Raw genomic sequence first — 212605 nt, 5'->3', positions numbered from 1 at the left:
TCTCTGCTTATCTCACCCGCTCACTCACTCACGCTCCCTCTGCCCTTTTCCTCTTGCTCGCTCTCACTCGGCACGCCGTCTCCCCCTCCCCCTCCGCTCTCCTGTCATCATCCTCCTACATCACTGGCTACGTGTGTGTGTCGTGCTGCAGCCTTGTGGTGCTGCGTGCCGTGTGCAACCACTGGAAGGGGTTTCCTGCTAGTGTGCATAAGGTGGAGTTCACAGATGGAAACACCATCCACCCTGCTCTGCAAGCCCCACCTCCATCTCCCGCCATCCCTCCACTCGTCTATCGTTTCTACCCTCCTCCTCAGTTTCCCTTTATCCCTTTTCCCTCCATTGCGGGCTCATGGATGCGACAGAGAGTGTAGCACTGAAAAAATACCCCCCACAGAGAATGCACACGTTTGTATTTTGCACCAAAAGCATCGGAGGGCAGGGTTGATCTGTATTCATTCTCAATGGGATAGAAGCCCTAGCAGAGGTCAGTAGGAATATAGATGTATTATTCTCTCATGGTTTCCATCGACTGACTTAATGGGTGATATGATTCCCTCTGCTGGAATGTGTTGCTCTTTATTTATGTGTACCGTTCTGCAGCCTGAGAAAGCTGCACATGGAGGTAATGGCAGTTAATGGCAGCCAAGCTGGAGGAACCCCTGTAGTGATCAGGATGATTTTCGATGCATATTTCATCCATCATCCTTTGATCTCTCTAAGAGGATCTGGCATCAGCATGTAGAGTCACTAATGGCACATTTCTCTGCACAGCCAGTTAATACACAGTTTTAGCAAACCTCCATTTCCTCGCCAAACACTTAAAAACATCATCCTAAAATACATCTGTTAAAGATACAGTTTCTTTTTCTGCACTACTCCACATTATTTGTTTCCGTGTTGCTTTCACTTCTACAGAGACTTCTTAAACAAATATCCCCTCCCCATGCCGGGCTTTATTACACATTCACTATTTCAGGGCATGAGTGTAGAGCACGATTCCTAAATGCCATCAGCAGCAGCAGCCGCAGCTGTTTGCTCGCGTCACTTCCAAAGAAAAAAAAAAAAAACGGGGGGAAAAAAAGAAAAAACAGTCAGAAGATGACAGAACAAAGAGGGAGAAAGACGATTATTAAACTGGGGAGAAAATCCCACACATGTCTGAACCACACTCTATCTTGGCTTCACGCAGAAATTATTTCCTCGGGGATATAAGACAGATATTCTTCAAACCATGGATATCTGAAACACTGACTGTTCATTCACCGTCATGCTTTGAGATTTCTGAAAACTAGCAGGTTTCAATACAGCACTGATACGATCTCAATTGATGGAAATGTATTCATTGACCTTTATCCCACTGAAGGGCTGCTTTTCAGCTTTACTCTGACACACTCATCCGGCCATATCTCTTTTGAACCTCGGCTATTTATTTTTGAATAACTCATATTTGGGGGTTTTTACACAATACATTATCTCAATTTGCAGGCTAGAAGATTGTATCGTGTGTATATATCTATATATATCAATATATATAGATATGTATGCACCATAGTTAGCCACAAGCCTAAGCACATCAAACTGTGCTTTTAAATGCCCTTAGGGTGCATCTAAATGTATATAGTGTGCAACGTGATGGAAAATGTGCTGATGGAAGAAAAAAGATGAACCGCGTTGTCATAAATGAAACGCCATGACCAAAGAGATATGTCCATGCGTGAACTGTTCCTCGGACTCAAGCGACATTGTGCTAAAAGTGGATTATGATGATGGAATTTTTAAAATATAAATTAACCAGTTTTCAGTCCTCAAAAGAGGCTTGCATAACATGCAGGATGCACATTTGTAGCGAGTCACGATGAGTCAAATCCAGTAGGGGTGGGGAGGTTGGGGGGGGTCAGTCAAGCAGAAGAGAGCCGGGGAGTGAGTCACAGCCAGGGCTGCGGTGTGAACGGTAGCGGCATCCTAAGCTCATCCTGGCCTACATGTTTCGTGACACACATACAGCACACATTTCAAACAGCCATTAAATAAATCGTGTGTGCATGAAATTATGCTGATAACAGAGTCGGGCAACTTGTGCATCAGAATCAAGTGTATTTTTCATCCTACTTTCTCCCCATTCTCCCTACGCAATTATAACATACATAATATCATAAATCTGAAAAAGGATTATCCCCCAATGTTTCTCGTGTTCACTTTCCTTCTCTTCACTCCTGTTAAGTGTGGTGTAGCTATAGCTCAAAGAGGAGAGCACGATATGATCTGCCCTGTGCTGCTGCCTTGGAGGAAACGGAGAAAGGATACGCAAACAGCACATCCACAACGTCAGCAGCACCACTCATCTGTCAACACATACATGTGCGTATATGCTACAGGCACAGACTCAGATAGATGCACACATCCTCACACATACACACACACTCAGACATGTATGCAAAAACGCAGATCTGACATACAAACACAGATAGCCCTTCTGTTTGTTTGTTTGTTTGTTTCAAGTGTCATCACTGTTAATAAGGTTAGCATACATGCATATACATACACACATTTTGAGTAAGTGTAGATAACTGGATTCATTATTTTGCATCAATGAATACAATAAATAATTCTATTTAAGACTAATTTCTTCAGTACTTAATCTGTTAACGAAATCCTTTATCAGCAGATGAAGGATTTTAAAATATAAAACAATTTTGTTGGAGGGTAGGACGCTCACACATTTCATGATTTTTATTGTTTGTGTGTGTGCACAGGCCTGGTCAAATGCTGCTTTGGGGGATTTGCAACAGATAACTCAGCGTGTGGGCGAATATATGAGGGTCAAACCTCCTGTGGCTTCACTGGCTCTATTTCGAAAATCCATGGAAAATCTAAACACTTGAGCTCTTTGCACATCTGGTAACAACAGTGGGTGCTCATGACATGCTGTAATACAAGTTACAACCTCAAAAATGTATGCATAGAGTTGCAAATGATCAAGTTTTCGATTAATTATTAATTTCAATTTCAACTCAATCCAAGTGTTATTCAATTGATAAATGACTTTTTAATTGACTAGCCACAATGAGGCATCTAATACTGAAGTGCAGACGTGAACAAATGGAAGGTGGCACTGCAGGCAGTAACATCAGATGCACCTACGGTTTAATTGAAAAGACAGGGGGCTCAACGTAGGTAACAACAGGGCTATGACAGGGCAGCGCTATTATAAAGTTACACACTAGGTCTTACAAAGGTAGACCTTCACAGAAGTCATCTCACTGTGCCTCCGGCATTAGAAATGAGTATGGATGCCAGAAACATCAGAAAAAACAAGAAAAACAAAGATTAAACTGTATATCTGCACCTTTGAAGCTGCTGTGGGGAATATTGTGGATTCAGTTGAGCTATTATAAAGGATAGCTCTCTGAATGAACTTTAACAGCGCCGTGTCGATGGATGGAGCAACAAGATTAAAACACCCACACACAACTCTATATCTGCAGCAAATCCCCCAAAACACCATCAAACCAGCTTTGTGCGCACCACACACACACACATGCACAGACACAGCAAACCTTACTTGTTGAACACGTGTTTATATTTTTTAGCTAAGCCCAGTTGTACTGTATATTTTAGGAACAACAGATAAAACTGAAGATTCAAAACTGCCATGGCAACAAGTAGGACAGAAGTTGGTTTGAGAAGCTCAACAATAAAAGCTCCACATAAATACGCATATTGATGATGAGCAATTCACAACACAAGAAACTATGACCATGGTGTCACACAAAGCTCAGCGTAGCAGGTGACAGTAACAATTTAAGAACAGTTCGACAGGTGGATGCTTGGATGGAGGTGAGGCTTATTGGTTATCATATTAAGCTGGAGGCGAGGCTCATCAATGGTACCAATAGCAGTAGTTACAGCAAAGCTTTCAGCAGGCGAGGCCGAGCAAGACAGTGAGCAGATCACTGAAATATTAAATAAGATGGCATTTTACAAAGGGTCTGTTGGATTTTACTTGTAAGTAATTGTCAAAAATTCAAACCCCATTTAACAAATGTATTGTCTTTTGCTTTAAAATGCCACCAACACATTTCCACACGATTGTGACCTGGCTGAAGTGCAGACTACACCAGCAGCACCACATTTTTCCTCTGAGGGAATCAACCTGATTTAAATACTTATTTACACAGCAGTCACCTGTGGACGTTCAGCCAGTCCTTAGTTTCAAACACAGGAGCCTGGTCAGTGACTCTATAGCTCTAAGTTTGACACTGTAGGTAAGCATTTTGTTAAGTGCCCCGCTTGAGCGGTAGTATGAAGAGCAAAGACAGAGTTGGGTGGAGCTTGGGGTGGGTCTATGGGTCACGCATTTTACATGTGACATATGTTCCATTACACAAGTTATCAGAATCAGAATCAGAAATACTTTATTGACCCACGGAAACTGCTTGTGTTCCAGCTGCCCGATTCAAAAGTCTTAGAAAGAATGCAGAAAAATAAAAACTATATATAAGCAAGAATAATAAAAATATAAGAAATGTACATTCTAATATACAGTGTAATAACTAATGCTACAGTTGAAATATGGGTTATTGAACATTTTTTGCCATAATTACTGCCCATTATTTGGTTTGTCAACTCAATACAAACACAAAAGAGAGAAACAAAGCGTCCACAGTCTTCCTATTGACTCAGTGCCTGACAAGAGGAACTGAACAGTTTGATGGCCACAGGAAGAAATGATTTCCTGTGGCACTCTGTCATGCATCTTGGTGGGATCAGTCTAGTGCTGAATGTACTCCTGTGGATGACCACCATGTCATGGCATGGATGACAAGATGACATGCAACTTGGAAAGCATCTTCCTCTTTGACACCACCATCAGAGAGTCCCGCCCCACCCCCACAATGTCAGTGGCCTTGCAGATCAGTCTGCTCAGTCTTTTGGTGACCACTACTAGACTGAATGTAGTTATTTAAACCTAAAGTATGATCTCCTCCTATACCTAGCCAAGTGGTTTTGGCGCCCAAACCTAGAGTAGCAAATATTGATTTAATGGCAATTTCACTGACACCAGACTATTAATATCAACACTGTCACTCAGTGTCTAATTTCAACAGATGTTTTAGTCCAGCTTCCACTTGTTTCTGGCTCCCTATTATGAATATATTGGACTTACTCCATGCTCAGTGACAACACAACCTTCAGTGGAGTAAGAAAGGAAAGGAAGCTTCTGTTTGTCTCCTCTTATGGGGCCCTGGGGCAGCCGTGCATCTGCTGAAGTATGTGTCTGCTTCTGTGGTTTATGGTGCATTTTCTTTTGATGTTCCCTCACTAGGCATGGGCAGCAATGGCAATTGCCATGGCAACAGGCATGCGAAAGCTGAAAAGATTCTCATAGTAAGTGCGTGTGTGTGTGTGTGTGTGCGCACGTTTGTATCAGGGTTTTTGCCACACACGCAGTATATGTGCAGGCTAGCACATTACTGTCAGGTGAGCTTTTGTTATAATCTGTCTTCCCTTTCTTGTAATTTTATCATCATATGCCTGCTGAACTCAGAGACTGATGGGTATTTATATTTTAACAGCAACCCTTAACTGCAGGCTGATGTGCACTCTGGGTCGTTGCCAGCAAACCTATCAAAGCTGTAGATATCTAAATTAATTGCTCCTGAGGCAGCCGCTCAAAAGCAGGGTGAGGCACTGTAAGCTGTAAATCATGTGCCACTTTCAGACTAATACACAAGATGCATTGCTCGAATCGATTTTAATTGGAAGATCAATATGCAATCATTGCAATCATTGATCCACTTTAATTAGCTGTTCTCCTTCCAAGCAAAAAGTTACAAAGGCAGCCTTTGCTTTTCATTCCGATCACTTCAGCCATTTTCACACTGGCCCACACAAACACTGTGAGGAAAGATTGAGGTGTGATTGAGGGATTCTCACCGTGATTAGCAATATATACTTACAAGCCTTTGTTCCTGTCTACTTGCAACCAGTTTACTGTTCCTTTGAAAGCTTTACAGAAGCAGATGAGTGGTTGGACTATATACTAGAAAAGCTGTGAAATCAGGAAATTTTGCCTCACTAGGTGTATTAAGACCACTACCCCCTGTGCCTAAATGATGCACTGGAAATAAATTAGCAACACTGAGCACAAATGGTGCTTAAGTCCTTCATTTCCACATATTAACTATATTTTGTGGTTTCCTTAAAGAGGCTATGATACATATTTGATACATACGTATTATATGTATCAAATGAAAGCAACATGTGAAAGGGCTCGTAGTGATGAGCTTATTGGGAATTATGCCATATAACTGCTGCTCCTAGCTCACTGTTGAGTTGTCCAGCCTTGCTGTTTTGGTTTACTCTCACGGGTCTCATTATCAGCCACAGCAGGCAGCTGTTTTTGGTGAAGAAAGCCTCTGTTCCCCTACCTGCTCAGCACTTAATGGCAGCCAGACACAGTTAGCGACAAGCTGGTGAACATAGTGGAACATTAAGTAGCTTGAGCCAGATGGGAGAGACAGATATTTCCCTCTAGACTTGGTGGACACAAAACATAGCTAAAGGAAAGTAAATATTGGACTTTGATTCGTCAGGTGGCCAGAAACATGAAAAAAAATCTGTCAGATCTGAAAATTTGCAATGGTGGGTCAGTGTTTGCAAGTTTAAAACAGCTCTAAATGACATTTTTCATCATTTTTCATATTGTTTTATATCAACAATGGAAGAAAATGTGTTTTATACAGATAGAGACATAGAGAGAGAGGCCAACAGAGAATTATCATCCAAATCTGAATTTACCTTAAGCTGACTTCAGGTGGAGGTAGTGAAGAGTTGACATCTGATGGACATTTGGATAGATATTTCTTAAAACTTTCAACGATACACAGTGGATTCTCTAGGCCTGGCAAACATAAAACCTCCTAGGCTTTCCTCTTCTGGGTCATTCTGGACTGGCGCCAGACTGACACATTAGACCCCATCTTCATCTTACTGGAGGATGAAAGATGCCATGGTTAGCTCCCAGTTGCCGTCCCTTTCACGCCAAGCTAAACACAAATGGATGTCAAGCCAGACTTTGCTTACCCTGCCAAGGGGTGTATGGGGAGACAGTGCAGTGGAGTTGCTAATTAGTTGAAGGTCAGGCACAGTGATCTTGGGGATATTGGAGGAAGGAATCTTTACAGCTACACCCATGATGTTCAAGTGAGGCTTTAAACACCACATTTTTGGTCTTGAATCTGGCTACACTAGCCCTCAGTCCTGAGGCTGCTCCTCTCCTGCCTTGGTGGACTGAATAGCAGCATAAAACTCTTGCAGGGGCTCATTAGGGCATCAGTTTTGTAGTTGTCAAAGTTGGAAGCCATTCATTTTTGAGCATGCGCTCAAGTCCCTCAGTGTGTTGACTGCCCATTCCGATGTTGTTGTTCTTTTAGATTGTATCCTCTTGGTGTTGCTTCCTTGTGCCATTTCTTCCTTTTCTTTTCAATTTTCCCTTTTTCAGCAGCAACCTAGTTTTTACTTTACTTTGTCACTTATCTGCCATGTTGTGAAATGGCAAAGACAACAATTTCATCATCTTAAATACCATCTACCCCTGACGTAAGTAATACAGTTGTCCTAGCAAGTGAGATGTGCCTCCATGGTCCTTTTCAAGATAGATTTAAGTGCAAGTATATAAAAAAAATCAGCATGTTCACTTTTTTCTGGCTTTGGTTGTGCTAGCTGAGGTGTGAGAATGTGCCAACCGGAACAAAAAATTCTCAGAAGGAACACTGGTGGCAGGTGTGGCTAGAAAGCCTTTATGCTGCCCTGGAAAGCTGGGGAACTATCTCCTGCGTGGCCACTCAACCACTGCAATGAAGCCTCATCTGCTTCAATGGGTGGAACAGACATATCTTGATCTCTGGCTTACCTGTCATAAGAACACACACATGCAAACAACAAACAGAAACAATTGTTAGCAATATTATTATCTGCCTTTTGTTGGTGTTATATTCACATACCATACATAAGTCAGATCAGTGGGGGGTGTTTTGGAGTGATTTGTTGATACTCACTGAATAACCACATCATGGATAAATGACTTCAGTGGCAGCTCCAGAGAGGCTAGCTTAGCCTTCAAATTTCTCACGAACCCCTTGACAGGGCGGCAGCAGGCTCTGACAGCATCTTTTGCATATTTGCAGCATTATATGTAGTGATGAACAGTAATTGCTCTTCGTTGATTCTCCATTTTCTGAAGCTTGTTCTCAACAGTATCAATGATGTAATCAGCAGTGCGGTCCTCTGAAGTTTGAAAGGCCAGGTTTTCCAGCTATTTTAAATGGCACCATGTCTTTAGATATGACATCCCAAGCATATGCCAATGCTTGATTAAGACCTTTCACGCTTTTTGAAATTTGCATTTTGTTTTTGCCGACCATCTTTGGTTTGTTGGTTTCCCAGCAGTTTCTTTGGGTGCTGTTGGACAGACTGGAAGAAGAAAAAGGATGTTAAATGAATAATGAATTCCTCCAATAACAACTTTCACTGATTTAACTCAACCTTATCTGTAATCAATGAAGCCCTCTCTACTTATGTTCATTTTTTCATTTTCATTGAGCACATCCTAATAAATGAATGACTAATGAAAACTAATAAATCATTCAGAATGGTGCAAATTAGAATAGACTAAATGGAGAAAACAATAACAGACATTAGCATGCAGTCCTTATTCCAATATTTCCTGTGAAAATCAAAAATATAACAGTAACTCAGGGGTGGGTGATCTGGCCATAAACTAATCAAGGGAGGATAACTTCTGATTCACAAGTAATACAATACTTGAAATTTACCTTGATAAACTTCTCATGAGTCTTTTTTTTATCGCTTTTGGTAATAAAAAACATATATTGTTCCATCCCTATCCAAGTAAACCACAATGATTATAAATTGTAGGCAGGAAGAACAACCTGGATACTAGCAGCAAGCATCTCAAGCATTATTTCGATATGTACATGATGCAGCATAGGATGAACAAATAGAAAATTAGCTTTTTTAAACTTCTACTGGTACTATATTGTTTCTGAATTACGCAAGGGTGAATGAGCTTGTTCGTCAGGAGGATTTAGTGACCTTATTAATATTCATTTGGCTGAAAGATGGCTCTTGGCAATTATGGAGAAGATAATATTTATCCTGCTCTTGACAATCCCATAATGAGCTGCAGAGATATTGCTCACCGTCAGGAATCTACATTCAGTATTAACTCATTCAAATAGATGTGAGCATTGGGCCAATAAGCCAAGCAACTGATGCAGGGGTGAAGACTGATGATGGCCTCACAAGCTTTTTGGCTTTAGTGCTGCTGAAGTATTTTAAAATGAATCTCACAGTCAAGATTCATTTCACTTTCACAAACGTGCTTTTAAGCATTTTGCTTAAAGCAAAATTAGATTTAACAAGCCAACGTCAAATACAGTATAAAGTGATGTTTCTTTTCTCTTTTCATGTTGGGTATACGTACAGTACACACTTTTCTTACAGTTTCTTATAGTTTCTCCAGAACGTCGAGCCCAACACACTGCTACTAAATATGAAGGTCTGGATCCTGATGGCATGAATCATCATGATCATGTCAGAATGATTTGATTGTTATTGATCTTTTACAAGATGTGTAATGCAGTACGAACTTTACACAGAACAGATAACTGAAAACAAACCTCACTGAATAACCAGCCCCTACTTTTATGGCATCTGTTCTATTCTCACAAAAACAAAAAAAGTAAGAAAAGAAAGTGCCATCATGTTATATTATTACTCTGGCAAAAGTGAAAGTCACTCAGTGTACTTAAGTGTCAAAAGCACATGTATATTTAACATATATTTACATGTATGTATGTATGTATGTATGTATGTATGTACTGTATACTGTGTTTCATAAAATTATCAGCATAGACAAATATCAGATTCAGTATTCAGCATTTTTAAAATGTTTGGAATCAGCGTTTTTTTTTACGCAACATGTAATCTGAAAAGCTTTTAAGTCAATGCAGTGAGTAAAATATATGATAATATTTGCCACCAAAATGTAATGGAGTTAAAGTATAAAGTACCAGAAATTGGAAATACTCTAGTAAAGTAAAAAGTACCTCAAGAGTGGACCTCAAGTACAGCACTTGAGAAAATGTATTTACTTACAGTCAATCATTGAATAGTTCCATTGTATTCAAATTCTCTCATATTTATGATAAACTTCAGTCAATAGAAATGGAAATATACATATTTTGATAGTACTTTCACACTGTTTCATACGGTAAATATTGACTGCTGCTAACGCACAGTTATCCATAGAAAACAGAATTACCTAACGTTCACCTAGCTAAACTTGGTCGACAACCACCCTCTGCTGGCTGAATTTAGAGCTGATAAAATGTAAGAGTTTCCCTCCAAGTATCCACAAGCATGAGTTTTCTTTCTAATTGTGATGTAACGACTGTATCTAAGCATAGAAGTAGCTACGTACACAATAACTCACAGAATTATCCTTATGTCGGCTTTTTACGGCAGTTAAACATCTGAAGTCGCTGACCTTGCATTTCTGACTCAATTTCCCATGAGCCTCCAGCTCGCAGCGCGCTCTGTGACGTATATTTAAGTCGACTGTCAAGCACACAGTTGACCCGAACTGACTTGAAAGACGCAGTTGAACGTTAATTCTGACCATTTTAGTGCGATGTGGTGGCTGTTGTCTTGTTTATCGGCATCGAGCCTCTCAGTCTGAAATGTATCTCATCGGTTATGTGCCCGAAACTTCGTTATATACGTTATTTAGCCGGTTGTCCTGCTGATAAACAAGCTTGTGTCGTTGCTGGAAAGCTATCCTAGCTAGTTGAAAATGACTGTTCCAGCTTTGCACAGCACCGGTGTGGTTTACAGGAGGATTTTGTCACAGTTCCCTCAGGATATCAGTTTAGCTTTTGCCTATGGATCTGGCGTTTTCAAACAACACGGGACCAGCCAAGGTCAAATGGAGGTTAGTGACAGCTGCCCTGACAGTTTCCAAACTCGGCTCATGACGTTTAACTTGCACTTCCAAGTCAGCTGGACCACATTAACACATCTTTAGCCATTTTCATTGCACATGCTCGAATAAAAAAGCCCTGTAATAAGCCCGATAATAGAAACCAAAATTTGTATGCTTTTTCATGCACACCTCAGATGTAGTGAGCAAAGATGGTTTATTTAACCAAGGCTGTGATAAGATCTAATGTTTAATATTTTCCTGTAGGGCATTCATGTGTATTGTGGTGTCTTATTTAATGTATAAATAGTCCGCTGGGAGGCAAAGCATGCTCCTTTCTGTGACTCGTTGAATGAAAAAACATAGTCCAGTTCCAGATGTGTTTGTTGATTTTATTTACAAAAGTTGTGGTCAAAATTGAGTGGAAATTATGGCAAAAAAAAAAGGAGCCTAACTCAACCTTGTTTGTCTACTAGCAAAAACCTGTGAACAAACTGGGCAGGTGAAATAATGTGGGCGCCACCCCCACTTCCTCTTACCAGAAATTCATAACAAGATAACAAAACATATAACAATAATGATAATGATAGTGTGCACTGCCAAAAAAAAAAGTAAACAATTCAAAATATATGAGCATTTTGGCTCCAACATGTATTATTTATGCTTCACTACGTGGCTCTACACAGCTGCATCAGTTCAGTGTTATGAGCACGACTACAGTGTGGTGGTTGTTCATTCTCTGTTTTTAATAGCTGCTCACAAAGCAATTTGTAGATGCTGCACTTGTTAAGTCAACAAAAGCAATTTAGCTTATGTATTATCAGCTATAATTGTTGATAATGTACATTTCCCATTATTGGGCTGATAATTTATCTGTCTTATATATATATATCCGGCATCTCTATTGGCAATGTCATTTGTTGTTTTTCTGTAGTGAAAGTACAGAGTCTTGAAGAAATATGGTATCAAGACATACATATTAGCCCTCCAGCCCATCCCACAAACCTCACTCCAGGTCACCAGCATCAGGGTTATTGAATCATAAGAGTGGCATTACAAAAATATATATGCAACCAAAAATAACAATAGAAAAACAAGAAAAGGGCTACAAACAAAAAGTAAATAAGTTAAACAAATATAGTAGCAGAACAATGGACTGCATTCATACAGCGATTTTCTAGTGCTTTACAACACAAGCCAGCGCTCACCTATTCACCAACATACTCACACACTGCTGGCGTTGCCTTCAGGTGCAAATTTCGGCTCATTATCTCACCCAGTCTTAGACATGAAGACTCCAATCCACTACCATCGACCATTGACCTTCCAATCAATGGACAACCACTCTGCCTCGTCCCACTTGAATTTATTGCTCACAACTGACTACTACATTAGAATTTACAGCTGTATCCTAATCATTGTACACGATGATGAGATGTTCCCTGTTCTGTTTACTCCTTATATTAACAGAAGAACATGCTGGACTTTGTGATTGCGGTGGACGACCCAGTGACGTGGCACACCATGAATCTGCTGCAGAATCGCAAACACTATTCCATCCTCAAGCTGCTGGGGCCCACGATGATCAGCTCCATACAAAATGAACACGGGGCTTCGGTGTACTACAACACACTGGTGCCTGTGGACGGGAAGGTAAATTTAGTTTTATGTATCTGCATCTTTCGCCACAGCAACCTTCTACTTCTTTTCACCTCCTTTCTGTCTCCCTGAAGCTGTTCATTTCTCATTCAATAATGCAGTCTCCTCTCGTGTTATTTAAGCAGCCATAGTTTATCACTGTTTGATGGCTTTTCACAGGAATCCACTTTTGTAATCCTTCACTGTTTGTTTTGACCATAGATAATCTCAATTGGCAGAAGTAATATAAGACTGCTGCTGGGTCTGAGCATGGACAGACTTTGTCATATCTGGCTTCAAAAACTTTATCTAAGCTTGTTTTTTTTTTTGTTTTGTCTGGCTGGACATTATCAACCAAACACTTAAATCTTTTTATCCTGTTTTCAGATAATCAAATATGGTGTGATTAGTACAGAGGCTCTGATAGATGACCTAATGCACTGGAAGACCATGTATGTTGCTGGACGCCTCCATAAACCGGTCAGTACCGCAATCATATCAGTAAGAAAAGCTGAGATGTACAAATTTGATTACATATATTATGTTTCTTGTCAAATAACAATAAAAAGATATTCAAAATATGTAGAAAAGGTAGAATGTCTTGCACATAAATCTTTGCCTAATTTTACTAAAGTGTATGCGCACTCATATTTCTGCATGCATGCTTTAATGTCTCCTCGTGCAGGTAAAAATGCTGGCGCAGAGTGAGAACGGGAAGCTCCGCGCTGCTCTGGTGGCCAACCTGAAGAGTGCTGTGACAGCCTCCTTCCTCATGCTGCCAGAGAGCTTCACCGAGGAAGACCTGTTCCTGCAGATAGCCGGTCTCTCTTATGCCGGTAATTCAAGCGCACAGCTACAAAAAACTGAGCGCATCAAATTCGGACACAATTTTAAGACTCTTGCATCAAAAAAACACTGATATATTCAGTACACACAGACACAGAAATGAAAATAATTCCTCTTTTTCTCTTTCTCTCCCACACACACCTCTTATCATTGTTATTCAAAGACAGCTGAGTCAGAAGGACCAAAGCTTGTGGTTTTCTTACAAATAGTGGACGTGCCGGTGTGGTTCTAAAAAGCTTTGAATATTAATGCAATCCAACATGCTGGATGTGGTTTGTAATCCATCTATCAGAAAGGTTATGAGTTAGCCAGCTGCTGTAGATTGATGGCTCTAGAATTTCAAGACACAGAACTAATTTATTTGATTTGAAGCAGCCTGATTAATGCTCTCCTTTGTATCGATCCTACAAGTGTCTCCACGCTGAAAATGTGTTCACAGTCAGAGTGTTTATGTATTTGTTAAAGTTCTATTTCACTTTTAATGCCCTTGAGGCTGAAATAGCAATAGCATTTCTTCAGTTTTTTGGACTTTTCAGTTTTTGGCTATAATTCTTCCAATGGGCCAAAATGATTCAGATATAGCATTAAGGTTCCTGAACTACAGAAGCAGCAGGTTAATGTCATGAATAAAGAGCTAATGAGTGTTAGGTCACCATCATAAGTTTGATACCAGAAGGATGTTATTTTATCGAATCAATAATTTTAAAGGGAAAGCATTTTGTCTTCCAGGGGATTTCCGAATGGTGATTGGAGAAGATAAATCCAAGGTGGCCAATATTGTCAAAGACAACATTCAGCACTTCCGGATTCTGTACAGTAACATCCTGCGTGACTGCCCTCAGGTGGTGTACAAACCACAGCAAGGAAAACTAGAGGTAACAGATGACATGTATACAAATGCACAGGACACGCACCTTGCACAGTTGTACATTGTTTGCTGTATCGACAGTAATGCCTCTGTTCACCTAACACTCATTATTCAACGTTGTTATTCATCCAAAATCCTCTGAACTTACACACAAGATGGCTACAGGAATGTTGCCAAGCACACATGGTTTGCAATAACAGCCATAAAAGACATTGTGTCACGCCTTGTCTATGACACAAAAACAAAACTCAAAAGGAAACAGAGGTTTATCTTGAACAGTACAAAGTGTCCTCACAGCCTCAGTAGTACATTTCAAACGGGGTGTGACTGACTTGGCATTTTGCCGTCTTACCTGCTTAACACACAGTATTAACCAGTACAACATGTAAGACATGGATTTGTCTACATTTACATGCTGAATGTCAGGAATGCATATACCTCACCATTGTTACGGCGTGAGGTTTAATCTCCTCTTTATTATTATTAAACTGTTAACACCAGTCCTACTTATACTAAGAAAATACTTATTGTCACACCATCATAAAACATTGTGGTGTGTGTTTGTGTGTGTGTAACACAAGTAACACATTTTGCAGTAAATGGTACTCGGGGGGATTGTGTGCTGTGAGCCCTGCACATGTTAAATACCTTAGTGCCCTTGTACGTCATTAGACAGTGCAGCAGAAGTCACACATGCCTGAACCAGCTGCACACTGACGTGCAGTCACCCAGAAGGCAGATCTGAGTCAAACCCTCACTGAAATTTCAATTAATACCTGAAACAAGCTTTGGGAAACAGTTGAGGATAAATGAAAATAAAAATATTCATATACTCAGTCCAATGATTGAATAACAAGATATTGCAGTTCCGCAATGCCACATATATGTTTGAGGGGCTGGCGGTGTCTCATGACCTTCACCGGTGTCACATTCTGTTACGACACTAGATTTTGCAAAACTGTCACTACTGCCATAAGTGTTTAAACATACCAAAAATATTGTGGCTGTGATAACATGCTGCTAAATGGCTGGACACATATGTGTAGAGCTAACACATCCAGTACCTACGGTTTTCTGACTACAGTAACACAAACATATGACAGGTCCACAAATCACATCTTTATCTACTCCGACCATCCAAGCAAGTGAAGACCGAATGGATTATCTTTGTTAGGATGAAAATGTCCCTGCATAAACTAAAAAACTGGAAAAATAGTTTCAGCCACTGATTGTGTCTTTGTTAATTTATCTTGTTTGTGTGCCTGTAGGTTGACAAAAGCCCAGAGGGCCAGTTTATCCAGCTGATGGCGCTGCCTCGGACTCTGCAGCAAAGGATCACAAAGCTGGTGGATCCTCCAGGGAAAAACCGAGACGTGGAGGAGATCCTGCTGCAGGTCGCTCAGGACCCAGACTGTGGAGCTGTCATACAGCAAGGTTTGGACTTAAGAAAACAACCTAGTCTGTAATAAGTTCTGCCGGTATGATGCATGATAATGGTCTGACTGGCAGAGAAAAGAGAGTGTGATAGGTGGAAGGAGAAAGCCATCACTTTATTAAAATACAATCTATCCGAGATACAGTGCATGTACCGATGATGGTCCTTATCATTTGTGGTGAATATTAGATAAGGTATGACTAAGTGACAAATGAATAATGGGAGGAATCACACAGTACAATACAGTGCCAAAAACATCCCCTGAGTCAATGTACAATACATAAATCAAATAAACATGTCCTCCAATGGCAGCCAAGACCCATCAGCTCTAAGATGACTCATGCTGAAGCAAAATTCAGATGAGTCAGAATTTGTATGTTTAACCATAACAAGTATGTAGACGGACAGATTTCATCACTTTGTTGCAGAAAGTAAAAACACAGTTGTCTTTGTGTGAGGTTGATTGATAGCTTCCATCAGTAACAACCAGTCATTAAATCAAATTGGAGAGTGTCGAGATATTAATTGTTTTATAACATGTTTGTGTTTTTCCTCAGGTATTTCATCTATTGTGAAAACCTCCAGTATAACACAGAGCATCAAAGGCATTGCCACAGCTGGTAGGCACTTTTTGCAGCTTTATATATTGTCAAGTTGTGTCAGTAAAGGTTGTTTGGCAGGGAATAGCTCAACATTTTAGGAAATACACTTGCTTTCTTGCTAGGAGTTATTGATTGATGTCTGCATGCTAAATCTGCAGCTGCTTAACTCAGCATAAAGACAGGAAACAGGCGGGAACAACCAGCCTGTCTCTGTCTTCAAGTACCAGCAACTCTCAAGCTAATTACAATTACAAAAACTGAAGCGTGGAAATTACAATTTATGGTTTTAAGGTGCTAAAGGGTGGATTTTGTCACCTCTAGACAGAGTCGAGCCTGATTTACGATGGGAGCTCAACACTCTTTGCTCTCTATTTATGCTTCAGCGAAAAGCTTTAAATGGTAACCAGAGACCCACTCCCTTTTATTCATTCTTTCCGCTTGCCTTTAATAGAGCGTAATCTACAGTAGGGGTTGACCAATTATTAGTCTGACCGATATTCAGCATTTTTTTGATAATCGTTACCAGGTTTTTTTGTGTCTCATTGCCGATTAGATTAAGATTAAGACTAAGATTTGTATTATTTTTTTTTCGATTTCGGTCTCCTGGATTACTAATAACCTATATCAGTATCAGCCCCGATAAAACCGTATTGGTCACCCCCTAATCCACAGACAACTCCTTAAACACAACATATATCCAGCTTTATATATTTTTAATTGATCAGCTCCCTGTCTGCATGTTAGCGACACAATCCCCTCACCTCCCTACTGCGGTCTGGGAAATAACATCAATGAATCAATAAAAAGGAGCACTGAGGATTTGTCCCAGTGGAGCTGACATGAAAAAATATTTTGGCTCAGTGATGTTTGATGTCATTCAGTCTGTATAGCTCTCTAAAAGCTGCTGCTGACAGACAGCTGCTTATGTGGACAATGAGGCTGAATGAAATATCTCTGTGTCGATGTTTGTAACACTACTATGCCAGCGTCCCCAAAATACATGTCATTTTATGTTGAGCGACACCATAAGCTCGAGTCCTGCTATGTCCTGTCTCCAGTCCAGTCAAAGCTAACCGATGATGGCTTCATATTCACTGTTACAGATATGACAGTGGTATTGATCTTCTCATTGAACTGCCAATAAGAAGATGAATAACAATATTTCCAGAAATGTTGAAACTGTGATTTCTTCACAATCTGTTGGTAATTTCCATTACAATTTGTACATATTTCACCTTTAATTAGAAAAATTGACGATTTGGACAAATGAAGCTTTTTAACCTGTGTTTTCACATTTGCAATGTAGAAACATCTCTTTCTTCTGATGTGGTTGTTGACGTTCAGTGCTCTGTGTGTCCGGCTCTTCCCCAGGCATGTGGAAGACGGTGTCGTACAGCTCAAAGAAACTGATGAAGATGTGGAAGGGTTGGAGGAGGAAGCCGTCTGTCTCACAGATGTCCTGATTCTGTCCGTCTCCCAGAAGCCTGTCTCCCTCTATAACTGACAGCCTCTCCTTTGAGTTCAACCCTGAAACAAACTGCGGCTGGAGCCGTCGCGCGCTCGCCTCCCTGGTTCTATCACGCTGCTATCCTCTCACTTACCAGATGAAAGTCTGTGTTTGAATAGTGTAGAACTGTCTGTACAACTGCCCTTTATACACAGTTCATAAAAGTAGGAGAAAAAGCGGGTGACATTTCACCAGGCTGACTGAATTATGGCTGACATTTAATGGTGCTACAGACTGGACCTTTCTGAATAATGACTACAGTGCCTGGCGAAGGAACTGCTGAATTGGCTACGTCTGGAGCCACAGCACACAGTGAGTGAGCACAGCCTGCCACAAGTATAATGCAGAAACGACTTGTGTGTCACCTGCCACCTTTTGAATAACGCCAAGTGTTTCTGTGCATTTTCGATGCGAATGGAGCTAAAGCTATGAGCAAAGATGATGGATACCTAAGATGCTGAAAGACAATATCTCTGTATTACCTTCTCTGTGTTGAGAGTTTACCTGTGGACTGGTGTTACATTTAACGCGCACACTTGTCATCCTCATCTTTTAACCGCGTTTGTTATGTCAGTATTCACAGAGGTATAAAACAGGATCACATTTATTTTCTGTTGAAGTGTTCCCTCATTGTTAACCTGTTTCTCTTCACCTCGCTGCCACATTGAAGGTCTTCAATGGGAAAATGCATTGATTCACAATGACTTGCTGTGGGATGACAGTAATAAACTATTTGATACAACAGCATCTGTGATGAATGAGTATTTTTTTTAAATCCAGTGTGAAGAAATATTGCATAAAAGAAGTTTGGTCGGTCCATTGTTAGACATCATGATATCCTCTAGTCTGTTTTTAAACATCATCATCACCTGAAATTCCAGCTCAAACTTTCCCTTCCAGTTTCGTCACTGCAGCTTCGCTAATTGTCGTAATAGGAAAGGACACTGTTTGTGTCTTTTTGCGTCTAGCAATTAGGATTTACCTGGCTTCACCAACTCATCTTGCTTAACCACTAGTTAAAAGTGATGATGAAGTAGATTTATTAATAAATCATGACACCCCACCTCTTTTTCAAAATAACACAACATAATACAACAAATTGTCGTTTTCTCTTGCTCTTCTAACCAGTCGGATTAACGAAGAACAAACGTGATTGTAAGTTTTCAAAGTAGGTCTTTTTAAAATTTTGCTAGTTTTAGTTACTTTACAAGTAAAAATCAATTAATGAATTAATTAATACATGCTAGTCATGAGGTACAAAACAGATGATCACATATCAATATGGGAGGTGCAATATGTAAGAATTTTAGTTGAAGCAGAATAATGCACTCAATGTGAAATAAGACCATCAATCATTTATTCATGTAGAATAAGGCCACAAAATGTCAATCACATCATTGTAGCTTTCATTTCCAGTCTCATAATCCAGCATTTCTGAAAGAGAAAAAAAGAAGTGAATATTTAATGCAGTGCTGTGATGAGGTTGGTTATAAAATGATGAGGGTCCACTGGACCAGTTACTTCATAGTGCCATCACTTGCTTTTTTTTTTATCCACCTTTTCATTTGCCCCTACATCGTGAGTCAGACTGCAGAATGACTTCAGTTACGGACACATGAATCATCTCCAAGTAGACTCGCATCACGTCGTACGATCTTGTCTGCTCTCCTCTCTCACCAGTGATCTACCAGCCTTCACTGCATTTCTTTTTATCATGTCTGTGTACAGTATGTGCTGTGTGTACACTGTGGACAGTTTGCTGATAAAATCCTCATGGACACATCAATGCCACAAAGACAGTTAGAGAGCAGAGTGCTTGTGTTCATGTTGTTAGCTGATCTTTAACATCTGTCCTTATTTAATTTTTCTCTGAACCGTTTCAGTGACCAAATCCGACACAAATACAGTACTCTGATTACAATTCAGGCAGAATGACCCCTTGTAAGTTTATCAATTGTTCATGATGCATCTCTATGTAAGCAGCACTAAGCTTATTTTCTCTTATTATATGCAGTTAGTTTAATCTACACAATACATCTTTTTAGATTATCATCACTGTTTCGGATTCAAAAAGCTAATCTGCAAAGTATAGATAAAACCATTGTGTTAGATAAATAAATTGCATTTCATGAATGGAGTATAAGATGTATATCAAAATAATTTTAATAAGCATAATTTCATACATTAAAATACCTCTATAATCATTAAATGAAGTATTAAAATACATGTGTTTTTAGATTACAAGACATTTATAAGCACTTGAAAAAAACACTTGTTCATACAGTTGTTGGGGACCTGCAAAGATACCAATTAATAAGCACAAAATAAAGGATCTTATAACCTTAATAAGTAATTGTTCCCCCTTTAAATGTGTTAGCTGCAAAAAGCATAGTCATCTGTTGATAAGTGCTGCTGATGGTTAACTGCCAACACATGCAGAATAAAGTGTGTCTTACCATAAAAAAGCAACACAAAGCTTAGTGAAGTTTAATAATGACATAATCTGTATGTTAAAGTCATGAAATGTGTTTGTGATGCAACTGTAAACAAAAAACTCTTTAACAGTCTATTTCATATGTGAAGTTTCTTATAAATATCTTATGTTATAACACCAAACGTGTTTATAGTGCCATTATTAGAATCTATATTTTAAAACATATTATGTTAAAAAGCCTTTTATAAGGACTTACAATGAGGCGTTACCTGTGTTAACATGGCCTATTAAATCCTGTGTGAGGACTTGTTAAAAGGCACTTCTGAAGCAGCAGCAGTAGTAGTAGTAGTAGTAGTAGTAGTAGTAGTAGTATTAAAGGTTTAACCACCTCCTTAATATTTGAGCGCGCCAGCCTGCCTCAGTAATAACCACGGTGACAGCAGCAGCCTCACCTCCAGAGGATGTGATGCAATGCGCTCATTATCATAATATATGCTGATATCATCCCTCCGGCCCTCCTCCAATCAGCGCGCTTCACTTTCACCACCTGCTAGGAACTGAATTCCATCATTCCAGGCATTCCTGCCCTCCTCCCTCCCTCCCTCCCTCCTTCCCCCTCCTCCTCCTCCTCTTCCTCGTTTAGCCTACAACCAAGTTAGTCCCGACAGCTTCTGCTGCTATTGTCTCCCCCCCTCTCGCACCAGGAGCGTCAAACTCATCCGTGTCTGTTTTGCCGTGACTCTCTCTGTGGGATATATTTTTGTTTTTCATTTTAGTGTTTTCCTGTGTGGACTCTATCAGACTGGACGATACCAAAGTGGCGCTTGAAGGAGGTATGTGCTGCTGAACATGAAGTTGTGTCTCACTGACATTGTTTCGGGTTTGGAGGATGAGAGTGAGCTCGTTTTTTGTTTTGTTCTGTTTTTTCGTTCAGTCCTGTGGCGCAAAATCGGCCCGTTTTAAATGAAGTTAGCAGCGCATAAAGGAACACTTTTGGATAGAAGACAGGGCTGAGAGATCAGACGCGCTCGCTTACACGGAGGGGGGAAATTTCATTCACGATGTGAAGCGGAGCTGCTGGCGGGTTCCCAAACTTTCCCACGTCAAGAAACCCTCTTTAGCCATATGCTTTCTCCTCCCGGGGATTTGGAGACGTGTAGTCAATCATTTCGCGATCTTTAACTACAGCTCACAGCTGTGACTTGCCTTTTATTTTAGCGAGCCCGACGAGGAAGCGCTGGTATAAATAATTGGAAAAAAGGAAAAAGCTGGTGGGAATAAAAGCGGACGCACTTGCTGCGGATAGAGTTGGTTTCAGTTTTGCGCGAGTGGATCGTTAAAAAGTGTCTTTACGCGCGCCGCGGCACGCAGACTGTGCGTGTTGGCGGAGCTACGGCGCGGTGAAGGCTGAAGTGCTTACTCCAGGTCAGTCTGAAGCTGTAGTCTTTAATGATCTCGCTCGAAACGCTGTTTTCCTGGAGAAACGGGGGAAAGGTATTTGCGGAATGCAGAAAGAGGGGAGAGAAGCGCGCTGGAGAGTTTCTTCTTCTTCTTATCCACCACTGCCTCTCATAGCGCAGATGGGCTGAAGGACCCTGAAACAATGTAGGACAAGAGAAATAAATTTAAAAAAATGCTCCAACATATGCGGGAAGGTCAGAGGTAATAGAACAAACTACAGGACAATAACAGTGAAGCAAATGCTACAACACAAGTACAAGTCCTGCTTCAACTCTGTGAAGGTTATTCAGAAGAGATGGGCTTTATTGACTCATTTCTTTTATTTGTTTTCACGACTTAATCTAAATTAACAAACTGACTGGAAAGGACAACACTGTTCATACTTTTGTACTGTGTTTACATGTGGCGGACCCTGCCACCTTTCTAGCCTCAAATTGTGTTATGATGACCTTATTTCCCACCTGAGAACAGCCTGTTTGTTCAGTTATGGAGATTTTTTTTTTTTTTTTTTAATTATTGTTATGTCATTATTATTGTAAATTGAAAAAAATACTCTGAGATTGAATTTCTTCTCCAAAACTACACAGTGCCCCCTTAACACAATGAGATGTTCAATAATCAGCGGCAATGTGTATAATGAGTAACTAGGTATGGGCAGGTATTAAAACGAATGGAAAAGTCCAGTAAGCTCAGTAAATTAGATCCGCAATGGTCAACATTGTACAAAGCTGTATACAAGTCAACTCCTCTGCATGTTGTGAACAGTACAGGTAGTGCAAAGAAATAAGGAATCAATATTGATGTGCATAAGAATACATGTATTTAAACATAATCATAACCAGTGCTGGGCAGTATGTTGTGAACAAATCCTGACATGAGATGATATATATTCTCTTGTATTTTGGACATATTTTGGTTATATCGTGATATGATATTCAGTAATGTCATCTAATTTACTGAACTCACCAGACTTGTTGAAGTACCTGCCCTTACCCAATCAAGTCATTATATCCACATGACTGTTGATTGGTTATCAGATATCTCATTGTGTTAAAGGGGCAACATGTAGTTTCGGGGGATAAAAAAAAAATTGAAGCTCAGAGGCTTTACATTTACAATAATAATGAGTGAATCATAATAATTTTAAAATTCTTTCCATAACTGAACAAACAAGCTGTTTAATAAGGTCCCCAGAACATTGTATGAAGCTAGAAAGTTGGCAGGGTCCGCCACAAATAAAGTAAAATAGGATGAAATTGTGTTGCCCTTCGAGTTCAGTTTGTTTAGTTAGGCGTGAAATCACAGAAGGTTTGATCATTTAGTTTGTTTAGGCAGAAATTACAACTGATTAAAATTTCTTCCCCCAAAACTACAGAGTGTACCTTTAACATTTTTTTGATTTTTTTTTTTAGATACATTATCACGGGTATATATTTTGAGAGGTATATATTGCTTTAAGGCCATATAACCTGCAGCCATCCTTTAAACGTTTCGGCTCCAGAACCGTGATTGATGTCCCACATGGACATGGATGAGTTAAGGTCACTTTTTTAACACGTGTCAAAATCTGGGGAGCTGACACCTTTTGACAGATTCCGTGATGACTGTCTTGCGCTGCTTCGATTTCTCCAGAGATGCTGTATTGTGATATTGTCATTGTCTTGGGCAACATGTCTTGAATCGTATCATATCGTGAGCTACTCTGTTATTCTCTCCCCTAGTCAAAAAAGCTGTGATGTTTGAGTTTGTGTCGTGAATATGGCATAAATATACTGTGATATGATTTTAAGGCCATGTCATGCAGCCCAGTTCATGATATAACTAAGCTGCCAAAAAAGTACCAAAACTCATGAATTCAAAATGATTCGTTTGTGATTTTATTTGTCATTGTAGTAACAGACCTTTGAAACAGTTCTTAAAGGAGCATTGTGTAGTTTTGGAGTAAAAATTCAAAACAAGGATTCCTAATATTTACAGCATTAGTGGGGTAATAACACAGACTCAAACATAATGTTTCTTTTCCATAACTTACAAAAGGTGGCAGGGCCCGCCATGTATAAACAAACACTCAATAGCCAACTCTCCTTCTTCCGCATGTCATATTTTCCTGCCCTCATATAAAGTGCTGCAACAGTTTCTCATTTTACCTCAAATCTTCACAGCACCATGCCCTCCCCTCTGTCCCACAGGCGTCCAAGCATGGAGACACCACTGGATGTTCTGTCGAGAGCAGCATCATTTGTTCACGCAAACGAAGAAGAGAGTAAGTCTGATCAAGATGTGTGTCAGTAGAAATCCAGTTAAGGTGCTTAATGTCTTTTTTTTCCGTGTCTGGACTCTCATGCCTGTGGACAAGCGATTTGTTGCGGGTTCACATTACAGCCGCGAGGGTCGATGAAGTGCAGCATCACGTCGGAGCCACGAGCCTCGGCCCTGTTGTCTACCGCAGGACAATAGGCGTCGTTGTGCTGCAGTCGCAGATGCACACACACAGGCAAATAAGACCAACCGCACTCAACTGCCATCAGTGCTAATTTCTGGGCAGCTTGTTTGCTCTTGTTAACCTGCTTTCACTGGAATCAGGGTGGGGTGGCTCTCCTCATCTGCTCCTCCCTCTGTTTCTGTCTCTGACTTCCTCCTCACTCTCTCTCTCTTTCTCTCTCTCTCCCTCTCTCTCTCTGCCTCCTGTCTTGGTCTGTCTTTTCCTTTCTCCTCTCCTAATCGTGTCTCAGGACTTCTGGGGTTGCTAGAAAAAAAATTCCTTCCGAGATTAAGCAGAAACGGCCAATCCTTGTCAGCAGGCCTCTCTCTCCTCTCTCCTCCCTCTGTTATCTGGAGGTGGAGGTTTGTTGTTTTTGCAAGCAGACTGTGTGTCATGTATTGAATAATTGCCTCCCGGCTGAGCATCACTTAAGCCTGAATTAGCATGTTAGAGTAAAGTGTTTGAAAAGCTGAGGTGGATTTGTGATTTCATTTTTGAATTTGTTTGTTTGTGATGTGAGGAAACTTGAAGCTCCACAAGCGTGAGGGAGCGCTGCCGTCTGAGTTTCTTTGAAGGAAGGCAAGCGGTGCCCTGGAATCCATCGAGAGGCGTGAACATTTTAATTTGGCGGAGGTGCAAAGTGGCTCTTGTTACAAACACTTCATGCCGAGAAAACAAGTTCTTCGAGCATTAAGAGTAGCTTGATGATCGAGCAACTGGGAATTAGAGCAGCCAATCCGTCAATCAAAGGAAAATGAGGCTGCAGCTATTTCGATAATCCATTGGTCGTTTCAGTTCTTTCTCGTGCAAAAAATGCCAAAAGTTTGTTGGTTCCAGCTTGTTAAATGTAAGAAAGGATTTGATGCTTTCTTGATCCTTGGTGATAGTGGATGAAGAGTCCTACTTGGACAAAAGTTTGAAGGTGTTTGTGGTGATGACCTTCTCTTGAGTTATCATATTAAAGGACAAGTTCGCTCTAAACTGAAAAATTCAGTCATCGTCTGCAAACTTTCTTAATTTTGGGGTGAAATTATCCTTTTAGATTAATTGATAATGAAGATAATCGTTAGTTGCTGCCCCTCTTGGAACACGACCTATAAATACACTGGAGTTTTAGATTTTCATTTTATTCATAAAGGGCTTCAGCTGTAAAACATCTCCTGTGTCACTAGTGGCTCCTTGCTTTTCTGAGTAAAATGTCCTGGGAGCTCTCCTCCCCTCCTCCTCCGCTCCCTCGCTCCCCTGCAGTGTTTTTGTTTTTTTCCTCTGCGCTGATGTCACTTTTTGTTGTGGGTCGTGCATGGCCTCTTTGTCCAAAGACAATGCGCTCGACCTGCTTCCACAATAGAGCAGGAGAAACAGGCGAACCAGCCATCCAGCCTACCAAGCCAGTCGACCAGCCAGCTAGCCCGCTGAACTAGCGGCGAGTCGGTCCCGAGTTCAGTCAGTAACTCCTGCTTACTTTTTTTTTTTTTTTGTGCGTTAATGACAAGCCTTTGTAAAGCCTGTGCTGCCGCTGTGACTCAGAAGACCTGAGTGTAAGGCTTGTGAGGGCTACAGCTCAACATTTATGAAAAGCATTGTTCGATTTTTTAAAAACACACTCCTGCAGATAACCCACCTCTGCTGGAAATGACTCAGGTTATTACACAAATACTGTCTTGAAGGAAATGTAATTGCAGTTCATGAATAATGAGTTGGTCCCAGGTCTTGCTGCGTGGCTCCAAAGTGGAAAAAATACAACAATAATGTCCCAAAATAGATTGTTGGCCTTGGCCCCGGATTAATTAAGGAGGCCTGAATGTGAGAGCTTATCTAAAATTAAAACTCTGTCCTTGTGTGTGTTTTTATTCAAATATGGACTTTGTTAAACCTCTGGGATTTACTCCGCTTTTTAAATTTGAAATGACTGTACTTGGTGTTTGCACATGTGATGTGTAATACATGTGATGGGTTGATCGCAGCAACAGCTTTTTTTGTTTTTTTCAGTTCCAGAACAGAAGGCGCCTGTCCGCTGGTGTTGCAGTTTGAACTTTCATAACATCAGATCTACATTTCTGTTGTGCCGGTGCAGATTCATGTATTGACATCCACTGTTGTTATGTGTTGTGATACCATCATGGATGAAGAATACACTCAACGGGTCTCTTTCCATGGCCTTTTTTATGATCCCTTTCTTGCTTTCTTTCTTTACGTTGAATTCTTTTGAGTATTTTATCACCTACATGTACTGTATATGCAGACATTTGAGCAGCAGGGCTTATCCTTGCTGTCAGTGAGGTCGGACTCTTTCTGGTCGGAGGACAACTGTAATCGCAGCTCTTAAGTTGAACAGTCCTGACCTTGAATATACAGTAATTACCGTGCACACTTACCAGAAAAGCAGTGAAGTAATCCGTGCCTTATATTTTATGGTGAATGCGGGGAAATACTTAATACTTGCCGTCACCCCTGCATAGCAATTTTGGTGGCTACTTGGAAGATTTTTGCAGCGTGCTCCACCCTTCCTGGAAGCAAACCTGCATTTGAAATCAACATTGGATCCCACTTCAGGCCCGGCTCCAAGGACAGATCAAAACAGTTTTGTTTGCAGTTCGGTGTTTTCAAAATTACAGCAGTTTCTAGTGCATTTTTAGGGGAAAATCTTTGGTTTTGGTGCGAATGCAGACACATAGCCAGTCAGCGTGCCCCGACCATGTGCCTGTCGGGTCTTGGATGTTAGATCAAAGCCGGTAAAATCCAGAGTGGGTCGGTGGTTTAAGGCCCCGTTGAAGCGATGGAATATGGACCTTTTGTTTCTGACAGGAACCACAACAAAAGATGATCTGGTGCCAAGACAAGGTGGTTGGCTGAGATCCGTAACTTGCCCTCTGCTCTACTTCTGCACACACACAGATTCACATGCTGTACACCAAAGTCCCCGCTTGTTTGTTTAGAGAAAATACATGCACACGTGCATGCACACACACACACACACACACACACACGCACACACATGCAACACACACTTACAGAATCCCCTTTCATTGTTATAGTTTCCATGGTTTGTTCAAACACTCCCACTCTTTTTCCTTAAATCTTGGGCGAAGGGAAGTTGCCCCTTTGAACATAACTACTACTGTAGATAGTGGACAAAAAAATAGGAACAGATTTTAATACAATACATTCCTATAGCTACAGCTGCACAACAAATTCCAGCTGCGAAAAATGATCTTAATAGACCCGATCCAACACCAGTCTCTGTCAGACTTTGAGCTTAAATGGATATTTATCAGAGGGTTGCATTAGATCGTGTTACTGTCTTTAGTACATCTATTGTGACCTCCCCACTGTCCAAGTTTGCTTAACATCACAGTGAAATGCTGTTAAACTTGGTCAGCTTTGTTAGAACAGTGCCTCCCTTTAGCTTTTGGACAGGTGGGTGATCTGATTTGAAATGAATTGCTTTAGTATTCACACACTAACATGATGTTTCTCTGCTCAGATTGAGGCGGATATGTGATCTTAGCCACAGGCTTCTGAAACTTGATTTATCTTTTCAGCCATGCCAGCTGCAGGCATGGTTCTATGGATGGTTTGTTGCAGACTGAAATATGTCAACACCTATTGGACAGATTTGAATGAAGTCCACAGAGACCGTGAAAATTATGCCTGCTGAACATCAAAATCTTTGCATTTTCCAGAGATGTGGACTTGAGTTGGTAAAAGTCACTGCTCTGATGACTTGCAGCTTGACCCGACAGAAAATAAATGACTCGAGGCTCAACATTGACGTGGAAGTTAAAGACTTGAGACATGATGACGCTGTCAGTGTTGTCAAGACTGGAAAGTGATGGAGGGGGATATGTTTTGATTGACAAGAAATTAAGAAAGCTTTTTTTGTTCTCAGTTAACTTAAAAAACTTTAAAAGCTTCTTGGGTGACTTGAGTTGGGACTAGATTTAATGTATTAAAAAGAATTCTGACATAGAGACTGCTGGTAAACTGTAACTCAGTCTGGTCAAAGTGATCGTGTACTGTCCTGAGTTGAACTACGGCTCGGCTGGTTATTGACTTCGCACTTTTTAAACTTTTCAAGGGCTTTTTTCTCTTCTCAGGAAGAGAGCAGATGAGACGAGTCGGAGCTTGTCGATGCTCGATTGGTCTATCATTGGATCAACGCTGAAAGCGAAATCGGAGAGCTTGCATCACGGCACTTTGTCTAAATTGTGCTGGAGGCATACATTACTCTAGATGGGAGATCATTTCACCAAAGATTCGTGCCTTTTGTGGGTGCGGGTTTTGGGTTCTGACAAATATTTCTCAGTGCTGCTAGAGCAACGTGACACAGGTGTTAATCAAGTAGACTTGACAGTGTGGGCGTGCAGGAGGCGAGCAGCATAACTTCATCATTGTGACGCATCTTCCCTGCGTGGCTTGTATAGGTGATAATTAGGATTTTTCATTGTGGGGTTGAGGTACGTATACATAGTCAGTGTGTTACCTGCAGTAGATGACTCTCTCCCTCTGTGGAGAAGCAAGAGAAGCACAGCAGATCGTAACCCCCCATAAAACTGCAACTTGTTAATTTACATGTAATTTTTAGTAGAAGGTGAACAAATTATGATTTTGCTGGCTTTGTAGACACTGGAAGGGAATGCTTGTGATTTGGAACAGAGCCAAAGCTTCCCCCTGCTTCCACTTGTTACGGTACTTTTACTATTTAAATACATTTAGAGTAGTAACTGTAAATTTAAAACCGACACTTAAAGGCCAAGTGACTCATTCAGACCTAATATCACACCAGAGTGTGAGAAGTGCTGGTGAGGGTCTTATCGCTGTTGACTCTTCACACACAGTTACACTGACTGTGCTGTACTTTTTAGACTTTCACTCCCGGTCTTTGGCAGCGGAGGCACAAACCTCCCTGATGGTGTCATTGATGCCCCGGGAGGAATTACTGCTGCTCCTTCTTTCTTAGTCAACTAAATACTTTTGATTGTTGTATCTGACAGTTGATTTGTCCTGTCTGCACCTGCAGCCTGCACAAGGGCTCGGTCTTTTTATTACACCATGACTGACTTCTGTTAACCCTGTCCATCACAGCGCCGCACTTTGATTAACTGCAGTGCAATAGCTGATACTTTGGAGTAGTAACTCAGAGGAAGGGATGAGGTGGATGTGAGAGCGGGAGTGTAACAACACCGCTGGCAGTGACGTCTCACACTGTACATCGTCTATACATCACTTTGACTCACTCACCCAACGAGATTGTTAAAGCGCTCGTAAAAACTTTGCTGATAACAAAGATTTATCCACTGCAGACACCTTGACCCACGCACACACGCTGATAGCAGGCGATAACTCAAACGCCGTTAACACTTAATGACATCATACCCTATTAATCAATAAAAAGGTACCAGACACTGAGTGCAGAGCAGACAGGATAATGGGCAATAAAACACGGCGCTGTCCGACACAATAGAGCGAACAGTCCTTCACGCATAGTTCAACATTTATGGCATGCACACGCACAATGTATACACACACACAGCCACAGTATGCTTGATGCCGGCGTGCTCCACTTTGTCCCCCTATTGTTTGGATTATGACTGTTATGTTTGCTGCAGACTTCTATCATGAGCTCATAAATTATAGTCGGCCTGTCACTCACTCACTCACTCACTCACTCACACACTTACTGTCGCAGACAGATCAATGCGCGCCCAATCATTCAGTCACAGGGCAGGTGACAGTCTGTGAACTCATTCCAGTCAATATGCTATGCTAAGATTTCCAAACTCATTGAGATAGCTCCACACTGTACAGTTTGAGTGGAATATTCTCAGCTACACGGTGGCTGAAGCTCAGGAGGTAGAGCGGGTCGTCCAGTAATCGGAAGGTCGCTGGTTTGAACCCCCGGCTACCCCGTCTGCATGTCGAAGCATGCTTGATGCCACTGACTCAGATGGTGGAGTGAACAGTTTATTCAAAATGTCAAACACAGCCACAATAGTAAAGGTATGCTCATTTACAGCATTTATTTTATGCCTATCTTAAAGGAAGGGGGATAGACTTTAGAGAGGCTCTTTATGTGCACCGGTCCATTGAGAGGTGGGTTGTCTGCGCGAGCCGAGGAGAGCTGGGTTTAAAGGAAAAGCTATTCAGCGCTCGTTTCAAGAGACCCTCCTCTTTGCCATCAGTCTATCTCCTGTTGTCTCACCCTCCTCCCTCCCTCTTTTTCTGTGCCTCCTCACACACCTCCCTCCGCACTTTAACTAACCAGTCTGTTGACTGCTGCACACACACACGCACGCACACACACACACAAACGCATGCACAGAGGCACTTACGTCATTGTCACCGCATTGTTATGTGTCGTGGTTCAGTGGGCGGCCGTTAAGAATCGAGGGCCAAGGGGCCGACACGGTCACAGGGTCAAAGGTCACGTGTCAGAGGGTCACAGTTGCGAGTCAGGAGGTTAAATACAATCGACCCTTGTTTTTTTTTTGTTTTTTTTGTCTACGTGCAGCATTTCTGATTTGCACTTTGACCAAAAAGATTCTTGGTACATTGACATACTAGGATAGAATTGTTCACTATGTTGCCTCACTTCTGAAACAGTTGTGTAGAGCTAAGTTAGACGTGTACTTTTCTATTTGATGTGATAAATTCCCTTGCATTGATCTCCTCATCAATGCAAACTGCAAATCGTTGATAGCCAGCACTTTTGCTTTTCACTTGCCGGCAACAAGTTATCTGGTCTTTCAGAATAAGGTCTCGTGAGGAGTCATCCGCCACGTTGAAAATGCCTGAAACTTGTTTCATAGATGGAGCTTTTCACTCCCACCAGTGCATCAACATTTCCTGTGAGATGTTTGAATGTCAAGAGGGACTGCATGACTCTGCGGCTCCGTCTGCCTTCCTCTCAGAACTCATGTCCTACATTCGCTCTCAGTAAATGCCACGCTCGCCGGTCCCACACCAGCTCTGCTGTCTTAGCGAGGGAGCTGTTTCTCAGAGCCGTGCTGACCACACATACTTTACATTCCACTCTTTTTGATAGCACTCGCCATAGTTACTCAGGACAAAATGAAACAGAGAAGGAAAATTTCACCTTTGTAGGAGCTGGAAGGGGAATTAGTATTGAGACATGTCAAGTTTTATTTGTGGTCCGTGACGTCAGTTCATTTGATTTGTGACTTCAGAGATGAATCGAAGTTACGACCACAGCATAAAAATCCAACAGATTTGGAGCATTGTCAAACAAACTCTCATTTGGTCAGCTTTGTTAGAACAGTGCCTCCCTTTACTTTTAATTCTCAGAGGACAAGGCAGTATAATTTGCCATAGTGTGCATTTTGCAAATCTGTGGAAAATTAAGTCATATTCATCACATTTTATTCATTCATTCATTCATTCATTCATTCATTACTTTTTGCCCTGTCTGTGCATGCCACAGCCCTGTTTGTCAGCATCTTGATGGGGATTGACGTGGTGTGACCCCCGTGATAACCGGAATAATTGCTGTGGCAGATTTTATTGACCCTGTCATTTAAAACTTTATGTAAGAAAATATAAATACTTCTCTCCAGGGCGTTTGAAGTTTGTTTAAATATTCTTCCTCCTCTCCAATTCTCTGTCCCTCTCTGTGTCATTGAGAAAGACCAGACTCCACGCTGCACAGTGCCAAAACCAGGTTATGATAACCAAATGGTGAAAGAATATGAAAAATTGTCACAAATCAAGAGAAATGCGGGGGGGGGGGGAGGAAACAGGGAGATGGAGAAGAAGAATGGGAGTCTCCTGGTAAAGTCGGGAGGGTTGGTGAGTGTTTGAGAAGTTGGTAGATTAGAAAGTACTTTATAAGACCTTTATATGCAGATCTTTCAACTGCAACCAAGTCAACTTTGCTGGGAATTTTAATATTAGGAATTGAGCATGCATTTTATGCATTGTGTTCTGTCACAGAAAGAAATGTCTGTAGGCTATATATACCAGCATATCTGTGATTATTTTATCTTGTGTTGTCTTGGCTGACCTAGAATATCAATTCTTCTGAAGGAAACAGGAAGGTGAAGAGAAGTGAACCCTAGTCTGCAAACACACTCCTCTCAGAGAAGTATGTATAGTATTTGTAGCCTCGGCATCCAGTGATAAGGTTGTGTTGACACCATCTGAGCATGCCCGGGCTGTAATCCAGGCTGAACATGAGTGTGTAATGGCGCAGAGCCTGCCGTTTCCCCGTAGGAGCAGTCTTGGCCAATAAATGATAAGCCCCCGCGGTCAGTTTGTTACCAGCTAATTGTTAGCATGGCAAGAATGTTGTCATGTGTCCCATCGGTCAACAGAGGCAGCCCTCATTTTCCATCACCCGAAGAGAGATATGATTGGTATGATTTAGATATAATAGGATGAAAATTGAACATTGACCAACCTCATAATTTATATATTAAAGTAGATACATGTTTAAAAAGAGTAAATGTTACAGATGTCACAGCTGTGCACACAAGACATCCTTTAACCTTTTTTGTTCCCATGTGATTCTGAGCTTACAGCTCAGAAGAGATCTGCATCCCACAATCCCATCTTAGTTGTGTCCCAGGGTGTCGCAGACCTGTAATGACATACAGTAGATATCTAAACCCCCGCAGTGTAGAGAGTGCAGCCGCTGTCCACCCCGTGTTTTTTAAAATTTTTATTTCCCTAAATGCTGTCGACAAGATTTGGCTGGCAGCCTGAGGAGAGAGCAGATGTGATCGGAGACAGAGAGAAGAAAAAGATTTGGCGGAGAGAAGAGGGTCAGGATAGACGTTCAGTAAACGCTGCGAAGGCCTGAAGAGAAGAGTGACGTTAAATCGAGAGAGCAAAAGGCGAAGACAGCACATGACAGATAGACTGCAGGTGAGTTTGGGAGAGTGTTTTTTTTTTATAGTTCAGAAATGGACCAGCTCTGAACAAAAAGCCGTCCAACAACAATTGAAATGACACAAACGTCCCTGCAACAACAGAGGACAACAAATCCAGTTTAAAGCAACCGTCATCCGACTGTTGCACACTGATCACAGCTTAGGACTTAAATGTGGCCTAGAGGAATGATATTACGTAGACCTGAGCAAATTAATCCAAATATTATTGAAGTGTGATATCCATACTGCAGGCGGTGCTATTTTTTGATAATGGTAATTCATCAGAACACATCATTTGAATTTATAAATATTTTCAGTAAAAAATTAAATTGAATATCACACTTCCTGACTCATATCGCAACATCTGTCAGAACTGTTGTTGTGAAATGATAGTAAATGATGGTAAATACTGCAGACCGAACTCTCTCTCTAACAAGGCATGTAAACACTTTATATGAAGCTACTGCATCTTTCTTTCCCCATATGTTCTGTGTCTACACTGTGTGCGGTGCAATAACAGCAAATGTAGAGCAACGTTTGAATTCTAATTACCCTCGTTTTTGACAGAAAACACTCAATACTCAGCACATTTGCCCACTTTAAACAAGAGTACAGAGTTTTACACAGTTTTAAACATATTACAGTTTGACCAGGCTTGTATTTTTAAAATCGACCCAGTATTTTACAAAGAATCCAATTACATAACAGTTGAATGTAAACATATCTTCAGGAAGTGAATGTGGAGCCGCTGTTTAATCATAAACTTAATCTTCTGACAGGTTTCCCACACACAAAGTCACAACACAAAGGTGGGAAATGACCGAAGAGCTTCACTTCCAAACAATAACCTGTTGTTATCATTGTTTGGGTGCAGCAACCTGATATTTCTCAGGAACACTCTTTCTGTAATGGTGTAATTTACCCCTCTGAATGCTCAGAACGATGATGTAAACGTCTTCACGGAAAGCTGAACTTCTCCGGTGGCACGTTTCAGGCTGCAATCTGAACATTTGGATCCACCCCCATAGGATTTTCATAGCATTTGACTTGTAGATGTTTAAAAATAGACGCCAACCTGTAGAAATGACAACCTGTCAAACGGGTCTGACCTCGTCATGTGTTTGTAGACATTAATCCTATCAAGTGCAATCTAAATCCTCCGCAGCCTGAGGGTTTGTGTAAAAGTCACAGTTAAGTAACAACCCTGATACCAAGAGCTGACTCGACACATTTTGTGTGTGTCTTCAGTCCATTATGTCATCATGAAAACAAAGCAATGGTGTGCTGGTGTCACAACAGAGGGTGCCGTCAAGTAATCGAGGATTTGACCTGTGATCTCTGTCACTCAGATGGTGTTCATAATCAGGGTTTGACGAAGGTTACTCCTCCTTTAACCTCGTCAACAGCGATCACTTCATAAGTAAATCAATGAAAATACTGCAGAGGGAAGCAGGAAAAATGAGAAGGGCAGAAGCCAAGTCACCCATCTTCTTTTACACTCCCATCATCATCATCCTATGCTCCAGTATTCTGCCGGTGTTTGTGTCACAACACCGGAGCGTGTTAATAAAGCATTAGGATGAATCACCACCTGGCCTGTGTGTTGTTATCCAGACACACCCACTCCCGGGAGAAGCTCAGACCTGTTTGGAGAGACACGCAACGCCCGCGAGGGATGAAGTAGGCGCGGCAGCTCCTTGTCCTGGTAGATTACACAAGTAAATAGACAGGCAGGAAGTAAAGTGGGGGGGGGATAATGACAGGAAGGCAGGTATTCTCTGCCTGAGATGAAGGGATGCTGTGGACCCACACCGCTAAATGAAGAGATGGGCGAAGAGGTGGGTGCACTGGTGGATCCTACTGCTTAGAACTTATAAACCAGTTCACACCTGTTAATTATTGTTTATTGTGTACACAGGAGAGTTAATTTTACCTCAACACTCGAGTTGTTAAGTTACCATGTGCCGCCTTTTTCCTAAAGCTGACATTACTACAGCGCGGGTCATCAGCTGTTTACTCCTGAGTCATGCTGTGGAAACGGTGAGCAGACAAAGGTTACGACCACAGTGGGAGAAGTTATGTGTAACAACTTGTTCCTTATGGAAGAAAGAGGTGGAATTCTGTCAGCTCGTTGTGTAACCATTAATCTCCTTATTCAGTCTTACAGCGTGCCAAGCCTGAACAAAGACACTGTGTTAGAGACTTTGTTTTCCCCTTTTCAAATCAATTTTAAAGTCAAATATTTGTGAAAATCACACATCTGATAAACAGCAGTGAGACGTGTCAGCAAATTGTTAATGATTTTATTCAATCAGTGGAATCATGAAGCACTTTGTAGTGCAGATACAGGTTTGTTGTATTTTCTTTTAAAGATTTCTTTTATAGCGATTGAGAAAATGTTACTGTATGCCTTTATAACAGTTAAGATAGAGTACAGGGTCGTGCAGGACAAACACTAAAAAAGTTAAGAAATACATTTAAGAAATGAAGTCTAATACACGTTGGGATTAAAAGTAAGCTCTAGATTCCCAATTTACTGGTACAGAGTTTAATTGTTTTACCTCCATGAAAAACATGACTTTTAACATTCTGGATAATGCAGTTTGCAAGGAAAGGATCACTCTACGTCAGTTCTCCATTTAAAGGTGGCGATTTCACCTCTGAATGATTTCAGGCTCATCCCTTAACTTGTACAGACAGTATGTCTTGGTCTGATTTTATTCATTTAGATTCAGATTTGGTCTGTTTTTGCTGGTAGACATTAGTTTTACAACAGTGCCATTAATGTCTAAAAATACAAAATAAAAGCACAACGGGCTCGACTCACATAATAACTTGAGTGCGGGGTGCTGAATCTTTATCGTGGTGAAAAGGCAAATTAGAAAAATCAAAGACAGCACCCCCATCAAAATGTTTTCAAGACTGACTTTCTTTCTTTTTTGCTCATTTATCTCTTATTAAAGAAGCCTCTAACTCAATGTGACTCAACCTGGTTAAAGTAAAGATTAAAATATGCCATAAATAGACAACTCACAGGAGTAAAAATGCTCCATTTTAAAGGAAACAGTCAAAAAGTGAAGAAGAGAAAGTCCATGAATCTATAATATGGGACTGCAGCTCCTTCAGAATTTAGATATTATAAAAAAAACAAACTGATAACAAAAAGTTTAAACTGATGATACAGATATACAAATATAGAGTGAGACAAGACATTAACAGTGGCTGAAAATACATGTGTATAACTTAGGACAGTAATCGAAAACACACCATCATTATTTTCCTGTGAAAATATACTTTTAATTGCACAGATTTGTCTCAATAAATCAGAAGTCTGTTGTGGAAGGGTAAGTCCAGCCCTTTATTTTCCACTTCCTGTTGTTCCAGCCAGGTTTTTAAGTTTGAGCCGTGTCCTCAAAGTGTGAGCACACTGGTCTGAGGGCCATATGGGGGCACTGGCCGTTTGCTTTCTGTCTTTCGTCCTCAACTGTACTGAGATGAATGACTTTTTGTTCCCAGCCTGAAAATGTTGAGGATGTTCACATGACTGCTTGCGACACGAACCAGTCGAGCTGTCTTATCATAGTTCTGCGGTTTAAAGTTCCCGAAAAAGTGACACCGATCGAACTGGAACTTCAGCAGTTTAATTTTTTACTTCCCACATCAGACTTTCTCTGTAGGCTGCCACACGCTTGTTGAGTTGAACAAATTCCAGTTTCAGGCCCTCTTACTTTTCAGAAAGTTTCTGAGCCAGCCAGCTGTAGTAGCTGCGCTGAATGAACCCTCTGTCTGAGCTCGGCCTGTCTGTGTGTGTGAAACTGAAACAATGGGCGTCCAATGAGACAAGAACCATGTTCCTTAGTTTCTGAGGAGGGGGGCCACGAGGGAGGAGGGGGAGAGGCCTTTTGTGTGTGTTTGTGTGCTTGTGTGTGCATGAAGGAGACATGGGGGGAGGTGTTTGGAAAGATGTGGAAAGCTGTGGCGTTTTGTGAAGCAAACTTGGGTAGATGTGTGAGTGTAGATGCATATATAATGCTTTTGTTTTGTAGTTGTGGCTTGTGTGTGTGTGTGTATGAGAGAGTGGGTGAGGGTACGGGATTAAAGTACAATTAGTCTGTTAATCCAGTTTTGAGAAGTTAGAAGTTTTGAGGCCTGCGGTGAGGCAGAGGTCAGTGAAGCAGCCGTAAATGTGGTCTTGAATGTAAGAAAGCATTAAAGACCAAATTTAATAATAATTCAAATGTGATTTCTGGAAAAAAAAAAAAAGTTTGAATGAGAAGAGAAATATCTTTGTTGAGTTTTGTTTTTGTCCCTAAAAAAGAAATAAACAATCTCTCTTCGTTTTTTTGACTGAAAACTGATTAAAAAAAAAAAAAAAAAAACGATCTTAAGGAACAACACAATGTCATAATGTTTTATTTTGTTTATATGTGGCAGACCCTGCCACCTGTCTAGCTTCAGACAATGTTCCGTGGAGCTTATTTTCCTCTGGGGACAGCTTGTTTATTAAGTTCTGGGGGAAAAAATAAAAATCTGAGTTTGTATTTTCACGTTTTAACTTTTACTGTGTTACTCTCACAATACCACATGTTTCATTCTGACTTGAAATCTAGGTCATCTCTGTTGAAGTTTCTGTGACATTTTCTTCTTGAGGTGTGTGTCACACACAAGGTGAATGCGTTTTCGTGTAAACTCACACTCCAAAGCACGGCCACTCCCTGCTTATTATGTTTTCAGTCTAATACCCAGAGGAAACTCGTTCCTACTCTTTTCTTACAAAACGTGTAATCGGATGACAGTCATATTCACGTTCTATTCATCTATTACCTCTTTTCATCCCGTTTGCCTCCTGCTCTTCACATCAGTCCCTGCTATCAAAGATAAAAACCCGGATGTAGCGCATCTCAAGCACCAGGGGGCAGAAGAGAACCACTCTGAGACTTCACAGGGCCCTGGTGACTTTTTATGGTCATCGAAATAAACACAGTGAAGTTTGTTTTCCCTCCATTTCTGCTAACTATAGGCAATTTATTATGATTGCACATACAAATTTCAGGTTACATCATCTATTTTTGTTTCTACACGTGTCCATGTGCCTTCTTGAGGTGCCTTTGTGGCCGTACTTAGTCAGGTGGTTCTCAAAATCTGTTAAAACCACAAACTATTGTTGCAATATACAACTATACAACAAGTAATGAATGAGTTTTTAATTTACTACGTCAGTCCTTAGTACAGATTCATTTCCTAATACAGAGGCAAATTCTATTTCCTACAAAAACCTTCCAGAGAAACAAAAATAAACATTTTTTAGAGGCTGTTTCTCACATATGAATACAGACGTGCCTTTGACACAGAAAGTTTTAAAATACTGCCTTCATCTATTAGTTTTAAGGCACACTGCATAGTTTCTTACTGTTGTTCTTTGTTTACATTTGGCGGACCCTGCCATCTTTCAAACTACACAGACCTTTTTTTTTAATCCACTTATGGAAAAGATAAATAATTCATTTGGATTATCACCTCATGAACATTGTAAGCATTTGTTTGAATCGATTCTCCAAAACTACTTAGTGCCCCTTTAAGGATTCGACACATAAAAAACAATGCAGACTTAAGGGGAAACCACCATTATTTTTAGCCAAAATGAAAAGGTTTATAAGCAGAAACTCGTAAAGAAAAAAAAAAAAGAGAGAGAGAGAGAGAGAGAGAAACACATTTTTCCTTCCTTGTGAGTTTTTTCCCCCCCTCCATTCCTCAGTTGTCATCTCCTCGCTCGCAGTCCGTTAATAGTGACTTATCAAACTTTACAACTCCTGCGCTATCTCTATAATACTCCTGTAGGGATTCACACCCTGTGATAGCAACCTCAACATACTTTTATGGCACTTTTTTTAATCACCTCTTTTCTTTACGTCTGTATTCCTACACTTCATGTGTGCATCGGCAATCTTTGGCTTCAGCATTTGGGACTTGTGACACTTATTTTTTAATTTTTTAAAATTATTATTATTTTTAAAAGTAGGATAAGTGCAGCTCTTTTAGGGGCCTCACTCTCTCTTCCCTCGCTTGCTTTCTGTGTGTCTGAGTGTGTTTGGAGAGGCTGATCTTGCGCGTAAAACATCCCTGATATTTGAGGCGCTCCAGGGATTTAGCGAGCATGCCCAGTGCGCCTCTCTCCGCGGCAGAGGAAACCACTGGTGCAGCATAGGAGTCATACCAAGCATAGCCTGCGTGTCAGTGCAGTCGACTTACAGCTGGCTGTGAGGAGAACTGACGCTACTCTTTTTTGTGTGTATTTGCTCTTTATCACCGCGATACGTTCACCCGCATTTAAAACAACAACAAAAGTATCTCAAACTTGTTAGAATAACTGCGGATATCCGGTTTCTCTCCTCTCTGCGGGGTTTTATTTTTCATTACACGAACTAAAGTTGGAGGCTGGGCCTTTAGCTTTTTTTTTTTTTTTTTGACCATCGCCAGAGAAGAGAAGAGAAGAGACGAGAAGAGGAGAAAAAAAGCTGGCCTTTTTTCCCTTAAAAACTCGATAAATGCTACTAACGAAAATGGACCTGTTGAACTACCAGTACCTGGACAAAATGAACAACAACATCGGCATCCTCTGCTACGAAGGTAAAAGTGAGTGTTGCGGGTGTCCCTGCCTGCGGTTGTTGCTTATTTATTTAATTTTTTAAACCGCTCCCGCTACGCTGCGAGTTAACGTTAGCGACGTAACTACTAGTTTGAGTCGAAGTTTTACCTGGAGTCACTCACGCTAGCTGCTACTTTCCTCAAGCCTTGAAGATAAAAAAAAAAAAATAATTACATGTCGGTTACATTAACTTCAGCACCATTTATAAACGCGGTTCAACTTTTCAGGTTAGAACTTCCAGCGTATGTTATTTTTTTCCCCACCGAATGTAGTTGTTGCCGCTAGCAACGTACAGCAGTTAGCTTCAGTTTCCACTTTTGGCTAGGCTAGCACGCTTTATTTGGTCGTTATCTCAGTGGACTGGATGTGTGTTTATAAGCTTGACTTATCATTTCTCCTCTAAAAAGGAAGACCTGGTTAATGATTGAGATAAAAGGCTGAATAATAGACGGTGTGAGCCATGCATGTGTGGGTTTAATGGCTCTCCTATGGCTGACTCACTCCATTACTAGTTGCTCAGTTATTCTGACTTTCTGCTCTCTGTTATTCGTATCAGCCTCCCGCATTCCTGGCTTTGTCATATTTGTGGTTCAATGTCTGACTTCAGCGGAACCAGAAGCATCAAGGCTTGACGCCATGTGTTGTTTACAGATTTGAGCTCAGTAGAACAAACTGATTTTGCGTTGGGAATTCTGCTCCTGTTGTTAAAGGTGCACTGTGTAGATTTTGGGGAGACATTTTGATCAGAAATATTTTCATTGACTGATTTCTTTAAAACCCCCCCCCCCCCCCCCCCCCCGAAAAAAACGAATAAAAAAATCAGATGTTAAAGGACAACTCAATTTCATGCTGTTTAACTTTGTTTATATGTGGTAGACCCTGCCACCTTTCAAGTTTTGAACAGTGTCCTGGGGATGGTATTTTCCTCTGAGAACAGCTTGTTTATTCATTTGGGGGGACATTTTTTATAATTACCTTATTGATTGATGTAAACATTGTAATTCTGAGTTTGAATTTCTTCTCTAAAACTACACATTGCTCCTTTAACCTTTGTAAAGCCCACCATTAAGAAGTAAATCCACCAGTTTTGATCCAATTGTTAATTCATTTATAAAAACTAACTATATTTCTGAATTTGTATTATTATGAATATAAAGATTCTGAGTTTGAATTTCTTCTACAAAACCACATAGTGCCTCTTTAAGGGCTGGGATTTTTCTGCCTCTTCTCATCTCTCCTGTTCACTTCTCTCTGCGGTGTGCACTACAAGGTATTTCTAGCATGGGCAGAATAGGATTTCATGTTATGTCATGAACGCACAGAGCAGGAGCTTTGATATCTTAGCAGAGTTGACTGCCTTTGGAGTAGTGTGACTCCCGTCCTCTGCTCTGCCAGTGTTCACATGTTAGAGGTTGTAATATCATCTAGTAGTCTTTCAGGGGGCCAAATACAAGTGCCTTCCTCTGTCCTCCTGCCCTGGACTTCTACTGCAACGTGCAGAATTAACTTCAGCATCGAAAGAAACCAGCTGTCTCCCTGAAGTCCGTTTTAGTTTTTTGGATTTTAAGAAGAAATGTTACTACCCATGACCTAGTAGAGAGCAAATGCTAGGTTTATTAATAGTAAAAATTTGTTGAAGGTGGTGACTAATGATTAGTCTCCATCTGAGTTCGACTTATACGAAATGCAAAAGCTGAAGCAACACAGAAGAAAACATTTTCATGCAAACTGATCAGTAGGCTTTATTTTTATTTTCATCTCTTCTTCTCTCTGCCATGCATTATTCTAGTTTTCCCCACACAACTGCTGTGTCACAGTTGGCAGCTCCTCTCCACATGCAATAACTAGTAATAGCTATCCTTTTTAGACTGCGACTGAAAAGCATTTTGCAGATTTGCACGGAGGGTCAGAGAGGCTGTTCGGCAGGTAGCCAAGTACCATTTTACTGGAGTAGGTAGGAGATGACAAGGTTTTTTTGTTGTTGTTGAAGTAGTCAAAAAGCACGTAATTTATGCTCTCTGTCAACAGAGTTGTACTTGTGTCTGTTTCTAATACATTGCAGGAATAAATATGTTTCGATACTGTAAATGGTGTTTGACAAACTTGCTTTTTAGGCATGTGACTTTTCAAGGTTTGTTCAGGAGTTTGAGCTTACCGTCACTGAAATGTCACCAAAATGCCATGTGTGTCCACTCTTGATGATGTAGCAGATAAGAGTGCCCCTGGCCTGGGATTTAAGGGATTTCTGTGTCACTACTGTGCTTCACTTTACTCAGATTTGATCCTGTATCTCAGTGAAGAAAATTACAGTAGTAAAAAGGGAAGAGAGCTACTTTTTTAGTCCTATTTTTATACTTGTACATCCCTCGGGTGTGTCTTTTTATGAGCTGGGTTTAGACACTATGCTTTATTTTTTGTCTCTGGGAGCACATGTCTGCAGGATTATCCCATATATTTGTATGTGCAGGTGTTATTTGTGTGTTGTTTTTAGCTGACTGAGCTTAAAAATACTCTACCATGTGCCTCATGATAAGAAAACAGAGATACAATAACAGGAGAAAGAGGCCACTGAGTAAAAAGAGTGAAAGAAGAGCCCTTCATGTTTGAACATGTTGAGCCACGCAGGGGCTGGAGGAGCTTTGTGATAGTGTGGGTGTTCTGGCTTGTTGTTGAATGCATGAGCACACACATTCAAATATATTACCCCACAGCCACACACATGCATACTCATATATACTGGTACACTGTCCTGAAGACATGATACTTATTATTTTATTGTAGTAGTAGTAGTAGTAGTAGTAGTAGTAGTAGTAGTAGTAGTAGTGGTATGATCTGAGCAAGACAAGTAGTCCGCCTTTTTCTTAATGCCTGCCTTTAATGTACATCATGACAAAATCAAACCTACACTCCAACTGCAATAGTATGATTTACATTAATGTAAGGTTTAATGATCATTTAATTTTGGAAAGATGAAGGATGAGGTGGCATGAAAGCATGTTGTCTTTGTCATTAAAAAAGGAAGAAACAACATAAATTGAACCATTGCATAAATGTTTTGTTTTGGGGTCCATGCATCAGCACATAAAGTCTAGTAACCCTTTACTAGGATACTTACAGGATACCTTTTTATCTTTATCAAGAAACTGTAGCTTCTGTGATTTCAGTATTGCACTGGATCATAATGTGATTACGCTAAGATTGCCATTTATTGTTATTAATTGGTGCCACAGATTTGTGATCTTCATGTGACAGCGGAGGTTTGGGTGAATGAGTCTAAAGATGATGGATGGAACAGGTTTTGCATATTACTTCCAGGATTTCATGGTTAATCATAAACGGTACTCAACCCTATGGATGCATGACAGATTTCAATTATTTATCATCAGTAATGAAGTTGTTTATTGCACTTGGCCTTGAAGTGCAGGCAGTCGGTGCTTATGATGCCAGGAAGCATGGCAAGAAAAGATGACAAGAGTTCTCATTACCGAAGTTTAAAACAAGAGTATGAACCTTTAGTTGTAAAGCTGTGATTGATTTTTATTAAAAGGTAAATATAACATTGCTAATGTGACAATGACTTTCCTTACTTGGCCGACAGCAGAATAACTGTAATAAATATGAAATGGGTGCAGCTGGTTCCTGTTTATCAATACTGCATAAAAATACTACTGCAATGCCACTAAAGCTGATTGCTCTAATTTATTTAGGAATCGTTTTGTTTCCCAGCCATATTAAACTGTGGAGATTATTATATTTTTGGAAGTGATTGACTTGCTTTTTTTTTTTGTTTATGCACTATATGACCGCCCTGCAGTGTTTTAGCACTTTCTCTGTGTGTCCATCTGTCTCTCCCTCTGCAGCTCTCCCTTTCTCTTGCTGTAAAGCTGCTATCAGTTGTAGTGCTGTCAGTGAGGGGTGCATGGGAATGCTGACTGTCCCTTTTTCACTGCTGAGCAGGAGAAAACAAACAAGGTTGAAAAACCTCCTCAAAGCCATGTACTTTTGTCAACCTCCCTCTCCCTCTTTGTCCGCCTGTCTTGCTCTGCCTTCCTCCCTCTGCCAGAGATCAAACCAATCTAACATCCGGTTTAAAAGTTCAGCTCACACAGACAAGAACTTCTGTTGAAAGGCTTTCTTGTGTGTCCTTGTAAGTATTTAAAGCCTAGAACCTCTGTGGACCTAAAAAATAAAGGCAACCCTGAGGGGCAAGTTCAGGTTTCTGAGAAACTCTGCCAGAAATAATCAATGTGCTGCTTTGCAAAGAAGGGAGAGGACATCATCTTTTTTTATGTATCTGAAAGGAGAAAGAAGAGAGAGGGAAATGGAGAGATAGACAGGTTCGCCCCTGTTTGTAATCCAATCTCATCCTGATTTCAAGCTGTTTGAAGTTCTGTCAAGAGAAATAGGCTTTGATCATGTGGACCTAATGAACTGAGAGAGCAGAGAGGGGAAAAAGGTAGAGTGGAGTTTTACTTCTAACAGGCCTCCTTCCACTGATTGGCTGCTGGTTGGATGAAAAGAAGCATTTCTTGTAGTACTGCAGTGTTCTTTATTTATAGAACAAATATGTGGGATGGATATGCCCATAAACTACAGTACCCTGACTCTGTTCTTAGCTAAAGCCAATTTTCATTTTCATGTCATCTTGTCAGTTGTTTTATGAGTACTTGGCTTCTTTTCTTATCTGTATTTTGATTTGAAGGTAAATTTCATGAAAGATGGATGAGGATGGCAAAATTGAGTCCCGTCAAACACATTGCACACATAGTTTATCATGTATGCCCTGCTATCTAATGCAGTCTAACAACAACAAAAACAGAACTTGATAACCTTTACGAATGTAGGATTCGTTGTAGGATTGCAATGGTTTTGTATAGGTGCACCTAACTGGAGTGCCAAATTGCTCAGGTTCTCTGTTCAGCAGCATTTATATCAACAGTATTTGACTATTGCCAAATGTCTTACTTGTTTGCAGGGGAAACAGTCAAAGATTCCCCCCCCCCCCCGCCCATTGATAGCTTCACTCCTGAACCTCTGATAAGCTATTATGCGTCCTGGATCCTCATTGGACGGTGTGGTGTCCCTTCTTTTATAGCCATCCCTCTGTCCTGCCAAAAACAATGATGTCACCCTTGTTGCCATGGTACATAGTGGGGCGAGCAGGAACATGCCAGAGTGAGAGGGAGAGGAGATGCTGCTGTGTTTTGGAGGCCATGCTAAAACTACACATGCAAAGACAAAGAGTGGAGCAATGGAGCACATTTTACTATACTACAAAACCTTTTCTGTGTGTGTGGGTGTGTGTGTTTACGTGCGTGTGTGGGTGTGCGAGAACACTAAAGCTTTCTGAACGACTTAATGACTACAATCATTTTCAGATTGGTTTAAACTGGTTTTCTCTCAGATTTCATGACTTCATGCATCCAACAGTGAGTTTCATTCCCTCCTCCAAAACAATATGTTGACTATACTTTACAGTAGAGCCTGATACTGATACTCAGTCTTTATCAGCTGATATGCACACATGCACGTCTTATGTGGTTCTTAGATACACAGAATATGTGCATAAATACACATTTTTGGTAGAGATTCCCCAAATCCCCATTTAGAACAAAGACGCGTATGTTATGGAGGCAGGATATTTTACAGCTTTATTGTCTAAAATGACTTCAGTGCATTCAAACAGTAAACTTCACTAGAAGTCTTTTAATTGGCTCACCAATAAATCTGCTGAGGTCTAGACAGCTCACAGTGTTTCCAATAAACAAAGAGTACAGTATATTACTTGACATCAACGAATGATGATCAACATTTTTGAATTCTGAAAAAGCTGCTTGTCACTTTATTTTAATATTGTAAGTAAACCTTTATATTTAAATAATCAAAAGCAATAAGAATTTAAAAAAGAGCAATGGCTAGCAGATTGATTGTGCACTGGTTTATTTATGACTGCCTTTGTGTACTGTAAGCAGCGTATTTGGAATTTTATGCAAAAAACCATAAATAATTCTTAAGAGTAAATCAGCATTGCACTTTAATATTATTTGTAATATATATATTTTTTGGAAATGAGTCAGGAGTGACCAGTTGGGAGTTTCACTGTGGGAGCAGTTATGTAGAAAGCTGCAGTAGGAATGGGCGTTTTGGAGTTTATGTTTTGTTTTGGGAGAAGTCAGACAGATACATGAAGCTGGAGCAGTGGAAAGTCCCCGTGCTGAGACAGAGCCAGTGGTAGTTTTCCTGATTCTCTTCTGCTCTTACTCCCACTCACTGACAGCTCTGTAGGCCTTCTGTACCAGTACAGGATTGGAGGAAAGCAGAGAGAGTCAGACACACAGAGAGAAATAGTTCACACCACATGCACGTATATGCAGAGCCCATCCACAACTATTTCTTCCAAAACATTCCTGACCAGATACTCCTCTTCTTCTGCCAGAGGTTTGTGCCTCGCTCAGTAAACTGTACAAGTCAACAAATTCAAAGTTTGAGCTGGAACAAAGCCTGTGCAGTGACACTGTCATGAAGTAGTTTTTGTGGTTGACTTGTTTAAAGTGGCAATAAAACAGCTGCCTTTTACTTTAAAAATACCATAATTTTGACTAATTCCCATAATTCACATTCATGGCTCAGCACTCTGTTGGGAGTGTGAGCATGTGACAGCAACAGCACCAGTGTTAGCTCATTCTCAGTCGCGCTTTTTTTTTTTTTTTTTTTTTTAATTTTCATCAAGTTAGCAGAACAACAGTTGACTATACTTGTTTTATTAATTGTACTTCAAAGTCGGCCCAGTTTAATCAAATCCTCCTCTTTTGGAATTTGTGTTGGAGTGACGTTAACCTCACCTCTGCCACATATTGATGTTTAAATTCTCAAACTTGGAAGTAGAAATCATTAGTATTCCTCCTTTATTTTTTTCTCCCCCATTGCAGGTGAAGCAGCTTTGAGAGTGGACCCCAGACTCCAGTCCCTGTCTTTATCCTCGTCCTCCTCCTCCTCATCCTCTTCTTCTTCGTCGTCATCCTCATCATCTTCCATCTCCAGCCACAGGACAGGTCCTCCTCCCATCAGCCCCACCAAGAGGAAGCTGAGCGGGGACCAGGGGGACAGCGACATGGACGACAACGAGCATGTGGCAAAGATGAGCCGACTGTTTGCTGCACAGCTGTGAGTGCACGTACCGAGGAACACACGTTTGTTATTGCGTGTGGTAATTGAATTTGAACTTGAATTCTATCTATCTATCTATCTATCTATCTATCTATCTATCTATCTATCTATCTATCTATCTATCTATCTATCTATCTATCTATCTATCTATCTATCTATCTATCTATCTATCTATCTATCTATCTATCTATCTATCTATCTATCCATCTAACAATCTATCTAACAGGAACACGCTAATGAAATCCATAATGGAGACCTTTATTTAGTTCTTTTCTAAATGCTAATTTCCTGAGGTGCTAGTTGAAAACTTCTTCAATTTTCTATCCCTGCACCCTTTTCAGTCTTTATCCATCTGTCTCTCTCTCTCTCTCTCTCTCTCTCTCTCTCTCTCTCTCTCTCTCTCTCTCTGCTTTTAAAAGAAGTCGTTTTGACTTGTGTTTCTTTTGGCCATATATCTGCGGGCTACTAGCTTGGTGAAGCTGCTCACAGGCAGGCTTTCTCAGATGTCCCAGTTTGGACTCCAGGGTGCTCAGCCAGGTTTAGCTGGCTCCTCAGCATTCTCCTTATAGCCGCAGATCTCTGTAGGCTTGGAAACAGGGGCTGCACAACAGAAAGATTACTCACATCTCCAACGTTCCCACATTCCCACTTCCAGAGATTCCAGAGATTCTGGAGCACTTAATGGTGGTAAAGGAACTGCTGGAGCTGGGGGGGGCAGTGGAGTCAAAGCCCCCCCTCTCACTCTGTCTCTCTCCATTTCATTCTGGGTTTGACTGAGTCAGTCATGGGACTCCAGCCATTGCTATTTATTGCAGGGACAGTCAAGGAGGTGCTAGAGCTGTGTAGTTTTGCTTGCATGCTAACTCATAGCATTATATCCTCTTGCTGAAAATAGGAGTAATGTTAGGAATAAATGATAGCAGTTGTTTTTATGTCAGTCAGCTTTTTGCAAGTCAACGTGGCTGTGGGATGACACAATGGAACACTGTAGTGTAGATGCACTGGCTGGATTAAGAGAATAGCACAGTTACCTCCAGTATTTATGTGGTAAAGCATGTGCATGTGCACATACCCATGCAGTACTAGTGTTAGGCTGATGATGATTATTATTGGTATCAGTGTCTTTCATGAAAATACCAATCCCTTGGCTCCGATGTAGCATCCTCTCTCTGGCTGTAACTGCAAAGAAACTAGTAATTAAAGTTAAAAAGAAAATCATCTTTTTGTTTAATATGTTTCAAACTCCTCATGACCTCCTCTACCGTCCTGTCAATAGTAGCATATTTGCAGTTTCCTTGCCCTCTGGTTGTTTGGAATATACGGAGTAGCATACAGATAGTAAGTGATTCAGCAATAGAGGATCCTGTTGCTTTTTTCAGCATCTTTTAAGGACTTTAAACACAACAAAAGCAGGAGTGGTTTGTTTATTTGCATATGTGACAGGACAGAGATATTTTGCACAGCTTGTGTTACAGGTGTCTCCTCAATCAAGTTGTTCCAGTGGCACGGGGGGGAAGGGTCTTTGTTCCTTCATCTTGTGACTGTCTGGTCTCACATAACAAAGGATTAGCTTGTGTGTCTTGACATTTGTGCGGAGTTGCCTTTTTTTCTGTTATGGATGTGTCAGTAGTGGGAGAATTACCATTATACTGTCCAGAGAAACCAGGCAGTAAATCTGTCTTCCTTCTCGTTGATTTATTCCCTTGGTTGTCTCGGTTGTTTTTCAGTCTCTGTGAGACACTTTTCTTGCACTGTGCGGTTAACTTCTGCATACATTGATAAGAAAATGCTCCTACTTGTGTATCACGAGTTGGATTTTATTTTGTAAGTCTGTCTGACAAAATACAATGGGAGTTATTGTCATATCAGCTCTCAGTTGGTGTCGCAACCCCTTGCTGCAAACTCTCGATGCAACTAGTTTGCATAGGTGACAATAAAAGTGATCTTAAAAGTCTGTGATGTTTTAAAGCTTTTCGTACAGCTCATTGTTTTTCCTAGAAGTAATCCATAATAAACCATAATCCCCTTTTATTTAATCTTCATTATCATTATGACCTTGAAGTACAGTAGGGCTGTAAATTAATCTCGACCTGTAAATTAATCTCGACCTAATAAAAGTCAGTTGCTAGTTGACTTGCTGCAACTTGAAGTTAAAGTTGGGGCTCTCTACAAAGCCTCACCAAGATCATTTTTTCATCCTGGAAACCTATATGCCTCAGGGCCATCCTGAATATGTCATATTTTTAGTCACTTAATTTAAGGCTTCTCTGAGGGCTTTCTTTCTCTGGCAGAGGTACCTGCTGAGTGACTTGTTGAAACCTGCAGTCAGAGTCAGCCTCCAAAAAGTTTTTTTTCTCATTTGAACAGTCATGCCTGTCCAAAGAATGGTGATTATACTAAGTGGAGAATGATAGGTTGTTGTTACAGAAAAAGTAAAGCTAAAAATAGTAGGTAAAAACAGCCTGTATAGAAAACACTGTGGGGTACTTCTTCATTTAACATGAACAAGCTTTCTGCTTCATTTAAGTCATCTGTCAATTGTAGGAACAGTGATTAGGTTTAATTTGAAAACGATGGACTTGGGAGAAGGCTAGACAGAAACGCGCGCGTGCACACACACACACACACACACACACACACACACACACACACACACACACACACACACACACACACACACACACACACACAGTTCAAATGTCCACAGATGGTTATCTGACACCATTCTAGCTGTTGGATTTTGCTCACTGCTTCTGTCTGTGTAGCTTGTTTTGTTTTTTGTCAGCACTGATTGCTCTGCTCAGTGTTGACCCGTTTAGAAGCCTTTGTGTTCATTCGCCACTTTTTAAAAAAAAAAAAAAAAGAATAGGTTCCTCAGTTTTACTTGAATGGAAGTCCTTTTTGCTGACTATAACAGTTAGGGCTGTTGTTGCTTGAATTGCTTGTAGTTCTTCAGTCTGTAAGTTCAGTCATATTTTCGGTGACTGTTGACACAGACAGACACCTGACACTTCTCAGACCTGAGGCGAGGACATGAAGAAGGAAGCTCAGGTTTCCTTTGTTTGCCAATCACGACAAGCTGAAGATAGGGGGAGGCACATGCTGGGGTGAGAAAGAAGACTTTCTGAACCAACTCAACTTTAAAAAAAAAAATGTGGGACAGCATTGTTAAATGAAAGGATTTTGTTCAGTCTGTTTAACAATGTGGTTGTGAGTATATTCTCAGCAGTATTAGTGTTTTAATAGTCTCTCTCTGTTTTTACTATGAAGTCACTGCTGCAATACAGAAAAGTTTATGACATGGTAAATTCTACATATAAAAATCTGATTGAAAATATTGGCATCTCTACTGGCAGGCTGATGTGTGTGTGTGTGTGTCTGCATGTGTTTGTGCAGGTATGCGCATGTGTCGTTGTGTGTCCTGTCGGTACACGCATGTGTGCTTGCCAATCTGTGTGTCTGTGTGTGTGGTGAGTGGGCTCCTTGTCAGGCAGCAGGGGCTACTTTCTCATTTTCTGTGAGGAGTAGGAGGAGTCTTGAACAAAGAAGCCTTATCCTGTCCACTGGAGCCTGCGGGCTGGAAGCTTGCTGCTGCCTGCTTGCCTGCCCGCCACCCTGCAGTTGTAGACACGCCAGTATAAAAGTCCTCTTGCTCAGCTGTTTCATCCCTACTTAGGGGTAAGAGCCAGTCACAGAGCATAGGCTTTTAATTATGGTGTAAAACAGCAGGAAGTATTAAGCATTTATTGTCTTAAAGTGTGTTTTTCAAAAATTATTAATATTTTGCTCTGTGAATTACAAATAACAAGTAATTATTAAGTCAGATTGTGATGAAATTGTTCCTTTCCTCTGTCTTCTAGTTCCTTTTGCTGAAAAAAAAAATTGACATATGGATAATTATTTAGAGGTTATAAATGACAGTAGTATGAGAGCTTTCTTTCTCATTCATGCTATGTAACCATGTAAAGTAAGATAAAGGAGCCAAGTTATTCAGTCTTCTGCAAGACTGTAGCTCAGAAACTGCAGCTGCTTTCTACTGGGAACTTCATCAGTGAGTTGTTCTCATGGAAGTTTCCCCAAAAGCCAAATGGGGAGAAAATAAGAGGAAGAGTGTGTGTGTGTGTGTGTGTGTGTGTGTGTGTGTGTGTGTGTGTGTGTGTGTGTGTTTGTGAGCGTGGCCAAGGCTGGTGAAGTCATTGTTACCCTCTTGTTTTACATGGGACTATTTATGTATTGAATGAGCATGTGAGGAAAGGAGGGAGAGCATGTGGGTGTCTTTTTTTTGTCTCGGTGTGCATATATCTTTGTGTGTGTTCAAATATTGTTTTCTTTGCCTTCTTGTTGTGGCTGTTCCCATATCCGATCAGTTCCAGCTTTAATAACAAAGACTTTTCCAGTTTTCTTTCTCCTCAGTCAGTTCACTCTTAAATATGTGCTTGATTTCTATAATTTCTTCTGCAGGAGATAAAATCTGAAAGTTGGTCTTGTGCATAACATATGATTAAACATAGCAACAATTTTATGTGAAATGTATATTACCTGTTTAATGTCCATGAGGATGTCTTTATTTATAACAATGATAACCTGTAGTTGACATCTTTTACAATGTATTGATTGTATATAAATGATTTTAATTTCTGCTCAGCCCTGCTACTAAAACTTGGAGCAGAGTAAACTGTGTTGAGATGTTTGTATACTGTATATACATAGCTTGGGTAGGCCCCTGTGGCTCAGAGTCTATGTGTGTGTGTATATATATATCTATATCCATTTTGTGGGTTTCTACAGACCTCACTTGGGCCTGGTTGTAACCTGTGGTTGAGCCTTCATCCTCCTCTGCTCTTTTTTATTTTTTGTCTTCCTCTTCTCTCTACACCCTGATTCTTCCCAGATGTTTCCTGTGTGTATCTCTCTCTCTTTTTCTTCTCGCTCTTTATTTATTTCTTAAAGGAGTAGGATCTGAACCTCTGCCCAACCGAAGATTTGTAGTGAGGTTTTCTCTGAAGACTATGGAGCACAATTGTGAGAAAAAGCGTAGCGTTTTTATAGCTCCTGCATCTTTGCCTCAGAGTAAAATATAGCAAACTCACTAAATTGGCAGTGTACTACAGAGCTAAACCTGGCACACTTTGGAAAACTAAACCATATTTTTAAAGTCCTCTGTTCATATGTTTATATTTGTTTTATTTCGTTTTCCATTGTGGCAATTAGACGAGTTGGGTCATACAAAGCTGCTTGTCAAGCCAGCAAGAACAAATTACAGGTTTCCAGATTTTACAGGAATACAACAGTTTTTTTTCTCCCCTATAAGTCATTTGAACACATGGTCACGGTCAGGATCTTTAACTTGAGGTTAGCTTGAAGACAGGGTGTCATGTGAATGGTTTCTTAAAAGGCTGTACTTAATGACAGATCCCAGTGTTGTAATATTGTTCGAGATATATGACTATATCATTTTTGTATCGAGGGTTAGACTCTCTGGGTTTTAAATGAAGGGATCTTTCACTGAGTGCCCACCACACTGACTACCGCTAATGCCAGGCTGCACATATCCCGGACACTAGTAAAATAGAATCAAATAGATATCTGCGCTTTATTTTATTGTGTCAAGCTGTCCATTCAGATGTCAGTCACACGATTATCATTTGCACCGCGAGTCAGCCAAAGAAGAAAAAAAATCAGAGAGGCGCACCACAATGTTTTCAACATCTAAAATACTCTCAAGTATGTTTTTCAGTGTAACAAAATGAGTTAAGTATATCATTTTGCTGACATGCGTTGACATTTGATTGTAATTTAAGAATGAAATGAAAAACCTGTAAAAAATCAATCATTGTTGAGTTAAAATGAGGTTTGGCAACTGTTTCGCCATTTCTCACCTAAGTGGTCTCCAGAAACACAATTTGGTGCCACACAAAGGCCCAACCATCTCATGAACTTTTTGAACATTTTGAGTAACACAGTGCTACAGGATAATGTTATATCCATCTTTGGCTATATGTTAATACGATCAAGATGCACTGACTCCCTGCTCCTAATTGCTTTCATTGTTTGTTCAGTCTAATAAAACAATTCTGTCTAATTGATTCGACCTGCAAAATATTGAGTCTTGCCTATGTTGAGCCACTTCGACAATGCTGGTTGGACTGACCTCTATTTGAGGAAGGCAAAATTTCTCTTTTGTAGTTCATCTAACTTATGAAAGGATTGTTATCTATCCACAACAGTCAGTTCAGCAGACAGCTTTTCTATAAATGAATAGTCTGCAGTCATAATGCTGGTAATGAAAGCTCACTCCATTGTCATAATTGAGTGCTGTCTCTCACGTCTGTATATACATTATTATTTCTCTCTCTGCCCTCCTCAGTGTGTGGTATTTACCCCATATTGATGTTTGATCCAAGAGTGATTAGTAACCCAGTGAACATTTATTGTGAAAAAAGATTAAGCTGAGTCCCAACCTCTTCCCCTGTCTTTTTTTCTCCAGTCAAGTCCTCTTGCCTCCTTTTTTTAAAAAAAAAATTCGTCTCTTCCTACTCCTTGTAGGTGCCAAGTCTCAGAGTTCTTTGCTTTTCAAAGGCTCCCTTCAACTCCCTCTCCCACTTCTCACTCTCATCCTCTCATCTATCCCCAGCCCTCTCTCTTCAGCTTTCGCCTTTGTTACTGCCCCCATCCCCATGTTTCATGCGTAGCCCTCACCGTCCGCCCTTTGCATCCTCTCCCTCTCTCCCCAGCTGCAACCTGGACAATAATTGAGAGGTGAGTAAGAGAGACAAAGACACAGGGTGGGTGTTGAATGCCTGATCCCTGGCATGAAATGTGGTCCAGGGTTTGGTGGGCAATCAGGCGAGGGGAAGGCGGGGGTGGCGGTGGATTTGACAGCTACGCCATTCATTGGTTGGATTTGTTGATCCCGTTCACTGGCTCCTGCAATGGCCCCTCTTGTGCGGGGATGTGGGCATGCCCGCTCTTTGGCAGTGATTAAAGTTTGGAACAACTTGCACAACCTAACTCAAGACCCAGCTGCTGGGAGGATGAGAGAGGGAGAGAGAGAAGGTTGTTATCTGTTTGCCTCTAAGCTAATCAGGGGTTGTTTATATTTGAAGATAACAGTTATACTGGAGGACTTTAGTTTGTAGCATTTGATCAAAAGTTGATGCAGAAATAATTTAAACATCATATTCACTTGAGCAAAGTTGCGATTGTAGTGACCTGATTTGTTTGTTATAAGCTCCACAATGCAGTCATTATTTTTGAGTATTTGATTAAGAGTGAAACGGATAATTGATGCCACTACGGGAAAACATAAAAGCTTGTTTGTGAGCTGCCGGCTAGGGTTTATAAAAGCGCTGCCAAGTTTCTCCCTCTTTAACCCCCAGGAAGTTTGCGGCCGATTGTGAGGAAAAAGAAAGACAAAGAGAGAAAGGGGGGGGGGTCCCTGCTAATGTAAGCTCTCGGCACAAACGAAGGAAACTACCGACCTCGCTCTTTCTTATAGTAGAGGTCTGGACCATTCACACGTAGCCCCCCCTCCTCTCCTCTGCTCTTCCTCTCTCCCTCTCTGTATTCAGTGGGGACTATTTTTTTTGTGGAGGAGGGTGCTGTGGGCTCCAGATGCTTGACCCAGCAGTCAGGTTGCCTGGTCACATGGAGCTACAACTGTTTGCCTGAACTTGTTGTTGTGCATCCAAACAAACCTTTAAAGGGCTGCTGCAGCTTTGTATTCTCATTCAGACTTTTTCTCTCACATGGATGCCTCCATTTGTTTGTCTGGTGAGGAATAAAGAAGGAATGTTTAAGCCCATCTATCTCTATCTCTATATCTATCTCTATATCTATCTCTATATCTATATATCTATATATCTGTATCTATAGATATATATGCTTTATTGTGTGTGTATAGTGCATATGTAAGTGTAGGAGGAGGAAGTCCTTTGTGAATGTATGTGTATGGAGGGAAACGAAGAGATAGTGAGAGGCAAATACAGTAAGTCTTGCTCCCTGTAACTGGGCCTCAAATTGTCAGAGGGGAGTGGAGCTGCAGTAAGGGTGTAATACACAGTTGAACACACACAGAAAACACAGACCACATTTGACGCACTGAGTAGAGTAATTGCTACCTGTTAAAGTGCAAGCAAGTGTGCTCAGTATCAAACATTTCAAAGTCATTATCATCAGAGCCGGGAGCTGGAAGAAAAGAGGCCGGAATCTGGGTTGTGTTAAACTGTCGTTACTTGAATCCCTTATCCTTATCGCTGCTTTCCCAATGATTATAATATGAGATCACAGTTTGGAAAGAGCGGAGAGACTTTTCTGTGGTTGAAAGTGTGTTGCCGGCCTCTACTGTCTTTTACCTTTAGCATTCAGCTTCTGATCGTGCGTCGTGGACATCGAAAGGAAGAGAGTGAAATACACAACAATGACAGTGAGATTAGAGGTCCTCAGCTCACGTCTGTGCTGCATTAGCACTGCAGGAGTTTTTCATCTGACAGTAGTGAGTGCAGCTGGCATCATGTTCACTGGAGAGATAAAGTTGATTTGCTGTACTGAGGAAACCACTTTAGAGCTTTGAACTTTGTGCCCGTTTGCCCCAATGTGCAGTTTGGAGTCCATCCATGTTGGATAAAGTTAGGAGAGTGTTCCTTCCTCCTTCCTAGACTTAGCAGCAAAGAGATAAAGTGTGTGTGTGTGTGTGTGTGTGTGTGTGCGTGCTTGTGTGTGTTAGAGCATGTACTTGTAACAAACAGTCTTATCAACCCTTCCATGAATCTGAGAAGTAAGACTGTGTGTGTGTGTGTGTGTGTGTGTGTGTGTGTGTGTGTGTGTGTGTGTGTGTGTGTGTGTGTGTGTGTGTGTGTGTGGTCGGTATTAATAGCCTCTACTGGTCCTGCAGTGTTTGACACAGAGCCCCATTTACAAAAGTTCTTTTGTTTAGCTTTTCTCCCTCGTTTTCTCTGTCTGAGCCCATTTTTATCTCTCTTTCCACTCTTTTCTCTGTCCATTATCTACCTCGATTTTGGCTAATCTTGTTTTATTTTGAGACGAACCCAAGGTTTCTTTCTTGATAACTTTGGATCTGGTGCCATGTTGGTAAATTACAAAGATTATTTAAGCTCCAAATTTCTCAGCAAATCTCTTTTTAGTAGCAAAGAGCAATGTAGAAATCATTGAGGAGGTAATTGAGTTTATGAGCAATCTCGCAAAACTTTAGTTAGTTTAGTTTATAATTCTTTTTGATTCAGAGTCACTATAGTGCCAACAGTCCCCATCCTAAAATAAATGCATATAGAATGAACACGCCTAACATGCAGAGTAAATTAATGTACCTCTCTGCTCTCCAGGAAGCCTAATGGAGACTACCGCAGCTCCCCCCTCTCCAAGGACCGCAGCCGGAGCCCCATTGAGCGTGTGGTGGTGCCCAGCCCTCTTGGAGTCCACAGCAACCACCTGTTCAGCCATGCCCACCACCACCATCACCACCTGGCCAGCTTAGCCGGCATGGACCAGCCACTGGCACTCACCAAAAACAGCATGGTGGAGTCTGCACGCAGCAGCACAGCAGTTATGGCCACCGTGCCGCACACAGTCAGCGCCGTTGAGCGCCAACAGGTAAGCTGCACATCCTGTTTGTTTGGTTCCAGTGCTGAAAACGTTTCTTGCGAAATTGTTGGGTTAAACCTTAACTCCGGTAGGTTCCCCACATTACGTGACTAATGTGCTTTCATTAGCCCGGCTCCTTGGATGGTGGAGAGTAGAAATTTCCTATTTGGTTTGTTAGCCAAAACTGTTTTCAGACCGTGGTGGTCACTGAATCATTCTCCCTCCCTAAAGCTTGAAACCTCCCTTTGGTCTGTCATCTTTACTTTTTTGCAAATTTACAATGTCATACAATGTACAATGGTGTGTCATTTTGGTGATTCATAATAATGAATTTGTCTTTGTGTTTCAGAATCGTCCTTCAGTGATCACATGCGCCCCTGCCAACAACCGCAACTGCAACCTGTCTCACTGTCCAGTCTCCCACAATGGCTGCTCAAGCCTCTCTAACAACTACAGGAGAATCAACAGTGAGCGCAGTCACGCAACTACAGACACACAGATGACATACTAGTTTTTTCTATCCTAGTACTTTAATTAATACCAACATAGATACCAATATTGGACTCATTTGTGGATGTGGATACAATTTTGGAAACAAACAAGTTTCCCATAGAGAACAGCTTGTGGGAAACCTCTCCACGAGTGCAAATCACCCTCCAGAGAGAACCCAGCCTGCTCATACTGTCCACATTCAGACTGACTTATATAACTATCAGTGTTTAAAAAAAATCCCAGTTTTCGTCGGTGAGTCTCAGAGCATTTCTGTTTTTAGTGTGAGGCCTCAACAGCCAGTGTCTGTTATCTCTATGTGCCTTCAACGCCTCAGCCAAACACACGTCTGTTTTATTCGCGTCAGTCATGTTTTCTGTGGGTTGATAACTTAACTGTGGCCGTTTTTATGATCCCAGTGAAATCCCTATGATCTCATTGAGGTTAACAGTGAAATTTAAAACGGTGATTTAATATAAAAGAACTGCAGTGAATGAGTGAAATAGATGTCAGAGTTGGTGTTTTTCCATTGACCTAAAATACATAATACCACTGTCTGAACTGATGCTAGGCAATAAATTGCCCACTGAATTTTACACAAGTGAGTTTTAGAGATGTTTCCCTTTTTATTATGGGAACTAAAGCTCTTTTCTTTACATTTTTTCAGCCAACACAGCCTGTGACCCGGTGATCGAGGAGCATTTCCGCCGCAGTCTTGGGAAGAACTACAAGGAGCCCGAACCCACCGCCACCAACTCGGTGTCCATCACAGGCTCGGTGGACGACCACTTCGCCAAGGCACTGGGCGAGACCTGGCTGCAGATCAAAAACAAGGGGAGTCCCTCGTCGTCCGGCAGCAGCCCAAACTCCTCCCCCGACAGTCACATGGTCAATCACAACCACTCCCCTTCTGTGGTCTCCTGAAGGAGGAGGAGCTTAAGAGGGATTTGCCCCCACTCCCCCCTCCGCCCCACCCCAACCACCTCCCGGTTCCAACACCCATGCCCCCATCACTTTGGTCTGTCACCAGCATCCCCGAGGGAATGCCTGCCTGCTGGTCTGCTAAAAACATCCAAACCCCTCAAGCCTGCTCTCTCTTTCTATGCACTCACAGAGGATCAACCAAGCAATAACAACAAAGTCTTTTTATCCTCCTTTGCTCTGGTGTGACAGTGCCAGACAATAATCCGCAATGAGCGATGAGGGTTGGACTTTGGGACTTGACTGGAGCATCACACTGCTCCCACCAATCATTCATCACCCCTGCATGTCAAGCTTTGGAGCTGAGCAAGCGTCTGTAGTTATATGTACATACAGAGAGAGAGGAAAGGCGGTGTTTTAATTATTAATTTTTCTTCATTGTTTTTTTTTTTTGTTTGTTTCTTTAACAGTAGTTTTGTGTAATGCTTTTGCGTTATGAGATGCCCGACGTTTGAAAGAAAAGATAAGTGACAAACACTTTGGAGAAAATAATCACAAACCACCTGACTGTGCTACCAAAGAAACCTCAGCCACTGATGCTTATCAAAGCCCAGTTTGAAAAACAAAACAACAAAAAGCCATTCTGTGATCTCCTCCCTCTGTTTTCACTCTCTCACCCTCCTTCTCCCCCCCCTCTGTCCTGCGTATGTGATCTGGTGGTTCTGTTACTGTATGTGTACACTCAGTGATCGACTCGGTCTGATTTGCACTACTGCCGTAGAGGGTAAAGGGTGGCATGTCAATACTGTAATCAGGCAGTGCACACACTGGGGCTGATAAAGCTGACTTTGACGCAATCTGATATAGTCCATCTTTTGTTGGAACCCTTTATTTGATTTCCCATTAAGGTTTTTTTTTTTTTTTCATTTTTTTCTTTAAAAATCTACATGGGAATCATTTAATCTTGGCCCTGACAGAAAAGTATAAGCCCCATTGTTATGCATTATTTATAGAATGCATTTTTGATACATTGAAAATACATACCACTGAGGATGGGCAGTATCAAATGTTAGACATATGCGAAAGTATTTCTGATTTGGATACCGTGTGCTTATGTGTGCATTGCATGGTTTAAAAAAAAGGTGGGGCAAAACAAAGGTTCATTGTAATGCCACATCTGGCAACCACTGCAGGTCTGGCAATCTCAAACCAAGCTATCGATGGAGCAACTTTTTTAGGTGAGGATTAAACAATGTGAGGGTATGAATAAAGTGGCAACTTCCCATGATGATTTATGTGTGATCATACATATGCAGGAAGACGCAAGACAGAATTTAAAGGTCCCACAACTTTGTTCATCTCAAAACTTTATGATTTATGAGGAAAAAACGTATGAATCCTCTTGATCCAAAATGAATTTGGTTTGCAAATAGACCATACTGCCCAGCCCTTACATACCAGCTCTACTGCATGATGTGAACAACTACACAAGCAGTTTCTTAATTCATTGGTGTTGATTGGTGTCAGAGATTAGATTAGATAAATATATTGCTGCCCCAGTAAAGACGAACAAAACTACTTCAGCCACTTCAGTCATGTTAAAAGCACAGTTGGGTTTATCAAGTCAGCTAATTGAAGGAGATTAGGACTGAAGCCAGTCGTTGGAACCTGCAGTGTGTTGAGGGTTGTGCTCTGCTGAACATTGTCCTTTGATGTGTTTCATGGGCTTAAATGTTGACAGTGATGAGGGGATAGACGACGCTGCACGTCACTTTGTGGTCGGTGGGCGGGGGGAGAAAAAAAGTCTGGTTTGTAGACTGGGGGAGAGAAGATTATTCAGATCTCTTCAAACACGCCTTTGTTTTTTGTAACTCTTTGAACACAGGTGTTGTAATTATATTTGGCTTACACATCCTGCTCTCCTGCCCTCTCCTACACACTGTGGTTTGGTAGATTTCAACAAGGTTTGAAGGGTAAACTAATGCTTTTACAGATGCATGTTTTTTTTGTTTTGTTTTGTTTTTAATAGCTGGTATCTATTAATGTTTTTAAGCATTTCAATCTTAACTACTATTAGCCTTTTCATTTGGACGTTAGTTGTTACTTCTTTCATTGTCAGTAACAGACATAGACACTATACACTCACTGCTGGGTCAGTTTTACTCCATATTATTATTGTTATTGTTATTATTACAATTTTGTATTGTTGTTTTCCATTAATATCAGTATGGTAACAAACATCTATAGTGGGACAGCCTCCGGACAGGCTCTGTTTAAACGATGAGAGCGGCGTTTCTCAAATCCATCTCGCCAACGGCGATTGATCAGCTCATTGCTGCAGCAGCAGAGCAGTGACAGTTCTGGTGTCGACTTGGCTTTGGGATTCACAGCTCATAAAAGGTTCTCTTAAGATGTTGATCCATCGGTGGTACAGGATGCTACAACCTTCAGCGTGACTAAGCTGAGACACCAAATTGGCACAAAATTGTCAGCAGGGCCTTGTTTTTCCCCAAAAGCACCTTTTATTTGTCTGAGCACCACCTTCTCTGAAAAATACTTTGAACAGCACATGCTAACACGCTATGATACTTTTGGGAAAAAAGGCATTGTCATGATGACGGCTGTAAAACATCCAGACAATGTTTTGGAGTTGTGGCATACCTTGCAGAGTTGGTAGCAAACGAAAAGAAAACATTTGGCTGATCATTTGGTGCTGATGTCACAGCTCTTTAAACCGTCATCAGTTGACCGTTTGTGCCCTGGCTTGGTGTCCAGACTTAATTTTTGTTGTTGTATTTCAATGCTTCATTATATTGTAGCTGCAGTTAAGCTAGACTGCTGCAGTCTGAGAGAATGATCCTAACTCTGTAAATCAAGCCTGCGCCAAGGTGGCATACATTCCTCCTATAGGGAACTTCGTACAGGCCTCATACACACTCAGTATCTCCGCATCATCAGAGAGAGAGCTAAGAACCAGACAGGACTAACTGTCCCAGAGGTCCCTGCCCATAGGGATTTGCGTGTGTCTATACCGGATTTACAAGGTGTCCACGCGTCAAGCAAAATGGCCATAAATCCATACAGTATGATAACATTTTTATGGACATTCAGAGCATACAATTAAGAGAACAGTGGATATTGAAAAAGTAGCAGACTTATATCATCATGTTATGTTTTTGTTTGGTCTTGGTCTTTTTAAAATTTTTTTTATCAAGCATAACAAAATACCATTACAAAGTTCTCCAACGGAACACTTTCTCAGTGTACTAGAATGCCCACACACATTCCATCCCCAACTATCACATCAGACGTGAAAGTTCTAGACTCTTGGGGGAGGTTCTAGAATGTCCAGATGCGCAGAAGAAAAACGAGAATCGTAAACACAGCTGTCAGTGCATTCATTTCCTTAACAAATTCGTACTTGCCAATCAAAATGTGCTATCTGAGACAGGTTTGGTGATCTTCAGCAGGCCTGTGTTGGGAGGGGGTGGCAGAACTTCAGGAGCTGAGCTTCTGTAAGAGCATCCTGTGTGCCGCGAGACGTTCAGCTGCCACTGAAAGTCTTTTCAAGGTCTCACAGTGACGCCGCCCCCCCCTCCTCTCAGATTTAGTTGACCCTGATTCAGATTTGGATGTAGAACATGTTAGAAAACACGAGGGAAAGGGGCTCAGTGTCCAGAGGATTTTGTTTTTCTATTATTATTCTTTCTCATTATCATTTCACTTCCACCCTGTAGGTAGGAGGCTCTCTTTCTGCCTCGGCACACACTCCCTACACACTGTAGGAAAATCACTTAATAAAAACAAAAAAAATCTTTTTTATAATAGGTAACTATAAGACCATCATTACGCTGTGCGTAAGGAATGTACAGAGAAAAAAATCGTAGGTATTTTTTGAGGAACAATTAATTTGTTAATGATATGTAGCTATTTAATTGTTGGTTTTCCCTGTCCTTATATTGTAATCATTGCATTTTCTTTTTTTTGTGAAAAAAGTTGATCTTTTTTGTTTATAGTTTGTCTTGTCTGTTAGAGTAAAGGTTCAAGTGCAGGAACACAGCAAACGTATGAAACCACAACAAGCCACTGGTGTGTCGGTGACAATCGCTACTTCCATTGGTCCCCGATGTTCTGCAATCATTGAACTTGTGTTCGATCACGTGACTTTTGAGACACCTGAACAAATGTTTCAGTCGCGAGCAAAAAGATTCTGTTGGAGGCCTTTCGACCAATTTGCATGTTTTGCATTGATGGAACACAAACACTTTGCCTCTAGCCCAGTGAGTCTTGCTGGCCATTTCCATTCAATTATGAAAATAACATAAAATTCAACATTAGTGATGGGCTAGCAGGCAGGTAAAATTTTCCACCACAGCATGCAGTACACATGGATTTGGATTTTCAAGGTTTTTTGATGCTGAGAGAACATTTGGCAGACTGGTTTAACTTCACCGAAATCAAAACAACCTGACAACATTTCCTTACACATTTGTGCAAATGAAATGTATGGACGTCACCTCGTGTCTGTTGTCACTGTTCACCCATCTGTGGTGCCATTTTGCATCTGTAATCAAATGAACAACATGAAATTTGTGCAGATAAATTAAAGAGAAGTCGGTCTTTACTCTTGACTGCACCACATTTCCTTTTTGAAGTGGAAGTAGCCTGTACTTAGTGGTAGTAATACTCTGAACTGTAAGAAAAAAAAAAAAAGAAAACTGTATCACGAAAACAGTCAATTTGTGGCTCTGTGTCTCCTCCTACTAAAAAGGTTTTGGCAGGCCACCTTTTTTGTACGTAAAATAGCCCTGATGAACAATAAAATGCTTTTAAACCACTGTCTGACTGTGTGGGCCTCTGTTACTGGTCTGGTGTGTCGGTGGCCGTGTGATGGTGAAGACCGCGATGCCAGAAAAGGAGGGAAATGGTTTGTTGCAAAGATTCAGCTACACTGACTTCATGGAAGGATGTGTTAAAGTGTAATAAAAGCTCACAGATCAAACAGAATTAATAATAAAGAGACATTTTATTCCAGTTTTTTGTGAAATGGTTTAAAAGGTACAGTATGTGACAGTTTTCTTTTAAAACATTCAAAAATTAACATCGACAGAATGTGAAGAAGCAACAGTTTTGACTAAATGTCTGAAGTCAGCATGCTGTCAGCAGCTAGCCCCTGCTTGTTCTGTCACGTAATACCACTCTGAGCTCCCAGATTGGTTAGCATCAGTTAGCAGCAGCGACAGTGTTGTGCTGCTCCCCTCCATTTCTTGAAGCCAACATTACCTTTAACAGGTGGCCGCTTCTTACATATCGCACCTTTTTAAAGAAGCAACTTCAATCTTCTAATTCTGAAATCTCTTTTTCCACATTGTACTAATTTGTCTTCCATAAATTTCCAAGTGGCAGTTGAAGTTTACATTTTTATTACACCGAGAGTTTCGTAAACGTTAGCGGTTCAGACAAATAGGCTGCGTCAGAGTAAGAAAAGCAATGTAAACTGCGCAGACGAACGAGCATGCATCAACACAAACAAAACCATGAAGACCTTCAGTCTCTCGTGGATCAAACTGCAGTTGCAGGTTTCCAGTATGTCTTTATACAGTTCAGTTGCTGTACGGTAACGTCTCTGTCTAGGCTTCCTGTTTTCAAAAAGCAACAAAGCTGCTTAAGTATTAACTCTACTGCATCAATCGCAGTGTCCAGTAAACGGACAGAGAGACGGATGGAGTTGCTGAGTCGTCGGCCTTTGTTTTTGTATTTTCAGAATTTCACCTGAAGCTCTTTTCCAAACTGAGTGAGTGAGCAGATGTCAGCAGTCTGTCAGCGTCTTGCCAAAAGACTCTTCAGCAGACCCATTAAACGCGTCGATGGAGAGACTGTGGGAGGGGATTGAACCCGTGAGTATTCAGTGAAGCTTTCAAAAGTGTTGGACGAAAATGATAAAGTCCCGTAATAAAAAAAACAACTGTTTTGTTGTGTTTTTGTTCAGGAGATGAAGTGACTCATAATACTGACCACACGTGACCAATAAAAACATCATCAAGTGACAGGAACAAGTACATTCAGCTATAAGTGCAACAGCTTCATACACACTAACAATGTGGTAAACTAACTTGTTCTGGCTCTGAACCCGTTTCTAACGTGAGAAAAACAGCATGATTTTTCCACTGTTTCTGTTTTCACAGCAACATTTTTGGTTGATCTTGAATCTGAATCGAGAACATTAAGAATTTTAAAGCTTTTTTGGCTATTTTTTTCCAGAACAAGTTTTTGTAATGTGCTTGTTTTTTGTTTTTAATCGTTATAAATTTCACCGCCCCGCTTTTGCTGATAACTGCCCTTGTTCCCCCCTTTTGGTCTAACGTAAATATGAAAAAAATTCCTTTAAAAAGAAGCAAGACAGAAACATGTGAATGGAGTGTCCAGTTCTTTGGGAGGCTCCGTGGGTGTTCGGTTCCTCCAGTTTACTCAGATGCTCTCGTCGTCGCTCATGTCCCAAATCTGATGAGAAAAGACACAAAAGAAAAAGATATTAAAAACAAACTCAGTGGAGTTTGGTTGTAAACAAACAAACAGACGCTTTGTGTGTCGTGAGGTGGGTAGGGGGGGCGAAGTCGCCTGTTGCATTGCCCCTTGTCGCCTGTGTCTTGGCCAAAAAGCTGCACCTGAACACACCACGAAGACTAAAGAGGTATTTCCCCTCGCGCAGGTGCAGAATGTACGAGTCAAAAAAAGCTTAAAGTCATGTTTACTGTGCATACATGTAGTGTAATCATGTAGAGTATGTGCAAAAATAGTCTCATATCACTAACATATCAATGAAAGCTCCGGAATAATAAACTCAGAGCAAACCTCAGTACACTGTCAAAGAGCAACAGGGGCTCTGACTACGGTCAACCACCGATTTAGGTCAAAGCGTTCGGACCGTGGCGGCCACACTGCCTTGATGCACTTCCGCCGACAGCCATGGAAGCTTGATTCAATTCGAGGGAAAATAAACGGAATAAACACGTGACCTGTTGTTGACAACAAAAAGCAAAAAGGTGAATCCACAGGGAGCCTGCAGCTCTCTCTTCTCTTCTACACGCTCCGATCCCTCTGAAAATAATTACTCCCAAACACGGCTAGAAGGCCTCTTACCAGGAAGTGACGGCAGCATGTGACCCTCACAAACACACACACACACACACACACACACACAGAGGAACCTCCTTTTCACGACTGTGTCAGTAAACAACAGCGGCCTTCTCATGGCAGCAGATTCCTCACATTCTCTCTCTGTAAGACGTAATTCACATACCTCTAACACTGCCTGGAATGTTACACACGGCTCCAAGTGTGTACACACACACACACACACACACACACACACACACACACACAGTGTTTCTGACACATACACGCTGCATTCCTGTGAATGTGCTGCTTCACAAGCTCAAAGAGCTGAAATGTGAATTCCAGCCCAACGACTGAAGCCCAGTGAAAACTGAGAGAAGAGTGATAAAACTTTCAGCTCAGATCTTTTTCTAGTTGAGCGCCTGCGACACTGAAGCACATTTGTGCACACTCACACACACAATGTATTAGAGGGCCCCTATCTAAAAGAATAAGGTGATTTATTTCTTTTTTTGAGCGACATTCAGGAAGTCCTTTGAAATCCTTTAAAAAAAACAATAAATATCAGAGCTGCAACTGACAATTCTTGTTGATAGCAATCAATATGCAGATTATTTGCTTGATTAATTAAGTAATAATTTTCACATCAGGAAAATAGGTCATGTCGATCAAAATTTTCAGATGTCTTGTTTTTTTTCTGCTGCCAAATCTTTTAATAAAGATTAATCAACCACAAAAATAGCTGCTCTCACTTTTTCAGTTACTTCGTAATTTACTTAATTGACTGATCGTTCAAGCTCAAAGAGAGGACTTCACACAAAGATGTGTAAATGATATGAAAATCAAATTACGGTTTACAAGGTCGACTGTACAAATGAACATCAAATGCTCACTAACAGATTTCCAAAACTATTTCAGGCAATGCTTTACTTCTCAAGTCTTTAATCTCCCACATGCTTCCAAAGTATTTCCACAAGGAGGTTTCCTGGTCAGTCAACACATAGAAAGAAACTTTATGATTCTAAATGAGTAATGGTTAATTATAATGATGGATGCCATTATTTCAGGGAAATTCTATACATTTCATACCAAATTATATTCTCCTCTGCTCTCCAGATCTGTAAAATAAAATACAATCATGTGTTTCTCTTTACCGGTGAAAACATACTCTGTGATTCGATGAAGAGAGGTGAGTCTACGGGGAAAAGAGACTATATTTAGGCACATAATTACAAAAACTACTGTGTGCACTAAATGACTTCAGCACTACGATGGGAACAGAAAATGGACAGTACAGTACGTATCCTCAAAAGTGCACATCATTTACACTGTCTGGATGTTGCATTAAGGCCAAACAGCTTTTGCAGCTTCACTAACCGTTGATGCATCTGGGCAGAAAACAGCCCCAGTCCTCTGAACTAGCATCTGCACTGCATGTGGCTTATGTCTTAGGTAGCACACGATGCAATGACTGCACCTGAAATCTATTTCTGTATGAAGATATGAGGAAATTCAGGAGAAACACGCAACCAATTAACTGTCTTTGAAATGATGAAATGCAGTTATTTTGCTTTTAAGTTGCAAAGTTAACATTCAATGTGTAGTTTTAGCAATCATTTTTAGGAAATTTCTAATAGTATTTGCTGATTCCAAATGAGCTGATTCCACTAGTTGCACATTAAAGCTGCTGTGACTGATATTTTCTTATTGAAACAAGTGTTAAATAGCCCGTTACTGCAACAGCCGTTACCGTTATACAGTATCTGGTCAGTGTCCAATGTATTTTGTCCCATCACTTATGCGGTAAAAGAGTAGAGACATTTTCTGGCATCCCTGTCCTCTTTATCCTATCAGGACAGAGATGTTGCGGTCCTGTCTGCTTGTGAACGCACAGAAGAAAGAAGTGTGGAAGTACGGTGACGAGGAGATGGAGGGAGTGGATTTCTAGCTGCGAAACGGATGGGAAGTTGGCTAAAACAACACCCAGTTTGTCTCTTTCCAATGTTATGCTTTACATCCACCATAAGACTTTATTGATCCAAGGAGGTAGATTCATAACTAACTGTCCAATTTATACAAAAATGAAACAAACAAACGAAAAGAAATGTCATTAATTGTCCGTAAGAGTAATTATAATGCGAAAGACAACTACTAAATGCAGGGTCGTCACATGCAGTTTGCGTCAGTGTTTGGCCTTTGTGAAGGTTTTAGTCTGAGGGCTGTGTACATGTCTGAGCATCAGCGTTCACCGGGGAGGCAGAGGCGGTCATGTCACCAGAGGTCTTTGTGTTCATCCTTCACCTTGAGTGGGAACAAGGGAAGCAAAAAAGTCGGCTAACCTGTTCTGCAGGACGTCGACCAGGGCAACAGTTTTGTGTTTCTAGTCCCAATGATTTCATTATTCTGACTTCTGGTGGCACCTTTTTGTCAGAGTGGGGCTGGAGAGTCGCAGGACCCGGTGTGGAGAACGAGGGACAAATTCATATCAAAGCTCGACGTTCGGCATTTCTGCTCCGCTGCTGCCGGGGGAGCGAGCATCAAAAGGACAGCGAGCAAAGAGCTCTTTGAAAACGGAACGACACTGGAGCCCCTCTCTGGACTGCTGCCATGCCGCACTGATGGCGTGTGTGTGTGCGTGTGTGTGTGTTTTGTGAAATCTTTTGTGCCAAATGAAAGAGAGAGATGGGGGGAGAAGAAGGAGGCAATCTGAAGGGGGGGGGGGGGTTATGTAATGTGAATAGCTCCAGCAAACTGAAGCCAACAACTTTACTACACTCTTTCGAACGGGCCTGAGTGCTTGAGATGTTTCCCAATCATTCACCTCTGTTGCTGCAACGCATAAGCTGATTTCTGCTGAGCCGAGATCAAAAATAAATTACAAAACAAAACAGATTACGTCTCAGTTTGGTACACTGAGGGAGCTTACTGGAATCTTCAAGTTAACAGAATGCACAATTTAAAAATCCACTAATGTTTCTGTATTTTCCAATGTTTCCGAATTGAGAAAATGTGATGTTTTATTTATGCTTTCTATTGTTAAAATTAAATATACACCAAGACAGCAACTGGACGTTCACTCAACCCCTCCCACTGATATATCGATTGTCCAATCATAGCTCAGCGATGTGAGCAGAGATGTGCACCGGGCTGCAGTTACAGCGATGCCCGTAACAAAACAATATTTGCAGAGTATATATCTCCTTTTCAGCGTCTCCAAAACCAAACCAAAACCCAAAGAACCTGCATTGACATGAGCGTGTCTGGCTAACTAGCGTACTACCTCGTACAGTAGTATCTGAGCCGATGAGCATTTTATCCTTTTTGGACTTACCGATTATGCTTAAAAGAAAGATGCTACTATATCAGAGTTTATACATAAGTTAGAGGTTCGTAAATTTTTCTTCACTTAATTTGGGAAAATCACACTCCAGCCATCTAAGATCAGAGAGTTGTCCTCTCTGAGAAGTTGTGATTGGCATTTTCTTTGTATTTCAAATACCAAACATTTAGAGAAAACAATCACCAAATCGAGCAACAGTGAAACGACACAACTGTCGATTGCAACCCTTGCTTACTTGTTCGGTTGACCCCCCAAAACCAGCACAAACACATAATCACACCATGACAGCACCTCAAAGGGATTGGCAGGAACACAATCGACGACACATCTCTCACTTTGAAGTGGTCTTATCGCTTCGGGACCTCAAGTGAGCGCAGGTCAGGATAAAAAAAAAAGGGGGGGTTTGCTGGATGTTTCGTAAAGTGCTGCAGTAAGCTGCATGTAATCATTGTGTGAATGTGTTTGTGTTTGTAATCAGTCGGGCTCTGGCTGATATGACATCTATAATTCGGGCTACAGTAGTTGTTGAAACAAGGGCCGGGCTCTGATCAGATAGAGGAGGGTTTTAGCTGGAAGCCGAGACCGCGGCAGTCACAGCCAACTCTCTGCTGCCACTGATTATTGTTCCCACACAAATACAACACAAGCATCAGCATGAGGGTCTTTAGCAGTATTTGCCCCTCTGCAGGGCTGGCTCGTAGCGCCGCAAGGGGAAACACCACAACTACAGTGTACGCACTGTCAGGAATCACACTTTATCAAGAAGCAACTTTTCCGATTTGTATAATATCACCACTTTCAGGCAGATGTCTCAGGATTGTTTTTCCTTCAAAACTACTGAGCCTGCTTACAGGAACACATCCGAAGCGTGGGTGGCCCCAGTGGGAATCCAACCTCCAAAGCCATTTAACTAGGCAGCGCTACACAACCACCGATGGGCTTTGATATTAAACACACATCTGCTTTACATATTAGAACTGACACCAAAGCACAAAGCGCAAAGTCAAGCTTTCATCATGGAGACTGGCTCCATCTGATATGCAATTAGTGGACCACACAGAGTGACGTGGTTTATGGCTGCTGGATGCAACAGTGAGGAAGAAAAAGCAAGAAATCCCGGCTGACTGACTCTCTGTTTCATCATTGTGATTTGGGTAGTTTATGGGGGCTTTTAGAAAAGCTTAAGAAACAGTCTGGACCGTGACTGATACCTGTCATTACAAAAACATTGCCACCCCGCCGCTTACTGGGGAGACGCCGCAACTAAACTCCTTTTCAGACATGGAAACGTGGCCTCGCTGGATTCATCCGTTTGCTAAAGTGATGGATTTTCGTCATTCACATGTGGTTTTATTCAGACAGACAGACAGACAGACAGACCCACGATGCCAGGGTAAATGCGGCTCCTCCAGTTAAGCTGTGTGTTCAGTTGTACAATAATATGACAAAGGGTGTTGTCAGTTCTCACAGGCTAATGTTGCAGTTGAAGCCTTAGAAATATATAATATGCAAGAATTCTGAATTACAATGTCTGAACTGCCGGATCGCTTTACTGTTCAGGAGCTGTAGAACTAGCAAGTAATGGTCACCATCATCAGAGTTTGTTTAAATTCAGGTCGACCCTCATTGAATTCAGCACTCACCAGAGACCCTGGTTCTCTCACTTCTATTATCCCTCTCCACTCTGAAACATCACATCTGTGCAGTTATGTACATTGCCTCTCCAGCTTCAGTCGGGAGGCAAGATCACAGTATGTAAACACCCGGCAATGGAGGTAATCTCCGTGGATCACTGCTGCAGTCAGGTTGATAAATGGGAGTGAAGATAAATCCGCTCTCTCCTCAGCTCGGTCAGTGTGTGTGGGTGACTGTGGGTGTTTATTCCTCCAGAAGGTCTGGCTCTGCATCTGACTCTTTCCTCCAGACATGCAGACATGTGGTTGTTTCCCACCACAGCTTTGAAAAGATCATCGATCAATGTCCCAAAAAGGAACCCGATGAATGGCAGCCTGTAGAAACATCAGCTCTGGGCAATTACTTCAAACTTCACAACGGGGTGTCAGCAATGGAAATTCTTGTTTCCTCTAACAAATGATCTGAACATCTGTTGACCAGGAGGATGCGTTTGATGATTTATGTTAATGATGGGGGGGTGCTCCCCCTCTTATCCCCTCTCATAAGGCCCCCTGAGGGCAGCTTTTACAATCAGAAGGGGGGGAGGAAGACCCACAAAGCTACAATGAAACAGAAAGGGACTTGTGTGGATGTATAGTGAAAGTAAATATGCTAAATTTGAAATTCGTTCTGATTGTAACAGTTTGGTGATCACCAAATCCTTTCACACTTCAGATCACACATCACTTTTCATTGCTGACAAGACGTTTGAGAAAAAAGTTTCTTTTCCATTCAATTTTGCCCTCCACAGCATCCATCATCTTTTTTCTGCTCATCTCTTTGTTGGTTTTTAATTCTGCCCCAGCTAAGCACAACCCACTCAACATGGAGACAATCCCAAACACACTGAACCGACTGGAGATGATCTCAACAAGAAAAACAAAAGCAGGTGTGTTTGTGTTTATGTGTGCGTGTGTTGACCTCACCATGCTAAAATAGTTTTAAAAACCCTGGATGACATGTCCACTCACAAACACACCCACACCTACTGATGAGAACGCACACACATATAAACCGTGGTTTATAGATGACTGATGTAAATAAATTATATCGTTTTGGGTGTAGCCTTTCTAAGGATTCAGTTTCTGGTATGGTGGAGCAGTCAGGTGTTAAACGGCACCACTTTGAAGTACAAAAGACGTGATAAGGTCTCCTATCACCTGAGGGAACAACCTCTATCTGGATTAACTGAAAGCTGAGCCTTTGTCTAGGAAAAAGAAAGACAAGAAAAACTGGTTTCAACTCAAACTATATAATCATGTGAAATAAGGCAGATAAAGAAGCCATGGCTCAAGTTTTATGTGTTATAGGTGAGCTCCAGGGATAACTGCAGTCCCTCCACTTGACATTGGATTCATTAAGAGTCGTTGCACCTTTATCATTTCAGTATCAGTATTACTTTTTGGCGCGTCTTCCCCTGAGAACTGCTATTCTATAAAGAGCACTTTCACCAGAAAAACAGCTGAAAAAACAAGTAACATTCAGCCTCAGCTGTTGTACTTTGTTTTGAGTGCTATTTAGCAAATGCTTGTTATTAACAAGCTAAACTAGCAAAACATTATACCTGCAAACATCAACATGCAGGACTATTAGTATGCTACTGTTAGTATTTGGATCAAATCATTGCTGGACTTTGTAAGAGAGACAGATGATTGTTGAGTCTCATTCTCAACTTGTCAACACTCTGGACTGGCAGGTCGGAGTGGTCACCAACCCAAAGCATCAGTAGTTGTGACTGAGTTTCAAAAATCATCTTTCTCACAAACTGGACCTTTAAGTACAACCTCAAAGAGTTGCTAGCATGACTGTACACTCTAAATCTTGTACTGTACTTGACAGCAGCTATTACATTTAAAAAAACAAACCTACATTCATTTTATTGTTCTGTTAATTACTAAGAATAACTGTACCAGGCAGCAGGGAGATGCCCGAGATAAGACCCATTCTGCGACACCCTGTCCAGTTTAAGTAGCCCCTGTCACCAGTATGGAAGTGCTGCATGTTATCTGGAGTAATGTGGGAGGCCGGACCGGTTTACTGTATGTGACTCCACCAAACGGCATATCTCACTGGTCCACTTCCTTCACAGTATGTGTGCAAACACTAGCTGTGTTTGGCCTGAAAGCTCAGCTGCTTAACTCATGGATAAAATGACTTTGCATCCTCCATGATCCCGATCAGCTTTACTGATCCCTAAAATCCATCAAAGTCTTTTACAGAGAATCATAAACCTCTGAGTCCCATAATGACAAAACAGTCTTCTTGTCCTTACAGGTCATACAACAGACTGACAACAAGCCTATTTCAAGTCTAATTTGTTCAGTACTCTATCACCTCTGATCTACTGTTGCTATTGCACAACTTGTCAGAAAACATTACTGCAAATATCAGTGGTTAAATCAATATTCAGACTTAATCTCGGTCTGGGAAGACAGTATGTCATGCACCCGTAAAAAAGATCAACTACGATTAAAAGAGTTAAAGCCTATTTTGTCTGGCTCTCCTCTTCTGGTAACACACTTAAATGGTCACAGACGCGCATACATAGAACCACATGCAGCAAATATATGCAGACAGATGCTGGTGAGAGCATGTGCATACCCACTTTCAACTGAGAGAATGACCTCATGCAGCACAATGCAACCCTGCTGCTGCAGCACGCTGCATTCCCCACTACATTCCTGACTTCCCCTCGGACATTCCTGCACAATGTGGCGGGAATCTGCAGTGCGGTGGTTTCACCGGTTTAAAGAAGGGTGAAAAGGTAAAAGGTCAAATCTCTTACAAAATCAGGATGAATAAAAGAGGATGTGGCCTGAGTTTCTGTGTCTAATACCAACCAGTGCCTCGTGGTTAAGGTGAGAGAGAAACAGCCAGAGAGAAATACTTTTACTTCTACGAATCCTGGGGAAGCAATTAAAAGACAATTTAACATAAAGGTTTCTTGGCAAGATGTTCTTCCAACTCAAGCCGCTAGAACATCTTCGATTTGATAATGGTGATGGAGAGTGACGTCTATCACATCATTCTAAAGGCCACAGTATATGATTCACATCAGCACAGAGCATCCATTCAAGTATAAAAACTACTAAGTAAAAGCGTAATGGGCCTCCTTCTGCACTCTCACATCAGGATGCTACATTTGTTTTTTAGAGATGGTTGCTTAAGAACAAGTCTTATTGGGGAATATTCAGAATTGTCCCGTGCAGACGCTCGACGAGAATTCTTTTTGGCACATTCAAATGCATCCACTCTGTGAATCTTTTGTGTTCCTGCAAGATTCAGGTATGTGAACCATAGCTTCTGTAATCTATGCCTCAATTTTGATGTTAATCTTCAGAATAAGAAAATACAAATAAATAAAATACAAAAACACGATGTGTCAAAGTTGACATGATGGACTGTAGCGCTGCTGTCATTTATGTGCTCTCATTATGTTCCTCCTGGGAGCGGTTTGAGTCACGTGGGACAGTTAGTGAGGTAAATCAGTATATCCAGTCCAGTCAGGCGTTGAGAGTCATATCAAACCAATTTGCAGATTTCTAAATTGGCCCATCCCTACCTTCTGAGGCTGGGCAGGACTGTCTGTTGTTTGCAAATTAAGTTGTAAACGTGGCTCATCTCTTGGAAATACTCACATGCCTTTAATCGCAAACAAACCAGATGATACAATAAGCAGATCAATAAAGCAGTTGCTTATCTAAAGTGTAAAACAGCTAGTTTACTGCTGTATAAAAATGACGATAAGTGGGTTGGTACAGTGAAATAGAATCAAGCTTAATAGCATAAATGATAGAAGAAGATGCAGAGACCCCATTACAATATCGTAGGATTTTTTTGTGTGTCATATGTTGGGAATATTTGTTGTTTAAAGTGTGTGCAGTGTAGTGGGCAGTCGTAACAAACACACACTTCACATTTGTGATGAAGTTCAGAGGAGAGCACAACAAAAATAAACATCACTTGATACGAGCAAAAATGACGTTTTCTGCTCCCCCCCGATGGAAATCCCACCCAGGTTACTTAAAACTACTGTTTGATGACTACCACAACAGCTGTGTTTAAAACAAACTCCTGTGGTTTATTTCATCTCACTACACATCTTACAGTAACCGCCGGCGTCTGATCAGCAGTCCACGCTGTGCACAAAGCTTAGTTCTGTAATCCAAAGATTGCCTCTGATGTGACCAATCTGCAAAATATATTTTAGGTGACACATGTCAGAGCCCGTGTGAGGAGGGCTGTCACGTTCGTTTGTGCTTCGTCCTGAGCTCATTACCACTTCAGGCTATCCAAAGCAATCCAACAGCAGAAACGCAGACTACTGAAATACTCTAAAGCCTATAATGTCTTCTGTTTAATAAAGTAATGTCTCCGGGCAGCATACACAGTTCCACACAATAAGCGGAGCTTTGGCTAATATTGCTTGGCAGTAAAAACACTCATTTGATAAAGTGCTTCCAGATGCCTCAGTGGATACAACATGTTTGGACTGTGTGATGTGAAGATGTAGGTGCGTCTGATCTGGACGCAGAGGGCGTCATCTAAAACTGGCACTAGACCTCGAGAGTGTTTGAACCTACAAAGTCTAGACGTCCCACACACAACAGGGCTCTTCTTCTACCAACACACAGTCAGAACCTGACAGTCAGAGATGGGAACATTTTGAAGGACTCTTCTTCTTCATTGAACTCTTTTTTTTTTTCCCTTTTCGTTGTTCTTCCTCTTCCTCTTCTTCTAGTTTGTGCCCTCCTGCTTCTTCCGCTTTGTGCTCTTCTTCCCTTTTCCTCTTTGTGATCTTCTACCTCTTCCTCTTCGTGCTCTCAATCTTCTTTGTGCTCTTCTTCTTCCCTTTATCTTGTTGTCCTCTTGTGTTGTTCTTCTTGCTGTATCTGAATCAGTGAAGAAATGGCTTTGCTTCAGCAACCTTTCTCCCGCTGTTTATCACCTTGATGTGTAATGCAGACTATACGGCCTACTTTTGATGGAACTTTGTTTTGATTAGCCTTGTTTATTCACATTTTTCTTATTTCTTTAGGACATTTAAATTTTGGTTTTGATTGAAACAATCTTACGGTTCACATCCCAGCAGCAACTGAGATCCCACGAGAACCCTTCACTAATTACTGTATGTTCACGAACAAAAAAAAACTGAAATGATTAACCAACAGTTCAACGTTTTAGGAAACACTCTTACAAAATTTCCCGGACAGGATCAGACACCGTACATCTACTCTGTGATTGGTTCGGTAACCTTGACGGGCAGCCTCTCTATTGTCTCTGCAGTCAAAACTAGTAATCCTGTAGAGCCTAACATTGCACTTTATGTTACTTTACCTGCCAAAAGATTCTGTAATCTAAGACACCGCAAGGACTACAATAACTCAAATAACATAATAAGTCACATTATGTAGCAGCCTGCCACATGGTACCACACTAGCTATTCCTTATGTTAAAGGAAATATAGGTGAGCCAAATCTAAACTGTTTCCACATCGAACGCTCTCTTGTAACACAGTACAGTGTGTCTGGACTGAGATCACACAGATTTAGGAAGGTTTTTTTTCCCCCTGCCGTGTTTTAAATGATCACTTTGTGCTCTTCCATTTCCTGAGGCGCTCCCCTGTGCTCTCTCTGGTGTCCTCATTGTTCCAGGCCTAAAGCTCTCAGGGGGGAACAGGCTTCATGCGTCTGTGCGCGTGTGTCTGTGCGTGTCTGTGTGTGTGCGTGTGTGTGTGTGTAACTATGTGCGTCTGCATGACTACACGCTCTATTCATCGAGACTCGAGACAGGAAGAGGAAGAGGAGATGGGTGGAGAGAGGAAGAGGAGAGGCACCTACTGACCTAACCTGCCCTCTCTTGGGTCAGATGCAACACTGTCCCTATATCTAAAATGTAAATGTGTTCTACATTCTGTGAGAAACCCAAAATCAACAATACATGTTTCATTCCGTCAATACTTTCCCAACGTGTGGCTCTTTACCTCAGGCCCATTGGTTCCTACTGGGTTCCAACTGAAGACATAAATCTTTAAGAACAGGTGACAAATATTGGTTTAATTTTTAGGCTACTAATGGCCTAAAACAGCTGGGAACTGTAGTTATTAGTGAAGGTGACACAAACTGCACATTATTTGGGGACTATTTTTAACTGAGGATTAATACACATTTGGTGTTTGGGGGTAAATAAAAACAAACTACACTGATGCATTTGAGGACAGATTACAGAGTGAGATAAGGGAAAAGGGTGGTTTGAGTGAGAAGTGACAGATAAAGAAGCCAGAGAGGGGCAAAAGGTTGAAGATGAAGGTGTAGAGGAGGGACAACAGAGGCCAAGTGAGGGATGATATGACAAGGAGTGAAAGTGGTCTGCCACTGGTTAAGAGGGAAAAGAGGTGGTTTAGAGGAGCTTTGGTGGGAACAGAGCTAGTGTGTAGGTCCCAGCTGAGGTCACGTCCCCTGGCTGTGTTTTTATAAACTCCTGAGTCTCGGGGTAATCAAACAAAGCACCGGCCCAGATAGCGAAAAAACCTTGGAACCAAACCTCATAACAGAGAACCGACACACTAGGAAGTGATGCAGCATCCGCCTTTTCCCTGCTCGTCCCATTTCCTTAACTAAGGGCGGCCGCATGCTCCTCTTCCCTATTTTTCTTTCCTTTACTCTACATCGGTCAAACTCTGTCGCTGCCACCACCTCCGCTTTCTCCCTCTTTTTCTCCCAGAGTCATAAAGGCCAGCTACAACAACAAGTGGAGTCTCTCTCGGCTGGGTGTGGTGGCCTGTGGAGCAACAGCTGGGTCCTGTTGTTCCTCCTGAGACACCGGCTGACTTGCTTGCCCTCGTTTTCAGGACAGCTCTCCCTAAATGTCCTCAAGCTTCTCTTAAATGTTCAGCTTTTATTTCTGCTCTCACATTCTCGGGATCGCTGTCCTTTTCAACTCTGAACTGTTCACTGATTTTCTTGAAGTGAATCCCTTATTCTTCTCTTTTTAGGTTGGGCTCTCGCATGTTTTCCCTCTTGTTTGCTCTTCTCTGTTAAAAGGTTGGATTTTCTCTCGATCCATCTGCTTCGCTCTGCTTTTCTGTTGTTTTGTCTCACTTAATCTGTCAGTCCCCATCTCCCTCTTCCCTTCCCTCTTCCTCCCTCCCTCTGTATCTCCCCCTGGTCCCTGTTTCCCTCTGACACATTTCCTGTATGCTAGAAAAGGTTATCAAGTCAGTCTCTGAGTCATACTAGTGTTTCATAACACCACCAGTCTTTCATACAAAAAAGGTACAAAAATGTTAGAAAATGAAATACACATAGTGTAGACGCGTCGTTTTAACTCTTCAAATGAGGTAATTAAGTAAATAAAGGGTTTTATTATATATTGCTATTATACATGAGGTTGATTTTTTCTTTTATAGTGCCGTAAAATACAGCCCGAAGCCTCAATTTAGTTATGTCGCTGTTGCCTTTGAAGAGGCATTAGCGTGTGCATGTGTGTGTGCAACCAGGATAAACTCTACCTAATGAACCGTTTTGAGCGTGCAACTACCCAAATGGCAATAACAGATCATCTTCAGAGGCGTGACAGTGTGTGTGTGTGTGTGTGTGTATGTGTGTGTGTGTGTGCTTTGCCAGTTCAGACCTGCCCTAGGTTTAATTAGAACTGTGAGTCAAAGCCAAGTGACGTGTGGTCAGAGGAGCAATCAAACACAAGTAGGGCCCCCATGGGCACGTGCACAAACTTGCGCACAGCATGTGTGCTTGCTCGACACACCTGAGTGCTTGCTCGACACACACACACGCAATCAAACATTTTTTAAATCAAAACATGTTCTCCCTTTTTTCAAAAGTGACTAGTAACATTTCGGCTAACAAATCTTTACGAAGCTACAAGCCCTGACACACACACACACACACACACACACACACACACACACACACACACACACACACACACACACACAGTGAGACAGAGAGAAAAGAAGGCAAAGTGCCTAGTAAACCACAGTCGAGGATCTTTTGATCTGACGCTAAGAGCACCAGACAGTCACAGTCTTTCATTACAAAGACTTCTTTCCTCTCTGAAACAATCACTGACTACAACTTCTTCTTCTTCTCCTTCTTCTTCTTCTTCAGTAACTGGGAAAAATCCTTTTCAGAAAATCGGGTGCTCAAACCATCCAAATCTATCATAGTCAACACTTGTCCAAGAGCTAATGGACCAATATGTTTTTTCCACTTCATTGTGGCCCCACTGGAGGCTGCACACCTATGTTCCTGAATAGGAAAATATAGTGAATCATAATAACATTAGTGAGTAATGAGTGTCACAATATACAGATCAGACATGGCATTATATCCACCAGAAGAATATTGTTTTGGTTCCCCCCATTGTGCCTCCAAAACAGCTCTGACCTGTTGAGGCAGTGACACAGAAGGGATAGGAATCGACTGACATGGTTCAACCAATCAGATAGTGTTGTGGGCGGGACACTCAGACAAAAGACAGAGAGGTAACTACAGACAGAGTGAGGCGGCTGTGTCAGAGTCAAAGTAGCGCACTTTCAAATTAATTTATTTCTTTGGCAACAAGCCACAAAAAACAAGAAAACTGAATCTGAACAGGTTGACAGCCAGTGAATCCAAAAAAACTGTTCCCACAACAACACGACTGTTCTCATACCTGATTTTATGAAAAACATTGCAAAGAACTGCAAATGTTCAGGACAGCGATATTCAGTAATGTCTAACATTGGCCTGAGCCTACCATCCATACCCAACCTCCTCCATACATGGCCCTTTTCGCCTTTCATCCTACTTGATTACTACAGTCGCTAAAGTTCTTCCTAGGCTCCTTTCATGGCCAACCACTAGGGTTGTTGTTGTCTTGATGTGGTCAGGCTAACTGTACTCCAAGAGTGTTTGGGTGGTTAATACTTAACAAAATAAAATTGTATTGTAAATAAATGATCAGTGTCATCCCCTTCAACTGTCTTTGCTTTTCATGTTGTGGCTAATTGGTGTATATTCACACATTACACATAGAAAGACCTTCAGTGTCTGTTTTGTAGGTGGACTAAGTCATTACAGTGATTTTGTCTTCACAAGAAAAACACCTCAGAGGAAACGATGCTGTCACAGACATGTGAATGCACGAGTAAGTGGTACTAGGAGGGTTGAACAAACACACACATGAGTGGTATATAAACACAAATGGAAACATGCATATGTGCGCACACACATACATACACATACATCTGTACATGTATTATTACTGCTTGTGTGTGGGAGAGAGTAATTATCTGAACCACAGGCTTGATGCTATCGATGCTGTCTTCCATGTGCTGAACAGAACAGCATCAGGAGGAAAAGATAAGAACTGGCATATTGTGTGTGTGTGTGCGTGTGTGTGTGTGTGTTTCTTTTTCAGGCCAGAGCTCCGGGGCAGATTACCTGTGACCAGCCAGGCAAGCAAGAATCAGGCTATATAAGATATAGACACACACATGCAGGCACTGACACGCACACGCACACGCACACGCACACGCACACGCACACGCACACACACACACACACACACACACACACACACACACACACACACAGAGAAAGGACCGGCTCTTATCTCTGTCTTTGATGCAGCTGCAGCGTTTCTCTGTATCAAAGATTATCCAAACCAGGAACAAAAGAATAAACAGTCCTGCACTCGGATGGGATCCATGAAAATACTTTGTTTATGAACATGTAGTTCAGTGGGGGGTTATGTTTATGTTAACGCTACTCAATTTAAATTTGTGTGCAAAGGAAGTCGTGTGTGTGCACATTTGCAAACAGGAAAGCAGGACTTTTTTTCTAATTATTTACTTACTACATTACTTATCACATGCTTTATGGTCGTCTGATGGTCTTAAATACATCAACGGTGTGTTAGTCAGTATGAAACAATAGAGCATTAACAGGAAACAATGTGTGCTTAAACATAAAGATAACATTCACTTCCTTCAATATCCTCAATATCCTTCAAATAATCCCACCTATTCAAAAAGAAAAACTTTTGGTTTGTTTAAAATCATATTAAACTGGAAGCTCAAAGTCCATCTTCTGTATAAATGCGGTGTTGAATACCTAGCATAGAAGATACTGTATGTTATGCTACATTCGAATGGGTCTTGTCGTGTCCTTGATACACAACATGATTGCCGTTCAAGTATCAAAGTCATATTCTGACATATTCTGAGTTTCCTTACTTTTCAAAAATGGCAGAGACCTTTTCGGTTTTGGGGAATTCATGTTTTACCAAAGAATCAGATAAATCATTGAGATATGGGTGCAGTTTATCTGGAAAAGTCGGGATGTCCCAGCCAAAACTTCCGGGGAAAAACTGTCCATTGATTTGGCATCTGATAACCAGGCGTCCGTGATCACACTGCACACCTGTACCTGAGCCAACCTGCCCTCATCAACTGAGCCCTTTGATTTTCTTTTTAAAACACAAGTCTGTTATGGCTGAACTTTCACTAAGTTGTGGGAACTAGGTTGCCTATAAAAAATGGTGCTGTCTTGATCCCCTTTCAAAAATAGGAAATTAATATAAATTCCATGCTATGAATAAGAAAACTGGTAGACAACAAGGACGTGTTGATGTACTGAATTTCGCCATGTCATGACAAAAAACTGCCACTATACGCAGAGATTTTCATAGTTCTGGTAGTCTGCCAGACAACAAGGAAGGGGAGATCGATGGGAACCGTGGTGCCTGAGTGCCTGTTATTGGCTGTCCTCCTCACACCCCCCTGGGTGCCCTGGTGGTCCCGTTGTACAACCAGAGGGAAGGATTGCTACAGGCTGCTTTACTGTTTTGCTGTTTTCATGATCCAGTGGTTACTTTTCACACATGCATAAGTCATGGCTAGCTACTGTTATTTTATTATAGAAGGAAAGTAGAAGCACCTCAAGTAAAAGTAGAAAAAAAAAATAAAATAAAAATAACATTGTTCCGGTTATCATTTTTTTCTTTTTTAATATCATGATATATTGTGATGATATTTTACCCTGAGTTTTTGGTATCGTCACATCCCAAGTAGACAACACACATCATTTTAAAACTACCATCCATGGGTGCTGAAGTTTTGTTAAACCATGAACATGTCACAATATGCAAAATAATTCATTTAAGCAAGTTATTAAATAGCAAAAATGTACCAAAAAAATGCTTTTTTTGGAATAACTAAAAATACTGACTGATCATTGTACAGCATACAAAATGTTGAGCTTTTAGGTTTTAGAGAGCAATGTCCACATCAAAAAATACATCGTTGTATCGCGCTGCGCTCTTTACACGATATGCCTCTGTAGTGAAACGATCCCCCCCCTCAGTGTGTGAGTGCAGCCTTCAGAGACGAAAGTCATTTCTAAAAGCGTAATGCTGACACAGGCACAGAAATAGTAGTTAAAAGCTACCGAAGAGGAAGAAGAGTAGGAGCTAAACAGGGGCGACTCGACTACTACCGAGTCTGTTGCAACCCAGACATCTGTCTGTCTGACTGTCTGTCCGTGTATCCAGCCAGCTGCCAGGCCAGAAGAAGGCATCACTCTGGACTGAGTGGCGCCGGGGAGGAGAGGCCATGTGTAGGAGCAGTGAGTTTCCCATGTAGTGAGGGAAAAGTTGGCTTAATGACCTACGAAAATAACTCCCCCATGATTGATGATTGGTAATTCTGAATGAAGCCTCACTGGGCTCAAGACGTGAGACAGCTGTCCTGGGTGCCAATGTGTCCCCTTTGCCCCCCCCCGCCAACTACAGTACACCTACAAGTGTATTAATAATATACAGCCCACCAAAGTAGAATCCCTTCAAATTTCAGTAATGCACTCACCAAAGAGATTCAGAGCTTATCACCTGCTATTCTTCACTTTATCCTCTTCATCAATTTAATTCCTGTTGGAAAAGTGTAAATAGCCCTTAACTAAAATAACCTACAAGTTACCTAGTAAGTTTAAAAATCTCTGTAGCAACAGATGTAAAAAAAAAATTAATAAATAAATAAATCTTTTTATCTTATATAATAAGACAAAAGTACAGGATACATCACTGACTGGATATCTAAACATCAGATATTTTTATATGTGCTGTATGTATTCTGGGTATTTATATTCGACTGGTATTTTGCTGAAGATAGCACCATGTAATAAGGGGAACACTGAGCGCCTATGCTGGCTCTGAGACTCATATTACCTCAGCTACAGAGGCAGGAAGGGGAGTGAGGGGGGGGAATTATAGGAAAGATGACATAGCCGGCCCACCTGACCGAAGTCCTGAATGAGTATCTGCCCTGACAGAATGAGTGGTATTTAACAGATTATTTCCCTGCCCCCCTCTGTTGTCCAGGGCCAATATAGACTCAGCGGGATTTTCCCAACATGGTGAACAAATCAAGTATAATAAACTTCTTCCAAACTTTAACTGAAAGACAGCTGGGTTATTAAATGTGTCTCTGTCATGTGACTTCAAGATCTATGCTACTAGCGATGTTTAACTACGACTGTACATTTTCTGAGTAAGAAATACTTTGCCTATGTGGCCTAAACAAAACAATAAACAACATTTTTTTAGCAAAGGCTATATAGGATATGTTATACAGTACAAAACCAACGGACCTTTTCAACAGGGATGGGTCATGATTCCCAAATATTCAAAGAGCTGTAAGACTCACATAGTTCATGGGATTATGGTTCTGTCTGAAAAAATATATACACATAAATATAAGCCCCTGTTGCTAAACGCCACAGTACATGTAAAAAGCAGATCTTCAAACAAATGAAAGGTTCCCGGTGAACATCGTATAGCATTGTTGTTGTAAGGTTTACCTCCTTACATTTTATTTGCATTGCTTTTAGGTGTTTAAAGAGATGTGTGCAACTGCAATATTTTCATTATTGATTGATTTTGAAGCAATACAAGAGTCATTACATGTGACCTCAAAGGCATTTATTGTGTCATGTGATGACAATGTATTTCTATTTAGTAACTGGCTGCATTTGCGAGCTGAACCCGTTTGGTTTGCCATATTTGCCGAACCAATTTTACTTAATAATTTTCAATTTTGTACGTATGCGTTGTCAGCGCTCACCAGGACGGCACTTCTAAATATGTGGTTTGAATGTAGACTCTGGGAGCTAATGACTCAGACATGACTCAGACACTGGACTGCAGCTATTAACACAAATAGCTAAAGGAGAAATGGGCTCTCAACCCCAAACCTTCAAAGAATATTTGTTGATAAGATGAGTCACGCGGAATAATTTGTTACCTGGGAGGACACAATGACAGCTGTATGGATTAGAACTGTTTACGCATACAGATACCACAGAATCTGTACTGCCAAATATACAAACATCCACAACGGGGAAAAACCTTCAAAACACTCAGGAGGGTTAGGAAGGTTAGCAAGAGAGGTTATAGGTCAAGCCACTGACTGACACAAAGCTTCTGAATTTATCCTGTAAAGAACCGGGGAGATTTAGGCCAACTATGTATAGTGTTGAATGTGTGTGTGTGTGCACGTTTGGGTGTGGGAGAGACGGCTACACAGAGTATGTACTGAAAGGAAGGAGAGGAGGTGCGATGTGTCTGGACATAGCTGACATACATCCTGGCAGTGGAGCACACATTTATAATTAGCAGCGCATTCGATAGCTAGCAGACATAGCTAGCATACCTACAGGGCGCATATACAAAGGTGTTTAGTACCATCGGCATACATTTGTGAAGAAACATGCAAATAATATCATGCATTTTATTTGTATATTTAATGGTAGTTTGAGTTGGTACTAATTATGGAAATTGAGGTTGTGCTCAAATGTACTTACAAATAAGTCGTTCCAACTGATCACTAGGAAAACGAGCCACAGACCCTTTTCTTGCTTAAACTCATCACCATGAAGTGAATGTTGTCGTTGGCAATAAAATAATGACTATGAAAAAAATGGCAGCCCACAGTACTGCAAAGTATAAACAGCTTTGACGTTGATGAAGGCTAAGTGCTGATACATGTTTGTTTATTTTTTTTTGCCCACGATTTGTCTCCTTGTTCACAATGCAATTTTGTCTGCTACCAAAATCTCCTGAGAAAAGAAACCAAGGCTGACCGGTGGTGCAGTCAAGCAGGCATCCTTGCGCCATTTCTATCTTCTTTCACATCTCTATCATAGACGAAATAAATGAATGAACTCACTTCATGCCCTGAGTTGTTGTAGATGCTACACTGAGGAAAAAGCAAAGCCATTCAGCTGTCTCTGCAGCAGCGGCGGTAACAGTAAATCCACTTGGATAGATTCATTGTTTGTCTATAAAATGTCACATCCATGCATTATCATATTAACATAAACTCATAATATCCTTCTGGCTGTAACTGTAACTGAACATCAGCCATTTTCTTAACAATTAGCCCAAATGATTAATCAATTATTAACTGATTGATTAATTGTTTTTTACACCATTTCAAACTCATGTGGATGTTGCCGGTTTTCATGACGAAGGTGAAGTTGCAGGTTTTGGTGAGGCGTGGAGGCAGAATGTCATTCTGTAATCACATTTTATTGAATAACAATCCTTTAAACTCCTCTGAATGTTGGACAGAAGTAAAAAGGGTGGGACTTTTATACAAACAGGCATAAAACTGGATGTTTTGAAAACATAGCAACAAGAACACAAAAATCATTTCTGATTTCATTGGATCTTAAAAGAAATCGGAAGAAAATGGAGACGGAAAGATGCAACCACAGTGGCTGACAAAGGTCCATTGTGTTCGACTAAAAATTTTAAATTAATCACGCTTTTTTTTTAATGTCTCTCTCACTCTTCTGCCCTAGTTTCTCTCCCTCTCCCTCCATCTCCTGGGCTCACAGGAGGGTGCGCAGTGTGCTAATGAAAAAGCAGACTTAATATGTTTTCCCCGAGTCCATCTGGTAATAATTGTAGCATGTAGCAACCGTAGCTGTGTTTGGATAAAGCTCTGACATACATGGGGCCCTCTGACGCTCGAGTATGTGCGTTGATGTGGGGGTGAGAAAGAGAGAAAGGAGGGAAGGAGCATGTGACTGATGAGAGGAGAGAGCATGTGTGTCGCTTTGTGTGTGTGTGTGTGTGCGTGCGTGGGTGCGTGCCCGTGCACGCATACATGCTTGCGCTTGTGTGTTTTCCAAGCTGCTGGGTGATGAGCCAACATAACTAAATCAACTTTATCGCCAGCACACTGTTTTACGTAGAGAAGCACAGGCCAGAGGAGGGCCGAGCGTGGGTGGTTGGGTTGCCTCTGCTCCTTCGGGGCATTCACATGACTCAGGGTGATGATTTGTGGCATCTGATGGCACACAGACTGCTATCAAGCAGCCAAACACACAAGTGTGGAGAAACACAGGTGTCTATATTTTACTGAACACTGCCTCTGTACACTGGAATCAGGCCAGAGGGAGGTCTGTGTTAGGATCTAAGAGTTTTATCAAGACAAAAGATTATCTAAGAGGAGTTACACTATGCTCATTTTCAGGTTCATAATTTGAATTCTGTGTTACTACCAGAACTTGTTTACATGGTTTAGTGTTCAAAAAACACCTACTTTTTTCTCATACTGTCCAGTGTTGTGACACTGTAAACCCCCCTCTGTCTGAAACACTGTGTTTTAGCTCTTGTCTCTTTAAGGTCCTAGTACTAGTACCCAGTCTGCTCTGATTGGTCCTCCAGAGTACTCAGTCTGCTCTGATTGGTCAGCTCACACACGCCTGACTCAGCACCACTATAACAACAGTGCAGCTGTGCTAAATCAATTTGTACGTGCCAAACTAGCTACTCGGCGTAAATTATTCAAATGTAGATATGGTGGTGTAGTCTGATGTAATAGAATCGCAGAATTAAAGGGGGGAGTACTAACGTGATGTTACAGGAGCAGTGTTTTCGGTGGGAGAGAGGAGCTTCTGTAGGTGCGTCTTTTGACCTCTTTCACTTTCAAGACTTATTTTACACTAGAATATATACAGTATTATAGACTAAAGGAACAGAAGAACATAAAAAAGCATCATAGGTCTCCCTTAAACTTGTTGGAAGTCAGGTGCAGTTCAAACTTTGGGTAAATTTAGCTAGTAATGCAGTTTTTATACCAAAATCAGCAGACATACTAAGGTTTTTAAATGGCAGTAAATGTGTTAACAAAGGCAATTGAATCCGTTCCCATTGGCAGAAGACATGTTTATATCTGGCTTGTTTGTTTTTTTGGTGCGTCACGTTTGACATCACAAACACTCTGGAAAACAGGCTTAAGTGGAAACCAGCAAGGACACCAGTGAAGAATTCCCAGTGATCACTTTTTGTGTTTGTTTTACATCAGTCTCTCTTTCATACTCTGAATGAACATGAACTGAATGTTAGCGCCCTGCCCTGAATCGGAACAGATGGAAAACGCCAACATCCTAACTGTAACTTGCCTGATGGCATTGAGAACAACCAGAGTTTCATGTTTCCATCATTGCCAATCGAAGTCGCAGTTGGTGAATATCAATGAATGCCAATTTTACCCTTTCATGCTGAAGACAGGAGACAACTGTTAGTGGGTGCTGGTGAGTTTTTGGTCGGGTGTAAACGAGGCTCAAGACTGCCCTGAAACGTAATAATCATGTGTTCGATAGACCTAGCTTTGAATGTGTCCTGTTGAACTGTTCTTGAGCAAGACACTGAACTCATCATAAGTTGCCCTGGATATCTGGACTATCAGCTAAAAAACAAATCGGGGCCCCAAGACCCCAAGGAGTCCTTAACATTGAAACTTCCAGGAAGGTCACATATTATTGAGGAGTTTCACAATGATTTCACTTCAAAATACGACAGTGAGAGGATGATGTTGTACAAACACAGGTTACACCCTTAACAGTATGATTGCATAACTAAATCCACAATAAGAACCCTCTCTTTGTCACCCAGTTCGGTTCTAAAATCTATGGACAAAATCACATCACAGGCACACTCTTCTTCCATGTGAGCTCGTGTCACAAAACTGTTTTGAAAGCCCTTCATTTTAAAATATTGTACTGAGGTTGACAACCATTTTAAAATTCCATGTTAATCACTTTGTAGGAGTAGCTGTCGCTTTCTTATTCAAATGAGACTCGTAAAAAAAAAAATCATGTCACGAGATCAAAACCAAAAACAACGACCAAAGTGTGACAAGTGACACATTATTCACCGTCAGCGTCCTTATCTTGTGACTTACTGGCAGCGTTGGTTGGAGTAGGTGGAAGGGAGTGGAGCTCCGCAAAAAGACCCTTTGTACTGAGAGAGTCACACATCCTCTGCGTGGGGCATTCACAGTTAGACAGATTAATGCGTGTGGGAACAGACACACATATATACACGCAAGCAAAAGGCACTGCTTCCTGGAAATGACAACAGCAATATTCAATAGGAGGAATTAACAATGATCGCGAGCTTCCGTTAACATCGAGTGAAAAAGGCAAGTATGGTGGAAAAATTGTTCCAACAGAATTTTTGTGAGGAGAAATCAATCTCCTTTGTGCTCTTACATAATATGGATTAGCCTGGTCCCTGTACTGTATGTGCCTATATGGATGTATACGGTATTTTATATAACTTTTGAATCTGCCAAGCTAAAGACAGTGGGTGGGCGTAAATAAGAGCGGTACAGTGTCCTGTACAGACACACTTTTCCTTTCAAGCTCTGTGAGTGTGCGTGCGTGCGTGCGTGTTGATCTGTCCGACCTAGCCCTTCACAATGAGGCTACATTCAGGAAGGTTAATCAGCTAACACAATACCCTGTTCTGACATGCTAACCCAGATCTCCACAACGATACAGTTACCTGCTCTAACATGTTTTTGATAGCCATGTAAAAGACCTGAGTTCAGTTCAGGCGACACATCTAATGTGGCCACACAGTTGATCTGAATGGAACGGCCAGTATGTGCCAGACTGGGTTAACTTAACGTACACTGGTCACTACTTAAATTTGGGGAACAGGTATTTCTATTATGGATGCTCGTACCAAGATACGGAGTCAGCACCGATGTTTTATTTTGAAAAAACTGCAGTGACTGTAATGCAGCCCTGTTATGGCCGGATGGAATCTGGGGCTAAAGGCCTCAGTATTTTTTTTCAAACAAGCAAGGTCTTACAACTTGTTTATACCTAGAAAATATGTTTATATCTGCTCCAAATGGAGCCTGGCTGCTTAACACTCACATCCTCTGATCGCTCTCCAAGAACTGTGTGTCTTTGGAGTCTTGACAGAATGAATTATAGACTTCCAGACTGCCTCTTGTCAAAGGCATTCATAATGTCATACTTAGCTGAGCACATGAAAAGTGACAATGAATGAAAAAAGAAAGCTTAAAAGGTATGCAAAGTAGGATTTTCCTATAAAAAAAAAAAGGTGTTTTTTGCCAACTGTGCGTATGACTTTTTCCAAAATGTCTTACTGCACCTTTCAGTGGTGTGTTTACAAAATGGCAACCAACAAATTTCGCATTATATGCCTTTAAGAAAGATGTTCAAACCCTTCCTACTTCCACATCTCCTCCCTGGGCAATTGCTGCGTGAAGTGGGCATGATGTGGGTAGGTCCTCTAAATTGACTATTGACGATTAGGCCAATGTCGGGCCACCCTGCGCCGCTGGCACTAGTCAGCAGCTTTTTGGCCAAATGAGCATGTTGAATCAGTGGTTGAGCCCATCAGTGATAGGTCAACCTGTTCAGCTAAGCGTAACAGTGCATGAGAAGAACCACAAAAAGAAAAAGCAAGCCAATTGAGTCTGTTGATTTTATAGCCACGATTACGCCCAATTAGCGTGGTTTCTCCTCAAGCTCTTTGCCAGAGCCTCTCACAACTTTTTACTAGCTCTATTCTTGATTAGAAGTGCAGGCCTGAGTGTTACGATTTCCATTTTTTGAATGAGGAATACAGACTACTGCCACCTGGTGGTATGGAGAGTTATTTCCTCTCACGCAGGCACAGAACAGGCACTGTGAGGCAACACAACAGTCTTCACCGCTGCTAGTTCTTTGATGTAGGTTTGTTGTATCTGGGCCGTTAGAACAGCGCATACACTAGAAGCAGTTTTCGTTGTGATGCCTCTATTGGCACAACATCATAGTTCATTCTTTCCAAAACTGTTACAAATCATTAAGAGTCTTTTATAATATTTGTCACAAAGATTTGCTGTTAGAAGATCTGAAAAGCAGTTCATTGAAGTAAACTGAGGCCTTAAAATCTACAAGGGTGAAACTAGCAATACCAAACTGTACAGTAAATGCTGGAAAAAACAAATCATGTCATAAATATTTAAGAAATGGTTTGCCATGTTGGATTTTCCTCGCCACAAACATGAATGATCTCGTGAGGCTTAACATATAGTACGGTGTGTATAAAAACAACTGTTCAACAAGGTTTTCGAAATCATGTAACTATTTATCCAGACGTCAGATCTGTAGTACATTTTCCACCCTGCCATGCTTCTACCAGAGTATGAAATCCCAACAGGACTGATCTCACACAAAGAAGCCATTCACGCTCTTGCATGCTCACACACAGACACACACACACATGCGCACACGGACATGCGCACGCTCAGCTTTCAGTGAGTCTAAACTTTTACCGAACTTGAACTCCCCCAAAACCCTGTGGTGGCCGCGTAAAAAGCAGTTCTCAGGTTACAAACTAGCCCAAAATAGGCCATAAGTACACAGTACTGCGATCTGGTGACGTAGATTATAGTTTAGAATGGTTACACACGCTTGAACGGACAAAAAGCACACACAGATACACACAGGCTGTAATGAATTCGGTACCATGCTTTAGGGAAAACAACAACAATGAAAGAATATTCTTTTATGCAAATGAAGTAATTTAAGCCCACTGAAATCCATGCCTACACATGGTGTACTATATCATCAATTTACATCAGTTTAAAAATCACAAACCTACAGTGAGTCTGACTTCTAAACTTCTCTTAAGAACCCTTTGAACCCCTGATTTTCACATTAAGAGTTATCATTATTACAGGCCAGTGCTTCTTAAAATACGTAATATAGACGTGAAATGAGCCTCAGGCTTGTTTCTAGTGGGTTCCCGCATGAAATAAGTAATAACATGCTTTCACAAGCGGGACAAGAACTTCTGTCCCTTCCTGGAATTGGAAAGAAAAAAAAACAAAAAAACTTAAAGGGACGTCCTCCAAGTGCAGTAGTTTTCAGAATAGCTAATCTGTGTACAGGAAACAGGCGCTGAGACTTCTGGCGCTAGTGGGCTGAGCAATCAAAACAATCTCTCCATCTTCTGATTGAAGAGAGAGGGACCCACGCCAGACGCTTCAACACACTTCATCGTGGAGAGGGGGGTGAATAGAGAGGGAGGGAAGAGCTAGAGAAAGATGGGGAAGGAGGTGAAGACTGTTAGCAAGGGAGAGAAAAAGGAAAAAAGGTTTGAGAGAAGGGGAATTATGATCTTTCTTTGAGCTAGCCTCTGCTTTCCTTCCTCCATTATTTTCTCCTTGTCTTTTCTCCCTCCGCTGTTTCTCTTATCTACACTCCCCCCACCCCGCCGTACACCTCCTGCCCCCTTGCCTCTGCTCTCCTCCCCTCCTCCATCTGTGTGCTGTGAGTAGGAGTCGGGGAGAAAGTACGTGGGATTTTCCCACAGCTTGGCAGGACCAGACCCAACCCCACGCCCACTCATTTTCTGTCTCTCCCTCCACTTCCCTCTGTCTCATGTCAGGGGAGAGTCTTGAGGAAAAACACCCATATTCCACCACCAAGTGTTTTGGATGTTTGTTGGAACATTTATGCTGCTCGTTGTTCCACAGACATCAACTGCGTGCTGCCATGGCGACAGAATAATTAGAAGAACCTAACAGGGCAAAAATATCTCAGCCTTTCAAGTTAAACAGTGTATGCTATTAAACATTCCATTCCAGAAATCCTACTAATTAAACTCTTACAAGGAGGTCTTAGTTTCCAGAGGAGGACAAAGGTTTTTGATTCTGTATGAAGAATTATGTACGGGTTTCCCAGGGTCATAAAACTTAATCTGGTCCTGAGGGACCACGGTAATCCGTTTTTTTCCCACATTCAGATCCAGGTCATGGTTCCAGCAGGATAAACAAGAATGTCCACAGGTCCTTCTTCCTAGCCGAGATGTTCGACTTATTTTTAGGGTCAAGAAGGCATCATAACTGCCTCAATAGGTGTCCTTCACAGTCGAAGCAGTGATCCTGAGCTTCTTTTCGTATGTCTGGGTATTAACTCTTCTCACATTCTTTCAATTCATACCCTGAGATGATGAGTGTTGGCATCAAAGTTTGTTTTTTTGGCAGCAAAAATGGCCACTGATTTTAGAGAATTCCAGCAAAATACAGCTAGCAGATATAACAGAAGTGTGACACGAACGATCAGAGCGACTCTGCGACTTGCACCTAAAAGCTGATATTAATCTATGTGTATCTTGAACTTTATGCATGTCCAAAAGTACGTCATTTTGGTCTCTGATATTTTCCTCTTCTGGACAAGGAAACGTGATGGCCTGGTTGGTCTACATTTTGTGAATATGTTTGTCTGAGACTTGGAGGTGGACTCAGCTACTTGGTCCTGACAATCCTGACATGACCAAAGTGAAAACTTAATTCCTTAAGATTTTGTCTTTGGAGATGAGCCACCACCTTGCTGACCCTTTTAGGATCCTTGCAAGTGTAAAGAGCTTGTCTATTGTTTAACAACCACGACTGAAACAGCATCACTCCTGCTGGATCTGAGGCTCCAGTCAGCTGCAACCTAATTTCCAACATGAAGATTTCCCAGGAAGGCACAGAAGTGTGATATTCCAATAACTGGAGCACACACTCTGTTCCGTTTTTAAAATTGGATCTGACAACTCATGACATTCAAAAATATTCAGAACCCCCAGCACTTCAGGGCAAAAGCCATCCATCCCTCGTGCCTTGCCTCTGAAGTGCTTTTTTAAGTTTATTAGTGTCCTCTGCCAGATTGATGGGCAAGGCATTCCCGAGTCCTCAGTCACTCTAACCATGTACATGTCGCTTAGGTTTAGAAGTTGCTCAAAGTGGTTCTTTTCTCACAAAACAATATGCCAAGTCAAGGTCAGTAGCTCTTCATCATTGAAGAGAGCATCCCAGATCAAACAGATGTCAAACTGACATAATTGACATGACATATAAAAACCGGTCTGTGTTTTGTACCCACAAGTCTGCTTCTTTAGCTGGACAGTCTGTTAACAAGCAAGTCTGCTGCTGCGGCCGACACAGACAACCCTCTAGTCACCTCATTTGCGACCCACAAGACTACTTTCCTGTCGTGGCAGGTTGTGGGCACAGGCCCTGTAGTTCTTTGGGTTCCTGCAATCCACCCCACTGGTGCCTTGGCTTCCCTTTTACGTACAAATTCCAGCTTTCCTCAAAACACTAAAAAACCTGACCATCAATATATAAAATTTAAATAAACATAAATACGATTTTATCCGGTGCAGAGAGAAAAAAATCAAACACCAGTCTAATATTCAGCCAAACATTGTTGCGCAAACATTCAGTGTTTTCATCCACACACGTGTTGACACACTGATTTGTGTCTACTAGTGCATCCGATCTGTGTGCGTGTGTCTGTTCCTGTTTGTGCATGAGTGCAACTTACCTCTGCGGCCTGTGTCTCCTGGTGCAACAGCGTCAGTCCCGTCAGGTCCTCCAGGAAGGAGTGGGAAGAATTGAAAACTTTAGACAGGAAGTTGAAACCCTCCCTCTCATAGTGGTCCAGGACCTGGACAAAAAAAACAACATGAAGAAAAAAAACATTATTGGTTATTTAACAGGAAATGTTTTGCCTGTCAGCTGCCGTACTACCAGACTACAGCAGCTGTTCTCCTGTGAGATTCTTTAAATTTGTTCTTCTGCACTGAAATAAATATAAATAAATGATAACTGATATGGTTTATTTATCTATTGTCTAATCATCTATTATAGATGTTGTTCTAATAAGTAGCATTACAATGTACAGACCTGGTTATTCCAAAGTCTGTTTTACCCATCTAATTTTGAACCCACATACATAATATACGTTTGACTTACAGTAAGCTAAATGGAAGATGTTTGATAGACCAAAAATAGCTTCCTTGAGAATTATGCCTGATAACCTGAAAGACTAAATACCAGACCGTGCTGCCAAGAATGACGATGACCTTCTAAACCGCACTTAAAAAGGTAAAATATTACATTTTGTCCAGGACATTTCTAAAAGTGATTTTTTGCTTTCAGTGGAGGGATGAGTCATGCTAATGCATCAGGACTTGTCAAGGGGTGTCCACTTAAATCAGAAACATGAAATAGCAGATAATAACACTATTTTAAATGGTATGAAATAAAAATGTGCCGTCGTTGCTCTGATTCAAAGGTACAACCTGTGCATCACCACCACTCAGCACCTCTGCAATTGCGCTGTACCGTTTACCTTGATCTCCTCCGAATACAGACTTCAAATACCTACACCTCCTTTCCAAAACACACACATGCACACACACACTGACACACAAACACACACACACACACATACACCCTCTGCCCTCTTGACTACCTTCCTAGGCTTGGCCGAACCTTTTATGGACGCCCACAGACCCTCCTCTGCAGGTGTAAGGTTACCTCTGCCTCAGACATCAACACACTGTTGAATCAATGCCTGTATGTGTGTGTGTGTGTGTGTGTGTGTGTTCGCAGACTGACCTGGCGTCTAGTCTCTGAGCCAGACACACTGCACACAATACACACTGGCATGTCCCCCGTTCATCTTTTCAACCTCTCTTTTCTTTCCTTCCTTCTCCTTTATTTCTTTGACTCTACACTTCCATCCATGATATCTGTTACACGAGACGCCAACGGCCAAATCCCACTTTGTTGAAATATAGCTGCTCGTGACACAGAAAGCAACATGATAACTTTGATAATCTCATGATAACCCCAGTGAAGTCACTCCAAGCAACACGTACAGGCACACAGCTACACACACCAAACACACTTTTGCTTGATTTATGCTAGATGCCTCTGTGAGAGTCGTGAGAGTTTGCATGGACAAATTGACGTCACAATATCGGAATAGCTACCTTGTGGTGGTCCTGTACAATGGATTTTCACCTGCCCGTGCATGTCTGACATTTTTCTAACACACACTTCACGTATCCAGTATCTCAGTAAGACAGGGGGAAACACTGGAGTCTCTAACACTAAGTTTAAACTTTTGACTTTTGAGTTTGCTGAGCTCTTTAATAAAAAGTTGAAAAGTGCTAATCTTTAAACAATTGAGGTTATTGCAATTATCGTATTTCATGTCTATCTGAACCTTTGTTCAGTTTTAAAAATGCACACATAATGTGTTAGGAAATTAAATTTCAGGCTATTATTTGATGCACCTAAATCACATGCTGAAACTGAAGGTGAACCAGTGCAACCAGTGTAAAGACTTAGTATGGAGCCCTGTTAATACCATTTTCCTGTGTCCATATCAACAGCAGACATACAGGACCGTGACCAAAGTTTCAAGCTGTAAAAAATGTAAAAAAAAAAAAAGAAAGAAAGAAAAGAAAATATGAAGAACATCTGTGGACATAAAGAACGGAAGACCCTCGAAGCTTTACAAGATTTTACAGTGTTGCGATTCGGTAGTGATTGCATGCTGCTGATGGATTGCACCAATTAAGCCAAGATATAAACACAGAGACATCAACATCTGGATTAGATGGTGTGCTGCACACATACGGTATGCATTCACACACATGTGCACTTGTCCAAATGCATCCGTTTTATAGAGCCACATAAATCTCAACGTTCAGGCTGTATTTGACGGTGTCTTGTTTTTTTAAAATTGTTTGTGGCTCCATACCAATATCCATTTGGGATATTAACAGGTGGCTGTGTGTGTGTGTGTGTGTGTGTGTGTCCTAACATATCAAACGTACATTGGGTGGTCCTGGTGGCTCACAGGGACCACCACGCTGCTATTCAAACTATATAATTAGACACGTTGCACTGACAGCAACATAGAATTAAACTAAGGATTCTCAATAGAAATGATCAAGCAACCAAGTTATTCTTCTATCTGTTCCAGCAATAAAGAAGCAGTATTACTGGTAGTAGTATTAGCAGAACCTAGAATACAACACATTTCTTTGGACTGATGCAGAGCTACGTATGAATGAAATGCTTCGAGACTCTTGGTCAGTGGTTTTGCCATGATGTGACACCAGCATTACGAGTAAACACTTCCTGATGATTCAGTGGCTTCCCCCCCTCCCCTGAAAATGCACAAACTCCATACTGACTCAATAAGTAAACACTCAGGCATTATGGCATTTCCAAGAATCAGTACACGACACACAGGAAGTAAAGCTCGTAAAGTATGTGTAGTTAACACACTGTGGTTTCTGACCAGCACACACGAATTTACTTTATACATAAAAAGAACAATTACCTCCGCCGAGAAGGTTATGTATTCACGACTTCCTGTTTGCTGGTTGGTTGGTTGGTTGGTTTGTCACCAGGATTACAGAAAATTACTGAACAGACTTCCATGAAACTTGGATGGATCTTGGTCCAGAATAGTCCCCATTAGCTTTGGTACAGATCTATATAAAGGGACGAATCAACAAATCACTTTCTTTAACACTAAAAGATTGGGCGTTTTCTTTCGTTCCGTTCACTTTGAACATTTTCATTGATGTCTCATGAAAGAGAACATGGATGTTGATTAAAGAAATCCAGGTGTATTGAGATCACCGTTATCTATGAGTGACTTTAATTTGATGATATTAAGTTTGTGTGAAAGACACGCTCTCTGCAGTAGACCAGCTCACCTTAGAAGCCGCCAGCTTTGCCAAGTGGAGAAAGAACGTAACTATGTGATCTTCATTTGTGGTAGAATGGAGCTTAAAAAACATCTAAGTTATATCATTTACATGGGACAATTTTTATTTTGAAAGTGTATGAAAATGTTTAAATTACCCCTCTGCAACAGATAGCAATGTTGCTTGATTCAGACCTATTTATTCTCACTGGGGTGTTTAAATGAAGCACTTTCATTCTCATCCATTAAACTTGGTTCCCATTTTTTTTTATTCTTTATTTACAATGTGTGACAATGAGGACAATTCAATATAACGTAATAAAACAGCTCAACTTATAAAAGAGTTCAGACAGAAGGAAAACTTTAAGAAAGAAAAACTTGTGAGCCATGTTAGTGAGCAGTTAAGTGTATTTTCAACACTCTGCACTATAAAAGGAAAAAAAAAAAACAACACAAAAAAAAACAACAAAAAAGTTTTTGCTATTAATAGTGTTAGCATATTTGGTAGTGTTACTTCAAGTAGTTGTAGTAAAAGGTGTCTGGCACGGTTTAAGACAAAGCCACGTCAGCTGTGATTTACTCTCTGGCGTGTAGTTTTATTGGCTTGCAGCCCCAGAAAGAGTTAGGAAATGCGCATGCACACACTCTCTCTCACACACAGGCACAAGCACACACACATACACACAGAGTGAAAAGCCCCAACTCTACAGGAACTGCTCCAGCCCAGACAGGGGCTGAATTGTTTTGTTTCCATAGTGACCTGGCAGCACACAGCTGACTGCGGCAGGAATACACACAGACAGACATGCACTCACTCACACGCACGCACACACACAGAAGACAAAGACAGACACACACACATACACACACACACACATCCACACACACATTACAGTGAGAGGACTGATAGATGGACAGGGGGACACACAAAGGGCCGAAGGATGTGGGGGGGAGGGAGAACAGGAAGGGAAAGAAGGTGAGACAGAGGAGAGGACAAGAGGGAGAGGTGAAACAGGAGCGGGCTGGTAGAAAAGAGCGACAGGCAGACATGCGAATGCAAAACAAGCGAGGGCCAATGTGTGTGTGGGTGGGATTAACAGAATCAAAACATAATTCACCAATTTTCACTACACAACCTTTATCCCTGCCTCAGCAAAGGATCGTCTTTCCTCACCCATGTCGCTCATTGTTCCCGACAACACAGGCTTCACCCAATCCCTATCAAACCTCGTGAACCCTCCGAGCAGACCGAATAATCTCATCCGTCACACAGGCAGAAACATGACACCTTCAGATGGGGTGGAACTACGCTTTTTTTTTTTTTTTTTTTTTCAGAAGCAGCGTAGGTGGAGAAAACTTTAAACTTTTTAGTGGACAGGCAAGCCAGCTCCCCCCTCTCCTCCCTCCCCCTGCAGCCTCTTGGTTTCTCCCTCTGTGTCTCTCTCTTGCTCTGTCTTCTCATGAAAGTGATAGATCTGGGGCTTTATGACCTCTTTATAGACACAAAGACTGCATTGAGATCAGGGGAGAAAGAGAGAGTGAACCAGCCCTCCACTCATCACAACACCCTTTCTTCAGTCCTGCACTTCCTCTCTTTATCCCTCCCCCCTCCTCCCACCTCTTGCTTTTTCTACTTTTTTTTTTTTTTTCAACTTTCTCCCTCTCTAAGTTGTGGTCGCCCCCGAACCTCACCCCTCCTGCTCTCGCAATGCAACCAATCACATTGCTGGACGCTGCTAACCACAGGGCCACCTGGGGCATTGATTGGCCAGTTGGCTGTGGACCAATGACAATGCAGTAAAAAAAAGACATGGAGGCGATCTCCCCCACCCCGCCAGGATGATTTGGGATATGTGTGGACCCTTCAACAACCCGTCGTTACATGAACACACATACAAACTGCAGTGGTGGGAGCTAATTCCACTCATACGACAGTCACTGACATCAATGAGCAACTGCTGCCTGATTGCTACCAGATGGTTTTACCAGCTTTGCAACGTGTGTGTGTGTGTGTGCCTGTGTGTGCCTGTGTGTGTGTCCGCGTGCGTGTCTTCAGTATTCCTCAAGGAACAACATTTCAACACACTGCCTTGAAAAAGTAGACATGGGAGGGATGGGAATCCCCAGATTTCTGTTAAGTCTGCAATTTGTGTTTCAAAACAACGCTGTAACATAGTAACAGAATCTGATAAGTAAATCAGAACCTGTCCATCTACGTTTATGTTTCAATCGAAACACTGTCTGTTCGGTAAACTTGAGCTGGAGTGACATGTTTTTCAACTATTCGGCAGCAACAGGTTCCACTTACGATGGGTGAGCAGGCTGTGCATTTGTCAAAGGCCAGGCTGGCAGGCAGGACGTTGTCGAACCTCGAAAGAAAGCCTCGGATCTGTGGAATCAAGACATCAAAAACTGACGTGAAACAGAGGAGCAAAACTTTGTGATGACAACAAGAAAAATAAACATAAACGTAGACAATACACGATTACAATTACTGTAATCAGGGATGAAATTTGATGATACATTAAGAGTCCAGGAGTCAAAATCATCTAGAACAATTTGGTTACATGTGGTTAAAGTATGTTTGAGTATGTTTATATGAGAGCCAGTGACATAATCCGTGTTCAGTGATATGCTGGTCAGGTATGTTTGGTAAGTGTGTGGGTAAGGAGTGAGATGAATGAGGGCCAGGGGGTAATGTTATAGCAATTCTAAATATCATGTTACAACGAACAAAATACATAAATAATGAGTTGATTTAATGTTAAACAAGTGCTTTTTGGGTAGAGGACATTCAATTAGTGACAAGAGGAAGAAAACATAAACATAACAGTTGTGAAAATAGTAAACATTGAATCTGGGGCTTGAAAAGGAGGCAAGTCCATTTCTGTTTTCTTCATTTTTAAAATCATGCTGAGAGTGCCCTCTGCTGTAAGAGAGAGGCTACAAGCTTTTTCAGCACATCTCTCATTACTGAGAGCTGACACACCTATTTATGGTTACTGTAATTACAGCTAAATACTGTCACCTACGTATAGACACACTCCGCAACCAACAACACTTCAGCAGCACATGTTCAACAACAACATCACCAATTCATTCCTTTCATTGCCTCCCACCTCCTCTCTTATGCCCACATCCTGCTGTTTTTGGTTTTTTTAATCAAAAGCACAACCCATTATGTTTCCTGGTGACGTGTGAGAGGCCAGAGCATGAAATGACTTCTTCTTCGCTATAGCTATAATTATCTGGTGGGGAAACTTACAAATATATTGAACATTTGTGACCAGTGCCTGCGTAATGCACAGTAGGTGAACAAGGATTCAAGGGTGGAAACCTAACACTGGAATCAAATGTGCACTAGCCCAGGCTGTGTGGTAACCTCAGGCTGCCAGGTTAAGATGTACATCTCACACTGTGTGACTGATAGACAAGTGTAATGTGGTGCAGTACTGCATGACAGCCTTATCCCGAGGCTCACTGTATTCATTTCTTCTCAACTTCAATATCTTTCCCTCTGTATGATATCATTTCAGCGATTTAGTGTTCAGGGACACGCAAAGGGAGCAATAAAGGGGACAGATTGCAAAAATAGATACAACGTGAATGTGAGCAAATGTGTCCAGTGGATGAATTAACAAATGAAGAGGTGAGAGGATGATGAGTCAGACCAAAGGGTGAGCGTGGGCAAACTGAGATGGACTTGCAATCAACCTAAAACTGCACAGCTTTTATAGAGCGCATATATTGAGGAAAGGATTCCAGGTATGTATGCATCACGAATAAGTAAACTCTCTTGTTATACTGTATGATAACACATGGAAATACATCATAGTTGAAGTGCTCCTTCTAAGACATCTTAGAAAGGTTCCCTTTTTTTTTTGTTTCATGATACATCTTTGGATCAAAAAAGGCACCTTTGTTGATACCTATCTTCATAAAAATAGCACTCCCCAGCCAGTTTACCGGCATTTGCTCTTTTTAAGATAGGATGAGACAGAACTTTACTAATATCGAAGGAAATTCTTACGCCAGATATTGCTCCAAAAATATTTAGAGTGAGACCAGACAAACAAACAGTAACAACCAGTGGGTTCGCCGAGTCAGGGTCACATACTGGCCCTAGTTAAATATTACTGAAATATAAAAAATATGACGTGTTTAAGGAGCAATATTTGCCCAATAATTTTATATTAGTTTTCATAATCTCCAGACATGTTCTAATTAATCTATTCACATTTTTGTCATCCTGATGTTCCATTTTGTCATTAGACCAAACTAGTCAATCCGTCGAGCATGACAGGCTCATGACAGGCTGTAACATGGACATGTACATTATGAACAGAAAAACAAAAATGCTGGAATATGTTTCTGTCTCTGCCAGTGAGAGAGCAAGCGCACGCTCGACGGATTGACTAGTTTGGTCTAGCTACCAGACAACACTGATGTCAACAAACCGGTATGTAGCTCCTTGCACAAACACACTGTTTTAATTACTTTTTTATTCATTTTGAGTCATACACGCTACAGTGCTGTGTTGTAAGGTGTCTGCTGATGTTGCATGACTTTTGGGGTGAAATGTGGAGCATGTTATGAAGCTTAAAACACAGTGTAAAGTTCTGACCCTATGCTGTTAGCTGTCAATGCTAACGCTCCATTCACAGAGCCCTGTAATGGTTGGACCAAATGTGTTCGCGTCTTCGGTACTGGCCAGCCAAGGGTAGCTTGAGCAATGAAGCTGCATGATTAAATCGACCGAAGTTCTCCTTTAATATAGATTATTGTAGTTGGCTTGGACACACAATTTGACCCATAAGCAAGCCCAGCTGGTCAGGGAAAACGCTGATTTGTGAGTTTTAAGTATGGAGCTGTGTCAAGTGTCAAGACTTTACAACAGATTTTATGATAAGCTGATAGTGGTGACAATTACACATTCATAAAAGAAAAGGGTTACAACACTCAAGAACCTTGAGTCCAGTGTCACTAATAAATAAGTCATCCTGTAGTTTCTGTAAAACACCACACGTTGTCACTGTGGCACCACAGACAAGAATGCCTGCAGCTCTGCACCAATCAACTGTATTTGCACCTTCATGCATATTATTTAACCGAGCATTTTTCTCTTCCTGTGACTCCCTCACCTTCACCCCCTCTCTCCCCACGAACACACACACACACACAAACCACAACACATTTGCATGCCATTTCTCTCCGTATTCATTTAGTTGAAATGCCATGAGCTGCAGAGGTGTCGAGCAAATGGCATAAATTCAGATTCTCAGGGTGATGAATACTGATGATGATGCAAATGGAGGTGCTGAGACACTTGAGTGTGACAGCGGTCAGTAAGTAAAAGGGCACAGCTTGGAGAGCTGCAGCTCGTCTTGTCTTCGACTATTTGCTGACCCCCACAGTCCAGAGTACGTCATTATCATTTTCATTATGCTTATTATGGTTTGACAAGGTTTGTATATATGGACTCTTTTCAAGGTTGTTCTATTTACCATTAATATTAAACATTTAAATTAATCAATATGAAATGGGAGCCATATTGGTGCTTGCCAACCTTGAGACCTTGAAAATAGGGAGGATTTTTAAACATAAGTGGAGTTTCGGATACTTTGCTTCCCACACTCTAATGACTTTCAAAGGATGTAACAGTATTTTTAAGTTAAACACTTGGCGTATCAGTTTTCATTCGCTCATTCATAAAAAAATGTTTCACCTGCTCCTTAGAGAGTCTGTGCGACCTTCACCTAGGAGACTGAATTAACTGGTTCTCCAAATCAACAGATTTAGGCTTTAACAGCGAGCTACAGGGCTTTATTCAGTCTTTCCAGCATTCTAATTGGGATAAGATTCAGTCCAATGGATAATACACAAAGACACGCATATCTGCAGACTCAGCTTGCATTTCACAAAATGTCTTCCTCTCACAGTTAATTGGATTCATACTTTTGGCCAGACAATGCAGAAACGTCTATCTTATTCTAACTGTAATGGTTCTCTGGGACGTGTAGTTCCTTCATTAAGAAGTAATTTCTGTGTCTGATATTTCATTTAAACAAATCAACTGACAATTTAAATGACCAAAATACAAATCCACGTGCATTGCAAATTAATTAAAAGCTTCAAATGTACCATATGTACAAGTCACTTAGGTCTTCAAACTAACAATAGTGAAAGGGTTAGTTATTAATGATATATCAAAGCATCAAACATGCATTTTAGATGAATAAGATGTATAAAAAAGTAAAAATTAAAATTAAATTTCAAGTAAGCCGGGGGTGTCTACCAGGAAGTTATTGTAAACAAACACTGGGATTGGCTCTAGAGATTCAAAAGTTCTATCCTGAGGAAACTGCTTTTATTTCTATAGCAACCCCATTAGTAGAAATATAGGACAAAAGTAATAAAGAGGCCGTGCCAGTTTTTCAGGCTTACAGTTATACATAGATATGGAGTGACAGCTAAGACAGGCACATATTGGAGGGACAGGTGAGTGTAGGTAACTGTGTGAATAGCAAATGAGTCTCTAAGTGTTTTACTGTTTGTTAGTATGTCTCACCTGATGTGGTACGAGACCCAGAGAGGTGGGAGGTTCATTCATTCGGTCATCACTGCTGCTGGCCACTGCATAGCCTCTGAGGATGGAGAAAGAAAAGGAGAATAACATTATATACCTCACTTGACCCCCTTTTTCCACATTTGCCATTTCTAGATGATCAAATCACAACTTCTGCAATGTTTTCCTGCCATGCAAAGATCCCCTTTTTGACTGATAGATAAAAAAATGCAGTAAATCCTCCAAAACATCCCAAATGCTATCCATCCTTGTCAGTAATAAGCAGAAAAGAATGACTCATATGCATACTGATTTGTTTCATTATATTGTAGCAAATCTACATTGTAGATGAAAATATGATATCACAAAACTGTGAATTTTCTCTATGATGTCTCAAAAGATTTATATTTTCCACCTGAGAGCTGCTGTGTACAAGTAAATCTAGCCATGTGTAAAAGATCTGACTCCCTCTGGATAACAATATTGAGAATATTAAATCTCAAATTGAGCTCAAAGTGGTTCTGTGCAGTAAGAAAGGTCATGCAAACTGCTGCAAAATCAATCCTCAAGTTAGCTTTGACCTTGTCATAAAAATGCTGGTATAATGCCTTAATGTAGATGACAAGATGGAATGAATAGACAGCTTATGAAACGCAAAACAAGGACACAAAGAGGCAGACACAAGAGTGGAGATCTTATTGTAAAGGAAGGACACAGCTACACCACTGAGGAGGGAATGAAAACTCTCCTTCTCCCCTTCTCTTTTTTTCTTTTTAAGCTTTTTATCCAGGATAGGCAGAGCAGTTCTGTAACGGCTTATAACATCTAAAAAAAACAAAAAAAAAAACACTCTGAGAGAAAATGGCTGTCTTATCAGGCCCCCACTCCACACTTAGTCATGACTTTCACCAGAACAGGCGCTCACAATAAGATCCACATAAAGACATGGTGCAAATGAACACACACATAATAGAGATAAAAACATCCTCATCAGTGTTTGAAAAAAGAAAAAAAAAAAACGTTTAAACACGTTTAAAGACTCCAACATATGGAGCTGGAGCAGACTGCCAAGTGAACTTGAGAGCACACTGATTTGCAATGTTGGAGCTTTTTTGAAGCAGAGGCGGATTATAACTGCAGCAAAGCTTCCACAGTGAACACAAGCTTCTGGTCTCAAGCTTCTCGGCTCACAAGGAAATTTGGGGAGCTGTGCAACGGCCAAATTAAGCATACTGCACTACCTGCAGTGCAGTAAGACCTCAGCTGCAGAGCTGCTCCATCAGAGAGAAAAAGTATACGATGTAAAGCCGAACCCTCAAAGTCAAAATCTGTTATAGTGCCAGCATGAAGCTCTGAGAGGACTACATGGTGGTACTGGTGATCCGCTCACTAAGCAAGGTGAGTGTCTGACCTTGCAAAGCTCTCAAGCTGGTTTTCCACTAAGTCAGTCATTACCGACTGCACTCTTAAGCTCAGGCAGGGTTGTTGCCACTCAAGCTTTTTGCAGGTAACCCCTTTCGCTTTTCAAGCATTTGGCAAACAACAGGTGACACTCGTCTCAGCTTGTGAGTAGCTGATGCATTTATCAAATGACGCACGGTGACCGATCTATACTACTGCCACACTGACACCATACACAAACTGGTAACCTTTTCTCTGCCCTACTTGCATTCAGTCTTTTCTGCTGGTCTCTCTCTCACATGTTCTCTCTTGGTTGGTTATTACAGTACAGGAAAAAGCTTTGCTTGTGAAAAGGCTGCAGGCAACAAAACAAATTATTGCTGGAAAACAAAACAAAAAACAGGAATCTGAGAAATCAGACCACATATGATGAGATGGTATATTGGATCAGTGTGCTAGGTAGATCGACACATGGATACCGCAAAAACAGGATGGCACAGAGCTACCAGACAGCTACCAGGGCTTAAAAGTCTTTGCAGGGGTGACATGTAGACTCTAGTAGCTGTTAGGGAGCATCCAGACAGACAGGTCAAGGCAAGAGTATGAGCAGCTGTCAGCAGAGCATCAGGGCAAAAGGTTGTTCTTAACAACCGGATAAAGTGGGCTGAGGCCCACCGTGAAGGATCAGTGCTTTTTTCATGTTTTCCTGACAGCACAGAACTGAATGAGCACATCATGTGTATAATATTAAATCTAATAATGGAACTGAAGGCATAGATATTTAAAAAGAAAACCTTCTTTTCAGTGCTCTATTTGCACATGATAAATGATGTTTTTCAAGAGATTCAAGAGGGGGATTGTTGTCATTCCAGCCACATACACAGTACACAGTGCAACAGAATAACGTTTCTCAAGAAGTTTCAGGGCAAACAAACAACAACAACATACAACAACAACAATACCAAATGCTACATATAGCATCTCTCCTCAGCCTTCTCAGGAAGTGGAGATCCTGCTGGGCTTTCCTCACGGTGGAGCTGGTGTTGAGGGACCAGGTTCTCCGCCAGGTAGACACAGAGGAATTTGCTGTTCTTCACAATCTCCACCAGGGAGGTGTGGATGTCCAGTGGCTCATGGTCCCTTTGTGCTCTCTGTAAGTCAACAACCATCTCTTTGGTTGTTCCACCTCCTCTCTGTTTGATGACTCGTCGTTCTTGTCGATGAGACCCACCACAGTCGCATAATCTGCAAACTTGATGATGGGGTTCGAGTTGCGTAGTGCCGTGCAGTCATGGGTCAGGAGTGTGAACAGCAATTGACTGAGCACACAGCCTTGAGGTGCCCCTGTGCTCAGTGTGGTGGTGCTGGAGGTGTGTCCTGTCAGAAACTCTGCTTCCCTAAACATTTGCTAGTCAGTGCACTCAAAACAGTCCTGGAGGGCAGAGATGGCTCCTTCCGGCCAGGTCTTCACCTGTTTGTTAGCTGGTCTGGAGCATCTGACGAGCAGTCTGCATTTTTTTTTATCATTACACAACGATTTTCCTCTGTAACCTTCCATAACAAGCACATACATTAACTGAGCACTCAGGACTCCATACTATGAATGAGTTGCCATGACAGTGCCACTCACATCTCTAGTAATAATAATAATAATTGACCTATATAACTTGTTTGCACCCACTGTGTACACTTACCCTTCACTGTGCTGCAGAATGGAAACCATCATCTCAACAGCCAGGGCTCCTGCGATCATGGCCAGGCCGGGTCTGCTGACTGTGCACTGCTGATCCAGAGTCCGATCTCTGGTTGACTGTTCTCACACACACACACGCACACGCACACCACACACACGCACACACACACACACACACGCACACGCACACACATTTACTTGGAGATGTTTGTCTGGGCAACTGAAAAATGTGTTTCCAATATTCACTCCCTTATGAGCTCTGTTTTGGTCTACCAAACTCCCAAAGAAAATATCTGAAAATATCTAAATTCTCCACTGTGGCTATCACCTAGTTGTTGGCTGTGTCTGTTATCTATTTTATAATAGTTCAGCATAGGTGCTGAAAATAGCTGCCTGCTGCGAGTGCAAACAAGCTTGCTAAGGGAGAAGTTTAGTGGCTAAAAACCCAAAACAGGCTAAAAGGCTCCACAGTGCTGGGGGAACTGTAGAGATGGATTTTAATTCTCTGGAAGGTTATGAATAGATTTAATTTCACCCTTTAATTTCACCCACTACTTTCAGCTCTCAAACAATCCCACCTAATTTGTGTTTATTCTTAAATGATTTATATTCTTTGTTTTTGTGTTTGTTTCAGTGCATTATGGGAGTTAATGAGTTGAGCGTATGCTTGTTGCATGCGTGTATTTCCTCACATCTCCTGGTGCAACAACATCATTGCAGAAGTAGCAGCCCAGCTTGTGCCCAGGGATGTTGGAGAACAGAGAGGATCCTGGGACAGAGGGCGCAGAGCCAGCTGGTGTGGAAGACGAAGAGGAGGCAGAAGAACAGGAAGGAGAGGAGTCTGGTCCCGCACAAACACTCTGACTGACGGGGGGTTTCTTCAGGCCATGCCGCATCACCACAAATGTGTCGAAGCCGAGAGCGGCATTCACCACAAGCTGGGGTGTGAAAGACAAAAGTTATTATAAATCTTAATAATAAAAGGTTTTTACAAAGCCCAGCACATTCCAACCAAATCAGATTAACTGAATGTGTTGAATCATTTCAGGTTTCAGGGAGTAATGACTGACATAAAACATTAATTTTAACATTTACAATGTTGAAAGCATCTAGATTTTCGTAGAAGCAATGGAAATAAATTGTGAAGCCAATTCGCGGTGAAGCCTGAAATGGCCCCACAGCACAAATGGACAAATAACCACTCAGCGGAGCAGCCCATGAAGAAAACCTAATCAGCAGCCCAAGAAACACTTAACTGCTGCTAATATAGGAACATAAGAGTTTCATCAGCAATAGCACTGGAGGCCTCACAAGTTCCTGATGCAGTGTTCAATTATCGATCGTCGCCTGGCAACAAACGTAATTCTAACTGGTAAACATAAAATTTGACAGAAACAGAAAATGTTTGTCAATTTCCTGGAAGAGATGTCAAACAGTCCCAATTTCATGCTCTAGCCAGACCGATGATTCAAAGACATAAATGTCTCCTGTCAGAGTGATGCACTGTGGCTCCACGTCCACTTACAGCAAAGTGATGTGTTTAAAGCCTCAGGCTTGATTCCTTCAATCAGCCTGTCATCAAAATCCTCTGAATGATGTGCAGAAAACATTTTCCTTTGTGTATATTTTTGACCAACTATTACAGATCAAACAAGAACATGTTTTGTTTATAGGTACAAATTATTTTCATTTGGCCCTACTCTAACCCTTGGTCATATGACATGCAATATGACCAAATCACACAAGTGTGTGGTTAAAATAAAATAAATCAAATTCAGATTATGACTTTTTTCCAACAACAGCTGCATCAAGCACCCTTTTTAACCACATGGGGTCAGAAGAACTGCCTTACAGAGCTCTTTGGTTTGGAAGTACAGTGCAAATACTAATGACCCTTTAAGCAATCAACAAACCATACAACATTAGCAATCATTTGCACCTAGTGTTTAACACCTGATGAGTGTAAATTCAATAGTCAAACTCATTTTTAGCTTTTTTTGGTCTCCCCCAACTTCTAAGAAAACATCTTCAGGTGCTGCATGTTTAACTTGTTGACTTGACTTGTTCATCGGGTAGGTTTGGCCTGGACAGTAATCAGAGTCATTCACAGCTGTTTTCCGCAGCTAAAAAAACATTTAATGAGAGAGGCCGTCACTTTGGGTGACCAGTCTGTCCCCGCTTCCATAAGAGAGGTGACACTCAGTAAGTGTGCAAACTAAAACAATGCACTACAAGAGGCTCAAATCTCCACGCAGACATGTAGAGCTTTCATTGGATTGATGTTTACACAGGAAATGAAAGTGCGGTTCTAATGATCCTGCCCCATGTGTGACCCCAAACATGCTGCTCAGTGACAGCGTGACTGCTTACTGTACAATCTGCACCGTTCATTCCTACCTTCCTCTTGCTGGCAGCTATCACTGTGGGCAGCCAGCGGCTCTCCCGCGTATCCATTAGTAAGAAGACAACATCATGTTCTGAAATGAGCTTCTCCAGCTGCTCGACATCCCTCTGAGCCTGGGAGAGAGTGGCCTGAGAGAAATTCACTGGGTGGCCGGGCATGGGGATGCTCATGTTGTAACCCTCCGCATTCTGCAGGAAGAAGACAGAGACAACAGGCACTGCTGACAAACTGAGATGTGCATTAAAATGTCCAGATCATAAAATCGTGAAAGTGTAGAACTCTTTGAACACTGCGTTTCTGTGATTGATGTGTCTCAAGAAAGGTACCTGGACATTTTCCAAGTAAGTTAATCCAGTGTGCGCATGAACTGACTCTTTTCTTGGACATACAATTCTAGACAAATAAATGAGGGCACAACAGACACCTTCACCAAACAGCTCTTTTGTGTGATGTACAATCACGTTATCGACACAGCTCACTTGAGGCCAGTGATTTGGATCTCCTGTATACGTTCGACAGCAGAAAATGAAAAGGAAAATTTGAATTACCGCTTCCAATTCCACAGTTTTGCCCACTGCCAAAGTTGTATTACTGTGAAACTCTCCCGGGATTCCAGATTTGTCAGAGAGGCAAATGGAAATGTCAAGAGTAATTTCATAGTCAAGAGAAGGACGTAAAGGGCAAGACTGAGGTGTCAGATCTTAACAAAACGAAATACCACTTCTACAAAATAAGTACATCTCCTTCCTTTGCTCTCCTCATCTCAAGAGTGGGAGTCATTGACCAACATCTTGAATTTACATTTCACTTTGACGCAAGTGTTGCTAAGCAAGCAGGGGCTGGTTTCAGGCTGCGCGGGATATAATTATATTTCAATTACCACTGTAAACAACTTAATCTTGCAGCCAAGAAAGACTAAAGAAAATGATTCTGATTGTGGAAAAATCCTGTCCTGAAAAGATAAACAGCATTTCATGACAATCCAAGAATGCCACTGTTGATATCTTCAACCAGCTCTGACCTGACTGTCAGCTGACAGTATTTGTCCACAGACAAAATATGAAATCCGCTTGTGACCTTTTCTACATTGTGACCCTGTATGAACCACTTCTTCTCGGTTCAGTTGATGCATTACTGCTCACTCTCTTCCTTTTTTACTGTCTATCTTTCACACTGACACCTGATGCCACTGTGTTTGTTTGAAAACAAGCGTGAAAGACAGAGTAGCGGGCGCACCAACACTGGAAAAAAATAGCAGGGCAGCTATGGATGCAGCTTGTATACGAGGCAGACAAACAAAATGTCTAGACAGCCACCGCACCTCAGCACAGGGTCATCCATCAATTGTTAAGCCTCGGTTCTTTTTACTTTCTTTTTTTATTCCCAGAAGAAAAAGAGACAGTCAGAAAATGAGAAAGGTTATAGAGAGAGACTCGAAAATCAAGTTTATGACACAGTGACAAGACAATTATTTGCATGCGAGCTTGTGTGTATGTGCACATTTAAAAAGGGGACACCATGGGTCTTCTCGTCTTTGACACTATAATCTGGGCCAATTGTGTCTTGTTTCAGGAGCAACCTATTACTGAGCGCGTGATTGCAACTTTGCAGGGTCAATAACCTTAAAATGAGGCATCAATCTAGCTGAAGTCGAGGCAAATGACACCAGTCTGCCAGTCAGACAGTGGTAGTCTCCTGCCTTTAAGTCCAGAGGGGGAAAACACTTCCAAACACAGACTGTGCTCTACTTTCCTGATACAGGATTTATGTATCAATTTGAAATAAATCATATTAAATAATTACTTTTTATCAACCTTCCCCGTCTCACTCGTGGTTGTCTATACAAGCCTGTGGACAATTTTTGTTTAAGTTGTTTAAAGCTGCTGGACTGTGGATTTCTTTGTGAAGGACTCGGGTCAAATTTTCTACAACAGTGGAAAGGATTTGACTTTATGCACGTTTGCGAATGCCTCATCTCAGTGTGTCTCTCTCCGTTCAGCTAACACAGAGCACCAGTAGATAACGTTAGTTTAGAAATGTCATAAACTAACATCCAGCGTCCAGCACAACAGAGAAGTTCCACAGAGCTCCTTTCACAAAACCATAGAATTAGGTCCATATGTATTTGGACACTGACACTAGTTGTTTTTACCTTTTTGTCCTTTTTTACCTGTTTAATGAAACATATTCCAACTATAGTTATATAATGGACATGGACATAAAGTGCAGACTCTCAGCATTTATTTGAGGGTATCCACATTCAAATTGGATGAAGGATTTAGGAGTTTCAGCTCCTTAAGGGACCTGAAAAGGGACCAAAAGTAATTGGACAATTGACTCAAAGGCTATTTCATGTGCAGGTGTGGGCAATTCCTTTGTTCCGTCATTATCAATTAAGCATGTAAAAGGCCTGGAGTTGATCTGAGGTGTGGTGTTTGCATTTGGAAGATTTTGCTGTGAAGACAACCTGCGGTCAAAGGAAATCTCCAGGCTGGTGAAACAAGCCATACTTAGCTGCGAAAACAGAAAAAACCCATCTGAGAAATTGCTACAATATTAGGAGTGGCAAAATCTATAGTTTGGTTTTGAGAAAGAAAGAAAGCACTGGTGAACTCAGCAACGCAAAAAGACCTGGACCTCATGATGCAAAGCATACCACATCATATGTTCAACACGGCGGAGGCAGTGTGATGGCTCGGGCATGCATGGCTGCCAGTGGCACTGAGTCACTAGTGTTTACTGATGATGTGACACAGGACAGAAGCAGCCGGATGAATTCTGTGGTGTCCAGAGACATACTGTCTGCTCAAACTCAGTCAAATTGATTGGCGGCGTTTGATAATACAGATGGACAATGACCCGAAACATATAGCCAAAGCAACCCAGGAGTTTATTAAAGCAAAGTGGATTATTCTCGAATGGCCAAGTCAGTCACCTGATCTCAACCCAACTGAGCATGCATTTCACTTGTTAAAGACTAAACTGCAGACAGAAAGGCCCACAAACAAACCGCAACCAAACCTGCTGCAGTAAAGGCCTGGAAAAGCATTAAACAGGAGAAACCCAGCGTCTGGTGATGTCTGTGATTTCAAGACTTCAGGCAGTCATTGCCAGCAAAGAGTTTTCAGCCAAGTATTAGAAATGAACATTTTATTTTCAGTTATTTAATTTGTCCAATTATTTTTGAGCCCCTGAAATGAAGGGATTGTGTTTACCAAATGTTTTAGTTCCTCACAATGCAATGCAATCTTTTTGTTCAAGCCACTGAATTAAAGCTGAACGTGTGCACTTCAACTGCATCTGAATCGTTTCATTTAAATTTCATTGTGGCAATGTACAGAACCAAAATTAGAAAAACTTTGCCTCTGTCCAGATATTTATGGACCTAACTGTGTATGAAAACTGAAAAACAATGACAGAACTTGGTTAAAAGAAAAGAAAACTTGGGACAATGTTTTTGAGTATTTGGGTTATTTTATCCATAACAATGCATCATATTTTTATGAACTTGAATATGTATTGCACATTAAACCATGTTTTGTGCTTTCAGCCTTTATTCAGATAGGACAGCTTAGAATCTTTACAGGAAATGAGGGAGCAAGTGAGCAGAACCTGAAACAGGTTATAGAATTTTCACATTGGTGGCATCTTTAACTTCGGCATTGAATAACATGACATGACAGGAAAAAGGAAAGTGAATCAGCCTTTCATAAACTGCTTACTCCTTCTTGCAGAACGAAACATGCATGATTCAGATCATGAATATGTATTTTGTTCCATGTGCTTCCAAGTGGCTTAATAAGAAATGGGTGCACTCTTTCACACCCAGACAGAGCCCTGCTGTGAGTGGTTGGCTGATTTATTATTTGGTTATATAGCGAAATATCTTCCCCAGAGAACCCATTCATTAATTAACAAAGTAATGAAGCCAGTCGCATTAATATGCAAGTAACAAGTCCCTTCATTTCCTGCATGGTTTTTGCCATCACATCTCAGACATGACCAACCGAACAGGAATACAATTATAAAACTAGCTCACAAAACTTTCAGGTAAGAGATGTTAATGCAGTCATATAGCAGTGATGTTTTGAATAGCTGCTTGTCAACTTCACAAAGAAAAACTGACAGAGGTTCGGGTTTCTAAGATGATTCGATCTCAGACTTCCAGACAGGATGCAATGATTTGATCGTCAGATAAGAAATCATCATTCAGACTTTGAGGACTCACCACACCAGGGAAGATTTTGGTGAGTCGGTCGACAGCCGCCATCGCTTTGGACTTCCCTCCTCCGAGACAGTCCTCAAACTCATAGAGGGGCTGCCGGACTGGGTTGGAGTAGGATATCTTTGCATTGTCCACAAATGTGATGTGTCTCACTCCCCATCCCTGCAGAGCAAAGGATGAACACGATTCAGATTAATTTCATCAGTTTGAAATACCTCACCACTATCATTTAGTGACACGAACACCGTCCTCAGCAGCATATCGTAGGCATCATTAGCGGTGAGGAGTGGGCGGCTGTGTGCCCACTGTGTACTTAAAAATGTCTAAGTATTCATTTAGAAATAATGGATACATTAGTGTGCAGGTGGAACAACCTTAAGTTGATCAAGCTATTTTTCATCAGTATCACTCTTACGACATTAAGTCCTGCCACACTATTAACTACATTAGGCAAATTTGAACAAACAACAATAAAAGTTGAACGTCTGAAATAGTTTTTGAGAAAACAAAAATAAATCATTGGCTTCATAACTCGCAGGTTGTATTGTGGGAAAAAAACTTCTAGCTTTTTGGATCTGGTCACTGAACAGTGCACAGTTCTTTTGATGCTTTGACTTAGTGTAAACACAGAGAAGGACAGGAGCAGATTTGATGCTTTTTGTTTGGAGGCAATCTGTCCTCTCTGCGTGGAAAAGATGCTGCTTACAACAGTTGATAAATAGTGACCATGAAGTTGATGCACGTTTTGCAGAGCGTGTACAATTATGACTTGTGAAAGTGTGTGCAACTGTGTGATTAACAGTGTGAACAGCTAGAAGAGCTTAACAGATCAATGGTAATCAACTGAGCTTTTATATTCCAAGATGTAAAAGTTGTTGTTCTCACTGAATCCCAACTTGGTACATACTGATTGATTACTGCAGATTGTACCCACATGTGCGATAATTTTCCAATTTAAAATGCTCAACATGATGTGTTTTTTTCTCTGTTTTCACAGACTGCAGCACTTGGGAGGCAAAAAGAGACCTGCTACATATATATGACCAAAGCGACAGGTTGGAGTGTTTGTCTTTTTGTTATCTGCTTGACATTTTAAATCACCACGATTTATTCAGGTTTTAAACCTCCAGATTTGGTGGTCTGTGTTAACAGAATTTACACCCTTAGCTCTCTTCCAGATCTCCATAACAAAAGTTGGTTGGACCACATCAGTAAAATGTTGGAGTACAGTTTTGATCTGATCTTAAGTCTGGACCCAGATTGTTCCAACAAGTTGAGCTCCCACTTAAATCAAGTCACTTTGCAGATTCACTTTAAAGAAATGTGGGGAAAATTAAAGTGACATTCGGAGTAACTATACATTCACATCCAGTTAAGTTATGTTATCACTGGTAGGAGATACTGGAGATTTTGTGAAATATTTCCCCAGTGTTATTATCCAGTTTCAAAAGCACAAATCTTCTGTATGATTTAATGACACTTCATAGATTCTACTGCATCTGGAGGCCTATTAGTGTCTCAGGCACACTGACGCCAATGATATCAAACTCCAGTGGGGACTTTTAAAGACTTGACTGATGAGAAAACATTATAAACAAAGGTCTAATACATTCCTTAAACATTTTTGCTTATGTACGATATTATACAATTCGCTAACCCCTAAGTCACACTGTCAAAATTCTCTCTCTCTCTAGACTTCCAGCCTTACCATCAGAGTCCTGGCTACATTGCAGCCCAGAGTCCCGGCTCCCAGCAGAAGACACTTTGTGCTGACCACCTTGTCCAGGTCCAGGGAAGGAACCAGCCGCCATCTCATGAGCTTCAGGTTCAGGTCCACCGAGGACTCTGCCAGCCTGCAGACAAGTCAATGGAACCAACTGAATTTTTCCATTTTTATTTGGCCTTTACTGAATCAGATTAGTCCCACTGAGATCACATTTATCTTTTGCAAGGGAGACCTTGCCAACAATGACAGCAACGCAGAGTTACAACAGGACAAAAAAACACTCAGATAAAACACTGGCGCACAGACAAAGTGGACTCAGTTGATTTTACCATAGTTTTAAAGCTGTACAGTGGTACAATATTCTGAAATTTATGTTCAATCTGTAGATTATTCCATGACATGGGTGCTGAAAACCTAGACCCTCTGGAGACCCTCTTTGTCCACAAAGTGCTAACAACAATGCTAAAAACAACATAAATTACATTTGTATATACAAAGTTATAGACTCTGCTGTAGACGACCTTAGATTGTCTACATATTGTTGAAGAAAAAATATTCAATACATACTTTTTAGTAATCAATAATTGCTGAAATAGACTTTCTGCTGCTCCACCCTTACACTCCCGCACATTCTGCATTGTGCTTATTACCTTTTGGGGTCCATGCATTCACTGAGGTTGACCATCCTGGGTCCCATCGCCCCCTTAGGATTCTTCTCCCAGCCTACACTTTTAGGACATGCTGTGAAAACAACAACAACAACAACAAAATACATTAACACTTTAAAATAAGTGTAACACATCCCTACTACAAAGCGAGAGCTGTGAATCACGAGTCTCACTCACCACTAGTGGCACTAACCTCTCCGAAAAGTTTTAATACATCAATCTCTGATACAACAGAGGTAAATGGTTTTTCACAGTATTTACCAAATTGAAAACACAAAGCAACAATATGTTTTATTATCAGGAACAACTTCCTTGTCATTCAGGTTTATGCAAAAAGCTCGATGTCACCAGTTTTCACTGGAACTATTTTTTCAAAACGTAAAAGTCCCTGTGAAAAGTGCTGACAGGAGCACAGATGAGAAAACCAGATCTTTTATTTCAGCCTATTTAAACATACAATGACTAGTGCTGTGACATGAACACAAAACATGCCAAACTCACATCAGACTACGTCAACTTTTACACACTTCACTCGTCACCTTTGGCTGATAGATGCACAACTGTTGCTGTCTAATTAACGGCAAAAGTTGTGCGGACGTGGGCAGCTTAAATATCCAGCTCGCTGTAAATACTAGACTAATATATGTGAATGTTGCTGCAAGAACTGTCTGGTGTCTGAAAAGTTGAGCTAAAGTACACTGATTAATCCCTTTCAAAACAAAATATTTCCATGCAAAAACCAAAACAGATAGCTGAATCAATTTCTCTTGCATGAATACATTGTCTGCGAGTTCATTAAAACCCAAGATGTGCTGAAGAGGCAGACTGATGTGAACAGAGAGACCTCAGATGAACTCAACAAAAAACCTCCGTGGATCACAGAGCAGCCTCCTTCCCCATCCCACCATTACCATTTAAATTACTTTCATGCTGTATTCAACAGATAAAGGAATAATGGAGAAGCTGTGTGAGATTGTTGCGGTTTGGAAAGGATGAAACAGTCTCAGCTGGACGAAAACAAAGGCTGAGGGTGCGTATCAGGAGCTGCTCACACATTCAGATGAACAAAAGGTTGTAGAGACAAAGACATGTGACATCTCAGCACACGTTACACATTGTCACGGGCATAAATAAGAACACAGTTCACATGGAGATTACCTGAGTTGAGGGGAAGCTCAGGCAGTTTGATCTGGAAGATGAGACTGTGCTGGATGGAGCGGCTTCCCTGCAGAGTTCTGTCCCTGAAACAAAGTACCTCGACCGTGTCCAGCATAGAGCCCCTGACACATACACACACACACACACACACACACACACACACGCACACACACACACGAATAAAGGAAATGCAAAAGCCAAACAATGAAAACAACATATTAATCATGCGCATATTACAGATTTCAGACAAAAAACCATTATGAGAGCCTCAGAAAATTTTGAGATGCAACATGATTAAAAAACTATCCAACACACATGAACGAGCACTCAACACATATCCGCATACCAACACATCTCCCCATATATGGTACTAATAAGTAACCACAGTCAGATTACACAATCAAACGCTGGTGAAACAAATGAATAAGCGAGACATCGCGGCTACGCTGTAATTCTATCTTCACCCATCTAAGCCAGTATCAACAGTTTTGTGTTTAATGCAAAGAGAAAGTGTAGTCATGCACAAGATTGATGAAGTTTGTATTGGATAAAAACTGCCTCGGACTGCAGAGCGTGAGGGCTAAACTCTAAAGGTATTTGCTGCTGATAAGCCATTGGTATCGCAGGACGCGGATGCTAAACTGGCCTTGATGGGAGTTCCTTGTTTGGATGAAAAATAGTTCTGCAACAAAAATGCTTTTGAAACAGCAAGACGAGTGCCAAGAAAAAGTGCGCTCTCTGGGGAGAAGTGTGACCAGTAAAGACTGACTGTGGAACAGAACTTGGAAGTGTATCCTGAACAGCACTCCAAACTAACTGAACAGCAGTCAAACATGCAGCAACAGTTACCTTTAAATTCCTGGATGATGATGCAATATGATGATGTGATGTTATGTATGGAGAAGCATGTTTTTAAACCCGAATTTAACATTATTCATTGTAATGGTTCTTGTAACATGTTTGTCTATTCACTGTTTTTTGTTCACCTCCAGATACTAGTAAACCAAATTAAACCTGGGAGGTTAGTCATTGCTTGTTCTTGTTTAGGACTGGTGATGCTGAAGTAAATCTTTTGTCAGAATCCTGTTAAAGTTTAGTTAAAAATCAATCTGCAATTGCTGCAGAAATTGATTAACTTTGATTTCTCAGTTTGCAGAAGAAACATTCAAAATCTGTATCTAAATTTGAAATGTTATATTCAATGTTTATGTTCCTGGAGCAGAAAACAGGCTTCCTGCTGGTTCCTGAGCCAAGTTCTTCCATCATGTAACATTATTATTCAATCCATTATTTCCTGATATTGCCTTAGTCTTTTGAAATGGTTTCTGACCCATTGTCCCTTTTCCCTCCATCTTTAATTAGACTAAAGATACTGGATGTTGAAATATATGTTTCTCATTGTGAAATGTGTCACAAGAAGAAGAAAGATTGTCAGAGTCAGGAGCTGAAACAGGAGTAAGATGTCTGAGTGACACCTGCAGCATATGTCACCCAGGGTAAATATTTAAAACACACTCATACAGACATTCTTGGATTACATTGAGTAACACATTTTACAACCTGTGCAGACTCCCCCACTGTCGAGCTGAAGTATTTACAGAGGAAATATTTACAGAGGAAATATTTCAGTATACATACAAGCCTCCACCCACCAGAGTCAGTAAACACTTGGAGCTCTAACACTATAGAGTTGGTAAATCTGTTCTTCTTGTTCACTGAACACGAGGTCTGATGTGTATACTTCACTTATTTCATGCCTTTATCCCAAGACACATTAGGCCAATCAAGGCTGTAGCAGTCCCATTGTGTAAGATTTGCTATCTTTCTTTGTTTTGGGCTTGATTTTCAAAATACCCCTGGACTGATTGCAGTGGATTCAGATCATCTGCGTACAGGACGACTCCCAATTAATGAGTGGAAGCAGCTTGGGGCATTCCCCTCCCAACCAATCAGGGCATGACAATGCCCTTTTGTGAAGGCTTAAGAGAAGGGGGTATGAACCATAGGGGGCTATCACTCTCATTCTGAATCTGTCAGAACTCATCCCGTTAGAAACTCTGGTCTGTTCAAGCTACAGCTGTGATTTCTTGCTGCCCCATTTCATTCTAGTGAGGAAAGTTTTGTTTTTTCTAGTTTTTCAAGTTGAGTGACCATAAAGTTACCGGTCATTTAGGCTACCTGCATCAGGGTCGCCTTTATTTGCACAGGTGTGTGTGTGTGTGTGCACGTGTGTTTACACAATATAACCTCTGGTGTCCACATGCAGCAGCTGCTGCGAGCTGTGTGTGTTTCATAGATGGGTGTGGTATGAGGTAAGAAACCAGCCAGAATGAGCAACTGCCTGCTTTATCTTAAAAATAACAACATGCAACAATCAGGGGCATAGATAAGTGCACACATGTATGTACTGTAATGTTCTGGGAAAGCTTCTTTTTGAAGGAATTTTGGAATAGTGTTGGAAATCCTGAGGTCAATCTTGGAGGCTATGCAGCAATGAAGTCCTCACTGAAGTGTTTATAGACTTGGATGACTACCTCAATAAATTTTATGGTTGTTTTAAGAGCATGACGTGAGAAACATGATATTGAACCAAACTGCTTGTTTATCAGGGAAATTTACAGGTTTGTAGACAAGTAGTACAATCTTTACAGCCATAATCATGTTCTGAGATCCAGTGCTGCCGTCAAGAATCAAGTGTAATCCATCAAGGTTTTCTTTGCCTCACTAAACTCTCACGACACCACTGTGGCTTAGCAACAGCTAAACACTTTTGTATCAAGTGTGAGTGTCACAGAACATGGGAGGTCAGAGTTTCTGTAATGTTACAAGGCTTTCATGCTATTCCATTAACTTTGGGGGTTCATATCAGCATCTTTAATCACAGAGATGCGTGACCTGCTCCCTACACTTCAGAGACAGGAAAATTGTTAAGTAGTGGTTTCCTCTTTTACTTAGTGGCTTTGCGCCTAAATAAAGAGTCGCAGTGTAAGCTGAAAAACAGTCACGCTGTGAGGACCTGCATCAAAGTCCTCAAGAGAACTTCCTCATCTTTTCCCAGCATGCATGCACGCACGCACGCACACGCACGCACGCACGCACACACACAGCAGAGGTAGGGCTTACCATCGGTAAGCTAAGAGGACCAGCAGATTTCTCAAAGGCCAGCCCGGATGTTGAGACAGAGTACACGGATCATAGACGCCCACAGTAACCTAGAAAAACCAAACACAGTGTGTTTACATTACCAAAGTGTTAGTGTCTGTGAGTGTGAGAGGGAGTATGACATAACAGAATCTAATCTGACGGTTGGGATCAGCCACAATAAGCACAATAAAATACTCTGTTTATACAACAACCCTACACTACCTTCATCTTTGAACACACAAATTTTATTAGACTTTTGTAATCATTCTCACCTCACTGCATGTTTATTCTGTTGTTTTATGAAAAATACCCCAAAAAAGAAAAAAAAAAAACCAAGGTAGTACCTTCTTAGCACCAGTGAAGAATGCATCCCAGTCTGAAAGTGGGGCCATCTGAACAGTTTCATCTGTGTACTTCACAAGGAAGTAGGGAACCGCAGTGGTCTCTCTTTTGATACATAGGTCATCGTAGGCTTCCTGCAAGGCTGCGATCTGAGATAGAAATAATTAGATGTCAACAATGACTTTCTTTTACATCAAAGATCAATAGAAAACATATAAAAGGAGAGCATTAAAGCATTTTCTGCCATTTATCAGGGGCCATTTAACTGGGTTTTATAAAATATAATATAATACCTTCTGACATTTACTGTTAATAAATGAATAGATAAATACTGTTAAACTTGCACAAGATACAGAAATATTATGGCTCTCATCACACAGATAAAACTTGCCATTAGTGAACATTGTTTTGTTTTACTGCTTATTTACACTTATTTGGGATTTGTACAGTGTATGAGCACAAAAATGCTCATACACTGTACATTCATAAAATACTGTCCTTAAATCTCTTTTCTAATTTGCAGAATATGTCCATTTTATGGATGTTTTACAAGTTACAAAAACTATGCAAACTATCTGGTTTAAATGCTTTTAAAATACAAGGGGCTTTTTAACAGCTCTAACATAATTTGCAGTTTCAAGGTACACACCTACCAATTACAGTTACAAAGCTATAATCAGCTTGAAACACTTACAAAGGGTCTTCACCAGTGACAGCTGCCTCAGAGTGGAAATTCTGTTCTATTATCTTCAGAAACTTTATATTAATTCACAAATTAAAATAAAGATAGTTTTGCATTTATCTGAAAGCTGCTGAAAACTAGATTGGTCATGTAAGTTAGAACAAGTTTTCAACCTTAAAAAACATTTATAGCATTTTCCTGCTTCTGCTAGACTTGCACAACGGCTGATTAACGTCAGACTGAGAGACACTGGTCAGTGAAATCATGCTGTGATTCAGGCTTCATCTTAGTGTTGAACTGATTAACGGTTTCCAGGTTGCAAAGTCGTCTTGCAGCTCATATATCTCGATGTCAAACTGTCCAGGGGGTTAAATAACATTGATAATTTAGGTTGACAGAGGGAGAGATCAGACGAGGAATGGTGACACACGGAGAAGTCGCTGTCGCTGTGACCTGCAGTTGAGATCATGCTGTTCATGAGTCATTCTAACTAATTAGGTTTTTTTTATCACTCCTGACACAGAAATGAGAGGTAACAATGCACCCCGCCTCATTAAAAGTTTCTGTAACCTACTCAGTATTATAGAACAGACAGATTTGAATAGATTGAATAGAACACCTGCGAACCCAACATTTAGAAATGTGAAAGAAGTAATGCACCTCTAGTATGATTTCAATATGTACTTTCTAATTCATTCCAGTCGTTTTATAATAATCTCTAAAAAGCCAACCTGTTTTGCTGAAAAAACTTGCTCGAGGACGGAAGGCTGTTGGACAATCTTTATTCCCTCTGGGAAACACAGTGCAGGGAAGCAGAACCAGTAGTAGAAATGGTACTTCTTCAAATCCTGAGGAAAGATTGTCAGAAAAATTTAAGAAAAACAGAAAAAACAGTCACATATAAAGTTATTGATATACACAGAAGCAACACATTCATAAGACATTGTTTATGCTCACTGCAAAGGTCAGCAAAATAGATTTGCAGAGGATGGACGGGTCCTTCAAAGCAGCCCCAGACTGTATAGCATCCCATATCTATAAAAGAACAGAGATGAATAACTGAATTTGTCATTTGATTCTCTTTTGCACAACTTCAGAGACCATTCCTGTTACAGATGTCTGTATGTAAAATGTCAGTGGATGTATTTTACCTCCTTGGCCTCTTTCTCCAGTAGAGCCTTCTTATCGGTGGTCTTGAAGGCATCGAGTGTGTTGGTGTTATACAGAGTTCCAATGGCCGGACAGCAGCGGGCTGGTGTCGGACCATCCCTGAAAGCAAAACACATCAGAGTTTTCCAGTTTTGCTGTAATGAATAGAAACTGTATGAACTAAATGCATCTCGATTTCTGGATATGTTTGACCCATGTTAAGACCTAATCTGCCATTTTTTCCCATAAATATTTTAGATATATTTCGATGTATAATTTCACTTGAATCTCATTTAGATTTTTGTATATAAAAAATGCACCACTGATTTATTTCTGAAAAAATGTTCAAATTAATCATGTAAAACAAGCTTTTTACCAAAACCTTAAGCATGAAAGACAAAATACTACAGTCATACTTACGCTTCAAAAGCACTGAACTCCAGTGTCAGACGAGTGGGCAAACCAAGTGGGTCACCTACAGGAAGGAGATGTGAACGAAATTAAATTATTTTTTACAGTTGTCATCTAAAACATACTGATCTAGGTCAACATCTGTCTATGTGAATGATAAACATACTGTATGTATTACAGAATGTCCTGAATTGTCAAAAAAGTGAAAAACAGCAACTGTACAGTCAACTCACCATTGTAATAATAGCCTTTGATTGATTTGGGGCTCTCATCCAGTCTGTAGTCGTTGAGTTTCTTCTGAGTGAGCTGGTGCCAGAAGCCGGCCTCCAGAGCACTGCTGAAGGGAGCGAACTGCAGCTTGAGGTCTGCAGCAGAGGACGCTGCTTCACTGGTGTCGGACGCCATCGCAACTTCGCTAACCAATTACTATAAGCTGTGAAGTAAAGAGTTGTGGGTTACAAAACTGTGGCAGGCTCATTAATTTGACACACTTAGTTTCACACTTACATTCACATTGACGTTGTAACTAACAGGCTTAACATATGTGCAGAATAAAATTATAATAATTTATAAGCCACAGGGCATTTCATTTTCCTGCTTATGAAACTAACTGCTACTCAAAATCTTTTATCCACTGTGCAATTTGTCTTTTAAATGCTCTGTAGATGTTTTTATTGATTTTATCAAAACTATTTATTAACATAATGCATTTATAGATTGTTTTTTATTCCTCTTAGCTCCCTGGCATATCTATTCATTTACTAATTTATTTGTCTATTGTACATGTTACTGTGTTGGGGGTTTTTTTGTGTGCGTGTACAGTCTGTTCCAACAAATCACCCCCGGTGGGATTGATAAAGTTGTCTGAATCTGACTAAGATTAAGATTGATTAAATGAATTCCCTCATCGGTCCATTAAAAAAACAAGAAACAAATAAGAGATTAATCACCCAGTGCAGTGGTTATGGAAAAGTGTTATTCTACATCTCTTACCATCTGCAACAGTCAGGTGTAAACAAAACACATTTTTAAATCATTCACAAGGATAAAGATAGCCATTGTCATATGAGATTGTAATGTTTTGTGGCAAACTTGTGACTGATAGCTACACATGTAAAGATAACTGGACTGAACATATCATGACATACAGTAAGTCAACCGTGACAGTGACTGAAATCGGCTAGTACCATGCTTTTTCACATAAGCAAAGAAATAATTAGAGCCTGACCAATACTAGATACCCCATACACAACAGAACATCTCTTCTGGGTGCAGCCTGTACAGGGCAAAACACAGTAGATAAAAAAAAACAAAAACACATCAATTTTCCAGTGCACACCAGCATATGACTGATACTATTTTATTATCAGTTACACTAAAAACAAGAAGGAGCAAACCTCACAGCTAATCTGATGAAGCTGCATGAGAAACACGCTCCTTCTTGGTTTTTTTTTACGTAACTGATAATAAAATAATATCCTGGTGCACACTGGAATGTTGCCTTTCTTTTGATCTATCAATATATCTGTGATAGGCCAAGTGACATATTAGTCAGGGAGGATTTAACAAGATACTGTAAGACAAAACTTAATCGATCCATGGAGGGAAATTCAGCAGTGAGGACTTTGGGTTTTGTGACTAAAGAAACATTTCTTTAGAGCATGTGGTAAGCTGTGACAATCATTTACCATTTACCATACCATTATATTTTCATCTACAATGGACACTATCTGCACATCTACTTGCTATAGTGATAACATCTAACACTACTCAGATCAATATTTTGATACTGCTCTGCTGTTAAAATACTAAAAATGTATCTTTCTTACATTATATTCTATTTATGCATTTATTTTATTTTAATTATTGGGCTATATCTAGTGTTTCACTTGAATGATCATTCTGTGACATATCTTGAGGTTTTATTTTGTGTTTTGTGAATACTTTTGATCTCCAAAACTAATGCAACACATGCCCTTCCAATCCTTAAGACATTTAAAAGGGTCTTCTTTAGTGTTTCAGGTTAACCAACCTATGTTCAATTTCAATATCAACTTTTATAAATGTCACTTTCACACTTGTCAGCTTCTGTGTAGCAAGTTGACCCAGAACAGCAAGTGAGAGAGGAAGCTGACAGTTTAAATGCTTTAGCGCTTTTACACAGGACGAACATCTCCAGCAAAACAAACTACAATATCATGACACATTTATAATTCAAGCCAGATCAACTGGGGTTACGTTAAACATGCCAGAAACCCGTTTTTACGTCAAACTGTAACAAGCTGAGTTTTGTACACTCACCAGAGATCCTCACTTCCTGGTCAGGTGGGTCATGTGATCGCGAGACTTGTCAATAAAGCAATGCACTCTGGGTAAGAAGCCGGACAGCTATCGTTAGCTTAGCTGCTACACAAGTCTAGCTGTGTGCTTTCTATGGAGCGTGCATCATTGAGTAAAATATAAAGAACCAGAATATAAACAAGAAGGCGCAAACGATAAAGCAGGAGAAGACAGACAGAAACTTGTACGTGCCGTTTCTTTTCATGTCGGAGTGAACAGATGTGTGCGGACGTTAAGGGTTGCAAGCCACCGAACGTGTACTTTGTTACAGCCGTCTCAGTTTAAAACTGATTTTTATCTCAAACTAAACCCGACTGTGTTTGAACACGAAGAAGTCCACAATTCTAGAATAGTAGAAAGATGATCTACGAGGTCATTTTCAGCTGAATCATCGCCGGGACTTCAGACATTAGCTCCATCTGGACACTGACTGCTACAGTGAGTTAGGGACCGTGTCGAAACTACGTAGCTGGGGAAAAAACGCAAGGCACCTAGTTCAAGTTGAGAAATGCAAGAGAGGTAGATGACATGAGCTTTTATACAAGCTCTTGTATGTATTTGATTTGTATTAAAAGTTGGGATTAGGAACAAAACAAATACACTACACAAAATTAGATATGGGATATGGGTGCTTTTTTATGGATATGCAATAAAAGTCAAATTGAAATTAACACATTTTTTGTTGCAGCCAAAAAACACTGACACTAAAAATTCAAGAGTCACTGAATAAAATCCAGTGGAACACTAAAATGTCCCAATATCCCTTAATAATTTAAACTTTTTATTAGTTCCACTTACATCTTTCAGTTAGTCTTCAATGTCATTACATTTTATTTTTAAGTAGACTTTGAAGTTCTGGAAGCTGTTTCAAAGCCCTCACACATGATGATAAGACTTTTTCAATTTTCTGTTTCTTTTCTGTACTCTGTATTTAAAACTCCAACTGAACTACAGAACTTAGCAACTGTCTCAAATATTGACTGAAAAATGGCATAAAGAAATGAATGTTGGAATTTTAGACAATTCCTGTGAAATCTTGGAATAAAATTCTTGACAAATTGATTCACCGCTCAGTTTCCTTGTGAGCAGTGAACTCACTGAACCTGTGAACGCTCATCTGGGTCATTTAAAGGGTCAAGTTCAGTGACACTCTGTGAGCCAATTTAACTGGTTGAGTGAAACAAGGCAACAGATCTGACAGTGAGCTTCATGAAGGCGTAGCCTGCACTATAAACTGCTCGTCAAACCGGTGTGTGTCGCCGCCTCATATGCACCTTTCCGCTGGATTTAAGTTGCACTCATGAATCGAGTACACCTACACCAACCACAATTTTTTTTTCTTTCGGTAGATGATTATTATCAGTAATTATATCAGGTAATGTAAGGGTGCAGTTTATATGGTTTCACTCAGCTATAATTCACCCTGATTAGAGCAATTTCATGTTTTAAAGGTAAACTACGAATAAAAGTCAAGTTCCTGCCCACACACTTCTGTTGGCATTACAATCCTCAGAGCCATTTAATAGAATAAATCAACATAATTTTTATTCAATTGATTTCATGATTACTGCAGCAAATCTACCACTTGTCATGTGAATGCCAGAAACATAATAAAATGATAATGTCACATTCTCCTTGGCTCTTTTTCGGTTGCCAGTTTCTGCCTCACACTTACCATTGTCCTGTTTTAATTTTAATTTCCTTCACTGCCAGAAGAATAATTCCTTTTCATTTTACTTGCAAGAGTCACAGTAGAATTTACTAGAGTGGGACACTTGTCAGTGGTTTATAGGGCCGTATTTTGCAGCAGCAGTTTGAGGGGTTGTTAATGCAGAGTTAAGGCAGGTCGCTGCTCACTGACACCACCGTCATATGGTCCACACCTCTTTATACATGTCAGCTATATTTTAAGTACAGATACCCTGTAAGATCAAACTGTACATATAGACTTAAAATCCATAAAACACACTGGAAGCCCTTTTCCAGCAATGTGATGTGAAAAAAGACTATCCTGTGAGTCCTAAAATTGAGAAACACTCAAAATATTGACTTGGTATCTCAAAATAGCAAGGAACTTTCTCTAAATAATGACGTAGTATCTCAAAATGATGAGCTTCCATGATAGACCACTGCCATGTGTTTATAAAGAAGTTTTTTGGGACGCCATGGATGAAATTAAAAAGGCCCTCTTTACAACATATTCAAAACAATGACCACTGGACCAAACGCCTCAAACAGTCTCTGTGTGGCTGATTAATGAACACATAACAGTTTTAGGCATACTTGAAAAACAACTATAAATCCTTGACCATAAATCAACAGCAAAAATAATAAGGAACAACTTTAATCCTGTTTTCTGTTAAGAAAGAAAGATGAAGAGGGATAATGTGCAGAGGGTCTTCCTGACTCACTCGCTAAAATAAATAAAAAATGACACTGGAGGTGATGATGTTATCTCTCATAGGATTTGATTCTGGCAAGTTTTCTTACAATAACAGTAAAAAAGTATGAATTATCATTCTGTTTGTTTGATCAGGGAGATATTCCATCTGAACAGCTTCAGCCCCCATGGCCACTGTGCACTGCAGGTCTATGCTACAACGTGTAGTAAAAGTGATACGGGTTCTATGATGTAAAAACAGTATATTAATGCCCAGCTGAGGTTTCACTGCCATGAAATGAAGAATAAGAGATATCTCATTCTTCTGACACGTGATACTACACTAGACTCGACAGTGAGGTAGGGAGGCCTAATAAACCAAGCAAACAACTTTGACACGTTTACCACTTTACAGTGTTTTTACAATGGATTTTGTTTCAGCTGGGAGCAAAGCTTGTATTTCAGATTTCTGTTTTACTCTCCAAATTTTTTATTACTACTCGTGTTGATTCTGGCAAATGTGCACATGAAAGCTATATTTGTACAACTACCATCATGCTTCTTCCTGACCTGAAGAGTCAAAACTAATCTGGGGTTTAAGAAGGGTTTAGAATGTAATGTTAGTTTTAAGGTTTGGTGCAATACATACAGTAAGACTTGGACAACTTGAGTTAACAATCCCAATAAATTTGGGCTGCTAACACCAGATTACCTGCTAACTGTGTTCCATTATACACCGATGACTGTAGCTGCAGTTAGTTTAATATCTCAGTTATTCGGACTGTCAGGGTAATGCTGGTGTTTGCATCACTAGCACAGGAGCTTTGGACCGCTGGGAGAAAGCGGTTTTCAGGCTCAGCATATTAGGTTAGCATGCTAACTACAGTAGATACCTCTTCAGAACAACACAAACATTTTTGTCGTAACATCAACATATTCTGTTGATCAGTTTTGTTAATTTTGATTGTCAATTGATGATGGTGATATTTGTTTTTACACATGGCACCTTCTTAAAGTTTAACATTGATTTAATCAGGTTTAAAAAATTAATAGTCGTAGATGTAACCCAGCCACACTCAAGGCATCTGTCAATTAGTGTTATCAAAATCACATATCACTGTCGGTGCTGCTCTCACTGTTCCCATGGTGACGACCGGCACAGCGCTGTTTCCTGACGGTGGTGTTCCTTCGCTGTGCCACTTAAAGGTTTGTGTGGACGGATTACACTTGATTCAAACTGAAGGTCTGAGGTTAGAAGGTGTTGTAGGTTGGACACATTGTAAAGCAATTTGATTGGGGTTACATAGAAAACTACTGAACAGGCTCAAATGAAGCCAGATGGACGACGGCCCAGAACAGACCCCATAAACTTTTGGTGTGGACCTGGTTGAAGGGATTCTTTTCCTACTTCACATTTTTGTTCATTTCTCAGAACAATGTGTGGATCTTGATGAAAAAATTCCGACATTAAGGTGGCTGGTATCTATGAGTGTGTACAGTTTGATGCAAATCTTGCAACTCAGAACTGTTGAGCTCAAATTTTGGTTAAGCATTTATGGGTGGTTTAAAAGAGTGACACAGAGCTATCGAGTCTGAAATGAATTAGGCTGGATTAAATTAAAGGGGACCGTTGGGGCTTGGTGGAGGTATGCGCACTGCTGAGTACCATTCTAATTTATATTGTGCTCACAAGGTGCATTTTCCTGAGAAATGTTGTATTTCATCAAGTGAAAAACTAATTGACATAAAGAAAACTTAAGACAGGGTTTTTGTGAAGGTTTCTGCAAAACAAAAAGAAAAAAAGAGAAAAATTATGGGATGGGATCTTCCCTGCAATGAGGGGTCTGCCCAAACCGCCTAGACAGGTTAATGCAGGCAGCATATGCTTTATGTGCATAAAAGTGTCCATAGTTTATGCCCTGTGACTACTATCCTTCATTTATTTAAAAAAAACACATCATCATTAAATCAAATTACCGAGGCCTTTGCACCGGTGCTGCTAATAAAACTAACAAGGAGAATTAAATCAAGCCAAGACAGCTGCTAGAATTAATCGTTAAAATTGTGCCAATTGAAAATCCATTCGTGTGCAAATGTCCATATGATTTTCATGAGAATCAAAACATTCAGTGGGCGCATGATGAGAGAACTGTCACAGTGGGGACAGAATACGCAGTCGAGTTAGTGCCGGGTAACGGTTGTTTTTTCTGTAAACCAGCAGAACTCAACAGCTTCAAATCTGTGAACAAATTTAAAAAGAGCATCTAAAACATCATTGTTTTGTCCCGAACGCCACCCTGGCACCGTCTCCGACTTGCTGACAGAGATCCATGGTAGAGTGCAATCACACACATGCCTCGTCTGCTCACATCATCGCCTCTCCCAGCTCACTTCCACCCCCCTCTGCTTTGTTTGATTTGGCTAAGTAGTGACTCACCAACCCGTCTGCATTCACTAGACACAGGAAACATTACGAGCTTCTCGATCTCCATTTTGTTGGAGTCACGGCAGTTTAACATATTACACAACCTTTTTTTCGGACACAGTCATTCACTTGTTAAACATGTGAAAGAGCGACAGGCCTCTGATGTGGGAAAGATGTCATTTATTGAACATGACAAACTGTTTTTTGAAAATCTGAAAACACTGTTTCAATGGACAGTGGAATGAGCAACCCTATTCATCATCTCAACAGGACTGCAGGCCAAACCTCTTCAGATGGGGGACATAATTGCACTGTTAATGCTTTGTCTCCAGAGCCTGATGGTGGGTGTAGTTTGTGTCTTTGTTCCAATCATTTAATCGATACAGATTCATTTCAAGAGTCCCAAATTTATGGTTGCCTTCCCACAGGATTGTGAATTAACATCTGAGGCTCTTTGGCTAATGACATGAAAAAAAGTGCTTCATCACAAGATAGAATAGACTGTTTTGTTCTGTAGTTTGGCAGGTGCATTTAAAAGGTAATTCCACAAAATGTATTCATTGAAGTGTGTTTGCAGGTCTCGGGGAGTACTATTGTATATGTGAAAACATTTGTACAAAGCCTTTTGTGGTTCCAGAGAAGGCTGCATGTAATCTGATAAATTGTCCCCAGTGATGTCACTCAGTGTCTCAGTTGCATTGTGGGTGGTGTAGTTGGCAGGTTGTAAGAAGGAAGAAAAATGAGTGTAATAAAAAAGGGCGATAACTCTGGTTCTGCTGTATTGAAAATCTGTTTTTGAACTGCTCGTAATGCATTAAACAGTCTGCAATGTTAAACCAGTTGACTGCTTTTCAAAACCTGGAGCCTACATCACCCACAGTGCAACTTGGCCAATGATTGATATCACTGGATGCTGGTTGTCAGATTACATGCAGCTTCCTCTGGAGCCACAAAAGGCTGTATACCACCTTTTCCACATAGAGCAGTATTGCCCAAGACATCTTAGATTGTGTAAGACTGTGGTGGAGTTACCCTTTAAGTAGACACCATACAAACACAACCTCTTTATGTAGCTGACAGATTAATACGGTTTTCCTCAGTAGTTCTTTCTTCACATTATATCTTTGCTGATACACTCTTCTATTCTACATGATGATAGTGAAGAGATTTCAGATTTCATTCTTATTGTTAAAACAATGGGTTTAACATGTTAAAATCACAATGAAAGCATTTAAAGCCACAGTGTGCAGGGTTTAGGGGGATTTGGAAGTACCAACTGGCAATGTTATTTATATATATATATATATATATATATATATATATATATATATATATATATATATATATATATATATATATATATATATATATATATATATATATAGGGCGAGGTGAGGTGTATTTCTTTTGTTGCAATCTGGAACCTCACCACGAGATGCCACTAAATGCTACACACTCCTTTAAAGCTTACAACTGCACGGATTCCAAACTAACCTTCCCATGAGTATCGTCTCATTAGACACTTGGCAATATCTGTGTTTTTCCTGGATTGACATTTAAAAAGACGCCTAATGTCCTACATCCTGTTTTAATGATGAGAAACAAATATTACATATTTCAGGATCATGCTGTATCATGTCACATGTCTGGTTTGATCCACTGATAAAGCTAAGAAATCAATAAATACAGAGATTTTCTTTAAAAACACGTTATACATTTTTTCCCACCATTCTGGACCAGAGCCAAGACATTCATGCTTCTATCTCTCAGGGGGAGAGATCAAATTCTTGTGAGTTTAAAGCTCTCAAGTCCTAGACGAACTTTATTATCATTAGCGTGACATAGACAAAATAAATAACGTTAAATCAGACATTAACCTCAGCTGCTGCTCAATTTCACCCAGAGGGCAGCAGTTTATAAAAATAACAAAGAAAAACTGACATTTAAAATACAATTACAGTTTAATCTCACCAATGCAAAGGTGTTTAAGACGTGTAATTCATGCAAAAGTCTTCTCCTCCTTCTCTGGAAACACCAGCAGCATTTAAACATCTAAGACTGTGTTCTCTGCTTGTCACAAATGAATGTTCAGAATGTTTCTGAAGACTCGTTTAAAGTTGCCATTGCAGAGCGGGTATATAAAAGGGTTGAGAGTGGAGTTCATGTAACCAAGCCATATGGTAAACATGTGAAGGTCATGGTGCACGCACTCTTTGCAGACCGCCATGACCATGAAAACGATGAAGTACGGGATCCAGCACAACAGGAAAGCAGCAATAATGCAGCCCAACTGCTTGGCCGCCTTGTGCTCTTTATGGATCCTCAGGCTCTGTATACGCTGGCGTGACTGTCCGATAAACTTTTGCCACGTCTGTCTGAGGGTCACCGCATTAGCCGGGTCCAATTTGGCATCTTCAACCCCTTTGTCAGTCCAAGGCAGAGCATGACCGGGGTCGTAGTTGTTGTAGAGCACAGAGGGGAATCTCTGCACGTCTGACACCTGACTGATGTCACAGACGCCGCTCACGGAGTTTGGCACCGTGACGTGACATTCATTCAAAGATGCCTGAAGTTTGTTCTCGTTCTGCCCCTCTGGGCAAACGACATCCTGTGGCACCGAAGATTGACTTAAGGGAGTCTCAGTGTCCGACTGCTTGTCCTCAGGAGACAGGGAGCACCTTTTGGCCTTTTGTGCCATTCGGAGTCGTCTCGTTGTGATGGCGAGAAATGACGTCTGCTGGCACTTTACACCGATTTTTCTGTGAGATCTGGATGAAGCTGTTTTGGTTTTATCAGCGTCCTCGAGGGAATACGTCTGATCGAGAGTGTTCTGGTCCAACAGGCGTTGCTTTTTGGAGAGTTTCAGTGGAACCTCACATTCCTTCTGGGGTGATTTAGTGTCACTTTTCACGGGCGATTGGGCATTTTGTACATTCTCATTTTCCCCAAACGAATCTGTTGGATGAATGATTCTCTCCCGGTCCCTGAGATGTTGCCTCACTGCCAAGTAGATGTGCGTGTAAAACCACAGCATCAAAATTGAGGGTACATAGAAGTTGAAGACGGCAGTAATAACCTTAAACCACGTGACAAATCGGAAATCTGTGTCACACTTGTTCTCCTCCTCAGGTTTAAGATCTACTTGAGTGAAAGACCTCCATCCTAAAATTGGAATAATCCACATAATGGACAGCAGCCAGGCTCCGGAAATCATCACGCTCGCTTTTCCCCGCGTTCGATATTTCAGGTACTTGAGCGGCTGCCTGACAGAGCGGTACCGATCCAAACACAGGATAAACAGGCTGAAAATTGAGGCTGTGCTTGCCACGTAGTCCATAATAAGCCAGAATTGGCAGACTGCCCGCCCGAGCTTCCATTCATCCTCTAACAAGTACACCAGGTTCAGAGGCATGACCGTGGTGCCCACAATGAGATCTGCCACGGACAGGCTGACGATGTAGAGGTTACCGACGGTGTGAAGGCTCTTCTCTTTCTTCACGGCGTAGAGGACGAGCAGGTTCATGATGATTGTCAGGAGGGACAGGAGGCCCAGAATGACCCCCAGCAGGGCGTTGTGGAAGCGGTCATGGAGGGTCAGGGTGTGATTGCTCATCAGTGAGTCACCATCGAGGAGGCTGCGGTTGCTGCTATTGATGTAGCTGCTGAGGTGAGGAGGGTCCGCTGAGGGGGCCGGAGCAGAATCCATCATGATAGGTGAGAGGGTCACCTCTAGACCCAGTCACATCGTGGAAAACCTTTAGGATGGTGTGTCTTTAACTGTCAGCCGGGACACGTGTGGTTTTGAGCAGGTGAGGATGTTTGGATCCAACACTCACAGCAGCAGACATTTATGTCAAAAGGTCATTTTCACTTTAAACACTGGAAGAGGCGTTACTTTGTGTCTTCCAAATCCATGAAATCCAAACTGTTAACACCTGGAAAACAGAGAGAAAAAAACACATTAAAATGAGCCACACGTTCCTCCTTCACTCAAACATGCATTGTTACTTCACTTGAATGTTCATCAGTCACTGTGCAGTATGATGGATGTGCAGAGTTTAACCCAAGAAGACTGTTTACATAATCACCAGCTGAATGGGGAGCAGAGTTTCTCTGTGCTATATTGCGTATATATACAACATGTAAAACTACTATGGACTTTTCAGTGAAATAGGAGACATTTAATCTGAAGTATTCCTTCACAAATAAAACTGCATTCAAAATTCTACTGAGGTAAAACTACAGTCATATAATCAGGAACAGAGAGGAGGGAAAGTATCAAAAGTAAAAATACTCATCAAGCAGACAAACGACCACTGGGACTTAAATATTATATACTGCATTTTTCAAAACTGCTGTATCAACGTCTGCCATGCTGGTGTCTTTCTTGAAACATCGTAATTAATGTTGCTTTAGGACCATCAATGAAACTGGCCTACCACACTTTTATAATGTTATAGCTTGGCGACACAGGTTGGGGAAGGTATCCTTTCAAATGACTGTTTAATGTTGTGAAAGTTCATTTTCTATTTCAACCCCAGCCATGTTTCCTCAACCTAACCAAGTGGTTTTATGGCCTCAACCTACCAAAAAGCAACAGAAATCTGAAAAGAAACAGAAAATAATACAAGAACAGTTTGACAATATGTTCCAGACATTACTCAAGGTCACCTACCTCACCTACTCAACTATAACTAACTTTCTTAGCTTTCGTTGCTGTTTTGTTTGTTGAAATGATAGTCCTGGTGCAATGTTATAATGTTTGAGGAACAAATTTAACACATGTCACAAAGCTACTTTATGGCATCACAATATTTCAGTGATCGTCCCGACATGCCATCAAAGTCCTAAGTAGCATTTTACTGTTACAGCTGATTGAGGTGGTGGTGACGCCCTTTCAAAGGGTCAAAAGATAAATCTCAGGTATTGTAAGATGACTCATTAATCGGTTAGTAAATAAGGAAAATAAAGTTCAGCTACAAAAAAGGGACCATTCTTAAATTTTTACAAAAAAAAAAAAAAAAGGGGTACTGCTAACAACTCATTCAAACCTGTAATGTGTTAAGGGAACCCAGCTAGACACTTTAAGTCAGAAAGGTTGGGAACAACTGGTTATAGACAATAAATAAACAATATAGACTGACTATAATTCAAAGATTTATATGTTTGTGTGTCAACTCCTAATCTGAGAAGCAACAATTTAGTAACTGTAAAGCTGTCAGATAATTGTAGTGGAGTAGAAGTAAGACAAGATGAAAATATTAATGGAAGTATTAGTTCTCTAGAACAAATGTAGTCAGTTTTGTGGAAATGTGACTATATAAAGAAACTTAAAAACAGCTCCACACTTGCTCTACTCCTTTTGCTTTTTCTGATTTGTATATGCAGTATTAAGGCTAAACTGTCTTTTGCTCCTTCTTTCTCACTGACCAGCTGGCTTCCTTTAACACTCACACGAGGGGAGGGTGGCAAATCCCATCATCGACACAGCAGTAGATGAACTGCGTGATTGGAGGATAGGTGGCACTGACATGCTGCCGGTGGCTTATGATGGAATTTAAGTCTGCACAAAATCCTTTACTACACCATGTTTGATCAAACATTTGACTCCGCAAAGCACAGCAAGACGTCTCATTGTAAAACATATCAATGTAAGATGCCGGAAAAGCTCTGGTCTCAACTGTTCGGGCATTGATTTTAAAGAGAGTGGACTGAAAATAAACCGTTGCCATGGAGGCAGCTGGGTGTTTCTCCATGTATCTTGTGCAGACGTGCCTTTCTGTGATTAATGTGTTAATTCAAATACGTAATTTGGCCTTTTTGGCGCCTTCACACTCAATATAAAACACCTTTTTTTTTCTTTCTTATTCATCATGCATGTTTTTTTGCCAACCATCACATCCCACTCAATTCTTCACAACACCGAAACAAGGAGATTAAAGGTGATAGATTCAATAATGCCAATGTACATGTGAATCACAATTCGCATGTTAAGATCTACAGCAAAAGCCAACCAATAAGTGAAAGAATAAAACTTTCAAAGGTTAAACAACATGGACCTGTGAGATGCTGTGTTGCATCATAAAGAAATGGATAATCTAAACTTATATATTATGTGTTCACATGTGAAATTTAAAGATTTAACATTCAGAGATTCAAAGATTTAATAGTCAATTCTGCCACACGTACAGGACATACGGAGGATCAAAATGTCTTTCCCTCAGACCCACAGTGTAAAAAGAAAAGATAAAAGACAAAAAAAGATAGACAGAGAAATATAATAATTAAGTATGAAGAAAACAAGGCACATGCAAGCACTTCTGTATATCCACCATATAATAAATATGTATACAGTCCGGTCCGTATGGCTTTAAAAGAATATTACAATATTTTTAAGCTATGTCTGGATACATGATACATATCTTGAAATCTCCAATTGTACCAAATATAGCCAAATCAATGTTGCAACAATATTGTTGGCATGACATTTGGTGCTGATGAAAAATAGTAATTCCACACATTTTTTTGTATTACCTCTGAACTGATTTGATCGAAATCAGTCAACGTTTCTGTCACAAGACTTATAAAACATGTCTGTGACCAAAACTTTGACCTTTTTTGAAGAAATCAATGCAGAGGTTTAAAAAATGTGCACTGGAATTCAACTTTTTCATTGGAATTTATTTTTGGGGGGTGTTTGATTCCCTGCACCATAAACAAATCAAGTGGTCTGCATGTTGCCTTTTATCCTTTCAGCTCATCTGGTGTATGCCTATTGGCTCAATAAATGTCAACACAATAAGATATTTGATATAGAATAATCCTTAATGTGTAGATAATTCAACATGGGTACAGGACATGTGGATAAGTTGCACTATGAACACATTTTGTTCAAAACATTCAATAATAAACTGAAATGATCAACAGACTTGAAGAAAATAACAATTTTGATGTTATGTACTAAATTTCAGAGATATCTACTGAAGTAAACATGCTAATCAGCTAGCCCCAGGCCTGAAAACTGCTCTGTGCAACGCCTCCTCAGTTGTCTGGCTAGCTGCATGGCTAACTGAGCTAACAGGCTAAGAGCGGCTGCGGTCATGGATGTGAAAACAGAATACAGGTGGCAGCAGTTAGCAGTTACTCTGGTGATATGGTGCCCCCTATTTGTTGGGAGTGTGAATTCATGAGGTGGCCAATTCTTGCATATTGTATATTTTAAAACCAAGGGGGAAAAAAATCAACACTTACAACATCTATCTAAGAAGATATATACTCTCATCTCATTGTAAAGATATAATGTCAATATGTTGCCCAGTCCTGGAGGAAGGGAACCCTTTTTGCTGATAACTAAGCAGAATTCCTATAGAAAAGGTACATTTTCATTCCCACTGGTCGAGCGTCTTTCGTTGTTGTCTGTTGGACCCTATATATACTGTTCTCTGACTATCTCTGAATATCGCGTCTGCTTACTCATCACGAGTGATGTCACAATTTGGAGGAGAAAGGAAAAAAAAAATCACAAGTGTTTAGAGATAAGTGGGAGTAAAAAAATCCACTGACAACAGCAGTGGTGGCTGAAAGACTTTCAGCAGAGCACCGTCACAACCTGACTCATCCTGACTGTCATCAGGGTTTTTGATTTGAACATGGAGCAATGTTGGAAAATTTAAGATATGTCTGCTTCCATCAGTCCCCATGTTTCCATGCCTTATGACATGAGTAAGAACGAAAGTATCCTGTGGATGCTGTATGGGGGAGTCTCCTCTGACTTCCAGGAGACAGTGAGAGAAGCCTAATGCCAAGATCAAAAGGTTAATTTTGGTAAGAACGTCACATTTTGAACTGAGATATATGTGTGAAGGGCAAAGACACCCATGTACATAACAATGGAGCCCCCACAAAAGAAACTTTAGCTGAAAAAAACGCTCTTTGGCTTGGAATCTGAGCTGAAACGTGTGATTGTAAACATTTTCCTCCCTCCGTTTACTGCCTCTGTGTTTATACATTAAGTGCCTGCGCGACATAAATATTTAATAACCTAATTACTCACCTAAATAGCAGATAATAACAAAGATTTACAAAAAAGGGGACAAAAAGACAAAATCACTGCGCTTTGTCTGCGCGTCGCACCATTTAGGGTCAGGATCTCTATCCAAACACTAATGGTTCAATGTGATTAGCAGTAATGATCACTGTCTCTCTGATTTCATTACAAAAGAGCGGGTGCGCGGATGAATCGCGCTGTCTTTTGCCCTGATGAGACCCGATGCATTCTTACAAGAAAAACAAAACAAAACAAAAACGGCTCTAATAATGTGCCAAACACCGTGAACCACCTGTTGAGCCGCCGCGGGGACTCACGCACGAAAACTTTGACAACATCTCCAGTCGGACAATAACATGGCTTAAAAATAATATGTACTGTCAGCGCGTCTGTCCGGAGAGAGTTTTACGACTTACCAGCTCTGTGCGTACATTTCCAGGGAAGTCCGTTTTAATTCCAGCCTGTATTCCGGGTCAGAAAACGAGTGAGGGACAGAGGTTGGAATTACCAAGAAAAAGTCTCTCTCTCTCTCTCTCTCTCTCTCTCTCTCTCTCTCTCTCTCTCTCTCTCTCTCTCACTTTCTCTCTCTCTCACTTTCTCTCTCTCTCACTCTCTCCACCTCTGCACTGGATTCAGACTTTGGAGTTCATATGATCCATAAAGAGTACCTCGTCACTGGGGAAGGGTTACCTGTTGCAGTAGCGCACACTGACTCACTGTATGATTCACTTTTCACAGTTGATTATACTGTGTGTGTGTGTGGGGGGGGGGGGGGGGGGACGTCCTCTCTGAACCCATGTAACCTGGACATATACAAATTATTGCAGTATTGTAAAAACATCTATGCAAATATCCGAACCTTTATTCACAGCTGCATCATTTAATGGAGACATTCTATCAGGTGTGTGTGTGTGTGTGTGTGTGTGTGTGTGTGTGTGTGTGTGTGTGTTGGGGGGGTGAGCTGCATGGATCATCAGTAGGGTAGATGAGGACAGCAGTGACAAGGGACCATGGTAACATCAAAAAATCCTCCAATCACAAGACACAAGCAAAGAAAAAAAAAAAAAGAAAAGATGAATCCCAGTGTGCAGAACAGTGTCTTTCAAAAACACACTGCTGTTGTGTCAACGAGATCACCCGTCAAGCAAGAGAGTGATTCCCTGGTTCCAGGCGTCTTCTGCATGTTATCTCCTCACCTGGTCAGCCAGTCGCTCCAAATGTGAGCCATACACCAGCTGTCCACCCACACACCACTGTGTGTGTGTGTGTGTGTGTGCTCCAGTTTATGACGAACATAAAGATGACTGCCATCCTCAGTCTTGTGTCTGGGTTAAGAAAATATATATATTTAGAGAGGTGTGAATCAGATTCACTTCCTTGGGGAGGAATCCGAGGAAGCAACCCGCAACAGAGATATCAGTTATGAAAAACAAAAATACTTATTTAATGTGTCAGAGAGGCACTGTGGACCCAACACCAGGGAAGTGAAAGTGGGAGGACGGATGTAAAGGGCATAGGTGTTATCTTTTTTTTTTTTTTTTTATTGCCTCAAGTTTTTATTACACCTCTGACTGACCCGAAAGCTCATATTTATTTAGGGCAGACTTGTTTTTGAATGTGAACAGTAGCATCAGAAAGTCTGACACCACTTTTCTGCTCAAAACACTTCTATTTTCTATTTCTGTTGAATTTGAATGGTTGAATTAGCTAACCAATTTGAGTGGAAAGTGTAAATGTTTGTATTTGATACTTCACACACTGTCTTTATTGACTGGACGTACTCAACACAGAGCCCTGACAATCAGAACTAGCAGTTTTTGACAGCAGATTTCTTTGCAAGAACTACTTGAAGACTGAATATCGAGGAGTTCTGACTGTCAAGGCGAGGTCAGGTACATGATATTTGCCTATTACAACTTGAGGCGAACTCAGAAGACAAGCAGTGCCATTTAATTCATTCAAGTCCAATTCAGTACCAAACTTGAGAGCTCTGTTTCACTGAAAAACAACTAAACCACCAATAACTACTTAACCTTAATCTAAGATCCACATCGAATTGTACTCACTCACAGATACCAGCCACCTATTACACCTGATTCCTCGAAGATCAAAAACAAGCAAAACATTAAAAACCCACCCTATCTCACAAATTAAAGCAACATTATGTAGAAATTGGTATTTTGTGCAATTTGGAGCTCCCCACCATACAAAACCCAGGAATTGTAGCCGTTTGTCTGATGTAATGTAGGTTGAGCTACGAACAAAACTCATCTCGTCATATGAACGTTATCTGTCGAGAACTTGTAGGTTGAAGTAAACATGTACGTAACGCTGTGATCTGACCCTCTCATTGAAGTCACATAGCAGCTGAGATAGAGACACCGTGCAGACACCTGTTTATGTTTCGTGGAACTCTGTTGAGTAGTAGTTGTGTATTACTGCTGACAAACCAACCAACAAACGGGCAGCTTAACCTCCTTCACAGAGGTAATCAATACTTTTATTGTTAAATTTACCAAGACTTGATTTGAGTTAGAACACTTTATAATGCAATGCCCTATTTATAAGAACTTCAAACCAAAAGGATTCAAAGTCTTAAGTTGCTGCCTCAAACAAAAGGAACACCTTCATCCATTGAGAGCTAATGAAGTTGAATATTAGTGGTTACTTTCACAGTCAACATGACGTGACATTTGTCGACTACAAATTGCGATTTTCTGTTCTGACACATTCTCTCTCGACAGCGCTGGCTTTCACATTGGGGAAGCTCTGATAATTGTGGATTTCAAAATTGACTCTGAACTGAACTCAGTGTCCCAGAATTCACCAATCTTCACACCCAGCTTTGAGCTACTATTGGCACCTTTCCTTCCAAAACTGGTAACGGTGAACTGGGATACCATAGCATACCACAGCTAAGCACAGGAATCTTAACTCTGGTTGATGTAATGCTTATGTGTTCAACATGTGTGTTTGCTCACTGTTGCGGTGTTATTGTGATCTCACGTCGGGTTATTGGTCGTTTGCTTCCCTAGACGGCTAATTGGACTTCGAATGATGCTTCACACAGACTCAGGGTCTCTGCATGCAACTAACCATCTTCTATAACCTGTCATCACGTAACACACACGCACACACACACACACGCGCACACACACACACACACACACACACACACACACACACACACACACACACACACACACACACACACATTCCTTGAGCCTGGAGCATATCACACCTGCATGTGACATCTGCCCCGGGGTGATCTAATGTAAATGGGATCATATTATTTATCATAATTAATCATTATCCCTGATAGTACACATACAGAGAACATTCAAGATTTATGAAACTGTATCTGGAGATACACAGTTAGACACTGTAGGTTGAGCCTGGTAGTGGAGCAAAGGGTGACATTTCTGTAAGCAGAGAGTGTGAATTGCTGCACAAAGTTTGGTCTTTATGCAAGCGAAAGGTCAGGAAATACAGACATTGGAAAATAAAAAAACTTTGGCCAAATGGTTTTGCTGCAAGAAAGGTCACAGAGACACTAAAGCCATTAGATGTTGCCCTCGTGGGAGTGTGAGTGTGTATAGCTCTACTGGATTTGTTTGCCACTCTGCCACAGTTTTTGAAAGCTCTAAATAAACCTCTGCTCTTCAGTAGCGCCTGAGGTTCATACAAAGATCACTTGCATAGTTCTAAACATGAGACTAACCTCATATGGGTGGAAAATCTCACGTAACATTCAATGGCTACACTAACTATATATATATATATATATATCTATATATATATATATATATATATATATATATATATATATATATATATATATATATATATATATATATATATATATAGTAATTCTACAAGAATGATTATCATGGATAAAGATTTACGTTAAATACATGAATCTTTTACCATAAAAGGAGTTTGGTCATTGTCAGAATCTGTTTGACATTACACGTGTTGCTGCCGGAACAAACTTTCACCTTCTGGGGAAAGTTTGATGCCTTGGCTTAAAAAAAAGGTAATTGAAAAGGGCAAAAAAAACGTGGAAATCAAATGATGCCGAGCAGGAAGGAAGCTGACGGCAGTTGTGTCATGATCTCAGTCAGACTTAATCTTTCTGTTATCTTGAGATAACAAGTGACTGGTTTTGATGAGCTTTGTCTGATGAGGCAAATTTGTGCAAATGATTGAATTAGAAACACAGAATACATACGGCACAAACGTTCTCAAAATATACACGAGCTGATTGGTCCCCCCATGTCCCACTGAGAACGCTAATGAGCTCTGATGGTATTAATACTCCTGTTATGGGTTGCACCATTAATTCATATTAGTTACTGAGTAATTAGCATTAACTTACAGTTAATGGTTAATGGCTAATGGTTAATTATGGTAAAATAATGCTCACCGCTCTTCTTTTTGCATTCACTAAGTGTTACTGAGTATATACAGTACATTTTATAATCATGGTCACAAAGAGCATTAATACATGTTTAATTGTGGTAGTAATGCTCTTTCACTCTGATACAGATACAAAGTGTTACTTAAAGGTCCAGTATATAGGATTTAGTGACAACTGGTGGTGTGGATGCAGATTGCAACCAAATGAATACTCCTCGTTTAAACCACCACAACAAAACAAGCCCCTCTCTTGAGCCAGTTATTAGCTTGTAGCTTGTCCCAGGGTACTGTCAAAACGTGGTGGCGCAACATGGTGGAGTCTGTGGAAAAGGACGCGCTCCCTCTGTCAGCTGATCATAACCTTTACCAAAAATAGGCCACAAGTTGGGCATGGACAAGTAAGTGGACAATAATTATGTTCAAATAAACACATATGAAATAGTTTTGTCTTGACTGTGAACTTCATGACTATGTTAATTTACAAATTTATCAACCAGATACATACTTTGAATAGCATGTGAGCTCTTAATAAAGGCCAATTCATTCTTAGAATTTGATTAATTAACTAGAAATTAAGGCTCACTGTTATAGGAAATGTTATCAATTTATATACTCCTTTTGTAAAATGTTACTCTACTGTTATGTCAGTGCAGGGACAAAACAGCTTCCGCAATCAGCTTTGATCAAATTGTGTAAACTCATATTTGATAAGTAACCCTAACATGCAGCAAAAGGTCATCATTATTTTCAACTCACTTGTGATATTTTTTGTTTTACCACTTCCAGTTCCATGAGCTGAAAGACATTTCAGTCTGGCATATTATTCTTGAAGGTCAAATTTCCAAGCTCAGTTTATTATCTACCAATGTCCTCAATAAAGCGATGTGATAACATGATGCTGTGTTTCAACTGACTGTCTGTGTAACATTGCTTTACATGTTTTAACTTGCATGTTGTTTGCCTCACTCTAAATGTTCCCTACTGCATCCTGCTCTGTTATTACGTCTTGTGTCGCTTTGTTTCATCATTTTAATCGCTAATTTAGCAACCGAAAATTTGCCTTTTGGCTAAGATTTACAGTACTGTTGATCCAAGAGTATCATCCCAGGACAAATAAAATTAAAAAGTTATTATCTCAACAGATGTTTTAGATGTCCTCAGTTTCTTCTTATACACTGTGTGTATGTCCTCAGTCTCTTGTTGTTTTCATCTAGTTTTTTGCTCACGTGTCTGGTGATCATGGCAAACCCCCTGACTTCCCTTCGCCCAACTTCAGTTTGAGAAGAGTTCAAAATCGTTCAGAATAGCACCTTTTCTATGCACAAGCTGTGTGGCGCATGCAACGTGTCACCTACACAATAGAGACAGCTGTGAGTCTGTCGTCAGACAGCTGCAGACTTGGACTGTTTAAAAGAGCCTCCGGGTCACATGTATAAAGTGTGCATGAAGTATGAACTGTTACACGTCCAGGTTAGACAGCTGCATTGACTATGCAAGATGGAAAATTTGCAGTCATTTGACGGACATTCCCAGTTGAAAGACGCCTGGTGAACACAGAGTGCAACTGGAAACATGTGTCGTCAGGTATTTTGTGTAACACCCGTTCCATTTTTCAAGCAGGGTAGTCGTTGCAGTTAATCTTGATGCTTATTTCAGTCTGGTTGGGCAAAATACTGGATGCACTAACAAAATCATTAAACCTGTGTCGCTACTGTGCCCTCTCTCCCCCTACAGGAAAAGCTGCGGGGTGAATAGGTGATGAAAATAAAGAAAGGGCGGAAGGAAGGAAGAAATGGAGGGAGGGAGGGAGGGCGGAGTGAGATGGAGGAAAGAAGGTTGAGATGAAAAGGGGGAAGAGGGTTTGAAGAAAGGGACCAGGGGTCTGTGTGTGTGTGTGCGTGCGTGCGTGCGTGCGTGCGTTTGTGTGTGTGTGTGTGTGTGTGTGTGTGTGTGTGTGTGTGTGTGTGTGTGTGTGTGTGTGCGCGTGGATTGAGGAGAAGATAAGACAAGAAGGAAATTGTAACCCAAACTGATAAAAGATTGTGACAAAAGTGACCTCAAGATCTCCAGATACTGAACTCCTTGGGGAAAATCCCTTTTTTTTAAACAAATACCATCAAGGTAGTCGAGAATAGTTTCATGAAAACAGGAAGACAGGCCATTGTTTTTAAAAAGTGTGGATGCTTAATTTGCCTCCTCTGGATCAGGCAGACATGACATGAGCAGGGGAGCTGTGGGACACATGAGCCACCAGGAAACTGATATGGATTGATCAATATCTACATTCTATAATTCAACAAAGTCAGTGTAAGATGTCGTCACCGTGATCCAGACTGTACATAAATTAAGATTTAAACTGGCAGACTGGGATATGGATGCGCGGCGGTGACAAGATGTGTTTCCTATCCCCTGCTGCACAGCTGTGTGTGAGTAATCTGATTTCTTTTGTGTGTGTGCACCTGTTTGCCGTGTGTGCGCGGTTGGTGTGAGAATGTGTGTGCACAGGCTTGTGCGTGTGAATGAGCAACAGAGGTCTCCCTAATTTCATTAGAGCGAATCTGTACTATGGGAGTCCATAATAGCCCATAATTACAGAGTGTAGGGAAAAGCAACAGGCCAGTTATAGCGCATTGTCATGTGGCGTGATCCCATCTTCTGAATTAAGCCAGATGCTTCTAATGGATGTCAGTCATTGGTCACAGACTTCAAGTGTGTTATTCATGCCGCTGATTTCCATTTGTTATTCAAAACTAAACAAAAAAAATCTTTGGCTTTCTTCAACCTTAAACATTTACTGCTCGCACAAAACATAATATTACATTTCTCTTTTGGGCTCCCTTGCCATAGCAACACTTGAAAAAAAAAATCATACATCCATGTCTGTGTTTTGCAGGCCAATGGTGACATCTGCTGGTCACTCCTGTGCCTGCTGAATTCTTCCATAACAGAGGCCTGGCGTCACCTTTCATTTGGTGATATGCTGGGCAATGACAAGCTCACAAAACAAATCAGAGCTCCCGTTTGTGCTTTAAATCATTATAACCTCCTCCAAATCCTCTGTGAACTCGAGTCTACCATCAGAAGATCACTGGCTTCACGTGTTCTTCTGACTTTGTAACCTCTCAGTTCAGCCTCTTTGAACAAACACATCAATGGTTAAGTCTTTAAGGTAACCAGAAAGATGAACCTTAAAGACGGTAGCTCATTCCAGGCTGCTGATTAGTGTTCTGTCCTCTTCATTTTACAATATGCTGCAGGAAGAGGAGCTGACCTTCATTTCTCCCATCCTCCTATGACTGCTCATTCCCCCTGTTCCCACCCTCTCCCCATCCTTTACTCCTCCTCATATGTTCTTCCCTCCAGGCATCTCTCTCTCTCTCTCTTTCTCTCTCTCTCTCTCCCTCTTCTCTCTTTTCTCTTGCCAATTTCAACACCTCCTTACTGCTTCCATGGCAGCCACTTCCTGCCTGTCCAGTACTTTGTTTAAGATGTTCTTATTTCTGAGACTCTCAATGTCATCAAAATTACAGAACACGTTATTTTGTCAGGTGGTCTCATGCAGTGTGCATTCAAACCTAATAATATTGACACAGCAGAGTGAGACAGTGATGGATGAGGATACTGTATGTATGAAAAATAGTCATTTACATGTAAAAGTCCTGCATTTTTTTTATCTTAAAATAAGAGCTTCAACATCATTGTGATGGTACAGTGACTCATAATAGGGAGAATAGTGTCTCTGTCACTTGTTTCTGCACTATGTAACCTCAGTGAGAGGGTCGGATCACGGCGTTACATACATTTTTACTTCAAGATACCCATTTTCAACACATGAGATTTGTCTGTAGTGAGCGCCATCACGTCTGACAAACTGTTACAATTGTGGCGTTGCACTCAGAAGCTGTGGGGGCGCCAAATCATCTGTAACTGTAACTGTAATACGATTATGCATTATCATTAGAGCAGCATTTTTCTATTTTCAAAACAATTTCACGTAGGACTGAAACTCTCTTTTCATTAAAAAGAATGTACTAACAATAATTACAGAGTAACATTATGTCAAAGACGTCTATGAGCCGTGTTGCAGAGATGTCGATTGAAGTTAGCATGCTAACCAGTTATCTCCTAACACCACTCTGTAACTCGAAAGGTGATGGTCTGGTCGAGCCTGCTCTTTCCGCTGGCAGACGCAAAGCAGTGAGTTGACTACTTAGTCTAATAAGTAAACTAAATAAACCCACAACATACCAAGTAAGAAAACTTTTTTTAAACTTTTATTTTCCTGTCTAAACAGATAAAACATTCATATAGCATCTAAATTCAGGTTTTACTCTTTAATCTGAGACCTAACTAGGACAAGCTTACGACCCTACCTAACAGGGCCTCTTAGCTCCATGGCTAACTGAGCTACTTGCTAATGGAGGCCAGTCCCTGCATCCAAAGATGGCTGTGAGCAGCTGTTAGCGGTAATGCTTCTCTCTATAGCTTTGGAGCTACCTTTAAATTGCAGCCATTTCTGATACATTACACCTGTAATCTATAGTGCAGCATGTATTGCAAGCATTTCATATGTCTTGCATACCTCTGCATGAGCATAAAGTGATGTGAAATGGAAGCGCTCATGTAAAGTACAAAAACGTCAAATGTGTATTTTTGTGCAGTACTTTAGATTCCACTGCTGGAGTGGATTAGTCAGCAGGGAGCTCGCCTTTCAACGAGAGGGAGGGGGGTAAAAAAGCATCCGTCCTTCTGAAGTGTCCTTGAGCAAGACACTTAATCCTCAGCAGCTCCGGCGATTTGGATTTGTAACAGTTGCTGTGTAGCTGCACCAAATCTCTCTAAATGAGAGCCGCGTTAATGTGTAATTTCAGCACTTGGTCATGTTACTTTGATGACGCATTTATCTCCAACATGAAACCACATCAGAACATGAAACGGATGTAAGCTTTCTTAAAAAAAATGTTTAAATCAGAATATATTTCATCATGTCATTGGAACTGTTTTTTCTTAAATTGACACATGAAGGAGGAGTGCAGCAAATTTCAAAATCGATCAATCAAAAATGAGTGAAACAGTTATTAAGAAGCATGCTCTCGGGCACGTTTTCATGAATGAGGTCATCAATCTGCCTCCCAGTTGACTAGATTTCAACGTTTTGTCGTCACGTCAGCATTTTTTCCCAAGCTGCATCTGATAAGTGCATTTGTCGGGCTGCGTATCAGAAGCCCTTTTCAGCGGCAGTCTTTTTTGCCGTCGTTGAGGCGAGGCGATGGGCATTAACTGGAATGACAGAGGCCCACTTCATACGCCCTCTACATCATCTTCGCTTTCCCTTTTTATAAACCTCTCATCAGCCCCCCCCCCCTCGCCTCATGTCTCTCTCTCTCTCTCTCTCTCTCTCTCTCTCAAATCCCTCTTCTCTCCCTTCTTCCCACTTAATTTTCTCCAATTTACTCCGCTTCCCCCACCTCCCTCTCCCCTTTCGCTGCCTTCCTCCATCCCCTCAGTCTCTTGGGCGTTTTGCAGTCACACAGTCAGGCATGTGAGGTGAAGGACTTATGTAATGTGCTCTCTCCATACAGTTTCTCTGCCGCCTTTTTTTTTTTTTTGGTTTTCTGTCCTACTATCTTTCTGTCAACACTGGGGCTAATTGAACAATGAATGCCAAGGCAAATGTCGCATGAATCCCATTGTAAATGCACACAGCTGGATGTATTGTCAAATGATTGTGATACACTCCACAGTCTTTTGTTCATACACAATGTATATTTTCTTTAAGATGACATAACAATCAAAAGAATTATAAGTATTTCTAAAGAACTACAGATACGTGCAGTCTCATTTCCTCCTATCCTATTCTGCTTTAAGACGTTGTGTTGAACACTGATGAGCTGGCAATTAACTTTTACAACTGCAGGACGAAAATGTCAATGTTGGGGGTGAAGAAAATGCCAAACAATTCACAAGCTTAATCCATCCTTAGTAAGCAGAAATAGTGAGGTGTTGGCATACTGGATAATTCCATCTCAGCAAACAGCCCGGCAACGTGGAGGGAGGCAATATTCAGTCAAATCCGCATGATAGATAGCAGAGAGGCTCATCACGCAAGTCCATCCATCCTGAAATTCAATTTATATTCCTCTAGTCGCACCTCAGGAGAAACTTGGTCTGATTGAGAAGTGGCTGACTGGGGATTTAAGGTATTTCATCACATGAGCTCCCGCATAAGTGATATATATATATATATATATATATATATATATATATATATATATATATATATATATATATATATATATATATATATATCTGTGTGTGAGACTCTGCATTGTAAATAAATGAATAAGTAACTGCAGAAGTGTACAGATTCACCGCTCACATATTTTTGCTAGGAGCATCTCTATTACTATTAGAGGAAATTTGTCATTAAAGGTGCACTATGTAGTTTTGTGAAGGAAATTGTAATCAGAGGAGAGAGATCTCATTGGCTGATGCCTACTGATATTCTTTATGCCTAAACAAACTCAATACACAAACCCTCTTTGCTTTCATGACTGAATAAACCGAATAAACAAACTGATCTCAAAAGGAAAACAGTTTCACACTGTTTTACTTTGTTTATATGTGGCGGACCCTGCCACCTTTCTAGCTTCTGGGGACTTCATTTTCCTCTGAGACAGTTTGTTTATTAACTATGGATAAAATGAATATTTGTTTGAATCATTACCTCATTAATATTGTAAGTTTTTAAATTCTAACATTACATTTCTTCTCCAAAACAACACAGTGGCCTTTAAGGATTAATCAAAAGACCAAATGTGATGAAGGATCTTAAAGGTAAATAATGATCAACACAAAAGGATGTAAAAGGAGTTCACTGAGACGTCGGTGCACCTCACGATCTGTCTGTATTCATTTACAGACATGGATCTTTTACGCTGGCTGAGCTAATTTCCACAGAGCATCTGACTCATTTCTCGGCGTCTAAGACAGACACTGTGCATAATGTGAATGTGCGTATGAGTGCGCGTGTGTGTGTGTGTGTGTGTGTCCGTGTGCATGTGCATTCACTGCATGTGTGTCTGTCTGTGTGTGGGTGCCTGGGTGGTGGATTGACTTGAACCCAGGGGCAGTCCTGGAATAGACAGACCCACTCATCTGTTTCTAATGAAGAATAATGCAGAGCACTGGACACAGACAAAAGCCTTGCACTCTTGTTTACATGCACGCACGCACACACCCACACACACACACACGGGACTAACATGCACCCTTGTTGTTACACACAGTCACACATTGTACACACACTCACACGTGCACCTACGATACATACCCATGGGTGCACACAGCGAGATTCTGCAGGCCCCATTAACAGTTTCTGGCCTTTAATAGCTCACACACAACCGTCCGCAGCCACACACACACACACACGCACACAGAAAATACAGACGAAACGTGCATAAACATATCTGCAGCGAGAGAAGCATGCTTGTTTCATTTTGTGAGATGCTGACTACAAGGTAGAAAGTAAGATGGACTGCAGCTGGATCCCATGATAATGAAATGAAATAATTACTAAAATAATTCAAATTTAAACAAAATGGCATTCTTAATTCTTGATTTGAACATTAGAGTGGGTGCTGGGGAGTTGTAAAACTACGTTAAATATCCTTCAGGCATTTGGTATCTTTGCTTTGGTGTTTTATTGGACAGGACAGCTGTAAGTGCCCCCGGGACTGTTTCTGATTTTGTGCCACTGGTTAACAAACAATTTAGGCTCCTACAATAACAAGAAGTCATTAACTGTATCATAAAAATAAAAAACATACCTTGAAAGTTTGCTATAAAATGGTTGTTGAATAAAAATTCCAATCATTTATCAATAGAATCAAAGAAGATGAAAAAAACAAAGTCTAGATTCATTATCATCAAGTCTTCTTTGCATTTTGCATTTTACACTGACATATTTAGAGGGTTGGGTGCTCATTCGCTGCAGAAATAATCCAACACAATCATCTTTGGATGAGATGTCGTATTATTCCATTATTTTTGCTGTTGTGCACGCACGTTTGAATCAAATGCTCAACGACTGCCTTGATTTGGTGGCGCTGATGGCCCTCCGACTCTCGTTCGCTGTCACGCAACTGCTGGCAGCCTGAAATGTGTTTTCAAGTGAAAAGTCTGCCGCTCTGAGCTCAGCAGTACGCTGCATGTCAAACACCACTGCTAAAGCCATATATGATGAGCCTCTGGCGGTGATGCATGGTGACATGGTGGATACAGTGACATGACACTGAGAGATAAGAGATTTAATGGTTTTTCAGCTGGCGTCAAACTTGCAACTGCATTAAAAACGCTCCATGTGTTCCAAATCATTCTGGTAACACTTCCGCCTACAGAGAGTTTACAAAGTAAGCTTTTTGGAACGTTTCAAGAGATTCAGCGATTCAGCTGTTTCATTTCGTCTGTAGATGTTTGACAGATTATCGAGGATACGAGAGGATTCCTGAACATACCTACATATTCTCAGAGTCGTTTCTTCGGACCGTAACTCAACCTTTGCTGTACAAATGTTGAAAAAATTTTGTACAACATCCAACAAACAAGTAGTAAAACATTGTATTATTTTTCGTTGAATGCTCAACTAATGTTTCACATTATGAATGTTCAGTGAAGGTCTACGTATAGCTTCTTTTATCAATGTCGATCATTTGCAAGTTTTGATTTGTCTCACTTGTCGTCTTTCTTTTAATTAGAGTCTACAAATGTAAAAGATATTGAGGATGATTCTTACTAGGATACATTTACTTAATATCTGTTGCTTTTCATCTGAAATAGTCAAGTAAAGTACACATTTAGACACCTGTACACAATTACATTAAAACTACTGACAAGTAAAGTGAATGACCTCGGTTTACCCCGTCAGGGCAAAGCATGAAACAACAAGATGCATTTTTGGTGTATTTTTTTCATATCTGGAATCAACCTTTCAATCAAATGCAGAAAGCACAAGTTGAACCGAGACAGAGTTTGTAATAGAAACAGAAGTTGTGATTTGGAAAATGAGCATTCAGCTCATTACTAGCATGAGAGAAAAGTTGGCACCTCTGCTTTGGCAAAACATAGACATGTCAAAAGTGTACATTTCTCTCTGTTGCTTTTCTTTAGGTTCAGTTTTCCATATTACTCTGTACTTATAGCCTGGTTAGTTTTAGGCAGCAAAACAACACTTGGTTAGGGTTACGAAAAGGTCACAGTTTGGTCACGGCAACTAGTTTTGCCCTCACAGACAGGATTGGAAATGGTTTCATGCTTATAAATATTACAAACTGTGGTCCCTTATCAGAAAATATCCAGTGGTGTCACACTTACAAATGTTGAAACGCAGTCACCCCCACCACCTCAGGAAATGACAGAACAGGTTGTAAACATGTCATTTGAATATGATGTGACAGATGTTGTAGAAATGCCAATAAGGTATGTAGCCTATGACACACAGACATATCAGTGGTTTGCAGGAACTTAACTGCCAACATTTCATCCTGGCTGACTGGGCTACAACATTATCTTCAAGGCCGGTTTGTTCAAGTTTATCCATCAGGTGAACTATACAGTACAGATAAGGCTCGCCATGTGTGAGGTTCGCCATGAAGAGGTGGAATTGTTTTTGACTGTGGACTGTGACACTGAATGTCCCTGACCACTGAGGGTTGGTTTTGAACCATGGTACAATTTGAGTTGGAAAATGACAATCTGTATGAAGGGTGAGTATTTCCCTCAGTATTTCAGAATCTCATCACATTAGCTAAAACGGCATTTTGCATAAATGTGAAATTACAAACCTTGGTGCTTGGACTTTTGATGACATGTTACCTTTCAACAAACAATATATTTGTTCATTGGTAACCTCCTAAACCTGACAGACGAAGAAAATCCTCCACTATTAGGGATAAGCACTGTAAGTGGAATTGAGGTGAAGACGCATCAGCACACAGTCCCTCTGGCAGCTGTTCGGTTACACCGCAGAATTATTGCAGCGTTGTGCCACCACTGATTTCATTTAGCAGAGGAGGTAATGAGGAGGGTCAGGCGTGGCAGGATTTAGCAGAGGGTTTTTAGTCAAACATCAAAAACTCTGACCGGTGAAACAAGCTTATGTCATTCCAACTAAAGCGCAGAAGAAAAACTCATAAAGCAGGTTGTGCAGTGATGTCTGATGCAGTTGTTCAAAGGGAGGAAGAAGAGAACCGGAAGAGTGGGTTAGTTATTATTTGGGCTAGTTATACCATCAGACGTCAAAATGTTCATCTCTTGTTTGTTTTTTTTCCTCTCATTTCCCAACTCAAACAGTCTCAAACCTCTCTCTGCCTCTTTTTTCATTCTTCCCTGTCAATCCTTTGTCTCCGTCTACATCTGCCTCTTTCCTTTCGTTTGTCATTATTTTTTACTCCACATCTTTTGGCTTAATATACCTGGTTCTGTCACCACAAGCACAGCTGGAAGATCTCCAGAGGTCTCCTTAAAAATATCTTTGAAATACAGAGCTGTATTGTATATTGTGTATTCATGGCAGCGTCAGTATGACACCTACAAATGTGAACGCATCGGTGGATTGCAGAAATGTCGACTGCTAGGATTATATTCTGGCCACCAGACTTTGCAAAATCACATCGCTACATAAGACAGTCCTGACACTGCATAAGAGTGTCTCTCATGACATACTCCACCCACTGACGTGACACACAAGGTCGGTGTTGGTATAGTGCATCCTGCAGCTGTTGGCGCTGGCTGGCCCCTGTGGACGCAGCCTGCTGCTCTAGTATCAGTGATTTCACACGTGCAGTCCGATTTCTCCATTTTGTTGGGGGTGAAGATACTGAACCCCAAATTGTGCCTGATGACTTGTATGGCAGCTAATCAGTGTATTAATGCCCATTTTTCTTAATTTTTTTCATCTGCATCGTTGCTTTTGCCGTTTGCAACTTGTCATCAGACATTTTCCCGATTAGAAGCAGCTGTATTCGCAAGAGTTGTGTGCTTATTAATCGTAACAACTGTTCATATCTCAGCAGAGATGTATTTCCTTTCTCGGAGGCGCTGATCGTACAAGCTAGGTGGGTGGCTGTCGGCTGTAGTCCTTGCGGTGTAGTTGAGTGTAGCTTTTTCTTAGACACCGCAGACATTACGTGACACAAGCCTTGTTGCAGCTCGTTCTTTGTCAGTATGTCGGCATGTCACGGCCTTCACACACTTTCTTTCTTAGGCACTCACGGAGAGACAGAACCAAATGTATATAATTGCACAGTTTCAAGAGACATTGACCTTCAGGGCCCATACTGCATGTTTCTCCAGTCACACAAATTTGTAAAGCTCGAGTGTCCTGGGGCTAAGAGACATTATCACACAGACACTACACAGTGAGCGAGCGAGCGGGGGGGGGGGAGCGAGAGAGAAAGGAAGAGAGAGGGAGAGACATTATCTGTGCAATTCCAAGCCCTGTCCATCATGTGGCAGTGTGCAGCTTCTTAGGAGCTGCTGTCACAATGGAGCCAAGCCAGTCAAAGTCAGCCTAATCCCTCACACACACACACACACACACACACACACACACACACACACACTCAGATATGTCTGGTCTTTATCTCTGTGTGCAGCTTGAAGCTTACAGCCTGCCTCCCCCCCCCCCCCCCCCCCCCCCCCCCCCCACCCCACCCCGCGTTCTCCTGCTCCTCTCTCTTTGATGCCTCTCTGGAAACACAGGACCTGCTAATGGAGACAAGGAAAAGGCTTCTCACTACACTGCCTTCTTGTCATTCATGCCAATTCATTACAGTAATGTTTGAAAAGGAGGGGGAAATGGAAGGAGACAGAAATAAAAAAAAATAATAAAGAGAAAAAATAAATGTAAAAAAACACATCCGCTGCGTCTGTTTTCCTTTTTTGTTGTACTTGTGGAAATACACCCTTTCAGCAGAGCGCTGTGACAAAATGACGGACGGTTGTAACAAATTTTAATGATGTTTGAAGACTCGCCAAAGGAGCGACCGAGGGAATGGTGCATTTTCTTTGTCTGCACATATGCTAAGTGGAAGTGATTATCGTCGGTGCATTTGTTGAGGACGACGGTCCCATTCTTCTTCCTATTTTCTGCCTCACTCTTTTACGCTCCCTTTCTCTGTCCCCAGTTGTTTTTCTTGTCCTGAACTGCAACTGACACACGATGGAGATTTAGCGAGCGAATGCATCAGAGTTGTTGACTGAAAAATTCTCAAGACAAATGTTACGTGTGTGCATGAGAGGAAATGAGTCATCCATAATCCAAACAGAGTAAGAGAGTTAAAAGGCATAAGAGTCATATTCCCCCTCCGGCGCAAAATATGTTCTTGAGGAACAAACGGCTCGTCTTCACATAGAGTGACACTCGCTCACTCGGCATTGGGCTCAATTTTGCTACACACTTGTTTCTGAATATGCCAAAGGCCACAAAGGCTTGTTCCTGGTTTAGATATCTGGGTTTAAGTTTGTGAGTTGTTTCAGACTTTGGAAACAGTGGTAAAGTAAACACCAGCTTACAGGGTCCATGCAGTAGCTGTTGCCAAGCCAGGATCTGTGAGGGACTGTGACTTCACCTCATGGCGAGGCTGTATTGTTGAGGTCCGTCTCCTATGATGTTTTTGTAAATAAAAATTAAGTACGTATACGATGTGGCCAAAAGTATGTGGACAGACCATTCACATCCCTTCGTTTACTTCTGTTCAGACATTATTTTCCATAGTTTGTTGCTATCAAGCCTTTAATTAAGGGCTATATATGTTTCTTTACAGTAACTTCCAGTTAGAAAGCATCCTGTAGCTTACATGGGATTTCATTTTCATTTCATTTTAAATGACATGTTTCTGCTTTCATAGTATAGCAGCACATTTACAAACATTTGGTTGCAGACATAATTTGCCTGCTGGGCCAAAGACTGAAGTAAAGTGACCTTGGGTGTGCCCAAAAACTAGCAGTTAGTCCCACCAGGGCTGAGGTGTTGCTGTTGTTTAGAGATGGCTCATCAAATACACAGACGAGGCAACACATCTATGGAGATTTTGTCAGTTTGCAGGTATGCATATCGCACCCTCCGTGCCCCTCCCACCAGACCCCTCCTCTCCACGCCAAAACGGCAACGGAAAGTAGACACTGAAAAAATACAGACATCGTAATAATCCTGTCACTGAAAAACATGTTTAATTGTATGTGCTCTAATGGCTGAGATTAGGGATTGATAAAGACAACCTCATCCATCATCATAAAGAAATCTACGCCTTCTTATATTAACACAAGTCCCAATATTATGGCCACGGTTTAGCAAATTGTTTTTGTCCCTTTTGCCCTGGAGCAGCCCACCTTCAAAGGTACATTTACAGAGTGAAAATGTCTCACTTGGCCCCACCCATTCTCACAAAGAAACACATCTCCATCCTTCCCCATACAAACACTTGCTCTCTTCCTGTCACACACTCAGAGTCAGTGATCCCTACTGTGCAGTCAAATTCGTCTTTGTTCTACAGATTGACAGTTTGATTTATAGCACTTCGTTGAGCCCAGATCTCGGCTGAAAAGAGGGAACCGCTCAATTATTACCTTTTATGGCTTTATTCCACCTCAACAATGGCGCTGTCATCCTGCAATGGCACCCTGGTGCTACTCAGTGCAGCGCTCAGCATATTTCAATGTTGACTGTTTATCATAACAATGAGGAGGATTTGAGATTATCCAAATGTGATTTTGACCTCGTGTTAACAAGGAGCAGAAAAAAATACCGAGATGATATGCATAGCAGCTGTGAAACTTCATGATTCAGCGTGAGTGCCATGTGTTTGTGGAAGTTGTTTAGTGATATCACTCTTGCGTGCGATATTCAGAAGCTTGATTTGCACTTGCTGTACAAAACAAAGGTCGATACTCTGGCGGGCTGCTGAAGAGAGGATGCAATGTGCGGGTGGCGACCGCAGGGTGGTTTAGCCATTTAGAACGAGACCTGTGACCTATTTTGGCACGAAAGCGAACAGCATGAGTTTAACATGAAAAACGACTGGGAACAAAGAGCCACTAATCACCAGCGCTGAGAAATAAAAACCTCGCCGCATGAATGAAAACAAAAAGTCAAATAAGACAGAAACAAATGAGAGAGTCACGTGAACGTCTGAGAAAATAGGTAATGGGAAAATAAGTACCAAACTGAGGATATACTAGGCTACTTCCTACTTCTACTTCATTACAGTTCAGAGGCACACACACACATACATATACACACACACACACTATCTTGCACTATTTAATCATTTAATGGAGGTAGGTATGAAGGACAGTTTATATCTATTTAACTTGCAGTTTGGTACCCTATACCTTTTCCCTGAAGGCAACAACTCATATTCGCCGGAAAGAACATGATTTGGATCACCAGCGATTTTGCGGCCTTCCCTGTTCAAAGAGTTCCTGGAGAGAGGATGGGGGTGGCATACTGATTATTTTTCCGGCCCATCCAAACAGATTCTGCAGGTGTGCTTTTTGTTTTACAGGCAGGTTACCAAACCAAGTTGTAATTCTGTATCTATCTGTATCCCTATAGAACAGCAACATCATTTCCTTATTAACACCATGTAACCTGAGTCTATGTAAAAAGTGCAGACGCTGATTTAATTTTGAGCGTGCACGCTCTACTCAAAGTCACGGCCCTTTAGAGTGGACGCCATGGAACCTTACGGTGGTGACCACAGGAAGACAAATGTTTTTTTTTGATCCCGCTTGAATTGTGACGTGAGTCACGTATATGACATTGTCAGTTTAAAAGATGATATTTTTTTCAATAAAAAAAAAGATCCCAGTTTGACACAATTCACCAACGCCAACATGGCTGCCAACTGTAAATTATCAGAGGAAATATTATATCGTTAGCTAAATGTGAGTTAAATGTTTAATCTTCAATAAAAAAGTAGATTCAAAATGTTACTGAGATTTGACGTATTTCCGGTCTGCGGTCTCAGTTACACAGCAGGTGGCAGCAGAGTGCTCGATGTGATAGCTTGAACGGGACTAGAAGAAGACAGTGCCCTGCACCCCTTTGAGCTGGACAACAAAGCAACAAGTAGGCTTTGCTAAATGTTTTGTTTTGCTTCCCTGCCTCTTCTTTCAACCATCAGGATGAAGTACGCAGCCTGAATTAAGACGGGCAATCCTCAGTGTCATGTTGCAGGTTTCTTTTGGTTTAGTTATTCTCTTTCTTCTGTTTTATCTTGTGACAATGCAGTGCTTATGGTCTGGTTAAGTTTCACACACACAAACAAAAGGCTTTGCAGATAAACATCATGTTTTGGTTTAAATACCTGGATCTGTCATCACAAACAGGACCAGATATGACCAGAGAGCCACATGGCCTGAACACTTACATCCAGTCCGCCTGAAAGGCAGCTGATAGACATGTAATGTGGGCTTGATATGATACGTTTTGTTGAAACATAATGTTATGTAATGTAAAGTTTTGCAGAACAAAATAAATAAATTAAAAATGTTCCCTCCACCTCTGCAGAATAAGCCATTTAATTACTCTTCTTCATTGTGTTTTAACTGTTTTAAAAGTGGAGTATTGTGTACTATAAGTGCAATTTGATTTCCTTCTGTTCACCTTTGCATGAGAATTAAGTTTAAAAGAAAATCTGCGTAAGAAATACATTTAAAACTGCAACAAAATGCACATACTGAAAGCGACTGCGCTCTGTGACTCAGTTTGAAACTGTAATCAGTGAAATCAGCTGCTATAGTGTCAGCTGGGAAGGAAACCAGAGGACTCTCAAGACTCAATGGCACATGATTGCAAACCACTGATATGACGTAGAGCACTGTATGCCTGCTTTTATTTATTTATGATTTTTTTTTACATAAATTACAAGAATTCAATCATCACTGTGAGTCTGGTGAACTGGGTCCTGTCAGTCTATAAACCTTAGCATGACATGTTTAACAACATTTTTTATTAGTAATTCCATTTCAGCTCACTGCCTACATGTGTATCTACTACTGAATGTGTGTGTGTGTTTTTTTTCTGAAGTGCACCAAGATTTTTTATTTTTTTTGAGAATCACAAGCCTTACCAAATGACCAAACCATTATTTCTTTGGGCTGATCTTTTATATTTAGTAATTTGTTGAGGACAGATCCAACGAAATAACATAATCTATATTTCACTGTGAGTTTAGTCTCACCCAACTTACTTTTGTAGTTTTTTTGTTTTGTACACCAGGCTGAAAAGACCTCGGAGAAAAACTGTGGAAACACAAACAAGCAAACAAACAACATTTAGCACCATCATCATGTCGAAATTGCAAAATCAAAATGAATGAGTGAATGTATTCAGCAGAGTAGATGCTTATGTTTGCTTCATCGAAGAGTGATATCTCTATAACACTACAGTTTCTACTATGATATGACGATGTTAAAAAGCTCCTTGCATTGGCCGGGAATCGAACCCGGGCCTCCCGCGTGGCAGGCGAGAATTCTACCACTGAACCACCAATGCTTGAAAGACTGTAAAAAATGAGATAAAATCAGCGTCCGTGTTAGATGAGTCCGAGGAACTGTGGGCTTCCCTTGCCATCCACTTTTATTGTTATGATTCAAAAAGTTAAAAAGTGTCATGGGACTTGTACAGTAGTAGTTTGTAAATGTACTGAGCAGAGTTGACGCCCATGGCCACATGCCCACATGCCCACAGCAGAGTAGTATCTCTATTACTGCACAGTTTCTGCTGTTGGTTGAGGATAAAAGCACTGTTGCATTGGCCGGGAATCGAACCCGGGCCTCCCGCGTGGCAGGCGAGAATTCTACCACTGAACCACCAATGCTTGAAAGACTGTAAAAAAAATGAGATAAAATCAGCGTCCGTGTTAGATGAGTCTGAGGAACTGTGGGCTACCCTTATACTGTTATGATTCAAAAAGTTAAAAAGTGTCATGGGACTCGTACAGTAGTAGTTTGTAAATGTATTGAGCAGAGTTGACGGCCATGGATGCTTCACAGCAGAGTAGTATCTCTATTACGGCACAGTTCCTGCTGTTGTATGAGGATAAAGGAACTGTTGCATTGGCCGGGAATCGAACCCGGGCCTCCCGCGTGGCAGGCGAGAATTCTACCACTGAACCACCAATGCTTGAAGTGTTGTCAAAAAATGGAATAAAATCAGCGTCCGTGTTAGATGAGTCCAAGGAACTGTGGGCTTCCCTTGCCATCCACTTTTACTGTTATGATTCAAAAAGTTAAAACGTGTCATGGGACTCGTACAGTAGTAGTTTGTAAATGTATTGAGCAGAGTTGACGGCCATGGATGCTTCACAGCAGAGTAGTATCTCTATTACGGCACAGTTCCTGCTGTTGTATGAGGATAAAGGAACTGTTGCATTGGCCGGGAATCGAACCCGGGCCTCCCGCGTGGCAGGCGAGAATTCTACCACTGAACCACCAATGCTTGAAAGACTGTAAAAAATGAGATAAAATCAGCGTCCGTGTTAGATGAGTCCGAGGAACTGTGGGCTACCCTTATACTTTTACTGTTATGATTCAAAAAGTTAAAAAGTGTCATGGGACTCGTACAGTAGTAGTTTGTAAATGTATTGAGCAGAGTTGACGGCCATGGATGCTTCACAGCAGAGTAGTATCTCTATTACGGCACAGTTCCTGCTGTTGTATGAGGATAAAGGAACTGTTGCATTGGCCGGGAATCGAACCCGGGCCTCCCGCGTGGCAGGCGAGAATTCTACCACTGAACCACCAATGCTTGAAAGACTGTAAAAAATGAGATAAAATCAGCGTCCGTGTTAGATGAGTCCGAGGAACTGTGGGCTACCCTTATACTTTTACTGTTATGATTCAAAAAGTTAAAAAGTGTCATGGGACTCGTACAGTAGTAGTTTGTAAATGTATTGAGCAGAGTTGACGGCCATGGATGCTTCACAGCAGAGTAGTATCTCTATTACGGCACAGTTCCTGCTGTTGTATGAGGATAAAGGAACTGTTGCATTGGCCGGGAATCGAACCCGGGCCTCCCGCGTGGCAGGCGAGAATTCTACCACTGAACCACCAATGCTTGAAGTGTTGTCAAAAAATGGAATAAAATCAGCGTCCGTGTTAGATGAGTCCAAGGAACTGTGGGCTTCCCTTGCCATCCACTTTTATTGTTATGATTCAAAAAGTTAAAAAGTGTCATGGAACTTGTACAGTAGTAGTTTGTAAATGTATTGAGCAGAGTTGACGCCCATGGCCACATGCCCACAGCAGAGTAGTATCTCTATTACTGCACAGTTTCTGCTGTTGGTTGAGGATAAACGCACTGTTGCATTGGCCGGGAATCGAACCCGGGCCTCCCGCGTGGCAGGCGAGAATTCCACCACTGAACCACCAATGCTTGAAAGACTGTAAAAAATGAGATAAAATCAGCGTCCGTGTTAGATGAGTCTGAGGAACTGTGGGCTACCCTTATACTTTTACTGTTATGATTCAAAAAGTTAAAAAGTGTCATGGGACTCGTACAGTAGTAGTTTGTAAATGTATTGAGCAGAGTTGACGGCCATGGATGCTTCACAGCAGAGTAGTATCTCTATTACGGCACAGTTCCTGCTGTTGTATGAGGATTAAGGAACTGTTGCATTGGCCGGGAATCGAACCCGAAATGAGATAAAATCATTGATCTGACAAGTAACATGCCAGTTGCTGAATAGTATTAAAAACAGACCAACAATCAGATTAACTGAACTCATTTAAAGTTGAATGGATGTGCAATCATTTCTATTCACATACTCATGAAGAGCCTGAATAAATGTGAGACGAAAATTGATATTTCTGTAATGACTAATATGTTAGTGAACTAATTTACCATTTCTAGTTTTCATGATGCCAGCACTGAACTGGCAATGCTGTAGATAAATCTGAGACCTCAGTGGCCAGTGAAATCATTGTTACAGACAAATAGGCTACCCCCTCTTGTTTTTTAACCTTATTGTAAAATATGGCATCATTTAGCATTACTTATAGAGCCATTTTGACAAGCTGACAATGCCATGATTGGTCGGCTAACCACATGCTCAATTCCCAGACTGACAACTAATTTTCTTTAAATAAATAATGGCACTCTATTCACACAATGTCATAATAAGGCTGTCATTGGTGACCTACATTTATGGTGGTAAACCATTAATCATACGGCTTGAGAGGAGAGCACAAACCTGCTATGAATCCAAGGGAGGCCATTCAGTCAAGGTACCAGGGGAGCCCCTGTCTCTCTCTGGAACAATAACACACATTATGAAGTGCTGGGCTTGTAGAAGGTAACCTCGCTGAAGCGTATAGGGATTTGTGGGTGTGTGGATTCTGGGTGTATTTTGGTAGCCAACTGGCCCCTTTGATACACAGGGGACTTGTTTTGAAAGTGACAGATTAATTTCAGGTTCCTGCTCAACCCTGAATACACCAGAGTATCTCTACCCATGGGTGGTGGTAGAAAAAGTCAAGTCAGATTAATTAAACATGAGCTGAGAAAGGCAGTACAGAAGAAATAATGACTGTAAGATCTGAATTAAAAAGACGACTGGATTGTCACTGATAGGGATGAATGTTAGCACAAGAGCTGCTGACAAGTCTATTTTATTCAAATCAGTTTTACAATGTAGAGTTTGTAGAATAAAACATCCACTGGTTCCAAGGCCTTAGACACTTCAGAAAAAATACCAAATATGGTATATTGGTTGATCAGCCACTCTGGTCCAGACTGAAATGTGCAGGTTCTTCTGTTACATGATGAAGTTGATCCTATCTCAGTATTAGCTGGATGTAGGAGCCAAAATGTGCATCTGTTTTGGATTGTTTATTTTTGTTTAGGCAGTGCACATCATTATTATTACTATTGTTGTTTGTTTTTTGTCATCTTGTTATGATTTGAGGTAAGAGGAAGTGGGTTGGGCCTCCACATTATTTCACCTGTGCAGTTTGTTCGCGGGGGCCCGTGTAGACAAAGAAGGTTGAGTGAGGCCCTATATTTTTTCTTTGACCGTAATTTTGATGTAACTTTGACCATCATTTTTCTACTTGATTTTGATCATAACTTTCATTAATAAACCCAAGAAACATATCTGGAATTGGACTAAAGTTTTTCATTCAACGAGTCACAGAAAGGAGCCTGCTTAGCCTCTCAGCGGACTATTTATAAATTAAATAAGATGCTACACTGGGAATTAGAGCCCCAAGTTCAGTGTGGCAGCAGTAGGCAATTTGCCTCGTACCCTCTGCTGTGGTTTGCTCTGGACTTATGGCTCAGAAAATGCAACTTGCTGAATGGTTGAGTGGAGTGAGTAACTACTTCCAGGTACAAGTTTCGTATGCCTTGTACAGTTCAAGTCTATGAATGTATTGAGCAGAGTAGACAATAGTATTTGCTGAGAGGAAGCTCTACAACTCAGTTGCATGAAGTTAAATATCTCCTGGAATTGGCCGGAAATCGAACCCGGGCCTCCCACGTGGCAGGCGAGAATTCTGCCACTGAACCACCAATGCTTGAAACGCTATAAAAAAAAAGAGATAAAATCACTCTCCATGTTAGATGAGTCCAAAAAGTTAAAAAGTGTCATGTGACTTGTACAGTAGTAGTTTCTGTATGTACAGGGCAGAGTTGACGCCCATGGATGCTTCATAGCAGAGTAGTATCTCTATTACTGCAGAGTTCCTGCTGTTGTATGAGGATAAAAGGACCATTGCATTAGCCGGGAATCGAACCCTTGCCTTTCAATTTGGTACCCGATTGAGGTTCCCAATTTTGATCTTATGCGAAAAGTTTTGGTTAGATTGTGGTGAACATGGGCAAACACATGCATATTCCCCTGAGGATGAGCAGCATCTATATTACTGCACAGTTCCTGTTGTTGTATGAGTATAAAAGGACCAATGCATTGGCCGGGAATTGAACCCGGGGCTCCTGCGTGGCAGGCAAGAATTCTACCACTGAACCACCAATGCTTGAAACCCTAGAAAAATGTTTGGAAAATTGTGCTCTGCCTTGTATAGTACATGTTCATTGGGTGTATTCAGCAGAGTTGACACCAGCGCACGCTTCCTAGCAGTATTTCGTAGTTCATTATCTGAACAGCCCACAATATCGCAAAAAGAAGACACAGACGATAAAGAAGATGAAGACAAGAAAGAAGCAGAAAACCTTTTAATAAAGGAACTCACTTTCAACAGCAGTTGGAATTTGTTTCATACAAATCTGCATATTTTCTAGTGCCTCTGGGACAGAATATTATCGAGTTAATGTACAATGTAAAACTAACATCATTACATCTGCCAACCAGAACAGCTTAACAGCAGGGAGCTGTGTTCTCAATAACTATTCTCCCACTGTTTCTCGTTACAGATTAATGAACTCAGTCTCAAGCAGCACTTCATTTAATTTTGCCCTCAGTGCATGTTCATTCATCATTAATAGATAAGCAAACATGGGAACTCGTCCTACCTCATTGCTTGCACTGGGCTGTCATGTTTAAATGGGAATGTGAAATGTTTTTTCACTCTTCGCTGTAATGCAATACGGCCGAGATGATCACGTTTCTTAAAACAACAGGATTTTAACTCCTAGTATCAATGTGTTTTGTGAAAAACTTATTGATAAAGTGATATGTTTATGTAGTCTTGCTGATGCAACTCCATATAAGTAACTAAAGCAAGGTTTACTGTGGTTTTAAAAGAAAACCAAACAGTATTCGCCCCTCTGTCCGTTTTACATGCTTTAACCCACAATTCAATCCGACCTTAAACATAGGTTGTTTTGGGTTGCACATGATAATGCCACTTCGAAAACAAGCCATTCTCGCCAAAAGCTTCCAAAGTGATACTTCCAGCTGAGGGGAGCTCTGATGTTAATGTGTGTTAAACAGCCAGGTTAGAGTATCCCATTAAGGATGGATGGTTGAATGGTGAGGGATGGATGGAGGGGAGACTTGAGGTCATTTCCACTTTCTGTTTCTCTCTCTTTCCCTCTCTCTCTCTCTCTCTCTCTCTGAGTGAGTCAGAGGCAGTCAGGCTAGTACAGATCCTCTAGTCCACTGGAGAATTAATCAGTTTCAGCGGACTCCATCTACAAGTACAGTCCTCAGACACGTTCAGAAGTATTCATTACATTTATTCAGCTTGCTATTTTATCAAGTGTTACTTGCAATAAGTGTAATCATCCATGTGTATACAACCCCCAAAATTCTAAGAATCACGCAATGCTCATCAGACTTCATCAAATACATGCCAAAGAGCTTCAAGTCAGAAGCGGAGCTTATTGGATGGGCTGGGGTCCATTGGGTTGACCATGTCCTGGTCGTGGGATGGACCTAAGCCATTTTCACTATGGTAGGCAATCACATAAAGACAATCAGACAGACTCTGCATTGTTTCAGGGCAGCAGAATCCATTTCTCAAGTTGTCTAATTCTGTCATACATTTCAATATATAATATGAATCTGACTATACGCATGGAATAAATGACCTATATTGTTTGTGTCTCGAGGTCTGGATGAGTATGGATGAGTGAGTCAAGAGCTGTTAGGGGGTGGGGGGACTGGTGCTTGTTGAGAGTAATGTGGCACTGACCTTTGTGGACGTTTTTTTAATTCTATGACATACATTAACACGCAAAGTCTTCATAAACCCAGTTCTGTCACATAAAGTTTCAGATCAGCATCACTCATGCGATGTCAACGCTGCCCACACCCCTTAATCTTCTTTTGTTTCTTTATTATGTCTGTTCTATCCCCATGAACTAACAATGCTTTGTTCACCTTCTCCTCTTATATCCTTCTTTGGACTTTTGTACTGTGTCTGCTTTTTTTTTTTTTTTTTTTTTTTTTTTAACAATAATCTAGAACAGTATCAAGCTCTTACTGTGCAAACAGACTTTCAATGGATTCAACAAGCTACTGAGACAATTAAGTGGACACATTCCTTTTTTAAAGTAACAGTGCAAACGTTTCCACCAGGAACTATAGAACATGTTTTCTCTCAGTGGGTTGAACTGATATTATGGAAACAAAGTTTTGTTTAACTGTTATATGATATATGATATCAGGGGCTTAGATGAGGTTTAGACAGGGTTTTACCAAACCCATCACTAGAATAAATGTTGGCAATGTATTTTTCTGTAAACATGGACATGCTGAAACTTTCTTTATGTTGCAAGTGTACATTTTGGGGAGGTTTAATTCTATGTTTATGTTATGTGCTTATAGCTTGCCTAAGTGAAGGGACACTGCTTCAAACAGTGGCCCTTAATATGAGAGCCGTCTGGCCTAGCTAGCTAATTCCACCACCATCCCCTCCACCTGCTAAAATGAATGTCATCTTATTTATGTAATGTGACAGTGATGTGACATGTAATGTAGAAATGTTATGATGCATGAGACGTGCAAATTTGAACATATCCACGGTTTGCAACAATATAAAATTTTATTCGACTGGGCAGATTTTTCCACCAGTCACTGCTGATTTTGCATGTACCAAAAATCATCAGAAAAGGATCATTGTTCATATGTGTTCAACCATTAAATGCGGAAGCATCTGTTTATTCACTTGCACACTTAGGTTTATACTTTTTAAGTAATTAACTCATTTCCAATCATTAGCACACAGCATGCTCTGTAGTAGCACTGCCACAAAGTCAAATGTTTTCACAGTTCTTACATGACTTACTACTCTGGGTTGAGGTGAGATCGTGGCATTTTGGGTGTGACTAGTAGAATAGAAGTGCGTGACCAGCACACTGCAAATGAACTGGAGTAAAAATAGACTTCTGACGAAGAGCTATCCAACACATGATTTCTGTTTTAAATGTCATTTCAGAATCTGTCAGACGTGGCTCATGTTTTGGTGCCTCACCAAAGCCTCTCGATCCATAATTACTAGTGAAAAGAGCATGGTCTGCTGTTGAGTCAGAACCGATTAGCCACTTGTTGCCTGACTGTGTGAGCCGTAAGTCGCTCCGTGGGACACTTTTGATTTGCCTTTGATTCAGGCTGCACTGATTTAAAGAGATGGCCTGCTCAGGCACCAGTGAAACTCATCGGTGACTCACAACGCTTCAACATCCAGTCTTGGACATTATCTAACCATCGAAGGTCACGTTGCCAACTCGAAATATGTGCTTTACAATATGTGACAAATCCACTCCATGTCGTACTGTATATTAACTTCCAACTACTGTAGTTTCTGCACACTGGCCTCAAGCAAAGGACCCCTGAGCCTGGAAGATACAGTAGCCTGCAAACAAATGAGTTATCTGCAGCATGAGATCATTAAAGTGAACAATGCTGTTATCTCAGTTGCTCTGCCTCAGGCGTTTGGAGGTCATGTTTGATGGTTTCATGATTATGTATGTTCATTGTCTATTAGAAAAAAAATAATTGTCAATTTTGATACTACTTTGTGATAATGGAAAAATGTAACAATTATCGAGTGCTTTTCTACCCCATGGGGCCAAAACTATTGAGTAAAACAGACTGGGGTTTACTGATGTGTGCTGTTTGAGCATAACAGGCTTTTAATTGATTTGTCCTCCAGCGAGACAAAATTGTTTTTTGTTAAACAATGCTGCTTTTGCTCTTGCACATTTGGGTAAAAGGCAAGTTTTGTATTCACTGTTTCCTGTTACTGTTTTATATCCATAGTTTGTAAGGTTGTCTGACACGATGACATAAATCATAGAACCATTATTTGAACAGCTGCCATGACATTTCTCCACATTCCCACATTTAGGTCATATGAGGATCTGGGGGCTTTAGAAACCCTTTGAAGTGAAGGAAATGGCTTATGTCAGGTAACAATTCCACCAAACTCAAATCGTGTTCAGTGGATTAGAAAATAAGTGTATCCTCCCTGAGTGAAGCACTGTTGACTGGTACAGACGTTAGTTACACAGAGCTGCACACACCACAAAGAAGTCTCGTCAATTATCATCTTAATTCTGCACATGGATATGAGTGGTGAAAGGACCGCAAGTTTACTGTTCTGGAGGACACTTTGTATTCCTGTAACTGTAAGACGTTAAGCTTGAAATAAGGCCACTGGCCACTGTGTATTTTCTGAATCCAGCAGCAACGAGTCATTGGGTCTAAAAATGGTGACATTTGGAGAAAATGTCTCTGTTTAGGGCAGCACAACGAGCTACCAAAAACACGCTTGCAACAAAGTCATTATGATCCTCTCAGCTGTTCTTTTAATATAAAAATAGGTTCCAGTAGGGTTCAGTACAGCTCAAGAACCAGAGAGAGAGAGAAATGTTGTGTTTACAACTTGTTTCTACTGGCCACTGGTTTAAAGCTGCTGTATAGTATATGTTTTTACTAAAATAAGTGTTAACTAGGTTCATATTCCTTTAGTAATCATGGTAACTGCTGCAGCTTCATGTGGTATTTTTCCACCAGAAGTTGGTTGCATCCACCATTTTTGTCAGTTTTCTGGTTGAGAAAATATTGATAAACATTTTTTTTTTCATTCCAAATAACCTTGATAGAGCCTCACCAGTGGGTACAATTTTTTTTTATTTATTATCATTACTATTGCTGTTTTGTGACTTGTTTAATTAGTTTTCTTGTGATCAATTTGCTGCAAACCAGTTAAGTCATTGTGCTAGCTGTCTGAATGTGTTGATTATCTGTAAAATGTTATAGTAACTAACTATTAATTGCTGTTTTTTTTGCTGGTCCTTCTCTGTTTTTTTGTAATCACTACATCATTAAATTTGTCATCACTGCTGTTTTCACACTTTCACAATTAGCCCACTGCCCCCCCCGCCCCCAGACTCATAGTGAAGCTCACCACCACGTACTAGTGAGCTGTGAACGCCAGACAGAGAAAGACAAAGGACTTTCGGCTCCGAGAGCTTTGAGCAGATGCTTTCTGGAAATAACTAAAACAGCTCCTCTGTATTCATGGAGTGCAGTCAAGTATTCTCCCTGAGCAGATACAGCTACAGCAGATGAAGAGCGAGGGAGAAGGAGGCATAGTGATGCAGACTAGCATAGCATAAAGGCATCATGGATCATCGGTTCCCAACGCCGCTGGGTCTTATGCTTTTCTCCTAGCTACTCAGGGCATTCACTAACTTTATGAAAGGGGCCATGGATTAATTCCTCCAGCCCCCAGTAACCACTGCACTATGAAATCCACTAAATGCTAAAGACTGAATACTATGAGGGCTTTCTTTTCGAATACCCATCGCCCTCAGCGTGTCTCGCGTCATGCCTCAGCTCACAGAGAGCCCTGAGAGCCTTACAAACTGTGACACAGTGACACAGAGATTATAAAAGATGCGTTTCTGTCCCGAAGATGATTGTTGTGTAAAAGACTTGACTTTGTCCAAATGTCAGTTTTTCTAGGAATGGCTACTGTATGTTTGGTGTATTCCTGTTGGCTCTCTTTTTATACAGTAACAGCCAAAGAGCAATTTAAGGGAACATGGGAAGAAAAAAGGAAAATGTCAGCAACTGATTCATTATTTTCAAACTTTAACAGTATAAAAAAAAAAAAAAAAAGAATCCGTGCGATAATTGCATTGAAGTTGATTGCAGCAAAATGACAGAACACATGGAATGTTTAGCTGATAATACATGACTGCGTAGCAAATAATTTGATGAGAAAATACAGAAAAATAGAAAACAGGTATAACTACTGGGAACACTGGAAAGAAAAGAAGCCACAAGACAAAGACACAAACACACAGGAGGCTCCCCCCTAAAACATCACACATTACAGAGTTAATGACCTGCATCACCGTGGCTGCTCCGAGAGAGGGGGCTGGGTGAGGTCGAGATGGGGCCGAACCTCCTCCATCCAACCTCAGTCAAAGCTCTGATTGACCTTGAACCTGCAATGACCCCTCCCTCGCTGATAATTTACTGGAGCCAGACTTACACAATCACAGCTTTGGCTTCAGATATGAAAGAAAGACAACAGAACGCACCTCTGTTTGCTTGAGAGCGACAGAAACACACAAACAGAAGCCTGTGATGCCTCTCCATCTTATTTGGATAACCTTCACAAATGAAAGCCCACACAGACAGCCAGTCCGGGCTACACTGTGAAATTGGTTGCTCCAGAAAAAATCAAGTCACGCCTTCACAGTGTGGCATTCAATTTGATATCTCTTGGTGGGAGACAAAGCAAGATACATTTCTCGGAATCAAATGTCATCATAAATATCGTAATGCAGCGCGCCAGTGAGCCGAGGCGACGTGCAGCAATAATGTTTCATGGCGGTTTTTAGGACGCTTACGTGATTAGTAACCAACCTACCTCTTCAGTTTCAGGAGATGTTACATTCTTGTAATTAACATGATTGCAGGTCAGGTCATGTGCATTACCATCTACTCTTTTTTTTTCTGTTGTCAGAATCATGTTTACCAGAAGGGCCAGTACAGTTTTTCTTCTGTGCTTACATATATGTGTATATGTGTAGTCAGGTGAAATAGAGGCCCAAACTGTTTTCAGACTGTTAAGACAGTGTTTTATTATTTTGTAAGAGATTATTAATGCCTTAACAGTTTCTTTTTGTTTAGGTGACACTGTCACTTTAAGAGAGGCGCAGCGGCAGATTGCGTGAAATCGCGGGGGGTCATGGGAGATCACGGAGTTCCCGGGCAGAGTTAGCGACACGGAAGTAGCAGTAGCTAGAGTGAAAGGCAGACTGCAGAGGTGTGTATTTTGATGTCCTTTGTGATAAATATCTCTATTAACGTCGATAAAGCCCAAGAACGATTACTAGTGTCAACAAATAAGATGATGATTAAGCTAACCGACTAAGGTTCATAAAGAGTGTTTATGTATTTTGGCAGATTCCTGTCGATTGGTGGTAACACACATAACTTAAAGTGTGCGATAGCTCCAAGATGCTGTGGACAAAACTGAACAGTGGGGTAAGCATGAGTGGCAATTAAGTACATTTATGAATAATATCATAACTGTATGTTGTTTACACGACTGTTTGCATAAACTGTGTCCATTCTTATGTGTTTGATGAATTTAGAGGGGAGACAGAGCGCATTGAGGTCAAGGTGTGTGACTGAGCGCGTGAGCTGCACACAGGAGTGAGAGTGAGTTTAAGACTATTCACAAAATGTGTTCTAAGCTCATGCAAGAATGTTTACTTAACTATGTATTTTGTTCATGAGAGTAATTTACAGTATGTTTTCTGTGAGCTAAAGAATATGCTGTAATGTGACTGGGAAAATGTGTTTAGTGTGTTTCTTTTTTATTTTATTTGTGCAGAAAGAGCCACTACTTTTGTCTAGTGTTGTCTAGTCTCTAGAGTTGTCTGGAGTTGTCTAGTGTATAGAGTTGTCTAATGTCTAGTGTTGTCCAATGTCTAGTGTTGTCCAATGTCTAGTGTTGTCCAATGTCTAGTGTTGTCTCTTGTCTAGAGTTGTCTCGTGTCTAGAGTTGTCTCGTCTAGAGTTTTCTAGTCAAGTCTGAAATGACCCGTAACTAGAACAGAAACAGGAAACAAAGATAAGTTCATAAGGTAACCGAGGTTTACTGTCAGTGTGACATAGAGTGAGGGAAAGTATTTTGTTTGTTTTATACTGACTACCTCAAATCCTCAAAACTGCAGTGTTAATGTTGTGTCTTTTATAAGTTGCAGTTGGGGAATAAAAGACCCTCAAATAATTATTATAATGTTACTGTGTGCGGTCTCCTCATTTATGACCTGGCCACATATGTAACAGATTTCTTTCTATGATTGACCTCAGCGTATATGTAGCGGTACAAATATGAGCAAATAACGCCGTAGTTTACCGAGGCCAGCAAAGCAGAGCTAAAGGACACTGTTTGAGAAAATAACAACCTTGACCCTCAAAATGACCCCTTTCCAAATTGATGGTCACAGTCAACACAAACACCTTGATTCATGAGTCAGTAGGCAATAAGAGGGAGGCAGTGGCTCGACCCACACAAACACATGTGGACGCACTGAGACAAAAGGGTGTTGTTCCACAGCCTCGGTGAAGTTGTAGTTTATTAGTCCCTGTGGGGAAATTTGTCCCCAGCCATGTGACCCATCCTCACTACAACTGTGAGCAGCCACAGCTCAGTGCCTTGGGTCAGAATGCTGTTCAGGGGCCAGTGTTGCGGTCAAGGGGCAGCAGCAGGAGGATTCCTGACAGGAAACTACAGCACCATTAAGAAAAGTGGAGGAATTTAAGGAAAACACGTTAGTTTTCATTTCATACATGTTTTGATTTTGCATGTGAGAATAATGAAACAGTCGAAGCCAGTGAACAGCAGCGTCATACTATCTTTCAGTTTTAGTACGCTTATTTCCAGAGACAAAATATTCTTCATATAATCCTGTGGATGGATGATGTCACTTTCACTATCACTTGCTTTCTTATCACTTAGGTAAGAAAAAAATAGTATAAATTAGTATTTTCCATATTATACTGAAGTTAATATGACATCCACATTTCTCAGGACCTTCTGACCTTTTCCTCATGCCACATTGTTATGCTTACTTCAGGCAACTGACTTCTTTTGTTAAATGGCATCTTATTTATTTCCCCACTGAATAAACAAACGCTGATGCTGCATTTCTATAAATAAGATACTGTAGAAACAAGAGAAAATAATTATGATGACGTCTTTGTCAATATTTGGCCAGTTATGCAAAAAAAAAAAGAATGGGATGTTTATTTCTCTCATTATTTTGCTTGCAGAGCACTATTGCGGGTCTGTATTTATGTACACAGACATTAGCCCCCATATTTTTTGATGAAGCCTTGATTAGAGATAATATAAATAGCAATATTCAGGGTTTTTTGTTGCTACACTTTGCTGTGACTTGCTTTAATGACAAAGCTACCTCACTAGTTTATTGGCCTGATCCTCCAACTCCAACCGTCAAAGTTGCATCCACTCAAAGTGCTTGTTTTTGCTACTGACAGACTGAGGTATTTCTAGTGTCTGGCAATAATTCCTACAGAGAGAGAGCTTTTGGGTAAATAATATGTGGTGCCAAAAGGTTTGGAGGAGCTTGGAGTTTACCTGGAGGTACTGCCAGCAAGAATTTATTTCCAAAGGCTGAATGGGTGCCTGGCTGAATTTTTAAATGAGCTTGACAATATTGACACGTCACCTCTTGAGAAATTCAGAGCGAGGTGATCTTTTGAAAGAGACTTCTGTTTCTGGTGACAATCTAGATCTTATGATTTAGCAAGAGGTCTAACACCATAGGAATATTTTCTGTAATGTTGTCAGATACTTGGAATAACAGCCTCAGCCTGTCACTGGGAAAAAACAAGCTCCTACAATGGACGTTACTTTGACCGTCAGAGTTGCCACAAAGGATAATATGGCCACCATTGCAGCTCGACTGGACTGTATTTCAGAACATTAAACATCTTGTTTTGTTGCATTGCAATGTCTCTGTAAAGCACTTGAAATTGCCTTGTGTCTGAATGGTGCTACATAACTTGCCTTGCCTGGCCTTGCCTTGCTTTGATCCAAGTCTTGACTGTGACTCATAAGATGAAAATGTCTTTCAGTGTCTCGGAGTCACGTCAGTTTCATGTCAGTTGAGCTGCACAGAGATGCCATTCACATCTGCGTGAGAAACACACTATAAGTCATTATGCGGCTGCACCTTCTTCACTGTGCCATTTCTCAGTTGGCATGTGATATTGCTTATAGCAACATCGGTACAGAATCCTCCAGCTCGGTTGTCATGGAACGTCTCGCAATGTCTCCACAGCCCAAGGCTTAATGCCCCCCCACCCCCCCCATGTCTGTCTTGATCACTCTGACTTTCTCTCCCCCTGCCTTCCTTTTTCCCTTTTGCTCTTTTCTCTCCCTTGCCTTGGCTGAGATAAATAGGAGGTATTTAACTGTGTGTGAGAACATAATGTCTCCTGCTCAGTAAAAACTACATTTGTCAGTGCCACAGTGCTTTTTGCTCGGGGTAATTGCGCGCCATTGTCTTGCGAGGCTGCCTGGAGATATTCCTGCTGCCCGAAAAAGGGAAGCGATGGGAGAGGGGAATTTCGTGCAATGTGGAAATGAAAAGAATGTGTTGTTCTAGCATGTGACACACGCGGTGGCCTGTATGATTAATTGTGCCATTAGCAGATGCAACCAGTTCCATGCCATTTGGGTCACACACAGATCCTTAACGTCTCTACTTTTGTGCGTGTGATTTGTGGCATAAACATTCCTGACAACGTCTTAAGCTCCAGTGAGGAATCACAATACTTTATCTGTGGTTTATTTGGGTGAAAATCGTATTTTTTTGCTCAATGTTAAATAGTTCTGATGTTAAATAGCCTCATGTCTGATAAGTGGGTAGCAGGACTTGTGTTGCCATGATCTTTGCGCTACGAAGAAGGATGTGTTTTTCAATACTTGTACCTTGTAAATATAAGCTCACTAACTGAAGTCATGCTTCTTTAAACACTACAGAAACAGACTGTCAACCACTTGATACTCAAATGGAATAAGCAAAAATGGTGACACAATGGCTCTTTATGAGTTACGTAGTGCAATTTTTCTTAGAATCTGTGCTCACAAAGGATGTACTGTAGATATTGAGTGTGGCGATGGGGATGGGTCACTGTACTCTTTGTTAGATTTGAAAAGTGAGACTGAAATGTGAATTGAACATTTGTATTCTATAAATAGCACCCTCAGTGGGTTTCCTGTAAGGCTGCAGCGAAGTGCTCCCTTTGTAATCAGGACCCTGTTGATGGTCTCGCCTCTCTCTGATGACGAGCCTTGTGAAAGCGCCCATGTGGGGGATAAAGTGCTCACCTGCAACAATTTTTTTCACCCCTCCATCACGTGACCATGCTGTTCCGTACAACCTGCAATCAGAGTCACCCTGTAAAAATAGGTGAAACAGTGAGGCCCTCGTTCTACAAGCAAGGGGTCTTTTATGAACCACGTAGGCCGGTCAAGATTAGAATGTACCCACTCACGGAAGTCACAACAGACCATCAGTCCCAACGTTTTATTACCTCTTCCAAAGAGGGTTATGTTCCCGGTTTGGTTTGTTGGTTCATTGGGTTGTCTGTTTGTCCATTTGCAAGATTATGGAAAGCAACTGACCTGATTTTTTATGAAACTTGGTAGAAGGGTTCAGTGTTCAATTAATTGTCATTCTACAACACAAGGTTGGCCAAGGAAATGTAAGTTTTAGTCAATTTATGGTACACAAGAAAAACACAATAGAGTATTGACGATGAGTAGGGTTTCACAGTCTGAGGAATGAAGCTGTTCCGTAGTCTCCTGATATGACAGCTGATACTTCTGTTCCTTTTGCCAGATGGCAGTGGAGTGAACAGCCTGTGGCTGTTGTGGGTGTTGGCTTTTAGTTTCCTTTGGGCTCTGTGCACCTGACACCTTACTCATGTGTCTGTTCGATAGATGGGTACCAATGATGTTCTTGGGGGTTTGAATCACCTGTTGCAGAACCTTCCTGTCCTGGGCTATGCACAAACCATGCCAGTTTGTGATGTTTCCAGTCAGGACACTTTCTGTAGCATCTGTGTATCCATCTCAAAGCAGGGGATAATGCTTTTGCTTTCGCTTACACTATATGGGAATTAAACATTTCAATATATGGATTAGGTCTTGTCACAAATTGAGAGGAGGGGTGATTATCTTCGCCTGTGGTGTTGGGAGCTGTCAGGACTAGAACATGTCAGTAATTCAGATGAAGGGCAGTTCTCTTTGCCGAAGGTGTTGTCAGAAAGTCAGATTTGCTGACAGTTATTATCCTTCAAAACATCAAAGGGTCACTGCTCACGGGAAAGCATGATTAACACCTGTCATGAGGTCTGCATTTGTTGTCCTGTTGTATAAAAGTGAAGATATTCTGGAAAGAACACTTTGGGTGCTCTTTTTATGCTGTACGTTTTAAAGAGATTGGATTCATCACGCTAAATCTGTCATTTTCCAGAGAATTTCAAAAGTTCAACAAGGAGAATATCCCTTGCAATTGCCAATCTGGCCTTGGGGGAGTAAGTTTCATACATTCTTCAATCCAGTACACCCTGATGTGCACCCTGGTGTAGCCAATACATGTAGCTGCTCAAACTTGGGTTAACCAGTGCAATTGCAGCATTGCCACAATTCCACATTTATCCAGTCACACTGTTTGCGTGTTTGTGGTTGCAGATTTGTGTATCATAGAAGAATGGACCTTTGGCCTTTGCAAAAGTCTGCACTCCGTGAGGGCCCTTATGGTGTCCAGAAAGTCAATGACTTGTTATAGTCAGAGGGTTACAAAGGTTAACCTATGTTTTGTTTCCAGCAGGCTTTGCCCTGACTGACAGCCTGACTACAATCTGTAGGCTGATCTCAGGGGGACTTATCCTTGTGATACTATTATACTATGTCAAGCTACGTGAACGACCACCAATATTGTCTTGTGTGCAGGGTTAACGGTGAAATTACACAACTCTGCAGTTGGCTGCTTTCACTATCAAGTGTGTTCTGAACAAGGTGACTATGCAAATGGGCTCGGACAGATGCATGAGTAATAGCTTGATTTGTTAAAGGCGCAATTTGTAAGATAGTTGATCACTGATTTTTGATCCTAGGTCGTCAGATAACTGAAAATAAGACTCAACAATCAGCTGTCTTTCCCAGAACTAATGCACCACCTTGTTTTTTCACCTGGGCCTACAACAGAGGTTCAGAAGTGGGTTGTTTTCCGAATGAATGTGAGTCAGTCAACTTTATAAGCATTTGTCTGATATGACCACTTTGAAAATAAAGGTGGAAATAGGTCAGAATTGCAGTTACACACACACAGAGTGTTTTGATGTTAGAATTGTAATGAAGATGATTAAGACACTAAACACAAAATGTTTTTTTCTTTGTGTTGCTGTACAGTATAATGTCCTCTCACTTACACACAACATGCTGTGTCCCTGGAAGCAAATATTTAGACATGTAGATGTGAACCAAAGTGCATTCGGGCTGTGAAGCATCTCTTTGTGTCCAGAGCTCGCTACCTTCCCAAGCCTCCCAGTCATTCAAATGGTAAACCAGCAGAACCGAATCTTAATTCATTCGGTGGCATTAACAGTCCGGTCCAGCTCTGAGCACTCCAGCCTGACTCACTGTTTCCCACTACTTTCTCCAAACAGAGAAAAGGAAAGCATTTACCATGAGAAAGGAGACAGAGAGGAGAGTTAGAGAGCTGGATGTGGCACGCTTAATCTGTAATCTGTCTCTGCCATTTTTCCTCGAAGCATGTCCTATTCAGGGTTTTGTGTGAGTGTGTGTGTGTGTGTGTTTATGTGTGTCAGTCTTGTGCTCTTCTAAGTTGTACTCCTACCGATAACCACAGCTGAGGCTCAGCAAGCTTATTTTAAAGTAACACAGTTGATAAAATGATCAGAAATAAAATGTGTCCATATGTGTGTGTGTGTGTATGTATGTATGTATGTATGTATGTATATATATATATATATATATATATATATATATATATATATATATATATATATATATATATATATATATATATATATATATATATATATATATATATATATATATATATATATATATATATATATATATATATCTATATATAAACCAAATTGAAAAGAAATAGTTTCTCAAATGTCAGGCTGACATGAATTAATTGTGAAACTGTTGTGATCAGATACAGGTCATGGCATGATGAGGTATAACTTAATGACAAATGTTCCGTTGGTCAGAATGATTTGTAGAAGTTATTGTTTTCTTCAACCTTTTCTGTGAAGGGAGTAAAACCAAACAAACAAAGAAAAATCACATTATTTAACTATCAGATCAAATCCTTGTGTGGCCCATAAATACTGTATATAATTTGGTTTTGATTGCGGCGTATAGTCATCGTCACCTCCATGCTCAATGCATTCTTCAAAGAATAGCAACAACACAACGAATTTTCAATAAAACAAATCTATTTTATGGAGAGACATAACGCTGCCCAAATTTGCTTCATTCATTGACATAATAAGGAAAACACTCATGAGCATCGTCACAAAATATTTATATTGGAATTATCTACAGAGCATTCAGTGTTTTATGTGAAGTAACCCTTCTTGCTTTACAAAATCAACTCTAAGAAACTGAAGCACGACACTTTCTTACAAGTCCTGTGCTGATACTAGAAGTCTTATCTGATCTGACACCTCTACCAGCTGTAGGACAGCATTTCAATCGGGAGAGACTTATCCAGAATGAACAGATATTTAATTGACATGTGCGAAGATAAGAAATGTAAATAGTCTTTGGCGTTGGACTCCATTGTGACGTAATTGTATTTAAAGGGATTGGTGATGCCATGCATTGCGTAGAGTCCCACCCTGAAGGAGTCCACATACTGGTGGTGGAGGTGATGATATGAAGACAAGGTCTGATTCAAGAAACAAATCCAATTTGCTTCTCAGATCTGTTCTGTGTGTCCACACTTCCGTTTGCAAGTAGTAGTCAGATCGCTGTTGGGGGTCCAGACATCACAACGTACATTTTTTAAAAAACATTTTAAGGGCATTTAGGAGACACTTTTTTCCTTTGACTCTCAGTAATTCATACATACATACATACATTCATACACTGATGGTGGTGGCTGCCATGCAAGGTGCCAAGGTGCTGCTGAATCAGGAGCAGGTTGGGGTTCAGTATTTTGCCCCGGGACACTTCAATGTGCACACCAGGGGAATCGAACTATGACCTTCCCTTAACAAGACGCTGGCTCTACCCCTGAGCTTGGCCTGGGAGTCTGATCAAAGCCCCATTACCTTTGACCTGCGTGCTGGAAGTAATGAGACTGAAAGTGATAGAGGAGAGTCACAACGACAGCAGAAGACAGGAGAACTGATTTAAGGTTTGGCAGCATTGTTATGAAGAAGATTGTGGCAATAATCTGGTTTGTTTAAATAGAAGAGTAAATGCCAAAGGAAGAAGGAGAAGAGGGAGGCAGAATAAGAGAGTGAGAGGAAGAGAAATGAGAATGACGAGTAGCGAAATTGATATTCATCCTAATTGAACTTACGCTAAGCTTAACTCAGATAAGGTGTTACATTTCATCCTGGGGGGCAACAGAATGTCTGCAGGCCTAACAGATTTGTGTTCAGTACATTAACCTACCTCTTCCGTGACTGGAAACAACATTGTCAGTGAACACGATCAAGGCAGCCATTTCAAGCCCAGTTGCCAGGATATGCAGCTCACATCTTTGTAGTTCTAGGCCCTGTTTAGTGTTATGTTCTCCCAAAGCAAGACACAACAAGACAAAAACCTCGCTTAGATTTTTCCTCGAACCGCATTATCTCCATTATACATGTGCACAATCGGTGCTTACGCCCCACAATTTCATGACGGTGCGAGGGGGCCTCAAAGAACATCTGTCTGCAAACATAAAGTAACTGCAGGAGATGTGCGCCCGGCATTCAACACCATGTTGAGGGGTGAAATCCATGTTAATATCCAACTGCCTCTCAAACATCCGCCTAATTACATCTGATTTCTCTCAGCACGCCCCTCGGCAACGCTGAGATTGAGGCATGAAGCAAAGACAAGTGCATGTTCTGCTCCGGTGGCTCAGGTTATGGGGAATTAGAGAGAGAGAGAGAGAGAGACTCTGTGCAATCACTTAGTCATCTACAGGGGATTTGCATAGGAACTGTAGGCTTTAGAAACCCATATAAATATTCCTTGCCTGCCATTTCCTCCCATATTCTGCAGACTAGCAATGGTTATGATGAGGAAAATCTGTCCCAACTTGATCGGTTATTTTGCTTCGTTTATGTTACGGAGCGTCTCTTTATCTGTTCAAAAAATTTTGGAATCTCTTTTATAAGGTGAAAAAAAAATGCAGTTGACATTTTTTATTTTCTTTTTCTGAGATGACTGTCGCAATCATTTCGTGCATTTACAGTGGGTGTGTCATTGGTTGTGCGTGAGTGTGGATCTGTAATGGTGCTCAGATTTTTCCTTCTGTATTATATATAGGCTGTTACACGCCTCAATAGTTTGATAATACTGAGTGATGGGCTTGTATCTGAACTGTCATGGAAGTAATTATACTGTAAATAACGTTTGTCTGCATATGTGTGTGTGTGTGTGTGCTTGTGTGTGTCAGAGGGCTTGACAGCCGAGGGCAGGCAGGCATGACATCAGATTTCTTCCTCTCTGCATAAGCAGCATTACAGAGGGAGAGAGGGAGAGATTGGGGGGTGTTGACATATGATGCATCCTTGGCTGGATGTTGTGCTGTTGAGCAATGAATCGCTGCACTATAGAGGACATTTATTCAAGGATATTTTTTTTCTTGCCAGCATCACTGTTTCATTCCTAACATCTGTTTCGTAAACAAACAATATAAATAGGGACGTCCGTAAATTGAGGTGTCTGAGTTTCAGTACAAAATAATTAGGAGTTGTCACTTTGTTGATCAGTGCCATCGCAATGTCAAACTTTTAATTGTCCACACTTGGTTCATGATTGAATACTTGCAAAAAATAATGACATTCCCATGGTCCTCACATGTCATTTTTGTTTAATGTTAATTAGCAAAGTTTGGCAGATAATACAATTAAATTTAATTAAGGTGAGCATGATGAAAATATTGCTAAATCTCAGCATGTTATATATATGGGGATATCAGCCCACATTCCAAGTCTCCTCTGGAAAGCACTCATGTTCTTGCATTTGGTCATATTCATAAAAAGTACTGAGGGATCATCGATTTTTTAGCCTAGCTGCCAGGATAAAATGTTGTAAGTTAACACTTCTGCAAAAGACAGATAGTTTTGAATGTCATATGCTACATGCTGTATCAACATTTATACGAAACGTGTCACATCAAGTTCACGTTACATGTTTGTTATCTCAATTTCCTGTTGGGAGGTGTAAGGGTGGAACAGATACAGGCGAAAAGGTTTCAAAGCAGCTGAAAGCCAGGTTGAGTCTGCGTTTCAAGATGTACAAGTGCTAAAACGCTGGATTGTTTCGAAGGCTGATCACAGCGTTCAGACATTTGTACATGTCAGAATGTTTTGTAGACTTTGAAGTGGCAATAACAAACAAATATTTGTTGTAGCATTGATGTAGCATTTATTTATACTGTTAACTATTGTCAATTACCACACATCGCATGATTACTTATTTATATCTACACTGCAGTTACAGTGTATTACAAGGACGGATGGATGGATGGGGTGGTGAGGGAGTTACAGTTGAGAAGACTGCCAAGCCATTGAATTTGAGTCCATTTCAAGATTTATAATATCTTTAATGCTATTTTCCTAGATTTGGAAATTTGACATAAAACTTTTATATCCTGATGACACAGGAAAAGACTGCATTCATAATATTTTTGTATTTTTACTACCTTATAGTACAGCCCCTTTTTTTTTTTTTTTTTTTAAACATGTCACAGTTTTACACGTCTCCATCAGGTACATAATACACTGCGTGCAAAACCTTGTAACTTGCTATCAGGTGTTTCTGTAAACTTTTTTGTAAGTAAACACATGGGTATCACTTTTGATGGTAGATCTTAGAGTGTTCCCACGCCAAAGACTATGGCTTAGTTTCAGACAGGAAGCTTTCACATTCATGGTATTCATTTCACTCCTTTTAGTTTTCCCGTCATAAACAAATGTACCTTTGATGCAATTTTACCCTTTTTGTCAGCTGTGTGGGTAGTACGCTTCAGAAAGTGGTGTCAAGTACACTGAGTTGGAGAGTGCCGGGCTGATGATGCGAAGGTTCTTGACAGCAGACGAAACACTAATTAGACCTTCTTCAATGATAAGGTTTTTCTATTTCTGCTCATTATGGGGTTATAGCGCAGGTTTTTCCCACAGCATTGGCTCAAAAACATTTTCTATGAAGAATAGAGTGACTGCACTGTTAAAAATCATCGGGAAAAAAACATAAAGATGAATTACTCGTCCAACTTTCTACCTTCTCTCACTCTACCGTATCTCATCATGTCTTTCCGCGACACTATACTTAGTCTTGAGCCATTTCTTTTCTGCTTCAGTGTAGAAGAAGATGCCACAAGGCAAAAGGGTCTGCCTCTGAGCTTTGAGATGCACCACACCGCCAGTGCTCCTGGTACATTTGGTGATAAATGTGGCGTGGCAAAAGAGACTGGAAGGGATAGGATGGGTTCATTGGTCGAGGCTCTGGCACGGCGATCACTCATTCTACCGAGAAGAGAAAAGAGGAGAGGCGAAGAGAAGAAGAGAGGAGAGAAGAAAAGAGAAGAGAAGAGAGGAGTATGTGGGGAACAGCAGCTGAGACTAAGTGAGAAGAGGAGTTTTGAGCTCTGTTTGGGGCTCTTTACTCTTTTGTGCCAGGAGAAAGGAGCTGTTTCCAGCTGGAAGTCAGGCTCCCTGTTTTGTCACACAGGCCTCCTCTGTCTCCATTCATCACTAAAAGACAGAGAGGGTCTGAGGAACACTGTTTGGTTCAAGCCTCACACTGCTGCTGTTGTCAAATTATTGCTGTTTGAACACTACAACACATGTAGCTACCATCCTGATTCAGCACTGTTCTCATTCTGAAATTTTAGTTTATGTGGACAACAATTCTTGACAACGTTTTGACCACAGATGGTCTGTTTTTGCTCCCTATATCTCCACAAGCTGTTAGGTAGAAGGTCAGTCATATCCCGTATTGTAAAAGGGCTGCCTCGAGGCGTTTCTCTTCACATTTGACTATGCTAGCACCTTGTGTTGATTAAACAGTGTCGCCTTTTGCTGTGTCATTGCCTGGCCTGTGTTGTTACGGACATTCAGTTTCTTCCTCTGCTCAACTGTCAGACCAGCGGCATAGTTTCCCACCATCTGCTTAATTATTGGCATGATTGGTGGAGGGCGACTGCTGCTGACCATTCTGGGATATTATGGTGACTGGTTCCCCATCCTCGGACTGTGTCTCCTGAACTGTTTGACAAGTCAGAACAGCTGACATAAGAGAAGGGAATGGCTAGGTTGGTCGGTTTTAACTACAGTACATGCAAATGTCAGTGCATAGCATGTTAAAACATGATATCAGAGGACTTTGGCGGAAAATGCTTAAACTCTGATGTATCTTTTCAAAGTGCATGCAGACCGTTGGCTGTATAAAACATGGAAGGAGTATCTTGTCTGAGAAATGAGCCAATGCAGAGGTGCCTTAAACCTCGCATTCATTCTAATAGCCAGTTGGGGTGATTCTACTGGTTTCAAAAGTGAATGTGATTGTATGAGAGAGAGAGAGAGAGAGAGAGAGAGAGAGATTCAGACATAATATACAGAAATGTGGTGTTTACTGTAGAGTTATATCTCTGCTATTCCATTGACAGTGCAGAGCATATCACCACTGTAACCTAAAGAACAGTGCTTCATAGGAAAGGCAAAAGTAGACCAAGTCACCTGTCTTTATGAGATGTTTACTGATCCAATGAAAGCAATAGCACCCCTCATCACAAACTAATAACAAGTCCAGTCAGACAAGACATCACATATCTATAGAATTGTATTTTTGAATTGTAGTTTTCTAGTGTGAAATGAAAGAGGTTACCCTCTGCCCTGCTGTAATCACAAGGCTTTCAGGTCTGAGCGCTGCTGAAGCCCCATGGCTGCTGTGAGGCTGCACTGTGATATGATACTACAAGATAATCAAAAACATCTATTGATTTCAATTAAGTCAGCATTGTGTGGGGGAGTAAATGGAGGTTAAAATCGTCTGCAAACCCATTTTCTCTGTCATATCATACACCAATTGTATTGGAATGACAGCAATAATGGTCTGTGTGTACTCCAGTGATGAATACAAATTCTGTATCACTTGGACGCCATGTCAGATGGGACAAATATGCGTCACAACTCTGTGTTTCTGTGTGTGTGTGTGTGTGTGTGTGTGTGTGTGTGTGTGTGTGTGTGTGTAGTTCAGGCAGGGCTTGGCAGGGTATGCCGTGCAGGCAATTAAAACTGCTCATTAATGCTTTGTTAGACAACACTCAAGCTAATCCCATCATATGGCAGGCAGTGATAAGGGCATTTGCTTCTCTCACTGCCTGTCTGTCTGTCGGTCTGCTGGGAGCAGATAGGCTATCAGTAGCCTGTTGTTAGGGTGAACAGAGGGAAAGCCATGAAGGCTCACTGATATTCTGATTCCACTTTGGTCAGCAGGAGATAAATGGATCCTAGGTGAGGGAAAGGTCTTGCAGTGTACACTAGACAGCCTTTAAAAATGCTGCTACTGTGTAATAGCTGCAGACACCCGAAGAATCTACGATTTGAGCCCCATATCATCAGGACGACATCGCTTGTTTGTCCTGTTTACAAATAACTGTTGAAGTATAAATTATTTAATGACAAACGTCCCCAGAGTGTAGAATGAGTCATAATCATTTTTTATGATTTTCCAGGAAGTTAAAACACTAAAACGACATCTGCAAAACAGCTTTTTTGACATTGTTGGGCCTGAAACTCGTGTATAGGTGAGATATGGAGTAACACATGTATGAAAATAAGAAAGAAATACTTTGATTTTGACTTCATGGGGACTTTGAGTTAATGGAACTACTTTGTTAAGGGTATATATACACACACATCGTAATTTAGATTAAAATGATCCCTTTGTTAAGGTTAAGGGACTCTCTGTGTCATGTTTACAATAACAACGACTTGGTTGATTTTGGGAAAAAAGGGAACTCTTAAAATGAACAGTGGAGGTTGTCTGACACTATTGTTATTATAATAACTATCGTTTTTAGAAGAATGTGTTAGTATTTCTGACTGGCTCCATTAACATACCCATGATATCACATCGCCACTTGCATAAAGTCAATTGCATAACCTCCTTGCATCTTTCACATTAAAAACAACTTTTGAAAAAAACAGCCTTGCAGCCATAAGAAGTATTTTTCTCTCTTTTCCTGCCCCATCGTGCTGCGTACGTCAGCACCCAATGATTGTGATGCAGTTGGAGAGTATGCATGCTACTGGGAGCCTTGGCCAAGCTGGCAGGGAGGGAAAACAGATTACCATTTCCACAGTGTGTGTGTTGTTGGGGCCCCGGAGCTGACTTCAGAGCAGCTACTACCTCTGCTAGACTGGAGCTGTCAGAGCTGCTCCGCTCATGTCTGTGTCATCACCACAACTAACACTTCTACTACCGCTGCATGCTCAGATGAGCAGACACAGACTCATATATAAATATATATGCATACTCAAAAGGACACGCTGAATCACATGCATGCGTGCACACGGAGTCACACATGCTCAAAAACACACAGTCATCACCACTGCTGTACAACAGCCCTGGAGACGCCTTGTCTGACCAGGTAAAAAAAATCACTGCCTCTTTCTAGATTTCTCCCTTGTGCTCTCCCACACACAAGTGATAACAAATATACAGATGCACCATTCAATAACTTGCACCAGTGGCTTTTGATGATTATGAATTATTAACTCTCAAAACAAAAGGATGCTTACAAACAAACACCTGAGACACACCTGACATGAAGTTGAACAACACACTACAGAGTGTTGCGGCACCAAACAGAATAAAATTACCTACTTTTGGTATTTTAGCTTTGAAGGTGCAATACGTAAGAATTGGGACCTGTTGAATTGATACTTCCAACATGCTGGGGGCAGCATATCACCACTAGTAACCACTAGCTCACTGTAGTTGCTGTTAGCTAGAGAGCACAGTTAGCCCTGCAGCTAGCGGCCCAGCCTGAATTGTTGAAGCGTTGGTGTTCATACTGTTAGCATGGGGCCAAGGACAGGCTGGGGTTAGCTGGTTAGAATGCTAACATCAGGAGATAGATCTTAATAATGTTATCACTGTTATTTCTTTCCATTCTGTTGATAATTTTGGCTCATTCTTCAGTGTTTTCGACTAAATTCTTACACCTCACTTTTTAAAGTGAACATCCCAAAGCATGGTAGTAAACTTTTATATTTGTTGTCCTCCAACTTAACCTGAGCCCTTCTACTTTCGTCCCAGTTTAGAAGACGTCTGGTATCCTTCTATCATTTTCTGAGGTGCCATCATATCAACAGCCAAACGGTGGCTGGTGCCAGTGCGTACCACTGAGTCAGGCACCAGTGCTCAGTAGATATGTGGTCTGAGGTGTTATTTTGGGAAAATTGCTGAAAGCGCTTTGTTACAAGCATTCATATAGTAGATTTAACATAATATGTGGTGTTGGGCTCTGTATCGACTGCCTGTTTTTTAGTGATATGTATTATCATCACTCCCCAATCTCTGTTTTGCTGAGCTAGTATATGCTTGCAAGGAATGATGATGTCAGAGCCAAGATGATGATTGCAAAATCTATATATATTCTGCATTCACAACAATCTGTTCCACATGATTAGGCTGAAGAATGCAAAGCCTGTGAGCTAGTTCAGAAAAAAACTAAAACTGGAGTCTACTCTCACATTACTCACAGTGATCTCTGCAATGTACAGTATATCCAATACACCTCGCATTCAATCACGTATTTGAGCTGTCATCACTCGGCTTAGTCTTTTGATTTGTCATGTCTCGACTGAAAACTTATCAGCTGTCACCTGATGATACTGACTTATTTCTGCATCCTACAGCATTTCATCAGCCCTGTCATCTTCACACCCCAAATTCTATTTGTGTATGAAGGCATCAGTATGCTTCAAATGAAGTTGGTCACCATGTTCGACCAAATCTAAAGGCAAACCTCTCATACCTCTTCCAAACTGGCCACCATTGAAGATGGGGGTGGGGGGGGAGCCTGCTGTCAGAGAGAGGGAAGGGGCACAGATATCGTGGCTTTCCGAGCAGCCTTTTCCCTCCAGTTACTCCAGTCAATTGCAAAGCTTTTTCTATTTTATTTCAACCTCCTTCTGGCTTCTTTCCATTACTTCCTCCTCCAAGACTCCCGTGTCTTTGGCATGTCTTTGTAGTCTTGCCTCAATAAAGGAAAAAGGGGGATAACTCTCAAAGGCATTGACTGAGCAGTTCAAATTCTGCCTATTTTCACACCTCCACACACCCTGCCAGTCACTGCATTTCGGTAACTGCATTTTAAAAGAAATTGATGGACGCAGCCCGCTGCAATTTAGTAGTTGGAGAGGACGTGTCATATTCTTGGAAAATATCTGACAACCCCATAGTTTCATGAGGTCTGAAGCCTTTTGTTGACCAGTGGAACTGTAACTCCCAAAAATCTGTTGTGTTGAGTTTGTTTTACTGCTTTGGGATGTGATGAGGTTGGAGCAGAGACAACAAATAAGCACTCTTATATAAAGTGCATTCACATAACCAGCTTTCGAAGATGCCCTTCCAGATGCACAAGAGATCCAAGCGTTATAAAGAGTGAGACAGTATTACATATGATGTGACCTTGGTGTGTATGAGTAGTGTTCCAGAGCATACCTGTACAAGAGAGACTTTTGTGTGTGGTTAAGAACAAAGCAAATATTTAGATGTCTTCATTGGTTGGTGATGATTCTATTATTTTCACACCCCAATCTATGTTGTCTTGAGTTTGCTGTATTGTTTTGTTGGGTGATGAGGTCAAAGCCTTGACACGATTGTCTGTACGTGTAATGCATTCACATCATGTGTTCACGTCTCTGCCTTGAAAGTTGTGTAGCTGCAATTGTAGCTGGAAAAAGAGACAGCAAAGTAAACAGGATGCCTTATGTGACATTCAAAAGTGCCGAGCCATATGAACAGTTTGACAGAGTAAAGCTCTTAACGCATAGATTCAAGGTCCTAGAACTACTGGAGGAGATGTGACCTCGGTGTGTGTGGGTAGCACATAAACAATAATTACAATGTTTCATTGGTGTTTAAAGTGACAACAAATGTTAAGCAGTAGAGCCAAGAGAGATTTATGCTGACATGTAATATAAAGACATGTTTGTTAATTCAAGCATTTTCCATCTCATGTGCAATGCCAGAAGTATTATTTTTGCTGTTCACTTGTCATAAATCCTTTCAAATAAAGATGTCTACACATTGTGTACTTCTTTGTCACTGGGCATTTTGTGATGATTTGGTGGCTATTCGGATTATACAAATGTAGGCTAACGACTGCATAACAACAGGGAGATGGATGGTGCATTGTGACTGGGAGGGATTGGCTGTCAGCCATGGCAGCCATAGAGTCTCTGCTGGCACAGCTCTCAGTGCAGGTGTCACTAGGATATTGCTGTTGCGAGAACTATTTTGTCAGGAACTATCAGCGAAGTTCGCAGGGAACATCTCTTGCAGTGATGGAGCTGATTGCATATTCATTCCCCCTTACATAATAAATCAAGCATTAGCATAACACCGAGTGGGTCAGTGTTAAGCAAAACCAACCCATTCAACAATGCAGAAAGCATATTTGAAGAGCATTTGCATGCCTTTTAAGTCAGCACTTAAAGCTATTCAAAGAGTCACATCCCTTTAACAAAAACAAATGGTATTTGTACTTCCTAAAACTCCCCATTGGCTTTTTTAAAAAAACACTTTTTTTAAAGTGCTAAAAACTGAGTGGACACCAAATGTTGCCTGCTCCTCTGACAGAAGACAGAAAGATTACATGACACAGACATTATAATCTATAGGTCTTTATTTATTTTTTGCAGATAACATATATTGCAATCATGCTTTTTCATATAACACCATCTAAAGACATTTATTATATTTTTTTACATAGAATATTTTACATTAGGCCCATGAAACAGCTAGAAATATACAAAACAATATTCTCTGACTAGACATTTCTATTACATTATCATCATTATTATTATTATTGTTGTTATCATCTTTATTATTACTCTATTCTGTTATTGTAATTATAATTATTACAGTTGAGAGAGATATGTGCTTTAGTTTCTGAGATAATATTATTGCAGAAAACAGCAAATAATATCACTTTTTTTTTTGTTCAACATTTAGACAAAAGAAAAGAAAAACTCAGGTTTGTACGGACATTCACAGATACATGTATTACACAGTCCAGTTTACAACATCATTCAAGAGAGAAAACTGCAGTATGGTAACTTTATACAAAATTCACGGAACCCTTTGTCATTGCACATTTTAATTCACATATCTTTGAGAGAAAAAGAACATAAATTAAAGAAAATAAGCGGGACTGATTCAACCTGATTCCTGTCGCACGTAGCTGCCACAGAAGCATATTTTCTTGATCCTCCTTCATAATAATACAGTGATATCTGTGGCCTGTCATTAAGTCAGCTTCTATACGTTTGTTTTTATATTGCCGAGCAAACTTGATATGTAATAATAGGTTTTTTCTTTATCCCTTGGTAAGGAGTAGTTTCAGTGGTGTTGGCCTATACAGCAATCTGGCTATGTCCTGCTGTGTTAACAGTGCTTTTGCCGGCTTTGACCTCTGACTGAGCCAAAGTTTCTCTCTCCGAGACTGATATTGAATATCTGCACTCGCCACAGGATAGAAACACATTATGGCTTCTACTAAAATGACTGAGTGAAGGCCATCACAGTTCATTTACACTGAAAGAAATGATGCTTGCTGAAATGGCACACAGAAAAGAGACATTTTGGATCAGCTTCCGGGTGTGCTCAGTTATCTATATTTTAATACTGCCTCTTGTTTTCCGGTTTTGTTGCTCCTCAAGGTTTGTTGGAGTAACGGGAGGAATTGGCAGAAATTTGATAATAGTTGCATTTCTTTTTTCTTTTTTTTCTTTTTTAAATACAGCATTAATTGTTTCAGTGTAGAATGGTAGTATCTGAGAGAATTTGGTCATGTCCACCTTTGTTCCTGAGAAGTGGGTTACTAAATAGATATACAAGTAAATGGTTCCCAAATCTATCATGCAGTCTTCAATGCAGCAGCCACTGGAGCATATTCAGGCTCACAGTTTAGAAATATGGATCAGAATTGGCATTGGCTTATTGCGACACAACTCTGTCTTTCCACTTAACTTGTTGGCAGGAGTGAAAATAAATGTACATTTTCCAAAGAAATGTAGTACACAAAGTGCAAATGTAGGATTTCTGTACTGGCTACATAGATTCAAATTGTGCTTGTAGGCGGATGCTGTCTTTACTTTTTTTTACCCTGTTGCTCTTTGTGGAGGCAAGAGGGGTGCTTGATTTTATCTATATAGTCAGTGAGTCAACTGTGTGCACCGATCTTTCAAACTCGAGTATGATTTTGGTCCTTCTCACTCTCACATATAGAAAACGACCTAAAAATGACTCTACAAAAAAGATTCGGACAACATACAAAGTTATTGTTCTTTAGAAAACAAAGAAACAATTATAACAGTCTCTTGCTATGAATCACATGTAAGTTATTTTTGCTGTTGTCACAAATTTCAATCGAGCCGAAAAGAAGTTGGACGCTTCAAAATTCCTTACTGTGCTTGTGCTTTTCAAAGGTAGTCCCAGACATGGGTGGTAAACATTTCAGGCAAACTGCAGGATCCTGCGAGGGAGTGATAGTCTGGCTAAATTATATTTTACACATATGAGCAGATTTGGCCTTACCTGTTGCACATTCCCATATTGTCTTTGCCTTAAATTGGTCAATACTCAATTTTCACTTACAAACTTTCAAATAGCATTTTTTTTGTTTTACCTACAACACTGCATTCATTTTAATGTATTTATTTCATGTACAAGCAAAATGCATTTAACCCATATTTGTCTTTGTACAGTAATTGTAGTTTAGTAGATTAGTTAATATCTTCAAAGTGGCACAATACTATTGAATCAACGCGGGCCTCCAAATTTAAATTATATATTCAATATACAGTAATTTCCTAAGTCACATTTCCTTTTCTAAAAAGACTAACTTTTTTGCATAATGAAATTCATAATATCACAACAATTTTGCTGGGTAGTTTGTTTTTACTCATCAGTTTTATAACTCTGTATTATACAAATAAACAAACAAAAAATAAAACCCCTAAAAATAACTGTGTAATCAGGTTGGTCTCACGTGTCCCCAGGAGGTAGGTGAATAAAAGCAGACATGGAAGTCTGGTGGTCGTTCCCAACCTTGATTACGTTTCTTCTGTGGAGATCGCCAGTCTGGCCGTTGAGACAAGAGACAGGCAGAAGTTTCTAGATGTAGGCTTCCTCGTTGGCAGGGTTCTGACTCTGGTTTTCTGTCTGCTGGTCTGGGCCATTTTCCTGAGCCTTCGCCAGTTTCAACGGCTTGATCATCATCCGCAGACGCTGAAAAAGAGGAGTGGTGAAATCACTGGTATCACACAGCTGACACAGATGGTGTCAAAATTACAGTGAGACATTGTCATATACCATTAGGAGGAACCAAACAGCTCAAACCCATAAGCTGTAACCGAACACGCCAGCTACACAGCTGTGAGCTTGATGAATACACAGCCTCAGGCTCTGAATCGAAACATCCTAGATAGTCTCAGAAAAGACAATGTGTTTTCCATGATATACAGCCCGAGATAGAGCTGATAAAGGGAACATGAAAGCCAGTATTAATGACACTAACAAATGTTTTATGGGCCAGATCCAGTGTGCCCGCAAACCAAAACCCAAACCATCCCAAACTTCTTCCCAATGTTTCAAACTACGAGCCAGGCTCTGCAGCATTTATATGGAGTGTTTGTGAAACTGAGCGTCCGCCTGGGTGCAGAGCACTAATCAGCTGGCTGATTGCTACAATTAGACAATCAGCCATCAGCTGTTACTGCAGGATCTGACACCTGCACATCGCCTCCGACAGCCTCCGCTGCACTGCCTGCAATTATGGCCCATTTATTCTGTCAGTGGCGGCTATAAAGCTATATCTGTACCACGTAGATGTAAGGTTATTATTTAGCTCACTGTGAATGACTGCAAATCAAAAAGCTCTTTAATGTAAATGGCGTGCTGGAAAAGGTATAATGTGTCATTGATTAGGATCATCAGATCAATAAAAATGCAGTGTACCATTCTGCTACATACAAATGAATGTAATATACTGAGAACTCAGTGGCTGGTGTAGCAAAAAAGGAATCAAAAATGGTTTAACAGAACTAATTAGAAACTCTTTTTGCTAATCCTTTCATCTCTCTTCTGCTCTTCATGGCAATTTATCACATCTTTACCCAGCATGCCTGTGTGTTTGCTCATTACAAAAGCATTGAATTGTGGTACAGTTATAATGCACAGTCGCTTAAGCCAAGCATTTTAACATCCAGTGTTAGTCCTCTTGCTGCTGAATTACATTTCAGGTGCGACCTTCATTGCCAGCCTTGATGTAATGTTGTAAATGTAAGCGAAGATGAAATAAATCCTGGATCAATATATATTCTGGTAGCCTAACTGGTTGTAAAAACTGACAGGGTGACCTTAACTGTTTATTCAAGCGTCCCCACATGGTTAAAACTGATCTCCTCTGTAAAAATCCTCAGGGCTCGCATTCACATTATCCTCACAAAATATCAGCACCCTCTAAAAACACCACTGTGTTCGCCTTGCTGGATTTGTCTCTCATACAGTGTTTAGTAATATGTTTCAGCCAGAAATCTTGCATACCAAGTAATCCACTTGAAACTCAGCCTCGCTGCTGACTGCAGATTAAAATACAACCCAGTTAATAGATGTGTGAAATGCTCAGAGGTAGTATATGTTCTGGAAAATCTGTGGCTTTGCAGTAACTAGAAGTCTTTCTTTTTATATACCCTTTCCTTTAAGTGCATGGATACAGTAACTGCACTTCCCTTTAACACACGGATATTGTATAGTATATTAAATCTGCACAATTTTAGACTTAATCCGGACTGATCTTACCTCTTTGTATGTGCCTTTGAGTGTGAGGAACATGTAGACCATGTAGCCAGGGATGAGGGTCATGGAGGAGAGGGCCATGCACCAGCCTACCCCCTGGCCCCAGGCTGGGAACACATAGTCGCCCATGGTTAGGGGAACCATCTGCACTGCACTGAACAAGAAGACTCCCTGGGCAAGAGGGACATGGAAGAAGATCTCAGCACCTTCATCATCATGTTCATAGAGCTCGTATTACAAAACTTGACTAACATATTGTGCTAGTTTCAACGTTTGACTAATAAATTCCAAAATCTTGGTCATATACATGAAGATATCTTACAGTGAGGTAGGATGTATCAGATAGTAATGGCATGAAATACTTTTGGTTTTATAAGGACAACCATCAAGCTAAAGTAACAAGAAAAATCACGTTACATAGCAATCGTTCTAAGTACCTCATAAGCCTAATTATTGTGCATGATGTGGTGTTATTTTCCCTGCTGGAGGATGGAACAGTGTTACTTACGACCACAATGAGTGGAGTGAAAACAACCCAGCAGGCCTTCCACCACAGACAGGGCCTGTGGCCAATCATCTCCTCAATGTTGTCATAGAACTTGTCCACACCTGGTGATAAACGATGATGAATACAGTTTTAGGTATCATGTTCATCTATAATTCAGGATCGAGTGTGGATCTTGGATGTTGAGATTTTGAGATTTTAGAGTTCAACAGAAGACAGCAATGTTTAGTCCGGTTTTAAGTTGGACAAAAAACAATCTGTAAGAGTGTGGCTCACCATAGAACCAAGAAATTGAGATGCACTCAAAGAAGACCAGGAAGAGCAGGCACATTCCACTAGCTGAATAGTAGTCGAATAGCTTGAAAACGTACAGTCCACCCTGCAAAAGGAGAGGAGAAAAACAAAAGATGAGAAGATGATAAAGACCGATGATGGTGAAGGGGGAAAACACTGAAGATGCAATTATAGTACTGGACATGCAGGACAGGACTAAATCGGTCAAGTGGAATAACATCAAGGGCGAGAGCACCAGCGGCTGTGGCTGGTGAGCGTTGGTGACATCTCATTGGTGAGGACAGAACTGGTTCGAAGACTTGTGCAGTACAGACATGACCAGCGCAGGTCAGGCATCTCCCTGAAACACTTCATGTCTGTCCGCGATCTCTTGCAGCTATCAGGTCATTATGGAGACCGGCTCTGAGGGACCTGCTACAGTTCGTCAGCTCTTGCCCTGTGAAGCTGGATATATTTTATCCTGCCTGCAGCAGTGATTAGGGTAACTGCCTCACTGTAACAGGGCTGTTCATGTGGCATGATGACAATCCAGTTTGGCAGAAGTAGACGGACAATGCAGGGTCCTCTAGTGTCATTAGATAACATGACCTTGGCCTGCGGTTATTCTGTCATTTCTAGCTCAAAGTAGCCACACACTGAAGCTTCTTTGCCAACTTTTTGCTGACTCTCTGCTTCATCCCTTGTTGTAAAACTAATGCCAGCAATGTTTTGTGAGGAAAAAATTATAAAGCTGGGAAGTTGGGTAGATAAAGCGTGGTGCTCTTGAGACGAAAAACATTGAAAACAACTGAAAAAGAAGAGCTCATGCCAATCCTGCTGAAACGTGGCTCAGTAAACATGTCATCTAATATTGAGAGATAACTATCAACCAATGCACTGAAATCGTCTAATTCTTTGATATTCATAAAAAACATGAATCAAAATAAATTAATAATTTGAATATGAAATTTAGTAGTTGAACAGCATCTTAATGGTCAAATGAAGACTGATGATTAAATAAAGTAACCTCTTTCTGGAACTCATAAGATCTTTCATTAGAATGATAATGGGTTCAAACAGACTATATACATATTTTATTCCTTTTTTTAAATGGGAGATATGCTCATTTTCAGATTCGTAATTGTATTGTCAGTCACCACTATAACAGGTTTACATGCTTTAATGCTCTAAAACCACATCAGTTTTCTTATACTGTCCAGTGCTGAAGCTCTGTATACCACCTGTGTCTGTTTCAGCTCCTGTCTCTTTAAGGCCCCCCTCTTGAATACCTGGTCTGCTCTGATTGGTCAGGTCACCCATCCCTGAGCCAGGACTGCTAATAACAAACAGGGTAGCTGTGCTAAATCAGTTCTTATATGCCAAACTAGCTGCTAGGCATAAAATATGCAAACATGGTGACCTACTGTGATGTCACAATGTCACAGAATTACAGGCGAGACTAATGATGGGGCATTTCAGGAGCGGTGTTTTCTGTAGGAGAGAGGAGCTTTTGAAGAAGGAACAAAAAAAAAACTAACATGCATAATAGGTCATCTTCACCCCTTCGGATGTTTGAGCTCATGAAGTACCCCTCATTCTGTGAGGGCCATGAATTTGTTCCGCAATAATAATTATTTCATAAAGTACATGACATCTTTGTATCATCTATGAAAAGTGCCTCTCAGACATTTTTTCCCACTTACTTCAAGTAAAATTGTGGCCTGATGGTGGCACTAGCAAGGCATTAAAAAGCATTAGGATTCATCATCCACACATTTCATGGAATTGCAGCTGTTACACAGAAAGTGGGGCAAGTGTTGGGCAGAAGTCAATTATGCCCGATGGCGGCTTTAGACAGTAGTTCATTGTAGTGACAAATTCTACATTTCAGGGCATGGATGTATGAGACCCTGTACTCTGGACCAAAGTGTTGAACAGACGGAGCTGACCACGTCACCCTCCTTTGGTCCAAGGTAACCAAGTGTAATGATATCATGGCTGTTAACCTGTTTCATGTTGTTTCACATTTTCAGGCTTGATGCTAAATGACCTGAAACACTTTGGCGATCCCCTTGAAGATCATGGTGTATGAGTATTTCATAACCTGAATAACAATACAGACTCAACATTGACCGGAATATGATAAATAATAAATTAAATGCGTCACTCAGTTGAAAGGCTGTTGACAGTGCTTTAGAACTGACTACCCAGTGATGAAGTATTTACCTGTGTGATGTTGGACAGTCCAATGATGTAAGAAACAAGGCAGACAACTGCAATGAAGATTTCTCTGCGTTTTCGGAGGAGATGAGGGAATTCATCAACCAGAGCAGTGATGAAGCCTTCCACAGTGCAGAACTGAGGAGATTGCAGAGTCATGTCAGAACTGTTACGTAACGCACTGTTGACACAATTAAAGAAACTGGGCCTATTTCTAAGGATTAGAGGTAACTTTCATCAATGAAAGATGTACTATGTTACGTCATAGCATTCCGTTTACATGACTGTCTACCACTGTGAAGGCTTCTACCTTGAGACACTGAAACCATGGAATTAGAACATGAACATTTTATTCATTCATTACAATTTTTACTTTCTAATGCTCGACAGAAACTGAAACATCAGCACTTTGTTGTTGTTGTTGTCATGTTGTTGGGTAGAGTTTACCTGGCTGTCGATTCCCAGCATCAGCAGCATGGAGAAAAAGAGTATGGCCCAGAGAGGAGAGATGGGCAGCTGGGTGACGGCCTCAGGATAAGCCAAAAATGCCAGACCAGGTCCTGACCAAAGATAAATATAAACATGCTGATGTGCATTTACAATGGGACACTAATAACACTGCAGAAATGTTTTTATTTAAAAATGTGTTCTCTGCAATTGAGTGCCACAGGGATGATGTATTTTCGTAGGCTAACCCGGAAGTTAGCATTGCCCTGCCTCCATCAACAAAACGCAATTTGGAATTTTCAGTTCGATTTTGGATTAATGTAGAAAACTTTGGCAGACAAAACAATACTTACACCGCTTGAATGATTTTTCAAGCTTAAAATGCAAAAGAAAAAGCTAGCATTTGGTTATCAACTAGCTACACCACGACTTCAACATCACCATAACTAAGCTTCTTACTACAGAGTACGATGTGCTCTTTGGGGGTATGAGTGGGGTATTTATTTATGTATTTCATTTGTAGAACAAAAGATGAACATCTCTTAAGCCCGTGTTAAACAGAGACCTCAAGACATCAAACTAAAATCTCATTCAGAAAACCCCATCGTTACGTCAAGGAAACTCAAAAGTGCAAAAATGCCAACTCATCTCTGGGTTTTAGGACTCATAACTGCAGCACTTTATTGTAACAGTAACTGCAATACTTGTTAAAAAAGAACATCCAAATCTAAAGTGACCTTGGGAGAAAAAAGTGCAAGCGTTTAATGTCAAACTTGACTACTCAGAAAGGACAGAATTTTGCGAAATCATTGAGCAATTTTTCTTCCTTATAAACCCAGAAATCAAAGCTGGCGTAGACTGATGGGCTTAAACCTTCCTTTTCTGACAGATAGAATAACATCTTGCAATCTAATAATTTTTCGCACCCCTGCAAGTATCTCTTCTCGCGTGTGCCTATTGTCAGTATGGAGTTTCAACATTGATTGCAATTACCTGAGGCTGCCACATCAGCGATGGGCCTTTTTGTTACATTGGCCATGAATCCGACGATGGAGAAGATGACAAAGCCAGCGAACATGCTGGTGAAGGAGTTGATGCAGCAGACAATGACAGAATCTCTGTACGGGAGAGACAAAGCACAAGGCAGCCATTGTCACGCCTATATCAATTCCTTATCAACCCGTCACACATTGTCGAGAGGCATGGGGGGAAGGGACAGCGGAGAGCCATTTTGCATCCTGCAGCAGCGCAGCAGCTGAATACATTTATATTGACCTGTTCTTTTAAAATGGCAGCGAGCTCCAGCAGTTTCGAAACAGTTGGAACCAGAGATGAACAGAGTCGGGCTGCAGGCCAGTGTTTATCTGACAATGTGACAGAGGCAAACCGAACGTCTGTGCCTGTGAGTGTAAAACGGAGCCAAAATAATGAAAAGACTGATACAGCTGGAGGCTCAAATAGTCCCAAAATAGAAGGTACAGCAGACACTATGTTGCCAAGAGACCAAAATAATCCCAGGAAGAGACATCTGCACGGTCTCCTTTAACAACAAAAACAGATGCGTGAGTGACCGGTGCTGGATATTTCATCCAGTAAGGTTTTTGATTCATGTGATAAATTGATCTGAAATGTCACATATTATAATCACCTACCTGTATACGTTGTTATTGAAGGTATTGTAGCTGCCAAGAGCAATCAGAGAGCCTAATCCCAGCCCATAGGAAAAGAAGATCTGAGTGGCAGCATCCAGCCATACCTGACACAAAGATTATCAAAAAAAAAAAGATGTTAAAAACCCCAGTGTAGACTGTGCATTGTCAATGCTAAACAGAGATTTATTTATTAATTTCACTGATGATCATAGTCATTTTGAGCCATTTTTCTTTGTTGGGCTGATCAAGCCATGTGCACAAATGTATTTGGTCTCTTATAGACCTTTGATGTGATGTCAGGAAGTGAAAACTATTTCTGTGAAACTGTGACACCTAAATGCTGTTGTGTTACACTTATCTGATGCAGTCTAATCACATTGCACCCCATCTTGATCAACTTAACTCAGCTGCCTTCTCTCTTCTGGACATCAGGCTACAAACTGCTGGCACACTCCAGCCTTTCAGGAGCTGTCTGGGGCCTACAGTATGCTTTATACTCAGCCTGCATCAGCAAGATAAATACAATGGTGTATAGTCATCACAGGGGTTTGACTTTTTGTATGCTTGTTGCTCTGTTGCTCAAGGGAAAATACATTAATACATACATTAAATTTTTTTTTTTCAATTTCTGTGCGCTAATAGATATCCTTATCCAAACTAAACAGATCCAAGTGGATTCTTAGTCTTCTTTGGTACTGTGCACTTAAATCAATATTACAGCATTAACTTGATGAAGACAAACCATCTGTTTCACGTTGGCTTTGTTATGTTCTACAACCCCTCCCGTTAGGAAGGCTCACACATTTTCTCTGGAGCCCCATTATAGATTGTATTGAAGAAGACTGTGTTGAAATCCTAATAAAGGGTATTGCAAGGGTATTGGAACCAAATAATCCCCAAAGCGTAAGGACCATACATTCATTTAAGTTTTAGTTGAAAACCTTAAAAAAAGGGAGCAATTAGCAGTTTTGACATCATGACATCTATGTATTATGTTGCAGAGCTATCTGAAGAGCGCCCATGCTATAGGTGTCAACACTTAGATTCCCCAAGCTCCCATTCCAAACCACTAGCTGCATGGCTAACTGAGCTGACCAGTCAAGGAAGTACAGTAAGCAGATTGTTACGTGTGGCACGTTCAACATTTCTTTGTTATATCAGTTGAAATATTGAGGATGATGATTTATGTTTCTGTTGCTACCTTGTTTTTCGTCAACAGCTGTTGTTTGCGTCCATTGTTAGTTTTATGTACCATGCAATTTGAAGGTAAAGTTATGTATGCAGTCTATATGAATTGTAAAGAAAATGATTGAGCCCATACAATCCACAGTGATTGTGTTATTATCAACAGTATGCAATCATTGAAAGTCCACTTGATTAAACTAAGGTCGGTGAACACTTCAATGACCTCTACAATGGCATTACTCTAACCTGTATGACGCATCCAAAATGCATCTCACAGACTTAGCTTCTCCTCTGCAGCCACCTTTATTTTAGATGATCAAGTGCCAAATGTTTTCCTAAACTTAAGACATGTAGGCCTGCAGAGTGAGAGAGCTGAGCGTAAGGAGGGCCTACCTCAGACTCCTTAAGTTTTTCAAAGTCTGGTGTGATGTAGAAGAGGATTCCATCAAAAGCACCAGGTAGAGAGACACCACGGCAAAACAGGATGAATAGCATGAAGTAAGGGTACGTGGCTGAGAAGTACACCACCTGTGGGACACAAAGAAAAAATAGATGAAATATATCATTATTCGAGCTGTGTTTAAATCAGCTCGGGGCACTTTTTCACTTGGAAAAATTGCCCTGCAAGGCTGCAGAACTGGAGAAGAAGTGGAAACTGCTAGTTGTTCAACTCGTCATGAACAGTGTTACAGTACTGTGGCACCATCCCTACAGCACAGTGCAGCACAGTGACCTAGTCAGCCTTTCCCCAGAGGCAACATGACCCCAGCATGGTTGGGTTCAGCACACTTGAAGTGTACTATTTCCCTCCTTATCTGAACTAATTTCACACTGTGCTATCAAAAGTCAACACACTTCAGCGCAGTCATGATATAATCCACTGATTAAGAAGTGAACCAGCAAAGACACAGTCCCTGACACCGCTATGTATTATGGCTTTATCATTTTGTGGCCATCGTTTTCTTTATGTAACATGAGTAAGCACTTGGTGACTGATGAGAGAAAAAGAGCATATATAAAATGAAAAATAACGGTCCAAGCACAGAGCCTTGTGGAACTCCAGACTTACTTTGGTATGCATAGAGGATTCATCATATCAACGCAGATCCATCTGATAAACAGGACTGAGACCAGCCCAGTGTAGTTCTTTTAACACAGTGATTGTAACAGAACATAAGGGTCAATGGTGTCAAAATGCAGGTGCGTGTCATACTTACAGCAACATTATGTAACTGTTTACCCTTTTTTCAACACATAACATCCTTATGATGTAATGAAACATCTGACAAATTATTACAGACTTGCAATTTGTATTGTAACAATGGTCCAACTCTCCTCAAACAACAACTCCTCAGAAATTTCTACATAATGTTTCTTCAAGGTTCTTTTGATTAAATGCATGAAATTGCATGTTTCATATGGTATTGCTCTTTGAAGAAAAACTTTTGGTAGTAAAGTATTGCCAGTCATCGTGTTGTTTAACTTGAGAAGTTCTGAAATTGTTGCGTATTATCTCCAATTATTTCATGACAGTAAAACTTATGAAATCATGAAAACAGCTGAATAGATTAAGAGTTAAGTGAAGTTATGCAATCCCTTTATTCGAGACACTAATCCAACATGTCATAGTGCCCATTCAATGACCTCACCATAAAGATGATGCAAATTCGATTTTCCGATGGATTTAGATTTTTCCATTCCATTTAGTTCTTATCTTAACTTACTTTGCCAGTCCAGCTGACCCCCTTCCAGATGCAGAAATAGACAAGCACCCATGCAATGGCCAGTGTAATAGCCAGTGGGACCCTGATCTCCCCGGGCTTCTCCAGACCATCAGTCATCTGGTGCATGTTGCGTCTGCAGGGCAGGAGTAAAGTGGTTTTATTATAACGCGCAAAGGCATCTTTAATCTCAAACACGTAGCACATATGGGTCCACAAAAATATGCACACACTTGTCTAGATTTAAACAAAGACCCCTCTGCCTTGATTCCTTTTCTCACCCCTAAAGCTTTTAAGTCGCAACAGTAAAGGGATGTCATGCTTGCTTGCGTGTATGTCTACATGCATTATTTAAACACTCATCAGCTTTTTTTTTTTTAGGCTCATTTCAGGCCCTATATTGTATGTTCACAATTTCTTCCTCTTCTAGAAGTATCTGGTGATGGACAGATATTAGAGGATTTGTTGAGCAACTGGATCCTTAGATCCAAATGGTAACATCAGACTCCCACCCTGATCTTCATTATGCACAGTGAGGCCCATGATCTTTCTATGCAGTTCAGATCTGTTCACAATGGCGCAATATCCTTGTGATAAAAACAGACTCATGTTTCCAACTTACTCCCAGAACTCCACCACGGCACTGGTGAGGTTTCTGGTATCTGCGATGCTGTAGTTGGTGTAGCAGCGGTCTGTGTTCCAGGGATTGCCACAACTCTGCCATGGCAGGTTCTGAAAATTAAAGAGAAAAAAAAGAGAGAAAAATCACACAGACAGCTCTTTTTACTTGGACCACTCTCCCACCGCCGGGTCCCATTCTCTCTGGTTGTCGAGCAGCCAAGACCATGATACTCATTGAGATTTCATGCTTTTCTCAGAGGACTGAATGCCTCATCGCCAAATGCATTTATCAATACCTTGTGTAAGGAGCTAATTATGTGGGAAAGGAAGTAATAAATGTCATACCCTATTAAGGTCTGTGCACCCTTAAATAAAAGGTGCTGGCAAACAGATCCTACCACATAACAAAAAGGGTTACTATGTTAAAAAATACAACTTGGGTGAAAACAAAGTGCTTTGTTGCAATTTAAAGGGGCACTTCGAGGAAACTAAATTACCTTTCCCCTTAATTTTCGACATGTATTCAAATCCTGTTATAACATTTTTGTAGTAAGAAACAGTGTGAATATAAATATCAAATACTCACACTAGTGAAGGAGTTGTACAGATAGTAAATAGCCCAGGAAATGATTACAATGTAATAGATATTTAGCCAGAAGGACAGGACAGCAGCAGCCAGACCCACACCTGGAACAAAGGGATGTTGTTAAATTATGCTGGAATATTTCCATTGAATTTCAAACGAGAATAATTATACACGTAAAAAATGCTTGAAGGGAGAATTGTCATGCATTTACAAAACCCCCAAATTTCCAGCTTTGTCTATGTTATTCAGCCTGGCCTTCACCCAGTTAACATTCTAAACAAAGCAGGGTTGAGGGCCTTAAGGGTAACATCACATTGGTGTCTTTTACCTTTGAACATGGGGGCCAGCTTCCACACTCCAAGCCCTCCAATAGACGTGTACTGACCAAGAGCCGTCTCCAGAAAGAACAGGGGCATGCCCGCAAATATGAGGGTCAAAAAGTAGGGAATCAAGAAGGCCCCTGAATGAGAGGGGAGAGGTAAAGGTGTGTAAGTGAAGGTGACTCATACACTTTTAACATTCATAATGATCCAGATAAAATACTTGGTTAAAGGTGGATTTGGTTTCACACTGCGCCCCAGATCACAGCGCAGGCTTGTGCGCAATTACGCACGGCTTAGATTGGGTTGGGGGTGGGGTATGGAGGGGGGAGATAGACTTTAATTAAAAACCTCTGGAAGACAAACTGGCAGGTTTTGATGTCGACATCTTTGCACTCCTTTTGAGGGTATGGATAAAAGGAAAATTGCCAAGAATTCCTGTTTACCTCCTCCGTTTTTTCCACATAAATAAGGAAATCTCCAGACGTTTCCCAGTCCAATTGCGTATCCGACACAAGAGAGAAGAAAGTCAAATTTGCCACCCCATGTTTCTCTCTCGGGTAGCTCATTTTTCGTCTTCTGCACTTTCACCACCAAGGTTTTGGGTTTGTCGTTTGGCGTGGTGGTGGGCGCGTCGTTCACCGTCTCAGTTAAGACGTGTCCGTCCGAGGCTTTGGTCCCGTTCGTGGCCATGGTCACTGCGCGTGTCGGATAGTCCTGACCAGTGGAGACGAGGGGGTTTCAGCACCGGTCCAGGCAGACGACAGCTTCTCCGTCCTGTGCACCCAGCTCCCAGACAACAGCCGAGTAGAGACGAATAACTGGGGTAATGAGAGTGATCGAGAGCAGAAGCAGGCTGCAGCTCAGCAGAGATCCAGCGGCCCTTCAAAACAACAACACATATAAAAATGTGAATGGAGTTTTTTTTTTCTTCTCTTTTTTTTTTTTAAACAGAAGACATTAACGTTGTCTTTTACTTGCTACCAATGCAAATCTACTTGTTGGAAAATATTTTCTGGAGTCGAACGTCAGCAATAAACATTTGCGTAATTCTGCCTTCACTGTTAAATATATTCACATCTTGAAAAGAAAAGAAAAAAAATCTGAAAAGTAATCCGTGGCTGAATTGCTTCCCTGGATAGGCATGGTACTGGTCTGAGCTGGGAAAAATAAGTTTGATATTTCCTGGTAAAATATTATTTTACACGGTTTTTCTGCATGCAACAATTCTAATTGCATGACATTTCTTCGGGCAGAGGAGAGAGAGGGAGAAAAAAAAATGTGCCCCTCGATCCGTGAACCCCACGGGATCAAATAAAGACTTCTCATGCAATAAGAATTACTTTTAATTGCCTGGAGTGAATGCATGTTAGGCGAAATTTAGAGGCTGCTTTTGTCCTTGATTCATTACGCTCTTAATTCAATGGCCCACTTCCTACTGCTCCCGTACAAGAGAAGAGCAATTTAACACATTTAGGAGTCAGACGCGACGATAATGTCCAATGAATCACCTGAAGAGGCTGATATAACTCACTGGAGCTTTTTAATAGGAAATATAACAATAATGCTTTTTTTTCTTTCTTTTTTTTAAATATCTGCAGGAGTTAAAATATTTTATTTGTATGTATTTTTTTCTAATCATTAAGTACAAATAAAATCAGCTACACTTGTTTTAAACAACACACTACGAGAAATGTCCTACATTTAAAAATTATTCATTTTCATGTTTCACTTTTAAAATGAGGAAATAAACACCTGCTCCTGGCAGTTGAGCGGATGAAACGCGGAGCGCGCTCCCTGCGCCCTCCATCACCTCTCGTGCGTAATTGCGAAGCGCAACACGAGGCAACATGGACACAGTTCCTTTCATTTTTATATGATGAGCATTTTATACCAAATGTGTTCACTAATTGTCGAGATCGCGTGATGCTTCTTCAGAGAAACAATCAAGGCGAACTGAGATTTAGCGAACAAGGAGCTGTGTGGGCATTTTCATGTGCACATGTCAGATATCCACGCTTGGCATGTTTAAATCGTATGTGGCTGGAGGACCGAAGGATCAAACTCGTTAATAACCCTCGTGAGATAAGTCTCTTCCGTCGCCATCGAGTGAAGTGTGGGCGCACATCCGCGCAACGATGCCAAATTCGGCGCATCTGCATTTGCCCAATCCCTCCGAGGTGCTCTATCGTTACAACATGTCAACAAACACAAATCTGTCTCTAGCTTAAGTAAAATTCATGCTGTGAAGCAGAATACTTACAATTAAAATCCGTTAATTCCCCGATGGGAAAATCCCAATTCTTTTTTTCCTTTCTTTTCTTTTTTTTTCTTTTCTTTTTTTTTTTTTTTTAGAAAAAGTTACTTCCTCGCACTTTTCGAATAAAACCAGAGCGAAAACTTTGCATCCGTCGACAGCGAGCACGTATACGATCCTGAAGGTGGAGGATGGCGGACGAATGCGTCTTCGAGAGCGAGGTGCTGTCCTGGAAGGAGTGGTGCTGAAAGAGAGGAGGGGAGAGAAGACGGGGAAAGGAGCTGCCGCCGTCTGAGTTGAGTCGAGCAGGGACGTAACATGGAGCGCAGGATCCTCACTCTCATCTACATAGCGTCAATGTCACCTCAAAGTCGACCCTCCCCAACTCCAACATTTCCACCACTGAGATGGCAGCGGGTTTGAGAGAGGAGCATCCTCTTGTCTCAAGGTTTTATATCCTTACTCCTGCTGCTTTTTTTCTTTTTTCTTTTTTTTTTTTTTTTACATCAGCAACTTCTCTCTCTCTCTCGTTCTCTCCCTCTCCCTTTCTGAGTCACTCAAGGGCCAGTTGATGCACAACACGGACTTCAATGGGTTACTTAACGTTTTGATGGCATCCTTTTATTTGCCTTTGCTGTAAGTTTCTAAAGATGACTAGCTGCCCATAAAGTTGTCACACACTTAAGTGACACATGTTCACTGTTTCCATTTTATGATAAAAAAACAAAACAAACTTCCATCCATTCAAATGTGGGTGATTATCATGGAAACAGCTTGAGTGGAAAAAAATAAATAAAATAAAGGACTACGCCATGAGAAGAAAATAAGCATCAAGCATCAAATGCAGCCACTCCAGATACAAAAGAAGATGCCAGTGGCTGCTCTCGCCCCCTGGCACAACATGATAAGAGGGTCGCAGCCAATAAAGGGAGTCAGGGTGTGTGAGATAAATTGAAAACTGTGCTTATAATCTTCTTAGCCCGCTGTCTTCCAAAATGAAATACCCTTGTGGAACATCCCAAATGAGCAGTCTTAACGCAGACTTTAACTCCCACATCGAGATAAATTATTAGGTTCTCGCTGGGAGATTAGACTCTCGCAGGGTTTAACAGTTAAAAGTTTGAGTTGTGAAAATGAGTAAAGATTAAACCAATGTTAGTATTTAAAGATAAATAAATAAATACACACATAAAATCTGCCTTGGGATGTGACAGACGTGGGTGAGTGATGAAAAGTGTGATGCTGATATTTAATTTTCAAGTTTGTCGTAAAGCTGTCAGGTGACGCCTTATCATGACTTGTGATAGTCTGGAGCCAAAGCAGCTTCAATTTAATGTTAAGTGGCATCACATGCAGTCATGGCTTATAGATGCATGAAATGCATCGAAAAACATTCAACAAAACCCTGCTTTCTGACACTCCCATATCCTCCCTTTCCTCTCCTTTTTCTTTTCCCTATTTCCCTCAAGGCTTACTTCCTTTGCTACCTCCCAAGCTCATCTGCCTAAATCTTCCCCTTCCATCTTTGCTTCTTTTTGTCCGCTTCCGCCATACTGTAGGCTGTGCGGTGCTGATACAGCGCTACTGCAAAGCCACACCGACTGAGCGGGGAAGGCAAGAATGCCCAGATGGTGAACCAATGAGGGGTGAGCTAACCCTCTAATGATACAAAACGAAATTTTGCATTTCTAATCCCAACTGGCTGATTGGCCTGCAGGCTGTGGCACCTCAGATGTGCAAAAAGCCTCCCGTCGGCCTGCAGCTCTCACACGGAGGGGGAATTCAAAATGCCACAGTGATGAGAGCTGCTGGTGCCGTGCTTGTGGCCCTGGCCCCACCTGATGGTGAGCCTGTGTGCAGTGGAGCTTGTAATTACAGAAGGAGGTGGTAGTAATAGAGAGTAGAGTACAGGCAAACACACAGGCAGACAGCTGGGCCGCTGTCAGTTTCACTGCTCAGACATCGGGGACAAAAGTGATGCTCGGAAACTGCAGAGCAGATTATCGCTCGTGTGAGGAAGATGAAGCGGTGATAGAGATGATGATGACAGTGATAATGATGACAGATGAATTTATAATGCAGGCATGTTTGCAGATGTGTTTTATGCAACTCCACCGCAAACTGGGACATTTTGCATATTGATTAACTGCAAAAACATTGACAGACATACTGTAGCTGTGAGAAGAGTGAAGACATGCCAGCAGGTCTGTGAGGCTGCTCACAGTGGTGCTTTGAGCTAAATGCTAATGTTGTCATGCTAACGTGCTCACAATACAAAATAACAGTAATGAACTTCATTTCTGTTGCCCCTTTCAATACCAGAGCTACAAGGCGTTACTCAATTTACAGTGCCATATAATATACTGTGGGTGCAAAGCTGGTGAGTCTGAACCTGAACCTGAAATATAAAACACAGAGAGATAAAATAAAAAACAAAAAACAAAAGAGCAACATTGCTTCTCAATGACAATTCTAACATGCTGAAGTTTCGTAGGGGTGATGTTTACCACGATGACCATTCTTCCATTCCATGCTGGCCAAAATTAGCTAATTAGCAATTAAAAGATAAAGATGATGTACTATACTGTTGACACAGTGATGACGCTACATGAAGGGGGGTCATATGTAAGTGTTTAGAATTCATCCTGAGGGGAACATGAATTGTCTTCACCTAATTTCATGGAAATCTTTACATTTTTGGAGGCATTTCACTTCAAATCACAAAGGTGAATCTCATTGTGGTGCCAGAGTAAAAGTCAGGGGATTGGAGTCATTAGGGTTCATCCTCTGGGAGCCATGAAATGCATGATGCACATAATGCAGAGATGCATATAAATGTTATATATACTGTATATACATATAAACAGAGCGGTGTCGAACACATCTCAACACTTAACACATCACACACACATAAAATCTTGAAAGTACCATCAATAATGGTGGACTTTTATGTAAAAGGACTTTCACAGGAAAAAAAAAATCAGTAATAGCATATGATTGACAGATAAATCCATTCTGTTATTGACAGTAAGCACTTTACCACATTATCACTGGCCCTTTTTGCAAACTTACAGGACACTCCAACAGGGTCAAGACGTGTCCAAAGTGCTTCTGTCACTTGATCACCATAATTACATATCATTACAGTCTTATAATCTTATCACGACCGAGGACCATGTCAGCTCTGAACCTGTGTGATGTGCATGAATCTACACTCTCCAGATCAGTTTCAATGCTCGCCGATCAATGCAAAGTGCACATTAACATCTCAAAACACCTAATTTGAACTAACATTTTTTTTTTACTGTTGTTGTATGTTGGCTTAGCACTTTAGAGCTTATGGAAATCAATGTGTGTGTTTGGGCATATGAAAGAGAGATAAAGACTGAGAGGTAAACAGACACTGACAAACAAACAGACAGACAGACAGGCAGACGGATTCCTGTACTGTAGCTTTTCCATGTCTCTTAATCCTAAAAGCCTCTGTTCCTTTCGGGTGGTGGGTAGAGGGAGGGATTGTTGTCAGGACCAGTTATGTGTAACACTGCGGGTCCATAGAATGTGTCTGGCTCTTCATTGGTAAGTCAGTCAGGTAGGACGCTGCTAGGCCTCTCCAGAAGAGCCTCGGTGCGACGTTTCCGCTCGCAGTGAAAAGATGGAGACAAAGTGATGTGTCTGTTGCCGGGTGATTCACAAAAAGAACCCAGGGTGCATTTCTAAAAAAAGGGGAGGGTGGAAACACAGCGGCAAAGTAAAACAAATACTGGCCTCCTTCCCTGCCTCCCCTCACTCTTCTCACAGCCAGGCAGGAATGTAGAAGTCCACGAGGGCCAAAAAACGGTCCTGCCAAGCCAGCTTATGCCGAAATGTTTGAACATCTTTAAGAACCGCATCATAATACGAAAAAAAAAATACTCACCAAATGGACCATGTGGTTAATTCCCTAGAAATTTTACATCATGTTTGGAAAAATTCCAGAATGAAGAATAAGCCTAAATGAGAAGGAATTTATAGTAAAAAAAATGTCATCTTTATAATGATAATAATCATTTTTATTCACATATCATGGTAAATCACAACACACGCAATGATAGCTAACACAACATGCATCATGCATACAGAGCTGGGAAGTAACAAATAAGTAGATTTGTTTCAGGCATCTATACTTTACTTTAGTATTTCGTTTTCTTTCTCTAACTTTTTACTTGTCCTCCCTACATTTTAACACAAATATCTTTACATTATACTCCTCACGTTTCCAAACAGGCTTTTTCATTTTTGTTTTTCATTATCGGTGCATATCACTAGCAGACATAGCAAGAAAAAAAAGGATATAAAAGAGGTAAGATACAATTCTTCAGGGCTTTGCCTGCGTTTTAAATATCACATGTCTGTGATTCTGGACAGTCTGTTATTGTCCCATTCAAGTCTAAACACTTCCATTTATAAATTAATAGGTCTGTTTCTCTTTTGATGGCCGTAAAACATTTCCTCCTGAATCAATTACCGGGAACGAGCTGTCATGGTCCAAGTGTCAAAGAAGTGTTGAGCCAGTAGAGATGTCTACAGAAACGTGATGAGCGATGTGTTGTCTGTAAACGTGCCATGACATTGTTTTGACCCCCATCGTGATTTATTATAACACCAGGGACACGGGTTGTGAAGGGTTGCCGAAGTGATGAATAGATGAATATGCAACATGTTATTCTGAGTGTTCAAGGTAAAAGGTCAATTAAGACAGAAATGGCTGCTTTCCGTGACTGATGACAGAGTGTGATGTTTACTACACAGTGTCATTACGTGCGGGTAATTATGTGGCAGGGAATGGTCCGCAGTTACAAACCTGCCACAGGTTCATCAGTGGGCTGATCATCACTGCCAACTGAGACTGTTAGCATCATACCAACAGAATACTGAACCCAGTTCCACAGCAATTATTCCATTAGTTGATGAGATATTTGATTAAATCCCCAGACTGTCAGCTTAATGTTTGCACTACAGAAAACATCAGGGGATCATTCACATTATCCTCTGGGGACCATGCATGAAACCATCTACACAATAGTTGTTGACATGTTTTCGATCTCAAAGTGGTGAGACCCTGGAATGGCTAAAGCAGCAAAAAAAATATTCAAAACCTTTTCAAACGGGCTCAGTGTGCGACCACATCTGTGTCATTAATATGCTTTAATTTAGACAATGACTAAAGAGCTTATGAATGCAGAAATGCAGCATTAAAATGGTTAATTACATTAGCTTTATACATATTACAATCACCACCACCTCTCACTTGTCTCTGCCCGCAAACCTTGAGATGAACAAAGAATGTGGATCTTACTTGAATGCCTGAATTCTCGATTACGCGCGTCATCTTCAGAGCACTGCAGAGTGAGTAGGCTGCAGCCATTTGAGCTCGCACTATGTGGATGTACAGTACATATCTAGCCTCAGAGCAGTCTGCCGTTGTTGGAATTGCCTCGAGAAATGTAGTAGCTTGTTTGTTTCACTGACATGACTCTCAGGAAGCAGGTTTTGAAGTTGTGCATAAAGGCACTTTAATTACTTTGGGTAATTTCTTTGCTCAGGGATGGGAGTGAGTTATCCCGCTTCAACCCAAAATTATTCTTCTGAAACTGTGTGGCCGTAAGCGTCGCAATGAATCGTCCTCCCGCAGCTGAAAATGTGTGACTATGCAGACTGTACTCTGGGGGGACTGTACTAACAAATGTGCCCAGTGTCTTCTATGCTTGCAGACAGCCATGCTGCAGTATTAAGGGAACCATGTGCACGTACTACAAACACTCTCCAGTGATGGAAGTATTATTTCACATGCAATAGGTGCTGGCACTATCATTGTCAGACATGGAATAAATACTGCTTTACCGCTCAAACAAATTGCCATCGCCTTAGAACAACTTGTGTTATCTTTCATACCGATAATCTAAAGTCAGTATTGGTCAGAGTGAGGATGTTATTTCTAATGAAAATACCTGAACTTTGAATTTTGACCCAAATGCACTTGTACACATGTACCTTCATTGTGCTATGTTATCCATCCATCTGCAAGCAACATTTTGGGGTAAATTCTTCTGTTAACGACAAAGATGGGATAGTCCCTCAGTTGGAGTTATGCTATTTCGCTCTCTGATCCCACCAGTCATAAATCTAAAGCCTGGCAGAAAATGTCAGTGTCTATTAGGACACTGGGCTAAAAATTAACTTAAATCTAACCTAGACCTCATCACAGCAGCCCATTTAGCTGTTTTGTATCATTATGCACTGTTCATTTTAATGCTCTAAACCTCATCCAGACAAATCTCACCTCTGTTCCTTTTGCATATCACATGGCTTTCATTACCACGCTCTGAGAGTACATTTAAAACAGTGACACCAGCGCCTGGTAGTTATCTGAAAATGTTGACGCACAAGTAATATGACCAAAACCAAACAAATAGTGCGATTTATTTTACAACAAAGGTGTGCATAACAAAATGAGACAGTGTATACTCCTTTAAGCCACATAAACATAGATCATATATGTAGTTACTTATATATACATACATACATACATACATACATACATACATACATACATACATACATACATACATACATACATACATTAACACACAGAGTATCTTTTAAATTGGTGTTAGGCTGAATGTGAATAAACAGCAGCGACAAGCAGGTGATGACAATATGGTGGACATCAAAGTGACATTTGGCTCCCCAAGTTCAATCGTACAAAATGTGGCCTGTGACATTTAATAACTTGTACTTTTTCAAAAGGTTTCTCCCAGAAACTGCTGTATCAGCCTTCTCATTGCCGTATTTACTGCGAGTCTGACAGCTAGTTGTATTTTGTAGAACAGGTACAACACAAAATGGCATCTCAGAGGAATGCACTGTATGTTGTTTATGTCCTGCTAACATGTACAGCTTTTGACAGACATTTCAACACGCGCACACTCACACGTCCACACAGTACGCGGGAGTGTTACATCAGTGGACAGTTGAGCCCTTTGCCCCACATAACCAACCCCACATCTTCACATCGTCTTTACTCCTACTGTATAATGACCACAAGGTCAACAGAGTACCTCTAGTTTACATATTTGATATGCTGCTGCAGGGCAGAGCACAGGATCGTTACTTGTTATTTATATTTAAACACATCTGTCAATTCTTTTTTAAATTCTAGTTAACATAAATATAAATACTTCAGCATAGAGTCTTTATTTCGGTTAAAGGATACAGTTCAGTGTCAAGCCATTGATCTGAAAGCACCAGAGGAATTATTGACCATTAAAAATCAAAACAAGTTGCTGCTGCTTTTGTCCAGAGGGCTGCTGGGTTGCGTTATGGGAACATCAATACGCTTTGGCCCCCGGTTATACTATGAATTATAGTGGAGGACATTTTTCTTGCTCGTACACCTGTATTACTGTTCGACATCAATCTTCTGTTTCATACAACAACAGAGCAGAGCAGAGTGGGGGGGCTCTAGATGCCGGATGACTGAGTTTGATTGGTTTGTTGCTGCCGAAGCTACAGAAATATGAATCACGGGACGGACTGGCTCTCTGGACTCGTTGGTTGGAGCCATAACAAGGATGTTCCGCTCAACTGGTTTGTGTTGAAGCGATGTATTAGTAATAAAAAGGTTCTGTTGAGAAATGAAAGCTCAAACTATCTCTCAGTTTTACATTCAAGCCAGAAAGACAACACCTGTTCAACCCAATTGCTAGAATAAGTGTTTGCAATGTACTTTTCTGCAAACCACGGATATGTCAAAATGTTCTTTGGGTTCCGCTTTTACATTTTTTAAATACCGTGTTAATGTAGATCTTTGAATATACGATTAATGCCCCTAATGTCCAACATGAGGACGCATTTCTTTACAAGTAGATATAAACTGCCTGTTTAGCTTACTTGAGGGAAATGTTACAGAGGGGAGGAGTTTTGCAGTCACATTGGGTATCAAGCAGTTTCCCATAGAAATTAATGGACTTCCGATTGACTCACCTCCGTATACATATGTATGAAAAAACAAGGCATCATGGTTCTGGTTAAGTTTAGGCACTGAAAACCCTAAACTTGTGTAGGGCTAGAAAATGTTCCATGTTTTTGTTTAGAATATCTTTAAATGTCTTGATTTCATGTCAGAAAAGTATGTTATGTTACCATGAACACGGCTGGAAATTGCCCTGGGGTCTCTTGGAATATATCCAGTGGTGGCACACTTACAAATGTTGAAACCTGGCTTCTCAATCACCATCTCCTCCAAGAAATGACTGTCAGGTCATAGATATTTCGGTGATATCTAATCTAATCTAATCTAATCTAATCTAATGTGATATAAAATGTCAACATGGTACATAAATAAACGTAATGACATTCGCTTCTATCACATAGTTAAACAATGGCTGTGATCTTATGGCATCCCTGTTCCATTAGCTTACATTGCCATAGAACAGGAAGCTGTGTCCTTTTCTATGGGTTTTAACTCTGTCCCCAAAACTGTTTGGGTTGTTTCCCCTAGTCAAAGTAATTGAGGCAAACAGATTGTGCTTTATGAGTCAGGACTGATATTTAGGCTTAATGGCTTTCAGAGAATCTGCGTCCGCTGCCACCTGCATCCTCAACACATGGACGCCACACAGTGCAGAGGGAGCGATGGAGAAATAAAAGAGAGGAGGTTGTGATTGCTCTGAAACCCTCTGCTGTTTTTTCACTCCTGGGCTGGTTATTTCAGTGGATTTAATGTGGGATACTCGTCATAGATATACGCTGAATTACATAATCCAACGAGGTCAAGGGTAAAACAGTGTTTTGGGCTCATCGCACGGCAAAACATTACAATCCGCATTTTTTGAAAAGCAAACTGAGGAGCGAACATCAGTTGAATTCACACCGCTGCTTAAAATGAGGTTAGACCAGGGTCTTGGACTGAAGTGGACCGACTGCCACTCGGGAGGATGTGCCGCATACAGATGGGCTGAGGCTCTCTAAGGTGAAGTATCAATTAAGGCTGCAGCCAAGAGCATGACGACCGAGTGAAAAGGCCGACATCAAAGTTAAAGATAGATTGCAAGATTGAAGGAGACAGTTAAAGCTGATGTTTGGATTGAGGGGCGAATTCCGAATTCCGGGGCAGGGGAGAGTAGCAGACAGGCAGGAGACAGGACACGGAGAGCGCAGGAGGCTATGTCTGATACGAGGAAGGAGACTGAAACAGACAGAGGCGGCTGTGTGCCTGCTCCTCCAGCTCCTGTGGGCTCCTGCCACAGCTGCTGAAAAAGGCCTCAATAAGTTTCATGGAAACCCTATTATGGGTCCTTAAATGAGGTTTCTGGGGGTTAATTTGAATTTGGTTCGCTCCATCAAATGCTTTGTTGTGTTGCAGTTTGAAGCCTGCATGCTTTAATGGTTTCGTGATTGCTAAAATCAGTAGCACTGCATGTAATCAAAACAATCTGACGGTCAATCAAGAAAATGCTCTTCGTATGTTAATTGGCAGAATATTTTTCTTTTTAACTACAGAGTTTCAAGACAATATTAGTTTGGCAATTTCACACAAAAAATGAAAATTTGGTTATTATCTACTAACCCCCATGCTCATGGAAAGTTAGTGCAATGAAACATTTCTGAAACAGTTTTGAAGCATTTCCTAAGCAACTTAAGTAGATGTGGGCTTAAAATAATAAAACATTACAGAAAAGAAGCTTCTTGAAACTCAGAGACCTCAAATTGATTTGAAATGATTATTTACTCCCTTTTTTAAGCCCAGATCTTCACTGG

The 212605-nt window shown here is 40.9% G+C and overlaps 5 protein-coding genes, 3 long non-coding RNA genes and 8 other non-coding genes across 22 annotated transcripts; 4 read left to right on the top strand and 12 right to left on the bottom strand.

Moving 5' to 3' along the window:
- The first annotated feature begins 10629 nt into the window (after positions 1-10629).
- Positions 10630-18645, top strand: tamm41 (TAM41 mitochondrial translocator assembly and maintenance homolog). Its single transcript, XM_037100796.1, has 8 exons — positions 10630-11017; positions 12476-12658; positions 13031-13123; positions 13329-13479; positions 14219-14364; positions 15626-15791; positions 16350-16412; positions 17766-18645. The coding sequence occupies exons 1-8, from the start codon at positions 10880-10882 to the stop codon at positions 17855-17857; spliced, it is 1032 nt and encodes a 343-aa protein (XP_036956691.1). The 5' UTR covers positions 10630-10879; the 3' UTR covers positions 17858-18645.
- Positions 18646-20980: 2335 nt separating this feature from the next.
- On the top strand, positions 20981-62827 carry vgll4b (vestigial-like family member 4b). Of its 4 annotated transcripts, XM_037102361.1 has the most exons (6): positions 20981-21168; positions 23986-24059; positions 46742-46976; positions 56321-56588; positions 56929-57046; positions 57736-62827. In XM_037102361.1, exons 2-6 carry the CDS (start codon positions 23996-23998, stop codon positions 57990-57992), a joined length of 942 nt encoding a protein of 313 aa, XP_036958256.1. In that variant the 5' UTR covers positions 20981-21168; positions 23986-23995; the 3' UTR covers positions 57993-62827. The 4 variants fall into 4 exon arrangements, with proteins under 4 accessions (XP_036958256.1, XP_036958254.1, XP_036958255.1 ...); XM_037102359.1 differs by lacking the exons at positions 20981-21168; positions 23986-24059 and adding an exon at positions 38944-39799; XM_037102360.1 differs by lacking the exons at positions 20981-21168; positions 23986-24059 and adding an exon at positions 39095-39793.
- A 169-nt stretch (positions 62828-62996) lies between these two features.
- atg7 (ATG7 autophagy related 7 homolog (S. cerevisiae)) lies at positions 62997-124522 on the bottom strand. 2 transcript variants are annotated; one of them, XM_037102358.1, is made up of 20 exons: positions 124103-124522; positions 123872-123938; positions 121804-122003; positions 121580-121634; positions 121162-121279; positions 120968-121045; positions 120742-120858; positions 119331-119477; positions 118966-119054; positions 115843-115964; positions 114667-114757; positions 113999-114143; positions 112294-112452; positions 108059-108253; positions 106354-106599; positions 105663-105778; positions 102571-102646; positions 98311-98391; positions 92811-92933; positions 62997-64490 (listed from the first exon to the last, which is right to left on the bottom strand). In XM_037102358.1, the coding sequence occupies exons 3-20, from the start codon at positions 121973-121975 to the stop codon at positions 64458-64460; spliced, it is 2163 nt and encodes a 720-aa protein (XP_036958253.1). In that variant the 5' UTR covers positions 121976-122003; positions 123872-123938; positions 124103-124522; the 3' UTR covers positions 62997-64457. The 2 variants fall into 2 exon arrangements, with proteins under 2 accessions (XP_036958253.1, XP_036958252.1); XM_037102357.1 differs by having other exon boundaries at positions 123872-124522.
- Positions 86338-92804, bottom strand: LOC119021836. Its single transcript, XR_005075762.1, has 2 exons — positions 87371-92804; positions 86338-86687 (listed from the first exon to the last, which is right to left on the bottom strand). It is a non-coding gene; the product is annotated as an uncharacterized LOC119021836 (long non-coding RNA).
- LOC119021837 lies at positions 98421-100436 on the top strand. The gene is made up of 3 exons (XR_005075763.1): positions 98421-98654; positions 99539-99767; positions 100387-100436. It is a non-coding gene; the product is annotated as an uncharacterized LOC119021837 (long non-coding RNA).
- A 5582-nt stretch (positions 124523-130104) lies between the features above and the next one.
- On the bottom strand, positions 130105-137318 carry hrh1 (histamine receptor H1). Its single transcript, XM_037101454.1, has 2 exons — positions 137179-137318; positions 130105-132650 (listed from the first exon to the last, which is right to left on the bottom strand). Exon 2 carries the CDS (start codon positions 132422-132424, stop codon positions 130790-130792), a length of 1635 nt encoding a protein of 544 aa, XP_036957349.1. The 5' UTR covers positions 132425-132650; positions 137179-137318; the 3' UTR covers positions 130105-130789.
- A 20350-nt stretch (positions 137319-157668) lies between these two features.
- trnag-gcc lies at positions 157669-157739 on the bottom strand. Its single transcript has one exon. It is a non-coding gene; the product is annotated as a tRNA-Gly (tRNA).
- Positions 157740-157993: 254 nt separating this feature from the next.
- On the bottom strand, positions 157994-158064 carry trnag-gcc. The gene has a single exon. It is a non-coding gene; the product is annotated as a tRNA-Gly (tRNA).
- Positions 158065-158298: 234 nt separating this feature from the next.
- On the bottom strand, positions 158299-158369 carry trnag-gcc. The gene has a single exon. It is a non-coding gene; the product is annotated as a tRNA-Gly (tRNA).
- Positions 158370-158613: 244 nt separating this feature from the next.
- trnag-gcc lies at positions 158614-158684 on the bottom strand. Its single transcript has one exon. It is a non-coding gene; the product is annotated as a tRNA-Gly (tRNA).
- A 238-nt stretch (positions 158685-158922) lies between these two features.
- Positions 158923-158993, bottom strand: trnag-gcc. Its single transcript has one exon. It is a non-coding gene; the product is annotated as a tRNA-Gly (tRNA).
- Positions 158994-159231: 238 nt separating this feature from the next.
- Positions 159232-159302, bottom strand: trnag-gcc. Its single transcript has one exon. It is a non-coding gene; the product is annotated as a tRNA-Gly (tRNA).
- A 247-nt stretch (positions 159303-159549) lies between these two features.
- trnag-gcc lies at positions 159550-159620 on the bottom strand. The gene has a single exon. It is a non-coding gene; the product is annotated as a tRNA-Gly (tRNA).
- Positions 159621-162149: 2529 nt separating this feature from the next.
- trnag-gcc lies at positions 162150-162220 on the bottom strand. Its single transcript has one exon. It is a non-coding gene; the product is annotated as a tRNA-Gly (tRNA).
- A 6590-nt stretch (positions 162221-168810) lies between these two features.
- On the top strand, positions 168811-197649 carry LOC119020730. Of its 3 annotated transcripts, none has more exons than XR_005075406.1 (5): positions 168811-168934; positions 169075-169155; positions 169266-169332; positions 193687-193768; positions 197116-197649. It is a non-coding gene; the product is annotated as an uncharacterized LOC119020730 (long non-coding RNA). The 3 variants fall into 3 exon arrangements; XR_005075404.1 differs by lacking the exon at positions 197116-197649 and adding an exon at positions 196136-197107; XR_005075405.1 differs by lacking the exons at positions 193687-193768; positions 197116-197649 and adding an exon at positions 193829-193965.
- slc6a1b (solute carrier family 6 member 1b) lies at positions 186825-203445 on the bottom strand. The gene is made up of 15 exons (XM_037100283.1): positions 202811-203445; positions 200994-201430; positions 200556-200687; positions 200228-200328; positions 199643-199752; positions 199024-199156; positions 197693-197827; positions 196115-196218; positions 195456-195580; positions 194463-194575; positions 194022-194153; positions 191799-191901; positions 191526-191626; positions 191021-191188; positions 186825-189448 (listed from the first exon to the last, which is right to left on the bottom strand). The coding sequence occupies exons 2-15, from the start codon at positions 201238-201240 to the stop codon at positions 189335-189337; spliced, it is 1818 nt and encodes a 605-aa protein (XP_036956178.1). The 5' UTR covers positions 201241-201430; positions 202811-203445; the 3' UTR covers positions 186825-189334.
- Between the last annotated feature and the right edge of the window lie 9160 nt (positions 203446-212605).

This window comes from Acanthopagrus latus, chromosome 6 (genome assembly GCF_904848185.1).
Source record: "Acanthopagrus latus isolate v.2019 chromosome 6, fAcaLat1.1, whole genome shotgun sequence".
NCBI lineage: Eukaryota > Metazoa > Chordata > Actinopteri > Spariformes > Sparidae > Acanthopagrus > Acanthopagrus latus.
The sequence above is the reverse complement of the archived record's forward strand: the minus strand, read 5'-3'. Positions and strand labels throughout refer to the sequence as shown.

Bases quoted from the DNA above. Each gene is read 5' to 3' on its own strand.
- vgll4b (XM_037102359.1), top strand. From the start codon at position 39,712: ATGCTACTAACGAAAATGGACCTGTTGAACTACCAGTACCTGGACAAA. The intron at 46,977-56,320 runs GTGAGTGCACGT...TCTGCTCTCCAG, and splicing joins CGACTGTTTGCTGCACAGCT to GAAGCCTAATGGAGACTACC. The intron at 57,047-57,735 runs GTGAGCGCAGTC...ACATTTTTTCAG, and splicing joins CAACTACAGGAGAATCAACA to CCAACACAGCCTGTGACCCG.
- hrh1 (XM_037101454.1), bottom strand. From the start codon at position 132,424: ATGATGGATTCTGCTCCGGCCCCCTCAGCGGACCCTCCTCACCTCAGC.
- tamm41 (XM_037100796.1), top strand. From the start codon at position 10,880: ATGACTGTTCCAGCTTTGCACAGCACCGGTGTGGTTTACAGGAGGATT. The intron at 13,480-14,218 runs GTAATTCAAGCG...TTTGTCTTCCAG, and splicing joins AGCCGGTCTCTCTTATGCCG to GGGATTTCCGAATGGTGATT. The intron at 14,365-15,625 runs GTAACAGATGAC...GTGTGCCTGTAG, and splicing joins CACAGCAAGGAAAACTAGAG to GTTGACAAAAGCCCAGAGGG.
- atg7 (XM_037102357.1), bottom strand. From the start codon at position 121,975: ATGGCGTCCGACACCAGTGAAGCAGCGTCCTCTGCTGCAGACCTCAAG. The intron at 121,280-121,579 runs GTAAGTATGACT...TTTTGCTTTCAG, and splicing joins GAGTTCAGTGCTTTTGAAGC to GGATGGTCCGACACCAGCCC. The intron at 120,859-120,967 runs GTGAGCATAAAC...ATCTTTCCTCAG, and splicing joins CTATTTTGCTGACCTTTGCA to GATTTGAAGAAGTACCATTT.
- slc6a1b (XM_037100283.1), bottom strand. From the start codon at position 201,240: ATGGCCACGAACGGGACCAAAGCCTCGGACGGACACGTCTTAACTGAG. The intron at 191,902-194,021 runs GTAAATACTTCA...CTCCTTTTGCAG, and splicing joins GACTGTCCAACATCACACAG to GGTGGACTGTACGTTTTCAA. The intron at 191,189-191,525 runs GTAAGTAACACT...CCTCTTGCCCAG, and splicing joins TCACTCCACTCATTGTGGTC to GGAGTCTTCTTGTTCAGTGC.